At 43.7% G+C, this 235,287-nt stretch overlaps 3 protein-coding genes across 4 annotated transcripts; 1 reads left to right on the plus strand and 2 right to left on the minus strand.

The window, feature by feature from the left end:
* Positions 1 to 35,250: 35,250 nt before the first annotated feature.
* On the plus strand, positions 35,251 to 213,338 carry PEMT (phosphatidylethanolamine N-methyltransferase). Of its 2 annotated transcripts, none has more exons than XM_056534109.1 (7): positions 35,251 to 35,329; positions 89,610 to 89,717; positions 122,369 to 122,484; positions 156,627 to 156,772; positions 191,377 to 191,488; positions 210,144 to 210,218; positions 212,930 to 213,338. In XM_056534109.1, the coding sequence occupies exons 1-7, from the start codon at positions 35,270 to 35,272 to the stop codon at positions 212,982 to 212,984; spliced, it is 672 nt and encodes a 223-aa protein (XP_056390084.1). In that variant the 5' UTR covers positions 35,251 to 35,269; the 3' UTR covers positions 212,985 to 213,338. The 2 variants fall into 2 exon arrangements, with proteins under 2 accessions (XP_056390084.1, XP_056390085.1); XM_056534110.1 differs by lacking the exon at positions 35,251 to 35,329 and adding an exon at positions 88,280 to 88,477.
* On the minus strand, positions 128,770 to 133,506 carry LOC130284101 (uncharacterized). Its single transcript, XM_056534108.1, has 2 exons — positions 132,311 to 133,506; positions 128,770 to 129,167 (listed from the first exon to the last, which is right to left on the minus strand). Exon 1 carries the CDS (start codon positions 133,143 to 133,145, stop codon positions 132,393 to 132,395), a length of 753 nt encoding a protein of 250 aa, XP_056390083.1. The 5' UTR covers positions 133,146 to 133,506; the 3' UTR covers positions 128,770 to 129,167; positions 132,311 to 132,392.
* A 14,254-nt stretch (positions 213,339 to 227,592) lies between the features above and the next one.
* On the minus strand, positions 227,593 to 228,312 carry LOC130285327 (uncharacterized; the record flags this gene model as incomplete). Its single annotated transcript, XM_056536685.1, is given in 1 exon segment — positions 227,593 to 228,312. A coding segment is annotated over 1 exon segment (720 nt), but the record flags the coding sequence as incomplete, so codon positions are not given.
* Between the last annotated feature and the right edge of the window lie 6,975 nt (positions 228,313 to 235,287).

A 235,287-nucleotide genomic window follows, 5' to 3' on the forward strand; every position in this document is an offset into this window, starting at 1 on the left:
TATGAGATAGATAGATATGAGATAGCTAGAGATGAGATAGATATGAGCTAGATAGATATGAGATAGATATGAGATAGATAGATAGATATGAGATAGATAGATAGATAGATAGATAGATAGATAGATATGAGATAGATATGAGATAGATATGAGATAGATAGATACGAGATAGATAGATAGATAGATAGATATGAGATAGATGGATAGATATGAGATAGATAGATATGATATAAATAGATAGATAGATAGATGATAGATAGATAGATAGATACAGTAAATAGATAGATGTAGCCTTATTCAGTGGCCTAATTCGCCTCCACATAAATAACCGTCCTACAATAATTCCATTCTTTCCTCACGTGTATCTTGTATCTGTGTAACAATCGCCTCTTTTCATAACTATACGTCCCGAAAATTACACCAATACAACAAATATCCTCCCGCTTTCAGGAAGCCCCATCAAAGCCGAGACGTTCCTCCTCTACAGGTGACATTACACAATTTCTCGTCTCTGCCAAGTAAAAAATATTTGAAATTTGCCTTTAATTTGGTGAAACAAAGGGTTTTATTGACACGGAGAGTCATGAATTTCCCATCAAGGTGCAGGTGACACCAACAATGGTGAAGAGACGACTGTGACTCTTTAATTCCTGTAATGGTCCTTTACTGAAATGACTACATGAGTGCGTGTGTAGACGATCGCGCCCTCACTTGCAGGGAAGGTCACAGTCATTTTGCTAAATCTTTCCAATTGACCATCTCAGGGTCGTAGCTATAGTTCGTGCAGATTTAGCAATCAGTCCCTGAGGTAGTCCTGTGGACAACACATTTTTAGGGCCACATAATATTTTGGTAATATTATATTGGAAGTTAATAAACAGTTGTGAGGAGGGTGGCCTAGGCCTCCAGAGCCATTGTTTAACTCCACTGTGTTTACCAAGCAGGGTGCTTCCAGCAGCAACAAAACTACAACTCCCAGCATGCCCAGACAGCCAGAGGCTGTGGAGAAACATGGCCTGGTCAGATGGATCCAGATCTCTGGAGAAACATATCCTGGTCAGATGGATACAGATCTCTATAGAGAAACATGGCCTGGTCAGATGGATCTGTTACGCTCTGCGCTCCGGCCGCAAGCACCAGCCGGGAGCGCAGAGTCCCTGCGTCCCCGTCTCCCGGCGGGGCCGGTATTCGCATCGCGGGACGCGCCCGCATGCAAGTCCTGGCCCGTCCATTACCTTGCTCCGCTCCTGCTTCTTCTTCTCAGCCTCGGTGCGCGCGGCCTTATGGCTTTGAGATTTAACCCCTTAAGGACTTGGCCCTTTTTCACCTTAAGGACTCGGCCATTTTTTGAACATCTGACCACTGTCACTTTAAACATTAATAACTCTGGAATGCTTTTAGTTATCATTCTGATTCCGAGATTGTTTTTTCGTGACATATTCTACTTTAACATAGTGGTAAATTTTATGGTAACTTGCATCCTTTCTTGGTGAAAAATCCCCAAATTTTATGAAAAAAAAAAAAAATTTGCATTTTTCTAACTTTGAAGCTCTCTGCTTGTAAGGAAAATGGATATTCAAAATAAAAAATTTTTGGGGATCACATATACAATATGTCTACTTTATGTTTGCATCACAAAAATTTTGAGTTTTTACTTTTGGAAGACACCAGAGGGCTTCAAAGTTCATCAGCAATTTTCCAATTTTTCACAAAATTTTGAAACTCGCTATTTTTCATGGACCAGTTCATGTTTGAAGTGGATTTGAAGGGTCTTCATATTAGAAATACCCCATAAAAGACCCCATTATAAAAACTGCACCCCCCAAAGTATTCAAAATGACATTCAGTCAGCGTTTTAACCCTGTGTTTCACAGGAATAGCAGCAAAGTGAAGGAGAAAATTCACAATCTTCATTTTTTACACTCTCATGTTCTTGTAAACCCAATTTTTGAATTTTTGCAAGGGGTAAAAAGGAGAAAATTTTTACTTGTATTTGAAACCCAATTTCTCTCGAGTAAGGACATACCTCATATGTCTATGTAAATTGTTCGGCGGGCGCAGTAGAGGGCTCAGAAGGGAAGGAGCGACAAATAGTTTTTGGGGGGCATGTCACCTTTAGGAAGCCCCTATGGTGCCAGAACAGCAAAAAAAAAAAAAACAACACATGGCTACCATTTTGGAAACTAGACCCCTCTGGGAACGTAACAAGGGGTAAAGTGAATCTTAATACCCCACAGGTGATTCACGACTTTTGCATATGTAAAAAAAAAAAATTTTTTTTTTTTAAAAGGGTAATAGCAGAAAATACCCCCCCAAATTTGAAGCCCAATTTCTCCCGATTCAGAAAACACCCCATATGGGGGTGAAAAGTGCTCTGCTGGCGCACTACAGGTCTCAGAAGAGAAGGAGTCACATTTGACTTTTTGAAAGTAAATTTTGCTCTGCGGGCATGCCGCATTTAGGAAGCCCCTATGGTGCCTCGACAGCAAAAAAACAAAAACACATGGCATACTATTTTGGAAACTAGACCCCTCGGGGAACGTAACAAGGGGTTAAGTGAACCTTTATACCCCACAGGTGTTTCATGACATTTGCATATGTAAAAAACATTTATTTTTTACCTAAAATGCTTGTTTTCCCAAAAATTTAACATTTTTAAAAAGGGTAAAAGCAGAAAATACCCCCCAAAATTTGTAACACAATACTCCCGAGTACGGCGATACCCCATATGTGGCCCTAAACTGTTGCCCTGAAATACGACAGGGCTCCAAAGTGAGAGCGCCATGCGCATTTGAGGCCTGAATTAGGGATTTGCATAGGGGTGGACATAGGGGAATTCTACGCCAGTGATTCCCAAACAGGGTGCCTCCAGCTGTTGTAAAACTCCCAGCATGCCTGGACAGTCAGTGGCTGTCTGGTTATACTGGGAGTAGTTGTTTTGCAACAGCTGGAGGCTCCGTTTTGGAAACACTGGCGTACCAGACGTTTTTCATTTTTATTGGGGATTGGTCTGCCTCCTGCTGTTGCATAACTACAGCTCCCAGCATGCCCTTTTTGCATGCTGGGAGCTGTTGCTAAGCAACAGCAGGAGGCTGTCACTCATCTCCAACTGCTGCTCCACGCCGCCGCTGCAGGTCAGTCCCTCGCCGCCGCTCCTGGGGCCCCGATCCCAACATTGACGCTGGGGATCGGGGGATCCCAACATTGACGCTGGGGATCGGGGTCCCCAGCTGCCGGTGTCCTCTTCCCGCACCCGATCACGTCCTCCGGAAGAGGGGCGGAGCGGGTTGCGGGAGTGACACCCGCAGCAGGTGCCCTGATTGGTCGGCCGGTAAACCGGCCGACGAATCAGGGCGATCGTGAGGTGGCACCAGTGCCACCTCACCCCTGCTGGCTATGGCTGTTCAGACGGCCCCGAACAGCCTGTAATTCCGGGTCACCGGGTCACTGGAGACCCAATTGACCCGGAATCCGCCGCAGATCGCTGGACTGAATTGTCCAGTGGTCTGTGGCCATCGCCGACATGGGGGGTTATCATGACCCCCCTGGGCAATATGCCGCGATGCCTGCTGATCGATATCAGCAGGCATCGGGCACCGGCTCCCCTCCGGCTAGCGGCGGGGGGGGCGGGATTTGACAGGACGTACTCAAACGTCCTGAGTCCGTAAGGACTCAGAAAAGGGGCCGTTTGAGTACGTCCTGCGTCCTTAAGGGGTTAAAGGGCCAGTGCGCCCATAATTAGTATGCACCTGAACAGCACATTATATATTGTTTGCACCTCCCACACCCCCCTGCTGGATCTTCAGTGCTCATTGCCTAAGAGAAAGCGTTCCCATAGTCTGTTTTTGTCATACCTGTGTTCCAGACCTTTCTGCTACGTTTACTGACTCCGAACCTTTGCCGCCTGCTTTGACCTTCTGCTACGTTGACTACGCCTCTGCCTCATCCTCCTGTACCTCGCCTTGCCCAGTTACCTGTGTGGTCGTGCCGTGTTGGGGGTTGCGACCTGGGTGCCGCCTGCCGCTGCAAATCCATCCTGCTTTGCAGCGGGCTCTGGTGAAGACCAGCGGCACCTTAGACTCCGCTCCCCGATACGGTTCGAGTCATCAGCCACACAGGTGAAGGATCCACATCCAGTTCGTGACAGCCCTGCATACAGGTGCGTAACAGGATCCAGATCTCTGTAGAGAAACATGGCCTGGTCAGATGGATCCAGATCTCTATAGAGAAACATGGCCTGGTCAGATGGATCCAGATCTCTGTGGAGAAACATGTCCTGGTCACATGGATCCAGATCTCTATATAGAAACATGACCTGGTCAGATGGATCCAGATCTCTATAGAGAAACATGGCCTGGTCAGATGGATCCAGATCTCTATGGAGAAACATGACCCGGTCAGATGGATCCAGATCTCTGTGGGGAAACATGGCCTGGTCAGATGGATCCAGATCTCTGTGGAGAAACATGGCCTGGTCAGATGGATCCAGATCTCTGTCGAGAAACATGACCTGGTCAGATGGATCCAGATCTCTATGGAGAAACATGACCCGGTCAGATGGATCCAGATCTCTGTGGGGAAACATGTCCTGGTCAGATGGATCCAGATCTCTATAGAGAAACATGGCCTGGTCAGATGGATCCAGATCTCTGTCGGGAAACATGACCTGGTCAGATGGATCCAGATCTCTAGAGAGAAACATTGCCTGGTCAGATGGATCCAGATCTCTGTAGAGAAACATGGTCTGGTCAGATGGATCCAGATCTCTATATAGAAACATGGCCTGGTCAGATGGATCTAGATCCCTATAGTGAAACATGGCCTGGTCACATGGATCCAGATCTCTATAGAGAAGCATGGCCTGGTCAGATGGATCCAGATCTCCATAGAGAAACATGGCCTGGTCAGATGGATCCAGTTCTCTGTGGGGAAACATGGCTTGGTCAGATGGATCCAGATCTCTGTGGAGAAACATGGCCTGGTCAGATGGATCCAGATCTCTATAGAGAAACATGGCCTGGTCAGATGGATCCAGATCTCTGTCGGGAAACATGACCTGGTCAGATAGATCCAGATCTCTAGAGAGAAACATTGCCTGGTCAGATGGATCCAGATCTCAGTAGAGAAACATGGTCTGGTCAGATGGATCCAGATCTCTATATAGAAACATGGCCTGGTCAGATTGATCTAGATCCCTATAGTGAAACATGGCCTGGTCACATGGATCCAGATCTCTATAGAGAAACATGGCCTGGTCAGATGGATCCAGATCTCCATAAAGTAACAAGGCCTGGTCAGATGGATCCAGATCTCTGTGGAGAAACATGTCCTGGTCAGATGGATCCAGATCTCTGTAGAGAAACATGGCCTGGTCACATGGATCCAGATCCCTATAGAGAAACATGGCCTGGTCTGATGGATCCAGATCTCTATCGAGAAACATGGCCTGGACAGATAGATCCAGATCTCCATAGAGAAACATGGCCTGGTCAGATGGATCCAGATCTCCATAGAGAAACATGGCCTGGTCAGATGGATCCAGATCTCTGTAGAGAAACATGGCCTGGTCACATGGATCCAGATCCCTATAGAGAAACATGGCCTGGTCTGATGGATCCAGATCTCTATCGAGAAACATGGCCTGGACAGATGGATCCAGATCTCCATAGAGAAACATGGCCTGGTCAGATGGATCCAGATCTCCATAGAGAAACATGGCCTGGTCAGATGGATCCAGATCTATGTGAAAAAACATGGCCTGGTCAGATGGATCTAGATGGTTTGGTGATACGAATCCATATATTTGTGGTGGAACATGGCCTGATCAGAGCCCTTCCTGCCAAGTGTGAACAAACCAGGCTGGGGTGATGTCCTTATGGCATGAGGAATGTTTTCTTGGCACATCCTGGCTCCTCTGATACCTGTGGATGGATGTTCTGATAGTAGGGCTTATCTAAGAATTGTTTTCCTTCATGGTGGAAGGAGACAGTCATCAGGACAATGCACCATCCAGAAGGGTCACATAGTCATGGATTTGTCCAGGAACATGACAGTTTTCCTTGCTCTCTCCCGGCCTTCATGTTTCCATGGAGAGAGCTGGTGCTCCAGGCAGGAGATCGCGGTGGTCCCAGTGGTTGGATCCCTGCGATCAGACACTGGAAAGGGAATACGTTTTTACCGGAGTTGTCCTTTAAATCCTATATGTCTAGAATGAGTTCAATTGGGCTTTTCAGAGCATGTCATCATCTAACGTGCAATGAATATAAGAAGTGATCCTGTCCGCATGAACCATCCTATTCCAGCAGAACCATTTCACCCCCTGGTAAAATCTATGCCAGGTGGAATTGCTACAGTTTTAATGGCCAAAGTAGGTCGACCCGATACAAAGGAGGTCCACCCGATACAAAGGAGGTCCACCCGATACAAAGGAGGTCCACCTGATACTAGATTGGGTCTATCATACTGTTACAATTCAGTATAAAAGAAACACCTGAGGTTGAGCACTATTTACAAAAATGTATACACTCCGGGGCTCAAGTAAGATGGGAGAAATTTGAACAGACACTGGTGGCCAGAACTACTCCATAAAGCAATATAACTAATGGCCTAATATAATGGAACTCTTCATCAGAATATGTAATAGCAGCACAGGTAACCTGAGGATACACTAACAAAGCAATGGAGACGATAAGTGATTTGAGTAAAGTTGTCCTTTAAATTTACATGAAGTTTAGGAGGATATCTATACCATAAAATGGAGACTATATTAATGACCTCGGCAGACAGGTTTGTGTAATCTATGGCGATAGAGATCAAGAACTGCGCATGAATCTCATTGGGAATATTGCTCCAGTTCCTGGAAGCCCACCTGCACCATAATCCCCAGATGCATCACATCCATTGTGTTCTGTCCATCAACATTATTGCCATTTGAAAATGTACATTTTTCATCCTCCTGCGATGTAAACAGATCGCTCCACAAAAGATTAGGAGGTTGCTCCGGTTCATTGTGTGCCTGCCCCTAGTACATGAATGTATTAATGGGCATTAATGGAGATTATAGACACCTGAGTCCTGATATCAGCTAAACATGTTCTCCTCAAAGCCATCGGCAACAAGTAAGTTCCATAAAGAGTGATGAAAATGCAGATCAACGATGCCATAAACTTTCTAACATTTTATTTTAAAAAAAAACAGAAGAAAAGTTGCACTATGTCTTTATTATATTCTGAATGCCTCTCATAGGATGGAGAAAATTGGTCTGTTCACTGAGCTGAGCTTCTTATGTGCTCAGAGCTACTATAATACTGCCCTTATGTACAAGACTATAACACTGCCTTTATGTACACGAATATAACTACTATAATACTGCTCCCTATATACAAGAATATAACTACTATAATACTGCTCCTATGTACAAGAATATAACTACTATAATACTGCTCCTATATACAAGAATATAACTACTATAAATACTGCTCCTATATACAAGAATATAACTACTATAATACTGTCTCCTATATACAAGAATATAACTACTATAATACTGCTCCTATATACAAGAATATAACTACTATAATACTGCTCTTATATACAAGAATATAACTACTACAATACTGCCTCCTATACACAAGAATATATCTACTATAATACTGCTCCTATATACAAGAATATAACTACTATAATGCTGCTCCTATATACAAGAATATAACTAATATAATACTGCTCCTATATACAAGAATATAACTACTATAATACTGCCTCCTATGTACAAGAATATAACTACTATAATACTGCACCCTATATACAAGAATATAACTACTATAATACTGCCCTTATGTACAAGACTATAACACTGCCTTTATGTACAAGAATATAACTACCATAATACTGCTCCTATATACAAGAATATAACTACTATAATGCTGCTCCTATATACAAGAATATAACTAATATAATACTGCCTCCTATATACAAGAATATAACTACTATAATACTGCCTCCTATACACAAGAATATAACTACTATAATACTGCCCCTATATACAAGAATATAACTACTATAATACTGCTCCTATATACAACAATAAAACTACTATAATACTACACCCTATATACAAGAATATAACTACTATAATACTGCCCTTATGTACAAGACTATAACACTGCCTTTATGTACAAGAATATAACTACCATAATACTGCTCCCTATATACAATAATAAAACTACTATAATACTGCACCATATATACAAGAATATAACTACTATAATACTGCTCCTATATACAAGAATATAACTACTATAATACTGCTCCTATAAACAAGAATATAACTACTATAATACTCCTATATACAAGAATATAACTACTATAATACTGCTCCTATATACAAGAATATAACTACTATAATACTGCTCCTATGTACAAGAATATAACCACTATAATACTGCTCCTATGTACAAGAATATAACTACTATAATACTGCTACTATATACAAGAATATAACTACTATAATACTGCACCCTATATACAACAATAAAACTACTATAATACTGCCCTTATGTACAAGACTATAACACTGCCTTTATGTACAAGAATATAACTTCTATAATACTGCTCCCTATATACAACAATAAAACTACTGTAATACTGCACCCTATATACAAGAATATAACTACTATAATACTGCTCCTATATACAAGAATATAACTACTATAATACTACTCCTATATACAAGAATATAACTACTATAATACTGCTACTATATACAAGAATATAACTACTATAATACTGCTACTATATACAAGAATATAACTACTATAATACTGCTCCTATATACAAGAATATAACTACTATAATACTGCTCCTATATACAAGAATATAACTACTATAATACTGCCTCCTATGTACAAGAATAATACTACTATAATACTGCTCCTATATACAAGAATATAACTACTATAATACTGCTCCTATATACAAGAATATAACTACTATAATACTGCCCCTATATACAAGAATATAACTACTATAATACTGCTCCTATATACAAGAATATAACTACTATAATACTGCTCCTATATACAAGAATATAACTACTATAATACTGCTCCTATATACAAGAACATAACTACTATAATACTGCCTCCTATGTACAAGAATAATACTACTATAATACTGCTCCTATATACAAGAATATAACTACTATAATACTGCTCCTATATACAAGAATATAACTACTATAATACTGCCCCTATATACAAAAATATAACTACTATAATACTGCTCCTATATACAAGAATATAACTACTATAATAATGCTACTATATACAAGAATATAACTACTATAATACTGCCCTTATATACAAGAATATAACTACTATAATACTGCTCATATATACAAGAATATAATTACTATAATACTGCTCCTATATACAAGAATATAACTACTATAATACTGCTCCTATATACAAGAATATAACTAATATAATACTGCTCCTATATACAAGAATATAACTACTATAATACTGTCTCCTATATACAAGAATATAACTACTATAATACTGCTCCTATATACAAGAATATAACTACTATAATACTGCTCCTATACACAAGAATATAACTACTATAATACTGCTCCTATATACAAGAATATAACTACTATAATACTGTCTCCTATATACAAGAATATAACTACTATAATACTGCTCCTATATACAAGAATATAACTACTATAATACTGCTCCTATATACAAGAATATAACTACTATAATACTGCTCCTATATACAAGAATATAACTCCTATAATACTGCTCCTATATACAAGAATATAACTAATATAATACTGCTCCTATATACAAGAATATAACTACTATAATACTGTCTCCTATATACAAGAATATAACTACTATAATACTGCTCCTATATACAAGAATATAACTACTATAATACTGCTCCTATATACTAGAATACACCAACTATACTACTGCATCCAGAAAATCTAACTTATTCTCACTGTAAGGGTTTCATAGTTGGTTTTAATATCTTCTCTAGTAGTTTAATATAACATTTCTCACATCTATTTTTATCAGTTTCTCTATTATCCTGCAGTTTTACCCCCTCTACCTGCTGTTTATGTAGCGGTGACATCACCAGAGTAGTCATGTATTTGTGTATCTGATGCTGAGGTTCCCCATGATGCTCGCAATGTACTTTGCTATCATTCATTAGATGAGTTGCTCCTTTATATTATCATGAGGAATTGAATTTTAATTATGAACTTTATGATTATCTTATATTGTCTGTTCCCTTATTAGAGTTGTTAGAGTTTTTGTTCACACATGTTGTGATTCATATCTTCATATTATATCATAATCTTGTTCTAATTTATTGTTGACAAATTTGAATTTGAACTTTAAATTGACAGTTATGACTAAGCTATTCAAGTGAAAGAATTGACATGATACTGTCAGCAGAGTCGTCTTCATAATATACCTAACTTAGAATACAGGGTAGTATATTAATGGCACATTGATGGCACAGTACATGAATTCACCACCAGAACCAAGCTCATAAGAAAAACACACAGCACCAGAACCATGTTCAACAAAACTAAGCTCATCGACTAAACACAGAATTAGAGCTAAGCTTATAAAATTTTAAATGGAACCAGTACCAAAATAATCAAGTAAATACAGCACCAGAACCAAGTTCATTACAAAAGTACAGCACCAGAACTCAGCGCAGTATATAAAAACAGCACCGGAAAAAAAAAACTCATAGCATAAGTGCAAGACCAGTACCAAAGTCATAACATAAATAAATCCGGAAAACCAAGCACGGGACATGTAGCAGCAGTGAAACACTTTCATCACATAAATACAGCAACCAAGCTAATCGCATAAATTCATTACATACGTACATCAACAGATACAAACATAGTACATAAATACAATAACAAAGCCAAGCTCATAACATAAATACAGCACCGAAATCAAGCACATGTATACAGCATTGGAAACAAGTTCATAACATAAATAGAGCACCAAATCTAAACTCATCAAATAAAAAGAGCACTGGAACTAAGCTCATCAAATAAATGCAGCACCAGAACTAAGATCATCAAATAAATACAGCACCAATACTAAGCTCATCAATTAAATACAGCAACAGAACTAAGCTTATGAAATAAATATAGCACCGGAACTAAGCTTATGAAATAAATACAGCACCAGAACTAAGCTCATTAAATAAATACAGCACCAGAACTAAGCTCATCAAAGAAATACAGCACCAGAACTAAGCTTATGAAATAAATACAGCACCAGAACTAAGCTCATTAAATAAATACAGCACCAGAACTAAGCTCATCAAATAAATACAGCACAAGATCTAAGCTCATCAAATAAATACAGCACCAGAACTAAGCTAATCAAATAAATACAGCACCAGAACTAAGCTCATTAAATGCAGCACCAGAACTAAGCTCATCAAAGAAATACAGCAGCAGAAATAAGCTCATCAAAGAAATACTGCACCAGAACTAAGATCTTAAAATAAATACAGCTCCAGAACTAAGCCTATCAAATAAATACAGCACCAGAACTAAGCTCATCAAATAAATACAGCACCAGAACTAAGCTAATTAAATACAGCACCAGAACTAAGCTCATCAAATAAATACAGCACCAGAACTAAGATCATCAAATAATTACAGCAGCTGAACTAAGCTCATCAAATAAATACAGCACCAGAACTAAGCCCATCAAATAAATACAGCACCAGAACTAAGCTCATCAAATAAATAGAGCACCAGAACAAAGCTCATTAAATAAATACAGCACCAGAACTAAGCTCATCAAATAAATACAGCACCAGAACTAAGCTCATTAAATACAGAACCAGAAGAAAGCTCATCAAATAAATACAGCACCAAAACTAAGCTTATCAAATAAATACAGCACCAGAGCCAGGCTCATAACATAAAAACAGAACTAGAACCAAGACCATCACATAATTACCACACAAGAATCAGGTTCATTACATAGGAACTAATACAGTCGATAATGAAAGTTCAAAGTAGCACTCAACTTTGATGTTCACCTTTGACATTCTTTTTTAAAGTTCCTTAAAACAAAACAACATGGCAGAGTTGCTGTGGACAGAGACAAAAGACCGGTGAGCAACACACGTTTCATGCCACCAAGCTCATATCATAAATTCTTATCAATAATGGACTCAAGCTCATACCATAAATACTTCACCCGGAGAGGAATCATAACATAGGTATAGCACCAGAACCAATCTTATAACTTAAAGGAGGATTGAAGCCAGACTTTTTATTCTTCTATTGTGACCGAGCTGCAAAAGGCAAAAAAAAACTAACATTAACTCACCTTCCACCGTTCCTCCCCGTAGCGCCACTATCGGTCTCTAGTCCTCTGGTCCCAGCCTCCTTCCTACTTCCGTGTGACCGGATCATCACACTTCGGTCAGTGTATCGCAGGGATGTCCCGCCTCGGATTGTCATAGGCTGAGTGCATTGTTATGTAAGGTACCTGGGCCCGCCTTTCCCTGTGGCCTGGGCTCCTAAATAGAGCACCAGGAAGAGCTCATTGCACAAAATTAGAACCAAAATCAACAACAGTACCTAAAAACTGTAAGACCACTTTGAGACAACCACCCAATATTGTATTAAAACGTGGTATTTTCAATAAAGGAGGTCAGTATGAATAATATATGGTGGAAGAAGAAAAAACTGTCACATTAAATCTGGAGGTGGTCTACTCAAAAAAATTTGTTTTTTTGTAAAGGTTTCATTGTAGATCTCCAGAACCAAGCTCATAACAGAAGTACTGCTTCAAAAACCAAACATAACATGAATACAGTACCAGAACCAAGCCCATAACATAAAGACAGTACCAGAACCAAGCCCATAACATAAAGACAGTACCAGAACCAAGTCCATAACATAAATGCAGAACCAAGTTTAATACAATTATACAGCACCAGAACCAATCTTATAACACATATACAGCAATGGAATCACGCTTATAGCAGGTATACAGCCCCAGAAGCCAGCTCAGTACATATGCTCAGCACCAATATATATATATATATATATACATATATATATATATATATATATACACAGATCAGTATGTATATAAGATTGTGCTGCATAGAAATACTTATAAATGGCCTGGCCTCTTCTAGCTAGGCCTGCCGGTATCACATAACAAAGCACTAAAAAGTGGGGCGGGAAGTGGATAGCTCCATCGCCCTACCAGTAAAGCTGTTCAATCATGCAGAGCCCAGGAATGAGACTTCTGGCTCAACTTGGAGCTGGTCCCTTCTTGCGCTAAAGTGCATGGCCATCGAAGTCAACAAAACAAACAGAACTGTACAAAGTTGAGGAACAAGTCAGGAACACAATGGAAATACAATAGAGGGACATCAACAATACCAAAGCCAAATAGGCTCCCAGCCAGCGTGAACACTCCACAGTGTGGTAATGATACTGGCCTAGGAGGAAACAAAAATCCTAGGAGCAAATCCCCATAGCAAACCTCTCCTGCTCTGGACAGTTCCTGACATGGACAGAGGTGTCAGCAGAGAGCACTGTGGTAAGGCAGAAAGGAACAACTCAACTTTCTCTGAAGCATACAGCAGCTGATAAGTACTGGAAGGATTAAGATTTTTTAATAGAAGTAATTTCCAAATCTGTTTAACTTTCTGGAGCCAGTTGATTTGAAAAAAAAATAATAATAATTTCTACCGGAGTACCCCTTTAAGAGGCACAATTACACCAGGTTGCGGTGCAGAACCTTTGTCCCTACTTGAAGGAGACTTATTCAGCCATAATTACAGAGGACAGGTGGGAGTCAATATACCATGGCAGGGCAGCCATTCCTAGAAGAAGGACTTTCGGGTTACTTTGGAACTCGCCCTTCCGATACCATATTGTGATGGCTCTCTGTATAATCTTATGTCATTATAGAAGTCAAAGTAATTGCATTAATTTAAGTGTAGACATTAATATTAATAGTATTTTGATGGTAATGCTGGAACATGAACCCTCCTAAAATCTTGTTGAAAGGAGATGATGGCGAGTAATTATACAATCTCCTGGACTTCCCATTCACCAGTGTTGCATAATGATTTAGGAGGAGCTGGAAAGTGCACTTACTTCTATTGTATCATCGATGAGTAACTCATCCACTTCACATAAACCTTCATAAATTTGACCTTATTTAATCATTATTGGAAAAGTACTGGCTGTACTCTACCCTACACAACCTAGAAAAGCATTCACCCCACTAAAGTAGTCATTAAAATTGGAAGTGTTTTAACGTTACCAACTTATTCTATCAAATATTGCCAAAATCTAGGGGCCATGCCTTTTATCTTAATTTGAAAAAGGCCTTTAAAGGGGTACTCCGGCGCTTAGACATCTTATCCCCATCCAAAGGATAGGGGATAAGATGCCTGATCGCGGGGGTCCCGGCGCTGGGGACCCCCGTGATCTTGCACGCCGCACCCCGTTAAAATCAGTCCCCGGAGCGTGTTCGCTCCGTGTCTGATTACTGTCGATCACGGGGCCGCAGCGTTGTGACGTCAAGGCTCCGCCCCGTGTGACGTCACGCTCCGCCCCCTCAATGCAAGCCTATGGGAGGGGGCGTGACAGCAGTCACGCCCCATCCCATAGGCTTGCATTGAGGGGGGCGAAGCGTGATGTCACACGGGGGGGCGGAGCGTGAACTCACACGGGGCGGAGCCTTGACGTCACAACGTCAATGCAGGCCTATGGGAGGGGGCGTGACAGCAGTCACGCTCCCTCCCATAGGCTTGCATTGAGAAGGCGGAGAGTGATGTCACACGGGGCGGAGCCTTGACATCACAACGCTCCGGCCCCTCGATCAACAGTAATCAGACCCTGAGTGAACACGCTCCAGGGACTGATTTTAATGGGGGTGCGGCGTGCAAGATCACGGGGGTCCCCAGCGGTACGACCCCCGCGATCAGGCATCTTATCCCCTATTCTTTGTACAGGGGATAAGATGTCTAAGCCCCAGAGTACCCCATTAAGAAGTACATTTTCAGTAAAATAATTAAAGTGGCTTTAACAGGTCCCTATGGGAGTGTAGCATCAAATAGAGGGGAAGGCGCTGAGTTCAGGGATATATCATTTTCTATCATTTGTTTCTAAATTTTTATGGTAAAAGCTATCGTCAAAGCTTGTAGAGAAAGCTTGTGAGTCCTGTTGTCCCCACCCACACACAGTCAATCACTGTATGGGAGGGTGTCTATATCAGAAGGGGGGGGGGGCAGAGCTCCTCATAGGGCACTATTGTTTTTATAAGACCAATTATCGTGCCCGCAGTCTGATCACCTGATCGGGTTGTGTATTAGACACAACCACAATGACAGCATAAATATAGGTGGTGCAGCTCCCGGGATCGGCGATGAGGCAGCTCAGCCAAACAGCATACAGTAAATCCAAAGGAGAGTAGAAAACACTGGATCAATAGCGCAAACCACCAGTCAAGGGCAGGGAAATGGAGTAATCCAAAGCTTTATTTGCCCCACATAACGCATTTCGAGGCGTTAGAGCCTCTTCATCAGATGTACAGGCTTGATGATCATCAAGCCTGTACATCTGATGAAGAGGCTCTAACGCCTGGAAACACGTTTTGTGTGGCAAATAAAGCTTTGTATTACTCCATTTCCCTGCCCTTGACTGGTGGTTTGCGTTGTATAGGAGGGGGCAGCAGGACTCACAGGCTTTCTCCACAAATCCTAGTTAAATGTAAATGATCTGTAATTAAATGATAGAAAACTATATAGCCCCAAGCTCAGCATCTCCCCCTCTATCATATGCAGCTCTTAGTTACAAGACGCGATAGATCAGCATTTGGAACATTCTGTTCCAAACGCTTGGAGCAGGGGGCGGTAGGGGGTCGTGACGTCACGCCCACTCCCCCTTGTGAATCACGCCACACCCCCTCAATGCAAGTCTATGGGAGGGGGCGTGGCAACTGCCACGCCCCCTCCCATAGACTTGCATTGAGGGGGTGTGGCGTGACATCACAAGGGGCGTGATGACACGACTCCCCACCCAGCGTTCTAAACGAATGCCGAGTGCTGCACAAAGATCGCGGGGGTCCCAGCTGCGGGACCCCTGCGATCAGACATCCTATCCCCTATCCTTTGCATAGGGAATAAGATGTCTAGGGGCAGAGTACCCCTTTAAGCCTAAATGGACAAACAACTGGCTCAGGTCCATAGTGACCTATCATCCTCAGATTAGGCCTCGTGGAAGTCATACATGTCTCAATGGGCTGTGAGCTGCGGCCATTATTATCCTCGTTCGCTCATCTCCTTCCTGCATCATTATCCACCGAAGACCGTGAATGGCGCAGACCGAGGACTCAAGTGCAGCTCTACCTACAGTGTAGATGAGGACATGAACTGGTGGTTGGTTGTGGCAAGAGAGCATGGTGCCTGGGGTTTGCCAACTCACTTACCAAGCTGCTGGCAGATACCTGCAAGTAGTGGTGCTGGTGGTGGGGCTCTAAGGGGTATTTTTACGGGACTGTCCCACATAAAATGATTGTGCCGCGTGACTCTGAGAGAGCATAGAAATAAATGTGTAATGTGTGACAATAAAGGAGATCCGGGGCAGAATGGTTGTAAATGATGTCACCATTGCCAAAGGCCGTCTCTGCCAGAGCGTGAAACGGCTGTCTAGATCTTTGCTACTAAAGGCCACAGCTGCGTTGGGTGGAAGTGGTGGTAAATAAATGAAAAGTGCCGTGGGTTAAGAGGTCCCCACATGTGTTTAGGTGGAGAAGAGTTTGCACTAGAGAGATATTTTGTGGACTTCAGAACCAATTCCCAGATTTCCATAGAATTATGGTCCCAACGTACAATGGCCGTCCTGGAATCAATATGGTAACTTGAAGGACCACTGTAATAGTTTTAAACATGAACTCGAAATCCAGATGCCCAATCCATTTAAAGGGTTTCTCCGCTGGAAAACATTTTTTTTGTAACAAATTTGTAAATAACTTCTATACAAAAAAAAAATAAAATCTTAATCCTTCCAGCACTTATCACTTGCTGTATACTACAGAAGAAGTTCTTTTCTTTATAAATTTCTGCTGACACCTTTGTCCATTTTAGGAACTGTCCAGAATAGGAGCAAATCCCCATAGCAAACCTCTCCTGCTCTGGACGGTTCCTAAAATGGACAGAGGTGTCAGCAGAGAGCACTGTGGTAAGAAAGAAAGGAAAAGTACTGGAAGGATTAAGATTTTTTTTATTAGAAGTAATTTACAAATCGGTTTAACTTTCTGGCACCAGTTGATTTAAACAAAAAAGTTTTTCCAGTGGAGTACCCCTTCAGCCTCTTAAGGATGCAGGGCGTACCTGCCCTGCGCCCGGTCCCGGTATTTAAAACGGGGTCACGCTAGGATGCGAGCGGAGGTCCCCTTACCTTGCTTCGTCGTGTCTGATCGGCATTTGATTGCTCCAAGCCTGAGCTACAGGCTTGAGCAATCAACCCCCTATAACGCTGATCCATGCAAAGCTAAGGCTTTGCAGGGATCAGGGTAAAAGATCAGTGTGTGCAGTGTTATAGGTCCCTATGGGATAACAATGATCAGTATAAGAGATCAGTGTGTGCAGTGTTATAGGTCCCTATGGGACCTATAACACTGCAAAAAAAAAAGTGAAAAAAAAAGTTAACAAAGGTCATTCAACCCCTCCCCTAATAAAAGTTTGAATCCCCCCCCCCCCTTTTTCCCATTAAACAAAACTGTGTAAATAAAAATAAACATATGTGGTATCGCCGCGTGTGGAAATGTCCAAACTTTAAAAATATTTAATTAATTAAACCGCACGGTCAATGGCGTACGTGCAAAAAAATTCCAAAGTCCAAAATAGCGTATTTTTGGTCACTTTTTAAATCATGAAAAAATTAATAAAAAGCGATCAAAAAGTCTGATCAATACAAAAATGGTACCGATAAAAACTTCAGAACACAGCGCAAAAAATTAGCCCTTACGCAGAAAAAAAAAAAAAAGCTATAGGGGTCAGAAGAGAATTTTTTACGTATAAATTTTCCTGCATGTAGTTATGATTTTTTTCAGAAGTATGACAATATCCAACCTATATAAGTAGGGGATCATTTTAATCGTATGGACCTACAGAATAATGATAAGGTGTCATTTTTACCGAAATATGCACTGCGTAGAAACGAAAGCCCCCAAAATGACAAAATGACATTTTTCTTCTTCAATTTTTTCTTCACAATGAATTTTTTGAAAAAATGTCTAATGTCACTGCAAAATAGAATTTGTGGCGCAAAAAATAAGCCATAATAGGGAGTTTTATGTGCAAAATTTCAAGCGTTATGATTTTTAGAAGGTGACGAGGAAAAAATGAAAATGCAAAAATGGAATCCTTAAAGGGGTTATCCAGGAAAAAACTTTTTTTTATATATCAACTGGCTCCGGAAAGTTAAACAGATTTGTAAGTTACTTCTATTAAAAAACCTTAATGCTTTCAGTACTTATGAGCTTCTGAAGTTAAGGTTGTTCTTTTCTGTCTAAGTGCTCTCTGATGACACCTGTCTCGGGAAACGCCCAGTTTAGAAGCAAATCCCCATAGCAAACCTCTTCTAAACTGGGCGTTTCCCGAGACAGGTGTCATCAGAGAGCACTTAGACAGAAAAGAACAACCTTAACTTCAGCAGCTCATAAGTACTGAAAGGATTACGATTTTTTAATAGAAGTAATTTACAAATCTGTTTAACTTTCTGGAGCCAGTTGATATATAAAAAAGTTTATTTCCTGGAATACCCCTTTAAGGGGTTTAGGACTTTCCATGGATCTTCTGAGGAAACTGAAGTCCCCCGACGGGCTTCTCCTTTTTCCAGTTAATCCAGACAGCAAGTGAACTCCAGCAAAACCTCTTGCATCAAAAAAAGTGGTCTTCTATGGAGGTTGGTCTTCTCATGATCACCTGAGGCAGGCATTTAAGCTATTGCATCAGTGTCTTGGGTGCCCCTCACATGGCGTCTATACGAGGAGTCACATTAGACTTATGTAACGTACGTACATTCAGCGCTCCCCGTGTGCTCGCTCTATGGAGAGACATCTGCCTAATGCAGCAATCTAAGCCCATTAGAGGCATATAACTTACTTTTCACTCCATTTAGCTGAACTGTACCTATTCCTGTGAGACAACGGAGAGGTGGATGGAACACAACTTGACAAGATTTGAGAAGTTGCTGCTATAGATATGGTGGCTATGAGAGGTCACCGAACGGTTCAACCCCTGTATGCAGTAAGTCAGTGTTTCCCAACCAGGGTGCCTCCAGCTGTTGCAAAACTACAACTTCTAGCATGCCCGGACAGCCGAAGGCTGTCCGGGCATGCTTGAAGTTGTAGTTTTGCAACAGCTGGAGGCACCCTGGTTGAAAAACAATGTAGAAAGCAGTCGGTGCCTTTCCTATTTAGTAGTGATTAGTGATGAGCGGCATAGGCCATATCCGAATTTGGGATATTTCGCAAATATATGGACGAATATTCATCATATATTCGCGAAATTCGCATATTTGTTATATTCTTTTTTTGCACATATGCGGACATATATGCGCATATCGAGCCCTCCCTTCTTTAATGGTATAGAGAACTATGACTAGTGATTTTTGGCCCGTTGAAACCAATAGGCCCATTGTGGTCTATGGGGATCTCACGGCATGTAAAACAGTAAGATAAGCAGGAGTGTCTCGGCAGCACAGTGGATGGGAGACCATGATGGGAGACCACGATGGGTTTGAGTCCTGGGGTGGGACGGAGTGTTACAGTGTTGTGGTTTAACTTTCCTTTCCTGGAAAAGCTGCTGAGTTGCCCATAGCAACCAATCAGATTGCTTCTTTAATTTTTCACAAGGCCTCTGCAAAATGAAGGAAGCGATCTGATTGGTTGCTATGGGCAACTCAGCAACTTTTCCTCTGGACAGGTTTTGATAAATCTCCCTCTATGGGGGGAGATTCATTAAAACCAGTGTAGAGGAAGAGTTATGCAGTTGCCCATAGCAACCAGATCGCTTCTTTCATTTTGCAGAGGCCTTGCGAAAAATGAAAGAAGCAATCTGATTGGTTGCTATGGGCAACTCAGTCGCTTTTCCAGGAAAATAAAGTTAAACCACAACAACACTCTGTCCCACCGCAGGACTCGAACCGAAGGTGGTCTCCCAGTCCACTTTGTTGCCAAGACACTCCTGCTTATCTTACTGTTTTATATGCCGTGAGATCCCCATAGACCACAATGGGCCTATTAGTTTCAAAGGGCCAAAAATCACTAGTCATAGTTCCCCATACCATTAAAGAAGGGAGGGCTCAATATTTGCGAATATGCATATATGCGTATAAATTTTCGCATATGCGAAAAAAAATATTCGGAATTACAAATATATAGTGCTATATTCGCAATATTCGAGAATTCGCGAATATGCGATATTTGCGATTAAAATTCGAATTGCGAATATTTGCTAGCAACACTACTGTTTAGGGAAAGACCATCCCCGCCTGGTGTTCATAAAGTATAGTAGACATATTCCACAATATAAACCATGTAATCCCCAGCACTCACCAGTGTATATTTCTCCCCTTTATTGAAGCTTGACAGAAGGTAACAGCACAGGAGTAGGGCACGACATGTTTCCCTTCATCATGCGCTTTCATCAGGGGCTTGTGGAAAATCTATCCACAAGGTGTGTTATGTATCACCCATAACCATGTCAAGTATAATACAGGATGTAACTTAGGATCATTATAAGATAAGTAATGTAATGTATGTACACAGTGACCCCACCAGCAGAATAGTGAGTACAGCTCTGGGGTATAATACAGGATATAACTCAGGATCAGTACAGGATAAGTAATGTAATGTATGTACACAGTGACCTTACCAGCAGAATAGTGAGTACAGCTCTGGGGTATAATACAGGATATAACTCAGGATCAGTACAGGATAAGTAATGTAATGTATGTACACAGTGACCCCACCAGCAGAATAGTGAGTACAGTTCTAGAGTATAATACAAGATATAACTCAGGATCAGTACAGGATAAGTAATGTAATATATGTACACAGTGACCCCACCAGCAGAATAGTGAGTACAGTTCTAGAGTATAATACAAGATATAACTCGGGATCAGTACAGGATAAGTAATGTAATGTATGTACACGGTGACTCCACCAGCAGAATAGTGAGTACAGCTCTGGAGTATAATACAGGATATAACTCAGGATCAGTACAGGATAAGTAATGTAATGTATGTACACAGTGACTCCACCAGCAGAATAGTGAGTACAGTTCTAGAGTATAATACAAGATATAACTCAGGATCAGTACAGGATAAGTCATGTAATGTATGTACACAGTGACCCCATCAGCAGAATAGTGAGTACAGCTCTGAAGGATGTAAATCAGGATCAGTACAGTATACAGAGGAGGTAATGAATCTAAACCGTGACCTCACTTTTATTATGTAGAATAATTATGTAACCTGCACATTTGTATATGTGGTGGCCCAGTACAGGAGTTGTACCCCTGTACCCTTGCTGCCCTGTCAGGCAAACTTAATTCAGTGACCCCTGGGCCCCCCTGTTGCCCCTGATAATTAATGTAAAGTGTATATAGTGTTATGTAACTTTAACCAAGGATGGTACCAGTGACATGTGACTTACAGGGTGACCTATGGGAGCCCTCCTAAGTCTCCCCCTTATAAACCCTGGGTGGAGCTAGTTCAGTCCTCTTTGAGTCTTTGCTGAGATTCAGTATAGTCAAGTCCGGTGAGAGAGTGTCTGGTGTCCTGAGGAGGCCCAAGGCCGACCACGCAGCAACAAGTCCACTACCCCACAGGTGAACATCAAAACCTGGTAAGCTACAAACGGGGTGAAGTCTGTCATTTCAGTCCCGGTCAAGTCAGTCAAGATTAATCTGTGTCAAGTCAGCGTGGCCCTGCATCAAATTGTCCAAGTCCACTACAAGTCCCAGCGAGCCCTGTGGTCTCTGAAGTCACTGGTCACCTCCGTGGGCCTGGCTAAGCTCTTTAGACTGTTACACCTGTCTAACTCAGTAAAGCTGCCATTGTTCCATAACTTGGCGTCAGAGTCATTATTTGCCCCCCGTGCCTAGCCCAGGATCCAGCGGTGTACCTTCGGGTGGTGTAGAGGTTAAACCACACCCCGGCGTCACGAACACAAGGGGTTAATACCATCTGCCCCTAGGGTAATTCCATCTGCCCTCATCGCACCCTCACCACATATACATACAGTCAGTGTCCGTACGCCATCTTGTTGCCGTTTTTTGCTATGTTCGTAGTTTGATGACACGCATGGGGAATATACAGTGTTCTTTGTTGACTAATAAACATGTTCCCTGCGTGTGGTATTCATGTATACAGCGATGGTTTAGATCAGTTCACACGCCAGCATCGCCCAAATCCTGGCAGTGGAGGCAGCCAGATGATAATCCAGCGAGCGTTGCTGAGAGCCGGCTTGTATCTAGGAGACAGGTATGGGCTTCACGCAGAAGGAACAGAACATCTGACACCTAAATAGTTCTCCCGGCATTTAACATCACTTACACAACACGCCGGAGCGTCTTACATAAAGAAGTCTGCAGAAGGGTTGATGTCACAAACAAGACGTAAAGATTTCCCACATTCCTAATAATTCATGGATTTTTGCCAACATTTATGCGTAACGTTGGATATTATGCGATGTTGTCCTCAAATAAGACAACCCTGATTTCTATGACCTATAAGAACATATGGATGTTACAAAGGAGATCCCCCCCTCCAGGCTCGGACCCCACTCTATAGTATAAGCCATTGTTCCACAACCCCCGCGATCTCCCTGCTGCACCCAGCATTCGTTCAGAGCGTTGGGTGCAGTGCCGGAGGCCATGCGTCCTCAATGCAAGTCTATGAGTGCCCAACCAAATGAAAAAAACGTCATCTATAAAATGTCTGTAATAGGCGATAAGATTACTAAAATCGAGGGACTGTGCAATGTATTGAGACTCGAATCGCCCTGTAAATAAATAAGCATAACTTGGGGCAAAACAAGCCCCCATTTTTTTTCCATAATATACTGGTATTTAAATAAGTTTTTATATGTAACAAATATAAGTTTTCTAGTGAATTATATATATTATTGTGCTTTGAATGTTTGTTATATGTAGGTATATTTGATGTCATACTTTTATGTCATAATTCTATGTATGTATTGTGCTCTCATGTGAAGGGTTACGTTTTATCTCTAATATAAGTGCTACACCTAATTTTACCTGAAGAAGCAGGAGTGGCTTGTGAAACCCATTGCATGCTGGGTATTAAAGGGGTACTCCGCTACTCAGCGTTTACGCTGGAGCCAGTGACGGGAGCTTGTGACGTCATAGCTCCACCCACTCATGACGTCACACCCTGCCCCCTCAATGCAAGTCTATGGGAGGGGGTGTGATGGCTGTGGGCGGTTGAGTGACGGGGGGCGGTGCAGACGGAGGGCGGTGATTGACAACATCCAAAAAATAAAAAAATTGCAGGGGCAGAAGGAGGCAGGGTCTCAAGACCCGTTTGAACCCTATGTGTGCACGTCCCTGCCTGCAGTGTAAAGAAAGGTGAATAAAAAGGGGATGCAGTCTGGCACATTTCAGATGGATGGGATGACCACTGCTATACTTTAAAGGGATTATACAAAACAGAGCTGATTTCTTTATAAAATAGCACCACAGCTATCCTCAGGGTGTGTGTGGTATTGCAGCTCAGTTATAATGAAGTGAATGGACCCAAGATGTAATACCACACACAACCTGAGGACGGGTGTGGTGCTGTTTAGAGCTCACGTACCTGGATTGAGCCAATTCCGCTCAGGGGGGAGGGGGGAGGCAGATTTGAAGGTCACACAGTAAAACTTTCTTCTCACGGAGCATACCGTCTTATATAGGAAGGAATTAAATGTAGTAAGTCACCTTCTGGTAGGTCCCCTTTAATATATGAGCACATTCAGCAGTTACTGAAGCAGAACCTGATCCCAAACCACTTTACGTAGGAGAGTAAATAAAATGACTGAACAGATTGGACCCCATGACACTTATCGATGACACACGACCACATGATGAAAAGTAAAACAAGGATTATGTCATGATGTTTAGCTGATAACGCCAAATAAGCCGGGATTTACAGGGTCCGCACAGGATATTCCAGTCGCTGCTCTAAGTCTGCACCCAACCAGACAGATCCACGGCCCTAGATGGCTGAATCCAAGAACATCTCATTCAGATTTGTTGTGTCCCAGGACAGGATGGTGTGTCCCCATTAAGCTTAAGGACCTTTGGAGGCCCTGTGACGTAAGCAATCCCATTACTCTCTGTAATGGTGAGTGACAGATGTTCGGACCAATCGGATTTGCCACGCCCCCTGTCCATATAAGGGAGTGGCGGCCATCTTCTCTTTCTCTTGCTCCTTTACTCCTGACGTGGAAAGACCTGTACAGCAACTAACGCAGTGAGTTAGGCCCGAGCCTTGCGGCAACGGCTGAGTAATCCAGAATATAGAGTGTATCAATTCCCAGACACTCTGCAGCATCACCGGACCTAATATAACCCCTAAATCCGGACGGATCTGCAAATATCTACCCTAAATTCAGAGACTGTCTAAATAGCTCAAGGTCCGCAACAACTGTCAGTCACTAAGTAATATAAGGACTGTTTGTACGAGACTGTTACTGTGCCTTGGATGTATCGCAAGCACTTAAGTAAAGTTGTTCAAGTTCAATCTCCTTGTGGACCTTCAGTCATTTCATGCACCTATCGTTACTGGGACGGCGATAGGCCGGAGCATTGCCTCAGCATACCAGCCCTCAGCCTGGCATCACGAACTATAGGGTTAACATTAACCCCTCATATACTGATACTATACCACCACTACCATACACCCCCCAAGGGCTACCACACTTGTTACCCAGGAGGCACTAGTGACCAGGTGACCCCCCAAGTGACCTATGGGATCCTTGCTAAGTTCCCCTATAAAACCAGGGGAGGGGCTGCAATCTCTTCCCTGGAGTTCTTAGCTCTTGTTCCTGAGGTCCAGTGCAGTCGTCTCAGTGTGTGTGTCCGGAGCATTGGAGGGCTCAAGCCTAAAGTCTGCAGCCATAAAGTCAGCTCAAGTAAGCTCAAAGTCATCTTCATGCCAATTGTCAAGTCAGTCAAGTCTTCTATATAGTCATCGTGGCCTGCACTAGAGTGTCTCTACATACTTTAAGTCCCAGCAAGCCTGTGAGGTCCCCCTGTGTCACTTGTCACCTCCTTGGGCCCTGGCTGTACTGCATAGACTGTATCATCTGTCTACCCTCAGTAAAGCAACTGTTGTCCTTAACATGACGTGGTGTCTTCATTGCCCCCGTGTCTAGCCCAGGACCAGTGGTATTACCTTTGGATGGTTAAGGCTAAACCACGCCCTGGCGCCACGACAAGAAGGGGTTAATAACATCTGCCCCCAGGGTTACAACATCTGCCCGGCATTGCACCGCCGCTATAACACAGATTTATTAAAGACAAATTATAGAATTGTTTCCTCTGGTAGGCCCAAGGCACTCCAGTCCAACACCGGGCCTGGAGAATACCAGCTTCAATTGAATTGGTGTGTCTGCACCATTGAAAAAGATGCTTGAGCAAAGTGAGTAGTGAGGAAACAATGTGACAACATAGAGATTCAAAGAGACTCACTATAGTAGGACCACAAACGCCTTATGTGATATAAACGTATGTTCTATGTGGTCAATAAATCCCACTGCCATCCAATTTGACTATGATAAGATAGGTAGTCCTCTAGGAAGGGTAAGCACCAGGGGATGTGAGGCCTGAGGTAAATGCCTTTGTCCTTTCAACAAACCATATTTTGACCTCTGAGGATCTTGTGGTGTCACCTATACAAGTAACCAACCCCTAATATCAGTCTTGAAAGGTGTCAGTAATGGGACTCAGTGTGCTGGTCTCCAAAGTTGTGGCCCAAATAACTGGCTTAAAAAGTCATATATGGCATTGGAAAATTGTGCCATATGTTCATTTGGGGTTAATGACCAAGAGGAATAGGAAAAACACATGGCTGCCACATTCATCTTGAAGGTCCATTTGGTCCATTCTGCTCGAACACCCGACCTATTGGAAATGAATGCATATTGGAATGATGTGATACGGCTTATTATGACTGTTTACGGGGTAACATTGAATATAACACCTAAGGTGTGCTTACTGGGTCTTATTGGATGCGATCAGGAACCCTCCATGGGAGAAGTGGGAATTTTACGGGTGTTGTATCAGGCCAGGAAACTTATAGCGCAGTTCTAGATCAGACCGTCTCCTCCGGGGGTAGCTGCAAGGGAGACTAATCATCGGAACGGAAGACTCTTAAACCCTTGGTTTATTACAAGTGTGTTTTGTGCATTAAAGGGGTGGAGATGGAATGTTTCTTTGTGGGGTGGGTGGGCTTATTGTTTGTATGTTGTTTTCAAATGTTTGAAAAACCTTTAATAAAAACTATCTGATTAAAAAAAAAGAAATGGACAGCTTGCCGCTTAACACAGTATCCCCTCCTTTGGTGGACATGTTGTGCTGCAAATGGAGGAACCAAAAAATCCAAATGAGGAACAGGGACATCCCAGGGCCAGGACTAGGTCTACCCTTTTGGCTTGTCTCCAAATTTGTTGGCCCAAATGACTGGCCTGATAAGTTATGTATGGTGGTGAAGATTATGACAACTACATCTCGAAGGTTCATTTAGGGTTCCTTAGCCCAGCTGGTTGGGTGACCTGCTCAAACACTCTACCTAGAAACATGTCTGCTTACTATTTAAGGAATAGCGGACAGTTTACCCCTTAAACCAGTATCCCCCGCCCCCCCAAAGGATAGGGGATAAGATGTCAGATTGCAGGGGGTCCCGCCGCTGGGGACCCCCGGGATCTTGGCTGCAGCACCCACCTTTTGCGGCTTCCGGAAACGCTGGAGGCTTCAGCTCCCGACCACGGTGACGTGAGATCGTGACGTCACGACTCCGCCCCCATGTGACGTCACGCCCCGCCCCTCAATGCAAGTCTATGGGAGGGGACGTCACGCCCCCTCCCATAGACTTGCATTGAGGGGGCGGGGCGTGACGGCACATGGGGGCGGAGCGTGATGGCACACGGGGACGGAGTCGTGACGTCACGATCTCCCGTCACCGTGGTCGTGAGGCGTTAGGTGAGAGCCTCCAGCGCTGCTGGAAGCCGCAACAGGTGGGTCCTGCAGCCGAGATCCCGGGGGTCCCCAGCGGCGGGACCCCCTGCAATCTGACATCTTATCCCCTATCTTTTGGATAGGGGATAAGATGTCTAGGGGCGTAGTACCTCTTTAAGTCAGTATCCCCTTCCCTTGGGGGACATGTTGTGCTACAAATAGAGAAAAAAATCCAAGTGAGGAACAGGGTGCAGAGATCCAGCTAAAGGGAAATCCCAGAGCCCGGACTAGGTGTATCCTTTTCCAACAAAAGAAAATATGATATACCAAAAAAGCGCACACCCACTGTTCAATAAAGAGTATATTTCATTACAATTACAACATAATATTATAGCAGAAACAACTCTTAAAACCATTTAAAAAAGGCCCAAAGGCGGCACACAACAGGGGGAGACCTCTCCCGGTGCACCTGGATAAGAGTATGTATATTGCACTAGTCCCTATAGCCCTAAATAGCCACAAAATTACATAACAGTATAAATAGCAGTACACCACTTGCGGTGAATACGGAAATTTGTTTTATTAAAGCAATTTAAAAATAATGTGACGTTTTGGTCATTTACGACCTTCCTCAGACCGGATTGCTGCGGAGGAATGCGGATCAAGGAGCAGTATCGGTAAAAAAAAATGTGTAGCAGGTAGGTGGTAAGCGACCGCAGTCGCATGTGGCTTAAAGCCACATGCGACTACGGTCGCTTACCACCTACCTGTTACACTTTTTTTTTTTTTTTACCGCTACTGCTCCTTGATTCCGCATTCCTCCGCAGCAATCCGGTCTGAGGAAGGTCGTAAATGACCGAAACGTCACATTATATTTGGATTGCTTTAATAAAACCAATTTCCTTATTCACCGCAAGTGGTGTGCTACGTTATTCTTGCTTAAAATACAAACGGTTTGGGACCCTAACCGTGCACCCGCGCTCTCATAGAGACTGCCGTATTTTCTACAAGTATAAATTGCAGAATAGCAGCTTTCCTCAGATAAGATGTGCAAATAGTCAACCTTTGGCCAATGGATGTAGATACAACCTGTATATAATCACCTTTATGATTGTATACAGGTTGTGTCACCTTTATGATTATATAAAGGTTGTATCTACATCCATTGGCCAAAGGTTGACTATTTGCACATCTTATCTGAGGAAAGCTGCTATTCTGCTATTTATACCGTTATGTAATTTAGTGGCTATTTAGGGCTATAGGCAGGGCTCAAGTCCTGGAGGAACGTGTGGGGACTGAGTTCCTGCACTTTTTCCACAACAGGAACACTGTTCCCATTTGCAGGAGTCCTGCGAGACCAGCCCTTGAGTGGAAATCTTGGGTGAGTTCCTGTACTTTTTTTTTTCCAGGACTTGACTCCTGGCTATAGGGACTAGTGCAATAAACAAACTCTTATCCAGCAGGTACCCTGGGAGAGGTCTCCCCCTCATTTAGGGGGATCCCCCTGTTGTGTGGGGCCTTTGTGCCTTTTTAAATGGTTTCAAGAGAGTTTTTTTCTGCTATAATATTGTGGTATCCCGGTACCGTATTGCATACCGTACCTTGTATGGTGGTCCCCAAAGTCAGAGTTACTATGTTCAGGTAGGGTCCCCCGGGTGGGACAACCCCTAGTCGCCTCCTTCTACTCTAATTCTATAATGTTTATATGTATATATTTAATAATGTATATTTAATATAATGTATAGTGTACTTACCTTGTTAGCGTCGCAGGACCTTCAGTCATGTGACCCTGTCAATTCCTCTATGGTATGTTGGAGGACCTTTGGAGGTCCTTGGGGCACATGTTTACCCATAATTCTATGTAAAGGTGATTTACAGAAGTATTGGACCAATTAGCTCTAGTCCAGCCTCTGCCCATATAAGGGAGCTGTAGCCAATTATCGCTCTCTTGGGTTGCTGCTCTCGTGGATGCCGGACTAGCAGGAAGGATCTGCGCAACTTTCAAAGACACGCTAGGCCAGAAAACCTACCGGCCTCAGCCTAAACTAAACCGTGAGTTCTAAACTAATCCCCGCTAAAGCTAGCGTGACTATTGGACCGCAACTAAAACCACTAAATCCAGTGGAACAGTGCATATCAGTCCACGGACTCTAAATTGCTTAAGGTCCCAACCACTGTCAATCTCTGAGAGACTTTCCGGTTATGAAGCTTGCATAAAGTCTTCAGTAAAAGTTCCGACTGTTTTCAGCAAACTCTCCGGTTGTGGACATTCAATTATTCTATACCTCCCTATCGCTCTTGGGAAGGGTGGCGGTAGGACAAGCATTACTGAGGAGCCCCCACCCTGGCGTCACGAATAGCAAGGGTTAACCAGACACCCTTTAGTAACCGCACAGCTACACTCCCTACACCCAACTCCCCCAGGCTATCACAATATTATGTTGTAATTGTTATAAAATATACTCTTTATTGTAATTGAATAGTGGGTGTGCGCTTTTTTTTTATATATCATCTTTTCTTTTGTTGGATGTAGACGAACAGGAATGTGAAGAACACATGGCCACCAGATACCCAATAATAAAAAGGAGGCCATTGTGTCCAGACTGGTGCCAATAGCAAAGATGGAAACTTTACAAAGAAGAACATGGTTTATAGTGGTGGCGACCATCAGGACAACTACATCTCGTAGGGCCATTTTGGTTTTCTTAGCCCAGTTGGTTGCGTATCCCGTTTAAGTGCTCAACCTATTAGAAACACGTCTACTTAGGACTTTAATGAAAACTTTCAAAAAGTCATAAACTTTAGCAGCAAGCCACTGAATCGTGCGTCAACAAAGTCCCTTTATTTCCCCCCATTATTAATTAGTAAACTTATATTTATTTTCTAATGAGATTTGTTGAAAGTGAAGACGTAGACAGTGCGCTATTCTCGACCCACCAGTCACCCACCCACACGAACACATTTATATAGTGTTTTCCATAGTGACCAGCGACTGTCCACTGACGTCTATGGAGACAGTGGGTTATTAATACCATCTATTACGCCCGTACTGATCGCTGTGTTTACCATACTTCATGTATTTCTGACCGCTACTCACCAATATCTTCTCAGAGGCAGCTAACTGTCCCCAAGTTGTTTCCATGGAAAAAATTATTCTTTTGTAAAAGAGAGAATTTTTTTAGACCATAAGAGCCTGAATGATTCATCTTCTCCTGATCAGTAGAGTTAGCAGTAATTCTGATTATCAAAGAGAATAATGGCCGTCCACTAAATATTATCAAGTTCCCAACACTATTCCAGCACAAATATTCTCCACTATTCCAGCACAAATATTCTCCACTATTCCAGCACAAATATTCTCCACTATTCCAGCACTAATATTCTCCACTATTCCAGCACTAATATTCTCCACTATTCCAGCACAAATATTCTCCACTGTTCCAGCACTTATATTCTCCACTATTCCAGCACTAATATTCTCCACTATTCCAGCACAAATATTCTCCACTATTCCAGCACTAATATTCTCCACTATTCCAGCACAAATATTCCCCACTATTCCAGCACAAATATTCTCCACTATTCCAGCACAAATATTCTCCACTATTCCAGCACTAATATTCTCCACTATTCCAGCACAAATATTCTCCACTATTCCAGCACAAATATTCTCCACTATTCCAGCACAAATATTCTCCACTATTCCAGCACAAATATTCTCCACTATTCCAGCACAAATATTCTCCACTATTCCAGCACAAATATTCTCCACTATTCCAGCACAAATATTCTCCACTATTCCAGCACAAATATTCTCTACTATTCCAGCACAAATATTCTCTACTATTCCAGCACAAATATTCTCCACTATTCCAGCACAAATATTCTCTACTATTCCAGCACAAATATTCTCCACTATTCCAGCACTAATATTCTCCACTATTCCAGCACTAATATTCTCCACTATTCCAGCACAAATATTCTCCACTATTCCAGCACAAATATTCTCCACTATTCCAGCACAAATATTCTCCACTATTCCAGCACAAATATTCTCCACTATTCCAGCACAAATATTCTCTACTATTCCAGCACAAATATTCTCTACTATTCCAGCACAAATATTCTCCACTATTCCAGCACTAATATTCTCCACTATTCCAGCACTAATATTCTCCACTATTCCAGCACAAATATTCTCCACTTTTCCAGCACTTATATTCTCCACTATTCCAGCACTAATATTCTCCACTATTCCAGCACTAATATTCTCCACTATTCCAGCACAAATATTCTCCACTATTCCAGCACAAATATTCTCCACTATTCCACCACTAATATTCTCCACTATTCCAGCACAAATATTCCCCACTATTCCAGCACAAATATTCTCCACTATTCCAGCACTAATATTCTCCACTATTCCAGCACTAATATTCTCCACTATTCCAGCACAAATATTCTCCACTATTCCAGCACAAATATTCTCCACTATTCCAGCACAAATATTCTCCACTATTCCAGCACAAATATTCTCCACTATTCCAGCACAAATATTCTCCACTATTCCAGCACAAATATTCTCCACTATTCCAGCACAAATATTCTCTACTATTCCAGCACAAATATTCTCTACTATTCCAGCACAAATATTCTCCACTATTCCAGCACAAATATTCTCTACTATTCCAGCACAAATATTCTCCACTATTCCAGCACTAATATTCTCCACTATTCCAGCACTAATATTCTCCACTATTCCAGCACAAATATTCTCCACTATTCCAGCACAAATATTCTCCACTATTCCAGCACAAATATTCTCCACTATTCCAGCACAAATATTCTCCACTATTCCAGCACAAATATTCTCTACTATTCCAGCACAAATATTCTCTACTATTCCAGCACAAATATTCTCCACTATTCCAGCACAAATATTCTCTACTATTCCAGCACAAATATTCTCCACTATTCCAGCACTAATATTCTCCACTATTCCAGCACTAATATTCTCCACTATTCCAGCACAAATATTCTCCACTTTTCCAGCACTTATATTCTCCACTATTCCAGCACTAATATTCTCCACTATTCCAGCACTAATATTCTCCACTATTCCAGCACAAATATTCTCCACTATTCCAGCACAAATATTCTCCACTATTCCACCACTAATATTCTCCACTATTCCAGCACAAATATTCTCCACTATTCCAGCACAAATATTCTCCACTATTCCACCACTAATATTCTCCACTATTCCAGCACAAATATTCCCCACTATTCCAGCACAAATATTCTCCACTATTCCAGCACTAATATTCTCCACTATTCCAGCACTAATATTCTCCACTATTCCAGCACTAATATTCTCCACTATTCCAGCACAAATATTCTCCACTATTCCAGCACAAATATTCTCCACTATTCCAGCACAAATATTCTCCACTATTCCAGCACAAATATTCTCCACTATTCCAGCACAAATATTCTCCACTATTCCAGCACAAATATTCTCCACTATTCCAGCACAAATATTCTCCACTATTCCAGCACAAATATTCTCTACTATTCCAGCACAAATATTCTCTACTATTCCAGCACAAATATTCTCCACTATTCCAGCACAAATATTCTCTACTATTCCAGCACAAATATTCTCCACTATTCCAGCACTAATATTCTCCACTATTCCAGCACTAATATTCTCCACTATTCCAGCACAAATATTCTCCACTATTCCAGCACAAATATTCTCCACTATTCCAGCACAAATATTCTCCACTATTCCAGCACAAATATTCTCCACTATTCCAGCACAAATATTCTCCACTATTCCAGCACAAATATTCTCCACTATTCCAGCACTAATATTCTCCACTATTCCAGCACTAATATTCTCCACTATTCCAGCACAAATATTCTCCACTATTCCAGCACTTATATTCTCCACTATTCCAGCACTAATATTCTCCACTATTCCAGCACAAATATTCTCCACTATTCCAGCACTAATATTCTCCACTATTCCAGCACTAATATTCTCCACTATTCCAGCACAAATATTCTCCACTATTCCAGCACAAATATTATCCACTATTCCAGCACTAATATTCTCCACTATTCCAGCACTAATATTCTCCACTATTCCAGCACTAATATTCTCCACTATTCCAGCACTAATATTCTCCACTATTCCAGCACTAATATTCTCCACTATTCCAGCACTAATATTCTCCACTATTCCAGCACTAATATTCTCCACTATTCCAGCACAAATATTCTCCACTATTCCAGCACTAATATTCTCCACTATTCCAGCACTAATATTCTCCACTATTCCAGCACAAATATTCTCCACTATTCCAGCACAAATATTATCCACTATTCCAGCACTAATATTCTCCACTATTCCAGCACTAATATTCTCCACTATTCCAGCACTAATATTCTCCACTATTCCAGCACTAATATTCTCCACTATTCCAGCACTAATATTCTCCACTATTCCAGCACTAATATTCTCCACTATTCCAGCACTAATATTCTCCACTATTCCAGCACAAATATTCTCCACTATTCCAGCACAAATATTCTCCACTATTCCAGCACAAATATTCTCCACTATTCCAGCACAAATATTCTCCACTATTCCAGCACAAATATTCTCCACTATTCCAGCACAAATATTCTCCACTAGTCCAGCACAAATATTCTTTGTACCTGTTTGGGTGGGAAAAGTCACAACTGGCCTCCTGTCTCCCTCACCCTGACTAGGACAAAAGTACAGCGTGTTTAGCCAAAGTACCATGCCCCCTGGACCAAAAGGCCCAGACAACTGCCATGGTATAGCCCACAGGCAACCGCTAAACTATAGGCATAACTACCTGGATAGTGTAAATATAGCAGACCTTGCAGCTCTTTATTATATGAGATATATTCTTGTACATGGGGGCAGTATTATAGTAGTTATATTCTTGTACATAGGGAGCAGTATTATAGTAGTTATATTCTTGTATATAGGAGGCAGTATTATAGTAGTTAAATTCTTGTACATAGGAGCAGTATTATAGTAGTTATATTCTTGTATATAGGAGGCAGTATTATAGTAGTTATATTCTTGTATATAGGATCAGTATAATAGTAGTTATATTCTAGTACATAGGAGGTAGTATTATAGTAGCTATATTCTTGTATATAGGGGCAGTATTATAGTAGTTATAATCTTGTGAAAAGGAGACAGTATTATAGTAGGTATATTCTTGTATATAGGAGGCAGTATTATAGAATTTATATTCTTGTACATAGGAGGCAGTATTACAGTATTTATATTCTTGTATATAGGAGCAGTATTATAGTAGTTATATTCTTGTATATAGGAGGCAGTATTATAGTAGTTATATTCTTGTATATAGGAGGCAGTATTATAGTAGTTATATTCTTGTATATAGGAGCAGTATTATAGTAGTTATATGCTTGTATATAGGAGCAGTATTATAGTAGTTATATTCTTGTACATAGGAGGCAGTATTATAGTAGTTATATTCTTGTACATAGGGGGCAGTATTATATTAGTTATATTCTTGTACATAGGAATCAGTATTATAGTAGTTATATTCTTGTATATAGGAGCGGTATTATAGTAGTTATATTCTAGTACATAGGAGGTAGTATTATATTAGCTATATTCTTGTATATAGGGGGTAGTATTGTAGTAGGTATAATCTTGTGCGAAGGAGACAGTATTATAGTAGGTATAATTTTGTGCATATAAGACAGTATTTTAGTAGTTATGCACGATAAAGAAGTAACAGGGACGTCACTCACCGGGATGCAGTAAAAGCGTTTCTTTTTATTTCAACAGTGCAGACAAACGAGCACGAACATCGGGAGCCACAGCCAAACAGCCGCGAGCCGGGTAACAGCTGTGTCATGTGACACAGCTGTTACCCGGCTCGAGGCTGTTTGGCTGTGGCTCCCGATGTTCATGCTCGTTTGTCTGCACTGTCGAAATAAAAAGAAACGCTTTTACTGCATCCCGGTGAGTGACGTCCCTGTTACTTCTTTATCGTGCATGTTTGAAAAGTTTGCTCCAAGGGACTGGGAACCCAGTGGATCAGCAGTGATTCAGTGTTATGCATAGACTGCCTTGCCAATTAACTCCTTGCTTGCCAGCATTAGGAGTGGTCCGTTCACAGGTGTTTCTGAGGTTGCGGTGCCGACCGTACTGTTTCTTGCAATCATTATTTTAGTAGTTATATTCTTGTATATAGAGGCAGTATTATAGTAGTTATATTCTTGTATATAGGAGCAGTATTATAGTAGTTATATTCTTGTATATAGGAGCAGTATTATAGTAGTTATATTCTTGTATATAGGAGCAGTATTATAGTAGTTATATTCTTGTATATAGGAGCAGTATTATAGTAGTTATATTCTTGTATATAGGAGCAGTATTATAGTAGTTATATTCTTGTATATAGGAGCAGTATTATAGTAGGTATATTCTTGTATATAGGGGCAGTATTATAGTAGTTATATTCTTGTACACAGGAGCAGTATTATAGTAGTTATATTCTTGTACATTGGAGGAGTATTATAGTAGTTATATTCTTGTATATAGGAGGCAGTATTATAGTAGTTATATTCTTGTATATAGGAGCAGTATTATAGTAGTGGTTTTATTCTTGTATATAGGAGCAGTATAATAGTAGTTATATACTTGTATATAGGGGCAGTATTATAGTAGTTATATTCTTGTATATAGGAGCAGTATTATAGTAGTTATATTCTTGTATATAGGAGCAGTATTATAGTAGGTATATTCTTGTATATAGGGGCAGTATTATAGTAGTTATATTCTTGTATATAGGAGCAGTATTATAGTAGTTATATTCTTGTATATAGGAGCAGTATTATATTAGTTATATTCTTATATATAGAAGGCAGTATTATATTAGTTAGTACTAGTATAGCAGCAGTATTATAGTAGTTATATTCTTATATATAGGAGGCAGTATTATATTAGTTAGTACTAGTATAGCACAGATACAGTTTATTTTGTTAGGACATTTGCTCAGTATTCCCACTTTTGTAAGCCGGATACCCGCTGAAAGCTGTTGTCATTTTCCTCGTCCTATTCCTCTTTGCAGGGTGCCAAGACATGACACAGTTCTATTGTATTACCACTTTTGTATCTGAAATTACCCTGTAACGTCTTCTTTGTGGAGTGATATAGGTATTGGCTTCTTTATGACAAGTTAGCGCTGCCCTTTCAGGATGAAAGGCTTATAACAATTTTCTTAGTATCCCATTAGAAATCAGCATTGGGCTCTGAGTCCGATGCACCTCGAGTTACGCCACCACAGTCAATGGAAAATCACTAAGAATCTGTATGAGAGAACAGCAAGAAATAAAAGGGACAAAAAAGCAGGAAATACACACACATATATATATATATATATATATATATATATATATATATATATATCAAAAGACTGAAGTGAATAGAAGGAACACTACATGCAGTTGTCTGCTTCCAGCTCTGTGTATATGGGGGCCTCTGCTATGGCAGACAGCTGATCGATGGGGGTGCTGATAGGACATCAATCAATTTATCCTGGAAAACCCCTTAAAAGAGGACACTTAGGCCGGGTTCACACTGTGGAATCTCCAGCTGGGCAAAATCCAGCTGGAGATTCCAAGTGTGGGCAGCGCCCACCATGGCCGTCCCCATAGATGGCAATGTCTGCTGAGCAGAGATCCGCCAGATCAATTAACTCATTGAATTTTTTAGCGGATTTTCTGGGCAGAATGTCCGCCTCGAAAACTCTGCAGTGTGCATTGTGCAGAGGAATCCCATTGCCAGTGGGACTCTGCTGCACTGCTCTGAAATTCTGTACTGTGAACCCAACCTTATGGGATAATAAAAATATATGCTGTAAAATTCTGATGTGTGCCTGATAAATTTCCAGAACTCCCATTGGTTGGGAGGATTGGAGTCTCTGGAACCCTTTGTGGCACTTCAGAAAAGAGGTAGAGAGATGACCATCTATGGGACTTTCTCTAATACACTGCTCAAAAAAATTAAGGGAACACAAAGATAACACATCCTAGATCTGAATGAACTAATCGTATGAAATACTTTCGTCTTTACATAGTTGAATTCGCTGACAACAAAATCACACAAAAATTATCCATGGAAATCAAATGTATCAACCCATGGAGGTCTGGATATGGAGTCACACTCAAAATCATAGTGGAAAACCCCACTACAGGCTGATCCAACTTTATGTAATGTCCTTAATACAAGTCCCAATGAGGCTCAGTAGTGTGTGTGGCCTCCACGTGCCCGTATGACCTCCCTACAACGCCTGGGCATGATCCTGATGAGGTGGCGGATGGTCTCCTGTGGGATGTCCTCCCAGACCTGGACTAAAGCATCCGCCAACTCCTGGACAGTCTGTGGTGGATGGAGCGAGACGTCCCAGATGTTCTCAATCGGATTCAGGTCTGGGGAACGGGCGGCCAGTCCATAGCATCAATGCCTTCCTCTTGTAGGAACTGCTGACACACTCCAGCCACATGAGGTCTAGCATTGTCTTGTATTAGGAGGAACCCAGGGCCAACCGCACCAGCATATGGTCTCACAAGGGGTCTGAGGATCTCATCTCGGTACATTATGGCAGTCAGGCTACTGTTAGGATCTGTTTCTCCCTGTGATCAGTCAACTCCAGCCGAGTTGATTAGCAGACAGATTTAATGCACATGTATACAGGTGGATGTTCTCTTACATGCAGAGAAACAGCTCCGCAGAAGAAAATCATACCCCAAAATAGATTACAGCCCTTTTATATGGCAACACTCTAAGTGTGAGCTGATTGGCTAAGGAACCCCAGTGGCTCATGGTGTATAACCTTATTACCAATCACAGGGTTCCTTTTACACTTTTTTTTATTATCATAGAAAAAGCTTGTTATCCAACAAAAGCCTCATTATTAACCAAGGTCATTTGGATAGTTTTTGAGCATCACTGGGCACTGGCAAGAACTAAGACAATGGTTAATAGAAACTAGATAAAATCGGCCAACACCATCTAAAGTTAGACTATATATATATATATATATATATATATATATAAATATATATATATACAGAGAACATAGATATCAAAACATAAATTTACCAACACTACCTCTGGCAAGCACATGCCACCCCTCACCATTACTGACCCACCGCCAAACCGGTCATGCTGCAGGATGTTGCAGGCAGCAGAACATTCTCCATGGTGTCTCCAGACTTCAGACTGAAGAGCACAGGGTGCCAGTGGCGAATTTGCCAATGTTGGTGTTCTCTGGCAAATGCCAAACGTCCTGAACGGTGTTGGGCTGTAAGCACAACCCCCACCTGTGGACGTTGGGCCCTCATACCACCCTCATGGAGTCTGTTCCTGACCGTTTGAGTGGACACATGCACATTTGTGATCTGCTGGAGGTCATTTTGCAGGGCTCTGGCAGTGCTCCTCCTGCTCCTCCTTGCACAAAGGCGGAGGTAGCGGTCCTGCTGCTGGGTTGTTGCCCTCCTACGGCCTCCTCCACGTCTCCTGATGTACTGGCCTGTCTCCTGGTAGCGCCTCCATGCTCTGGACCCTACGCTGACAGACAGCAAACCTTCTTGCCACAGCTCACATTGATGTGCCATCCTGGATGAGCTGCACTACCTGAGCCACTTGTGTGGGTTGTAGACTCCGTCTCATGCTACCACTAGAGTGAAAGCACCGCCAGCATTCAAAAGTGACCAAAACATCAGCCAGGAAGCATAGGAACTGAGAAGTGGTCTGTGGTCACCACCTACAGAACCACTCCTTTATTGGGGGTGTCTTGCTAATTGCCTATAATTTCCACCTGTTGTCTGTTCCATGTGAAATTGATTGTCAATCAGTGTTCTTCCTGAGTGGACAGTGGGATCTCACACAAGTGTCAGTGACTTGGAGTTACATTGTGTTGTTTAGGTGTTCCCTTTATTTTGTTGAGCATTGTATGAAGATATTTGCGCTCATACATGGTCAACTATACACTGCATCTAATGCTTTCTGGCTTGCCCCCCATTCTGCTATTATATGGAGGTCCCCATAGAAGGCCACATGGTGCTTAATCTTCTTTACACCATGTAAATATCTCTTTCTTTTGGAAAAGGCGCCATGAGGAATATAGGACCGCCTCTCTCACCTTCCATTTGTGAAGAACTAATGTGGAGGACAAGCAAGGGCATCTATACCATGGAAGAGCCGCCCATGCACTGCGTAGAAGCCATAGGAGAATAGGGCTCAGCCCAGTACCAGACTCAAGACTTACATGCAAGGTGGTGAGGAATCGGCCTAAGGGTCATGAAAAGGGTGTGGAAAGGACGACCATGACACCATAATGAAGGTCCAAAATGTAGGCAATTTCTAGTCACCACCAATATACAAAATTAAACATGGATAAAAAGAAACAGAACACCAACATGTTTCGAACATATTCATTCTTAATCATAATTAAACAGTTCGAAACGCATTGGTGTTTTGTTTCTTTTTATCCATGTAAATTTTTGTAAATTTTTTATGAATCTTTTAAAGCGGTACTCTGCCCCTAGACACCTTATCCCCTATCCAAATGATAGAGGATAAGATGTCTGATCGCGGGGATCCCGCCACTGGGGACCCCTGCGATCTCCCTGCTGCACCCGGCTTTCGTTTAGAGCGTCGGGTGCAGCACCGGAGGCTTGTGACGTCATGGCCACGCCCCCTCAATGCATTTTTTATGGGAGGGGGCGTGACGGCCGTCACGCCCCCTAACATAGACTTGCATTGAGGGGACGTGGCTGTGATGTCAGGAGCGGGGCGCAGCCGTGACATCATGAGCCTCCTCCTTGCATCACCAGTCATCGAGCACGAAGCAAAGTTTGATCCGTGCACCAGATGTCTAGGGTGCCGCAGCCGAAATGCCCGCTGGGGACACCCGCGATCAGACATCTTATCCCCTATCCTTTTGGCGGAGTACCCCTTTGAATAAATTTTTAGCATTTTTTGGGGAAACTGGTGACTAGAACTTGCCGACATTTTTTATGATCCAAGTAGCCCATGCTTCACCTTAAAGGGGTACTCTGGAAAACAATCTTTTTTTAAAATCAACTAGTACCAGAAAGTTAAACAGATTTGTAAATTACTTCTATATAAAAAGCTTAATCCTTCCAGTACTTATCAGCTGCTGTATGCTACAGAGGAAGTTGTGTAGTTCTTTCCAGTCTTTACAGTGCTCTCTGCTGCCACCTCTGACCCTATCAGGAGCTGTCCAAAGCAGGAGAGGGTTGCTATGGGGATTTGCTTGTACTCTGGACAGTTCCTGACACGGACAGAGGTGTCAGCAGAGAGCACTGTGCTCAGACTGGAAAGAACTACACAACTTCCTTCGCAGCATACAGCAGTTGATAAGTACTGGAATGATTGAGATTTTTTATATAGAAGTAATTTACAAATCTGTTTAACTTTCTGGCACCTGTTGATTTAAAAACATTTTTTTCCAACGGAGTACCCCTTTAAGGCAACGCATGTCCTGATTGAATGCGTATTCAGATTTATGGTGGTGAGCTGACGAGTATGTTTTTGTGGTGGCCCAGTACAGGAGTTGCACCCCTGTCAGGCAGACTCTAGTCAGTGACCCCTGGGCCCCTCTTTTGTCTGTATTCCGTAAATAGTTAACTACCACCTGTGTTATCTAATGTAATGTATATAACTTGTCATATACCTTTAAATACTGTTGTCATGTGTTGTAACCAAGGAAGGTACCAGTGACCATGTGATCTATAGAGTGACCTATGGGACCCCTCCAGAGTCTCCCCCATATACTGTAAACCCTGGGTGGAGCTAGTTCAGTCTCTTAGTCTCTTCTCTACTGAGTGCATTAACCCCTTGTATTCGTGACGCCAGGGCATGGTTAACCTCGGCACCACCCGAGGTAAGTCCTGAGGGAGTGTCTGGTGTCCTGAGGAGGCCCAAAGTCTACCACGCAGCCACAAATCCACAAGTCTGCTGCCCCACAGGTGAAAGTCCAAGTCCACTACAAGTTCCAGGGAGCCCTAAATTCTCTGAAGTCACTGGTCACTTCCTTGGGCTTAACTGAGCTGTAAAGACTATTCCATCTGTCTGCCTCAGTAAAGCTGCCGTTGTTCCGTGACTTGGCGTCTGAGTCATTATCTGCCCCATGCCAAGCCCAGGATCCAGCAGCCATACCTCAGGGGGTGCCAAGGTTAACCACGCCCTGGCGTCACGAATACAAGTGGTTAATGCCATCTGCCCCTAGGGTAATAACATCTGCCCTCATCACACCCCCACCACATTTTTTCCCAAAATGTTTGTACCATAATAAAGGCAAAAGAACCTGAAGAAGGTTTTCTGGTCTCCATTGGAGATAAGGTAAAGAAGTAAACTATTTCTCATTGGAGCATCTATAGCAGTGGTCTCCAACCTGTGGACCTACAGATGTTGCAAAACTACAACTCCCAGCATGCCCGGACAGCCAACGGCTGCATTACGTCTCTATGGCCTCACGGGTGATGAATAAGTGTTGTTAGGGTTAGAAACTAGAATAATATAACATTTAGGACAGTATAGTGTCAATTCATGGTCATCGTGACAATCAGACGTTACCGTTCCCGGTTGCAGGTCTCACTTTCCAGCACGGGTTGCGATAGAATGGCTGCTGCAGTAGAAGGTTCCAGTAGAATGCACTTGTTCCCCCCGGCTTATTGTGGGTTGTTCCAGGTGACTCTCTATTAATAGACAGTCTATAACTTTATTCATTTTGTGGCTAATTTATGGACTTAGAGGTTAATCCGGCACAGCTGCAACCGGGCTTAGGATCAGGACACCTGAAACAGACTGCTTTCCATAAACATGGCCAGCGCGGCCTCCGACACATGTCCACAGACATATACCTCCCAGTCATTCACCCCGTCCTGAAAGGACACCAGGGGCCAGATGAATGCGGCATTCTTCCATAGTCAACGTATACGCACGTGGGCTATGAGAGAAGACACGCGGCTGCTAACGGGCTGCACACAGGTTACGGGGCAGGGGGGATGTGATAGCCTGGGGGAGTAGGGTATATGGGGGTGTAGCTGTGCGGTTACTAAGGGTGCTTGCTTAAAGGGGTAGTCCAGTGGTGAAAAACTTATCCCCTATCCTAAGGATAGGGGATAAGTTTGAGATCGCGGGGGGTCCGACCGCTGGGGCCCCCTGCGATCTCTCTGTACGGGGGCCAGGCTCTCCGGCCAAATAGCGGGTGTCGACCTCCGCACGAAGCGGCGGCCGACACGCCCCCTCAATACATCTCTATGGCAGAGCCGGAAATTGCCGAAGGCAGCGCTAGAGTTGTATTGAGGGGGCGTGTCGGCCGCCGCTTCGTGCGGAGGTCGACACGCCCCCTTCCCGCAGGCTGTTGGGGCTCCGTACAGGAGATCGCAGGGGGCCCCAGCGGTCGGACCCCCCGCGATCTCAAACTTATCCCCTATCCTTAGGATAGGGGATAAGTTGTTCACCACTGGACTACTCCTATAACCCTTTCTATTCGTGATGCCAGGGTGAGGGCTATTCTCTGTATGCTTGTCCTACCGCCACCCTTCCCAGAAGCGATAGGGAGATAGGAAATAATTGATTGTCCACAACCAGAGATTTGCAGAAACTTGTCGGAACTTTAACTGAAGATTATAGGCAATAATGAACAAAAACTGTCCATACAACAGAGTCTATTAGAGCTTGACAAGTGGTTGGGACCTCGTGAGTCTATTGAGCTTAGGAAGATAATTGTTGCGCTGATCCACTGGATTTAGGGGTTTAGATTCGGTCCAGTAATCACGCTAGCTTTAGCGGGGACTGATATTATAACTCACGGTTTAGTTTAGGCTGAGGCCGGCAGATTTCTGGCCTAGCTTGTCATTGAAAGTTGTCCTGCTAGTCCGGCATCCACGAGAGCAGCAACCCAAGAGAGCGATCATGGGCAGGGGCCGGACCAAAGCTGACTGGTCCAATACTTCTGTCAATCATCATTACAGAGAGTTATGGGTAAACATGTGACCCAAGGACCTCCAAAGGTCCTCCAACATACCAGAGGAATTAATATGGTCACATGACCGAAGGTCCTGCGACGCTAACAAGGTAAGTATACTATACATTATATTAAATCTATAAATTTAGACATTACAAAAGAGGCGACTAGGGGCTGTCCCACCTGATGGACCCTACCTGAACGTAGTAACTCTGACTTTGGGGACCACCATACAAGGTACGGTATGCAATACGGTACCGGGATACCACAGGGGCATTGACTCCTATGGGAAGAGTGGCACACGTCTGAGGTGAGGAGTAGAAATAATATATCATTTTCGTTTGGTTAGAGCATAAAAAAGGGACATTGGGGGAGATTCATCAAGACCTGGGCTGGGGAAAAGTTGACCAGTTGCCCATAGCAACCAATCATTTATTTTGAAAAGTCCTTTGAAAAATGAAAGAAGCGATCTGATTGGTTGCTATGGGCAACTGGGCAACTTTTCCTCTGCACAGGTTTTGATGAATCTCCCCCATTATCCCATGACGTGTGACATCACTGGAGATTAGGTCAAGGACCTATGTGCCGTACTGGCAGACAATGTGGCTGCTATGGGGCCCTAGAGAGGGGGCCCCGTCCTGGATGGCAAAAAACTGCGCAGAACTCATTGTGAGGGAATTAATGGGGCATAAACACCAGACCCTTCTGGGGCCCCTTTCTTCTATGTACGCTATTGAGATTAGGTATCATAGTTTTTTTGTTCTGGGGCCTGTGAAATCATACTCCATTAAAATAGACTACTTATACGTTTTTTTGTTTTTGTTTTTTTTAAAAGCACTCTAGAGATTCCAATTTTTGCTTATATAGGGCAGCATTTGCTGTTAGAGAATACTGTATACCCTGATCCCATGGAGATAGCAGCAGCAGTATACAGATAGAGCTAGGAGGGGAAATATATAACTATTATATCTCATGAGTGTGGTGTCCCGGGAACCGCATTTCATACGTTGCCTTGTGGTGAGGTCCCCAAAGACAGAGTCCCTAGGAACAGTGGGGGTCCTCTACCTCAGCTAGCCCCTCGTCACCCCTTAGTTAGTTAATATGTATGTAAATAAACATGTAAATATGGCTATCAAAGATTCCTACCTTGTTCGCGTCGCAGGACCTGCGGGTCATGTGACTTCGTTCAGAACTCTATGGTTTGCTGAAGGACCTTTGGTGGTTCTCATGTCACGTGTTCACCCACAATATAATGTAACGGTGAGTGACAGTTGTTATGGACCAATCCAAATCGGCCAGCCCCTGCTCATATAAGGGAGCGGCCGCCATTATTCTCTCTCTTGGGTTGCTGCCTCTGGATGAGGTAGGACCTCCGCAACTTCCAAAGACAAGAACTAGGCCCAAAGCCTTGCGGCCGTGGCCTATGCTAGAGACTATTCGATTTTACAATTCCCCGTTATCTCTGGACCTAAACGCTCCCTAAATCCAGCGGATCTATGCTACAGAATCTATGAGAAGCTACATTAAGCTCATCTGATCCCAACCAACTGTCAATCGCTGCCCAGTTATAAATGGACTCTGTTATCTGGACTGTTATTGATCTTGCCTGCTTCAGAAATTCTTCAGTAAAAGTTCCTGCAAGTTTTAAGTTCAACAGTGGTTGTGGACAATCTAATTATTACGCACACACCTATCGCTTTTGGGAAGGGTGGCGATAGGCCCAGAAACATTACAGAACGTAACCCTCACCCTGGCATCACGAGTGACAAGGGTTAACAGCGCCCTTTCATTATCCAGAACAGCAACACCCCAACTAACCCACACCCCACAAGGCTTTTCCACACAGTTCCTCACCACATGAGCTTAACCCACCCTGGAGGTGACTGGGTAGCAGACTGCAAGTCGGACCTAATGCTGCTGTAATTCAAACTGGTGTTTTTTATCTGGCCAGACAGGTGTTAGGTCCCGCACCACTTGAGAAACCTTGGCGTGGTGTGCGGGCTCAGGTGTGTCCTTCATATAAGGATATACTGGCAAATGTCTCAATTTTACATCAGTTTTGAGGGTTAGCCAATGTCAGTGTTTACATCTACCACAGGAGTGAAACCATATTGTGGTCCACAAGTGCAGGTCCTCCACTCCAACGTAGGTGCACAACTGCACTTGGGGTCAAGCACCTCTTGTGTTTTCCTGATCCCATTGAGAAAACAGTATACAGACAGAGCTGGAGGGGTGGTGTATACCTACTATATATCCTAAACTCATAGAGATAGCAGCAGTATACAGATAGAGCTGGAGGAGAGGTATATAACTACTATATATCTTGATCCCATAGAGAAAGCAGCAGTATACAGATAGAGCTGAGAGGAGGTGTAGAACTACTATATATCCTGATCCCATAGAGATAGCAGCAGTATACAGATAGAGCTGGAGGGGAGGTGTATAACTACTATATATCTTGATCCCATAGAGAAAGCAGCAGTATACAGATAGAGCTGGAGGGGAGGTGTATAACTACTATATATCCTGATCCCATAGACATAGCAGCAGTATACAGATAGAGCTGAGAGAGGAGGTGTAGAACTACTATATATCCTGATCCCATAGAGATAGCAGCAGTATACAGATAGAGCTGGAGGGGAGGTGTATAACTACTATATATCCTGATCTCATAGAGATAGCAGCGGTATGCAGATAGAGCTGGAGGAGAGGTGTATAACTACTATATATCTTGATCCCATAGAGAAAGCAGCAGTATACAGATAGAGCTGGAGGAGAGGTGTATGACTACTATATATCTTGATCCCATAGAGAAAGCAGCAGTATACAGATAGAGCTGGAGGGGAGGTGTATAACTACTATATATCCTGATCCCATAGAGATAGAAGCAGAAGTGTACAGATAGAGCTGGAGGGGAGGTGTATAACTACTATATATTCTGATCCCATAGACATAGCAGCAGTATACAGATAGAGCTGGAGAGGAGGGGCCTGACACTTAGGAGTAAGGCTCTGGTAGGTGATAATGTCATTTTGTAGTTTACAGGAAGTCAGCTGACCCAAGACTTCCTCTTCCTCTGACACTTGAAACAGTGTGATTTTCTGTGGTTCAGACTGGTGATCACATGACCCAGTTACAGTAATAAGCCACATAGATGCACTGGAATAAAACAGATGAAGCTGTAGGACTAGTGATGGCCAGTGTGCATCATATGGACAAAAAAAAACAACAATCCAGAGTGCTTCTTTAATTGCCATGAAGACCTATCCTAATGGAACACTTTACCCATATAATTTGGAGACATGCAAATAGGGTTCCCATAACTCTGTCCATTTGCCTTGGAATATTGATGTGTATCCTGTTCTTTATACCACATAGTGAGGTAGAGAACAGATCTTTGTTGGATCTATTGCCCATCTGTGAACTTTAGAAGGTAAACGGAAGCGATACCTCAGTTGACTTCCATTGAGTCATTTACAGTGATCCCTCAACATACGATGGTAATTCGTTCCAAATGAACCATCGTTACTTGAATCCATCGTACGTTGAGGGATCCGTGCAATAATAATATAGAAAGTTATACTCACGTGTCACCGCCGCTCCGGACCGTCACCGCTGCTCCGGACCGTCACTCCCCATCGGCGTCATCACGTCCCCAGGGTGTCCCAGCCTCTCCGGACCGTCACCACTGCCCTGGATCGTCACTCCCCATCGCCGTCATCACGTCCCCAGGGTGTCCCAGCCTCTCTGGACCGTCACTGCTGCCCCGGACTGTCACTCACCATCGCCGTCATCACGTCCCCAGGGTGTCCCAGCCTCTCCGAACCGTCACCGCTGCCCTGGATCGTCACTCCCCAACGCCATCATCACGTCCCCAGGGTGTCCCAGCCTCTCTGGACCGTCACTGCTGCCCTGGATCGTCACTCCCCATCGCCATCATCACGTCCCCAGGGTGTCCCAGCCTCTCCGGACCGTCACTGCTGCCCTGAATCGTCACTCCCCATCGCCGTCATCACGTCCCCAGGGTGTCCCAGCCTCTCTGGACCGTCACTGCTGCCCTGGATCGTCACTCCCCATCGCCATCATCACGTCCCCAGGGTGTCCCAGCCTCTCCGGACCGTCACTGCTGCCCTGGATCGTCACTCCCCAACGCCGACATCACTTCCCCAGGGTGTCCCAGCCTCTCCGGACCATCACCGCTGCCCTGAATCGTCACACTCCATCACGACGCTGCGCATGCCGCTCCTGTTGCATGACGGGACGGCGTGCGCGGCGATGTGATGATGACGAAGGAGAGCGACGACCATGCAGCGGAGCCCAAAGGGGACAGTCCGTAACGTTTATGCGATGACCCCGACATATAAAAGCATTGTATGTTGATGCTGCCATTGTATGCTGAAATGATCGTATGTCGGGGCCATCGTAGGTCGGGGGGTCACTGTATTTACTGTACTCAGGGGTATTGGGTGTGGAGAATAAATTTATGGCACCAAATCCTATTGGAAATTAAAGGGCTTGAGCTGCAATACCAGCTGCAGCCCAAAGACAAGAGTGGCGCTGTTTCTGGAAAAAAAACAGCCATGACATGAGCAATCAGTCCTCCCTCTTCAGTCAATGTAGGTTCTTATCTAATTTATTACAGTCTTCCTTATTCTCAAAGCCTTAGATATACCTTGACAGAGTATATAATCAATTAAAGGGGTACTCAGGTGGAAAACAAATGTTTTTATATCAACTGGTGCCAGAAAGTTATACAGATTTGTAAATTACTTCTATATAAAAATCTTAATCTTTCCAGTACTTATCAGCTGCTGTATGCTCCAGAGGAAGTTGTACAGTTCTTTCCAGTCTGACCACAGTGCTCTCTGCTGCCCACCTCTGTCCATGTCAGGAACTGTTCAGAGCAGGAGAGGTTTGCTATGGGGATTTGTTCCTGCTCTGGACAGTTCCTAAAATGGACAGAGGTGTCAGCAGAGAGCAACGTGGTCAGACAGAAAAGAACTATACAACTTCCTCTGTAGTATTCAGCAGCTAATAAGTACTGGAAGGGTTAAGATTTTTCTATAGAAGTAATTTACAAATCTGTTTAACTTTCTGCCACCAGTTGATTAGAAATGTTTGTTTCTTCTGCTGGAGCCCCTAAAAACGTTTCTGATTGCAGGAGGTTTGACTGCTGAGGCTACACCCCACCCGCACCCACTGCAATCTCCAGGACGAGGCCCAGTCACCCGTACAAGCAAATCCTTCCAGTACTTATCAACTGCTGTATGCTGCAGCGGAAGTAGTGCAGTTCTTTCCAGTCTGACCACAGTGCTCTCTGCTGACACCTCTGTCCGTGTCAGGAACTATCCAGGGTACAAGCAAATCCCCCATAGCAAACCTATCCTGCTCTGGACAATTCCTGACACGGACAGAGGAGTCAGCAGAGAGCACTGTGGTCAGACTGGAAAGAACTACACAACTTCCTGTGAAGCATACAGCAGCTGATAAGTACTGGAGGACTGTAATCTTTTGACATGTCTGAAGATTTTTTTTTTTTTAACGCTATAAAGGAGCATGGAATGTTCGTCCTCCATTGACATGGGGCTGACGAGACTTTCGGGGGTCCTAGCAGACCGATGCCCTACACACAACCCCTATAAATGCACAGTCGTGACTTCTATATACAGTGATCCCTCAACTTACAATGGCCTCAACATACAATAGTTTCAATATACAATGGTCTTTTCTGGACCATCGTAAGTTGAAACCACACTCAACATACAATATACGGACAGTCCAGATCTGTGAAACTTGTCAATGGCCGGAAGAACCGACCAATCAGAATGGATATTTCACTGGTAAAACCCCTGTATTACTGAAGTGTATGCACTTTCTGATGTCTGGTAGCGCCCCCTACAGTACAGGGAGGTATTACATGTTCTGTACTCTTTATCTGTATTACTGAAGTGCATGCACTGACTGGTGTCTGGTAGTGCCCCCTACAGTACAGGGAGGTATTACATGTTCTGTACTCTTTACCTGTATTACTGAAGTGCATGCACTGACTGGTGTCTGGTAGTGCCCCCTACAGTACAGGGAGGTATTACATGTTCTGTACTCTTTACCTGTATTACTGAAGTGTATGCACTTTCTGATGTCTGGTAGCGCCCCCTACAGTACAGGGAGGTATTACATGTTCTGTACTCTTTACCTGTACCAGGGTTACCTGCTCCTTTGGACACCAGGTGAAAGCGACTCCATTACTTTTTTAGGACACTGTGTACTGTACAGGACCCTGAAGAAGCTCCTGTCCTTAACATAGACCAGTGTTTCCCAAGCAGGGTGCCCCCAGCTGTTGCAAAAATACAACTCCCAGCATGCCCGGACAGCCTTTGGCTGTCCGGGCATGCTGGGAGTTGTAGTTTTGCAACATCTGGAGGCTCCCTGCTTGGGAAACACTGAACTAGACAGTGATTACAGCTCCCAGCAGATCTTTATTACTTTTATATGTACGGATTTGCTTTATCTATATTAGTTATTCACTTATTTTTCTTTAATCCTCACTTTTTCCTATTTTTGGATGACATTTTGGTGCCTTTAGAACCAATTACCAGGTTTCCATAGAGTTCTGGTTTCAACATACAATGGTCCCAACATACAATGGTCGTCCTGGAACCAATTAATATTGTAACCTTGAGGGACCACTGTATACCATATACCAGATGACACTCTCCCCGGTCTGGGTTGTGAGTTCAGCGGATTCATTCATGCCTGGTCAGAGCGCCATTGAAATGGAAGAAAACAAACACAGCTCGGCTACAATTTTCATTTTCCTTCGATTACATGTTCCTTCTATTACTCCCAGATATCACAGCCCGCGTTTCCTCTACATTAACCCCAATCTGTTTTACTATTCACTAATCCAGTGTTTCCTTACCAGGGTGCCACCAGCTGTTGCAAAACTACAACTCCCAGCATGCCCGGACAGCCTTCGGCTGTCCGGGCATGCTGGGAGTTGTAGTTTTGCAACAGCTGGAGGCACCCTGCTTAGGAAACGCTGCCCTAATCAGAGACTATTCGTTAACACAAATAGCTAATCAGCCAATGACATGGCAGTAGCTCTATGCAATTAGGCATGTAGACGTGGTCAAGACAACTTGCTGAAGTTCATACCGGGCATCAGAATGGGGAGGAAAGGGCATTTAAAGGGGTTCTCCACCATAAGGTGATTTTAGCACGTACCGGGCAGACAGTAATGGACATGCTTAGGAAGGATCTGCGCTTGTCTTGTGGCTAAATGGCTATGCCATGAGATTACCATAACACTGTGGATAGATTATTGTGAACTGGTATTTCCTGTTTGACTTTTCTTTTTTTGACTACAAATCCCACAATTCCATTTTCCTCCCTCCCACACATCAGCCACCCCACCCATTGAAACATAAATTAGCTGCATCCATTCAAAGACTGGTGGTTTTCAATCAGGGTGCCTTGCAGATTGATCCCTCCACCCATTGAAGCAGACAGGCTCCCTGTCATCAGCTGACTAGTGATGTCAGGTCTCGGCCGCATTGCAAGCTGGGAAAAAATCAGAGACAACAGTCATTTTGTATGCTGGTAAAAAAAAATAGTGAGGTGAAAATCACAGAAGAATTTGTGAGAAAACCGTCACACACAGGTACAGACACTATATTATGCACTACACTGACTTTACAGCCCCTGTAGCATAGTCAAATAAAAAAAAATCCTGGAATACCCCTTTAAGTGACTTTGAACGTGGCATGGTTCTTGGTCTGAATATTTCACAAACTGCTGATCTACTGGGATTTTCACACACAATCATCTTGGTTTACAGAGAATGGTCCGAAACAGAGAAATTATCCAGAGGCAGTTGTGTGGAGGAAAATGCCTTGTTAGAGGAGAATAGGCAAACTGGTTCGAGATGACAGAAAAGCAACAGCAACTCAAATAACCACTTGTTACAACCAAGGTCTGCAGAATACCATCTCTGACAGCACAACATGTCTAATCTTGAAGCAGATGGGCTACAGCAGCAGAAGACCACACCGGGGGCCACTCCTCTCAGCTAAGAACAGGAAACTGAGGCTACAATTCACACAGGAACCAAAACTGGACAATGGAAGATGGAAGAACGTTGTCTGGTCTGAGGAGTCTCCATTCCAGCGGTGACATCAGATGACGGGGTCAGAATTTGGTGTAAACAACATAAATCATGGATCCCTCCTGCCTTGTATCAGGTTCAGGCTGGTGGGGGTATAATGGTGGGGGGGACATTTTCTGGGCACTTTGGGCCCCTTAGTAACAATTGATCTTGTTATAAACACCACAGCCGACCTGAGTATTGTTACTGACCATGTCCATCCCTTTATGACCACAGTGGACCCATCTTCTGATGATACTTCCAGCAGGATAATACCCCATGTCACATGACATCATCTCATACAGGACAATGAGGTCACATGACATCATCTCATACAGGACAATGAGGTCACATGACATCATCTCATACAGGACAATGAGGTCACATGACATCATCTCATACAGGACAATGAGGTCACATGACATCATCTAATACAGGACAACGAGGTCACATGACATCATCTCATACAGGACAATGAGGTCACATGACATCATCTCATACAGGACAATGAGGTCACATGACATCATCTCATACAGGACAATGAGGTCACATGACTCCAATGGCCTCCACAGTCACCAGATCTCATCCTATAGATCACCGCTGGGATGTGGTGGAACCGGAGATTCTCATCATGGATCCAACAAATCTACAGCAACTGTGTGATGTCATCATGTCCATATGGAGGAACTGTGTGATGTCATCATGTCCATATGGAGGAATTGTGTGATGTCATCATGTCCATATGGAGGAACTGTGTGATGTCATCATGTCCATATGGAGGAACTGTGTGATGTCATCATGTCCATATGGAGGAACTGTGTGATGTCATCATGTCCATATGGAGGAACTGTGTGATGTCATCATGTCCATATGGAGGAACTGTGTGATGTCATCATGTCCATATGGAGGAACTGTGTGATATCATAATGTCTATATGGAGGAACTGTGTGATGTCATCATGTCCATATGGGGGAACTGTGTGATGTCATCATGTCCATATGGATGAACTGTGTAATGTCATCATGTCCATATGGAGGAATTGTGTGATGTCATCATGTCCTTATGGAGGAACTGTGTGATGTCATCATGTCCATATGGAGGAACTGTGTGATGTCATCATGTCCATATGGAGGAACTGTGTGATGTCATCATGTCCATATAGAGGAACTGTGTGATGTCATCATGTCCATATAGATGAACTGTGTGATGTCATCATGTCCATATGAAGGAACTGTGTGATGTCACCATGTCCATATGGAGGAACTGTGTGATGTCATCATGTCCTTATGGAGGAACTGTGTGATGTCATGATGTCCATATGGAGGAACTGTGTGATGTCATCATGTCTATATGGAGGAACTGTGTGATATCATCATGTCCATATGGAGGAACTGTGTGATGTCATCATGTCCATATAGAGGAACTGTGTGATGTCATCATGTCCATATGGAGGAACTGTGTGATGTCATCATGTCCATATGGAGGAACTATGTGATGTCATCATGTCGATATGGAGGAACCGTGTTATGTCATCATGTCTATATGGAGGAACTGTGTGATGTCATCATGTCCATATGGATGTGTGGTGTCCCAGTACCGTATTGCCTACCGTACCTAGTGTGGTGGTCCCCAAAGTCAGAGTAACTACGCTCAGGTAGGATCCCCCAGGTGAGACAGACCCTAGTCGCCTCTTTTTTACTGTAATTCTCTAGTGTTTATGTATGTGTATATTTAATAATGTGTATTTAATATAATGTATAGTGTACTTACCTTGTTAGCGTCGCAGGACCTTCGGTCATGTGACTGTGTTAAATCCTCTATGGTATGTTAGAGGACCTTTGGAGGTCCTTGGGTCACATGTTACCCATAGCCCTTTGTAATGGTGATTGACAGAAGTATTGGACCAATTAGCACTAGTCCAGCCCCTGCCCATATAAGGGAGCTGTAGCCAACCTTCTTGGGTTGCTGCTCTCGTGGATGCCGGACTAGCAGGCCAGAAAACCTGCCGGCCTCAATTGAACTAAACCGTGAGTTCTAAACTAATCCCCGCTAAAGCTAGCGTGACTACTGGACCACAACTAAATCCCCTAAATCCAGTGGAACAGCGCATATCATCCTAAAGACTCTAAACTGCTCACGGTCCCAACCTTTGTCAATCTCCAAAGAAAGCTTGCATGTATAGCAAATGTTCCGGTTATGAAGCTTGCATAAAATCTTCAGTAAAAGTTACAACTGTTTCAGCAAACTCTCCGGTTGTGGACATTCCATTATTCTCTACCTCCCTATCGCTCTTGGGAAGGGTGGCGGTAGGACAAGCATTACTGAGGAGCCCTCACCCTGGCGTCACTAATAGCAAGGGTTAACCAAACACCCTATAGTCACCACACAGCTACACCCCATATACCCTACTCCCCCAGGCTATCAAAGATGAACTGTGTGATGTCATCATGTCCATATGGAGGAACTGTGTGATGTCATCATGTCCATATGGAGGAACTGTGTGATGTCATCATGTCCATATGGAGGAACTGTGTGATGTCATCATGTCCATATGGAGGAACTGTGTGATGTCATCATGTCCATATGAATGAACTGTGTGATGTCATCATGTCCATATAGAGGAACTGTGTGATGTCATCATGTCCATATAGAGGAACTGTGTGATGTCATCATGTCCATATGGATGAACTGTGTGATGTCATCATGTCCATATGGATGAACTGTGTGATGTCATCATGTCCATATGGAGGAACTGTGTGATGTCATCATGTCCATATGAATGAACTGTGTGATGTCATCATGTCCATATAGAGGAACTGTGTGATGTCATCATGTCCATATGGATGAACTGTGTGATGTCATCATGTCCATATGGAGGAACTGTGTGATGTCATCATGTCCATATGGATGAACTGTGTGATGTCATCATGTCCATATGGATGAACTGTGTGATGTCATCATGTCCATATGGAGGGGAATCTCTGAGGAATGTGTCCAGCACCTTGTAGGAAGTATAAAGGGGGTCCGGCCCGGGACAGGTGTACCTAGTAAAGTGACTAGTGAGTGTAGATGTTCAGTACTTTTTATAGCCACATAACTGCAGACACAGCCACAAATCAGATACCGACCACTGTTACAGGAAGTGTTTTTGCGGTAGAAGGATCCCATCCCATACAGACTATGGGAGATTTATCAAAACCCGTGCAAAGGAAAAGTTGCCCAGTTGCCCATAGCAACCAATCAGATCGCTTCTTTCATTTTGCAGAGGCCTTGTTAAAAATGAAAGAAGCGATCTGATTGGTTGCTATGGGCATCTGGGCAACTTTTCGTCTGGACAGGTTGTGATAAATCTCCCCCCATACCATGCATATAACCATGAGATCTGTCTCATCATTGGCAGCGCTACAAATGGGAACTTTAGCAGATAAACTGAAGCGATACCTCAGATGACTTGCATTGAGTCATCCCATTTAGGAAACAAGTGCAGTACATAGGCCCACACTGTTCAGACCAAACCTCCTTTTTAATGAATATATTGGTTGTATTTATAGCTGGGACTGAGCTGCAATACAATCGTATACACAAACATCGGGACCTTAGTGTATAGACCAGTGGTCTCCAAACTGTGGACCTCCAGATGTTGCAAAACCACAACTCCCAGCATGGTCTATACCAGTGGTTCCCAACCTTCTTTGGCACGGGGCACCATTCACAAAATATTTTTTGGCGGGCCACCCCTACCGAATAATATTCAACAAAAAATGGCTAATAAGAAGCAATACACATCACCTATATATATGTTAGCTATGGAGATTACAGTGCTGCTGTGGTGACTGGGGTGTTGCAAGGGTGTAGCAGGGTCTGGTGGTATTAACCCTGTGGGGTAAGGTGTTATTAACCCCTGATTTGTCGTGACGCGTGCAGGATATTTCACAGGCTTGCTGGGACTTGTAGTATTGAGATTTTTGCAGGCCACTGTGCTACTAATTGTATACTTGAGTTGAGTAGTAGTCACTAGAATTGTGGGTAGAGCTTGATAACTCATGTTTTGAAGTGGCTGCAGGTTCCTTAGGCCTAGATGAGATGAATTTAGTATATGCTGAGATTGTGCTTGTTTTAGGTCCAGGAGATAAGAGCGAATTTAGAGACTACAGCCCCTTATATACTAGGGGGTCTGGACTAAAGCCCATTGGTTGCAAAGCCTGTAGGTCCTGTACCCAGGGAACTCTGGGTACATCACATGATGGTAGATCACATGACCCAGGAAGGTCTTATACATTTTATACATTTCTACAAACTTTATACATACTGAACAATATACACAATACATTTACAATGCATTTATACAAAGGTGTAACTAATGAGCAAGGGGGGAACCCCTGCAGGAGAGCCCTATGTACTGCAGGGACTCTTACTCAGGGGACTTAGGAAGGGTACAGGACCATGTCCTTTACCGGGACACCACAAACCCCCTTACTTAAGAAGAGTCCTCCTCAACGTAGGTCCCCTTAGGGAGAGGAATGAAATGGCCAGAGGGCCGGATGTAGTCCTGTAGCATTAATCCAAATGTCCCAGTTCAGGCTGATGATAACAAAAATTATGAGAACAATATAAAGAGTCTCTGTGCATTTAAATACCGTATTTATCGGCGTATAACACGCACTTTTTAGGCTAAAATTTTTAGCCTAAAGTCTGTGTGCGTGTTATACGCCGATACACCCCCAGGAAAGGCAGGGGGAGAGAGGCCGTCGCTGACCGCTTCTCTCCCCCTGCCTTTCCTGTGGTCTAGAGCGCTGCTGTCGGCCCTTTTCACCCCCTGGTTATCGGCGCCGCTGCCCGTTCTGTCCCCCTGACTATGGGTGCCGGCGCCGATAGTCAGGGAGAGAGAAGCGGCGCCGACAGCCAGGGGGAGAGAAGGGGCAGCGGCACCCATTGCCGGCGCCGCTGCCCCGTTGCCTCCCCCCATACCCGGTGGCATAATTACCTGAGTCGGGTCCGCGCTGCTCCAGGCCTCCGTCGTGCGTCCCCGGCGTCGTTGCTATGCGCTGAACGGCGCGGCGCATGACGTCAGAGCGCCGCGCCGTGCATAGCAACGACGCTGGGGACGCACGACGGAGGCCTGGAGCAGCGCGGACCCGACTCAGGTAATTATGCCACCGGGGATGGGGGGAGGCAACGGGGCAGCGGCGCCGGCAATGGGTGCCGCTGCCCCTTCTCTCCCCCTGGCTGTCGGCGCCGCTTCTCTCTCCCTGGCTATCGGCGCCGGCACCGATAGTCAGGGGGACAGAACGGGCAGCGGCGCCGATAACCAGGGGGTGAAAAGGGCCGACAGCAGCGCTCTAGACCCCAGGAAAGGCAGGGGGAGAGAAGCGGGCAGCGACGGCCTCTCTCCCCCTGCCTTTCCTGGGGGTATATCGGGGTATACACGCGCACACACGCACCCTCATTTTACCATGGATATTTGGGTAAAAAACGTTTTTTACCCAAATATCCTTGGTAAAATGAGGGTGCGTGTTATAGGCCGGTGCGTGGTATACCCCGATAAATACGGTAATGTCCATATGTGATGTCCCGGTACAGGACCTGGTCCTGTCCCTTTGTCTAAATTCCCCTCAGCCAGAGACCCTCCATGTCAATAGGGCTCTCCTGTAGGACTAACCCCTAGTCGCCTCATATAAATGGTATTTAATGTATTTATATATATATTTAATATGTCATATAGGAATACCTCTGTATAGGACCTTAGAGGTCACGTGCTTTTAATTAAATTGTACTATGGTTTAAGGACCTTTAGGTCTTGTGATACCCAAAGTTCACTGGGTCAGGATTTACAGGTCTGCTGACCAATGAGCTTTGTCCCACCCCCTTAATATGTAAGGGGCTGCAGCCACTAAATTCTCGCTCTTAGTTCCAGATTATAAAGCCAAGCACATCTCAGCACAAATATCAAATCAAGCTAGGCCTCAAGCCTACAGTCCAGCAACCACAAAACTGTGAGTTACTCCAAGCTCAATCCTACAAATTCTGTGTGACTACTAGAAATTCAAATCTCCTAAAAATAGTAGCACAGTGGCTAGCACCAAAGCTCATTGATCCCAGAGTCCCAGCAAACCTGTGAGGAACCTGTACCGTGGTTCTCTCTTGCAAAGACTGTTATGTTCCATGCCGTTGCATAAAATATGCAGTAAAGTTACTTCAAAATTACTTCATAAAATCTGCTGTGGACATTCCATTATTTCTCCTTGACGTTTGTGGGACGGTTGGCGGTAGGAGTATTACATTGAGGAAACCCCACCCTGGTGTCACGACAATTGAGGGTTAATACCAATATACCCTACACTACCACCGCAACACCCCAGACACCATTACTCTCCCCGGTACCACACATACATGCTCTGGAACTTATTCACGAACAGGATGGGATAAGTAACATTTTTTTCCTTTTTTTTTTTTCTTTTTAGAACTCACCAAATAGTACTAGTAACAGCACCAACAACATGAATAACACGATTGTCATGTTATATTATATTTTCATACCTTTGGTATCTCTACTTTACTTTAGTTTATTAGATTACGCATCTCTAATGATTATGCATGAGATATAATTAGTTAGATCCTAGCTATAACATCCGTCTATAGCTGAAAACTTTATCAACACATGACATTGGATATTTGATTTATGTCTGACATTTGACTGACATGTAGATATTTGACTATGAAATCTCTGACTGACACTTGACATGAAGTATGTATAATGACTGTAATGCTTCTAATACTGAAATTAATCTCACTGTTACCTTTTTATTGACATATATTTTATATAATACCACATATTATTTCCATTAGTTATACACTGGTTGCGGATTGGGTTGCCTGAGGCTTTCTGCCCAATTGTTACGCCGAGCGCTCCGGGTCCCCGCTCCTCCCCGGAGCGCTCGCAACATCCTCGCAACTGCAGCGCCCCGGTCAGATCTGCTGACCGGGTGCGCTGCGATTCCTCTCCCAGCCGGGATGCGATTCGCGATGCGGGTGGCGCCCGCTCGCGATGCGCACCCCGGCTCCCGTACCAGACTCGCTCTCCGTCGGTCCTGTCCCGGCGCGCGCGGCCCCGCTCCCTAGGGCGCGCGCGCGCCGGGTCTCTGCGATTTAAAGGGCCACTGCGCCGCTGATTGGCGCAGTTGGTTCAATTAGTGTGTTCACCTGTGCACTCCCTATTTATACCTCACTTCCCCTGCACTCCCTCGCCGGATCTTGTTGCCATTGTGCCAGTGAAAGCGTTTCCTTGTGTGTTCCTAGCCTGTGTTCCAGACCTTCTGCCGTTGCCCCTGACTACGATCCTTGCTGCCTGCCCTGACCTTCTGCTACGTCCGACCTTGCTCTTGTCTACTCCCTTGTACCGCGCCTATCTTCAGCAGTCAGAGAGGTTGAGCCGTTGCTAGTGGATACGACCTGGTTACTACCGCCGCTGCAAGACCATCCCGCTTTGCGGCGGGCTCTGGTGAATACCAGTAGCAACTTAGAACCGGTCCACCAGCACGGTCCACGCCAATCCCTCTCTGGCACAGAGGATCCACCTCCTGCCAGCCGAATCGTGACAGTAGATCCGGCCATGGATCCCGCTGAAGTTCCACTGCCAGATGTCGCCGACCTCACCACGGTGGTTGCCCAGCAGTCGCAACAGATAGCGCAACAAGGCCACCAGCTGTCTCAACTGACCGTGATGCTACAGCAGCTACTACCACAGCTTCAGCAATCATCTCCTCCGCCAGCTCCTGCACCTCCTCTGCAGCGAGTGGCCGCTTCAGGCCTACGACTATCCTTGCCGGATAAATTTGATGGGGACTCTAAGTTTTGCCGTGGCTTTCTTTCACAATGTTCCCTGCACTTGGAGATGATGTTGGACCAGTTTCCTACTGAAAGGTCTAAGGTGGCTTTCGTAGTCAGCCTTCTGTCTGGGAAAGCTCTGTCATGGGCCACACCGCTCTGGGACCGCAATGACCCAGTCACTGCCTCTGTACACTCCTTCTTCTCGGAAATTCGAAGTGTCTTTGAGGAACCTGCCCGAGCCTCTTCTGCTGAGACTGCCCTGCTGAACCTGGTCCAGGGTAATTCTTCCGTTGGCGAGTACGCCGTACAATTCCGTACTCTTGCTTCCGAATTATCCTGGAATAATGAGGCCCTCTGCACGACCTTTAAAAAAGGCCTATCCAGCAACATTAAAGATGTTCTGGCCGCACGAGAAATTCCTGCTAACCTGCATGAACTCATTCATCTAGCCACTCGCATTGACATGCGTTTTTCCGAAAGGCGTCAGGAGCTCCGCCAGGATATGGACTTTGTTCGCACGAGGCGTTTTTTCTCCCCGGCTCCTCTCTCCTCTGGTCCTCTGCAATCCGTTCCTGTGCCTCCCGCCGTGGAGGCTATGCAAGTTGACCGGTCTCGCTTGACACCTCAAGAGAGGACACGACGCCGCATGGAGAATCTTTGCCTGTACTGTGCCGGTACCGAACACTTCCTGAAGGATTGTCCTATCCGTCCTCCCCGCCTGGAAAGACGTACGCTGACTCCGCACAAAGGTGAGACAGTTCTTGATGTCAACTCTGCTTCTCCACGCCTTACTGTGCCTGTGCGGATATCTGCCTCTACCTTCTCCTTCTCTACTATGGCCTTCTTGGATTCCGGATCTGCAGGAAATTTTATTTTGGCCTCTCTCATCAACAAGTTCAACATCCCGGTGACCAGTCTCGCCAGACCCCTCTACATCAATTGTGTTAACAATGAAAGATTGGACTGTACCGTGCGTTACCGCACGGAGCCCCTCCTAATGTGCATCGGACCTCATCACGAAAAAATTGAGTTTTTGGTCCTCTCCAATTGCACTTCCGAAATTCTCCTTGGACTACCGTGGCTTCAACGCCATTCCCCAACCCTTGATTGGTCCACAGGAGAGATCAAGAGCTGGGGTACTTCTTGTCTCAAGGACTGTCTTAAACCGGTTCCCAGTACTCCCTGCCGTGACCCTGTGGTCCCTCCTGTAACCGGTCTCCCTAAGGCTTATATGGACTATGCTGACGTATTTTGCAAAAAGCAAGCTGAGACTTTACCTCCTCACAGGCCTTATGACTGTCCTATTGACCTCCTCCCGGGCACTACTCCACCCCGGGGCAGAATTTATCCTCTGTCCGCCCCAGAGACTCTTGCTATGTCTGAATACATCCAGGAAAATTTAAAAAAAGGGGTTTATCCGCAAATCCTCCTCTCCTGCCGGAGCTGGATTTTTCTTTGTGTCCAAAAAAGATGGCTCCCTACGTCCTTGCATTGACTACCGCGGACTTAATAAAATCACGGTAAAGAACCGCTACCCCCTACCTCTTATCTCAGAACTCTTTGATCGCCTTCAAGGTGCCCACATCTTTACCAAACTGGACTTAAGAGGTGCTTATAATCTCATCCGCATCAGGGAGGGGGACGAATGGAAAACCGCATTTAACACCAGAGATGGACACTTTGAGTATCTGGTGATGCCCTTTGGCCTGTGCAACGCCCCTGCTGTCTTCCAAGACTTTGTTAATGAAATTTTCCGTGATCTTTTATATTCCTGTGTTGTTGTGTATCTGGACGATATTCTGATTTTTTCTGCCAACTTAGAAGAACACCGCCAGCATGTCCGCATGGTTCTTCAGAGACTTCGAGACAATCAACTTTATGCCAAAATGGAGAAATGTCTGTTTGAATGTCAATCTCTTCCTTTCCTAGGATACTTGGTCTCTGGCCAGGGACTACAAATGGACCCAGATAAACTCTCTGCCGTCTTAGATTGGCCACGCCCCTCCGGACTCCGTGCTATCCAACGTTTTTTGGGGTTCGCCAATTATTACAGACAATTCATTCCACATTTTTCCACTATTGTGGCTCCTATCGTGGCTTTAACCAAGAAGAATGCCAATCCTAAGTCCTGGTCTCCCCAAGCGGAAGACGCATTTAAACGGCTCAAGTCTGCCTTTTCTTCTGCTCCCGTGCTCTCCAGACCTGACCCATCTAAACCCTTCGTATTGGAGGTTGATGCCTCCTCAGTGGGAGCTGGAGCGGTCCTTCTACAAAAAAATTCTTCCGGGCATGCTGTTACTTGTGGTTTTTTTTCTAGGACCTTCTCTCCGGCGGAGAGGAACTACTCCATCGGGGATCGAGAACTACTGGCCATTAAATTGGCACTTGAGGAATGGAGGCATCTTCTGGAGGGATCAAAATTTCCAGTTATCATTTACACCGATCACAAGAATCTCTCCTATCTCCAGTCTGCCCAACGGCTGAATCCTCGCCAGGCCAGGTGGTCGTTGTTCTTTGCCCGTTTTAACTTCGAAATTCATTTTCGCCCTGCCGACAAGAACATTAGGGCCGATGCTCTCTCTCGTTCCTCGGATGCCTCGGAAGTAGAGGTCTCTCCGCAACACATCATTCCTCCTGACTGTCTGATCTCCACTTCTCCAGCCTCCATCAGGCAAACTCCTCCAGGGAAGACCTTCGTTTCTCCACGCCAACGTCTCGGGATTCTCAAATGGGGTCACTCCTCCCACCTCGCAGGCCATGCGGGCATCAAAAAGTCCTTGCAACTCATCTCTCGTTTCTATTGGTGGCCGACTCTGGAGACGGATGTTGTTGATTTTGTGCGGGCCTGTACTGTCTTTGCCCGGGATAAGACTCCTCGCCAGAAGCCTGCTGGTCTCCTTCATCCTCTGCCTGTCCCCGAACAGCCTTGGTCTCTGATTGGTATGGACTTTATTACAGACCTACCCCCATCCCGTGGCAACACTGTTGTTTGGGTGGTCGTTGATCGATTTTCCAAGATGGCACATTTTTCCCTCTTCCTGGTCTTCCTTCAGCGCCTCAGTTGGCAAAACAATTTTTTGTACACATTTTTCGTCTTCACGGTTTGCCCACGCAGATCGTCTCGGATAGAGGCGTCCAATTCGTGTCAAAATTCTGGAGGGCCCTCTGTAAACAACTCAAGATTAAATTAAACTTCTCTTCTGCTTATCATCCTCAATCCAATGGGCAAGTTGAAAGAATTAATCAGGTTCTGGGTGACTATTTACGGCATTTTGTTTCCTCCCGCCAGGATGACTGGGCAGATCTTCTACCATGGGCCGAATTCTCATACAACTTCAGAGTCTCTGAATCTTCTGCTAAATCCCCATTTTTCGTGGTGTACGGCCGTCACCCTCTTCCCCCCCTCCCTACTCCCTTGCCCTCTGGTTTGCCCGCTGTGGATGAAGTGACTCGTGATCTTTCCACCATATGGAAAGAGACCCAAAATTCTCTTCTACAGGCTTCATCTCGCATGAAAAGGTTTGCCGATAAGAAAAGAAGAACTCCCCCCATTTTTGCTCCCGGAGACAAGGTATGGCTCTCCGCTAAATATGTCCGCTTTCGTGTCCCCAGTTACAAACTGGGCCCACGCTATCTTGGTCCTTTCAAAGTCTTGTGCCAGATTAATCCTGTCTCTTACAAACTCCTTCTTCCTCCTTCTCTTCGTATTCCCAATGCCTTCCATGTCTCTCTCCTTAAACCTCTCATCATCAACCGTTTCTCTCCCAAACTTGTTTCTCCCACTCCTGTTTCCGGCTCTTCTGACATCTTCTCCGTGAAGGAGATACTGGCCTCCAAGATGGTCAGAGGGAAAAAAAATTTTGGGGTTGATTGGGAGGGCTGTGGTCCAGAAGAGAGATCCTGGGAACCTGAGGACAACATCCTAGACAAAAGTCTGGTCCTCAGGTTCTCAGGCTCCAAGAAGAGGGGGAGACCCAAAGGGGGGGGGGGGTACTGTTACGCCGAGCGCTCCGGGTCCCCGCTCCTCCCCGGAGCGCTCGCAACATCCTCGCAACTGCAGCGCCCCGGTCAGATCTGCTGACCGGGTGCGCTGCGATTCCTCTCCCAGCCGGGATGCGATTCGCGATGCGGGTGGCGCCCGCTCGCGATGCGCACCCCGGCTCCCGTACCTGACTCGCTCTCCGTCGGTCCTGTCCCGGCGCGCGCGGCCCCGCTCCCTAGGGCGCGCGCGCCGGGTCTCTGCGATTTAAAGGGCCACTGCGCCGCTGATTGGCGCAGTTGGTTCAATTAGTGTGTTCACCTGTGCACTCCCTATTTATACCTCACTTCCCCTGCACTCCCTAGCCGGATCTTGTTGCCATTGTGCCAGTGAAAGCGTTTCCTTGTGTGTTCCTAGCCTGTGTTCCAGACCTCCTGCCGTTGCCCCTGACTACGATCCTTGCTGCCTGCCCCGACCTTCTGCTACGTCCGACCTTGCTCTTGTCTACTCCCTTGTACCGCGCCTATCTTCAGCAGTCAGAGAGGTTGAGCCGTTGCTAGTGGATACGACCTGGTTACTACCGCCGCTGCAAGACCATCCCGCTTTGCGGCGGGCTCTGGTGAATACCAGTAGTAACTTAGAACCGGTCCACTAGCACGGTCCACGCCAATCCCTCTCTGGCACAGAGGATCCACCTCCTGCCAGCCGAATCGTGACACCAATGCCTTAGCTACTAGGGTCTATCGGTACTACACACTTACCCCTAGAACTCTGGATCTAGATAACATATAAACATACTGTTACCTTTTTGTATACGTGTGTTTTTTTTAGTTAGCTACAGGAATACCTTCTGTACACAAAAGCATCCTGAACACGTAAAGACAAAAGAACATATTAGTGCATGACATTTGTGCATAACAGTGGTATGGACTGATAATAAACAGGTTACAGTCCCTAAGACTCATCATTTTTTTTTTTTTTTTTTGTTCTCCGTGAGATACATTCATCCACCTATCTTTTCTTATAAGTATATGTTAGAAGTTATGTGTACTGGACTTGGAATGTACACTACTGAAGTTTATGTACTGAATTATGTGTACACTGAACTTCAGTCTTGGTATCTGAGTCAGTCTTGGTATCTGAGTGATTTTTTGCTTGATAAGGCGCTAGTGAAAGGTGGCGTTTATTGTTACTCCCAGAGGAGCTGGGAGAGCACCTTTAGTAAAACACTATAACACCTATAAGAAATATATATTATTTTTTTTTCTTTACTTCCGTACAGGAATTATGTACTTCTGTACAGGGATTTTGTAGTTGTGTACAGGAATTTTATACGCCTGTACAGTAAAACCATTTACATTTTTTGACATTTTATGTAACCAGACATTTTATTTGCTTGGAATACAAAGGTTGCATGCTAGCAGCACAACACTTGAGATATTCAGGTTACATTTACCTGCTGTTGGAGTGCAAAATGTTATGCACAAAAATATTTTACTATTATAACATTTACATTAACGGTCATGTAAGGCTCTACAGTCCCCCTACACTATGGAGTCCTGAATGAGAACACGGATATGCCAGGCACAAACTTAATAGAATCTCCTCAGGCAAGGAGTCTCTCGGCCAGGGGCCGGGTGCAAACTTATGATCTGTGATGAGGGGACAGTCACACCGGCGATGCAAGGAAGCGGGGACAGGTTTCAGGCCTCCTTGGCCCCATGGGACAACTGCTGCAAGCGGTCAGCAAGTTCTTGGAAAAGTTGCGCTGCTGCCGTGGCAAATTTTCACTGCTCCGGTGCCATCTTGCTGCTCTCCTCACATGTTGCAGTGGGCTCCGCCATCTCCGTACACCCCGCTGCCATCTCTGGACTGAAGAGATCTGACCGTGTGGCTTCTTTTATATGAGGCTTCAAAAAAATAGCCGCCAGCCGGAAGGACGTCATCGTGAAAATGAAGAAAAAGAATTCCAGAGAAGTCAGCAGATCACCGGCTTTCAAAATACATACCGTATATACTCGAGTATAAGCCGACCCGAATATAAGCCGAGGCCCCTAATTACACCCCAAAAACCCAGGAAAAGTTATTGACTCGACTATAAGCCTAGGGTGGGAAATACATCATCCCCCCCTGTCATCATCCCCCCCCCCCCCCTTCATCATTACTGCCTGTCAATCCCTTTCAATGGTCTTCAACCTGCGGACCTCCAGATGTTGCAAAACTACAACTCCCAGCATGCCCGGACAGCCATCGGCTGTCCGGGCATGCTGGGAGTTGTAGTTTTGAAACCTCTTGAGGTCCGCAGGTTGAAGACCACTGCGGCCTTCGTCATCATCCAGACCCCCCCGCTCCGGGCCGACCCCGGACTAGTGACGTTGCCTTGACGATGACGCACAGGGACATTCATGCGCAGGTACGTCTGCGGCGCACAGACGTCCCTGTGCGTCATCGTCAAGGCAACGTCACTAGTCCGGGGCCGGCCAGGAGCGGAGAAGAGGGCCTCCCAGGGAAAATGGACAGCCCGGAACGACTAACCCTCCCCACTGGACGGTCCCTGCAGCATAGATGGCCCGGACCAGCTCACCCTTCCTTCCCACCGAGGGGAGGTGAGTAGAAAACTAAAGGGGGGGGGGGGGGGTCTGAATGATGACAAAGGCCACAGTGGTCTTCAACCTGCGGACCTCCAGATGTTTCAAAACTACAACTCCCAGCATGCATGCTGGGAGTTGTAGTTTTGCAACATCTGGAGGTCCGCAGGTTGAAGACCACTGAGAAGGGATTGACAGGCGGAGAGTTCACTCGAGTATAAGCCGAGGGGGGCGTTTTCAGCACGAAAAATCATGCTGAAAAACTCGGCTTATACTCGAGTATATACGGTAGATTAAAAGTCCAAAAACATTTAAAAAAATGAATAATAAAATAGTGAACTGAAACTCTGACACATTTCAAGCTGTCAACAGCTTCTCAATCGTGCCATGATTAAGAGCTGTCGACAGCGTAAAAACGTGTCGGAGTGTCAGATTTTATTACCATCATTGTTTTCTAGCTGGAAATGTTAAAGAGGACATTTGGCCCCTGAGGATGCCTACAGGTGGCGGCCTCATGGTCATTGCCTTTGAGGTTGCCACCTGTAGGTTGGTGAAACATGTGTGGCACTCTAGCTGGAAATGTTAAAGAGAACATGTGGTTAACCCCCCCCCCCCCCCCCCCAAAAACTCCTATTGCATTATCATTAAATAGCTTAAGGTGCCCTGATCAAACACCTTTTTACAGTTTCTTGAGATACGAGGGTTGTCAATTTTTCTGACAATTTAGGGGATCAGTCAGATGGGCGCGAACTTAATTATAATAATGGGAGTGACTATCAGGTGATGGGCTGGATTATACAGTCAGGGGGTGTGTATTAGGTATAGCCGCCCCTCAACATACAACACAATATAATGCGTTTTGGCATTGTAATTGGGATGGGCATAGATGGCACTGTTAAGAGTCTTCTTGTAGGATTGGTAATTAGTGTTGAGCGGCATAGGCCATATTCGAATTCGCGAATATATGGACGAATATTCGTCATATATTCGCGAATATTCGCATATTCGTTATATTCTCGCTTTATTTTCGCATATGCGAATATTCACGTATGCGAAAATTAGCATATGTGAATATTAGCAAATACAAAATTAGTGCGCGCGAAGATTCGCATATGCGAAAATTAGCATATTCTACTTTTCGCATATGCGAATTTTCGTACGCCAGTCTCACACAGTAGTATTACAGCCTTCTTTACACCACACAAGCTGGAAGCAGAGAGGGGTGATCACTGTGATGTGTACTGTGAAGAAAAAAAAAAAAAACGAATATTCGTAATTACGAATATATAGCGCTATATTCGCGAAATTCGCGAATTCGCGAATATGCGATATTCGCGAATAATATTCGAATTGCGAATATTCGCGAGCAACACTATTGGTAATGGGAAGACATTGTTAGTAAGGAAGCTATAGATGGCAGAATTAATGGTGGCACAGTGGCTGACAGGGTTAATAGAGCTGTTTTTGTTGGTACTGGTAATTCAGATGTCCTGACTGGCACTCTAACTGGCGTGCTGTATTTGGCACTATTACTGGGCCAACTCTTTTGCGCACTGTTCATAGGGTTCATTTGTTGGTGCTTTTAATGTGGGTCCTCTTTTTGGTACTTTAGTTGGGATGACTAAGGATGGGCACAATTAACAGATTGCTCTGACTGGAAGTGTTATTGGAGTGGTTTGATTGGCACTGGTAATAAGAGAGCTCTAGTTGGCATTGTCAGTGGGGGACATGTATGTAGAACAGGTAATAAAGGTGCTTTAGTTGGCACTATTTTTAGGGGTGCTCACATTGACACTGTATTGGGGGATCTCTTTTAAGCTCTCTTGCTGGGCACTATTTATCTGGTAACGCTGCCTAGTGCTGTTAATTGTGGAGCTTTAGCTGGCAATGTTAATGGGGCTACTCTGATTGGCACAGTAATAGAGAGGTCTTTGTTGCCAAAGTAAATGTGCGTGTTCTTTTGCAACTATAATTGGCTTAAGTATAAAGGGCACTGTTAAAGGGGATGCTCTGGCTAGGTATGTTAATGGCTGAGCTCTAGCTGGCACTGTTAAAGTGGGCGTTTATTTGGCCACTGTAATTGGGATGATTATAGTATATATTGGCACTGTTAATAGTGGAGCTCTAGCTGGCATTGTTATTGGGAGCGCCCTTGCTGATGCTGTTAGTGGTATTGGTATTGGGGGAACCCTTTCTGGTGCTGTTGGTAGCATTGTTAATGGGGGCATCCTTGCTCATGCTGTTAGTGGCATTGGTATTGGGGGCACCCTTGCTGGTGCTGTTGGTGGCATTGTTAATGGGGGCATCCTTGCTGGTTCTGTTGGTGGCATTGTTAATGGGGGCACCCTTGCTGATGCTGTTAGTGGCATTGGTATTGGGGGCACCCTTGCTGGTGCTGTTGGTGGCATTGTTAATGGGGGCATCCTTGCTGGTTCTGTTGGTGGCATTGTTAATGGGGGCACCCTTGCTGATGCTGTTAGTGGCATTGGTATTGGGGGCACCCTTGCTGGTTCTGCTGGTGGCATTGTTAATGGTGGCACCCTAGCTGGTGCTGTTGGTGTCATTGGTATTGGGGGCACCCTTTCTGGTGCTGTTGGTAGCATTGTTAATATGGGGGCACCCTTGCTGATACTGTTAGTGGCATTGGTATTGGGGGCTCCCTTGCTGGTGCTGTTGGTGGCATTGTTATTGGGGGCTCCCTTGCTGATGCTGTTAGTGGCATTGGTATTGGGGGCACCCTAGCTGGTGCTGTTGGTGTCATTGTTATTGGGGGCACCCTAGCTGGTGCTGTTGGTGTCATTGTTATTGGGGGCTCCCTTGCTGGTTCTGTTGGTAGCATTGTTAATGGGGGCACCCTTGCGGGTGCTGTTGGTGTCATTGTTATTGGGGGCACCCTAGCTGGTGCTGTTGGTGTCATTGTTATTGGGGGCTCCCTTGCTGGTTCTGTTGGTAGCATTGTTAATGGGGGCACCCTTGCGGGTGCTGTTGGTGTCATTGTTATTGGGGGGCTCCCTTGCTGGTTCTGTTGGTAGCATTGGTAATGGGGACTAGTGATGTCGCAAACATAACATTTTCGGTTCACGAATGGCAAACGCGAACTTCCGCAAATGTTCGCGAACTGGGCGAACCGCCATTGACTTCAATGGGCAGGCAAATTTTAAAACCCACAGGGACTCTTTCTGACCACAATAGTGATTTAAAAGTTGTTTCAATGGGACTAACACCTGGACTGTGGCGTGCTGGAGGGGGATCCATGGCAAAACTCCAATGGAAAATTACATAGTTGATGCAGAGTCTGGTTTTAATCCATAAAGGGCATAAATCACCTATTATTCCTAAATTCTTTGGAATAACGTGCTTTAGCCCCCTTTAGGCAGCACATAGAGCCCCCCTTTAGATATCACATAGTTAGATACCCCCTTTAGGCAGCACACAGATTCCCCCATATTAGGCAGCACATAGTTAGAGCCCCCCTTTAGGCAGCACATAGGTAGAGCCTCCCTTTAGGCAGCACATAGGTAGAGCCTCCCTTTAGGCAGCACATAGAGCCCCCTTTAGGCAGCACATAGTTAGATCCCCCATTTAGGCATCACATAGTTAGATCCCCCTTTAGGCAGCACATAGATTCCCCCATATTAGGCAGCACATAGTTAGAGCCCCCCTTTAGGCAGCACTGGTTTTTGTTTCACAGCCCAAATTTTTTTATTTTTTTTTTATTTGAACAACTGTCACACCAAATGTGATTTGCACTAGTATGACAATGAGCAAAAAAGGTTGCCACCGGAGTTCCCCTTTTAAGCAGAGGTCCCCAACCAGGGTGCCTCCAGCAGTTGCAAGACACACGGACTGAACTTATAGCCCTTTTAATACTGTAGTTAGTTGCTTGAAGGAACTTAAGTTTTACACTGGAGTACGCCTTTTAACCAGCGGTTCCCTCCCAACCAGGGTGCCTCCAGCTGTTGCAAGACACACGGACTGATATTTTAGCCCTAAAAAGGGCTTTTTTGGGTGCTGTCCTTAAAGCAGATGTTAGACTAGTGCTTTAGGAGTAAAGTGGACCCTGAATACACCACCTAGCAGCAACCTAGCTATCGCTTTCCCTATACAGCAGGAGCAGCTTCTCTGTCCCTCCACTTTCTAAGCCTGCAGCATGCCGAATGAGGGTAAAATGGCGTCCGTGCAGGAGGTAGGAGGGTCTGGAAGGGAGGGACTGCTGCTGATTGGCTGTAATGTGTCTGCTGACTCTTACTCACAGGGTCAAAGTTTACCGCAATGTTAAAGTATAGGGGGCGAATCGAACTTCACATATGTTCGCCCGGCGATGCGAACGCGAACATGCTAAGTTCACAGGGAACTGTTCGCCGGCGAACAATTCACGACATCTCTAATGGGGACACACTTGCTGGTTCTGTGGGTAGCATTATTAATGGGGGCACCCTTGCTGGTTCTGTTGGTGGCATTGTTAATGGGGGCACCCTTGCTGGTTCTGTTGGTGGCATTGTTAATGGGGGCACCCTTGCTGGTTCTGTTGGTGGCATTGTTAATGGGGGCACCCTAGCTGGTGCTGTTGGTGTCACTGTTAATGGGGCACCCTTGATGGTTCTGTTGGTGGCATTGATAATGGGGGCACCCTAGCTGGTGCTGTTGGTGTCACTGTTAATGGGGGCACACTTGCTGGTGCTGTTGGTGTCACTGTTAATGGGGGCACACTTGCTGGTGCTGTTGATGTCATTGTTAATGGGGGCACACTGGCTGGTGCTGTTGGTAGCATTGTTAATGGGGGCACACTTGCTGGTGCTGTTGGTGTCATTGTTAATGAGGGCACACTTGCTGGTGCTGTTGGTAGCATTGTTAATGGGGGCACACTGGCTGGTGCTGTTGGTAGCATTGTTAATGGGGGCACACTGGCTGGTGCTGTTGGTAGCATTGTTAATGAGGGCACACTGGCTGGTGCTGTTGGTAACATTGTTAATGGGGGCACACTGGCTGGTGCTGTTGGTAGCATTGTTAATGGGGGCACACTTGCTGGTGCTGTTGGTAGCATTGTTAATGGGGGCACACTGGCTGGTGCTGTTGATGTCATTATTAATGAGGGCACACTGGCTGGTGCTGTTGGTAGCATTGTTAATGAGGGCACACTTGCTGGTGCTGTTGATGTCATTGTTAATGGGGGCACACTTGCTGGTGCTGTTGGTGTCATTGTTAATGGGGGCACACTGGCTGGTGCTGTTGATGTCATTGTTAATGGGGGCACACTTGCTGGTGCTGTTGGTGTCATTGTTAATGAGGGCACACTTGCTGGTGCTGTTGGTGTCATTGCTAATGGGGGCACACTGGCTGGTGCTGTTGGTGTCATTGTTAATGGGGGCACACTGGCTGGTGCTGTTGGTGTCATTGTTAATGAGGGCACCCCTGCTGGTACAGTTAGTAGTAGTGTTCATCTTACATCCCGCATCTTAGAGAGCAATTCCCAGCCACAATGCACAAGGCATCGGTCAGATACGGCAGCTCCTGTGCCAGGTCCCCTCTACAGCCGCACATTGATAAACCTGTGGTGTGTTGTGTTTGGAAAATGAAAGTAATTACGGCCAATGACGCCCATCAGGTTCCCTCCTCTGACATAAGTGATGCCGCTTGTTTATTAGGTAATTACATATTATACAATTTTATTCATTCATGAATTCTTTTATATCTCTGCTCAGAATATCACCCATAAGTCTCCCCTCCCCCACTGTATACGCATGTATTACTCTCTCCACCTAGCGCGGGTAATTGCGGCCATTCTGGACGGTGATTTACACGACTCATTATGGCTTTTATTTCTTTAATTACATGTAGAGATGTGAAAGCCGGAGCGGTCATTACCGCAATATATCAGCAATGGCTTCTTAATCGCTTTCCAAACTGAGCTCCTCATCTACAGTACAGCGCCATCTTATGTAACAGAATACACCAGCCTAAACATGCGCTGTTATGTAACGCCTACAGGCAGCCATGTTTGATAGACCAGCTTTTAGCATATGAGGTCATGTGACTGAGGTTCTGCTGGTGTGAATAAAACTACCGGTAGGTCCTGAAAATCCGGCAGTCATGGGACCGTCTTGGGCTCTGCCTGTGGTGGGTCCATCCAGCCTCTTATATTCCGTACTATATTTTATCATGTTATGTACATGCACACTTAACCAAGGCGAGCATGCATGTATATAGGGAAATCTGGATAAACATGTGGTGCCTGCAGGAAGGATGGGAGTAGTAGTATGGGGCAAGCTTGGAGTAGTAGTATGGGGCCAGCTGGGAGTAGTAGTATGGGGCCAGCTGGGAGTAGTAGTATGGGGCCAGCTGGGAGTAGTAGTATGGGGCCAGCTGGGAGTAGTAGTATGGGGCCAGCTGGGAGTAGTAGTATGGGGCAAGCTTGGAGTAGTAGTATGGGGCCAGCTGGGAGTAGTAGTATGGGGCCAGCTGGGAGTAGTAGTATGGGGCCAGCTGGGAGTAGTAGTATGGGGCCAGCTGGGAGTAGTAGTATGGGGCCAGCTGGGAGTAGTAGTATGGGGCAAGCTTGGAGTAGTAGTATGGGGCCAGCTGGGAGTAGTAGTATGGGGCCAGCTGGGAGTAGTAGTATGGGGCCAGCTGGGAGTAGTAGTATGGGGCCAGCTGGGAGTAGTAGTATGGGGCCAGCTGGGAGTAGTAGTATGGGGCCAGCTGGGAGTAGTAGTATGGGGCCAGCTGGGAGTAGTAGTATGGGGCCAGCTGGGAGTAGTAGTATGGGGCCAGCTGGGAGTAGTAGTAATACAATGCATTCAGAAAGTGAAAGTCTTTAGACCCACAAGGAGAATGTGATACAGAATGTTAGAAATCTTTGTTCATTTATTAAACAGGAATAACTATAATCCTGCAGTGACATAAGTATTCATACCCTTTACTATAACATGTGACATAAGTATTCATACCCTTTACTATAACATGTGACATAACTATTCATACCCTTTACTATAACATGTGACATAAGTATTCATACCCTTTACTATAACATGTGACATAACTATTCATACCCTTTACTATAACATGTGACATAAGTATTCATACCCTTTACTATAACATGTGACATAAGTATTCATACCCTTTACTATAACATGTGATATAAGTATTCATACCTTTTACTATAACATGTGACATAAGTATTCATACCCTTTACTATAACATGTGACATAAGTATTCATACCCCTTACTATAACATGTGACATAAGTATTCATACCCTTTACTATAACATGTGATATAAGTATTCATACCTTTTACTATAACATGTGACATAAGTATTCATACCCTTTACTATAACATGTGACATAAGTATTCATACCCTTTACTATAACATGTGACATAAGTATTCATACCCTTTACAATAACATGTGACATAAGTATTCATACCCTTTACTATAATGTGACATAAGTATTCATACCCTTTACTATAACATGTGACATAAGTATTCATACCCTTTACTATAACATGTGACATAAGTATTCATACCCTTTACTATAACGTGACATAAGTATTCATACCCTTTACTATAACATGTGACATAAGTATTCATACCCTTTACTATAACATGTGACATAAGTATTCATACCCTTTACTATAACATGTGGCATAAGTATTCATACCCTTTACTATAACATGTGACATAAGTATTCATACCCTTTACTATAACATGTGACATAAGTATTCATACCCTTTACTATAGCATGTGACATAAGTATTCATACCCTTTACTATAGCATGTGACATAAGTATTCATACCCTTTACTATAACATGTGACATAAGTATTCATACCCTTTACTATAACATGTGACATAAGTATTCATACCCTTTACTATAACATGTGACATAAGTATTCATACCCTTTACTATAACATGTGACATAAGTATTCATACCCTTTACTATAACATGTGACATAAGTATTCATACCCTTTACTATAACATGTGACATAAGTATTCATACCCTTTACTATAGCATGTGACATAAGTATTCATACCCTTTACTATAACATGTGACATAAGTATTCATACCCTTTACTATAACATGTGACATAAGTATTCATACCCTTTACTATAACATGTGACATAAGTATTCATACCCTTTACTATAACATGTGACAAGTATTCATACCCTTTACTATAACATGTGACATAAGTATTCATACCCTTTACTATAACATGTGACATAAGTATTCATACCCTTTACTCAGGACTTAGGTGAGGCCCCTTTGGCAGTGATTCCGGCCTCCAGTCTTCTTGGGGATGAGGCCACAAGGTTTACACACCTGGATTTGGGGATTTTCTGCCATTCTTCATTGCAGATCATCTCAGCTCTGTCATGTTGGATGGAGACGGACGGTCCTTGAAACCATTTTAAGGTCTCTCCGGAGATGTTCCGTTGGGTTCGGGCTCTGTCTAGGCCACTCAAGAACATTCACAGAGTTGTGTCTAAGCCGCTCCTGTGTTGTCACGGCTGTGTGCTTAGGGGCATTGAGGGAGATTTATCAAGGGATTTAAGCATCTTTTTTGGTTTCAAAAGTCGCACAAAAAAGTTGCATGTGAGACTTTTTGTGCGACTTTTTGCACAGCTCCGTTCCCCGGCACCCACTCACATTTACCACCTGCCTGCAAGGTGTTGGGACTACAATTCCCAGCATGTCCTCACTGTAAGGGCATGCTGGAAGTTGTAGTCCTGCAATAGGTAGCGGGTGGGTGGTAGATGTGGGCGGGTGGGCGGGGAGCGAAGCTGTGCAAAAAGTCGCAGGTGAAACTTTTTGTGCAATTGTTTTTTACTTTCATTTTCACAGGCACGGTGGGATGAGCGGGTAGGAGATGTACAGGAGGGTGACAAGCTGTAGTTGTGCGGCACGGTAGGAGTGTGTTAGATGAGTGGGCGGATGACAAGCTTGTCACCCACCTGTGCAGCATGACTACAACTCCCAGCATGTCCTTACTGTAAGGGCATGCTGGGAGTTGTAGTCATGCAGTGCGGGAAATGTGCGGGTGAGTTACAATAAATGTACCAACCTATTTTCCTTGTTTTTTTTGCCTTTTCATTTCAGATCCGTGTATCCCGTGAACTACGACAACAACCAGTGTTGTTTTTTTTTTCTTGTTTTTTTGTTTGTTTAATGTTAATAAAATGGTTAATGAGGGCTTATGAGGGAGTGTTTTTTTTAAATAAAAGTTCTTTAAACATGTTGTTTTTTTATTTATTTTTTATTTACTTTTCAGTCTTAGTAGTGGAAGCCGTCTTATAGACAGAATTCATTACTAAACCAGGGCTTAGCGTTAGCACCAAAAACAGCTAGCGCTAACACCCGATTATTACCCCGGTACCCACCGCCACAGGGGTGCTTGGAAGAGCCGCTACCAACAGGTCCAGAGCGTCAAATATAGCACTCCTGGGCCTAGGCGGTAACAGGCTGGCATTATTTAGGCTGGGGAGGGCCAGTAACAATGGTCCCCGCCCACCCTGGTAACGTCAGGCTGTTGCTGCTTGGTTGGTATTTGGCTGAGAATAAAAAATATGAGGAACCCTATGCATTTTTTCCCCCATAAATAATTAAATAATAAAAGAAAAACTTTTATTCTCAGCCAGATACCAACCAAACAGCAACAGCCTAATGTTACCAGGGTGGGCGAGGACCATTGTTTCTGGCCCTCCCCAGCCTAAATAATGCCAGCCTGTTACCACCTAGGCCCAGGAGTGGCATATTTGATGCTCTGGGCCTGTTGGTACCTGCTCTTCCTGGCACCCCTGTGGCGGTGGGTATCGGGGTAATAATCGGGGGTTAGTGCTAGCTGTTTTTTGGGCTAACGCTAAGCCTCGGCTTAGTAATGTACTCCATCTATAAGGCAGCTTTCACTACTAAGCCTGTAAAGTAAATAAATAAAATAAAACACATTTAAAAAACTTTTATTTAAAAAAACACTCCCACCAAAGCCCTCGTTAGAAAATGTTGTTAATATTAAACAAAAAAAACGTTGGTCATCATAGTCCACCAAATCTGAAGTAGCCCACAGAATAGACAGATCTGAAATTAACCCCTTAAGGACCAAGGACATACCGGTACTGTGTAACCCCACGTCATATCACGGCGGGCCCGGCGTCATAGTGAAGCCGGGACCCGCCTCTAATAGCGCGCATTGCCGATCGCGGCGCCGCGCGCTATTAACTCTTTAGCCGTGCGCTCAGAGCTGAGCGGCTAAAAGCGAAACCGAAAGTAGCCGGCTAGCTCAGTCGGGCTGTTCGGGATAGCCGCGGCTAATCGCGGCATCCCGAATAGCTGACAGGACAGCGGGAGGGTCCCTACCTGCCTCCTCGTTGTCCGATCGCCGAATGACTGCTCAGTGCCTGAGATCCAGGCATGAGCAGTCATGCGGCAGAATCGTTGATCACTGGTTTCTTATGAGAAACCAGTGATCAGCATAGAAGATCAGTGTGTGCAGTGTTATAGGTCCCTATGGGATAACAATGATCAGTATAAGAGATCAGTGTGTGCAGTGTTATAGGTCCCTATGGGAGCTATAACACTGCAAAAAAAAGTGGAAAAAAAGTGAATAAAGATCATTTAACTCCTCCTCTATTAAAAGTTTGAATCACCCCCCTTTTCCAATAAAAAAAAAACACAGTGTAAATAAAAATAAAAATAAACATATATGGTATCACCGCATGCGGAAATGTCCGAATTATAAAAATATATAATTAATTAAACCGCTCGGTCAATGGCGTGCGCGCAAAAAAATTCCAAAGTCCAAAATAGTGCATTTTTGGTCACTTTTTATATCATTTAAAAATAAATAAAAAGCGATCAATAAGTCCTATCAATGCAAAAATAGTACCATTAAAAACTTCAGATCACGGCGCAAAAAATGAGCCCTCATACCACCCCATACACGGAAAAATAAAAAAGTTATAGGGGTCAGAAGATGACAATTTTAAACGTATTAATTTTCCTGCATGTAGTTATGATTTTTTCCAGAAGTCCGACAAAATCAAACCTATATAAGTAGGGGATCATTTTAATCGTATGGACCTACAGAATAAAGATAAGGTGTCATTTTTACCAAAAAATGTACTACGTAGAAACGGAAGTCCCCAAAATTTACAAAACAGCGTTTTTTTTTCCAATTTTGTCGCACAATGATTTTTGTTTCCGTTTCACCGTAGATTTTTGGGCAAAATGACTGACGTCATTACAAAGTAGAATTGGTGGCGCAAAAAATAACCCATCATATGGATTTTTAGGTGCAAAATTGAAAGAGTTATGATTTTTTAAAGGCAATGAGCAAAAAACAAAAATGCAAAAACGGAAAAAACCCCGGTCCTTAAGGGGTTAAAACAAGAAAAAAAAATGGGTTATTGCATTTAGGGGGAAAAAAAGTGGTAAAAAAATTGAATAAACATACGTAAATTTTTTTTTGCTTATGTGTGCTAAGAAAATGGTATCCCAAAGTAACTTTTGGGGTTTTTGCTTATGTAAGCCAAATTTATCAACCCCCTGTGATAGTATAATAAATATGTCACACATAAGCAAAACCAAAAGCAAGAAAAAAAACTACAGAACTCGCTTACCAAAGAAACAATGATAAATGTCCCCAATTGTCTTGTTGAGAGGCGTAACATGTACCTTCTGGGCCCCAATGCAAAATCTGCAACAGGGCCCCATGTGCCAATTATAATACTGGTCTCTTATGAGGCAGATGTGCTTTGGGGCCCCCTTAGTCCTAGGGCCCCCTGTACGACTTCTACCCTTGCATACGCTTTAGCTGCGCCCCTGTTCACCCCAGTCTGAGGTCCAGAGAGCTCTGGATCAGGTTTTCCTTAGGAATATCTCTTTATCACTTTACTCCATTTAGCTTTCTCTGAACCCACTGAAAAAATAAAAAAAAATACAAAAAACAATCCAGCACTTTGAAGAAAAACGACATGCTTATTTGTGAAAAAAGTCTACAAAAAGATCGACATATTTCTGGCTGCTCTAGCCCTTAGTCTTGATCTCAACCCTGACCCAGTCTCTTTGCCCCCACAGCATGATGCCAGTGCCTGGTCTCCTCCAGACAAGCTTAGATTAAAGGCCAAAAAATTTTCATTTTAGTTTTATTAGACCAAGAAGTCAAATATACCGGTATATATTTTATATTTTATCTTTATTTTTTGCAGACTCCATGGAGACCACTGAGCTCTTGGAAACTTTCAGTGCAGCAAAAATGGCTTTTATCCCCCTTCTCCAGATCTGTGCCTCCACACAATCCTGTCTTTGAGCTGTACAGGCAGTTCTTTCCTTCTCATGGCTTGGATTTTGCTCTGATGTACATTGTCAGCTGTGAGACCTTATTTAGACAGGGCGGGGTCTTCCCAAATCTTGTCCAATAAGATGACTTTACCACAAGGTGGAGAAACATCTCAGAGATGATCAAGAGAAATGGGAGGAGCCAGAGCTAAATGTCACATGTCACAGCAAAGGGTCTGAATACTTATGTCCATACCAAATTATAGTTTTTTTTTTTTACCTTTTTTTAAAATAAATTTGCTAAAATTTTGTTATATTATCACTTTGACATTATTGGGTGACATTATGGGGTATTGGGTGCAGAATGATTGGGGGGGGGGGGTTGCTTGACTTTTTTGTTATTTTAGAAAAACCTAAAGGGATCTGAAGACTTTCCGAATGCATTGCATATGAAATTCCATCCATTTCGGCCGTCTCTGGTAGACTCTGAGAGGATGGCTGCTCTTATTTCACTTAGCATATGGAGAGGTATCTGTGTTATGCTTCTCCGCTCTCCGTGTCCTCGGCGGCTGGCGTCGTCCGCCGCGCTCGGGTAAGAAGAAGAGAATATGCAGGTATCTGAGGTCAGGTGGGTTCACCTGGAGTAACCGGACCCTGTAGATCAGCGCTGAGATCAGCTGTTCATAAACAGTGTGTCCTGCATTTATTATTTATGTGCAGAGCCGTATCAAGGTAATGGCTGGAGCAGCTGCTCTGCGCCGTATGTGAGATTTAAAGGGGTACTCCGGCCTTTATACATTTATTTTATCCCCTATCCAGATGATAGGGGATAAGATGTATGATCGCGGGGGGCCCATCACTGAGGACCCCCGCAATCTCGCATTGCGCACCCACCTTTGTGAGCTCTCCGCAGCGCTGTAGGCTCCGAGTCTGTAGGGTGACGACCACGGGGCCGGAGTATCGTGACGTCACGCCCCGCCCATAGGCTTGCATTGAGGGGGCGGGGCTTGATGTCACATGGGGCGCAGTCATGACGTCACGATACTCCAGCCCTGTGGTCGTCACGCTACGCACTCGGAGCCTCCAGCGCTGCGGAGAGCTCACAAAGGTGGGTGCGCAATGACAGATTGCGGGGGTCCTCAGCAGCAGGACCCCCGCGATCATACATCTTATCCCCTATCCTTTGGCTCGGGGATAAGATGTATTAGGGCCGGAATACCCCTTTTAAAGGGCAACTCCACCTATGTTCAAAAAGAGACAAAAAAGTCGTAATTCGCAATTTGTAACATAACTGAACTGTGGACCTCCAGCTGTCGCAAAATGACATGTTCCTGTGTGAATTGTAGCCTCCGTTTCCCGTTCTTAGCTGACAGGAGGGGCCCCCCAGTGTGGTCTTCTGCTGCTGTAGCCCATCTGCTTCAAGGTCGGATGTATTGTGCAGTCAGAGATGGTATTCTGCAGACCTAAGTTGTAACCAGTGGTTATTTAAGTTACTGTTTCCTTTTTTGTCATCTCAAACCAGTCTGCCCATTCTCCTTTGACATAATTAAGCCATTTACCTCCACACAGTCGCCGCTCACTGGATATTTTCTCTTTTTCGGACCATTCTCTGTAAACCCTAGAGATTGTTGTGTGTGAAAATCCCAGTAGATCAGCAGTTTGTGAAATATTCAGGCCAAGAACCATGCCGTGTTCAAAGTCACTTAAATCCACTTTCTTCCCCATTCTGATGCCCGATTTGAACTTCAGCAAGTTGTCTTGACCACATCTACATGCCTAAATGCATTGAGCTGCTGCCATGTGATTGACTGATGAGCTATTTGTGTGAACAATAGTCTACGATTAGTGCCGTTTTTCCCAAGAAGGGTGCCTCCAGCTGTTGCAAAACTACAACTCCCAGCATGCCCGGACAGCCAACGTCTGGATTTAGGGGATTTAGTTGCGGTCCATTAGTCACGCTAGCATTAGCGGGGATTTAGATTTGAATTCACGGTTTTGGTTCTGCTGAGGCCGTAGGTTTTGAGGCCTAGCGTGTCTTTGAAAGTTGCGCAGCTCCGTCCTGTTAGTCCGGCATCCACGAGAGCAGCAACCCAAGAGAGCGGTAATTGGACGCAGCTGCCTTATATGGGCAGGGGCTGGACTTATGCTAATTGGTCCAAACGGATGTCAATCACCATTACAGAGATTTGTGGGTAACACATGACCCAAGGACCTCCAAAGGTCCTCCAACATACCATAGAGGTTATTAGCATGGTCACATGACCAAAGGTCCTGCGACGCTGAACAAGGTAAGTACTATACATTACTATAAAACATACATAATTATTAAATATACACCGTATTTTTCGCCCTATAGGACGCACCGGCGTATAAGACGCACCCAATTTATAGGTGCAAAATCTATAAAGATTTTGAACCCAATAGTGGTCTTCAACCTGCGAACCTCCAGATGTTGCAAAACTACAACTCCCAGCATGCCCGGACAGCCGACGGCTGTCCGGGCATGCTGGGAGTTGTAGTTTTGCAACATCTGGAGGTCCGCAGATTGAAGACCACTGCATAGGAGGTAATACTCACGTGTCCCCGCCGCTCCGGACCCGTCACCGCTGCCCTGGATGTCGCTCCATCGCTGTCGCCGTGTCCCCGTCGCTGCGGAACGTCTCTGCTGCCGGCCGGGTATCCTCGCTCTCCGTCGCCGTCATCACGTCGTTACGCACGCCGACGCACGTACGCGACGACGTGATGACGAGGAAGGAGAGCGCCGGCCATACAGGGGATCCCTGAACAGAGAAGACACCGAGGAGGCAGGTAAGGTACCTCCCGGTGTCCTGTAAGCACTAACCCGGCTATTCAGTCGGGCTGTTCGGGACCTCCGCGGTGAAATTGCGGTGGTCCCGAACAGCCCGACTGAGCAGCCGGGTTAGTGTCACTTTCCCTTCAGATGCGGCGGTCAGCTTTGATCGCCCCGTCTGAAGGGTTAATACAGGGCATCACCGCGATCGGTGATGTCCTGTATTAGCCGCGGGTCCCGGCTGTTGATGGCCGCAGGGACCGCCGCGATAGGGGTGTATTCGCCGTATAAGACGCACCGACTTTTTCCCCCCAAAGAAAAAGTGCGTCTTATACGGCGAAAAATACGGTACATATATTATTATTAGAGATAGACTTGAGAAGAGGCGACTAGGGGCAGTCCCTGAGGAACCCTACCTGAACGTAGTTACTCTGACTTTGGGGACCTCTACACTAGGTACGGTATGTAATCACACATAAGACACAAGTGCAGGCGGAGGGGGAGGGCAGAGGTCACTGACATGGAGTCTGCTTGACAGGGCAGCAAGGGTACAGGGGTGCAACTCCAGTACTGGGCCACCACATATTTTTCAGCTCCTTTCTAGCAAAGTAAACGAAAGGCCTCAGAGTCTGCGAAATGTGAAAAGTCTGCAAAACATAACCTTGTCCAAACACACGGGAGTGAAACTCATCAAAACAACACGTCAGCAGGAGGTACATGTGGCATCACAGACACTGAGAAAGGGGGCAGCTGGGTAAACATCCATCCTCCGCAACGGGCAGGGACCAACGGGGCCCAACCGAAAAGTCAACGTGACACGAAGGAAAGTGAGAAGAGATGGTGACCCAGAAGACACGTTGGGGTGAATAACAATGGTTACAGGAAATGGAGTGGGCCGAGCTCTGGGTGCAGTCATAACATTCGTACTATTTGTACTATCTCGGGATTCCTATAATGCCTGGTGACCCAGTTAATGGATTACAATGCTAATAAAATATACTGCAGAATGGTCTCCACTTCAAGGGGAGGTCCACCGCTGGGATAGGCCATCAATAGCTGAAATATTTGGCACATATCATCAGTTGGCTTCATATCTCTGTATAGTGGTGGCACCAGGTTATAGGACTTCAATAGGAGCTGAGGCTGCAGTAACCTGACGCCACCACTACACAGAGGAGGGAGCCAACTTTTTCCTGTGAAATGCAGGCAGCAAAGAGCTGGTCAGGGAAGGTGTCGGGCATTGTTACCCTGCCATACTGCAAGCCTTTCCTGCGGTAATAAGTACTATCCATTCTATACCCTTGAGACTATAAGGTCTTGAAAAGCTAGACATAAATAGGGAGCTCATTAATGATAACCCCATCTAAAGTAAACAATAGAAGATCCTATTGAATTCTAGAGAATACTAGAAAGTTAAAGGGGGTACTCCGGCCCCAAGACATCTTATCCCCTATCCAAAGGATAGGGGATAAGATGTCTGATCGCGGGGGTCCAGTTGCTGGGGACCCTCGCAATCTAGCGTGCATCCCCCACCTGTAAGCACTGCTGGAAGCGCTGAACGCTCTCATTGTTATGCCTACCGACCACGGGGATGGAGTATTGTGACATCATGACTCCGCCCCCGTGTGATGTCACGCCCTGCCCCCTCAATGCAAGTCTATAGGAGGAGGCGTGACGAGTGACTGGGCCTCGTCCTGGAGATTGCAGTGGGTGCGGGTGGGGTGTAGCCTCATCAGTCAAATCTCCTGCAATCAGAACCGTTTTTAGGGGCTCCAGCAGAAAAAAATTATAATTCTAATGAACTGGTGGCAGAAAGTTAAACAGATTTGTAAATTACTTCTATATAAAAATCTGAACCCTTCCAGTACTTATCAGCTGGAAGTTGCATAGTTCTTTTCTGTCTGACCACAGTTGCTCTCTGCTGACACCTCTGTCCGTTTCAGGAACTGTCCAGAGTAGGAGCGAATCCCCATAGCAAACCTCTCCTGCTCTGAATAGTTCCTGACACGGACAGAGGTGGCAGCAGAGAGCACTGTGGTCAGACAGAAAAGAACTACACAACTTCCTCTGTATCATACAGCAGCTGATAAGTACTGGAAGGATTAAGATTTTTAAATAGAAGAATACTTTACAAATCTGTTTAACTTTCTGCCACCAGTTCATTAGAAAAAGGATTTGTTTTCTACCCGAGTACCCCTTTAAGTAGTTTAGGACCCTAAGATGTCATTATTTCAGAACACTTAGTTCTGAAATAATAATAGATACCGTCTGAGAAGCCATTTCGTTTGTGGGCCCCCCCCCCCTCCCCCCCCCCCAGTGATAGTCTCTGTTGTTTCATTATTTTGCGAGCGTATAATTTATCATTACTTTCTACCAAACACAGAAATGATATGAAATCTCAGAAGTAGACAGCGAGATGTCTAATCCCATAATGGGTTATTATAAACAAGTGGGCGAGCGGCCCTCTCAGTAATTTCACACAATTATCTGGTTTATTGGATGTTATTGTATTTCCCTACTTCATAGCTGCCATGATGGAAATCTAAAATGATGTTTCCTCACGAGCTCCTTCCCTCATTACTAAATGGATGCTGTTGCCATGGCAACCAAACTAACCCTGGTTATGGCGTGGAAAATAGGAGGCTCCTGGCATTTTTATTTCCTTTTTGAATGTGCGGGGTTCCCCCTTATATTCCATAATCAGTTATGAACAAACCAAACAGCAGCGGCCTAGTAATACCATTTATTTTCGCTCTTCCCAGACTAGTAATATTAGCCTGTTGTCACCCCAGACCTGGAACACTATTTATTATTTTTTAAAGGAGTAGTCCAGTGGTGATTCAGTGGTGAGCAACTTATCCCCTATCCTAAGGATAGGGGATAAGCTGCAGATCGTGGGGGGTCCGACCGCTGGGGCCCCCTGCGATCTCCTGTACGGAGCCCCGACAGCCCGCGGGAAGGGGGCGTGTCGACCTCCGCACGAGGCGGCGTCCGACACGCCCCCTCAATACAACTCTATGGCAGAGCCGAAGCGCTGCCTTCGGCAATCTCCGGCTCTGCCATAGAGATGTATTGAGGGGGCGTGTCGGCCGCCGCCTCGTGCGGGGGTCGACACCCGCTATCTCGGCGGAGAGCCGGGGCCCCGTACAGAGAGATCGCAGGGGGCCCCAGCATCGGACCCCCCGCGATCTCAAACTTATCCCCTATCCTTAGGATAGGGGATAAGTTTTTCACCACTGGACTACCCCTTTAAGCTCTGGGCTTTATGGTACACGGCGTGGGTGGGTGGGTACTGCGGTAATAATTTTTGGCCAAACATTAAGCCCTATCTTAGTATTGGATGCCATCTATCAGACAGCCTGTAACACATTGTGTCTCCAGCTGTTGCAAAACTACAACTCCCAGCATGTCCGGACAGCCGTTGGCTGTCCGGGCATGCTGGGAGTTGTAGTTTTCCAACAGTTTTGGAGACAGCGTTTTGGAAAACACTGCTGTTGAAAAGGATAAGAACCGGACCCGTTATCAGATAAGTATCTGCCCCCTTCCTAATTAGGTATCAGGATCAGTGCATGCACGAGAGGAGAAAATCACTCTGACACAAAGTTCAGCAAATGAAACTTCCTGTATTTAAAACAGTTACAGGGGTTTTTATAGTCTGTAACAATGTGCCGTGTGCAAAGCTATACGTCATGAATAACTGTCCTTGTGATTAGTTTCTTCCATTTGCAGGTGTTCCTCGTCCAGCACGTGGGTCTTATCATCTTGGGTGTAGCTCTCCCTGGAGGCGCCATCTTATACACATTCTTTCAAACACGATGGGAGGGGGAGCAAGCTAGTAAGTGGCCACTTTAGCTAGCATGTTCTAAATAGGCGTTTTAGCATATCCATTACACTGTTGTGGTGAGGGTGTGATGAGGGCAGATGGAATTATCCTAGGGGCAGAGGGCATTAACCCCTTGTATTCGTGACGCCAGGGCATGGTTTAACTGCTTCACCACCCAAAGGTAAGCCGCTGGATCCTGGGCTAGGCACGGGAGCAAATAATGATTCCGATGTCAAGTTACCCAACAATGGCAGCTTTACAGAGTCAGACAGATGTAACAGTCTATACAGCTTGGCTAGGTCCACGAAGGTGACCAGTGACTTCACAGACCACAGGGATTGCTGGGAATTATAGTGGACTAGGACAATTTGGATGCAGGCCACGCTGACTTGGTATAATTGACTTGGACTGACTTGACTATGACTGACTTCACCCCTTTCTGTAGCTTTCCAGGCTTTGACTTGACCTGTGGGTCAATGGACTTGTGGATCCGTGGCTGCGTAGTAGACTTTGGCCTCCTCTGGACCCCAGACACACACCGAGGACTTGACCTCACTGCACTCAGCTTAGCATGAACTAGAGCAGAGCTCCAGGAGGGAACTAGTCCCACCCAGGGCTTATATGAGGGAGACTAGGAGGGGTCCCATAGGTCACCCTGTAGGTCACATGGTCACTGGTACCTTCCCTGGTCACAATCACATGACAACATTACTTAAAGGCATAACACATTTTATGTACAATACACTATATAACAGGCATAGAAGTAAATACACAAGGCACAGGTGCGGGGGGGGGGGGGGGGGGGGCAGGATTCACAGGATGGAGTCTGCCGGACAGGACAGCTAGGGTACAGGGGTGCAACTCCTGTACTGGGCCACCACACTATGACCTGACCAAGAAAAACCAAAACATTAGTAAATTGAAATGGACTCACCCCCACACCCCTCATTGACCATTTTATTGACGTATCCACCAAATAAAGACTAATCCATGCAGTTACATACTGCAGGATGGACCTGGACTTGTCACTGTCTAAATCGGCAAGTCCAGGTCCCTCTTGCAGTTCGCAACGGCGTACACTATCTACAACTGCTGGCGCAGCAGGGAAGAGCACCAAGAAAGTGCTGGAAGGTATCAAAGTCCCCTCTGCTACATGGCGCAGCGTTGACACTGCTATGTGGTGCAGAATCGCTTCTGCTACATGTCGCATAGTCACCTCTGCTACATGGTAGTGGGTTGCGTTTGCTACATAGCGAAGGGTCTACCCTGGGTCATCTTTGTCATGTGGCACAGGGTCGCCTCTGCTTCATGGCACAGGGTCATGTCTTTTACATGTAAAAAGCCCCAGCCCCAGTGTATACAGTTGGGTTCAGTAAACTGCTACATGCATGGTCATCTCTGCTACATAGAGTAGGGTCCCCCCTTCTACATGGCGCAGGGTCGTGTTTGCTATGTGGTGCAGGATCGCTTCTGCTACACGATGCATAATCCACTCTGCTACATGACGCAGGGTTGCCTCTGCTAAGTGTGGTTATCTCTTCTGTGTAGTGCAGGGTCATCTTCACTATGTGGCGCAGGTTCACCTCTACTTCATGGCACTGGTTTGCCCTTGCTATGTGGCGTAGAGTCGTCCCTGCTAAATGGCGCAGGGTCGCCCTTGCTATGTGGCTCGGGATCGCTTCTGATGCAGCTAGGTTCGGCGCACTGTGGCATACACTGCTGTCCCTGCTACATGGAGTAGGGTCACGTCTGCTACACTGGGCAGGGTCATACCTTCTACATGTAAAAAGCCGCAGCCGCAGTGTATGCAGTTGGGATGAGCGCACTGGGGCATACACAATCGTCTCTGCTACATGTAAAAGTCACAGCCCGGTGCATGCAGTCAGGTTCGGCACACTGCAACCTAAACATAGAAACGTAGAATGTGATAAGAACCATTTGGCCCATCTAGTGTGCCCAATAATCTGAATCCTATCAATAGTCCCGGGCCCTATCTTATATGAAGGATAGCCTTATACCTATCTCTATCTTATATGAAGGATAGCCTTATACCTATCTCTATCTTATATGAAGGATAGCCTTATACCTATCTCTATCTTATATGAAGGATAGTCTTATACCTATCCCTATCTTATATGAAGGATAGCCTTATACCTATCCCTATCTTATATGAAGGATAGCCTTATACCTATCTCTATCTTATATGAAGGATAGCCTTATACCTATCTCTATTTTATATGAAGGATAGTCTTATACCTATCCCAATCTTATATGAAGGATAGCCTTATACCTATCTCTATCTTATATGAAGGATAGCCTTATACCTATCTCTATCTTATATGAAGGATAACCTTATACCTATCTCTATCTTATATGAAGGATAGCCTTATACCTATCCCTATCTTATATGAAGGATAGCCTTATACCTATCCCTATCTTATATGAAGGATAGCCTTATACCTATCTCTATCTTATATGAAGGATAGCCTTATACCTATCTCTATCTTATATGAAGGATAGCCTTATACCTATCTCTATCTTATATGAAGGATAGCCTTATACCTATCTCTATCTTATATGAAGGATAGCCTTATACCTATCTCTATCTTATATGAAGGATAGTCTTATACCTATCCCAATCTTATATGAAGGATAGCCTTATACCTATCTCTATCTTATATGAAGGATAGCCTTATACCTATCTCTATCTTATATGAAGGATAACCTTATACCTATCTCTATCTTATATGAAGGATAGCCTTATACCTATCCCTATCTTATATGAAGGATAGCCTTATACCTATCCCTATCTTATATGAAGGATAGCCTTATACCTATCCCTATCTTATATGAAGGATAACCTTATACCTATCTCTATCTTATATGAAGGATAGCCTTATGCTTATCCCATACATGTTTAAACTCCTTCACTGTATTTGCAGCGACCACTTCTGCAGGAAGGCTATTCCCTGCATCCACTACTCTCTCAGTAAAGTAATACTTCCTGATATTACTGCAGAAACCTTTCCCCTCTATATAACACTATGTCCTCTTGTGGTAGTTTTTCTCCTTTTATATCTCCTCTCCTCCTTTACCGTGTTGATTCCCTTTATATATAAAAGTCTCTATCATATCCCCTCTGTCTCCTCTTTCTTCTATACATGTTAAGGTCCTTTAACCTTTCCTGGTAAGTTTTATCCTGCAATCCATGTACTAGTTTAGTATCTTCTCTGAACTCTCTCTAGAGTATGTATACATATATATATATATATATATATATATATATATATATATATATATATATCCTTCTGGAGATACAGTGTGCTCTGCTGTACCAGCGAATATAGCGGAGGCGACAGTGTGCCGGTCGAGGAGATCTGAGAGCAGGGAGAGGACTGAGGCTGCTGCAGTCTGTTATTTTGTCTATCGTTTGGTTGTTACAATAAAGTTGATTTAAAAAAAAATAATAATGTTGAGTGGAGGTCACATGTTTCCTGTCTGGAGTGGAGCTCCACTCTTGTATGTCACCGCAGCACACGTGACTGTTGACAGCACTGCCGCCTCATTATCCTGTCTGTGAGACCTTTAGTTTTTGACCCCATAATGTATTAGTTAGACTGGCTCACGTAGTGACTTCTGGGCACTTGGAGTGTTGTGGAGGGCTCAGTAATTTGGATTATTCTAAGGTAAGTATGGCATGCTTTATGGTGACCATTGTGGTTGTGTTAGGGGGAGACCCTCATACCTGGGGGCACCCCGACTTTACCTTATATACACGTCTCCTGGCTCTGACTAGTGCCGAGACCCCGACCGATCAAAAGTTTTGACCAGTCTGACCCCGACCAATCACGAGAACGAGAAGCGTGCGTGTTTTTTTTTCTTCTCCATGTCATGTGACCTGGATGGACTTATGATATAGGGCCGTCCAGCTTTATGAACATACAGGAGGACAGCATTTTCCAAACAGTGTGTCTCCCGCTGTTGCAAAACTACAACTCCCAGCATGCCCGGACAGCCAACGGCTGTCCGGGCATGCTGGGAGTTGTAGTTTTGCAACAGCGGGAGACACACTGTTTGGAAAACACTGGTATAGAATCAGTATTATAGCATTGAACAGATGGTGGGTGTTATGTATAGATTACACTTTCATACTGACCTCAGTGTTGTACCTCTTTCACTTTAAAAGGGAACTCCGAAAGAAAAAAAATGTCTTCACTGAGATCTTAAGGGGGTAATCCAGTGGAAAACTATTTTATTTAATCAACTGGAGCCGGAAAGTTAAGCAGATTTGTAAATTACTTCTATATAAAAATCTTAATCCTTCCAGTACTTATCTGCTGCTGTATGCTCCAGATGAAGTTGTGTAGTTCTTTTCAGTCTGACCGCAGTGCTCTCAGCTGACACCTCTGTCCGTGTCAGGAACTGTCCAGAGCAGGAGAAAATCCCCATAGAAAGCTTATCTTGCTCCGGACAGTTCCTGACATGGACAGAGGTGTCAGCAGAGAGCACTGTGGTCAGACTGAAAAGAACTACACAACTTCCTCTGTAGTATACAGCAGCTGATACGTGCTGGAAGGATTAAGATTTTTTTAATAGAAGTCATTTACAAATCTGTTTTACTTTCTGGCACCAGTTGATTTAAAATGTATTTCTTTTCTTTTTTTCCAGCGGAGTACCCCTTTAAGATCTTAGTGTTCTTTATTCATAGTTTTCCAACAGCAGCTGGTAGATAAAAGATGTTCCCAAACAGATTTACTGCAAAATGAATATTTCACACCAACACCAGAACTGAAATGATACAACACATGTTCTTTGCAGATTGACCTCTCCGTCATGGCGGACTTGTCGCAATATGTGGACCTGACGGAACTCAACTTCCTGATAGCTGCGGCCTGTATAATATTCAACCCGCTGTTCTGGAATTTGGTGAGTGCTGTGATCTGATTGGTGCCAGGTAAAGGTAAATGGTGTTGAGGGTTATGGAAGGGAAAAGAAAAAAAGCTATACTTACCTTCCCCTGATCCTCCACAGCTCCCGTTCGCCTCCATCCAGTCCCCCGGTCTTCTCTCTTCTTCCTGCTTCCAAGACAAGCACTTGATGCTCCTGCTGCATTGTTGTCTCGTCTCGGCCAATGATTGGCTGAGCTGGCAGGTCCAATTGTCTCGGAAGCAGGAAGAGGACAGAAGACACAACACCCCTAGTGGCGTTGTGTAGTAACAGCAGCAATGCAGGTTTGCTTAGATGCCTACTTGGCCTTCTCTATAGAGATCTATGCGGACATGGTGCATACACTGATCTCTGTGAAGGTGTCTCCCCTACATAGGACGCTGTATGGATTGGTGTCAAGCGGTATAGCAGTGCTCAGTATATTCGTGCCTTTAGTTCTACTTCCAGTTTTCAGTTTCTGTTTTGTGGGAGTTTCCCGCTATCAGGCTGCTTTGAGGTAATCTGCGTCTTTTGGTAAAATCGTCCTTGGGATATGAGAAAACACCATTCCCATCAGCTGCCGCCCTGCACGTAGAAGGGCTGTAGGTACGTGGGCTCCAGATCTACTGTGTAAGGGTCCTGATCCTGTTTACAGCAGAAAACTATTCAACGATATGTGGACCCTCCAAATGTGTAATCACCAGGACATAAAAGTCCTTCAGTTATCCTCTGCTCCTGAATCTGACCCCTGACCAGACTCCTGAATCGGACCCCTGACCAGACTCCTGAATCGGACCCCTGACCAGACTCCGGAATCTGACCCTTGACCAGACTCCTGAATCGGACCCCCGAGCAGACTCCTGAATCAGACCCCCGACCAGACTCCTGAATCGGACCCCCGACCAGACTCCTGAATCGGACCCCCGACCAGACTCCTGAATCGGACCCCCGACCAGACTCCTGAATCGGACCCCCGACCAGACTCCTGAATCGGACCCCCGACCAGACTCCTGAATCGGACCCCCGACCAGACTCCTGAATCGGACCCCCGACCAGACTCCTGAATCGGACCCCCGACCAGACTCCTGAATCGGACCCCCGACCAGACTCCTGAATCGGACCCCCGACAAGACTCCTGAATCTGACCCCCGACCAGACTCCTGAATCTGACCCCCGACCAGACTCCTGAATCTGACCCCCGAGCAGACTCGTGAATCTGACCCCCGAGCAGACTCGTGAATCTGACCCCCGACCAGACTCCTGAATCTGACCCCCGAGCAGACTCCTGAATCTGACCCCCGAGCAGACTCCTGAATCTGACCCCCAACCAGACTCCTGAATCTGACCCCCGAGCAGACTCCTGAATCTGACCCCCGAGCAGACTCCTGAATCTGACCCCCGAGCAGACTCCTGAATCTGACCCCAGACCAGACTCCTGAATGGGACCCCGACCAGACTCCTGAATGGGACCCCCGACCAGACTCCTGAATCGGACCCCCGACCAGACTCCTGAATCGGACCCCCGACCAGACTCCTGAATCGGACCCCCGACCAGACTCTTGAATCGGACCCCCGACCAGACTCCTTAATCGGACCCCCGACCAGACTCCTGAATCGGACCCCCGACCAGACTTCGCAATCGGACCCCCGACCAGACTCCGGAATCAGACCCCCGACCAGACTCCGGAATCAGACCCCCGACCAGACTCCGGAATCAGACCCCCGACCAGACTCCGGAATCGGACCCCCGACCAGACTCCGGAATCGGACCCCCGACCAGACTCCTGAATGAGACCCCTGAGCAGACTCCTGAATCAGACCCCTGACCACCAGACTCCTTAATCAGACCCTTGACCACCAGACTCCTGAATCAGACCCCCGACCAAACTCCTGAATCAGACCCCCGACCAAACTACCGGGGCCCCTTACTTTGTGAGGAGCCCCGGTAGCGGAGCAATGTCTTAGGTGATGGTATAGATTAAGAAGGCAGGTAGGAATCTGGGGCATCCGCTTACCCAGCTTGTTGTTGTTATTTTGGTGTAGATGACATTCATCCTGTAGTTTCCCAGGGCAGGTGCTGGTACAGCGATTACCCGAATCTAGAGGAACTACACTGCTCAAAAAAATAAAGTGAACACTGAGATGATAACATCCTAGATCTGAATGAACTAATCGTATGAAATACTTTAGTCTTTACAAAGTTGAATGCGCTGACAACAAAATCACACAAAAATTATCAATGGAAATCAAATTTATCAACCCATGGAGGTCTGGATATGGAGTCACCCTCAAAATCACAGAGGAAAACCCCACTACAGGCTGATCCAACTTTATGTAATGTCCTTAATACAAGTCACAATGAGGCTCAGTAGTGTGTGTGGCCGTATGACCTCCCTACAACGCCTGGGTATGATCCTGATGAGGTGGAGGATGGTCTCCTGAGGGATGTCCTCCCAGAACTGGACTAAAGCATCCGCCAACTCCTGGACAGTCTGTGGTGGAGGAAGCGAGATGTCCCAGATGTGCTCAATCGGATTCAGGTCTGGGGAACGGGCGGCCAGTCCATAGCATCAATGCCTTCCTCTTGTAGGAACTGCTGACACACTCCAGCCACATGAGGTCTAGCATTGTCTTGTATTAGGAGGAACCCAGGGCCAACCGCACCAGCATATGGTCTCACAAGGGGTCTGAGGATCTCATCTCGGTACCTAATGTCAGGCTACCTCTGGCAAGCACATGGAGGGCTGTGCGGCCCCCCCAAAGAAATGCCACCCCACACCATTACTGACCCACCGCCAAACCGGTCATGCTGGAGGATGTTGCAGGCAGCAGAACGTTCTCCACGGCGTCTCCAGACTCTGTCACGTCTGTCACATGTGCTCAGTGTGAACCTGCTTTCATCTGTGAAGAGCACAGGGCACCAGTGGCGAATTTGCCAATCTTGGTGTTCTCTGGCAAATGCCAAACATCCTGCACGGTGTTGGGCTGTAAGCACAACCCCCACCTGTGGACGTTGGGCCCTCATACCACCCTCATGGAGTCTGTTTCGGACCGTTCGAGTGGACACATGCACATTTGTGGCCTGCTGGAGGTCATTTTGCAGTGCTCCTCCTGCTCCTCCTTGCACAAAGGCAGAGGTAGCGGTCCTGCTGCTGGGTTGTTGGCCTTCTACAGCCTCCTCCATGTCTCCTGATGTACTGACCTGTCTCCTGGTAGCACCTCCATGCTCTGGACCCTACGCTGACAGACAGCAAACCTTCTTGCCACAGCTCACATTGATGTGCCATCCTGGATGAGCTGCACTACCTGAGCCACTTGTGTGGGTTGTAGACTCTGTCTCATGCTACCACTAGAGTGAAAGCACCGCCAGCATTCAAAAGTGACCAAAACATCAGCCAGGAAGCATAGGAACTGAGAAGTGGTCTGTTGTCACTACCTGCAGAACCACTCCTTTATTGAGGGTGTCTTGCTAATTGCCTATAATTTCCACCTGTTGTCTGTTCCATGTGAAATTGATTGTCAATCAGTGTTCTTCCTGAGTGGACAGTGGGATCTCACACAAGTGTCAGTGACTTGGAGTTACATTGTGTTGTTTAAAGGACACTGCAGGAAGGCTGCCTGACAGGGCAGCAAGGGTACGGGGTAACAACTCCCATACTGGGCAACCACACCATCATGTGTGTCAGAAAGTTCTACAGATTTGTAAATTACTTCTATATAAAAATCTTAACCCTTCCAGTACTTATCAGCTGCTGTATGCCCCAGAGGAAGATGTGTGTGTAGTTCTTTCCTGTCTGACCACAGTGCTCTCTGCTGACACCTCTGTCCGTGTCAGGAACTGTCCAGAGCAGGATAGATTTGCTATGGGGATTTTCTCTTGCTCTGGACAGTTCCTGACACGGACAAAGGTGTCAGCAGAGAGCACTGTCTATACTACACAACTTCCTCTGGAGCATACAGCAGCTGATAAGTACTGGAAGAGTTAAGATTTTTATATAGAAGTCATTTACAAATTTCCATAACTTTCTGGCACCAGCGGATTTGAAAACTTTTTTTTTCTTCCCACCGGAGTACCCCTTAAAGTTTATTGCACCTTGCTAGACACTACTGGTGCGTAGTTGTTTTATGGTCTGTAGCGGGATTAGATACTAAGCAGGTATCCCTCCAGGGTCCTTGCACCCGCACCTGATGCAGGTTGTTCAGGGCGTTATCCTTTAATCCCCGAAACGTTCAGCGTGACCTGGAAGCCTGGGCCCGCTGCATTTCATGGTCTGTAGACTCCCTCCGCATACTGTATATGCAGCAGATGTTCCCATGTGATGACCTCCACCCCGGGATATTCCGCTCCGCTCTGTACTCCTCCTATTTACTCCTATTACCGCCAGATGGAAAACTGTGTAGGATCGTATGAAGGAAAGACATAGTGATACAATTTAGGATCTTCTGATATATCAAGTCTCACACTGTGGATTTTCAGCTGTTGCAAAACTACAACTCCTAGCATGCCCGGACAGCCGTTGGCTGTCCGGGCATGCTGGGAGTTGTAGTTTTGCAACAGCTGGAGGCACACTGGTTGGGAAACACTGCCCTATTGTTCAGGGTTGGGAAACACTGGTTGGGAAACACTGCCCTATTGACTTATTTTACTTATGTATTGAGGAATGTTAGCGTAGCATGTGGTGTAATGTGAAGTGTACGAAAACCTGTGCCGTAACTGCTGGAGGTCCACAGTTTGGAGACCACTGGTCTAGTGAATAGCAGGAATCTTTCTACTAAAAAAAAAAAAAATCCCTTGCATTTGTAGTTCTGTGCGGATTATACTGTAACCTGTGCATGTGTTCTTGAATGTTTGTAGTTCTTTGGTTTTTGTTCCGTATGTTTTCATGGCTCTTGTCATCTGTCCTGATATCTGGAGAAACATAGTTTGAGGACACTGTGTGGTGTTATAACTGGGGCCCTCTGATAAGGGTGTATAGGATAAATGGTTTGTGACCCAAACCAAGTCTTTCTGCTATTTTGCCTTCTTCTAGTTGTTTGGGGGCAGTTACTGATCTGTTTCTCTGGATCAGATATCTTGACTGATCCCAGCCCTGGATTGATTAAAGTTCCCATTTTTTAAAGGACATCTGCAGCGTGATTAACACTTATCCCCTATCCACAGGATAGGGGATAAGTGTTTGATCGCGGGGGGTCCGACCGCTGGGACCCCCTGTGATCTCCTGTACGGGGCCACGGCTGTCCCGTGCAGGGGGCATGCCAGCCGCAGCATGACGTTGCAGCCGGCACGCCTCCTCCATACATCTCTCCCCCATATCGTCTCCCCCATAGAACTGTATGGGGACGGGGAGGAGACGGGGCGTCACCGTCGACCTCTAGGTCGACGCTACGTCACCATGAGCGCTAATGGCGGCGCCCCATTAGGGAGATCGAGGGGGGTCCCAGCGGTCAGACCCCCCGCGATCAAACACTTATCCCCTAGCTTGTAGATAGGGGATAAGTGTATATTGCGCTGCAGTTGTCCTTTAACCTTTCTTTAAAGGGGTACTCCCGTGGAATATATATATATATTTAATCAACTGGTGCCAGAAACTTAAACAGATTTGTAAATATATAAACATATAAGACAAGAACCAGAGAACTACAGAGATACAAGAAACACATAGGCAGCATATGTTATAATCCACACAGAACTGCACAAGCCAGGGATTTTAAAGGGGTACTCCCGTGGAATTATTATTATTATTTTTTTTAATCAACTGGTGCCAGAAACGTAAACAGATTTGTAAATTGCTTCTATTAAAAAAATCTTAATCCTTCCAGTACTTTTAAGGGGCTGTATACTACAGAGGAAATGCTTTTCTTTTTGGTTTTCTCTTCTGTTACGACCTCAGTGCTCTCTGCTGACCTCTGCTGTCCATTTTAGGAACTGTCCAGAGCAGCATATGTTTGCTATGGGGATTTTCTCCTTCTCTGGACAGTTCCAGAAGCAGAAGCACTGGGGTTGTGACAGAAGAGAAATCCAAAAAGAAAAGCATTTCCTCTGTAGTATAAAGCCCCTAAAAAGTACTGGAAGGATTAAGATTTTTTTAATAGAAGCAATTTACAAATCTGTTTACGTTTCTGGCACCAGTTGATTAAAAAAAATTATAATAATTCCACGGGAGTACCCATTTAACCCCTGGCTTGTGCAGTTCTGTGTGGATTATAACATATGCTGCCTATGTGTTTCTTGTATCTCTGTAGTTCTCTGTTTTCTTGGTTTTAGTTGTCTGCCCTGATATGTGGAGAGCCATAGTTTGGGGGACGCTGGCTGGTGTGATAACTGGGGCCCCCTGATAAGGATTTTACATTGGGGCCAAGGAGCAGTATGTTATGGTACGGGATCTAAAGCAAGTCTATGTATGTCTAATGAATAACAGGAGTCTTCCTGCTATTTTGTCTTCTCCTGTGTTACTGATCTGTTTGCCCTGGATCAGCTATCTTGAATAATTCCAGCTATATATGATTGGCGTTTCAATTAATTTGCCTTTCTCAAAAATATCCCTGTCTTGTGCAGTTCTGTGTGGATTATAGCATATGCTGTATGATTCTGCCCACATGTTTCTTGTATCTCTTTAGTTCTTCGGTTCCTGTCCCCGTTCCATACGGGTCTTGTTGTTTGTCCTGATAACTTTCAGTTCAGTGTTTTAGATTTTATCCAGCATTATTTCACTGGGTCCTAGTGTCTTCATGTTGTTTCTGTTAGGGAGAGCTAGCTCGGGTTATCCATAGGGACATTGCAGGGACAGTGAGGCTTAGTGGTGTATCGTTCCTCCCAACTTTTGCTGAGAATAAAGAGGGACATATAGGTAAAATGTAAAAATTCTGTTTTCACGTTTGCATTATATGGTGGCAAAGGGGTATTCCAGGATCTATTTTTATTTGACTATGCTACAACAGGGGCTGTAAAGTTAGTGTAGTTTATCATATAGTGTCTGTACCTGTGTTTAATGGTGGTCTCTCAATTCTTATGTGATCTTTGCCCCAATGTTAATTTTAAGCAGCATACAAAATGAGTGTTGTCTTAGCCTTTCCCAGATTTCAGTGCGGCCCAAGACATTAAAGGGTACCTTTCATCAAAAAATCTTTTGATATATTATAGATTAATGTATGCAGAATAACTTTCCAATAGCATGTTATTAAAAAATATCCTTCTTTCTATTTAATTTTCCAATTTGAAAAAATGACCACTAGGGGTCTCCCTACCAGTCCTTTTTTTTTTTTATAGATTTCAGACTCATGTACGAGTCCTAAATCTCAGACTGCAGCCGGGACAGAGACAAACTCCCTGGCAGGGAGCAGTACTGAGTTTGTCTTTGTCCCGGCTGCAGTCTGAGATTTAGGACTCCTGCATGAGTCTGAAATCTATAAAAAAAGGACTGGAGACCCCTAGTGGTCATTTTTTCAAAGTGGAAAATTAAATAGAAAGAAGGATATTTTTTAATAACATGCTATTGGAAAGTTATTCTGCATACATTAATCTATAATATATAAAAAGATTTTTTTTGATGAAAGGTACCCTTTAAATCACTAGTCAGGTGTTGAAAGGGAGCGTGTCTGTGCTTTAATAGGTGGAGCAACCGCTGGGTGGGTGGGAGATCATTCTTAGTGTCGGTCGTGAATATTTGCATTTCAAATTTTTATTGCGAATATTGCAAATTCGCTATATATTCGAAATTACGAATATTCACTTTTTTCTGCATATCCACATGTGCGCATATTCGCATATGCCCACCCCTCACTGTTTTCTTCCTCGAATATGCGAATATTCGCATATGCAAATATAACGGATACGCAAAATTTGCAACTATAAGACGAATATTTGTCTATATATTAGCGAAATATCGCGAATTCGAATAGGGGCATTGCCGCTCATCACTAATCATTCTCCACAGGGCTGCAGGGAATTGTAGTTTAAAGCACAGCACGCATGGAAGGGAGCTTAGCTGTGCTGCAATGGGTGGGGATGTGTGGGAGGGAGAAAAGTGACATCACATTTGCAAAAAAAAAAGGGGATCCTGGGACTTTATGGGGGACTTACCACACAGCCATTCATCCTAAACATGTCCTGTCTGGCAGGTAAGTACAAAAGTCACCTTATGATCGATAACCTTTTTAAGTGCCGCATGATGGGGGGAAACTTTTTGTTGTTGTTTTTTTTTTTTCCCCTCAACAACATAACAAAATAAAATAAAAATGTGAAACGGTCTCAAGACTTTCCAAATGCATTGTAGGTGAACGTGCTCTTGGGAGAATTTGCATAGATAGTTGAGGCAGTACCACTCCCCCATCCCATGCACGTCCTGTATTTCTGCAGGTTGGCTGTACACATTATGAGTTTCCCCAGGATTTGGCACGTCTTGTCTACGCTCCGCAGCTCGTGCCTTTGTTCTCCGTCTGGGTCTCTGAAACAAGCTGGTTACGTGTTCTGGTCGTGTTGTAGTTACTGCATATTTGGCAGCAGAAGGCAGGATATGTGACTGTCGGAGCCAGGTTACGGAACTGTACGGGATTAAGAAGCCCTGCATGGCTGGGTTCCTCACGATACCTGAGCGTAACCCGGTTCACTTGGCTGGACTCAGAATTAGGTCCTATTTATGTAAGGAAATCCTACTAACCCAATATGGGGACAGCCCGAGGGTACAGCCCCTCCCAGATCACAGGTATCCAAGTGTGAAGCAATAAACACTAGCAGGGATGGCCAATACCATTGAACGTGTAGGGTCACACTTATGGTCAGCGGTTCTGCTGTGCTGATATCAAAAACTGCAAATCCCTATTCCATTTTTCGAAGTCGCTCCCTTTGCAAACCAGAATGGTGGAATTCAGTCCCTGTACAGCCATATCGGTGGCTCTTTATTTTTGCTTTTGCAGTCTATTTGCAGAACTTATAGGAAACGACTTTCCTTGTTTTGACTTCCCACTGAGCTTGTGCTGCAGTGTAAAGAATGGCACAGTGACAGGGCAGCAATATGAGGCTCTGATGAGACAAAAGGTATGTTTGGTGTCCCGGAGCGGGGTCACCTTTTTTTTTTTTTACTCTGAACACTGTTCGGGGAGCTGTTGCCTTAAAGGCCCCCAGCTCAGTCTCAGGTCTATTTCTGTAAAAATATTGCTATGCAAGTATATTTTTCCATATATGTCTTCTGCACGCACTGAGCCAATACAAGTGCAAGGAGCTTACTGCCTGTACCCACAATCCTTAGCTTCACTATGTAAAGCTTCAGCCAATTAAAGGCTAAGGGCTCTTCTCTCTACACCCCAGTCCCCAAGGATAGGGATATGGTTGGACTTCCACATATCCAGCAGGAATCCCCATTCCTATGGATGGCTGATAGCTTGTTACTCCTGGAATACCCCTTTAACCCATGCAAAATAATTGCAATGGTAATGAACATTATACATTCATCTTGCATTATCGGGACACATCAAAGCTGGATCTCTGATACATACACATTTATATAAAGTATACACGCAAATTGTTGATAGGGTCATGCTCCCAGCAGAGCTGCCGTAGAGACATCACCAACAAGCCAAGTGACTATACCCTTCAGCTAAACCAGATTATAGCCGAGTGTTTCCCGACCAGCATAACTCCATGCGTTGCAAAACTACAATTTCCAGCATGCCCGGACAGCCTTTGCCACAGTTGCAACAGCTATAGCCTTATGCCAGAATTCCTCAACCATCAGGCTCTGTGTTATTTTCCACAGTTGCAACAGCTATAGCCTTATGGCGGAATTTGCCGACCATTAGGCTCTATGTTAACTGCCACAGTTGCAACAGCTATAGCCTCATGTCAGAATTCCCCAGCAATCAGACTCTGCAGTAATTGTCACAGTTGCAACAGCTATAGCCTTATGCCGGAATTCCCAGACTATCAGGTTCTGGGTTAATGGATGTTTCTCTGTAGGTACAATTTTGGTTGGTCACCACCTTGAGGGAAGACCATGGAGAAATTCATGTGGAGATGCAATTTCTAAACATCTGAGAAGCGATGAAATATCACCCATCATTGTCCCTCCTAACAGAACGTTCTTTGGAAGCATCTTTGGTGGAGAGGAACAGTCAATATTTCTGAGAACACGTTGCTCGCTGCTTGATCAGTGTCTGCACGCTGTCTACTGTACTACGCCAGGTGTTATCAATACAGGACACTTTGCCATAGGACTTCTGTTCTCTTCGCCTCTACCTTGACGTTTCTGCTTGTTTTACGTTCCTCCTCCACCCTTTAACCCCCCCATACATTCAGATCACGGCGCTCTTCTCCATTACCGGACTGTTCACCTGATAGCTCCAGGCTGCCTCTTTTTATTCCTGGGAAATGTTCCAGAGTGTGCGTTCACCCAAGAATAGGGAACTCTATCCCAATGTTGCGGTCGGGCGCCCAAGAGCCGCTGCTCGATTGCAATTAGGAGGATGCGTACATCCAGTGATTGCGGATTTGTTGTGTGTACTGCCGGGGGGGATTGGGTTTCGGCTTGTGTTTGTATTCTGTCATTAGCTCCCGACTCCGGCAGCTTGTGCAGGTACAGGCTGTGCTTCCCCACTGTAACATTGAACCGCTGGACGTGAAATTAAAAAGTAAGTTAACCCTTTTTAGCAGCAAAAGTCAGACCAATGTGGGTGCCGGCGTTCACTTTGTACCCAGTGCACAGGACGTGCCCTTCTAGATGAGGGCTCATCTCTGTGGGTGCTTAGGCCATCACATCTGGTTTCATGGAAGGATTTCTTCACCTGAGTGTTTCAAGGACATAGTGTGATTCAGAAATTTTTGGTCTTCAAAAAAAAAAGGTCTGGATGGTTAAAAAAATATGCTTCTTATGGACCTTTGTGGTACCACGGGTGGTGTAGGCAAATACTTTATCACTTCGTGACGCCAGGGCAGCGTTATCCTATACACGGTCCGAGGTTGAAGACAGCTTCTCCTGGACCAGACATGGAGAGTAAAGGAACACACCAGTGGTCAGGTTACAGATAACTGTCTTTATTGAGCAGAGGGCAGATGGTAATACACAGACAGTTTGGTGCTGGGTGAGAGGATGCAGGGTAACCCCTTGGGAACCCCGTTGCCTTGCTGGGACTTGTGGTGCTTTCACCAAATGAATTGATACTGACTTGAAATACGGGTAGATTGATCCTAATAGCTAGGGTTCTGTCAAGGTCTAGTAGCCTCCTCTGCCAGGGCATGAACTTCCACCGTGCGGGTTATCCTTGCAGAATGACCAGATAACGTAGATTTGATCAGGGCTTTCCCTTCAGGCTTCTACACACAACACACCTTAACCACACTGGTGCTCAGACTAAACACAACTGTGAACTCGGGCAACTCCTTCCCCCACTACACTATATGGGGAAGAATTTAGGGGTTCCCAGGGCAGGCAGAGTCACATGGGGTTTACTCAGCTCCTCTCTTAAGGGTACAGTAACACATAAATAACATATATCAGAATAACAACAATAAGATAATTGTGGTGGCGGTGTGTGTGGTGCAGGGCAGATGTTCTTACCCGAGGGGCAGATGGCATTAACCCCTTGTATTCGTGATGCCAGGGCATGGATTAGCATAGAACCACCCGAAGGTATAGGAGAGAGAGAAGCTCCACCCAGGGCTTATATGGGGAGACTAGCAGGGAGCCCATAGGTCACTCTTGGGATCACCTGGTCCCTGGTACCTTCTGGGTAACAATCACATGACATATCACATGGTATAACTCTTAAAGCAACATTACATTTTATAACACTTTACATGGTAAAACCTATTTACAATGGGGGAAACAAGTGCAGGGGGCCCGGGGGACACTGAAGGAGGCCGCCTGACAGGACAGCAGGAGCACGGGGTAACACCTCCCGTACTGGGCTACCACATAATTATAAAAATATATTAATTTCTTAATAAAGAGCAAAACATAATTAATGCAACGATCAATCTTTTAGAGGGCCCAACAGTTATGCTGCAAGGCTGCCCAAAGCAGTCAGAAGCCACAGGACAGCCATTGATGCAGGGACACCACGTTTTAATACCAACCCATTACACCCTATAGTCCTCTCAATACCTACCCACTACACCTGGTAGTTCACTCAGTAGCCATGGTCTACACCTCAGTTCTCTCAATACTGACCCACTACACCTCATAGTCCTCTCAATATCTACCCACTACACCTCAGTTCTCCCAATGTCCAACCACTACACCTCATAGTCCTCTCACTGCTAACCCACTACACCTCATGGTCCTCTCTATACTACCCCACCACGCCTCATAGTCGTCTCATTGCCCCTGTCTATACTGTATAGTCCTCTCAATACTCACCCACTACCCCTCATAGTCCTCTCTATACTACCCCACCACGCCTCATAGTCGTCTCATTGCCCCTGTCTATACTGTATAGTCCTCTCAATACTCACCCACTACCCCTCATAGTCCTCTCTATACTACCCCACCACGCCTCATAGTCGTCTCATTGCCCCTGTCTATACTGTATAGTCCTCTCAATACTCACCCACTACCCCTCATAGTCCTCTCTATACTACCCCACCACGCCTCATAGTCGTCTCATTGCTGCTGTCTATACCGTATAGTCCTCTCAATACTCACCCACTACACCTCATAGTCCTCTCACTGCTAACCCACTACACCTCATGGTCCTCTCAATACCTGCACAGTGCCAGTACAGCCCTGCTGTCATTTCCCCCATCCCCCCCATGGTTGCTCCTTTAAAGTGCATTACTCCATTAGGGGGCGACCATGAGCTCCTGCCAGGATGAAGAGAACACACAACTTGTGCTATGTCTTGAGGCATAATGAGAGTGACTTTAAAAAAAAATTGTTACAAAATCTTAACCTTATTCCCTATATCAATGTAAGGCCCATAATTGGCCTTTAATTATAATTTTTTATGCCTTGTATTAGAAGGAAAAACAAATTTCCCTTTAAGAAAGTGTTGATGTTATGGTCTCCAGGAACCTGCGGCTGCAGGAATCCTCGTACGTGATGTATGGCAGCAGAGAGCACGACTAAGTTCTGCATGTTCCCTTCACACTCCTATAGAAAGCTGACGCCGTATTGTTCCCTTTGAGTTTCTTGTGGTGGGGGCATTAGCAGCGCCTTCCTGCAGCCTTGAGAAATAGCAACTTGTTCTTCTGTTTTTTTTCCTGTCTGTATTGTGTTTTATGAGTCTGTTCTGTACAAGGCGATTGTACGTCTTCACCTGAGCCCCTGATCACTGGAGGCTGTATCCCTCTGCCATCTTTTCATTACTGTCTGCTTAATGGGAGTAATAGATAAGTTACCTATGGTCCAAGTAACCTAAATGCATTCACTTTAAATGTTCGATATACACTTGTATATAAATAAAGAAAAACTCTGACACTATTACTGGTCATCTGGTTTCTGCCGTATATGGGGAGCATGAAAGAATTGCCCCAGACTTAAGGGTATTTGTAGACAAAAATGCAAAGTGACTTTAAGCTCCAATGGATAAAACTCAGTTTTTTATTGTTTTTTCATCAAAGGTTCATCACAGAGCCGATGTGTTTTGGACTAATAGTCCTTAATCATGGCTGCAGCGCAACAATGGCATAAACATATTGTAGATATACAAAGACATATGGAGAAACATATCCACTTGCATTGAAAAGCTGTCCTCCCACGTGTGCTTAGAGAGGATCAAAGGGACTTGGCGCAAGATATGGTCATCCGGGCTAGACTAGCCGGGGCCTTGATCTTACTGCCAACCTTGTGGGGTTTTCTCCTGAAGTGTTGTTAAGGGTGTACAATGAATGGTGCAATCGAGGTAAAACATCCACGAAAGAGGATGATTCAGTGGACAGAAAAACCTTGACACCTAAACATCAGGTATTCAGATTTATCCAGATCTCTGTGGAGGAACATGGCCTGGTCAGATGGATCCAGATCTCTATAGAGAAACATGGTCTGGTCAGATGGATCCAGATCTCTATAGAGAAACATGGCCTGGTCAGATGGATCCAGATCTCTATAGAGAAACATGGCCTGGTCAGATGGATCCAGATCTCTATAGAGAAACATGGCCTTGTCAGATAGATCCAGATCTCTATAGAGAAACATGGCCGGGTCAGATTGATCCAGATCTCTATAGAGAAACATGGCCTGGTCAGATGGATCCAGATCTCTATAGAGAAACATGGCCTGGTCAGATGGATCCAGATCTCTATAGAGAAACATGACCTGGTCAGATGGATCCAGATCTCTATAGAGAAACATGTCCTGGTCAGATGGATCCAGATCTCTATAGAGAAACATGGCCTGGTCAGATGGATCCAGATCTCTATAGAGAAACATGGCCTGGTCAGATGGATCCAGATCTCTATAGAGAAACATGGCCTGGTCAGATGGATCCAGATCTCTATAGAGAAACATGACCTGGTCAGATGGATCCAGATCTCTATAGAGAAACATGTCCTGGTCAGATGGATCCAGATCTCTATAGAGAAACATGGCCTGGTCAGATGGATCCAGATCTCTATAGAGAAACATGGTCTGGTCAGATGGATCCAAATCTCTGTAGGGAAACATGGCCTGGTCAGATGGATCCAGATCTCTGTGGAGAAACATGGCCTGGTCAGATGGATCCAGATCTCTATAGAGAAACATGTCCTGGTCAGATGGATCCAGATCTCTATAGAGAAACATGTCCTGGTCAGATGGATCCAGATCTCTGTGGAGAAACATGGCATAGTCAGATGGATCCAGATCTCTATAGAGAAACGTGACCTGGTCAGATGGAGCCAGATCTCTGTAGAGAAAAATGGCCTGGTCAGATGGATCCAGATCTCTATAGAGAAACATGGCCTGGTCAGATGGATGAAGATCTCTGTGGAGAAACATGGCCTGGTCAGATGGATCCAGATCTTTGTAGAGAAACATGACCTGGTCAGATGGATGCAGATCTCTATAGAAAAACAAGACCGGGTCAGATAGATGCAGATCTCTATAGAGAAACATGGCCTGGTCAGATGGATCCAGATCTCTATAGAGAAACATGGCCTGGTCAGATGGATCCAGATGTCTGTAGAGAAACATGGCCTGGTCAGATGGATACAGATCTCTGTAGAGAAACATGGCCTGGTCAGATGGATCCAGATCTCTATAGAGAAACATGGCCTGGTCAGATGGATCCAGATCTCTATAGAGAAACATGGCCTGGTCAGATGGATCCAGATCTCTATAGAGAAACATGGCCTGGTCAGATGGATCCAGATCTCTATAGAGAAACATGGCCTGGTCAGATGGATCCAGATGTCTGTAGAGAAACATGGCCTGGTCAGATGGATACAGATCTCTGTAGAGAAACATGGCCTGGTCAGATGGATGCAGATCTCTATAGAGAAATATGGCCTGGTCAGATGGATCCAGATCTCTGTAGATAAACATGGCTTGGTCAGATGGATACAGATCTCTGTAGAGAAACATGGCTTGGTCAGATGGATACAGATCTCTGTAGAGAAATATGGCCTGGTCAGATGGATCCAAATCTCTGTAAAAGAAATCAGGTGTTCAGATGCATCCAGATTTCTGTCGGTTAAATGGATCTAGATCTATGTGCAAATCTGGATCAGTTTGGTCAGGCTATATTTCTTTACAGAGCTTAGGTTCCATCTGACCGGGCCATGTTTTTCCAGAGATCTGGATCCAAAATGACCTGGTCAAATCTCTGGGAAGAAATATGACCTGGACAGATTGCTCTAACTCTTAGTCGAAAAACATGGTCTAGATGGATGGATCCAGCTCTCTGCGAATTCATCTATGACCCCTTTCTGTCAGGTGTGAACAGTTCAGGTGGTGGAGGAGGTGTAATGCTAAGGGGAATGATCTGGCTCCTCTGATACCTGTGGATGGACGTTTGGACAGAAGGGCTTATCTTTGGGTTGTGGCAGACCAAGTTCATCCCTTCATGGTAGCTGTTTATCATGGCTGAAGGAGACTTTTAACAGGACAATTCTGCATCTACAATGGTCATATAGTAATTGTTTGGTCCCAGGAACATGACAGGGAGTTTTCCTTGCTTCCTTGGCTTTCACAGTCCCCGAATCTAAATCCTATAGAGATCTCTGGGATGAGGTAGATGGGGCTGTTCAGGGCATACAGTATAAGGACTTCAATCTAATGGGTAAGAAGCAATCTTGTCTACATGAACCAATATTCCTGCATTTCCTCACCTAGTAGAATCTAGGCCAGGAGGAATTGCTGAGGTCCTGAAGGCCAAAAGAGGTCAACCCACTACTAGATATGGGATTTAATAAGGAACTCGTTAGTGTAACATGGTACATATGCAAATGATTCCTGACATTATGCAATATTTGGGTTATTGTAATTCCTTACATCAGTCTTCCTCTCATCTAGTTATGACATTTATTTAAAATTTCCAGCAAAATTTCCTAAATTGAATTTACTGAAATGTGATTTTGTGATGAATGACGGCAGTGATGTGGCTAGCGTTTATGGACTGTCCTAGCTCACATTAAGAGCCTTAGATCTGCTCCACTATGACGGGGATATGATTTGTTGCGGTTTGGCGGTCCTAGCGTTTCTGTAGTGCTGCACCTGCTGCAATATCATAATCCGTCAATAAACATGAGATCTTCTGGATGATCAGATCAACTTGGGAAAGTACATGAAACACGTATAGTGAAGAGAAGAGACGTCTCAGGGCAAAAGTCTGAAATAATAAATCTCAAAACAGAGACATTTTCAATTTGGTCAGCAAATCCAAATTACACCTAATTCCAAAATATAGTGTAGTCATATCTACAGTACATGTCTGTATATCTATCTCTTCTTTTTTTCTTCTCATTATGTCTCTCATAGTTAAGGTTATAACCTATAATGAAAATTACAGCCTCTCATCTTTTTAAGTGGGAAAACTTGCACAATTGGTGGCTGACTAAACACTTTTTGCCCCACTGTATCTATCTATCTATCTATCTATCTCATATCTATCAATCTATCTCATATCTATCTATCTATCTCATATCTATCTATCTATCTATCGATTAAAAGTTAACTGGCCAATCTGTGGGGATCTGATTACTAGGACCCCTACTGATCACTAGATCGGAGGTCAAATGTCCCTGAGTAAATGAACAGGTAGTGAACATGCTTGACCACCACTCCATATACTCTCTACAGGACTTTTTCAGTGTTTGGAAGTCCCATATAAATTGAATAGAGCTGTGGCATAGTATATGCGCTGCTGCTCCATTCTCGTATGTTCAAAGGACAGTTGACCTCATGATTGGTGGTGGTCCCATTGGACGTACCCCTACAGATCGGTTAGTCAGAACCTATCCTGTGTATAGGAGATACGTTTTTAAATCTGGGAATAACCCCTTTATAGGAAGCCATCAAAACTACTGACAACCCTCTACAGTGGAAAGGAGTGTAATACTTTCCATTTTGTTCTTGCAACTTGCATGATTAAGAAAAACGTTGTTTCATGTCCTGGCCACCACTACGGCTAGTGTTGAGTAAACGCATTACGCATTAGCTGCCCAGAGTTCTGTGTATTTAGAACTTCTCAAGTCCCTCCTATCAGCTACTATTGACAGCTATATTGGTCTTCTGATTGGACACTAGAGCTGTCACTCAGAGCTGAGAGGTGCGGTTTGGAAAGAGTCTTGGGCACCTAACTTCTAAAGCCATGTACTGGACACTCTACAGAAGGGGAACACCCTAGGGCAACCCCAAACAGAATGTAGGAAGGTTCCAGCATTAGAGTAGCAACGGAAATGCAAGTCAGATGATAACACTCCTATCCTTTTAAGTCTCTCAGGGGTATAGTATAGGCGGAGGAGATCCCATAGAGATCCCTAACACTGACCTTGATGGAATAATAAGATTTTCCAACCTTCTTTTAACTACCAGGGGCAGGAGTAGTTACGTTGGCTGCCCACTTGGTATGAGCAACAGCAAACAGACCCGGTCCAGCCAACTGATGGAGGGGGTAAGTGGCTTGGAAAGGTCCATCGTGCCCAACAGCTGCTCCACCCTGGAGAACCCCATATCCACTGTAAAAGCACCAAATTATGACAATGTAATGTCCCAGTACAGGACATGGTCCTGCACTACACTTAGGCCCTGTCTGGTTGTGTCCCTCAGTGACCCTGGGGGCTCTCCTGCAGTGTCTCCCCTGCTGTTACTATACTGTAATTTATTATAATGGGATTGTAGTCCAAGTCCTAATGTATAGTCAGTATAAAGTTATGTACTTTAAAGCTATGTGTATGAGGTGTTAAGGACCTGTGGAATGTCACATGTTATGTTGTCACATGATGTTACCCAGAGAGCACCAGCTTAACCTATGACCCGCAGCTTGACCAATGGGCTTTAGTCCAGCCCCCCACTATATAAAGGGGCGGCCATTGCAATTCTCTCTCTTCTCTTACCACCTGCTACTGAGCACAGCAACCACCAGAGATCTCATTGCTAGTGACCTGCATCTGGAAGGCCACAAAGCTACAGTCATTCCAGTAAATCAAAAGTCTATGTCTGCTGTCACTACAAATAGTCAAGTGCAGCCTCTAATCAAGCCTAATGTCAAATCTCTAAAGTCTATTACAAGTCTAATCGGTCCTAGCAAGCTGCAAGGTCCTTCTGGGTTCCTGGCCACTTCTCTGGGAATCTGGCCTAGCTGTGAAGATCATTCCATCTGTCTTAACTCAGTAAAGCCTCCGTTAAACCATAACTGGTTGTGGACTCTCCTTTCACTAACTAGCCATTGGAATAGCGGAGATACCGTTCGTGTGGTTCCGGTACTCAAAAACCACACTGGCGTCACGAACACTAGAGGTTAACAACATCTTGCATCAGGGGTTAATACCATCTGGCCCCACCACCTACACCGCTACACCCTGTGGTTCCGCCATACACCGTGGGTCACCACAACAACGCAACATAGATGAAGATACATAGAAACGCAGTGGAAGCGGAGGCATAGCTTGTAGCTTCTGGGTCCAGATACAAAATCTGCAACCGCGCCCCTCATGCCAATTAAAATACTGGTCTCTTATGGGGCAGATGTGTTTTGGGGCCCCCTTAGGCCCCGGTGCGACTTCTACCTCTATAGCTACGCCCCTGAGTGGAAGGGATGCCAAAGGGGACTCTTGGGATTTAAACTTTGTCACATCCGATGCCGAACAATCGCACTTGGATAAAACAGTCTTCTTCAGCAATTCCAAGGAAATATGATGGATGTGCAGATTTTCTTTTTTTATGTTTTCTTTTTAAGAAGTCACTGACGGACATGTCCCCCGGGATCGTCTTAGAGCTCGACAAGGTTTCACTTCCCGCCGAGCACGTGCGTCCAGGGAGACACGGGACACACAAGTCCAATCTATATTTCTGGGGAAAGTGTGGGCAGGCGCGATTCTATGGAAGCGGAAACGTCCTCCGGCATGAAATGCGTTACTTAGCTCTGAGGCCAAGCGCTGCTCAAATGGCAAACCTGAGGTATATATAATATATGTAATGCAAAGCGCCCAGAGATCGGGGAGGATGATCTGAGGTAAATCATCATCTTCACTGCCAATGTGGAGCTGGTTTGTTAAGACACTTACTCTCCCATCTGCTGCCGTTCCCATCGCAGGTCTCTTTATACCCGACTCACCTCGGTTTTCCATGTTCTCCGTGGACCGAGTTACGCGTTACACGTGAACCGTTGTTATAAGTCGTGGGTAATGGTGGCTGCGTGTGTAAGTCACAGTATAACAGAAAGTTCGGCAACTTCCTAAGAGACTTTTTCAAGACCTCTGCTTGCTGTAAGTCAAGGGGAACATTATCATTAACAGTGGTCTCCAAACTGTGGCCCTCCAGCTGTTGCAAAACTACAACTCCCAGCATGCCCGGACAGCCAACGGCTGTCCGGGCATGCTGGGAGTTGTAGTTTTGCAACAACTGGAGGTTCACAGTTTTGGAGACCACTGACCTTATAGCGATTGAATCAAGGGCACGTCACATGGGGGGAGATTTATCAAAACCTGTGCAGAGGAAAAGTTGACCAGTTGCCCGTAGCAACCAATCAGATCTCTTCTTTCATTTTTGAATAGGCCTCTGAAAAATGAAAGTAGCGATCTGATTGGTTGCTATGGGCACCTCGGCAACCTCTGGACAGGTTTTGATAAATCTCCCCCCATGGAGTCTATGTGGCTCTGTGCTATGGAGTAATAGGGGGAGATTTATCAAAACCTGTGTAGAGGAAAAGTTGCCCAGTTGCCCATAGCAACCAATCAGAGGACTGCTTTAATTTTTCAGAGACCTTTTAAAAAAATTTAAGAAGGAATCTGATTGGTTGCTATGGGCAACTAGTCAGGTTTTCCTCTGCACAAGTTAGGATAAACCTCCCCCCCCCCCAATAGTCTCTTCTCTTTTAACCCCTTAAAGGGGTACTCATTTTGTTCCGAACGCTTGGAGCGAGCGGCGTGGGTCGTGATGTCACAGCCCCCCCCTCGTAACGTCACACCACACCACCTCAATGTAAGTCTATTCCACGCCCCCTCCCATAGACTTGCATTGAGGGGGCGAGGGGTGACGTCACGAGGAGCGTGTCCATGACATCACGACCCCTGCTGCCCGCAACCAGCTTTCTAAACGAACGTCAGGTGCTGCACAGAGATCGCAGGGGTCCCAATTTTTTGCATTTTTTTTCCTCCTGATCTTTTAAAGAGACATAGGGGGAGATTTATCAAAACCTGTGTAGAGGAAGAGTCGTGCAGTTGCCCATAGCAACCAGTCAAATTGATTTTTTTCCGGACATGCTGGGAGTTGTAGTTTTGCAACGTCTGGAGGGCCTCAATTTGGAGACCACTGGTATAGAAGGCAGAGACTGTCACTCTAAGGCTCCCTTCACACTATGAAAAGGACCCGTTATATAACACCCGTTATAAAATCGCGGGCGATCGCGGGGTAAAATGGCCATTAGAAAAGCCCTAACTTACATTAGTAAATCCCATTATAGTCTATGGGATTGTTCTAATACACGTTTTAACCCGTTCTCGCCCGTCATTCATAACGCAGGTTATTTTGTGACGGGAGATAGTAGCGGGAGAAATAGTCCATGCACTATTTCTCCCGCTATCTCCCGTCCCAGAATAATGTGTGTTATGAATGACGGGCGAGAACGTGTTATTAGAACAATCCCATAGACTATAATGGGATTTACTAATGTAAGTTAGGGCTTTTCTAATGGCCATTTTACCCTGCGATCGCCCGCGATCTTATAACGGGTCCTTTTCATAGTGTGAAAGGAGCCTTAGAGGAACAGGTTCTTTTAAGAAGCACTGAGATATTAAAGGAGAACTCCAGCCAAAACTAACTTATCCCCTTAGGATAAGGGATAAGTAGCTAACTTATCCCCTTAGCTGGTCTCTGGAACAAGACCCTGGCTCTCAGTGAGGGATTATTAATTTCTATGGGAGCACCGGAGATGCCCAAGTGCTGTACTCCGGTCTCTTCGGCGCCCCCATACAATTGAATGGAGCATGTGCGGCTCCTCACCGAGAGCCGGGATCCCATTCCAGAGATCGCACTGGGGTCCCAGTTCTCATTTAACTTCTATTTTGCCCGTGGTATTTTACATTTCCTGCTCATGTCAAGGCGGGTGACAAAGCGGAGGTGTTGCTATGTGATTTATGATGTGACAAACCACGTACGCTCATCCCTGCACATACACAGGGAAGAACTTGGCAAGTTAGCAAGAGTTTCCTGAGTTTTGCCAATCCCTTAGGACCATGTATCTGCAGAAGACAAATAAGAATCCTTTTACTGCTTCCAATTCAGAACAGGAAGACTGAATTGTGTCAAGGATCATAACGTATAAATGTGGTGTCCCGTGACCGGATTGCATCCGTTACCTTGTGCTGAGGTCCCCAAAGTCAGAGTCCCTAGGTACTGGTGGGGTCCTCATCAATAGTTGGCCCCTTGTCACCCCTGTAGTAGTTAAAATTATTCAGATTTAATATGTAAATAAAGTGTACTTACCTAGTTGTAGTGTCGTAGGACCTGCGGGTCACGTGATGCGTTCCAAAACTCTATGGTTTTATGGTTCAAGGACCTTTGGAGGAAGTCAGGTGATCGCCCACCATGCATTGTAACGGTGAGTGACAGCTGACATGGACCAATCCAAAACGGCCCTGCCCCTGCCCATATAAGGGAGCGGTGGCCATTAATCTTTTTCTTTCCTCGTGGGCTGCTGATAGAGGAGGATCTGCGCAACTGTCGTCAGCAGTGACTAGGCCTAAGCCTTGCGGCAACGGCCATCTTACAAAACTGTGAGTTATCTCAATCCCTGTTAAGTCTGCAAGATCACCGGACCTAAACAGACCCCTAAATCCGGACAGATCTCTGCATCAATCCTAATTCTGCTAGCCATTGGATAAGCTAATGGTCCGTGGCATCTGTCAATCACTGCCGTACTACATAGAGACTGTATTACTAAGACTGTTACTGTTAATTGGATGTACTGCAAGTACCTCAGTAAAGTTTATACAAGTTCAAGTTCATCCCTATTTGGACCTTCATTCATTTAAGCACGCACCTATCTTTCTGGGAAGGGTGGGGATAGGCCGAAGATTCACCTCAGCGTATTAACCCTCACCCTGGCGTCACGAGTGACAAGGGTTAAGTTAACCCCTCATATACCGAAGCAACACCCCAACTACACTACACCCCCCAAGGCCCTACCACATAAAGATAAAAATAATTCACAGTCTACATATATGGCAACCATTGGCAGGCCTGCATTTCCCTGCCAAATCTAGAAATGTTCGCATTTTTCTATTTAATGTGTGGTTTCCCTTAAAAAATTGTAGTCAGGACCGCCCCTTATCTGTCCTCTATAAAGTGCGAGGGTAGGTGTATAACTACTATACAACCTGATCTCATAGAGATAGCAGCAGTATACAGATAGAACTGGATGATGGAGTGTATAACTACTATATATCCTGATCCCATAGAGATAGCAGTAGTATACAGATAGGGAGTGGGGGAGGTGTATAACTACTATATATCCTGAGCACATAGAGATAGCAGCAGCATACAAATAGAGCTAGAGGGGAGGTGTATAACTACTTTATATCCTGGAACCATAGAGATGGTAGAAGCAGTATACAGCTAGAGCTGGAAGGAGAGGTGTATAACTACTATCTATCCTGACCCCATATGTGAACTCATCCTACAGCCACACATCACAATCACAGTTATGGCTTTGTTAGTTTCTGCCCAATTTTCCCAGAAACTGATATAAAAGTATTTTTTCCCCTGCAGGGTGAGACGCTCTGCAGGGATTGGACACACGTATAACACTGGTTGGTTTATGTTGTGATCTCGTGTCTTGGTGATAGGAGCAGATTATACGGTGAGAACGCGGCATGTTTGTAACGCTCACTTAGTAGAGTACTCGTCCCCGCTCAATTACCAGCGAGCGACAGGAGGTCAAGCGCTGCCTGAACGACCAATTATCGGGCTGCGGACAGCGCATGCCATTATCTCATCAGCCCCGGCCCGTCATCCCCATCACAAGCCGGCCGGAGGAACAGATGGAAATAAACTCATGATGGATTCTTCCTCACATACAGATCCATAATTACCTCCGACAAATTAATTTACGACTTAGTTCTGTTCGTCAGATCGACCGTCATGTGACCCCCCCCTCCCCTCATGCGCCAAAAATAATACCAAATAATTGAAAATATCTGCACATCAGTTCCTGGAACTAGTCTTTTATAACACAGTGAACTTGCGCCGCAGCCTGCCGGTCACACCATCATACGGCCTTCATACTAATGGGACGCCGCAATTTTACCAATGTTCACGGAAAAGTCATTAAGTCGGAACGGCTTCTGTCATCTCTATACATGCAAGAATGGCGATTCCGCAATTATGTTGCGATGTGGCGATTCCAGAACATGGTGGAGGGGGTTGGGGGGGGGGGGGGGGGTGCTTTGTGGGAGAAGGGTGGTGTGATGGCCGATAATAAAACTAGGATATATAATTCAGGTGGCGAAATTGAAAACTTGGTGGCCACACGTGCGCGTCCTCGTATAACAGCCACTCGTGTTATTATAATGCAAAACTGTAACTCTCATCATGCCATGGACCATCTAGATCTGACTACACCAGTGGTCTCCAAACTATGGACCTCAAGCTGTTGCAAAACTACAACTCCCATTATTCCCTGGACCTGTCTCTGACTACACCAGTGGTCTCTAAACGGTAGGCCTCAAGCGGTCGCAAAACTACAACTCTCAGCATGCTCGGGCAGCCTCTGGCTGTCTGGGCATGCTGGGAGTTGTAGTTTTGCAACATCAGAAGGGGTCACAGTTCAGCAGCAGGGAGTCTCCAGCTGCGGTTAGACTACAACCCCCATCATTCCCAGACACCCCAAAGCTGTCGAGAATGATGGGGGTTGTAGTTTAGCAACAGCAAGCCTCTAAATAAACTACAACTTGCTGGAGGCTCACTGTTGCTAAACTACAACTCCCACCATTCTCAGACAGCCAAAGGCTATGGGAATGATGGGGGTTGTAGTTTAGCAACAGCTAGAGGCTCGTTGAGCTCGGCAAGCCAAACTTTCAGAAAGCTCACTTATCTCTAAATACAAAGGCTGTCCTGGCATGCTGGGAGTTGTAGTTTTGCAACATCTGGAGGGCCATAGTTTAGCAGCAGGGAGCCTAAAGCTGTTGCTACACTACAACCCCCCATCATTCCCAACAGCGAGACTCCAGCTGTTGCTAAACTACAACCCTCATCATTCCCAACAGCGAGACTTCAGCTGTTGCTAAACTACAAGCCCCATCATTCCCAACAGCGAGACTCCAGCTGTTGCTAAACTACAACCCCCATCATTCCCAACAGCGAGCCTCCAGTTGTTGCTAAACCTCAACCCCCATTATTCCCGACAGGGTGCCTTCAGCTAAACTACTAGTTGCTAGAAGCTCGTTGTTTCTAAACTACAACTCTCTATGTGGTAAGCTTGTGGGGTGTAGGGTATATGGGGTGTAGCTGGTGCAGTGATGAAAGGGTGCTGGTTTAACCCTTAACTGTCGTGACGCCAGGGTGAGGGCTCCTCTGTATATGCTTGTCCTATCGCCACCCGTCCCAAGAGCAATAGGGAGGAATAATAAATGATTGTCCACAACCGGAGGTTTCAGAACACTGTCGGAACGTTTACTGCAGGTTTCAAGCTCAGGATATTTATATGCGCTGTTCCCCTGGATTTAGGGGATTGAGTTTAGGTCCAGCAGTCAGCAGACTTTAGCAGGGAGTTGTATTATAACTCACGGTTTGGTAAGTTGCGGTATTATCAGGCTTCGGCCTGGTCTTGTCTGTGAAAGTTGCGCGGATCTCTTCTCTCTGCTAGTCCGGAACCCAAGAGAGCGAGGATTGGCTGGCAGCTCCCTTATATGGGCAGGGGCTGGCCTTCAGCTCATTGGTCCATACCATCTGTCATTCACTTTACACTAGGAATTATGGTCTAAACATGTGACCACCCATGTGACCTAGGAAGGTCCTTTAACTTACCCTAAGATAATTAACATTAGTCATGTGACCTAAGGTCCTGCGACACTTTATTCACAATTAAACATACACACATAAACATCACAAAATTAAAGAAGGAAAAGGTGACTTGGGGCTATCCCACCAAGAGGATGCTACTGGGAAGAAGTAACTCTGACTTTGGGGACCACCACACAAGGTACGGTATACCATACGGTACCGGGACACCACGCCATTATTCCCAGAAAGCCAAAGACTATGTCTGGTAATGATGTGAGTTGTAGTTTAGCAACAAGATGGAGGCTCCTTTTTGCTAACCTAGAATTCCCATCATTCACAGATAAAGGCTGCCTGTGAATGATGGGGGTTGTAGTTTAACAACAGCTGAAGACTCGTCGAGCTTGACAAGCCGAACCTTTTGGAAAGCACGCTCATCTCTTAAATATAAAGGCTCTGTGGGCATGCTGGGAGTTGTGGTTTGACAAAATATCTGGAGGGCCACAGTTTAGCAGCAGGGAGTCTCCAACTATTGCGAAACTACAACCCCTGTCATTCCCATACAGACCAAAGCTGTCAGGAATGATAGGGGTTGTAATTTAGCGACAGGGAGCCATTAGCTATACTACAATTCCCTGTTGCTAACCTAGAACTCCCATAATTCCCTCCAGAGTCCCCCTTTAAAAGCGATCAGACTGGTAAAGATCTAGTCATGCAGAGGTCTATGTGGGTGAAGGGATGGCCCAAAACCCTTTGCTGACCCATCACCTGATCAGTAGTAGGATCTGTATGCATCACCCTAACCTCAGCTCCGACTCCATCGCCATCAGGCCTCGGCCACCCAGCCCTGGATGTGACTCAGACACAAGACCAATGTACTGTCCCGGACAGAGGCGCGTGTCCTCCAGGATTAGAACCCTAATGGGCAATTACTTTAATTAAGGTCATTTATTATGCCGATATTTATAGAACTCCTCGGATTGTGCAGGGAACGTCCAGATGCTGAGATGGCAGCCGTGCCCTGGAGAAAGTGATGGAAGGGGGGGGGGGTGTCAGCCGTCCGATTAGTCACTAGAAACTTCTATGAGGTCCCTATAGGTTATAGGGTTAGGCAATAAGATGATCAGTCCATACATTACGCATTACATAGAGTGCACTACGGCACGTGAGAGAGGCCGCATACCTGACCTTGGCCACTCTGGGACAGAAATGACGTATGTTGAAACCTGGTACACCTGGTGTTTCCTCCCAGACTCAGGGACACCGTACAGGACGGACAGCTGGCAGTCACCATTGGGTAATACCCATAGTACATGACGCGGCAGGCAGCTCATATCTCGGCAACATTAACTCCTGTAGCACCTGGTGTTCCCCATCTGATGGGTATGCATACTTATTGATCCATTTCTTCTGCAATAAAAAAAAAAAAATGTAAAAAATCAACAACGTTAAAAAAAAGTTTAAATCTGTTACCGTTTTGTGAATACAACCCCTATTCAGGCCTATGAGTCTCCATGGTTACAGACTACACACAGTTCCTGAGGAGTCGGATGCTGCAGTCCTGTCAGAGGGGACAGATCGAAGGGATTAATACACGACTGCAGGATCTGACTACACACGGATTGGTTGTAGTCTGTAACCGTGGAGACATATAGGCCTGCATAGGAGCTGTACGCAGAAATACATTACCGTATATACTCGAGTATAAGCCGACCCGAATATAAGCCGAGGCCCCTAATTTCACCCCCAAAACCCAGGAAAAGTTATTGACTCGACTATAAGCCTAGGGTGGGAAATACATCATCCCCCCCTGTCATCATCCAGACCCCCGTCATTAACACCCTCATCATCATCACCCTGTCATCATCCCCCCTTCATCATCATCATCCCCCCCTTCATCATCACCCTGTCATTCCCCTCCTTCATCATCACCGCCTGTCATCATCCCCCTGTCGTCATCATCCCACACCCCCCTCCTTCATCATCACCGCCTGTCAATATCTGAACAGTGGTCTTCAACCTGCGGACCTTCAGATGTTTCAAAACTACAACTCCCAGCATGCCCGGACAGCCGTTGGCTGTCCGGGCATGCTGGGAGTTGTAGTTTTGCAACATCTGGAGGTCCGCAGATTGGAGACCACTGCTTTAGTGCTTACCTTTCCTGAACCTGTGCGGCCATGTCCAGCGCTGGCTCAACGGAGGGTGAAGGTCCCACAGAGACAACTATGTCGCAGGATAGTATTGCGCAGCCACAGAGGCGTCGCTGCTTTCACAAAAAAAAAAAGTTTTTATGTATTTTGACACCTTTACATTTTCTGACATTGCTAAGTGTGTTTTCCATGTGCAAAATTTCTTGGTGGGGATTTGCGCCCCCCAAAAAATGGGGTTTGCGCCAAAATTGCGCCAAAGATCGATTGGCGCAAATGATGAATTACTGACTAAAGTTAAAATCGCACACAGGACTGTGTGATTTTGAGAAAGTTGTAAAAAAGGCTTTTTTTTTTTTGGTGAAATGTAAAATATATTTAAAATTAATATGGACATTTCTGCCATCTACTACCCCGATACGCATTTCACAATCAGTTTTCTTCTTCAGGGGGACTGTCTTATAATATTACTTATTTACAGCTGCTTTCTCTGTGGGATCAGACTATATAGTAGTTATACACCTCCCCTCCAGCTCTATCTGTATACTGCTGCTTTCTCTATAGGATCAGACTATATAGTAGTTATACACCTCCCCTCCAGCTCTATCTGTATACTGCTGCTACTATCTCTATGGGATCAGGATTAGAGATGAGCGAACTTACAGTAAATTCGATTCTTCACAAACTTCTCGGCTCGGCAGTTGATGACTTTTCCTGCATAAATTAGTTCAGCTTTCAGGTGCTCCGGTGGGCTGGAAAAGGTGGATACAGTCCTAGGAGACTCTTTCCTAGGAATGTATCCAACTTTTCCAGCCCACCGGAGCACCTGAAGGCTGAACTAATTTATGCAGGAAAAGTCATCAACTGCCGAGCCGAGAAGTTCGTGACGAATCGAATTTACTGTAAGTTCGCTCATCTCTAATCAGGATAAAGAGTAGTTATACACCTCCCCTTCCAGCTCTATCTGTATACTGCTGGTATCTCTATAGGATTAGGATATATAGTAGTTATGCATTCACAATGTGAACAGCCTCCAGACACCTTTAAAGGGGTATTCCAGGCCAAAACTTTTTTGATATATATATCAACTGGCTCCGGAAAGTTAAACAGATTTGTAAATTACTTTGATTAAAAAATCTTAATCCTTGCAATAGTTATTAGCTTCTGAAGTTGAGTTGTTTTTTTCTGTCTAACTGCTTTCTGATGATTCATGTCCCGGGAGCTGTGCAGTTCCTATGGGGATATTCTCCCATCATGCACAGCTCCCGGGACGTGACATCATCATTGAGCAGTTAGACAGAAAACTTCAGAAGCCAATAACTATTGGAAGGATTAAGATTTTTTAATAGAAGTAATTTACAAATCTGTTTAACTTTCCGAAGCCAGTTGATATATAAAAAGTTTTTGCCTGGAATACCCCTTTAAATCTCAGCAGTTTAGGCTTCTGTATGCTGGAGTCTAGCCAGATGATGATATGCAGTGATGACACTCCACACCCTCTCTCTACAAAGCCAGAGGAATCATGGGAAATGTAGGCAGCATGAGAAAATTATATTTCTGTTCAAAATTTCATACTCTCATGCCTGCCACTTCAACTAAAACACGTAAGCACAAGACATGCACAAGAACCTCAACATTATTCTCTAATAATAGTCTAAGCTGCACTATATAAGCATAGACAAAGCAAAATTCCCAGAGTTCTTCTTTAAAGGGGTTATCCAGGAAAAAACTTTTTTTTATATATCAACTGGCTCCAGAAAGTTAAACAGATTTTTAAATGACTTCTATTAATAAATCTTAATCCTTCCAATAATTATCAGCTGCGGAAGTTGAGTTGCTCTTTTCTGTCAGGCAACAGTGCTCTCTGCTGACATCTCTGTCTGTCTCGGGAACCGCACAGAGTAGAAGAGGTTTTCTATGGGGATTTGCTTCTACTCTGGACAGCTCCCGAGACAGGTGTCATCAGAGAGCACTTAGACAGAAAAGAACAACTCAACTTCAGCAGATCATAAGTACTGAAAGGAGCCAGTTTATATATATATATCTATAAAAGTTTTTTCCTGGATAACCCCTTTGAAAGGATACTCGACCCCTATACATCTTTATATGGGATAAGATGTCAGATCACCACGGTCCCGCTGCTGAGGACCCCCGGGATTGCCGTTGCGGCACCCAGCTGTCATTACTGCACAGAGCGAGTTTGCTCTGCACGTAATGACGGGCGATACAGGGGACGGAGCATCGTTACGTCACGGCTCCGTCCCTCGTGACGTCACGGCCCGCCCCCCTCAATACGAGTCTATGGGAGGGGGCGTGGCGGTCGTCACGCCCCCTGCCATAGACTTGCATTAAGGGTGCGGGCCGTAATGTCACGGGGGGCGGAGCCATGACGTCACGCTGCTCCGTCCCCTGTATCGCCCGTCATTACGTGCAGAGCAAACTCGCTCTGTGCAGTAATGACAGCGTGGTGCCGCAGCAGCGATCCTGGGGGTCCTCAGCAGCGGGACCCCGGCGATCTGACATCTTATCCCCTTTCCTTTGGATAGGGGATAAGATGCCAGGGGTGGAGTACCCCTTTAAGTCTGGAGACTATAGAGCAGTGGTCTCCAACCTGCTGACCTCCAGATGTTGCAAAACTACAACTCCCAGCGTGCCCGGACAGCCGTTGGCTGTCCGGGCATGCTGGGAGTTGTGGTTTTGCAACATCTGGATAGAGTGTCTCTATTCAGGGAGCGATGTGCCCTAACGTCACTGCCAACCGGCCCCCATGCCCCGTTTTATTTGATCTCGGTTACAGGGTTGGTATGTTTATATATTTTTTTACAGTAAATGATCATCGTCCTGATTCAGGTGAATGAGCAGATTAGCCGCATTGTGTTCTATTATATGGGACGGTGCAGAGGAACTCGGGAGTGACGCACCCGCTGCCCGGCCTCCACCAAGCTCTCTGGGGCATCTGCTTGGATACTCGAAGTTTAGCTAATAAACAAAAGCAGCTTGTAGCTAAGGAAATGCTTTGATACAGTTGGATACATTGAAACGGGCGCAATCTCCAAACTGTGTACACAAGACAGCAGAGATACGGCAGCATAATAGACTTTACTGTGCCATAATAATACTAGGCGGCTGCTATGGGCGATGCCCAGCTGCGGGAAGTCACATGATGCCAGTGGTGCCAATCTAGCAATGGTGTTCATTATGTATGGGTGGCTTAAAGGGGTACTCCGCCCCTAGACATCTTATCTCCTATCCGGGTGTTTGGGGGGGCCACAGCCGAGATCACGGGGGTCCCCAGCGGCGGGACCCCCCGCGATCTCGGCTGTGGCACCCCAGACATCCGGTGCACTGAGCGAACTTCGCTCCATGCCGGATGACTGGCGATGCAGAGCGGAGGCTTGAGATGTCATGGCCGCGCCCCTCAATGCAAGTCTATGGGAGGGGGCGTGACGGCCGTGATGTCATGAGCCTCCGGCGCTGCATTAAGGTGGGGCGTGGCCGTGATGTCATGAGCCTCCGGCGCTACACCCTACCCTCTAAACAAACCCTGGGTGCAGCAGGGAGATCCCGGGAGTCCCCAGTGGTGGGACCTAGAGATGAGCGAACTTACAGTAAATTCGATTCGTCAAGAACTTCTCGGCTCGGCAGTTGATGACTTAACCTGCATAAATTAGTTCAGCTTTCCGGTGCTCCGGTGGGCTGGAAAAGGTGGATACAGTCCTAGGAGACTCTTTCCTAGGAATGTATCCACCTTTTCCAGCCCACCAGAGCACCTGAAAACTGAACTCATTATGCAGGATAAGTCATCAACTGCCGAGCCGAGAAGTTCGTGACGAATCGAATTTACTGTAAGTGCGCTCATCTCTAGCGGGACCCTTTGGATAGGGGATAAGATGTCTAGGTGCAGAGTACCCCTTTAAAGGAGCACAACATCTCTCCATATATCCGTATAAGGATTTTCAGTGCCTTACATAAGTATTCACCCCCCCCCCCCTTCTTGGACTGTTTGCCCATTTGTCTACTCTTACAAACTGGAATTCAAATTGATTTACCAGACCAAAATTGTTAACATTAGTTTGGGTGGCATTTTCTTGGTACGTTTGCAGTTCTGCCATATTCTTTTCATTTTCTTAAGATGGATTGTATGGTGCTCTGTGAGTCTTTCATAGCTTGGGATATATTTTTTACTTTGTACTTCTCATCCTGTTTGGTGAGCTCCTTGGTCTTCATGCTGCTGTTTATTCAGTAATGCTCTCTAACAAACTCTGAGGCCTTCAAGGACCAGGTGTATTTGTATTGAGATTAATGGAGATGTCCGGCGCAGACTTTTTCTATTCCGGGCTGCAAAAAAAGACAAAACAAACTTTCACTTACCTCCATATGTTCTCCCGGAGCTCCTTAACAGCTGATCGGTCGGCCGGTCTGCTTCCTACTTCCTTTAGCCCGGGACGTCACACGATGTCCCGCGTCATGTGACGTACCGGGCTAAAGGAAGTAGGAAGCAGACCGGCCGACCGATCAGCTGTTGCGGAGCTCCGGGGGAACATATGGAGGTAAGTGAAAGTTTGTTTTGTCTTATTTTGCAGCCCGGGCAGGACAGAATAGAAAAAGTCTGTGCTGGACGTCTCCTTTAAATTGCAGAGAGATGGACCCTAATTACTAATCATGTGACTTGTGAAGGCAATTGATCAAAACATCTTTCTAACAGGTTTCACAGTAAAGGGGATAAATACATAGGCACTCAACACTTTTCAGGTTTTTATTTGTAAAAAGTATTTCTGAAATTCATGTAATATTTCTACCCCCCCCCTTCCAATTTATGAAGTCCAAGAGAAATGAATACTTATGTAAGGCATAGTATATTTACACCTCCCCACTTGGTGTTGCGACCAGTGTATGTAGCCCGTTCTTTCCCCGCTAACATCGTTTTTTGTCTATACAGGTTGCACGATGGGAGTACCACACGCGAGCGCTCTCCAGGGTTTTTGGATCCCCGTACACTGCATGCTACATCTTGGGGGCAGTACTTATACTTCTTGCCATCTTCAGAAGCCACTGGTAGGTCATGACATCCTTACATTTAGGCCAGGATAACTGGCATGGCGCTAAGTGGGTAATAGACCTAATGGAAAAGTGAAAGTGAAAGTCAGCATGAGTCGTACATCTCTAAACAGTAGCAAACTCATGTGGGCTGCGCAAAAATTTAGCTAATTTTAAAGCCAAATACACAGCCTATATCAAAGATGAGTTCCCCTCCATTCATGACTGTTTCTAAAGAAGAAAGCTAGAAAACGGCACAAATTTTAGCGCAAAACTACACCTGCCCACAGCAGGTTTGGTTTCTATCTTACACGGTCAGTGTAATGAAGAAAACTTTGTCCCTGTTGGGAAATGTGTGATGTCCCAGTATGGGATATAGTCCCGTACACTACTTAGGCCCTGTCAGGTTGAGTCCCCCTGTGTCCTTGGGGCCCTCCTGCAGTGTCTCCTCCATAGTAATATATTTTATGTATAGTGTTATGTGTGTTATGTATAAAGGACCTTTAAGGACCTTTGAGTTGGTCACATGATAGTGTGTTCACATGATGTGTTTGTTACCCAGAGAGCTCCAACTAACCAGGTGACCTGCAGCTTAACCTATGGGCTTCTGGCTCAGCCCCCCTTTATAAGAGGGGCAGCCATTACAATCTCTCTCTTAGATCCTCAGGCACAGTAAAGACCAAACATCTCAGAGCCAGTGTCCAGCACATCTGGAGGCCTCAAGCCACCTACAGCCACATGCCAGTAAGTCAAGTCATCTCTGTCTGCTGTCACTACCTACAGTCAAGTCTATTATAGTCATCGTGGCTGTCCTAAAGTCTGTCAAAGTCACTACAAGTCCCAGCAAGCTGCGAGGTCCTTCTGTGTTACTGGCCACCTCTCTGGGATCCTGGCCGAGTTGTAAAGACTATTGGCATCTGTCTACCACAGCTACTGTTAACCCTAACCTGGTCTTGGACTATTATTATCCTGCCTAACCAAGGTTAGCTACCGTTTGGGTGGTTGCCGGGGAAAACCACGCCCTGGCGTCACGAACATTTAGAGGTTGATAACACCTGCCCCATACACCTCACCTTCACACCCCGTGTCTCACCACAATTGTGACCCTCCGTACATGGACACAGTTTTCTGCTTTACGGCCCGCTCCATCCCCACTACCCTCTCTCAGGGGGGGGGGCAAAGTTTCTCCGCACATCTCCCAGCCCGCGCTGCACACATCCACTGTTCATCCGCTAGCTGTTCCAGGACTACAACCCTCAGCATGTCCTCACTGTAAGGGCAAGCTGTGGGAGTTGTGGTCTTGCACCAGGTGGCTGGCGATGGTAAATATGCGCCACAGGCGGGGTGGGAGAAAAGCTGTGGAGCGCTCCTCTGGCTGCGCTCCACAGTCTGTCTAAGCGGCTGTCTAATACTGTGTCTCGTCCCCCTGAGAGAGGGTAGCGTGGATGGAGGGAGAGGGAGACGGCTGTAAGGCAGAAAACGGAGTCCCAGGGAGGGCCATTGGCCACACATCCCCTATCACACATGACGGGTCAAAACAATCTGAACCGCCCACGAACAAGCACAACCGGATCATCTCCTCTGCTTGTTATCAAATATCCAGACGTCTGAGATTGGAATTGTTTTCGCCGTACAGTTCTTATCTGTACTCAGGAGGTGGCGGCGTGAAATCCACTAAACATCACAAGTCTTCACAAGTCAAAAAAAAAACAACAAAAAAGAAACCAACGTCATGTTCTTCCATCCAGATTGCAATCCCTGAAGCTTTATTTGGGTCTACATGCATATTATGGGGCGTGACGGCTTCCCCTTCATATCTGAAAATCAATGTGGAATGAGTGGACCGATAGAGAGGTATTTCCCATGATTAAGGCGTGAAAGCACCAGAAACCCGTCAGTGTTTCTCTCAGCTATATATGCTTTTTTTTATATGTGTATATATATATATATATATATATATATATATATATATATATATATATATATTTTTTTTTTTTTATCAAGCTGTAAAATAATATACAGTGACAGTTTTTACTAAATGATCAGGATCTACTCGTTCTTCTAAAGATAATTTTATTTCATCACGGTTCTGTGTCGGATAAACACGTTTCCCAGATTTTTGTATCGTGGAGCAGTCACCATGTCTGCAATTCCTGAATAGGACGTATAGTAGTGCATCTCCTATATTAATGTTTCCTAACAAGGGTGCCTCCAGCTGTTGCAAAACTACAACTCCCAGCATGCCCGGACAGCCTTCGGCTGTCCGGGCATGCTGGGAGTTGTAGTTTTGCAATAACTGGAGGCACCCTGGTTGGGGAAATACTGGCTTATACATAGTGCCGTAGTACCAAGGTAACAGGCTATAATACTATATAAAAATACCACTATTACTATACCACAGGCTCATAACCTCCATTTCGATCCTAACATTTGCAGCCTGCGGTTACTACTGCACATTTCGTTGTCGTCTCCTTTGCCGGTCGCTGACCTTGTTACCGGAGTTCGGCCTTATCGTCCATTGTTGATTTTGGTATCTTGCACTTGTTCTATCGTGTGTGTCAGTCTTGGTATTTGCTTAGTGAGAACACAACCCAGGAGCAAGTGTAAGGGAACAAGACACCTAGATAACCAGTCAGAAGGCCAGATAAGTTACAGACGAGCAAATAGTTATATGTACATAGGGGGCAGTATTATAGTAGTTATATTCTTGTATATAGGAGCAGTATTATAGTAGTTATATTCTTGTATATAAGTGCAGTATTATAGTAGTTATATTCTTGTATATAGGAGGCAGTATTATAGTAGTTATATTCTTGTATATAGGAGGCAGTATTATAGTAGTTATATTCTTGTATATAGGAGCAGTATTATAGTAGCTATATTCTTGTATATAGGAGCAGTATTATAGTAGTTATATTCTTGTATATAGGAGCAGTATTATAGTAGTTATATTGTTGTATATAGGAGCAGTATTATAGTAGTGATATTCTTGTATATAGGAGTAGTATTATAGTAGTGATATTCTTGTATATAGGAGCAGTATTATAGTAGTTATATTCTTGTATATAGGAGCAGTATTATAGTAGTTATATTCTTGTACATAGGAGGCAGCATTATAGTAGTTTATATAGGAGCAGTATTATAGTAGTGATATTCTTGTATATAGGAGCAGTATTATAGTAGTTATATTCTTGTATACAGGAGCAGTATTATAGTAGTTATATTCTTGTATATAGGAGCAGTATTATAGTAGTTATATTCTTGTATATAGGAGCAGTATTATAGTTGTTATATTCTTGTATATAGGAGCAGTATTATAGTAGTTATATTCTTGTATATAGGAGCAGTATTATAGTAGTTATATTCTTGTATATAGGAGCAGTATTATAGTAGTTATATTCTTGTATATAGGAGGCAGTATTATAGTAGTTATATTCTTGTATATAGGAGCAGTATTATAGCAGTTATATTCTTGTATTTAGGAGGAGTATTATAGTAGTTATATTCTTGTATATAGGAGGCAGTATTATAGTAGTTATATTCTTGTATATAGGAGGCAGTATTATAGTAGTTATAGTCTTGTATATAGGAGGCAATATTATAGTAGTTATATTCTTGTATATAGGAGCAGTATTATAGTAGTTATATTCTTGTATATAGGAGCAGTATTATAGTAGTTATATTCTTGTATATAGGAGCAGTATTATAGTAGTTATATTCTCGTATATAGGAGAAGTACAGTATTATAGTAGTTATATTCTTGTATATAGGGGCAGTATTATAGTAGTTACATTCTTGTATATAGGAGGCAGTATTATAGTAGTTACATTCTTGTATATAGGAGGCAGTATTATAGTAGTTATATTCTTGTATATAGGGGCAGTATTATAGTAGTTATATTCTTGTATATAGGGGGCAGTATTATAGTAGTTATATTCTTGTATATAGGAGCAGTATTATAGTAGTTATATTCTTGTATATAGGAGCAGTATTATAGTAGTTATATTCTTGTATATAGGAGCAGTATTATAGTAGTTATATTCTTGTATATAGGAGCAGTATTATAGTAGTTATATTCTTGTATATAGGAGGCAGTATTATAGTAGTTATATTCTTGTATATAGGAGCAGTATTATAGTAGTTATATTCTTGTACATAAGAGCAGTATTATAGTAGTTATATTCTTGTATATAGGAGCAGTATTATAGTAGTTATATTCTTGTATATAGGAGGCAGTATTATAGCAGTTATATTCTTGTATATAGGGGGCAGTATTATAGTAGTTATATTCTTGTATATAGGAGCAGTATTATAGTAGTTATATTCTTGTATATAGGGGACAGTATTATAGTAGTTATATTCTTGTATATAGGAGCAGTATTATAGTAGTTATATTCTTGTATATAGGAGGCAGTATTATAGTAGTTATATTCTTGTATATAGGAGGCAATTTTTATTGTGCAAACAAACAAAATTACAATTAACATAATTTCTTACAATGCAAAACAAAAAATAACAAGCATTGTACACACAATGACTACTCAACTAGAGTATGTACAGAGTAATATTAAACTTAGAAAGTCCACATTTGCTGGAAAAGGAAAAACACAAAAAATTTAATAAAATAACATGACATCATCTGTGTTAAACCAAAGAGACATTCCTCCATAATTTCCCATTATTTTGGTTCCTCCGTATCTCTAATGACTTTACCCACTGGAGCTCGGACATGATCTGTCTTACTGCTGTGTTGTGATGGAATGGCTCATTGTGTATGGACACTCTAGTTCTCATGTGCCAATGGTAATATTTAATGATTGTTATAATTATGTACATTGTCTCTCTGTCTACAGTCCTGTTACTGGATGGTACAGCATATATGATGTCAGGATACGTCAGGTTCTGCAGTAATGGGATGTTCAGCTTACTGGACACTTCTTCCCATATCCTCCTCCCGGCCCTGCAGTCAGATATGAAATGCTCCATGGTCTCCTCCTGCTGACAACCCAGAGGACAGTTCCTATCTGAGACACTTAGATATTTCAGGTTACCCCTGACAAAGAGCCTCCCATGGAGCGACAGCCAAGCTATGTCAAAGAATTTTGCGGGGAGTCGTTTCCCATTGAGGAACTTAAGACTTTCCTGTAAAGTGCTGGTCACACAGTCCCTCAAGGCAAGTGGAGAGCAGAAGAAAGCCCTACAAACCCTTACGTATAGATCCTTCCTTGGCTTACTCTCTATATAGGACTTCTCAATGCGCCATCTCTTCAGACATCTGAGCCCGTATTCCAGGTACGGGGGGAGGTAGTCACGCGTCCATCTCCCCCTCTTGAGACTGCCGCCTCGCACCCAAGACTCTGCAAAAGGCAATATCCAGTCCCTGATACTATTCGCCCACAGAGAGCTGTTTGAGTCCATGCAACCAAAATTAACTTTTAGAAACATGGAGTCAAAGAACACCCTTGGATTCAGCATATCCAACCCACCCTCTCTCCTCTGTAGGTAGGTGACCCCTCTTTTTATCAGGTTCAACCTGTTCCCCCAGAACATTTGGAAGAACAGGCTAAAGAGCCGAGCAGAGAAAGATTCTGGCAAAGGAAAAACAACAGAGACATACAAAAAGACAGGGACCAGGTAAGTCTTCAACATTTTAACCCTTTCTCTATAGGTCAGCCTCCAGTTCTTCCATCGCTGAACCTTTGCATTTCCGGCTTCCAACTTCTCTTCCCAATTTAATTTGGCGTTATCGCCCCTCCCGAATTTGACCCCTAGGATTTTAATATAGGAGGAGGCTCTCACAAATTGGAGCAGATCAAAGTCTGGATCAGAATCAGATATCCAGAGAGCTTGACTCTTCTCAAGGTTGACCAGAGACCCTGAGGCCTCCGAGTAACTTCTGATGGCCATAGACAACATCTCCACCTCACGAGGCTCAGATATCACTACAGTCACATCATCCGCGTAGGCAACAACACTCAGGGGTAGGCAGTGGGGGACTGGCACCCCCTGAAAACCACACTCCTGCAGTGACCTCAGAAACGGGTCTAAGGCAAACACATACAGCAGCGGACTCAGTGGGCAACCTTGTCTCACCCCCGCCTCAACCCTGAAGGTGTCACCTTGCCAACCATTGATCAGAGGAAAGCTCTCGGCCTCACAATACAAAGTCTTCAGCCAATCGATGAATTGTCCCGGAATACCGTACTTTGACAAAGTGGCCCATAGATACTCGTGATCTACTCTGTCAAAGGCTTTAGCCTGGTCAAGACTCACAACATATCTCCCACACCTCAGGGCTTTACATCTCTTAAACATCTCCCTTATGGAGATCACTGCCCCAGAGATGTTCCGCCCTTTTACTGTGCCATACTGACAGCCTGCCAACAGTGCCGGGGACAGACAAACTAACCTAGAAAACAGGATTTTTGCCAGAATCTTCCTGTCGACATTCAAGAGGGCAATTGGCCTCCAGTTCTTGATGTCACTCGGCTCTTTACCTTTAGACAGCAGAATCAGCGAGGACACTCTCATGGATGGAGGCATCAGGTGACTTTCTAGACAATTTGTGTAAACATCCACGAGGATTGGGGCCAAGAGGTCTCTGAATGTCTTATAGAATTCTGCTGTTATCCCATCTGGACCTGGTGCCTTCTTCAGATGTAACTTATCAATGGCCTCTTTGACCTCTGCCACCGTCAATTCTGCTGTCAAAGGAGAAAAGTCCAAATCATTAGTATCAGGGAGCGGAGTTGTCTCCAAGAATTGGGTCATCTTGTCTCTATCCAAAACCTTCCTCTGAAACAAGTCAGCATAGTACGATCTCACCACCCCCAGGATACCCTCCCGAGATGCCTGCAAAACACCCTGGGAGTCAGTGAGACCGGTGACAGATTTATTTGCCACCCGCTCCCGGCAATTCTCAAAGGGATCAGGAGACCCTAAGGACCCATAATCCCGTTCAAGAACCAGGGAGGTATACCTGCTGTACTGATACTGCCTTATCTCAGATTTCAGCCGGTCTATCCTTTGTTGGTCCCCACCCGCCGAATACAGTGACTCCAATTCTTTGCGCAGCTTGAGATACTGGCCATACTTACTCTTCCCCTTTATAACTGACAGTCTCTTTAAGAGGGTTCTGATCTCATCCTTGACATCCTCCCACCAGGCGGCCATATCATCATAGAAGTCCACCCTCTCTAGTTGACCCTGTATAAGAGAGTGAACCTGCCTCTGCACAGAAGGATCCTCTAATAGGCTGGAATTCAGTCTCCACAACCCTCTACCTGTCTCAGGGCACCGTTTGACACCCAAACAGAAATATAAGGCCAGATGGTCAGAATAAGGGACGATCTTCTCATCTTTCTCACCAATCGTCTCTGTAGGACTAACCAGAGCCAAATCTATCCTACTGCTTCTTCCACCACAAAAATAGGTATACTTTGCCTTCCGACCACCCTGCACAAACACATCTGACAACCCGGCCTGTAGAATGATTTGGTTTAAGACCTTGGAGTCTCGTGTTAGAGGTCTATTAGAGGATCTGTCACTAGTTGTTCTGGAGGCATTAAAATCTCCAGCCAAGATGACGGGGACAGACGTGAAGAGATATGGCTTCACTTCATTATAAAGGTTAACCCTTTCAGTCACTGTCTGTGAACCATAGATATTAATGAGTCGGAGCCTTCTACCCCGAATAGTAACTTCTAGCATTAGGCACCTTCCCATCAATACCTCTGTCAGCCTATGTACAGTTACATCATTGGTGGTAAACAGAATAGAGACCCCGGCACTTGGTTCCACAGCCAGTGACCAAAAGGATGGACCAGACCGCCATTCACGCTCTGCTTCACGTAACAGTCCTTGAGTATTTAAACGTGTCTCCTGTAAGAAGATGATGTCAGCATCAATAGACTTTAGATGGTCATATACGACGTGTCTGGTCCTCCTCACTCTGACACTGTTCACATTACTGGAGAACACTTTAAGGGTAAAGTCGGCCATCATAACAAAGGAAAGCAGAAGAAGCAGAGATGTCACCCCCATCATCACAGATCTGAGTCCGAGCCCTCCTGCTGACCACCTGTTTCCATGTCCGATTCGGACAGACGTTTATCCCGCGGGGGTCTCCTTTTTGTGGGGGGATCACCCTCTTGGTCCTCATTAAATTCATCTACCACTCGCTTCAACTCCCTCTCCATCTCTTCCTCAGCGTCTGACTCTGACAACACACTGTACCTATTTGTGATGGTCATTACACCTGACCCGGGGTCTACTTTCTTTTTGGAGGGCTTTTGGACAGTGGTCCATCCCTCCTCAGGCTTACGGCTGGTTTTGTCTTTTTTCCGTCTCTTCTGCGGATTTATTGATGCTGGGGCGGAAGAAGACATGGCCACAACCTGCTCAGTGACCTCCCTGTTCCCCTCAGTGGCTCCTGGCTGGGACTGGTCGGGCACTGTGTCACCAATATTGTCACCCATATTGTCACCCCTAGTGTCACCTACAGTGTCACCCATATTGTCACCCCTAGTGTTATGCTGAGGCTCGGGCTGTGTCACTGCTGACCCTGACACCAACGTCTCCTGATCCAGGTCCTCTGCCCCCTCCAGCAGGTCCTCATCAGGGAAGTCCTTACAGATGTTATGCCAGGCGTCAGGACAGTCCCTGTGGGAGTGACCGGTCTTACCACAGAGGTTGCAGCGGATGTTCTGGCAGGTGGCGCTGACATGGCCGATCTCCCCACATAAATTACACTTCACCAGGGTGCAGACACTCGCGATATGACCGGTCTTCCCACACTTGAAGCATTTTCTGGGCTGACCTGCATAGAAGCAAACCCCTTTCTCCCGACCAATGAAAAATGAATTGGGCAGATGTTGGGTAATGTTATTAATCTGCCGTAACTTCACCAGGACCTTCCACCCTCCCGTCCATATGCCGTCCTCATCCCTGGTCTTAGTCAGGTCTGACATTAGGTCACAGTGTCTCTTTAACCACACAACAATATCCTGTGGGGGGACAGACTCGTTCCAGAATATAATGGTGACATTCGCTGTGTCCGGTCTGGAGATGGGGACAAAGCTGAACTTATTCCAGCCATCAGCATCTCTCACCCGGGTGACATGGGCCCAGAAGCGGTCCAGGTCAGACATGAGTTTGAAGCTGACGTCATAGCCCTGCCTGTCAGGAAGGTTTATCACTGCCAGGATGTTAGATGGCAGGAAGCCCATTTGGTGGCACAGAAGTTCACGGACCACAAACCTCCTGTCAGGCAGCTCCTCCTTGGCCCCTCTATGTCTGAACCTGACCACGTTCCTCCTCTTGAAAGCCTGACCCGTGTAGTTTACATTAGACATGAATGGTGACCCACGACTCCAGGCATTACCAGAGGAGGCGCCACTACTTCTACCCTCCTGCTGTACTTGGGGGCGCTGTGGTGGCTGCTGACCAGCCGTACTAGGGGGGTCTGACACTTGTGTGACTAAAGGGGGGAAGTGTTGTGCATCAGACTGTACAGCCCCCTCCCCACCATCAACCTCTATACTCTGGGGGTCACAAGCCTCTGAAGGCTGAACTAATGGTGGACCTGACCCCAGAGATGACCCCAGATCCCACACAGACTGTGAAGCGCCCCCCTCTGCAGACACATTATCAGTAATATCACTTACAGTCATATCAGTGCAGTCACTGGCAGTATGATCCTGCACTACAGAGCCCAGCAAGCCCTGCAGAGCCATGTCCTGTGAACTCTCTGCTGCACTGCTGCCTTCAGGTAAGAGTCCACAGTCCTGCTGCTCTCTACTGCCCCCAGGGGCTTGTGGTGACTGCACTACTGTTACAGAGTTACCTTCAGGTATGTGTCCATAGTCTTGCTTCACCGTGCTGACTGCTGGGACTTGTGGTACCTCTGGAGGAGTCTCTGCAGGTCTCTAATGTTGCTGGACGCTTGCTTCTGCTTGTCTGTACAAATCCCCTTTTTCAAAAGGGAAGCTGGCTGGTCTGAGGAGTGGTCTTGCACAGGACTGCTGGATGTCCTCTTGTCTTGTACAGGACTGCTGGGTGTCCCCTGGTGAGGCTGAAGACTTGGGTGCAGCAGTAGATGGAGATGACTTTGTTGCTGGTCTTTCCTTATATCCCTCAAATCGCTGCTGGTTTCTGAAGGTCTCAGCGACTGGTCCCATCTGGTCCAATACGTCCTCCATGTCCTGCACAGTGTCAGCGAGCTGCACAGCGAGGGAGCTCAGCTTCTTGTCATGTACAGCCTGGTTATTGGGGTTTGCTGCCTTTAGCTTGTATATACATTCAATTTGTTTCTGCAGCTGTAACTTTGTCTTTTTTAAAGTCTCAAGTCTCTTTACCAGAGCTGGGATCTGCTCGGCCAGACATAGTTCAGGCGCCCGCTGAGTATTGGGGGGCCGCGCTGGTGGGGTACTCACAGGACTCTGCTTCTGAGGTGGGATCTGTCTCGGTGCGGCTGTGGTCACTGCTGCAGGGTCACAATCTCCAGACTGGGGACTGGGCCCCTGGTTCTTTCCAGTGACCGCACTTGTGGCCCCCTGAAGCCTTCCTGGTGTACTCCCTCTGGTCCCCTCTGGCGTGCTTGTAACTTTTGCGCTGCTCTCGCTCCCGTATCGTGTGCGGTCAGAACGTATCAGGACAGGCTGCTGCAGATTCTCCTGCATGGTCTGCTTCTCCAGGGATGTTCTCCTCTGTCTGACTGCAGGAGGGGTGGATTGTACCTGCAGCCATTACCTTACTTGATGAAGTTTCTTTCCTCACTTCCACAGCTTTCTTCTCATCTGTGCTTCTTACTGCACCAGAACTGACAACATTCTGAACATTTCTCACATCCATAGAAACTTTAGGATTTTCATCCATGGTTTGTGGTGTCTGGGGATTAATTCCCAGAATAGGCCGAGAAGCCTGGGCCTTGCTTGGGGAGCTTCCCCACCCAGGGTGGCCCCTCCCTGGGCTTTCTCCAGACATCAGGAGAGCTACACAGACACAACCTCTCAGCTAGGAGGCAGTATTATAGTAGTTATATTCTTGTATATAGGAGGCAGTATTATAGTAGTTATATTCTTGTATATAGGAGCAGTATTATAGTAGCTATATTCTTGTATATAGGAGCAGTATTATAGTAGTTATATTCTTGTATATAGGAGCAGTATTATAGTAGTTATATTCTTGTATATAGGGGACAGTATTATAGTAGTTATATTCTTGTATATAGGAGCAGTATTATAGTAGTTATATTCTTGTATATAGGAGGCAGTATTATAGTAGTTATATTCTTGTATATAGGAGGCAGTATTATAGTAGTTATATTCTTGTATATAGGAGCAGTATTATAGTAGCTATATTCTTGTATATAGGGGCAGTATTATAGTAGTTATATTCTTGTATATAGGAGGCAGTATTATAGTAGTTATATTCTTGTATATAGGAGCAGTATTATAGTAGTTATATTCTTGTATATAGGAACAGTATTATAGTAGTTATATTCTTGTATATAGGAGCAGTATTATAGTAGTTATATTCTTGTATATAGGAGAAGTATTATAGTAGTTATATTCTTGTATATAGGAGAAGTATTATAGTAGTTATATTCTTGTATATAGCAGCAGTATTATAGTAGTTATATTCTTGTATATAGGAGCAGTATTATAGTAGTTATATTCTTGTATATATGAGCAGTATTATAGTAGTTATATTCTTGTATATAGAAGCAGTATTATAGTAGATATATTCCTGTACATAGGAGCAGTATTATAGTAGTTATATTCTTCTATATAGGAGGCAGTATTATAGTAGTTATATTCTTGTATATAGGAGCAGTATTATAGTAGTTATATTCTTGTATATAGGAGGCAGTATTATAGTAGTCATATTCTTGTATATAGGAGCAGTATTATAGTAGTTATATTCTTGTATATAGGAGCAGTATTATAGTAGTTATATTCTTGTGTATAGGAGCAGTATTATGGTAGTTATATTCTTGTATATAGGAGCAGTATTATGGTAGTTATATTCTTTTATATAGGAGCAGTATTATAGTAGTTATATTCTTGTATATAGGAGCAGTATTATAGTAGTTATTTTCTTGTATATAGGAGCAGTATTATAGTAGTTATTTTCTTGTATATAGGAGCAGTATTATAGTAGTTACATTCTTGTATATAGGAGGCAGTATTATAGTAGTTATATTCTTGTATATAGGAACAGTATTATAGTAGTTATATTCTTGTATATAGGAGCAGTATTATAGTAGTTATATTCTTGTATATAGGAGAAGTATTATAGTAGTTATATTCTTGTATATAGGAGAAGTATTATAGTAGTTATATTCTTGTATATAGCAGCAGTATTATAGTAGTTATATTCTTGTATATAGGAGCAGTATTATAGTAGTTATATTCTTGTATATATGAGCAGTATTATAGTAGTTATATTCTTGTATATAGAAGCAGTATTATAGTAGATATATTCCTGTACATAGGAGCAGTATTATAGTAGTTATATTCTTGTATATAGGAGGCAGTATTATAGTAGTTATATTCTTGTATATAGGAGCAGTATTATAGTAGTTATATTCTTGTATATAGGAGGCAGTATTATAGTAGTCATATTCTTGTATATGGGAGCAGTATTATAGTAGTTATATTCTTGTATATAGGAGCAGTATTATAGTAGTTATATTCTTGTGTATAGGAGCAGTATTATGATAGTTATATTCTTGTATATAGGAGCAGTATTATGGTAGTTATATTCTTGTATATAGGAGCAGTATTATAGTAGTTATATTCTTGTATATAGGAGCAGTATTATAGTAGTTATTTTCTTGTGTATAGGAGCAGTATTATAGTAGTTATTTTCTTGTATATAGGAGCAGTATTATAGTAGTTACATTCTTGTATATAGGAGGCAGTATTATAGTAGTTATATTCTTGTATATAGGGGCAGTATTATAGTAGTTATATTCTTGTATATAGGAGCAGTATTATAGTAGTTATATTCTTGTATATAGGAGGCAGTATTATAGTAGTTATATTCTTGTATATAGGAGCAGTATTATAGTAGTTATATTCTTGTACATAAGAGCAGTATTATAGTAGTTATATTCTTGTACATAAGAGCAGTATTATAGTAGTTATATTCTTGTATATAGGAGCAGTATTATAGTAGTTATATTCTTGTATATAGGAGGCAGTATTATAGCAGTTATATTCTTGTATATAGGGGGCAGTATTATAGTAGTTATATTCTTGTATATAGGAGCAGTATTATAGTAGTTTTATTCTTGTATATAGGAGCAGTATTATAGTAGTTATATTCTTGTATATAGGGGACAGTATTATAGTAGTTATATTCTTGTATATAGGAGCAGTATTATAGTAGTTATATTCTTGTATATAGGAGGCAGTATTATAGTAGTTATATTCTTGTATATAGGAGGCAGTATTATAGTAGTTATATTCTTGTATATAGGAGCAGTATTATAGTAGCTATATTCTTGTATATAGGAGCAGTATTATAGTAGTTATATTCTTGTATATAGGAGCAGTATTATAGTAGTTATATTCTTGTATATAGAGGACAGTATTATAGTAGTTATATTCTTGTATATAGGAGCAGTATTATAGTAGTTATATTCTTGTATATAGGAGGCAGTATTATAGTAGTTATATTCTTGTATATAGGAGGCAGTATTATAGTAGTTATATTCTTGTATATAGGAGCAGTATTATAGTAGCTATATTCTTGTATATAGGGGCAGTATTATAGTAGTTATATTCTTGTATATAGGAGGCAGTATTATAGTAGTTATATTCTTGTATATAGGAGCAGTATTATAGTAGTTATATTCTTGTATATAGGAACAGTATTATAGTAGTTATATTCTTGTATATAGGAGCAGTATTATAGTAGTTATATTCTTGTATATAGGAGAAGTATTATAGTAGTTATATTCTTGTATATAGGAGAAGTATTATAGAAGTTATATTCTTGTATATAGCAGCAGTATTATAGTAGTTATATTCTTGTATATAGGAGCAGTATTATAGTAGTTATATTCTTGTATATATGAGCAGTATTATAGTAGTTATATTCTTGTATATAGAAGTAGTATTATAGTAGATATATTCCTGTACATAGGAGCAGTATTATAGTAGTTATATTCTTGTATATAGGAGGCAGTATTATAGTAGTTATATTCTTGTATATAGGAGCAGTATTATAGTAGTTATATTCTTGTATATAGGAGGCAGTATTATAGTAGTCATATTCTTGTATATAGGAGCAGTATTATAGTAGTTATATTCTTGTATATAGGAGCAGTATTATAGTAGTTATATTCTTGTGTATAGGAGCAGTATTATGGTAGTTATATTCTTGTATATAGGAACAATATTATGGTAGTTATATTCTTGTATATAGGAGCAGTATTATAGTAGTTATATTCTTGTATATAGGAGCAGTATTATAGTAGTTATTTTCTTGTATATAGGAGCAGTATTATAGTAGTTATTTTCTTGTATATAGGAGCAGTATTATAGTAGTTACATTCTTGTATATAGGAGGCAGTATTATAGTAGTTATATTCTTGTATATAGGGGCAGTATTATAGTAGTTATATTCTTGTATATAGGAGCAGTATTATAGTAGTTATATTCTTGTATATAGGTGCAGTATTATAGTAGTTATATTCTTGTATATAGGAGCAGTATTATAGTAGTTATATTCTTGTATATAGGAGCAGTATTATAGTAGTTAAATTCTTGTATATAGGAGCAGTATTATAGTAGTTATATTCTTATATATAGGAGGCAGTATTATAGTAGTTATATTCTTGTATATAGGGGGCAGTATTATAGTAGTTATATTCTTGTATATAGGAGCAGTATTATAGTAGTTGTATTCTTGTATATAGGAGCAGTATTATAGTAGTTATATTCTTGTATAAAGAAGGCAGTATTATAGTAGTTATATTCTTGTATATAAAGACACTGGTTGCCACTGGACCCAATATATATTGTCCTGGTGTAATGTGTTCAGGACGTCTCTCATATTTGCTTTAAATTGATAAGAATAACATCATTTTTGCGCCGCCATAAACAAGATTCTATTGCCGGTTATATAACACGAGTGGTGTCCTGAGCTTTTGTTTACTAGTGTTTCTGCCTCCAGTCATGGGAAATACGTCTTTGATGCTGTCATGTCTGCTATCCAGTGTGCTCCAAATCAGATATCGGTAAATTGGATAATTCCTTGGCATGGATAGAGCTTTTGTTTTTTATTCCGAAGCATCACAAAAAATTAAGCAACTTCTGAAATAATCCTTATAAAATGGCCTTAATGTGTTGTGTATACAGCCTTGACGTGTACAGAACAATCTTTGTGTAATCTGCTCCGGCACTCACACTGCCTTCCATCTATCTCCTACTATTTGCCAACCTGCTGGATGTATAGTAGTAATAATAAGGCAACTGAAGCATCAGACTACACAGAGTTAATGTGCGGTCTGTTACTATGGAAACATATCGAACTGAATAATAGCTGTAGACTGAAAACTATGGGAAATGTGTTCGGGATGCAGGGCATAGATTGAACTCTTTTGATCTGGTGATCAAAGACTATTGCGAGATCTGAAATCTGTAAAATACTGGTACCGGTCCTTAAGGGGGGGGGGCTAATCAGGACCAGTGGGTTCCTGGGGTCCCAATCAGTTGACATGATGGCCAGAGGTCCCTTATCCGCCTCCATGCTGTCCCTATGGTGCTCTTCTCCTCTTCGGGCCGAGCACCGATAACATTGATCAATGCTGGGCTATAGCACAGCGTTGTTCAGTGTATGCAATATAAGGATTACATGTAATAGTCCCATATGCGGTTAGAAAATAGCAAAAAAAATAATAATAAATTGAATAAGCCCTTCCCCTAATAAAAACTTAAATCATTTCCCTTTTCCTATTTTTCAAATTAAATAAACATATTTGGTATCGGAAATGTCCGAACTATTAAAATATAACATTAAAGGAGTAGTGCAGTGAAACATACCGTAACTTATCCCCCTATCCAAAGGAAAGGGGATAAGTTATAGATCACAAGTGGGGGTCCGACCGCTGGGTTCCTCCCATAGACTTACATTGAGGGGGCGTGGCCGTGACGTCTCGAGTCTCCGGCGCTGCACCCGACGCTTTAAACAAACGCCGGGTGCAGCAGGGAGATCACAGGGGTCCCCAGCGGTAGGACCCCAGCGATCAGACCTCTTAATAAGATGCCTAGGGGCATGTTCACAGAACCAAGGTTCAATACTCTTGTTACTCTAGCTCTCATGATACGCTGTTACGCATTGATCTTGCGCTGGGCAGCGAGTTGGTCTTTCCCCTGGTTACATCTGTGGGGTATCTCCCCCGTAGTCTCTCTGATCACTCCCCTATTTTTTTTTTGCATCTCACCATGAATTCTCATCCTAGGTTGCGGGGTTCTTTGTGGTCACTGAGACCCTTTTGGCTTCAGGTCCCCTCAGTTGGCCTTACGCACAAGACTGATATAGAAGCCTTTCTCGAGATCAATGCGGGTACTGCCTCGGTGGGCACAGTGTGGGATTCATGGAAGACGTATGTGAGGGGTATTTTTTTTCGGAGATGTTACGACCTGTAAATCTAAGAATAGAGCGATCCAGGCCTCACTACAGCAGCAAGTGCTCCTAGCGGAACAAAGGTTTTTGTGTGACCCTTCTGACCTCGCTAGAGATAATTGGCCGTCCATACAAGCCCCATTAGACTCCCATTTATTACAGATGGCAGACAACAAGCGCTTCTTTCAACAGCAGCGCTGCTTTGAGATTGGTAAGAGCACGGGTCGCCTGCTGGCTCCTACTATTAGGGCCCAGCAGGGATTCGCCTCTATTTCTTGTCTCTGTGATGGTGCCGGGAATTTTGTTAAAGGGGTACTCCGGTGGAAAACTTTTTTTTATTTATTTTTATTTTTTTAATCAACTGGTGCCAGAAAGTTAAACAGATTTGTAAATAACTTCTATTAAAAAAAATCTTAATCCTCCCAGTACTTATCAGCTGCTGAATGCAACAGAGGAAAATTATTTTCCTTTTGGAACACAGAGCTCTCTGCTGACATCGTGACCACAGTGCTCTCTGCTGACATATCTCTGCCCTTTTTAAGAACTGTCCAGAGTAGGAGAAGATCCCCATAGAAAACAGATGCTGCTCTGGACAGTTCCTAAAATGGACAGAGAGGTCAGCAGAGAGCACTGTGCTCGTGATGTCAGCAGAGAGCTCTGTGTTCCAAAAAGAAAAGAATTTCCTCTGTAGTATTCAGCAGCTACTGGAAGTAGTACTGGAAGGATTAAGATTTTTTTTAATAGAAGCGATTTACAAATCTGTTTAACTTTCTGGCACTAGTTGATTTAAAAAAAAAAAAAAAAAAAAGTTTTCCACCGGAGTACCCCTTTAATACGTACGGCTGGTGCTCCATTTTTTTTAAATGTGTGTAGTTGTAGTTTTGCAACAGCTGGAGGCACTCTGGTTGGGAAACACTAATATAGGCCATGCACTACTAAACTACTATATTGCCCAGGAGTTTTAAACATCCAGCCACAGGACCAATAATGGATCATGGTAAAGTATGATTTAACTGTCCGGATGTCACTGTATTACTCTCGGGCTGCGGAGATTGTAGGTATCAGGACATCCCCCCATGGGACTTCCGGTATATCTCCTGATTGTGTTACTCTTAAACTGCGTAGATTGCACAGGAGTTTTAAACATCCTTTCGCTGTACTAACCTCATGGTAAAGTAAGATTTAAAGGGGTACTCCGGTGAAAACCTTTTTTCTTTTGAATCAACTGGTGGCAGAAAGTTTAACATATTTGTAAATGACTTCTATTAAAAAATCCTAATCCTTCCTGTACTTATTAGCTGCTGAATACTACAGAGGAAATTCTTTTCTTTTTGGAATGCTCTCTGATGACATCACAAGCACAGTTCTCTCTGCTGACGTTAGAATAATAATAATAACAACGCTTTATTTATTGTTGTCCTTAGTGGGATTTGAACCCAAGTCCCCAGCACTGCAAGGCAGCAGTGCTAACCACTGAGCCACCATGCTGCCCTTAGCATACATCTGCTATGCACGGTTACTAAAATGGACAGAGATGTCAGCAGAGAGCACTGTGCTCGTGATGTCATCAGTGTTCCAAAAAGAAAGGAATTTCCTCTGTAGCATTCAGCAGCTAATAAGTACTGGAAGGATTAAGATTTTTTAATAGAAGTAATTTACAAATCTGTTTAACTTTCTGGCACCAGTTGATTTAAAAGAAAAAAGGTTTTCACCGGAGTACCCCTTTAACTGTCCGGCAGGCAGGTGCAGAGAAATATTCAGGTTTAGTGGGAGTTGTAGTCTTATTGATATCCTCTGCTTTGGAGAACATGATGGGAATCGGAGTAAATCTCTTTTTGAGAGATCTCCAGGTTTTCCAGCATAGTGGAATCTGGTGTCTTCAGGGAGACCCCCAGGTTTGTAACCTGATGGGAGTTGAACTACTCCCAAGGTTTGCTCTACTATGGAAGGTGTACTCTTCAGAGATGTCCAGATTTAGTTGTACCGATCAGAAGGACCTCCCTGCTTTGGACCATGATAGGAGTTGTACTCTTCAGAGATGTCCAGGTTTAGTTCTACTCATCAGAGAGACCTCCCTGCTTTGGACCATGATAGGAGTTGTCCTATTCAGAGATGTCCAGGTTTAGTTGTACTCTTCAGAGAGACCTCCCTGCTTTGGCCCATGATAGGAGTTGTACTCTTCAGAGATGTCCAGGTTTAGATCTACTCATCAGAGAGACCTCCCTGCTTTGGACCATGATAGGAGTTGTACTCTTCAGAGATGTCCAGGTTTAGTTGTACCCATCAGAGAGACCTCCCTGCTTTGGACCATGATAGGAGTTGTACTCTTCAGAGATGTCCAGGTTTGTTGTACTCTTCAGAGAGACCTCCCTGCTTTGGCCCATGATAGGAGTTGTACTCTTCAGAAAGACCTCCATGCTTTGGCCCATGATAGGAGTTGTACTCTTCAGAAAGACCTCCATGCTTTGGCCCATGATAGGAGTTGTACTCTTCAGAAAGACCTCCATGCTTTGGCCCATGATAGGAGTTGTACTCTTCAGAGAGGTCTCCCTGCTTTGGCCCATGATAGGAGTTGTACTCTTCAGAAAGACCTCCATGCTTTGGCCCATGATAGGAGTTGTACTCTTCAGAAAGACCTCCATGCTTTGGCCCATGATAGGAGTTGTATTCTTCAGAGAGATCTCCCTGCTTTGGCCCATGATAGGAGTTGTACTCTGCAGAGATGTCCAGGTTTAGTTCTACTCATCAGAGAGGTCTCCCTGCTTTGGCCCATGATAGGAGTTGTACTCTTCAGAGAGCTCTCCCTGCTTTGGACCATGATAGTTGTACTCTTCAGAAAGACCTCCATGCTTTGGCCCATGATAGGAGTTGTATTCTTCAGAAAGACCTCCATGCTTTGGCCCATGATAGGAGTTGTATTCTTCAGAGAGATCTCCAGTGTCTGATGCAGATTCCCACAGACCGTGAACACTGAGGCTCTTGAGACGTCAGCTGGATGTTACTTTCCGCTCCTGGCAAATTAAGATTTGTTTTGCGGTTTTATACAGAAAAAAACAACAAAGTCCCGAACAGTAAGGTCCATTGTGAAGAAGCGACTGGAGACGACATCATCCAGCCCTGTTATATAATATTAATACCCCACGGGGGCAACACAAGACCCAACATCAAAGAGCCCAGATCCTTGTTGGTGGGGTCACCAAATGGCTCATACACAAATCCCCTCTTATATAACTATGCTCCGAACCTTCAGAAGAGCAACACCTCAGAAAACTGCGGAGCGTGAAACATGTAGACGAAGTGATGAATTGTGTTATGTACCTGCAGGTTATGTGGAGGTTCCCATATCTACGTGATCCCATGAATGACAAATCATCAAAATCTTACATTATATTTGTAAAAAAATGTTTTAAATGTATAAAGATGGCGGCACTTGTTTATACACGACGCAATTCACGGCCATCGTGACGCCAGTCTGTAAGAAACTTTTTATGCATTATGACGCTCTACTGTAGTTTCTTTGACCAGTTTTTTCCAAACAGTGTGTCTCCAGCTGTTGCATGGCCTATATTAGTGTTTCCCAACCAGAGTGCCTCCAGCGGTTGCAAAACCACAACTTCCAGCATGCCCGGACAGCCTTCGGCTGTCCGGGCATGCTGGGAGTTGTGGTTGTGCAACAGCTGGAGGCACACCGTTTAGAAAGCACTAAAGTAGACTGTCAAAAATGTGGCAAATCTTTCATTTCACTTCTGGAGCATATTTGAGGATGTAACTTCTCCGAGTAGCGAGCAGAATTCAGAATGCAGCTCTGAAGTTGCAGAAATCACTACTGACCCTCTCTTAAGGGTGATGTGCCTTTAAAGGGGTACTCCGCCCCTAGACATCTTATCACCTTTCCAAAGGATAGGGGATAAGATGTCAGATCGCCGGGGTCCCGCTGCTGGGGACCCCGGGGATCGCCGCTGCAGCACCCCGCTATCATTACTGCGCAGAGCGAGTTCGCTCTGCACGTAATGACGGGCGATACAGGGCCGGAGCATCGTTATGTCACGGCTCCACCCCTCGTGACATCACGGCCCGCCCCCGTCAATACAAGTCTATGGGAGGGGGCGTGGCGGTCGTCACGCCCCCTGCCATAGACTTGCATTAAGGGAACGGGCCGTGATGTCACGAGGGGCGGAGAAATGACGTAACGATGCTCCGGCCCCTGTATCGCCCGTCATTACGCACAGAGCGAACTCGCTCTGTGCAGTAATGATGGCCGGGTGCTGCAGCGGCGATCCCCGGGGTCCCCAGCAGCGGGACCCCGGCGATCTGACATCTTATCCCCTATCCTTTGGAAAGGTGATAAGATGTCTAGGGGCGGAGTACCCCTTTAAATAAATGTTCATGTGCATTTGCACCCAGTTTAATATTTATAGCTCCTCCTAGACTATCATTTGTTCCTTTAATCCCCCCCCCCTTCCTTCTTCCACCGTGAGCAGAATTCAGAATGCAGCTCTGAAGTTGTAAAAATCACTACTGACCCCTCTGCACATGCTGTGCCTTTAAATGGATGTTTATGTCCAGCATGATATTTTTACAGACCCAGCACCCTCAAAGAGGTCAGTAGTTCTTTTTTCAACTTTGGAGCTATTCTGAATTCTGCTCATGGAGTAGGGAGAACACATAATAGCCAAGAAATGGTCTATAAATACTATGCTATCATGTTTTCTTCCTACTCTATGAGCAGAATTCAGAATGCAGCTCTAAAGTTGCAAAAATCACTACTGACCCCTATGCGCATGTACTTTGCCTTTAAGCCGTTAAGGGCACAGGGTGTACCGGTGCGCCCTGATGCCCTGGTGATTAAGGACACAGGGCGTACCTGTACCTGTAAATCATTCAGCAAGCACCCCGTGCAAACCCCTGGGGGGTTCCTGAGACAGCCCCCCATGTCGGCAATCGCCGCAAATCACCGATCAATTCAGATCGGCGATTTGCTGTGATTCTGGATCAATCGGGTCCCTGGTGACCCAGAAAAAAAGGGTGATAGGTGCCGTCCGACACAACACCCCTCACCCTTTAACAGCAGAAGATCGTCCTGATTTGCCGGCCGGTAACGGGGAAGTCTGCTGTGGGGGTGTCCCTAACATCACCTTCTCCGCCCCTATTCCGGATCGCAAGAACGGGTGTTGGGAGTGCTGATGCCGGGGCCCCTGATCCCCCGGCATTGGCAGCGGGATCAGGGCCTTGGGAGCGGAGACAGCAGCGTCAGGCAGGATCCGGCGTGTGCAGCAGCAGGAGATAAGGCCGTGCCTCCTGCTGTTGCTTAACAACAATTCCCAGCCTGCACAAAAGGTAGTTTGTGCATGCTGGGGGTTGTAGTTAGGCAACAGCTGGAGGCACATTTTTTTCTATGAGAAAGTGTGCCTCCAGCAATTGCATAACTACAACCCCCAGCATGCACAAACTACCAAAGGGCATGCTGGGAGTTGCAGTAGTGTGCCGCCAGCTGTCGCATAACTACAAGTCCCAGCATTCCCTTTGGCTATAAGTGCATGCTGAGAGTTGTAGTTTTTCAACAGCTGAAGGCACACTGGTTGCGAAACACAGAGTTTGTTACCTAACTCAGTGTTTTGCAACAAGTGTGCCTCCAGCTGTTACATAACTACAACCCCAGCATGCATGGGCAGCCAAAGGGCATGCTGGGATTGTTAGTAGTATGCCTCTAGCTGTTGCATAACTACAAGTCCCAGCATGCCCTTCAACTGTCCGTGCATGCTGGGAGTGGTAGCTATGCAACAGCTGGAGGCACACTGGTTGCGAAACACTGAGTTAAGTAACAAACTCTCAGTGTTCTGTAATCAATGTGCCTCCAGCTGTGCCACCCCCTATGTGAAGGTTCAGGCTGCACTCACACGGGTGGGGGTTTACAGTGAGTTTATCACCGCAAGTTTAAGATGCAGCAAATTTTCCACTGCAGCTCAAACTCTCAGCGGGAGACTCACTGTAAACCTCCGCCAGTGTGAATGTACCCTAAAAACACTACACTATACAACACCTACACAAAATAAAAGGTAAAACACTACAGATACCCCTGCACAGCTACCCTACCCCCCCCCCCCCCCCCCCCCCCAATAAAAAAGGAAAACGTCTGGTAGAGCACTGTTTCCAAGACGGAGCCTCCAGCTGTTGCAAAACAACAACTCCCAGAATTGCCGGACAGCCATTGACTGTCCAGGCATACTGGGAGTTTTGCAACAGCTGGAGACACCCTGTTTGGGAAACACTGCCGTAGGGTAATTTTGGTATCGGAGGCTAGTCTAATTCTAGCATCTGGGTCCGTCCCAATGCAAATCCCTAATTTAGGCCTCAAATGCGCATGGCGCTCTTTCACTTTGGAGCCCTGTCGTATTTCAAGAAAACAGTTTAGGGCCACATATGGGGTATTTCCGTACTCGGGAGAAATTGCGTTACAAATTTTGGGGGGCTCTTTCTCCTTTCACCCCTTATGAAAAGGTAAAGTTGGGGTCTACACTAATATGTTATTGTAAAAAAAATTACATTTTTTACACTAACATGCTGGTGTTGCCCCATACTTTTCATTTTCACAAGAGGTAAAAGAAAAAAAAGACCCCCAAAATTTGTAACGCAATTTCTCCTGAGTACGGAAATACCCCATATGTGGACATAAAATGCTCTGCGGGCGCACAACAAAGCTCAGGAGTGAGAGTGCCATGTACATTTGAGGTGATTTGCACAGGGGTGGCCGATCGTTACAGCGGTTCTGACATAAACGGAAAAAAAAAAAAAATTATATATATAGTGAGCCTTAACACCCCACAGGTGTTTGAAGAATTTTTGGTAAAGTTGGACGTGAAAATGAAATTATTTTTTTTTTTTACTAAAATGCTGGTGTTATCCCAATTTTTTTATTTTCACAAGGGGTAATAGGAAAAAAGCCCCCCAAAATTTGTAACCCCCTCTCTTCTGAGTATATTAATACCCCATATGTGGAGGCAAAGTGCTCTGCGGCACACTACAATGCTCAGAAGAGAAGGAGCGCCATTGGGCTTTTGGAGAGAGAATGTGTCTGGAATTGAAGACCATTACAAAGCCCCCATGGTGCCAGAACAGTGGACCCCCCCCCCCCCACACACATGTGACCCCATTTTGGAAACTACACACCTCCCAAAATTTAATAAGGGGTTCAGTGAGCATTTACACCCCACAGGTGTCTGACAGATTTTTTGAACAGTTGTCCATAAAAATTTAAAATTTAATTTTTCATTTGCACAACCCACTGTTCCAAAGATCTTTCAAGCGCCAGTGGGGTGTAAATGCTCACTGAACCCCTTATTCAATTTTGTGAGGGGTGTAGTTTCCAAAATGGGGTCACATGTGGGGGGGGGTCCACTGTTCTGGCACCGCGGGGGCTTTGTAAACGCACATGGCCCCCGACTTCTATTCCAACCAAATTCTCTCACCAAAAGCTCAATGGCGCTCCTCCTCTTCTGAGCATTGTAGTTCACCTGCAAAGCACTTTACATCCACATATGGGGTATTTCCATTTTAAAAAGAAATGGTTAAAATTTTTGGGTGTTTAGGCTCACTGTACCCCTTGTTGCGTTCCTTGAGGGGTGTAGTTTCCAAAATAGTAGGCCGTGTGTTTTTTTTTTTTTTTTTTGCTGTTCTGGCACCATGGGGGCTTCCTAAATGTGACATGCCCCCCAAAAACCATTTCAGAAAAACTCACTCTCCAAAATCCCATGTTCGCTCCTTCCCTTCTCAGCCATGTAGTGCACACGCAAAGCACTTGACATCCTTACTCGAGAGAAATTGGGTTACACACTTTAGGAAGATTTCTCTCCTTTTACCCCTTGTAAAAATTCAAAAACTGGGTTTACAAGAATATGCGAGTGTAAAAAAACAAGATTTAGAATTCTCCCCGTCACTTTGCTGCTATTCCTGTGAAACACCTAAAGGGTTAACACACTTACTGAATGCAATTTTGAATACTTTGAGGGGTGCAGTTTTTATTATGGGGTCATTTATGGGGTATTTCTAAGATGAAGACCCTTCAAATCCAGTTCAAAACTGAACTGGTCCCTGAAAAATTAAGATTTTGAAAATTTTGTGAAAAATTGGAAAATTGCTGCTGAACTTTGAAGCCCTCTGATGTCTTCCAAAAGTAAAAACTCATCAATTTTATGATGCAAACATAAAGTAGACATATTGTATATGTGAATCAATCTATAATTTATTTGGGATGTATATTTTCCTTATAAGCCGAGAGTTTCAAAGTTAAAAAAATGCAAAATTTTACAAATTTTTCTTCAAATTTTGGAATTTTTCACCAAGAAATGATGCAAGTTTCAACAAAAATTTTACCACTGACATAAAGTAGAATATGTCATGAAAAAACAATCTCGGAATCAGAGTAAAAAGGAAAAGCATCCCAGGGTTATTAATGCTTAAAGTGACAGTGGTCAGATGTGCAAAAAAACGCTCTGGTCCTTATGGTGAAAATGGGTGGTGTCCTTAAGAGGTTAAAGGGGTACTCCGATGGAAAACATTTTTATTTTTTTGTAAATCAACTGGTGCCAGAAAGTTAAACAGATTTGTAAATTACTTCTATTAAAAAAATCTTAACCCTTCCCGTACTTATCAGCTGCTGTATGCTCCACAGGAAGTTCTTTTCTTTTTGAATTTCCTTTCTGTCTGACCACAGTGCTCTCTGCTGACACCTCTGTTTTTTTTTTTTCAGGAACTGTCCAGAGCAGCATAGGTTTGCTATGGGGAGTTGGACAGTTCCTGACATGGACAGAGGCGTCAGCAGAGAGCACTGTGGTCAGACAGAAAGGCAATTCAAAAAGAAAAGAACTTCCTGTGTGGAATACAGCAGCTGATAAGTACTGGAAGGATTAAGATTTTTTTTTAATAGAAGTAATTTACAAATCTGTTTAACTTTCTGGCACCAGTTGATTAAAAATAATAATAATAATAATGTTCCCCTTTAAATTGATGTTCATGTGTAAATAAACCCAGCATAATATTGATAGCCCCCCTCATTGTTGATCATGTGACTTTGTGATCCCCCCCACCCCCATGCCATGCAGCAGATGGCATCTCTTGGTTGATCCAGAAGCAGCACCATCCCTCTCTGTAAGTGAAGTTCCTTCAAGCAGAAAACAAACAGCGCCGGTAATGACAAAGTGTCGCATTATGTCAGATAAGAGACCTGCAGGATGTGTTGTGTCTGCAGAGCTGAAAGCGCCTCGCTCCAGTAACCCCTTCAGTCCTGTAGGTCAGGCGATTGGCCAATAGTCCCCCTCCGAGCCTTCAGAAGAGCAACACCTGGGAAAACGGCGGAGCGTGAAACATGTGGGCGACGTGGCGGGTTATGTAACGTACCTGCAGGTGGAGGTTCACATCGTGATCCGTTAAATTACAAATCATCAAAATCTTACATAATATTTGGGAAATTTAAAAAAAACTAAAATTTAGAAAGATGGCGGCACTAATTTATACACGGCGCAATTCACGGCCATCGTGACGCCCGTCTGTAAGAAACTTTTTATGCATTACGAAGCTCGACTGCCATTTCTTTGACAAGTTTTTTTTTTCAAACAGTGTGTCTCCAGCTGTTAAAAAACTACAACTCCCAGCATGTCCGGACAGCCTTCGGCTGTCCGGGCATGCTGGGAGTTGTAGTTTTACAACAGCAAGTGACCCTCCTCCCCCAGCTCTAAAGTTGCAGAACTCACTTCTGACTCCTACGCATGTGCTGTGTCTTTAAATGGATGTTTATGTACAATTTAGGAATGTTAAAGGGGTACTCCGCTGGGAATTAATTAATTTATTTATTTTTTTTAAATATCAACTGGCTCCAGAAAGTTAAACAGATTTGTAAATTATTTCTATTAAAAAATCTTAATCCTTCCAGTACTTATCAGCTGCTGTATGCTCCACAGGAAGTTCTTTTCTTTTTTAAATTCCTTTCTGTCTGACCACAGTGCTCTCTGCCGACACCTCTGTCCGTGTCAGGAACTGTCCAGAGCAGGAGAGGTTTGCCATAGGGCTTTGCTCCTGCTCTGGACAGCTCCAAAAATGGACAGAGGTGTCAGCAGAGAGCACTGTGGTAAGACAGAAAAGAAATAAAAAAAAAAAGAACTTCCTGTGGAGCATACAGCAGCTGATAAGTACTGGAAGGATTAAGATTTTTTTTATAGTAAGTAATTTACAAATCTGTTTAACTTTCTGGCACCAGTTGATTTAAAAGAAAAAAAATGTTTTCCAGCGGAGTACCCCTTTAACAATGCAGGACGTACATTAACGTTATGCGCCGGCTCCCGCGATATATCGTGGGAGCCGGCGCATATCGGGTGGGTCTCGCGGCTAATACCGGACATCACCGATCGCGGTGATGCCCGGTATTAACCCTTCAGACGTGGCAATCAAAGCATAAAAAAAAAAGCATTCCCGGCAGTTCAGTCGAGCTGAATCTGCGGTACGGACACGAGGAGGATCCCTACCTGCCTCCTCATTGTCTGATCGCCCAATGACTGCTCCGTGCCTGAGATCCAGACAGGAGCAGTTGAGCACCAAAAACACTGATCAATGCTATGCTATGGCAATGCATTGATCAGTGCTGGCAATCAGTGTAATGCATGTTACAGTCCTCTATGGGAACTTTAAAGGGGTTATCCAGGAAAAAAAACTTTTTTATATATATATCAACTGGCTCCAGAAAGTTAAACAGATTTGTAAATTACTTCTATTAAAAAATCTTAATCCTTTCAGTACTTAGGAGCTTCTGAAGTTAAGGTTGTTCTTTTCTGTCTAAGTAATCTCTGATGACACCTTTCTCGGGAACCACCCAGTTTAGTAGCAAATCCCCATAGCAAACCTCTTCTAAACTGGGCGTTTCCCGAGACATGTGTCATCAGAGAGGACTTAGACAGAAAAGAACAACCTTAACTTCAGAAGCTCATAAGTACTGAAAGGATTAAGATTTTTTAATAGAAGTAATTTACAAATCTGTTTAACTTTCTGGAGCCAGTTGATATATATATATATATATATATATATATGTATATAAAATTTCCTGGATAACCCCTTTAACATTGCAAAAAAAAAAAAAGTGAAATAAAAAAGTTAATAAAGATTAAAAAAAAAAAAAACCCTGCTGAGTGTTTGTATGTCCATACCCCCCCCCCCCCCCCTCGCTCCAGGTCACATGAGGCTGAATGTTTTGTTTGCAGTGTAGACAACCATTATGTGTGATTGGAAACACCGAGCTCCTCATGTGTGAATGGAGGAGTCATCAGTCCGGGCTCCAGAGCTGTCATTCTTTTCTTCTAGGGGTCATGGTTTATATGGGGTCAAATATGGCATCAATTTCAGGAGGAACGCCGGAAACCTCTGTGGTCAGCTCAAGCAGTGATTTCCAACTTGTAGCCCCCAGCTGCTGCAGAGTTACAACTTGGGCATGCTGGGAGTTGTAGTTTTCCAACAGCTGGAGGGCCATAGGTTGGAGGTACTTTTGGTGCCCCGAGCCCTTTCCTTTTGACTTTGTGATACATGGTTCTGTCCAGGCCTGGTGCAAGGATTTTTGCCACCCCCTGACTCGGCCTATTGGCTCCTCCCGGTGTATGGAGGCACGCATGATGTCAGGAGGTTGGGTCGACCTGACCCTGTCTACCTCGGAGGTGGCGCTGCGCTCCCCCAATAGGCTGAAAAATGCTGATTATTATAATACGGGTGGGGGTTTTGCTTGATGAGCAGGTGCTTCGGATGGGTGGGTGCTTCAGATGGGCGGGTGCTTCAGATGGGCGGGTGCTTCGGATGAGCGGGTGCTTCGGATGGGCGGGTGCTTCGGATGGGCGGGTGCTTCGGATGGGCGGGTGCTTCGGATGGGCGGGTGCTTCGGATGGGCGGGTGCTTCGGATGGGCGGGTGCTTCAGATGCCGGCTAACTTTTTATTGCAGCTGGCAGAGCAGCGCCCCCCCATCTATTTTGCCTATAGGCAGAGCCGGCCCTGGTTCTGTCCCCAGTATAAAAAAAAAAGAAAAAATATTAGAAGTAACTTATCTGCCACCACATAAAACCATTTCCTATATTAACGACTTTATTAATCAGATTTAAAAATAAAGAAAGAAAGAAATACAGTGACCCCCCCCCCCCCCCCCCCGACCTACGATGGCCCCGACATACGATCATTTCAACATACAATCACTCTCAGAGGCAGCATCAACATACGATGCTTTTGTATGTCGGGGCCATCGCATAAACGGCTATCCGGCAGCGCAGACTGCTTCAGCTGCCCCCGGATAGCCGTTTACGGTGCCCCGTGTGGTCCGCTGACGATCACTTACCTGTTCTCGGGGCTCCGGCGCGTCCTCTTCAGGATCCCCTGCATCGTCGGCGCTCTCCATCGTAGTCATCACGTCGCTGCGCATGCCGTCCCGTCATCCAATAGGAGGGGCGTGCGTAATGACGTGATGACGGCGACAGAGAGCGAGGATGCCGGGGAAGAAGACGCCTTACCGGAGCGGCGGGGACACCCCGGGGACGCGGCGACAGCGATGGACGGCAACATCCAGGGCAGCGGTGACGGTCCGGAGCGGCGGGGACAGGTGAGTGTAACCTCCAATACCAGTGGTCTTCAACCTGCGGACCTCCAGATGTTGCAAAACTACAACTCCCAGCATGCCCGGACAGCCATTGGTGGGGGGGGACAGAACAGCGCTGTCGGGTCACATGTTTTGGGGGGGGGGGGGGTGAAAATTTCATGATACACCTATTTTGGTCATACCGCCCAGCCCTATCATCACGTCGCTGCACACGCCGTCCCGTCATCCAATAGTAGCGGCGTGCGTAACGACATGATGGCGGCGACGGAGAGCGAGGACGCCGGGGAAGCAGAGGCCTTGCCGGAGCGGCGGGGACACCCCGGGGACGCGGCGACAGCGATGCAGGGCGACATCCAGGGCAGCTGTGACGAGCGGTGACGGTCCGGAGCGGCGGGAACAGGTGAGTACAACTTCCTCTAACCGTGGTCTACAACCTGCAGACCTCCAGATGTTGCAAAACTACAACTCCCAGCATGCCCAGACAGCCAACGGCTGTCCGGGCATGCTGGGTGTTGTAGTTTTGCAACATCTGGAGGTCTGCAGGTTGTAGACCACTGTCCTATACTTTACATTGCACGGATCCCTCAACATACGATGGTTTCAACAAACAATGGTCCATTTGGAACGGATTGCCATCGTATGTTGAGGGACCGCTGTACTTAAAAAAAATAAAAATAAAATAAAGATACTCAATAAAGCCTTGCATTTAAAAAAAGTTGTGGTCGGGGCTCCGGCGCGTTTCAATCAGTTAACTGATCTTTATCATGATCAGGATGGGTTGGCTGATTGAGGCGCTTGGGAGTTTTGTTTGCGTTTTATCGGCACCTTTTTTTTTGTTTGTATGTTTGTTTATTTTTGCTTTTCAAGTTTTTAATGGAATTTTGAATAAATCATACAAGATTTTATCGGGGGAAAAAAACGAAAGAAAGAAATATATGTAGGTTATGGTCATCGAGAATATGGATTGTTTAAGAATATTAAAACGTTTCATCCTTTACATGGCTGTATCTACGTACAATCCATTACAATCTTCGGCATGAAGGAAAAGCATTTCCATACAGCAATCCTTCCCTACCAGAGTGCCTCAGCTGCAAAACTACAACTCCCAGCATGCCCGAACAGCCGTCGGCTTTCACATACCGTAACACCTTTATACAGAATTCAGGTGAAGATTTGGATATGATCAGATGTGAGATTTATGGGAAAAAGCACCTGACTGTAAACACTACATGGACTGTATGGTGGGAGATCCAGAACCCGGGATTGTCCCAACAATTACAGATTATTTCCGTCATGGTAAAAGTATAAAAGGAAACACAAAATACCTGTATGTGACTGTAAAGAGCTCCACCCCAGCCAGAAATTATCTACCTATGGAAACTCTTGTTAGATAGATATGAGATAGATAGATAGATAGATAGATAGATAGATAGATATGAGATAGATAGATATGAGATAGATATGAGATAGATAGATAGATGAGATAGATAGATATGAGATAGATAGATATGAGATAGATAGATAGATGAGATAGATAGATGAGATAGATAGATAGATAGATATATGAGATAGATAGATAGATATATGAGATAGATAGATATGAGATAGATAGATAGATAGATAGATATGAGATAGATAGATATGAGATAGATAGATAGATAGATAGATAGATAGATATGAGATAGATAGATAGATAGATATGAGATAGATATGAGATAGATAGATAGATATGAGATAGATAGATAGATATGAGATAGATAGATATGAGAGATAGATAGATAGATAGATATGAGATAGATATGAGATACATAGATAGATATGCGATAGATAGATATGAGATATATACTGTAGATAGATATAGATTAGATAAATAGATATGAGATAGATAGATAGATAGATAGATAGATAGATACAGTGGGGATCAAAAGTTTGGGCACCCCAGGTAAAAATTTGTATTAATGTGCATAAAGAAGCCAAGGAAAGATGGGAAAAATCTACAAAAGGCATCAAATTACAGATTAGACATTCTTATAATATGTCACCAAGAGTTACATTTTATTTCCATCATTTACACTTTCAAAATAACAGAAAACAAAAAAATGGCGTCTGCAAAAGTTTGGGCACCTGCAGAGTTAATATCTTGTACTGCCCCCTTTGGTAAGTATCACAGCTTGTAAATGCTTTTTGTAGCCAGCCGAGAGTCTTTCAATTCTTGTTTGAGGTATCTTAGCCCATTCTTCCTTACAAAAGTCTTCCAGTTCTTTGAGATTTCTGGGCTGTCTGTCACGCACTGCTCTTTTAAGGTCTAGCCATAGATTTTCAATTATGTTGAGGTCGGGAGATTGTGAAGGCCATGGCAAAACCTTCTGTTTACGCCTCTTGATGTAATCCCCCGTAGATTTCGAGGTGTTTTTAGGATCATTATCCATTTGTAGAAGCCATCCTCTCTTAAACTTCAGCTTTTTCACAGATGGCATCAAGTTAGCATCCAAAATTTGCAGAAATTTTATTGAATCAATTTTCCTTCTACTCGTGAGATGTTCCCTGTGCCACTGGCTGCAATACAACCCCAACGCATGATTGATCCACCCCCATGCTTAACAGTTGGACAGAGGTTTTTTTCTTTAAATTCTGTTCCCCTTCTTCTCCAAACATATCTTTGCTCATTCCGGCCAAAAAGATAAATTTTAACCTCATCAGTCCACAGAACTTGTTTCCAAAATGCATCAGGCTTGTCTATATGTTCATTTGCAAAGTTCAGATGCTGATTTTTGTGGTGAGGATGTAGAAGAGGTTTTCTTCTGATGACTCTTCCATGAAGACCGTATTTGTACAAGTATCTCTTTATAGTGGAATAGTGTACCACAACTCCAGTGTCTGCCAGATCTTTCTGGAGGGATTGTGCAGTCAAATGTGGGTTTTGAATAGTTTTTCTCACAATCCTGTGAGCTGTTCTGTCTGATATTTTTCTTGGTCTTCCAGATCTTGCTTTAACTTTCACTGTTCCTGATAACTGCCATTTCTTAATTACATTCCGAACAGAGGATATTGACATCTGAAAACGTTTTGCTATCGTCTTATAGCCTTCTCCAGCTTTGTGAGCGTCAACTATTTTCAGTTTCAGATTTCTAGACAACTGCTTAGAAGAACCCATGGTGCTGATTGTTGGGGCAAGGTCAGATGAGTCTGGGCATTTAAAACCTTTGAGATTGACATCACGTGGTCTTCCCAGATGATGATTGAGAACAATCCATGACACTGGCAGGTCTCAGCTTTGCAAAGGGGGCAGTGCATGCTATAAATTCTGCAGGTGCCCAAACTTTTGCAGACGCCATTTTTCTGTTTTCTGTTATTTTGAAAATGTAAATGATGGAAATAAAATCTAACTTTTGTTGACATATTATAAGAATGTCTAATCTGTAATTTGATGCCTTTTGGAGATTTTTCCATCTTTCCTTGGCTTCTTTATGCACATTAATACAAATTTTTACCTGGGGTGCCCAAACTTTTGATCCCCACTGTCGATAGATATGAGATAGATAGATAGATAGATAGATAGATATGAGAGAGATAGATAAAATAGATAGATAATAGATAGATATGAGATAGATAGATATGAGAGAGATAGATATGAGAGAGATAGATAGATATGAGATAGATATGAGATAGATAGATAGATAGATATGAGATAGATAGATATGAGAGAGATAGATAGATATGAGATAGATATGAGATAGATAGATAGATAGATATGAGATAGATAGATAGATATGAGATAGATAGATGGATATGAGATAGATAGATGGATATGAGATAGATATGAGATAGATATGAGATAGATATGAGATAGATATGAGATAGATAGATAGATAGATAGATATGAGATAGATATGAGATAGATAGATATGAGATAGATAGATGGATATGAGATAGATATGAGATAGATAGATAGATAGATATGAGATAGATAGATATGAGATAGATATGAGATAGATATGCGATAGATAGATATGAGATAGATATGAGATAGATAGATATGAGATAGATATGAGATAGATAGATATGAGATAGATATGAGATAGATATGCGATAGATAGATATGAGATAGATATGAGATAGATAGATATGAGATAGATATGCGATAGATAGATATGAGATAGATATGAGATAGATAGATATGAGATAGATATGAGATAGATAGATATGAGATAGATATGAGATAGATATGAGATAGATAGATATGAGATAGATATGAGATAGATAGATAAATAGATAGATAGATAATAGATAGATATGAGATAGATAGATAGATAATAGATAGGGTCCTTTTTCATGGACTAGTTATATGTAAAGGTTCTTCACAGAAGCCTCTGATAGATCAGTCCTCATCTACAGGCACAAATCTGCCTGTGTAAAGGGCCTGTAGGTAGATATGAGATGGATAAATACACAGATATGTTTATGAGTTAGATGTGAGGATAGATTATATAGGATAGATATGAGTAACATTAATAGATGGATATACAGATACAGACGTTCATATCTGATACATATGAGTTAATGACGATAGATAATGAGATAAACAGACCTATGCAAAATAGATAGATAAAAGGATAGCTAGACTGATATCTGAAAAAGTTAGAACTTGCTGGAAGGCCATAGTCACATAGAAATATGTTTGTTTGTGGGAGGGCATGGGCGGGGCATTGACTATTCAGGGGCGGGGCTTATCTTTATCCCCAGTCAGCAGGAAATGAATAAAACCCCACGTATGTTCTTACACCGTCTCCTTATTTTTGTCTCCAGCACGTGGCAACAATCCGTGTTGGGGGTTAGAAGGGTCACGTCATGTTCTATTTATCGCCTTTTTCTGACGCCTTTCTGACAAGTGTTTATTACTCTTTGCAGCTTCACAGAAGCGATCTCCAGCCAGCCCCACTCGTGGTTCCTGAAGAGGCCAGAATTCTATTATGTTGGAGTGGCGCTGGTGGCGTCTGGCGGCATCCTTGTTATCTCCAGCTTCCTGGCGCTGGGGTTTGTTGGAACCTATCTCGGTAATTTCTTTATTACGAAAATCAGATCTTGTTTATTTCAGTAGATTTATAAATTGTTTTGATGGCAGCTCAGCAGGGGGAACCCCATGTGGTGTCTGTGTCTGACTATATATATATATATATATATATATATATATATATATATAATGGGGGAGATTTATCAAAACCTGTGCAGAGGAAGAGTGGTCCAGTTGCCCATAGCAACCAATCAGATTGCTTCTTTCATTTTCCACAGGCCTCTTTAGAGGCCTGTGGAAAATGAAAGAAGCAATCTGATTGGTTGCTATGGGCAACTGCACCACTCTTCCTCTGCACAGGCTTTGATAAATCTCCCCCAATGTGTGTAAAATGTTATTTATTTACTTTTTTATTTTAATGTTTCAGACATCACATGTTGTTAAAGGGGGTTCTCCGCCCCTAGACATCTTATCCCCTATCCAAAGGACTTCGTCGCCACGCCCCCTCCCATAGACTTGCATTGAGGGGGTGTGGCCATGACGTCACGAGCCTCCAGCGCCGTACCCAACGCTCTAAGTGAACCCCAGGTGCAGCTGGGAGATTACAGGGGTCCCCTTTGGATAGGGGGATAAGATATCTAGGGCCGGAGTACCCTTTTAAGATATTCTTTAAAATCTGGATATTTTAAGAATCCTGCATCCTGGTAACAAAACATATAAAAAAAAGCAGCAAATGTATTAAGTTAAGATCTTTTTTTTAGTGGGTATTTTTTGAGGTGTCACTAGCGGTAGGATTTCAATGCTGGACTGGACATAAACATCTGCAAACACAATAACTACGGCTATCAAAACAAATAATTTGGCCTAAATGTCTCCTGGAGTTTATAAGAACCTCATGGGCCGTCCTGAACCTCATGGGCCTAGACTAGAGTCCCTTAAACACAAACCCTATAGACCAGTGTTTCCCAACCAGTGTGCCTCCAACTGTTGCAAAACTACAACTCCCAGCATGCCCAGATAGTAGTTAGTAGACAGATCAATAGTACAAGTGAATATAAGTGAAATACAAGAAGAAACTCTGTAATATATCTTATTAGACAAAAATCTTCCCCCCCCCCCTTCTTGCTGCCTCAAATCTTCATCTCTAAAATGAGCTCAGCTTTGTGTCTTCAATACAAGTCTATGGAGATTGGAGAGAAGGGAGCTCCACCCACCAGCTCTGGGAGAACTGCAAATTAGAGATGAAGCCTGCAGAGCAGAAATCTGCTGACAAATACCATATACAAGTTATTTAATGACCAGAAATAGTACTGCTCCTCATGTACACACACAGGGCAGCTTACCAGCCATGTTTTTTTTGTTTTTTTTCGCCTCTTTCCCCTTTGGGGGCTCAAATGGTCTCATTTCGGCCCTTCATACCTACCTCATCCTGGACAGACTTTAGGTTACTGCCCTACCGGTCATTTCCAGATGGGACTGAAGACTAATGGCTGGTCTGATAACTTATCCTCCCACACTTCAGTGAATAGTAGAAACTTTGTAATATATCTTATTAGACAAAAATACTTTTTTGTCTTGACCCCCCCCCCCCCCATTCTTGCTGCTTAAATCTTCATCTCTGAAAATGAGCTCAGATTTGTGTCTTCAATACAAGTCTATGGAGATGGGAGGGAAGGGAGCTCCGCCCACCAGCTCTGGGAGTACTGCAAATTAGAGATGAAGCCTGCAGAGCAGAAATCTGCTGACAAATACCATATACAAGTTATTTAGTGACCAGAAATAGTGCTGCTCCTCATGTACACACACAGGGCAGCTTACCAGCCATGTTTTTTTTTTTCACTTTCCCCTTTGGAGTGTTTAGCTCTCAGGAGCCCAAAGGGTCTCATTTCGGCCCTTCATCCCTGACAGACTTTATGGGACTTCCCTATCGGTCATGTCTAGATGGGACGGAAGACTGAGGACTGCTCTGATATCTTATCCTCCCACCCTTCAGTGTCTCCAGCTATCAATACCAAGTTTATGGAATTATTTAGGATCCATCGGGGCTTCCTCGCTCTGGTGGGTCTGCACAAAGTAGGTGCCCCACCACTAAATGTCACCGGTGTTAGGCTCGGATAGCTGGCATATGATACGGTGCTGTTCTTATATTTCTTCCTACTGGGAAGTGGTGTATCCTGTGCTGTCTGAGGCCCTTGGTGTCCCTGTCCCTCTGGATCCTGAACTATGTCTATTTGGTCTTCTGGATAAGGAGGCTCAGACCCATCACTAGCGCGTTTTTCTTAGGGGACCCATCTTACTCACCCGAAAAAGCAACATGGCTCAGACAGATCCAAGGCCTTCCACAGTGGGTATATGGAAATCCCTGTTCAGTTCTATCCTGCCATTTGACTATACAGTGGTCCCTCAACATACGATGGTAATCCGTTCCAAATGGACCATCGTTTGTTGAAACCATCGTATGTTGAGGGATCCGTGCAATGTAAAGTATAGGACAGTGGTCTACAACCTGCGGACCTCCAGATGTTGCAAAACTACAACACCCAGCATGCCCGGACAGCCAACGGCTGTCCGGGCATGCTGGGAGTTGTAGTTTTGCAACATCTGGAGGTCCGCAGGTTGTAGACCACTGTTTGAGGATGTTGTACTCACCTGTCCCCGCCGCTCCGGACCGTCACCGCTGCCCTGGATGTCGCCCTCCATCGCTGTTGCCACGTCCCCGGGGTGTCCCCGACGCTCCGGCAAGGCCTCTGCTTCCCCGGCATCTTCGCTCTCCGTCGCCGCCATCACGTCGTTACGCACGCCGCTCCTATTGGATGACGGGACGGCATGCGCAGCGACGTGATGACGACGATGGAGAGCGCCAACGATGCAGGGGATCCCGAAGAGGATCCAGCCCTTGGCTGTCCGGGCATGCTGGGAGTTGTAGTTTTGCAACATCTGGAGGTCCGCAGGTTGTAGACCACTGTTAGAGGAAGTTGTACTCACCTGTCCCCGCCGCTCCGGACCTTCACCGCTCGTCACCGCTGCCCTGGATGTCGCCTTCCAAAGCTGTCGCCGCGTCCCCGAGGCGTCCCCGAGGCTCCGGCAAGGCCTCTGCTTCCCCAGCATCCTCGCTCTCCATCGCCTCCATCACGTCACTACACACGCCGCTCCTATTGGATGACGGGACGGCGTGCGCAGCGACGTGATGACGACGATGGAGAGCGCCGACGATGCAGGCGATCCTGAAGAGGACGCGCCGGAGCCCCGAGGACAGGTAAGTGATCGTCAGCGGACCACACGGGGCACCGTAAACGGCTATCCGGTGGCAGCTGAAGCAGTCTGCGCTGCCGGATAGCCGTTTATGCGATGGCCCCGACATACAAAAGCATCGTATGTTGATGCTGCCTTCAACATGCGATGGCCTCTGAGAGTGATCGTATGCTGAAATGATTGTATGTCGGGGCCATCGTAGGTCGAGGGGGGTCACTGTATAGTACTGCCAGGGGTGGCCATACTTGCTCAACAAAAGAGCCACCTCCCATAGACTTCAGATGTTTGAGAGCCACAAGACATGAATACACATAAAAATGTAGAAATCCATTTAGGGATTATAGTATTCAACTACATCATAATAAATTATATGAATGTTATTCTTAAAGGGGTACTCCAATGGAAATAAAAAAATTTACTGGTTCCAGAAATTTACACAGATTTGTAAATGACTTCTATTTAAAAATCTTAATCCTTCCAGTACTTATCAGCTGCTGTATACTACAGAGGAAGTTCTTTTCTGTTTGAATTTCTTTTCTGTCCTACCACAGTGCTCTTACTTATATTTAAAAATCTTATTCCTTCCAGTACTTATCAGCTACTGTATGCTCCACAGAAAGTTCTTTTCTGTTTGAATTTCCTTACTGTCTGACCACAATGCTCTCTGCTGACACCTCAGGAACTGTCCAGGGCAGGAACAAATCTCCCATAGCAAACCACTCCTGCTCTGGACAGTTCCTGACATGGACCAAGGTGTCAGCAGAGAGCATTGTGGTCAGACAGAAAGGAAATTCAAACAGAAAAGAACTTCCTGTGGAGCATACGGCAGCTGATAAGTACTGGAAGGATAAATATTTTTAAATAAGTAATTTACTACAAATCTGTTTAACTTTCTGACACCAGTTGATTTAGAAGAATTTTTTTTTTCCCACTGGAGTACCCCTTTAATAACCATAAAGTAAAAATAACACATGCCAGCTATTTACGGGCACCAGGGGTCTTGTGAATTTCCATCTTGGTTGGGGTTGGTTGTTACGTTGTCAAAGCTGAATGAATTGGAGCCGTCAGGTGTGTGTTTTCGTGTGTTTTTAAGAGTTGCATAATGCTCTATTACAGAGTACAGTGACAACATGTTGTGACAAAAATTGCATGTTGTTTTTTTTTTTCCAATTGCCCCCCCACCCCCATATAGCCTAAGAATCGCTTATTACAGTTGACCCTTATACTGCAGTAGACTCCAATACTGCCCCATATAACAGTTATAATTCTCCTATTTAATACAGCACCATATAGCATTAGGCTCCACCCCATACAGCTCCCATGTAACAGGAGGCCCCCACCCCGAAACAGCCTTATATAGCAGTAGACTACACTCCCATATTGCAATAGTCCCCCACCCCTATACAGCCCTATATAGCAGTAGCCTCACCCCCATACAGTCACATATAGCAGTAGTCCCCTCTCCTATATAGCAGTAGACCTCCACCCCTAAACAGCCCCATATAGCAGTAGCCTCACCCCCATACAGTCACATATAGCAGTAGTCCCCTCTCCTATATAGCAGTAGACCTCCACCCCCATACAGCCCCATATAGCAGTAGACCCCACCCTCATCTAGCAGTGGGCCCACCCCCCCATACAGCTCTATATAGCAGTAGACCCCACTCCTATATAGCAGTGGGCCCCCACCCTCATACAGCCCTATATAGCAGTAGACCCCACTCCTATATAGCAGTAGACCTCCACCCCCATACAGCCCTATATAGCAGTAGACCCCACTCCTATATAGCAGTAGACCTCCACCCCCATACAGCCCCATATAGCAGTAGGCCCCACCCTCATCTAGCAGTGGGCCCCCACCCCCATACAGCCCTATATAGCATTAGACCCCACTCCTATATAGCCGTAGACCTCCACCCCCATACAGCCCCATATAGCAGTAGACCCCACCCTCATCTAGCAGTAGGCCCCCACCCCCATACAGCCCTATATAGCAGTAGACCCCACTCCTATATAGCAGTAGCCTCACCCCCATACAGCCCTGTATAGCCGTAGTCCCCTCTCCTATATAGCAGTAGACCTCCACCCCCATACAGCCCTATATAGCAGTACACCCCACTTCTATATAGCAGTAGACCTCCACCCCCATACAGCCCCATATAGCAGTGGGCCCCACCCTCATCTAGCAGTGGGCCCCCACCCTCATACAGCCCTATATAGCAGTAGTCCCCTCTCCTATATAGCAGTAGACCTCCACCCCCATACAGCCCCATATAGCAGTAGACCCCACCCTCATCTAGCAGCAGGCCCCCACTCCCATTCAGCCCCATATAGCAGTAGACCCCTCTCCCATATAGCAATAGGCCCTCACCCCTATACAGCCCTATATAGCAGTAGACCCCACTCCTATATAGCAGTAGACCTCCACCCCCATACAGCCCCATATAGCAGTAGGCCCCACCCTCATCTAGCAGTGGGCCCCCACCCCCATACAGCCCTATATAGCATTAGACCCCACTCCTATATAGCCGTAGACCTCCACCCCCATACAGCCCCATATAGCAGTAGACCCCACCCTCATCTAGCAGTAGGCCCCCACCCCCATACAGCCCTATATAGCAGTAGACCCCACTCCTATATAGCAGTAGCCTCACCCCCATACAGCCCTGTATAGCCGTAGTCCCCTCTCCTATATAGCAGTAGACCTCCACCCCCATACAGCCCTATATAGCAGTACACCCCACTTCTATATAGCAGTAGACCTCCACCCCCATACAGCCCCATATAGCAGTGGGCCCCACCCTCATCTAGCAGTGGGCCCCCACCCTCATACAGCCCTATATAGCAGTAGTCCCCTCTCCTATATAGCAGTAGACCTCCACCCCCATACAGCCCCATATAGCAGTAGACCCCACCCTCATCTAGCAGCAGGCCCCCACTCCCATTCAGCCCCATATAGCAGTAGACCCCTCTCCCATATAGCAATAGGCCCTCACCCCTATACAGCCCTATATAGCAGTAGGCCCCCACCAAAGTTATTTAGTTACAAGCACCAGTCCCAACTCCGCAGCCTAGCACGTTCTTCTCCTCTACTGCTCTGCTCCTCTTTGGTGGGCAGGACGAGGGAGAGGTATCTAGAGCCGCATGCAGCAGTTAGGCCACCCCTGGTCTATAACCTCATACATTTAAGAAGGTGTGGGCAAGGGGGAGGGTGTGTGTCACTGACCACTAACTACACTCTTTGTAGATATCTTCACCTTCGAGATGCCCAACTGCCTGACTCCTTGGAATGGTCTCCTGCCTGTGACATTGTAGATTCCTTTTGTATGTCATCTTTCCTTCTCTCATATCATTTTCTTATATTTGACCAGCTGGCCGCCTACTAGTTAACCGTAAATTGTCATCTCCCGTTTCTGCACATTATCACTGTATGAAGTTGTGTTGAGGGCAGATGTTATTTCCCTAGGGGCAGATGGCATTAACCCCTTGTATTCGTGACGCTAGGGCATGGTTAACCTCTGCACCACCTGAGGTATGGCCGTTGAATCGCGGGCTAGGCGGGGGGCAAATAATGACTCTGATGCCAAGTTACGGAACAATGGCAGCTTTACTGAGGCAGACAGATGGAATAGTCTTTACAGCTTAGTTAGGCCCAAGGAGATGACCAGTGACTTAGGAGACTTGCAGTCCCGCTGGGACTTTTAATCGACGTGGCTGAATTATGCAAACCCACGCTGAATTTAGACAGATTTGACTGACTTGAAAAGGACTGACTAGACTTCACCCCTTATGTAGCTTACCAGGCTTTGACGTTCACCTGTGGGGCACTTGGTTGGTTGGTGGAAGCGTGGCTGCGTGACTAGGCCTTGGGTCTCTTCAGGACACCGGACACTCTCAGGTCTTTACTGTTCTGTACTTAGCAAATAATGGAACTCAATAGTCAATTAGCTCCTCCCTTAGTTTATATAGGAGGCCTTGTGGGGAGTCCTATAGGTCACTCACAAGTCACCTGATCACTGACACCTTCCCTGGTTACATGACTTGGTAACAACATTTAAAGGCATATAAACATTATAAAGACATTCTCATACAGAACATAAGGCACTTATTAACCATTTGAGACATATACAATAAGGATGGACTCGGGGGACACTGAGATAAAGTCCACCACACTGGACAGAAAGGTACAGGAACGCAAGTCCTGCACTGGGCCACCACACTGTATGTGCTGTTGGGAACTTTTGCTCTTGTTTACGCTCATGGTTAGTAAAAATGAGTAAAAAACATATACCGTATTTTTCGCCGTATAAGACGCACTTTTTCTTCCCCAAAACTGGGGGGGAAAAAGTAGGTGCGTCTATTCGGCGAATACTCACACCTATCGCGGCGGTCCCTGCGGCCATCAACGGCCGGGACCCGCGGCTAATACAGGACATCACCGATCGCGGTAATGCCCTGTATTAACCCTTCAGACGCGGCGATCAAAGCTGAAAGTGACACTAACCCGGCTGCTCAGTCGGGCTGTTCGGGACCGCCGCGGTGAAATCACGGCGTCCCGAACCGCTTACAGGACACCGGGAGGGACCTTACCCGCCTCCTCGGTGTCTGCTCCGTGCCGGGATCCCCTGCATGGCCGGCGCTCTCCTTCGACGTCATCACGCTGTTGCGCACGCCGTCCAGTCATCCAATAGGAGCGGAGTGCGTAGCGACGTGATGACGGCGACGGAGAGCGTGGATCCCGGGGAAGAAGACGTCCGGAGCGTCGGGGACACCACGGGGACGCAGCGACAGAGCGACATCCAGGGCAGCGGTGACGGGTCTGGAGCGGCGGAGACACGTGAGTATTACCTCCTATCCAGTGGTCTTCAATCTGCGGACCTCCAGATGTTGCAAAACTACAACTCCCAGCATGCCCGGACAGCCAACGGCTGTCCGGGCATGCTGGGAGTTGTAGTTTTGCAACATCTGGTGGTCTGCAGGTTGAAGATCACTGTTGGGTTCAGAATCTTTTTTTTCTAGATTTTGCACCTTTAAAGGGGTATTCCATGAAAAAACTTTTTTTTTTATATATCAACTGGCTCCAGAAAGTTAAACAGATTTGTAAATTCCTTCTATTCAAAAAAAACGTAATCCTTTCAATGATTATCAACTGCTGAAGTTGAGTTGTTGTTTTCTGTCTGGCAACAGTGTGCAGTTCCCGAGACAAGCAGAGATGTCAGCAGAGAGCAGAGTAGAAGAGGTTTGCTATGGGGATTTGCTTCTAAACTGGGCGGTTCCCGAGACAGGTGTCATCAGAGAGCACTTAGACAGAAAAGAACAGCTCAACTTCAGCAGGTCATAAGTACTGAAAGGATTAAGATTTTTTAATAGAAGTAATTTACAAATCTGTTTAACTTTCTGGAGCCAGTTGATATATACATATAAAAAAAGTTTTTTCCTGGATAACCCCTTTAAAATTGGGTGCGTCTTATATGCCGGTGAGTCCTATAGGGTGAAAAATACGGTAAATAAATACATACATTTTTGGTGTTTTTCATACACAACCAGCGAGAGGTTAAAAAGGGGATAGGGATTTCCCTTGGGTACAAATTTTTCGAATACCTCGCCATGGGATCAGCCCAATAGTATTTACACAAAATATCGAAAAAAAATAAGAAGAACCTGGCGGTCCGGTTGTTTTTCCCTCACAGCAGCTTGTTTGTGTTACTCAATTCCAATTATAAGCCAGCACATTACACAGTCACCACGATGTGTCCCGTGTATTACCCCCGGATGAGCGGCCTCGGCATCCTGCAGAATAGCTGCACCCGCTGACAGCTCCATCTACATAGAGGCGGCTATGTATACAATGTATGGCTCTTCTCATCTGCATACCTGCGTCATCAGCCAGGCGCAGGCTGCACATCGCACAATGACCTCTCACAACCAGACCAATATTTCTCTTCTCACCGCAAGCGTCTCCGATGTTTAAATAAGAGAATAAAAAAAGGGAATTTTTAAAAATGTTGCGTTAATACGAAATTATTCTCTCGCTTACGTAGTTCCGGAATTTACGTCACAGCCCGACGAATATTAAAGGGGTATTATAGGAAAAAACTTTTTATATATATATATATATATATATATATATATATATATATAAATATATATATATATATATATATCTCAACTGGCTCCAGAAAGTTAAACAGATTTGTAAATTACTTCTATTAAAAAATCTTAATCCTTTCTGTACTTATGAGCTTCTGAAGTTAAGGTTGTTCTTTTCTGTCTAAGTGCTCTCTGATGACACTTGTCTCGGGAACCGCCCAGTTTAGAAGAGGTTTGCTATGGGGATTTGCTTCTAAACTGGGCGGTTCCCGAGACACGTGTCATCAGAGAGCACTTAGACAGAAAAGAAAAACCTTAACTTCAGAAGCTCATAAGTACTGAAAGGATTAAGATTTTTTTTAATAGAAGTAATTTAGAAATCTGTTTAACTTTCTGGAGCCAGTTGATATATATAAAAAAGTTTTTCCCTGGAATAACCCTTTAAGTTTTGCGGGGGGAGATCGGTGTATTAAATATGTTATTAGTGGTGCTAATAAAACAATAAAAATCAGGATGCCGGTGGGATGACAGGGGAACTAAGAGTAGTTTTCATCCTGATCTTCCAGGTTCATAAATGTCTTATGCCAGGTTCCCACGGTCTGTTTTCACTACACATTATGTGCCAAAATATGTGCCGCAATGCTCTTGCTCATTGCCAGTAAATTCCTACAATTACAATACATTGCATGACAGTACAACATATAGAACAGGTGTCCCTGCACCAGGGCCGACCCTAGGATAAGTCCCACTGGGTCCATTGGACCCAGGCGGCACCTTCGCAATTTGCCGCCCAAGAAGATTTTTGACCCCCTCAAGTCCATCATGGTGCCACTCAGGGTATATGGCGCGGGCTACTGACTCGAGCCTGATCCCTACCTGTGACCCCCCCCCCCAGCTATTTTCAGTAGCTTGGGGCCATCGCTAATAGCTGTCACGCAGCGACCGCCGGAGTCGGCTATTAACCCTTTAGATCGCCGCTGTCAAGGCTGACAGCGGCGTCTAAAGGGAGCTTTAAACCATCCCTGGTGGTCTAGTGGGCTGGATCCCCCAGATTAAAAGCTCAAATCACCCCCCCCCCTTTTCCCATTTTCCATATAAAAACATGTAAACATAATAAAAATAAACATTAGGTATCAGCGCGTGCGTAATTGTCCAAACTATTAAATTGTAACATTATTAATCTTGTATAGTAAATGGTGTAAAAGTAAAATAATTTTTACTGGACCTGGACCCTGGCAGCACAATGTCTTGGGCCGGCCCTGCCCTACACTATACATCATACCACACGCTAAAATAACATTCCTGCACACATTATATACATGACAGCACATAATACAGCACAGGTGTCCCTACACTATACATCATACCTCATGCTACGCTAACATTCCTGCACACATTATAGACATAACAGTACAACATACAGCACAGGTGTCCCTACACTATACATCATACCACACGCTAAAATAACATTCCTGCACACATTATATACATAACAGCACATAATACAGCACAGGTGTCCCTACACTATACATCATACCACATGCTACACTGACATTCATGCACACATTATAGACATGATAGTATAACATACAGCACAGGTGTCCCTACACTATACATCATACCTTGTGCTACGCTAACATTCCTGCACACATTATAGACAAGATAGTATAACATACAGCACAGGTGTCCCTACACTATACATCATACCTCATGCTACTCTAACATTCCTGCACACATTATAGACATGATAGTAGAACATACAGCACAGGTGTCCCTACACTATACATCATGCTACGCTAACATTCCTGCACACATTATAGACATGATAGTATAACATACAGCACAGGTGTCCCTACACTATACATCATACCACATGCTACACTGACATTCTTGCACACATTATGAAACAAAATCAAAGAATAATGCATTACACACAGTGATAGGGTATGGGGGTTGGGAAAGAAGGGGGTAGGAAGAAGAGATCACTGGGAACTGGGGGAGTGTATTTTTTTAAAGTACGTTTCAGATACTCCAGAATAAGTGACATGTTGCTAATTCTGAGCATGGGGGTAATGTTTTCACTCGAGGAGAGCGTCATAAAGACATGTGGTGACTTATAGGCCATTAATGCTCCACTGGGAATTATGGGAACAAAATACATGAAAAGCAGCTCTCGCAACATTTTTTCCAGGTAGCTTTCCCTTAAAGTCAAGGAGTCTTAGAACATCACGAAGAATATATGCCAAGTCCAAGATCTCTCCAGAAGGAAAAAATACCCATCTGTAGACAACTTTTTTGGGGTGATTGTCCATCATCAGTACAGAGCAGGGTGCTGGCTAGCTGTTGAGAGGCCGATTGTAGTGGGACCAAAAGGGCAATATTTCCCCTCAAAGAGAGCATCATAAAGACATGTGGATATCTACAGGTCATTCATGTTCCATTGGGAATTCTGGGAAGAAATTATATGCAAAGCAGCTCTTTCACACCTTTTCCAGCTTGCTCTAAAAGTTAGCGTTTTATTTTAACTAGGAGTCTTAGAACATGACTAGGAATGTATGCCAAGCCAAAGGGGTAATGTTTCTCCTTGAGAGCATTCTAAAATGTGTGGAGGCCATTCATGCTCCACTGGCAATTCTGGGAAGAAAGGATATCCAAACCAGTGTTTCACTCCAACCAGAAGTCTCAGAACATGACTGGGAATGTATGCCAATCTATAAACCTCTCCAGAAGGAAAAAAGTATGCAACAGAAGTATGTTTCAGAAATCCAAAGTATTTTGCTGCCTAATTTTTCCTCTCAGAGAACATGCGCCCTGTGAGCATATCCTTACTGACAGAGTAGTAAAAGAGGGGGGATGGTGACAATTTAGATCTGTGTGGTAGTGAGAGTCTATGGGCAGATAAGGTCTGATAACTATGTAAATACCAAAAATTGTAAAAATGGATGATGACCAGCCATTGCTTTTATTTTTTAAAGTGGGACTGCACTTCATCGACCCTTAGGATTGGTGGGCATATAGTAGGATGAGCAGGGGTGTTGCCCATATCCAGCACACAGGCTTCTGAGGAATAAGAGCTGGAATCTGATTGGATACAATAGGCCACACCCCTGCTTATCTCTCACATTGGTTTTGAGGCTCTCCTGTCCTATTTTTATGTCTCTATGTTTTTTTGTTTTTTTTCTCACCTTTATTTGGCTTTAATATAATATAATACTATGTAATGGGGATTTAGCTGTGTACTTTACTTTTTCAATTAAAATTCCTCAGTCAATGATGTAAGACTGCGGAGATGTTGACAGACTGTAGACAGAAGGAGTATGAGCAGAACCTCTAAGAAATAGGAAGTCATAGTCTGCAAAAACATAGCTTACCTTTCCCCCATGTCTAAGCCTATGGCGGTCCACCCAGGCCCCGGTAATCTGGGCAATGCCTGAATTTCATAGACTGAAAAGTCAACAAAAATAAATGAATTCAGTTCATCTGAATCTCGGGGGGAAGTTCTTCAATGACAAGGAGTGAAACCAGACCATCCCAGCTCCTGCATGAAGCCTATATGTGAATATTAGTCATATAGGAAATACAGGCGGTGAGCAGGAACGGTGAGTGCGGACACGGTCGGGTCAGGGACTGCTCTTTTACGTCATTCTTAAATGACCTGTCTAATGTGAAATGTGAAAAATGATACACAGTGCAACAAAAAAGTATTCATTGGCATCGCGACCTGTATTGCATTTTACTGGAACGCCACAAAGAGAATGCTAGAGAATGTTCTGTGAACTGCATCTAAGGATAACCGTAGGTGTATGTTCACACAGATGTGTTTTTTGTTTTTTTTTTCATCGTTTTCAAGCGGGACAGTTCTGACATGGATTTGAAAAATGTGAGTTAAGGAAAAACAGAAAGAAGTGACAAAAGTCCAATGTTTTGCTTTTGGCCATTCTTGGGTGTTTTTAGCTGTATGTTTGGGCCACTATCCTGTTGGAGGACCCATGACCTGTAACTAAGACCAAGCTTCCAGGCACTGGGTAGCACATTTCTCACCAGAACGCCTTGATAGTCTTGAGATTTCGTTGTACCCTGTAATGGCATGAGATCCATTATACTCTTACACCATTCACTTCTTCTACGCAGGATGAACATCTAAATGACAAACTTCAGACGGGCCTGTTCATGAGTATTCTTGAGCAGAGGGACCTTGCAGGATTTCAGTCCCTCATGGTGTAGTTTGTGTTACCAATTGTTTCCTTGGTGATTATGTCCCAGCTGCCTTGAGATCATTGACAAGATCGTCCGGTGTACTTTCGGGCTCATTCCTCACCGTTCTCATGATCAATGAAAGTCTATGAGGTGAGAACTTACATGACCGAGGGAGATTGGTAGTTATTCTGTGTTTCCTCCATTTGCCAATAATGGCACCAAGTGTTCTAAACTTCTCCCCAGGCTGCTTGGCGTGCGTCTTGTAGCCCATTCCAGCCTAGTGTAGGTCTACAATCTTGTCCCGGACATCCTTGGACAGCTCTTTGGTCTTGGCCGTCGTGGAGTTTGTAATCTGATTGATTGCTTCTGTGGAGCTGAGATTAGGAGTGTTCCCTTTAAGAGAGTGCTCCTAATCTCAGCTTGGTATAAAAGACCCCTGGGAGACAGACATCTTACTGATTGATAGGGTATTAAATACTTATTTCACTGAATACAAATCAGTTAATAACTTAAAAGATATGGTCACATGTAGCGCATCCGCAATGTATTTGAAGCTGCAGATGCGCTACTGACTGTCCCTAAAGTGTGCCTCCTGCTGAGCTTGTGTGTCCTGCTTTGACTGCTCTTAGCAGCAATCCACCACTACGAGCAGACGCACAGTGATCTGCCGCACGCATGCGCAGTGTACTCCCACACATCACGGTGGCTCTCGGCCTAGCTCGTGTCTGTTAAGTACGCTGTGCATGCGCGCCGCAACTCCCAGATCCCTGTGTGCCTGTTCGTAGTGGCAGATTGCTGCTAAGAGAAGACAATGCAGGACACACAGGCACAGCAGGAGGCTCACTCTAGGGACAGTCATCAGCGCATCCACAATGTCAAATACGCTGAGGATGCGCCAGGTGCAGCCCGACCCAAAATGTGTTGTCCTGGATTTTGTTATTATTCTGTCTCTCATTGTTTAAAGGGGTACTCCGCCCCTAGACATCTTATCCCCTATCGAAAGGATATGGGATAAGATGTCAGATCACGGGGGTCACGGGGCTGGGGACCCCCGGGATCTCGGCTGCAGCACCCACCTGTTGTGGCTTCCGGCAGTGCTGGAGGCTCTCATCCTAACGTCTCACGACCGCGGTGACGGGAGATCGTGACGCCATGACTCCGCCCCCATGTGATGTCACGCCCCGCCCCCTCAATGTAAGTCTATGGGAGGGGGCGTGACGCCTGTCACGCCCCCTCTCATAGACTTGGATTGAGGGGCGGGGCGTGACGTCACACTGAGGCGGAGTCGTGACGTCACAATCTCATGTCACCGTGGTCGGGAGCCGCAACAGATGGATGCTGCAGCCTATATCCCGGGGGTCCCCAGCGGCGGGACCCCCTGCGATCTGACATCTTATCCCCTATCCTTTGGATAGGGGATAAGATGTCTAGGGGCAGAGTACCCCTTTAAATAAAGCGACCATTATTATTACAGACCGATCGTTTCTTTGTCAGAGGGCAAATGAACAAAATCAGCAGGGGGTCAAATACTTTTTCCCTTCACTGTAGTTGCAGACATGGAGGGACAGTGCTATGTAGCTGACCTCCTCTGTTGCTGCTCATAAAGGGAGATATTCCAAAAGTTGAAATGGATTAGAGAAATGCCGTATCAGCTAGATACGTAGATATAGGTTTGCTCTTCTCGGTGCCCTTGTCATTCCTGGACAGCCTGAGAGTCGGTTTATTCTGGCGTGAAGTAATAGCCGTGTGAGTCCTGTACACACCAGACCAGTCCGGCTCTGTAATAGCCGCCGCTCCTTGTAATGTTGGATGTAATTACCTTATTTTTCTCGTTCTAATCACAGTACAATGTCCTCGTGTAGCTTCGGGCAGCACGTGAGACTACGAGTATATCTAATATATACAAAACAGCGTAAATATAGGGTTCGGCGGGCAAATGTTTTTTTTTTTGGACAATATTTTATTGTTAACAAAGCCCTCTGTAAGAAGGTGATGACAGAGAATCCCAGAGCTCGGATGTCATCTATAGCAGAAACAAGTGTTCAGTTTCTCTGCAGCGCCACCACAGGAGAAATGAGAAATAACACAGTTTTTTGTGGAAATTAATAGGATGTTTGTGTATTCTGTGGACAAACTCGGGTCCTCCAAAGCAAGTGATTCCCAGCGATCAGAAGTGATCTACAGCAGAAACCTAGCTACAAGTGTTCAGTTTCTCTGCAGTGCCACCAGAGGAGAAATGAGGAATTACACCATTCTTGTTAAAATGTACTCTTTGGGGGAAATTTGGAGAAATATATCAATACCTGTCCAGAGGAAAAGTTACTGAGTTGCCCATAGTAACCAATCAGATCGCTTCTTTCATTTTCCACAGGCCTTTTCAAAAATGAAAGCAGCGATCTGATTGGTTGCTATGGGCAACTCAGTAACTTTTCCTCTGGACGGGTTTTGATAAATCTCCCCCAATATGTATTCTGTGGACATACTCGGGTCCTCCAAAGCAGGCAACTGCTCTATGGTCACTGAACAGGCGGACCCCTCTTTGTTGACTCAGAATTGGGTATTTGGAAATGGGTTAGGCCTTTTTATAGGGTATAATTAGTACAGCTGAGACTGCAACTTAAAGGGGTACTCCGCCCCTAGACATATTATTCCCTATTCAAAGGATAGGGGGATAAGATATCTGATCGCAAGATTGCTGTGATATCCGGCCCAGCACCACAGTAATCTGAATGCACGGAGTGAACTTCTCTCCATGCCGGGTCAAGAGCGACCACAGTCGTCATGCTCCCTCCATATATCTACCATAGACATTAAAGGAGTACTCCTCTGTAAACATCTTATCCCCTATCCAAAGGATAGGGATAAGATGTTAGATCGAGGAGGTCTATGCTGCGGCACTCTAGTCAATTGGTGCACGGATCGAACTCGGTGCGAGGAGATAAGATGTTTCTCCTGCCCTGGACAGTTCCTGATATGGGCATCAGGTGTCAGCAGAGAGCACTGTGGACAAGACAAAAAAGAAATTCAAAAAGAAAAGAATTTCCTCTGTAGCATACAGCTGCTAAAAAGTACTGGAAGGGTAAAGGTTTTTTTTTAATAGAAGTAATTTACATATCTGTTTAACTTTCTGGCAACAGTTGTGTGGTGTCCCGGTACCGTATTGCATAACGTACCTTGGTTAGGGGTCCCCAAAGTCAGATTTCCTAGTAACTGTGGGGTTCCGCTTCTTTAGTCACCCCTAGTCACCCCTCATATAGTTAATATATTGCTAAAATAAATGTAAATACTGTATAGAAGGTGTATACTTACCTTGCACAGCGTCGCAGGGCCTGCGGGTCATGTGACTGTAGTTTAGTTTCTATGGTAGGTAAAAGGACCTTTGGAGGTTCTGGGTGATGTAATACCCACAATGCCTTGTAAAGCTGATTGACAGATGGTGGCGACCAATCCTAAAACGGCCAGCCCCTGCCCATATAAGAGAGCTGCAGCCAATAGACGCTCTCTTGTTCCTGAGCTGCAGAGTAAGCAGCATCTCTTCTCCTGTTCCTGCGCTGCCAAGCAAGCAGCATCATCTCTCTTGGGTTCCGGATCGTTGGAGAGTCAAGATCTGCGCAACTTACAACGACAAATACTAGGCCTCGGCCTGAAGCTAAACAGTGAGTTCTTACAACTTCCCCGCTAATGCTATCAAAGACCCTGGACCTAAACATAACCCTAAATCCTACTAATCTAAAGAACTTACAAAACTCCCAACCATACGTCAATCTCAGCTGAGCTGTATATAGACTCTGTTATAAAGACTGTTCCAGTATTCGCATGTTCCAGAAAATCTTCAGTAAAGTTTTCAGCAAAGCTCTGGTTGTGGACAATACTTTATTCTGCATCTACCTATGGCTCTTGGGAAGGGTGGCGATAGGCCAAGCTATACAGCATTTAACCCCTCACCCTGGCGTCACGACTGACAAGAGTTAATTATAACCGTGATATACCTCACAGCAACACCCCAACTGCCATACACCCCCACAAGGCACCACAGTTGATTAAAAAAAAAATAATGTTTTCCACCGGAGTACCCCTTTAAGATGTCTATGGGCTGAGTACCCCTTTAACTACACTACTGAGTGGCCATAGCTATGTACAACAAGCATGTCCATGTACGATGGAGGTTTTTTTTTTGTACTAGATGTCCTGGTTTCTAGGAAATCTCCGTCACAAAGCGATAAGGTCTCTTGGCGGCTCCTTAGCTATAGGGGACCACCTCCCCCAGTATGTCGGTCAGTGGGACACCATATGGCGAAAGAGGCATCAGCGTTCCCCCTCCCAGTCTCACCTGCCGGCGGACAGACGCTGCTTCACCAGGTAAACAATGCAGCCCCGGATAGTGAGTCACCGGCTCGGATTGAGGTTTCTGTGTCATGATGACTAACACATCGACTACTGTGCGAGAATCAAAGGCGGCCATTGTTGGCCTGACTGCGTATAGCTCCATTGTGTCCACCTGTATAGGTCACCTCGGGAATTATCGGACCCCCCCAGGGGAAGAAGTGCATCTATTTCCTTATTATCCTGCTACTATGTAGACCCTATGGGGGGGGGAGATTTATCAAAACCTGTGCAAAGGAAAAGTTGCCGAGTTGCCCATAGCAACCAATCAGATCGCTGCTTTCATTTTTTTACAGTCCTTTTCAAAAATGAAAGAAGCGATCTGATTGGTTGCTATGGGCAACTCAGCAACTCTTACTGTGGACAGGTCTCGATGAATCTCCCCCTATATTTCCATATAGGTGGTCTCTGATGGGGGTTTATTGATCTCTGATCAGCATATGCAATGTTGAGTATTATCAGACATCTATTTCTCCCATCATTACCATACTCATCACGCTCAATTTGACAGAGCGTGCATATGTTCCCCATTGGGGACAAGATCGTAGACCGCTGTCAGACTCCTCTTATCATGTGTGAAATAGGTGTTAGACGGAGCCAACATTTTCGGTGGGATCAGCCGACCATATGCTGTACATAGTGGCCTCCCAATTCTGCCCTGATGACAAATTTGGGATTTTTTTTCCCCTATTGAAAACGCATGCTCACTCCTTTAAGCTGAGAATGCCATATGAGTGTGTATGTATATAACCAGATTAACATACAACCAACTAACCTGCGACTCTACATCTGTTGCAAAACTACAACTCCCAGCATGCCCGGACAGCCTTCGGCTGTCCGGACATGCTGGGAGTTGTAGTTTTGCAGCAAATGGAGAGTAGCAGGTTGCAGATCACTGCTATAAAGACTGAATCAAAACCCCTGTAAGATTGCTGAAATAGTAATTACACAACTTTCCCTGAATCCTGAACAGCAAATGTGACTAGTATAGACAGATCCATCCCATAAGCCATTATATACAACGGTGCCTGGTTTTCCCCAGACATGATGCTGCCCCCACCATGATCACTGTAAGGATGGTATTGGGCAGGTGATGGGCAGTGCCTTGTTTCCTCCAGACATGATGCTGCCCCCACCATGATCACTGTAGGGATGGTATTGGGCAGGTGATGGGCAGTGCCTGGTTTCCCCCAGACATGATGCTGCCCCCACCATGATCACTGTAGGGATGGTATTGGGCAGGTGATGGGCAGTACCTGGTTTCCTCCAGACATGATGCTGCCCCCACCATGATCACTGTAGGGATGGTATTGGGCAGGTGATGGGCAGTGCCTGGTTTCCCCCAGACATGATGCTGCCCCCACCATGATCACTGTAGGGATGGTATTGGGCAGGTGATGGGCAGTACCTAGTTTCCTCCAGACATGATGCTGCCCCCACCATGATCACTGTAGGGATGGTGATGGGCAGTACCTGGTTTCCCCCAGACATGATGCTGCCCCCACCATGATCACTGTAGGGATGGTATTGGGCAGGTGATGGGCAGTACCTGGTTTCCCCCAGACATGATGCTGCCCCCACCATGATCACTGTAGGGATGGTATTGGACAGGTGATGGGCAGTACCTGGTTTCCTCCAGACATGATGCTGCCCCCACCATGATCACTGTAGGGATGGTATTGGGCAGTACCTGGTTTCCTCCAGACATGATGCTGCCCCCACCATTATCACTGTAGTGATGGTATTGGGCAGGTGATGGGCAGTGCCTGGTTTCCCCCAGACATGATGCTGCCCCCACCATGATCACTGTAGGGATGGTATTGGGCAGGTGATGGGCAGTGCCTGGTTTCCTGCAGACATGATGCTGCCCCCACCATGATCACTGTAGGGATGTTATTGGGCAGGTGATGGGCAGTGCCTGGTTTCCCCCAGACATGATGCTGCCCCCACCATGATCACTGTAGGGATGGTATTGGGCAGGTGATGGGCAGTACCTGGTTTCCTCCAGACATGATGCTGCCCCCACCATGATCACTGTAGAGATGGTATTGGGCAGGTGATGGGCAGTGCCTGGTTTCCTCCAGACATGATGCTGCCCCCACCATGATCACTGTAGGGATGGTATTGGGCAGGTGATGAGCATGTGGTTTCCTCCAGACATGATTCTGCCCCCACCATGATCACTGTAGGGATGGTATTGGGCAGGTGATGGGCAGTGCCTGGTTTCCCCCAGACATGATGCTTAGAGTTGAGACCAAAAAGTTCAATCTTGGCTTCATCTGATCCTTTAGATTCTTTTCTGTAAACTTTCAAGTGTCTATTATTGGGTTGAGGTTTCTTTCTGGCATAAAGCCCAGATTGTGGAGGCTGCAATGATGGTTTTGGACCTTCTGGAACATTCTCCCATCTGCACACAGGATCTTTGGATCTCCCCAGAGGGGCCATTGGGTTCTTCATTTCTCCTACCAAAGCCCTTCAGTACAGCAGAAATATTTTTCTCCCCTTCCACAAATGTGTTTTTCCTTTTTGATATATTTTCTCGTTGTCCTCATGCGGCATTAAGTGCAGAATGTTGGGTGAAGAATGTAAATTTAATTTTCGCCCAACAAAGCTACCTAACAAAATGGAAGAATGTAAAAGGTCTGAAGACTTTCTGAAAACTCCGTACAAGGCCAGCTCAGAACGGCACTTCTCTTTATATAAGCTTTTAGTATTGTGCATCCTTAAATAAAGACGATGAATAGCTCATTTCTGCTCCAAAGACTTTTTAAAAAGTGTCGGAAAACGTCTCGAAAATACTCGAAGTCTACAATGTAGGTTACCTTGGCTTGATGCGTTGGGAATAAGGTTACCGTGCCACTCAGTGCCATTCTGTTACCTCCTGTATCCTGCTCATTGTCGGGCAGCATCTTTTGTTATGCGCTCTGCATTCTCTTAAAAACAATAAGTCATCTCTGGCGGCCCGGCCACCTGCGCGCTGCACCATGGTGCTCCCCTTGCGCTTATCTTCATCACCGTCAGACCTGGCCCTCCAAGCGGCCTACACATTTTTTAGAATTCATTGTTCCTCTCTGCTTGCCCTACTTTCTGACGTGGGGAGACTGCCAAATGCGTACACAACAGACCTCCCCTGTGCCCTACCCAATACAGCAGAGCGGCCATCCAAAAACAATGGCTGTCACTCAGCAGAACTCAGGATGCATCATTTATCTGCTTACAACTGTGTTATATAAGTATATTATTGTATTATAGTAATCTATTATTTATAAGTATAATACAGGATATAACTCAGGATCAGTACAGGATAAGTAATGTAATGTATGTACACAGTGACCTCACCAGCAGAATAGTGAGTACAGCTCGGGGGTATAATACAGGATATAACTCAGGATCAGTACAGGATAAGTAATGTAATGTATGTACACAGTGACCTCACCAGCAGAATAGTGAGTACAGCTCTGGAGTATAATACAGGATATAACTCAGGATCAGTACAGGATAAGTAATGTAATGTATGTACACAGTGACCCCACCAGCAGAATAGTGAGTACAGCTCTGGAGTATAATACAGGATATAACTCAGGATCTGTACAGGATAAGTAATGTAATGTATGTACACAGTGACCTCACCAGCAGAATAGTGAGTACAGCTCTGGAGTATAATACAGGATATAACTCAGGATCAGTACAGGATAAGTAATGTAATGTATGTAACAATTGTATCTATATTTCCCAAAAAAATTTGATATCTGGGGGGTCCCAGGACGTTCTGTGATCACATTATTATCGGGGACCTGCCATGCCACTTTTGTTATAGTCAAATGCAGCTGACTGATGATCGCTTTACCGGTCTTCCTACCTACATAGTATGCGTGCCACACAGCTTTCCCAGTCTTCTGAAGCCACAGCAGTGATAGCCTTCTCGTCTTCCATGCACTCCTCACCCTGCAGTGATACCATGCCCTTTCCCTGCCCACACACTGGTATCTTCTCTCCCCTCTCACTCTTTTTGCAACCCCCAACAAATCTACCCTGTCTGCCCCCTTTCCTCTCTCTGCCCTCACACTGATATCTTTTTCCTCCCCCTCACTCTTTTCCCACCCACAAGAAATCTTCTCTACCTCACACCCACCCTGTACTATCTTCCTGCCCCTTCTTTAACTATTCTCAGCACCTGCCTGCTGTACAGTTAAATCATACTTTACCATGGTTTACCAGGATGTTCAAAACTTCCAAGCAATATCTGCAGCCTGAGAGCAATGTGATCCTTTAGACTTGCATGGGACTTCCGGTACATCTGCTTATCATGTTACTGTCAGGCTGTGGAGATTGCCCGGGAGTTTTAGTTATCCTACCTACGGACCAACATCATGGTAAAGTAGGAATTAACTGTCCAGGCTCTGCTGTTTTACTCTTAGGTGTGCAGATTGTTAGTATCGGGACATTCCAAAACTGTAGTATATTTTTATTTGACAAGTAATACGTGCACCAAAGTAGCTGTTTGAAGTTATGCTGGAACATACATACACACTCACATACCTTGAGATATATATATACACGTTAAATTACCATTTACATTCACTATAGTGCAACATTACGGTATTAGGGTTGGACCAACATTTATGCTGTTCATCCTGATCCTCCTAGATCCCTGGCTTGTGCAGTTCTGTGCAGATGATAGTATATGCTCTGTAACTTTGTACATAGTATTGTTTGTTTTGTTCTAGTTATTTGGTTTTAGACCAGTGATTCTTCACCAGTGTGCCTCCGACTGTTGCAAACTACAACTAGCGGGGTACCTATTGGATAGTGTCTCTTTTAAGAATCCCGGGCATGTGCTGTCCTGTGTGGATTATAGTGAATGCTCTGTGAATTTGTACATAGTATTGCCTTTATTGTTCTAGTCATTTGGTTCTTGAACAGTGTTTCCCAACCAGTGGGCCCCAGCTGTTGCAAAACTACAACTAGTGGAGTTCCTATTGGTTAGTGTCTCTTGGAAGATCTCTGGCTTGGGCAGTTCTGTGCGGATTGTAGCGTATGCTTTGTGAATTTGTACATAGTATTGCTTGTACCTTTTAAAATTGTTTGGTTCTAGGGCACTGCTTCCCAACATGTGCACCTCTAGCTGTTGCAAAACATCAACTACAACTAGTGGAGTTCCTGTTAGTTAATGTCTCTTTAAAGATCCCTGGCTTGTGCCGTTCTGTGTGGATTATAGTGTAAGCTCTGTGAATTTATACATAGTAATTCTGTATTTTTCTAGTTATTTGGTTCTAGAACAGGGTTTCCCTACCAGTATGCCTCCAGCTGTTGCAAAACTACAACTAGTTGAGTTCCTATTGGTTAGTGTCTCTTTTAAAGATGCCTGGCTTGTGCAGTTCTGTGCAGATGATAGTGTAACTTTGTACATGGTATTGCTTGTATCGTTCTAGTTATTTGGTTCTAGACCAGTGATTCTTCACCAGTGTGCTTCCAGCTGTTGCAAAACTACAACTTGTTAGGTTCCTGTTGGTTAGTGTCTCTTTAAAGATCCCTGGCATCTGCAGTTCTGTGTGGATTATAGTGTATGTTCTATGAGTTTGTACATAGTATTGCTTGTATCATTCTAGTTATTTGGCTCTAGACCAGTGTTTTCCAACCAGTGTGCGTCCAGCTATTGCAAAACTACAACTAGTGGCGTTGCTGTTGGTAAGGGTGCGTCCCATCTGTCCTCGTTTCCCCCCCCCCCCAATTTAGGTTCCGTTGTTGCAGCTTGTAAGCGGATTACAAACAGTTGTAAAACAATCCCATTCATGTCAATGGGATTTTTTTTTATAACCCTTTCACATCCATTTGCACCCGTCTGCGTTCATTCCCGTTTTTATTTTTTTTACGGTGCATGGAGTATTTTTTCTTCCGTCACAAAAACGGAAGAAAAAACGGATACAATAAATTTTACGTTAAGGTTTATGGGAAACGGATGAGCCTTTAAAGGGGTACTCGCCTGGAAAACATTTTATTTTTTAAATCAACTGGTGCCAGAAAGTTAAATAGATTTGTAAATGACTTCTATTAAAAAAATCTTAATCCTTCCAGTACTTATCAGCTTCTGTATGTTCCAGAGGAATTTCTTTTCTTTTTGAATTTCCTTTCTGTCTGACCACAGTGCTCTCTGCTGACACCTCTGTCCATTTTAGGAACTGTCCAGAGCAGGAGCAAATCCCCATAGCAAACCTACCCTGCTCTGGACAGTTCCTAAAATGGACAGAGGTGTCAGCAGAGAGCACTGTGGTCAGACAGAAAGGAAATTCAAAAAGAAAAGAACTTCCTCTGGAACATACAGCAGCTGATAAGTATTGGAAGGATGAAGATTTTTGAAGTCATTTACAAAACTGTTTAACTTTCTGGCACCAGGGGATTTATAAAAAAATAAAATTTTCCAGGGGAGTAACCCTTTAATGTCATCCGTTTGCATCCTCTTTTTTCAATCCATTTTTTTAAATCCGTTTTTACTTCTGAGCATGCTCAGAACAAAATTTTTGGGTTTATTAACTGAACAATAACTGATCCAAATGGATAACATCCATTTGCATCCGTTATTGTCAGTTTTTTTTTTTTAAAGATAGTTTTTATTTTTGATGGGAGAAGAACGGGACGGATCTAGACGGCCGTATCTATTTGAAGATCCTTGGCTTGTGCAGTTCTGTCCGGATTATAGTGTATGCTCTGTGAATTTGTATATAGTAGGGATCGACCGATTATCGGTTTGGCCAATATTATCTGCCGATATTCACGATTTTGGACGTTATTGGTATCGGCAATTACCTTGGGTATAATCCGATAATGCCCCGCCCCCTGCACCGCCTCCACTGCCTCCACCGCACCGTGCCAGACCCCCCCCCCGGCCACAGATCACCGCCTCCGCTGCCCCATTGCCTCCCCCATTCCTGGTTTTATAATTACGGGGTTCCTGGCTCCTGCAGCGTCTTGTGTTACGCGGTGCTCTGTGCTGCGCAATGACGAGTGACATCCTCAACGCAACATCACCGTCAGTGCGCACAGTGACAGCTCAGGAGGACCCCGCCAGAGCCAGAAGTAGCGCGGAACCCGGGAACAGTTAATTATAAAACCGGGAATGGGGGAGGCAATGGGGCAGCGACGGCGGCGATCTCTGCCCAGGGCGGTGCGGTGGGGGGTTGCGACTCTTCGCAATGGTGGTGATAGGACTCAGGAGGACCCCAGGACAGGCAGGGGGAGAAAAGCAGGTGACGGTCTCTGGCACCGCAAAAGCCACTGCAGTTCATTGATTCAAAGCGCCCGCTTTAAATCAATTATTCCCGAGCTGTGGCGCCGGGGGGGAGGTTAGATAGATAGCCGATAACTTATACCGGAATATCGGTATAAGTTATCGGCTATCGGCCCCAACCTCCACAGATTATCGGTATCGTCCCTAAAAAAATCGATATCGGTCAATCCCTAGTATATAGTATCGCTTGTACCTTTCTAGTTATACAGCCGTTGGCTGTCCGGGCATGCTGGGAGTTGTAGTTTTGCAACATGTCAAAGCATTCTGGTTGGGAAACACTGGGATTTAGCATAGTAGTAGACGTTTTAGGGAATATATATATATATATATATATATATATATATATATATGGTCTATCTATCTATGAATACTCGGCTTGCATCACCACCACTGTTGTTTTTCGGCCCTGTCTTCCTCTTTCTCAAGGGCCACTTTACATGCATTACGCTATGAAGCATCTGTGCGCCAGCCTCTTGTGTTGTTTGTGACGGGAGCGCTGAATACAATCTTCCTTGATAGCAGCGGTAATCGCATCGGATAAGAAGCCTCCTCTACAGTAATAACTGTCGCTGTCGTCGCGCTCTGCATAAGCAATGCGCTGTACGTTATATAAATCATGGCGCACACCCCCCCTCCCCTTCTCTACGATCCCCTGTAAAAAAAAGTAATTGGCCAAGATTTACTAAGATTGTCAGATTTCCCAACCAGGGTGCCTCCAGCTGTTGCAAACCTAAAACTCCCAGCATGCCCAGACAGGCAAAAGGTAAAACTACAATTCCCGGGCACCTCTATGGGCATCTTACCTGTCCACAGCCTTCTATGGGGGCAGAGTTACACTATAGCTGTGGTCTCCAAATTGTGAACCTCCAGATGTTGCAAAACTACAATTCCCCCAAAGCCTGGGCACCTCTATGGGCATCTTACATTTCCACAAAATGGTCTTTAAACTGTAGAACTACAACTCCCAGCATAACTGGTGTGAGAAGATGCTATATACAACATCAATGCCTCCCATAAAAAGAGTGGAGGCAGAGAGTGCCCCATTAAAGGGATACTCCGGTGGAAAACTTTTTTTTTTTGGTGCCAGAAAGTTAAACAGATTTGTAAATTACTTCTATTAAAAATTCTTAATCCTTCCAGTACTTATTAGCTGCTGAATACTACAGAGGAAATTATTTTCTTTTTGGAACACAGAGCAACAAAAGGTTGCAAAACTACAACTCCCAGCATGCTCGGACAGTCCTTGGCTGTCCGGGCATGCTGGGAGTTGTAGTTATGCAACAGCTGGAGGCTCACTGGTGACTGTGGACATGTAAGATACCCATAGAGGTGCCCAGGCTTTGTGGGAGCCACTTCCATCCTGTGATTTAAAGGGGTTATCCAGGAAAGGGGTTATCCAGGGCTCCAGAAAGTTAAACAGATTTGCAAATTACTTCTATTAAAAAATCTTAATCCTTTCAGTACTTATGAGCTTCTGAAGTTAAGGTTGTTCTTTTCTGTCTAAGTGCTCTCTGATGACGTGTCTCGGGAACCGCCCAGTTTAGAAGAGGTTTGCTATGGGGATTTGCTTCTAAACTGGGCGGTTCCCGAGACACGTGTCATCAGAGAGGACTTAGACAGAAAAGAAAAAGTCAACTTCAGAAGCTCATAAGTACTGAAAGGATTAAGATTTTTTTAATAGAAGTAATTTACAAATCTGTTTAACTTTCTGGAGCCAGTTGATATTTAAAAAAATTTGGAGACCAAAAGGTGCCCAGGCTTTGGGGGAGTTTTAGTTTTGCAAGATCTGAAGGTCCTACAGTTTTTGAATTTCTGTTTTGTCTTGTCCACAGTGCTCTCTGCTGACACCTCTGTCCATTTTAGGTACTGACAAAAGCAGGAGAAAATCCCCATTTAAATCAAAGAATGGAAGTGGCTCCCCCTAAAGGCTGGGCACCTCTATGGGCATCTTACATGTTCACAGCCTTCTATGGGGGCAGAGTTACACTATAGCAGTGTTCTCCAATGTGTGAACCTACAACTCCCAGTATCACTGGAGCTAAAAGATGCTATGTACAATGTCAATGCCTCCCATAAAAGAGTGGGGGCAGAGAGCGCCCCCTTAAATTAGAGGATGGAAGTGGCTCGCACAAAGCCTTCTATGGGGGGCAGAGTTGCACTATAGTAGCGGTTTACAAACTGTAGACCTTCAGATCTTGCTACGTTACAACTTCCAGCATGCCCGGACAGCCAATGGCAAAACTACAACTCCTAGCATGCCTTGATGAAAAGGTGTCAAAGCGGGATAGTCCAGATGGTGGATAAGCAGCCCCAAACAAGTTCCAAAACTACCAAGACAGCCAATGGCAAAACTACAACTCCTAGCATGCCTTGATGAAAAGGTGTCAATGCGGGATAGTCCAGATGGTGGATAAACAGCTCCAAACAAGTTCCAAAACTACCCGGACAGCCAATGGCAAAACTACAACTCCTAGCATGCCTTGATGAGAAGGTGTCAATGCGGGATGGTCCAGATGGTGGATAAGCAGCCCCAAACAAGTTCCAAAACTACAACTCCCCCAAAGCCTGGGCACCTTTATGGGCATCTTACATGTCCACAACACTCTATGGTAGCAGTCACACTGTAGCAGTGGTCTCCAAATTGTGGAACTACAACTCCCAGTATCACTGGAGCTAGAAGATGTTATATACATTGTCACTGTCTCCTATAACAACAGTGGGGGGCTGAGAGTGCCCCCTTTAATCACAGGATGGAAGTGGCTCCCGCAAAGCCTGGGCACCTCTATGGGTATCTTACATGTCTACAGTCACCAGGGTGCCTCCGGCTGTTGCATAACTACAACCCCCAGCATGGCCGGACAGCCAACGGCTGTCCGGGCATGCTGGGAGTTGTAGTTTAGCAACCTTTTGATCTTTGGATAACTCCCTACAAGGACCCCAAGATTCCTAAAAATTTAGCAAGAACGTCTTCCCAAGTAGAACCGCCCATAACCCAGCTTTGCCTGTGGCACCGGCAGCAGCGTAACCAACGCCTCTTGCCACATACCAACAGCCGGTGATAACCATGACTCGCACACATGTCCTCCGCTCCTCCCTATACATTATCATATAGATTACTTCCCCGCTTCACCAGCCATTAGAGGACACAATTTTCGGTGCAGCAATTCGGTAATTCTCAGGATTGTTGTGAATAAAAGAATAAACTCGGAAACTAGCGCAACAACTGATCGTTCTGGGAAAAACGGCTGATCGTGGCCCCAGAATAACTCGCTGCTGGTGCCCTCTGTTAGAGCCCCCCCTGTTCTGCCGTCACCATGGAGAACGCATTCCACGGGGGGACGAGAAAATTCGCACCTAGGAAGCAAATACTGATCACAGAGCAGTGTGACAGCTCCGCACCGACGTAACGTTCATCTGCCTGACATGAAAGGAAAGCGGTGTAAGGGTAATGGGGAAGCGGTTATGTGGTGACGTCGCCCGTCTTCTGAGAATTCACAATCACCCGCAAAAAAAAGACTCTTCTAAAGAGGATGAGAAGAATGGAAGATGAGCGCAGGGAAGGGACCTAGATTTGGGGTCCCAATATTATATTCTGTACAGGTGTCCTTTACCCCCAAGTGTCATCATCGTGTACCCCAAGTGTTATTATCCTGTACCCCAAGTGTTATTATCCTGTACCCCAAGTGTTATTATCCTGTACCCCAAGCGTTATCATCCTGTACCCCAAGTGTTATCATCCTGTACCCCAAGTGTTATTATCCTGTACCCCAAGTGTTATCATCCTGTACCCCAAGTGTTATTATCCTGTACCCCAAGTGTTATTATCCTGTACCCCAAGTGTCATCATCCTGTACCCCAAGTGTTATCATCCTGTACCCCAAGTGTTATCATCCTGTACCCCAAGTGTTATCATCCTGTACCCCAAGTGTTATCATCCTGTACCCCAAGTGTTATTATCCTGTACCCCAAGTGTTATCATCCTGTACCCCAAGTGTTATCATCCTGTACCCCAAGTGTTATCATCCTGTACCCCAAGTGTTATCATCCTGTACCCCAAGTGTTATCATCCTGTACCCCAAGTGTTATCATCCTGTACCCCAAGTGTTATCATCCTGTACCCCAAGTGTTATCATCCTGTACCACAAGCGTTATCATCCTGTACCCCAAGCGTTATCATCCTGTACCCCAAGTGTTATCCTGTATCCCAAGTGTTATCATCCTGTACCCCAAGTGTTATCATCCTGTACCCCAAGTGTTATCATCCTGTACCCCAAGTGTTATCATCCTGTACCCCAAGTGTTATCATCCTGTACCCCAAGCGTTATCATCCTGTACCCCAAGTGTTATCATCCTGTACCCCAAGTGTTATTATCCTGTACCCCAAGTGTTATCATTCTGTACCCCAAGTGTCATCATCCTGTACCCCAATTGTTATCCTGTACCCCAAGTGTTATTATCCTGTACCCTAAGTGTTATCCTCCTGTACCCCAAGTGTTATCATCCTGTACCCCAAGTGTTATCATCCTGTACCCCAAGTGTTATCATCCTGTACCCCAAGTGTTATCATCCTGTACCCCAAGTGTTATCATCCTGTACCACAAGCATTATCATCCTGTACCCCAAGTGTTATCATCCTGTACCCCAAGTGTTATCATCCTGTACCCCAAGTGTCATTATCTTGTACCCCAAGTGTTATCATCCTGTACCCCAAGTGTCATCATTCTGTACCCCAAGTGTCATCATCCTGTACCCCAAGTGTTATCATCCTGTACCCCAAGTGTTATCATCCTGTACCCCAAGTGTTATCATCCTGTACCCCAAGTGTTATCATCCTGTACCCCAAGTGTCATCATCCTGTACCCCAAGTGTCATCATTCTGTACCCCAAGTGTCATCATCCTGTACCCCGTGTCATCATCCTGTACCCCAAGTGTCATCATCCTGTACCCCAAGTATTATTAACCTGTACCCCAAGTGTTATCATCCTGTACCCCAAGTGTCATTATCCTGTACCCTAAGTGTTATCATCCAGTACCCCAAGTGTTATTATCCTGTACCCCAAGTGTTATCATCCTGTACCCCAAGTGTTATTATCCTGTACCCCAAGTGTTATTGTGTCCATCCTGTACCCCAGTTGTCAGGATACCAATGTTTATACTGAGCCATCAGTGTAGGGATCAGGGGCCATACATTGTAAGTGCCCCTGTATATGACCATTGTTCCTGCCCCATAGTGTTGCGCCATAGTACGGGGACTGTCTGTGTCTGTCCCTCTATATGGTTTCTGCTGTCTGTACTTGTTGTCCCTCTGATCCTTAGTCACAGGAGGCCTGTAATGATCTATATGAGGCGCTGATGGATTTCGTTCTTCTCTGGGTTAATTGCGTCTGTGAGAATCGATGGAGTTTATTTCTGTAGGTTGTTGGCTTTGCTTGTTTTTCTGTCTCCTGGCCTGCTGTGCCCCACTTTACCGGGGGGATATTTGTGGAACTGGGGCAAGAAGGCGTGTGGTGCTCAATGGCTGAGTGTGGGGACACAAATGACAATTATGTGACTGAGCGGTAGGTTGTGAGACCTCGTACATAACACCCAAAGCTTTGTAGGAAAATATCCGAATGCAGAGGGTCTGGTAGGAATTCTCTGTCTTTGACATCAGTAGGGCATGATAAGTGGCATTAGTCAGCGACCGTTCTAAGGAAGGAAGCAATCACTATGACTGAACCATTGTTATATAAGCAAAACCCTGTTCTTCTTTCTGCCCTACTTACCTTTCTTCTCTTTTGTTTCTTTCCTTTCTTCTTCTCTTCCCTCTTCTTTCCTTCCTACTCCCCCCCCTTCTTGCTTTCTGACCTTTATTCTTGTTGTTTTTCCTTTTTTTTTTCCTCTATTCTGTCTTCCCTTTCCCACCTTTCTTTCTTCTTTTTAACTTCCTTCTACTTCCTCCCTTCTTTCCTTCTATTTTTCTTTTCATTTATATTAACTTTTACCTTCCATTCTTTTTACCTTTCTTCCTTCTGTTCTTCTTCCTCCCTCCCTTCATTCTTCTCTCTTCCTCTCCATCACATTATTATTTCCTCCCTCCCTTCCTTCCTTTACTTTTTTCTTCTCCTCTATTATTCCTTCTCTCTTCCTCACTTCATTCTTTTCTACCTTCCTTTCCCAATTTCTTTCCTTTATTTCTATCTTCCTTTTTTACTTTCCTTCTGTTTATTTCCTTCCATCTTTTTCATTCCTTCTTTTTGTATTTCCTCTTTACCATCATTCATTCTTTTTTTCTTTGAACCCCTTTTCAATGTATTTCCCTTCTTCTCTCTCCCTCATATCATTCTTTTCCCCCCTTTCTTTCTTCCTGCTATTTTTTAAGTTCTTCATTTCTACCTTCCTTTTTATCATACCCACCATCTTTCTTTCCTTCCCTCTTTTTAAACTTCCCTTTTACTGTCCTTCTTTCTCTTTTTTCCTCTTCTCTTTCATTCTCCCTCTTCTCTCTCTCTCCCTCACTTATTTCATTTCTACCTTCTTTCCTTTTCCTTTCTTCCTTCCTACCATTTCTACCTCCCTTCATTCTTCCTTTCTTTCTTTCTTTCCTTTCTTTTTTTATCTTCATTCCTCCTTTTTTTTCTTCCTCCCCTTTTTTTCTTTTTTTCTTCCTCCCTTCCTTTATTTTCTCTCCTTTCTTTCCTTTTCTTCCTTCATTCTCTCACTTTTTTTCTCCTTCCTATAATTTCCTTTCTTTCCACTCTTTTTTTTTAGCCTCCTCCATCTTTGTTTCCTTTATTTCATTCTTTCTCCCTTTTCGTCTTTCTTCCTTCCTTTCCAGTCTCTTCCATTCTCTTCTTCCATCCTTCCTCTTTCTCTCCATTACTTTATGAAGACCATGTGACAGATCTGAGGTTGTGCACAGACATCCTACCCGGAGCTCAGATAGAGAACCACATCGCCTTCGTGTTTTCCTCTTTCAGAGTTGTCATGTTCTCTTGTTTTGCTCCCCAGATTATTCGTCTTTACTTTTCTCTGTTTTAAGTTCAATTACAAAGCGGTGTAACCCATCAGAACCTCACAGGGGACCCAGAACACCATGGTAGTGACTGCAGCACCTGGGGTTCTTCTGGTGTTTTTGGACCATCTTAAGCACCTGGGCCAGGGTAACCTCTACATCCCTGAACTGTCTAGACAGCAGATAGGAGCTCCTCAGCTTTTATACCACAAGCACCAAAACTCTAGGAAAGCCGTATGATACCCCATATGGGACATGTTTCCCGCCTTCTCAGATATTATCAAGATACAGTTTTAGGGATTTTTCTTTTCGGAGTTAAATGGGGGGTGAGATATGACAAAGTATCATGGACACGACTGACTTTTGCTGTGTTAGTAGCCCAGTTCCCCTGATCAATCTCCCCTGTTAGCGCAGTGTAAGGTGTCAGTACATCACATTGATATCTCTAGTATATAAATATCTGCGCCTCCCAGGGAGAGTGTTCCATCTATCTGATTACTAACACGTATGTCACTGCGGGGCAGGCGGTTCATCAGTAATGAGTAATCTTATTACATCACCATAATACATGTATGTAGTGACCTCTGACCTCATTACATCCCTACACCATCATACATGTACAGTGGGGCAAAAAAAGTATTTAGTCAGCTACCAATTGTGTAAGTTCTCCCAAAAGATGAGAGGCTGTAATTTTCATCATAGGTTATAACCTCAACTATGAGAGACAGAATGAGAAAAAAATCCATAAAATCACAGTCACATCTGATTTCCACATCAGATTTTTAAAGAATCATTTTTTTATTTGCAAATTATGGTGGAAAATAAGTGTTTGGTCAATAACAAAAGTTCATCTCAATACTTATATGTTATATTCCCTTTGTTGGCAGTGACAGAGGTCAAACGTTTTCTGTAAGTCTTCACAAGGTTTTCACACACTGTTGCTGGTATTTTGGCCCATTCCTCCATGCAGATCTCCTCTAGAGCAGTGATGTTTTGGGGCTGTCGCTGGGCAACAGGGACTTTCAACTCCCTCCAAAGGTTTTCTATGGAGTTGAGATCTGGAGACTGGCTAAGCCACTCCAGGACCTTTAAATGCAAAGCCACTCCTTCATTGCCCCAGCAGTGTGTTTGGGATCATTGTCATGCTGAAAGGCCCAGCCATGTTTCATCTTCAATGTCCTTGCTGATGGAAGGAGGTTTTCACTCAAAATCTCACGATACATGGCCCCATTCATTCTTTCCTTTACATGGATCAGTCGTCCTGATCCCTTAGCAGAAAAACAGCCCCAAAGCATGATTTTTCCACCCCCATGCTTCACAGTAGGTATGATGTTCTTTGGATGCAACTCAGCATTCTTTCTCCTCCAAACACGACGAGTTGAGTTTTTACTAAAAAGTTCTACTTTGGTTTCATCTGACCATATGACATTCTCCCAATACTCTTCTTGATCATCCAAATGCTCTCTAGCAAACTTCAGACGGGCCCAGACATGTACTGGCTTAAGCAGGTGGACACATCTGGCACTGCTTGATTTGAGTCCCTGGCGGCGTAGTATGTTACTGATGGTAGCCTTTGTTACTTTGGTCCCAGCTCTCTGCAGGTCATTCACTAGGTCCCCCCGTTTGGTTCTGGAATTTTTTCTCACCGTTCTTGTGATCATTTTGACACCACGGGGTGAGATCTTGCGTGGAGCCCCAGATCGAGGGAGATTATCAGTGGTCTTGTATGTCTTCCATTTTCTAATAATTGCTCCCACAGTTGATTTCTTCACACCAAGCTGCTTGCCTATTGCAGATTCAGTCTTCCCAGCCTGCTGCAGGTCTACAATTTTGTTTCTGGTGTCCTTTGACAGCGCTCTGGTCTTGTCCATAGCAGAGTTTGGAGTGTGACTGTTTGAGGTTGTGGACAGGTATCTTTTATACTGATAACAAGTTCAAACAGGAGCCATTAATACAGGTAACAAGTGGAGGACAGAGGAGAATCTTACAGACGAAGTTACAGGTCTGTGAGGGCCAGAAATCTTTCTTGTTTGTTGGTGACCAAATACTTACTTCCCACCATAATTTGCAAATAAATTCTTTAAAAATCAGACAATGTGATTTTATGGATTTTTTTTTCTCATTCTGTCTGTCATAGTTGAGGTATACCTATGATGAAGATGAAGTGGGAGAACTTGCGAAATTGGTGGCTGACTAAATACTTTTTTGCCCCACTGTATGTACTGACCATTGACCTCATTACATCCCTGCACCATTATACATGTATGTACTGACCTCATCACAGAGGATTTAGGTAAGCATCAATGTAAATGTCTCCTATGTCAGACATTACACATACATAACAGGACTCCCTTTATTATTTATTATAACCTATGATATATAATACGATTATTGCTTATAGTAGTATTAAGTTCTTGTTTTCTTTGTCTTCTTCTCTTCTTCCAGGTGATTACTTTGGAATATTAATGGATAAGAAGGTGACCGGATTCCCATTCAATATAATTGAGAATCCAATGTACTGGGGCAGCACCGCCAACTACCTAGGCATGGCCTTCCTGTAAGTAATCTAGACCGCTTGATGGGACATGGACCTGCAACAATGTCCGCACATCCTTGCTGGGTTTAGAGTCTATAACAGGTCCCCAATATGCTCTGAATTGTAGTGTCATTTAGCTTCCCGTCTCCATAATTAAACACTGGCAGTGGAAAGGGTTGTACTGAACAGCACAGTCATTGTTAGCCTGATACAAATTATATCCTGGAGATGATCCCAAATAAAGACAACATAGATGTGGGGTCGTATAGACCCATAGCTTTATTGAATACTGATGTTAAGATCATAGCAAAAACACTGGCCAATAGGCTAAAAGGGGTGATTGAGGGACTTATTGGAGAAGATCAATGTGGGTTTATCCCGGGGAGGATGGCTAAGCATAATATTCCAATATCCAATTGGGTAGTGTGAAGGAAGGGGGCTCCCACTCCATCCTGCCTCTAGACGCGGTTAAGGCGTTTGACAGGGTGGAGTGGGAATTCCTATGGGGGTAATGCGTAAATTTGAGTTGGGGGATAAATTTATAGATATGGTTAAATTACTCTATAATAATCCAGTGGCAAAAATCTCTGTAAATGGGGGGGCTGTCCAGAACCTTTTTACTCACTAGGGGCACCAGACAGGGTTGTCCTCTTTCCCCCCCTGCTCTTTGCCATGATAATGGAGCCATTGTCAACAATGATTAGGAGGGAGGTGAGAATAAGTGGCTTTGGAGCGAGGGGGAGAAAGGACGAACTGTCATTATATGTGAACGATATACTATACCCTATAATGTCACTCCCAAGATTAAAGGGAACCAATCATCAGATTTTACCTGGTGAAGATATGAAGTTATAAACTAGTCACCGCCGCCGCCGTAAGTAGTCACCTGGGCGGGGAGCTCTTCTCACCTACTCCCATTCTTCGGCCGGGAGCGACGCCCCCTCCGATTGATTGTTGGGCCACGTCATCGCTCTGCTTCGTCTGTTCAGTGAGCGGAACGATGACGCGGCCCGTCAATCAAGCGGAGGGGGCGTCGCTCCCAGCCGAAGAACGGGAGTTGGTGAGAAGAGCTCCCCGCCCAGGTGACTACTTACGGCGGCGGCGGCGACTAGTTTATAACTTCATATCTTCCCCATCCCTGGGGGCAGGAGCGTCCCCTGGGGATGGTGAAAATAAAGATTCTACCCTATATAACGCTTTGCCAAGTGTTATATAGGGTAAAATCTGATGATTGGTTCCCTTTAATGGAACTTATTGAAGAATATGGAGGATACTCCGGACTAGGGATAAATTGGGAGAAGTCTAATTTGTTGCCTTTAGGAACAGAGGCAGTAATCCCAGATTTAGGGATCAGAGTATTAGGGAAAAATGAACAGTAAAAGGGGTACTCCCGTGGGAAACTTTGGCGTGGCGTGATGTCACGTCCCCAGTCCCGGAGGTTTCCAAAACTAGGGACTAGAATGCGGGTGCTGAAGGGAGATCGCGGGGGGGGGGGGGGGGGTTCCCAGCAGCACGCCCCCCACGATCAGACATCTCCTTTGGATAGGGGATAAAATGTTTTTTTCCCGGAATACCCCTTTAATGCACCGGGGAAAAATTTGAAACACTGTAGTACACGTGCATGGTGTGAGGATCTGGGAGTAATAGAGGATAAGCAATGGGAGGGTATATATATATAGAAAGATTAACCGGATTCCGCGGAATAATAATAATCATAAAATAGTCCAATTCAATATAGTGTATAGATTATATTATACCCCAAATTTTCTGTGTAAAATAGGAAAGAGACCGGATACTAAATGTTTAAAATGTGGTAGAGATGGAGCGGGATTTCTGCACATGCTATGGATATGTGATAAAATTCTGGAGTTTTGGATGGAGGTACACGAGGAAATAAGGGAACAACTGGGGATTGCACCTGACCCCTCTCCAATAGTGGGTATATTAGGAGATGAGACTGGTTTGGAATTAAGTAAAAAAAAAATAAAAAAATAAAAAAAAGCAGCAATTACATAAAATGTTATTCTGTGCCAGATTTATGATTGTAAAATAATGGATTGATCAGCACCCACCTAGTAAAAGGGAATGGGCAGAAATGATAAGGAGAGATTACAAAACTAACTGTTAAGGCAGTGGTCCCCAAACTGTGGCCCTCCAGATGTTGCAAAACTACAACTCCCAGCATGCCTGGACAGCCAACGGCTGTCCAGGCATGCTGGGAATTGTAGTTTTGCAACATCTGGAGCGCTACAGTTTGGGGACCACTGTGTTAAGGTATTAAAGTGGAGAAAGGTTATTTATATATATATATATATTTTTTTTTTTTTTTTGGGGGGGGGGGGGTAAAATTATTCTCATGTGTACTGTATAGCATTTATACGTACAAGGTCTAAGCTTTGTATAACTGTTTAATTGATTGATATAAATAAAATAAAAATGTAAAAAAATGTAAAAATCACAATCACATCAGACAATGTGATTTTATGGATTTTTTTTTCTCATTCTGTCTCTCATAGTTGAGGTTATAACCTATGATGAAAATTACAGCCTCTCATCTTTATAAGTGGGAGAACTTGCGAAATTGGTGGCGGACTCCATAATTAAACACTGGCCGTGGAAAGGGTTGTACTAAATAGCACAGTCGTTGTTAGCCTGATACCAATTGTTTCATTGAGATGATCCCAGCAGGAGATCGGTTATGAAGTAGGTGGGGGATAGGACTCTCTATAACCAATTATATCCTGGAGATGATACCAGCAGGAGATCGGTTATGAAGTAGGTGGGGATAGGACTCTCTATAACCAATTATATCCTGGAGATGATACCAGCAGGAGATCGGTTATAAAGTAGGTGGGGATAGGACTCTCTCTAACCAATTATATCCTGGAGATGATACAAGCAGGAGATCGGTTATGAAGTAGGTGGGGGATAGGACTTTCTATAACCAATTATATCCTGGAGATGATCCCAGCAGGAGATCGGTTATGAAGTAGGTGGGGGATAGGACTCTCTATAACCAATTATATCATGGAGATGATACCAGCAGGAGATCGGTTATGAAGTAGGTGGGGATAGGACTCTCTATAACCAATTATATCATGGAGATGATACCAGCAGGAGATCGGTTATGAAGTAGGTGGGGATAGGACTCTCTATAACCAATTATATCCTGGAGATGATACCAGCAGGAGATCGGTTATGAAGTAGGTGGAGATAGGACTCTCTATAACCAATTATATCCTGAAGATGATCCCAGCAGGAGATCTGTTATGAAGTAGGTGGGGATAGGACTCTCTATAACCAATTATATCCTGGAGATGATACCAGCAGGAGATTGGTTATAAAGTATGTGGGGATAGGACTCTCTATAACCAAATTTAGCCTGGAGATGATCCCAGCAGGATATCAGTCATGATGTAGGTGGGGATAGGACTCTCTATAACCAAATATATTCTGGAGATGATCCCAGCAGGAGATTGGTCATGAAGTAAGTGGGGATAGGACTCTCTATAACCAATTATATCCTGGAGATGATCTCAGCAGGAGGTCGGTTATGAAGTAGGTGTATATAAACTATTCTGTAACCAATTAAATTATATCATTGGTCATGGCAGATCAGATGTGAAGCTGGCTGGGCATACTGACAGCTACTAACCAACTAGTTAGACTTATGACCAATGTACCCATCAGAAGGATAAGAATAGGGAAGTTGCATACAAGTTCTATGTAATTTGTTCTAGAAATAGTGCAGATCAGTCCCTACCTGAAAGTTCTAGGACCTTGTGTATATCCATGGGGGCCCTGGATGGACTGTTAATAGTCTTGTTCCCCGGTTGCGGCACAGCTTGCGTGTAAGGATCACTAATTGCAGAAAGTACATTAGTCTGATTATTGTTCTCATTATCCGATTATGAACTGATTTAATGTATATCACCACTGGTTACAGTACTGCGGCCCCTGTAACATAGGGGAAAAGGCGCGGGGCTCGCCGATAGGCTGTTGTGTAATGAATTAATGTCTTCTAACCACCGGGGGACCGAGCACAGTTAGTCAATTAGAGCAGCCATGTAAATTTGTTCTTGTTTGCATAAAATAAATGAAGGACCTGATAGGAGATGTATTAGCAAAATCAAAGCCTTGGCTGACAGCTGCCGCAGGAAAAAGTGGCCTAGAATAAGAGCCGGAGCATCGCCAAGCTGTAATAACACCATAAAGATCTGTTCTGTCCACCTGTTCCCCAGAAATATTACTTCATGAAAGTGTAACAAATGTATCTCGAGGGTATGGAGGAGTATGGTGGTGACGTGCTGCCATGAGCCGATTGGCGTTTTGGTTGGATGTGGACAGAAGAATTTAAAAAACAAAAACCGTTGCGTATATCCATATCCCATATGGACCTGTGGTAGCGGGGTGTGATGAGGACAGGTGGTATTACCCTAGGGGCAGATGGCATTAACCTCTTGTATTTGTGACGCCAGGGCGTGGTTTAGCCTATAACCACCCGAAGGTATATCGCTGGATCCTGGGCTAGGCACGGGGGGCAATAAAGATTCCGACGCCAAGTTACGGACGACGGTAGCTTTACTGAGGGTAGAAAGTTGGTAAAGTCTATACAGTTCATCCAGGGCTCAAGGAGGTCACCAGTGATGCAGAGACCTTAAAGGGGTACTCCGCCCCTAGACATCTTATCCCCTATCCAAAGGATAGGGGATAAGATGTCAGATCGCCGCGGTCCCGCTGCTGCGGCACCGCGCTATCATTACTGCACAGAGCAAGTTCACTCTGTGCGTAATGACGGGCGATACAGTGGACGGAGCAGCATGACGTCATGGCTCCGCCCCTCGTGAGACTAGCAGGGAGAGAGCGAAGCTCCACCCAGTGCTTATATGGGGGAGACTAGCAGGGAGCCCATAGGTCACTCTTGGGATCACCTGGTCACTGATACCTCCTGGGTAACAATCACATGACATAACTCTTAAAGATACAACACATTTTATAATACAATACACTGCAGAACATATGTATAGGGGGGAAACAGGTGCAAGGGGCCCCGGGGACACTGAAGGAGGCTAGGTCAGCAAGGGTATGAGGTAACATCTCCCGTATTGGGCCACCACAGACCCATCAGCTGGCACTCCATTAATTAGATGGACTACACCAATGGTGAAGCAGCAGTTGGCATCATTGCCTTACAGGCCTTGGGGTCAGTTCACACCAGGTTATATCTGCTATAGAATGTTCCACCATCTTTGGTGAGTATGTATGTTCTTACCATGCTTGAGTTTCATCCACACTTGAGACTTATTTAGGTTTTCTATGGAATTGACTCTACAGCCTAGATGTCCAACCTGTGGTTCTGTTCACACCATCTTACCATCTGCTACGTGGTATGTTCTCACCTTCTTTGATGAGTATGTGCGTTCTCCCCATCTTTGCTTGACTTTCCTCCATACTCCAAAGACTTACCTCCTTTTATCTTTTCCTCAGAGTTGCCTCTAGAGCGTAGGTTTTTAACCTGCTGCCCTGTAGATCAGTGGTCCCCAACCTAGTCTTACGGCCCACCAACATTCCATCTTTTTTTCTAGTTACTCCATTGAAATGGATCAAGGAAACATTGAAATCCTGGCCTGTTGGTGGCCTGGGGGACTGGGTAGGGGCCCTCTGCTGTAGATAACTTATAGCTCTACCCTATATGCCTCGCTTATCTGCTGATAATGCTCCTTATAATATCTCAATCCTGATGACCTGATTAATCCATAGTGGTTGCTATTATTGCCTAACAACCTCCTTGAGAAGACTGTTTCCATGGTATTATAATCCTACAAAATGATTTGTCACATGACTGAAATGTTCTTTTCAAGAATCAGTTGTCTTTGTGTTAACAGATAGAAAGGAGATAGAATGCTTCAGATCAGTCTATCTTATTAAAGAAGCACTCTGGGAATAGAGGTAGCAGCAACAGTATACAGATAGAGCTGGTGGGGAGGTTATCACTATTATATGTCCTGATCCCAAAGAAATAGCAGCAGTATATAGATGAATGTGTAGGGTAGCTGTATAACTACTATATATCCTGATCTCTTAGAGATAACAGCAGTATATTTATTGATAGAGCCGTATTGGAAGTGTATAACTACTTTATATCTTAAACCCCTAGAAATAGAAGCAGCAGTATACGGATAGAGCTGGTAGAGTAGGTGTATAACTACTAAATATCCTCATCCCATGGAGATAGTAGCAGTATACAGATAGAGCTAAAGGGGGGGGGGTATATAACTACCATATATCCTGATTACATAGATATAGCAGCAGTATACAGATAGAGCTGGAGGGGAGTTGTATAACCACTATATATCCTAATCCTATAGAGTTAGGAGCAGTATACGGATAGAGCTGGGAGGGGGGGCTTATAACTACTATATATCCTGATCCCGCAGAGATGGCAACAGCAGTATACAGATAGAGCCGGAGGGGAGGTTTATAACTACTATATATCCTGATCCTATAGAGATAGAGCTGGAGGGGAGGTGTATAACTATTATATATCCTGATCCCATAGAGATAGCAGCAGCAGTATACAGATAGAGCTGGAGGGGAGGTGTATAACTACTATATATCCTGATACCCTAGAGATAACAGCAGTATACAGATAGAACTATAGGGGAGGTATATAACTACTATATATCCTGATCTCATAGAGATAGCAGTAGTATACAGATAGAGCTAGAAGGGAGATGTATAACTAAAACCTAACCATGGAAACATTACACGTGAGTTCTTATCAGGTCGTTGGCTGTAAATACATTAGACCGGTTGATTGTTTAGTCCGTTGACCTCACACGATCTCAGTTGCCATTGTTAGACCCCATTCATCCCATTTTGCTACCCAAATTGTAGGTCCAACCGAGTTGTCTGTTGTAAACATAACATCAGAGCTTGTAATTATTTGTTTTCTTCATTGGCCTTCACATCATCCCGGTCACTATGATTGGACTGTGAGGGACTGATCCGGTAAACAAGAACTAGACCTTACAAGATAACTATTGGCCCTACCATTACCCCAAGTGGAGCAGGCCAGGACACGGATGTCGTGTACATGAGGTTTTTGAAGAGCTCTTCATCCAGCTGCACCTGCAAAGGACTGGCAGACATATTAAGAGTTTACGGCATTCTTGTGCTATAGAGGGTCATTGAGCTTGGTGAAGATGTTCTTACTCATTAGTCTTCATATGAAGACTTTTCTTTATTTCTCAAGTGGATTAGCAAATGGAAGAAGAAAGCTTACCCTAATGGTCACCCTACTACGGTGCAGAACATAAACTTTCCCCAGAGCAGTATTAACCATACAACCTGTACAGTAACCAATGGGACGCTGGGAGAAAGAGGCCAAGGACAGCAGATGGCGAGTATGGATCCAGGCAGGTGCCCTCCAAGCCCTTGGTTCAATGCCATAAGTTCTCTATGGTGGCCATGATAGTCCTTGTCCAGCATTTCAAGAGGGCACCTAAAGAAGTGGGTAAAAGAAGACCCCATTCAATTCGTGTCTATTGACGTCTCCTGAGGACCCTGTTCCAGCGACGGGGCACCTCACATATAGCCAACCCCATAGCTTTTTTTTTTTTTTTCCATGTACAACTTTCCCAGAAACAGATATGCAGTAACTAAGATTTGACCAAAGAGGACGACTCAAGGACTGATGATTGTTTTTTGTAACTTTTCTCTTGTTTTGGGGGTTAGTTGAACCCCTTCACCTTGGTCAGTCACGCTCACCGCTCTCTGATAAGGATTATTGTATGAGACACTGAGGTTAATAGCAGGTAGTGAGTCTGAATCCTGTAATTTCTGAGGAGGAATGTGACCCCTGAATCAGATCACACCCTGTGCGGAACCAATGTGTCCTCATCATTTATACAGGAAACAATGTCCCGGATCAGGGAGGATTTTACCTGCCTCATTCTTATCACTTAAATCGCTGTCCTATAAGAACTTCATGACCCGTGAATAGTGGAGTCACAATACAGTGGTCCCTCAAGTTACAATATTAATTGGTTCCAGGACGACCATTGTATGTTGAATCCATTGTATGTTGAGACCATAATTCTATGGAAACCTGGTAATTGGTTCTGAAGCCACCAAAATGTCATCCAAAAATAGGAAAAAGTGAGAATTAAAGAAAAATAAGTAGATAACTAATATAGATAAAGCAAATCCTTATATATAAAAGTAATAAAGATCTGCTGGGAGCTGCAATCACTGTCTATGTCAGTGTTTACCAACCAGGGTGCCTCCAGCTATTGCAAAACTACAACTCCCAGCATGCCCGGACAGCCGTTGGCTGTCCGGGCATGCTGGGAGTTGTAGTTTTGCAACAGCTGGAGACACCCTGGTTGGGAAACAATGGTTTATGTAGAGGACAGGAGCTTCTTCAGGGTCCTATACAGTACACAGTGTCTCAAATGGAGCCGCCCTTACTTGGTGTCCAAAAGGAGCAGCTAACCCTGGCACAGGGAAGGAGTAGTACAGAACTTGTAGTTTCTCCCTGTACTGTAGGGGGCGCTACCAGACAGCCAGTCAGTGCATACACTTCAGTAATATGGGTGATTTACCAGTAAAATGCCCATTCTGATTGGTCAGTTCCTCCAGTCGTGACACGTTTCACAGATCTGGACTGTCTGTAGCATTGTATGTTGAGTCTGGTTTCAAGTTACAATGGTCAAGAAAAGACCATTGTATGTTGAAACTATTGTATGTTGAGACCATTGTAAGTTGAGGGATCACTGTATTGTAAAACCAATAACATAAAATTGTTAAAAAATAAAAATAAAAAACAACAACCACCGTAAAATGGTATTCTAATAGTATAAAAAATAAGATTCTGTTGCTTGGTCCTGTGCAGATCCAGCTCTGGCACCTTCCAACCCCCCCCACTGCCCATCTCGTCTCTGTGCCAACAGGACCTGCAAACACTGGCTGAGACAGGACTCCTCTGTGACCAGTGATTGGCTGAGCGGGAAGGTCCTGCTCAAACATCCTATTGTGGTGGCCCAGTACAGGAGTTGTTACCCCGTACCCTTGCTGCCCTGTCAGGCAGCATCCCGGCAGTGTCCCCTGCCAGTCCCCCCCGCATCTGTTCTACTGTAATTGTATATTATCCCCTATGGTATGTATAGAAGAATGTTGTATCTTTAAGACAGGTGAACATGTGATCACCAGTTGTCATGTGAGTTGTCATGTGATTGCCAGTTGACTTAAAGGGGCACTCCGGTGAAAACCTTTTTTCTTTTAAATCAACTGGCTCCGGAAAGTTACACAGATTTGTAAATTACTTCTATTAAAAAATCTTAATCCTTCCTGTACTTATTAGCTGCTGAATACTACAGAGGAAATTATTTTCTTTTTGGAACACAGAGCTCTCTGCTGGCATCACGAGCACAGTGCTCTTTGCTGACGTTATTATAATAATAATAATAAGTCTTTATTTATTGTTGTCCTTAGTGGGATTTGAACCCAAGGCCCCAGCACTGCAAGGCAGCAGTGCTAACCACTGAGCCACCATGCTGCCCTTAGCATACTTCTGCTATGCACGGTTGCTAAAATGGACAGAGATGTCAGCAGAGAGCACTGTGCTCGTGATGTCATCAGTGTTCCAAAAAAGAAAGGAATTTCCTCTGTAGTATTCAGCAGCTAATAAGTACTGGAAGGATTAAGATTTTTCAATAGAAGTAATTTACAAATATGTTTAACTTTCTGGCACCAATTGATTTAAAGGAAAAAATGTTTTCACCGGAGTACCCCTTTAAGGGTGACCAATGGGACCCCACCAAAGTCTCCCCCATAAAAGCCCTGGGAGGAGTCTCTTCTCTCTCTTAGTTCCTGAGTCCTTGCTGAGGTGCAGTTGAGTCTAGGAGTCTGGAGTCATAGGAGCCTCAAGTCCAGTCTGCAGCCACAAGCTACAAGTCTACAAGTAAGATAAAGTCACAGCTTAGTCTGTCTCCAGTCAAGTCAAGTCAGAGTGGCCTGCACTAAATTGTCCAAAACCACTGCAAGTCCCAGCAAGCCCTTAAAGGGGTTATTCAGGAAAAAACTTTTTTTTCTATATCAACTGGCTCCAGAAAGTTAAACAGATTTGTAAATTACTTCTATTAAAAAATCTTCATTCTTTCAGTACTTATGAGCTTCTGAAGTGTAGGTTGTTCTTTTCTGTCTAAGTAATCTCTGATGACACGTGTCTCGGGATCCACCCAGTTTAGAAGAGGTTTGCTATGGGAATTTGCTTCTAAACTGGGCGGTTCCCGAGACACATCTCATCAGAGATTACTTAGACAGAAAAGAACAACCTTAACTTCAGAAGCTCATAAGTACTGAAAGGATTAAGATTTTTTTTAATAGAAGTAATTCACAAATCTGTTTAACTTTCTGGAGCCAGTTGATATATATAAAAAAGTTTTTTCCTGGATAACCCCTTTAAGGTCTCGGCGTCACTGGTCACCTCCGTGGGCCTGGCTACACTGTATTGACTTTACCATCTGTCACTCAGTAAAGCTACCGTTGTCCACAACTTTGCATCAGAGTCATTATTGCCCCCGTGCCTAGCCCACGATCCAGCGATATACCTTCGGGTGGTATTGAGGATAAACCACGCCCTGGCGTCATGGATACAAGGGGTTAATGCCATCTGCCCCTAGGTTAACTCCATCTGCCCACATCACACACCACACTATCTTGCAGACAGTGAGTAGCAGGGGATCGGAAGGAGCTGAGAAAAACTGAGGTAGGTAAGTATGGCTCCAACAACTGGAATACCCCTGTCAATAGGCACTGTCATTACAACAACTTTGCCTAGATCAATAGTACAAGTGAATTTAAGAAACTTTCTCCTGTTATCAGGACATTTGTAACAAGCTGCTTTCCACTCAGCGGGGCCCCTTAAAGGAGTATTCCAGAATTATTATTTTTTTATATATCAACTGGCTCCAGAAAGTTAAACAGATTTGTAAATTACTTCTATTAAAAAATCTTAATCCTTTCAATAATTATCAGCTGCTGAAGTTGAGTTGTTGATTTCTGTCTGGCAACAGTGCTCTCTGCTGACACCTCAGTCTGTCTTGGGAACTGCACAGAGTAGAAGAGGTTTGCTATGGGGATTTGCTTCTAAACTGGGCGGTTCCCGAGACAGGTGTCATCAAAGAGCACTTAGACAGAAAAGAACCACTCAACTTCATCAGCTCATAAGTACTGAAAGGATTAAGATTTTTTAATAGAAGTAATTTACAAATCTGTTTAACTTTCTGGAGCCAGTTGATTCCCTTAGGGTTCCCTAATCTCACCCAGCTGCATGGCCGCGGTAAGAAAGATTGAACTCTGTTCATGGTGGGAAAACCCCTTTTAGGGTACGTTCACATGAGTATTTTACACTGCGGATCCACTGCTGAAGGACCGCTGTATGGTGCCTTTACATGTGCCAGCTCGAAGCAGCAAAACGCAGCTATGAGCAGACACACTGAAGCAATGTGCGAGTCGCCGCGCATGCGCGCGGCGACTGGTACATCGCTTCAGTGTGTCTTCTCGTAGCAGACACACTGGGGCCCCGCTGAGTGGAAAGCACATGAATGTTTCATCTGATCTCGTTTCGTCTGACTCACACATCGCTTTAGTGTGTCTGCTCGTAGCAGACACACTGGGGCCCCGCTGAGTGGAAAGCACATGAATGTTTAGTCTGACTCGCACATCGCTTCAGTGTGGCTGCTCATAGCTGCGTATTGCTGCTCCAAGAAGGCACATGTAAAGGCACCATACAGCAGTCCTTCAGCAGCGGATACGCATCGTAAAATACGCTGTGGATCTACCCGTGTGAACGTACCCTTAAAGGGAATCTGTCACATGAATGTTTCATCTTATCTGTGAACACCATGTTATAGAGCAGAAGGAGCTGAACAAATGTTATATAGTTGTGTGGGGAAACATTCAGTATAACTTGTATAAGTTAACAATCAGTTATTGATAGGACCGCCCACTGGACTCCCAACCATAGACGGGGATTAAATAAAAAAAAAAAAAAAAAATTTAAGTTCTGCTGAATCTTTCCACACAAAACTATATAACAATTGTCTAAACTCCTCCTACTCTATGACATTGTGCCCACAGATGAAACAGCATGCTCTGTGTGACAGGTTCCCCTTTAAGGAGATTTAAAGGGGTACTTGCGTGGAAAACTTTTTTATTTTATTTATTTTTTTAAATCAACTGGTGCCAGAACATTAAACAGATTTGTAAATTACTTCTATTAAAAAATCTTAATCCTTGCAGTACATTTTAGGGGCTGTATACTACAGAGGAAATGCTTTACTTTTTAGATTTCTCTGATGTCATGACCACAGTGCTCTCTGCTGTCCATTTTAGGAACTGTCCAGAACAAGAGAAAATCCCCATAGCAAACATATGCTGCTCTGGACAGTTCCTAAAATGGACAGCAGAGGTCAGCAGAGAGCACTGTGGTCATGACATCAGCGAAATCTAAAAAGTAAAGTGTTTCCTCTGTAGTATACAGCCCCTAAAAAGTACTGAAAGGATTAAGATTTTTTAATATAAGTAATTTACAAATCTGTTTAACTTTCTGACATCAGTTGATTAAAAAAAAACGTTTTCCACGGGAGTACCCCTTTAAGTCTGTTAAATTTCACAACACATAATCCAAAAATGTGATACCTTAACCCTTAGATGACACAGAGAATACATGTTTGCCCTAATCGCGATGTATGAAGCGTGCTCACAAACTGAGCGTGCCTTATACCCGGTAAGTCCTTTTGGGACATAAACCAATGCTGGGGCTGATGTCTGGCATTAACCCTTTAGATGCAGCAATCAAGGGCGTAAACGTAATAAAATACTAAATTCCATCATTTCTGATGTTTTGGTCACTTCATATACCAGAAAAGAATAAAGTGAAAAAAAAATCCCATCCAAAGACAAGTTGTACACGTAAAAATAACAGATTACGGCCTAAAAAAATGAGTCCCCATCCATCTCTGTATACGGAAAACTAAAAAGCGTTATAGGGGTCAGAAGAGGACAGTTTTATGCATACTCCTTTACTATTGTAAACCCAACATGTTTTGTCAGGTTGTACACCAGAAAAGGGGGCATGGTCACCAAAAGGGGGCGTGGTCACCAAAAGGGGGCGTGTTCCCAACATTTTAACCAAAAATATACATATTTACTAATCATAGATCAGAACAGGTGTAAAAAAAACAAAACAAAAAAAAAGAAAGAAAAATTAGGGAAAAGTGCAAAATGTTGGGAAAGCTTAGTAAAAAATTGAAGGGAATTAAAACCCACAAAGAAAACTACACAACACTCTTAGTAAATCAGGGCCAGTGTCTTACAAATAGTTAAAAAAAAAATAATCTATAGAAATCGGGCATCGTTGTAATTGCATCTAATCCCTTTAACCGTAAACCACACTGTGTGGAATTGTAAACCCCAAAAAGTTGCAAAATAAAAAAAATTTTTTTTTTTGCACCACAAAAAAAATTTTTTTTTTTGATTTAGTGGTAAAACGAGTGATGCCATTACAAAGTACAATTGGTTCTGTGTTAAACCGGCCTTGTACGGGTCTGTAGGTGAAGCATTGAAAGACGTATGGCTATTAAAAAGCGAGGAGAAAAATAAAAGCAAAAAAAATTCAAAAAATGAAATAACAAATTGCGGTGTCCCCTAAGGGATAAAAATACCAAAAATATAATGTGTTATTCTGTGAAGCTAAAAGTACATGGAAAAACCTCCAGTCTGATGAATCCTTTGAATTCCGGGACGCGATAGGAGGAGGTCATCCGGGTGACGGAGAATTGTTCTCCTTGTTAGGGAGAATACAATACCGGGATCACCGGCAGCTACGCAACGGACATCAAAGTCTTCATCGCTGTATTGGGGCCAATCAGAGAAAAGGGTTAAACCTCTGGATCCCTTTGAATTCGGCGGCCATTTTTTTTTTCCTGTTCAGCTTTGGGTCACGGATGAAAGTTTTTTTTTTTTTTTTTGGTTCTTTTAAACTCCTCCGGAGGAAAAAAGTGAGTAATGCCCAATATGGATGGTTCCCGGAAAAGATGATCTCCCTCCTGGGTGCGGGGAAGGAGCAAACTTTTTTTCATTTGATTCATAACCTCATTACCTTTTTTGAGGGAATGTTATTTGTTCTTCTCGGCAGGCGGGGAGGCTTCATCTTTCCGAGGCCTCTAAAAATACTCGAAACGCCAGACGTTCGGTGCGCGGCAATTCTTCACCTCGCAGAATGAGAATGTAAGGGGGGGAAGCAGCTTAGTCATTGCGTAATGCAGTATTTCCCATCCGGAGTACCTCCAGCTGTTGCAAAACTACAACTCCTAGCATGCCCGGACAGCCTTCACCCTTGGGGGGAATTGTAGTTTTGCAACATCTGGAGGTTTGCAGTGTGGAGACCACTGCTATAGTTGGAACACATTGAGCAATAGGGTCTCTTTCCCATACATATTAAAGGACAAGGGAGGAGGGTGTTGGGTATTTTTTGGGTGTATATTGGGTATGTTTCCCAACCAGTGTGCATCCAGCTGTTGCAAAACTACAACTCCCAGCATGCCCGGACAGCCTTTGGCTGTCCGGGCATGCTGGGAGTTGTAGTTTTGCAACAGCTGGAGGCACCCTGGTTGCGAAACACAACATTAAAGGGGTTATCCAGGAAAAAAAACTTTTTTATATATATCAACTGGCTCCAGAAAGCTAAACAGATTGGTAAATTACTTCTATAAAAAAAAAAAATATATATTAATCCTTTCAGAACTTATGAGCTGCTGAAGTTGAGTTGTTCTTTTATGTCTAAGTGCTCTCTGATGACACCTGTCTCAGAAACTGTCCAGAGTAGAAGCAAAATCCCCATAGTAAACCTCTTCTACTCTGTGCAGTTCCCGAGACAGGCAGAGATGTCAGCAGAGAGCACTGTTGCCAGACAGAAAAGAACTCAACTTCAGCAGCTGATAATTATTAGAAAGATTAAGATTTTTTTTAATAGAAGTAATTTACAAATCTGTTTAACTTTCTGGAGCCAGTTGAGATATATATATATATATATATATATATATATATATATATAAAATGTTTTCCTGGAATACCCCTTTAAGTAGTCGTCAGGTGAGCGTCCATGTATATCCACCACAATAGTGGGAATCACTTTCCTCATAGACAATCACCCCCATCATTGTAGAGATCAGTCCCTCGTATTGGGGACAGCTTGCGCCAGTTCTACACCACTTTATTGCGTGCAGACATTTTTTATTTATTGATATATTTTTTTTATAAAGGTTAAATAAGGAAAGTGTTGTGTATGATGTGATTACCAGTCGTGTTGAGTACCAGTTGTAATCGCACGGTGACTGGTTTCTTATGTCACGGCGGGTCCGGTGTATCACCTCTGGTATTTTGCGCTCTGTCTGATGCTTGTAGGGAGTCGTGACACGTAGTACACAGACTTCCCTCTAGCTGTGTAGCGGCGGGGAATAAAAATAGTGCTCAGCGCTCATGTACTGTGATGAATGTTTCTCATAGCTTTATATCAGGGGCTCCTACTCACTAGAACACAACAGCGCAGATATTAATATCATTACTCTCCCTGAGGCTACAAAGTGAGTGATATATCTGTACTGTGCACATTTACTGTGAGAAATCACACTGCACGGTCTCTTGTTTTCTAAGCAGTGTATAATACTGCCCCCTGTATGCAAGAATATATCTACTATAATACTTCCCCCTGTATACAAGAATATATCTACTATAATACTGCTCCTATATACAAGAATATAACTACTATAATACTGCTCCTATATACAAGAATATAACTACTATAATACTGCCTCCTGTATACAAGAATATAACTACTATAATACTGCTCCTATATACAAGAATATAACTACTATAATACTGCTCCTATATACAAGAATATAACTACTATAATACTGCTCCTATATACAAGAATATAACTACTATAATACTGCTCCTATATACAAGAATATAACTACTATAATACTGCCTCCTGTATACAAGAATATAACTACTATAATACTGCTCCTATATACAAGAATATAACTACTACAATACTGCCTCCTATATACAAGAATATAACTACTATAATACTGCTCCTATATACAAGAATATACCTACTATAATACTGCTCCTATATACAAGAATATACCTACTATAATACTGCTTCTATATATAAGAATATAACTACTATAATACTGCCTCTTATATACAAGAATATAACTACTATAATACTGCCTCCTATATACAAGAATATAACTACTATAATACTTCCTCCTATATACAAGAATATAACTACTATAATACTGCCTCCTATATACAAGAATATAACTACTATAACACTGCCCCTATATACAAGAATACAACTACTATAACACTGCCCCTATATACAAGAATATAACTACTATAATACTGCTCCTATATACAAGAATATAACTACTATAATTCTGCTCCTATATACATGAATATAACTACTATAATACTGCTCCTATATACAAGAATATAACTACTATAATACTGCCTCCTATATACAAGAATATAACTACTATAATACTGTTCCTATATACAAGAATATAACTACTATAATACTGCTCCTATATACAAGAATATAACTACTATAATACTGCTCCTATATACAAGAACATAACTACTATAATACTGCTCCTATATACAAGAATATAACTACTATAATACTCCCTCCTATATACAAGAATATAACTACTATAATACTGCTCCTATATACAATAATATAAGTACTATAATACTGCCCCCTATATACAAGAATATAACTACTATAATACTGCTCCTATATACAAGAATATAACTACTATAATACTGCTCCTATATACAAGAATATAACTACTATAATACTGCTCCTATATACAAGAATATAACTACTATAATACTGCTCCTATATACAAGAATATAACTACTATAATACTGCTCCTATATACAAGAATATAACTACTATAATTCTGCTCCTATATACAAGAATATAACTACTATAATACTGCTCCTATATACAAGAATATAACTACTATAATACTGCTCCTATATACAAGAATATAACTACTATAATACTGCTCTTATATACAAGAATATAACTACTATAATACTGCCCCCTATATACAAGAATATAACTACTATAATAGTGCTCCTATATACAAGAATATAACTACTATAATACTGCTCCTATATACAAGAATATAACTACTATAATACTGCTCCTATATACAAGAATATAACTACTATAATACTGCTCCTATATACAAGAATATAACTACTATAATACTGCTCTTATATACAAGAATATAACTACTATAATACTGCCCCCTATATACAAGAATATAACTACTATAATACTGCTCCTATATACAAGAATATAACTACTATAATACTGCTCCTATATACAAGAATATAACTACTATAATACTGCTCCTATATACAAGAATATAACTACTATAATACTGCTCCTATATACAAGAATATAACTACTATAATACTGCTCTTATATACAAGAATATAACTACTATAATACTGCCTCCTATTTACAGGAATATAACTACTATAATACTGCTCCTATATACAAGAATATAACTACTATAATACTGCTCCTGTATATAAGAATATAACTACTATAATACTGCTCCTATGTACAAGAATATAACTACTATAATACTGCTTCTATATACAAGAATATAACTACTATAATACTGCTCCTATATACAAGAATATATCTACTATAATACTGCTCCTATATACAAGAATATAACTACTATAATACTGCTCCTATATACAAGAATATAACTACTATAATACTGCCTCTTATATACAAGACTATAACTACTATAATGCTGTTCCTATATACAGTAACCCCCCGACCTGCGATGGCCTCGATATATGATAAAATCGACATACGATGCTTTTATATGTCGGGGCCATCGCATTAACTGCTATCCGACAGCGCAAAATGCTTAAGCTGCTGTCGGATAGCAGTGTAATGTGCCCCAGCAGGTTCACTTACCTATTCCCGCTGCTCCGGGTCCACTTCGCGATCCTCCGGTGTCTTGCGCATCTTCTCCAGGGTCCGGGCCTCGCTTTCCGGCATCGTTATTACGTCGCTCCGCACGCCGTGCCGGCGCAGCAGCGTAATAACGTCACCAGAAAGCGAGGCCCGGACCCTGCAGAAGATGCGCAAGACACCGGAGGATCGCGAAGCAGACACCGGAGCAGCGGGACAGCATCGGGAGCCCCTGGAGCAGCAGCGGGAGCGGTGAGGACGCGGTCCGGAGCGGCGGGGACAGGTGAGTACAGCTTCCTATACTTTACATTGCACGGATCCCTCAACATACGATGGATTCGACAAACGATGGGTCGTTTGGAACGAATTACCATCGTATGTTGAGGGACCACTAGTACAAGAATATAATTGTGTCCATCATTGTATGTGTGTTGTCAGTAGATACATTACTTGTAGATTACAGCTCCAGTGAGGTGTGAAGAGGTGTCAGCGCCGGTGTTGATGTTGCTATGTGCCCCTTATCTCGGAATGTTTGATAATGGCCGCTCCACTCCGCGCTCTCACTTTATGTTCTTTCTGTTTCTACCTCAGGAACTCCAGCCCGGCCGGTCTCCTCCTCTCGGCTCTGGTCGCCCTGTGCTACAAAGTCGCCATCTTGTTTGAAGGGTAGGTGTTTCTTTCTATGCCTGCAGCATTACCCAACCAGAGTGCCTCCAGCTGTTACAAAACTACAGCTCCCAGCATGCCCGGACAGCCAAAAACAAAACTACAATTCCCCCAAAGCTGGGCCCCTCTATGGGCATCCTACATGTCCACAGCCTTCTATGGGGGCAGAGTTACACTATAGCAGTGGTCTCCAAACTGCGAACCTCCAGATGTTGCAAAACTACAATTCCCCCAAAGCCTGGGGGTTGTAGTTTTGCAACAGCTGTAGGCACGAATGCAACTCCAGCACTACAGTTAAAGGGGTTATCCAGGAAAAAACTTTTTTATATATATCAACTGGTTCCAGAAAGTTAAACAGATCTGTAAATTACTTCTATTAAAAAATCTTAATCCTTTCAGTACTTATGAGCTTCTGAAGTTAAGGTTGTTCTTTTCTGTCTAAGTGCTCTCTGATGACACGTGTCTCGGGAAACGCCCAGTTTAGAAGCAAATACCCATAGCAAACCTCTTTTTAACTGGGCGGTTCCCGAGACATGTCTCATCAGAGATCACTTAGACAGAAAAGAACAACCTTAACTTCAGAAGCTCATAAGTATTGAAAGGATTACGATTTTTTAATAGAAGTAATTTACAAATTTGCTTAACTTTCTGGAGCCAGTTGATATATAAATAAAAGTTTTTTTCCTGGAATACCCCTTTAAGACTGACACATACATAGGCAAAGCAACAGGAATGAATACGGAATACAAGTTTGGCGTACATTGTAATGACTGTCATAAATATGGATTTTTAAGAGGCAATTTAGATTTCTCACGCAATTTTTCCTCTATCGCTATTAAGTCCTCATCTGACCACCAAGACGTGGCGCGGCGGAGGAAATAATGGATTTCTTCTTTTAGGCTGCGATTATATTATTTTAGAAATAATGGGCGACACGTGAAATCTCAGGTCTGACCCAGCCGAGGAAGAGGATATATATATATACGCTGGCACACGTGAGTCTCGCCACCGACGTCTCCGCAGCTGATAATGCAGGAAGCGGCCGCAGAACATTACCGGCGAAAAAAAAACACATAAAAATTGAGCCAGCGATTGTCACTGAGGCGTAATAAGTGTCCAGCGTCCGCAGCGCTGCGCACACACAGACCTGGCACTGCTACATGGAAGTCGGCTCCATCAGGTCACAGCTAATGAGGAATAATGAAGCCTCCACCTGGGACACACAGGGGCCCGGACCTGTCCTCACCAGTCCTCTCTGTGCCAATGACGTTCCGCACCACCGCATCCTGGCCAGCTGTTTATAAACACAGAGCAGCGTGTTAGCAGCAGCGCAAATTATACGCCCCTTCACAGAGGTCGTGCTGGATAAGTCTTCTACCCAGGACATGATATGTACTAGAATCATTTATATGTTGATTCTGGTGACAACTGATGTCTACGTAGGTCATACATGTCATATAGGGGTTAAATGTGTATGGAATTAGCAGAGTACCCAACAATGCCCGGTCTTCCTACTGTAACCTTTTGGGTGAGGAAAAGCAACAATGACTCTCTTGTCCTCAAATCTTGTCCTTATATCTCATCCTCATATCTTGTCCTCCTATCCCGTCCTCATATCTTGTCCTCATATCTTGTCCTCATATCCAGACCTCATATCTCGTCCTCATATCTCGTCCTCATATTTCGTCCTCCTATCCCGTCCTCATATCCTGTCCTCATATCCTGTCCTTATATCTCATCCTCATATCCAGACCTCATATCTCGTCCTAATATCCCGTCCTCATATCCTGTCCTTATATCTCATCCTCATATCCCGTCCTCATATCCTGTCCTCATATCTTGTCCTCATATCTTATCCTTATATCTCATACTCATATCTCGTCCTAATATCTCGTCCTCATATTTCGTCCTCCTATCCTGTCCTCATATCCTGTCCTCATATCCTGTCCTCATATCTTGTCCTCATATCCTATCCTTATATCTCATCCTCATATCCAGTCCTCATATCTCGTCCTCATCTCTCATTCTCATATTTCGTCCTCATATTTCGTCCTCATATCCCGTCCTCCTATCCTGTCCTAATATCCCATGCTTATATCCTGTCCTCATATCTCGCCCTCATATCTTGTCCTTATATCTCATCCTCACATCCCGACCACATATCTCATCCTCATATCCTGTCCTCATATCCTGCCTTTATATCTGTCTCCGTATCCTGTTCTTATATCCTAACCTCATAACTCATCCTCATATCCCGCCCTTATATTTGTCTTCATATCCTGTCCGCATTGTGTATATACAGCAGTAGGAACACAAGTCCCTTGTATGTATACAGTGCTGCCTCCTGAATGTCCCCCCCCCTTTCCCCTCCATAAGCTTGTCATCAGCAGCAGCATTTCAATGCTTAGTATAACCTCTTCATTGCTGTGCAGCTGCTGTTTCTTTCCTAGCTGCCAAGAACTTTTTTGGTGGTTGGAGCTGAGAGGGAAGCCTTGATTTACCTTATAGGCACAGCATAAAACTTCTGGAGGAGGTACACAGGCTCACTGATTGCTGGTACAGAGTCCTGTCTCTCTCCTGCACATTACACAAAGTCTAACCCTATGTCCTTTGTTCTGTCTTGGTGTCTCTGAGGGGGTGCCCTTTATGGCTATCACTGTGTGTTGTCAATATAGTAAATATCATCAATGTATTTTCTTCTTCTCTTACAGGACGTTTACTGAGAAGATTTACAGAAACAAAGCGAAAGCCAAGAAGAGTCGCTAGTCACCTCCATATCTCAGCATACGAGCGGTGATGGGGGGGGGGGGAAGGGTTATTGGTTTATTTATCAGACGGTTCAGTATCCTCAGGCACAGACGCCGCTTATGGGCTTCATCCAGTATTACAAGGCTCAGTGAGGCCCCTCCTACCTCAGTGAGGCCCCTCCTACCTCAGTGAGGCCCCTCCTACCTCAGTGATGCCCCTCCTACCTCACACCTCAGCACTGCATTCTCATACAACGTGCCCGCAGTTTACATCACATTCTACTTAGACCTCTTCAGGGACCATTGACAGGATGTTGTGTCTTATTTTATGTGTTTTACAGAATTTTAAGTCACAGAAATAAAGGTTTCAAAATAAAAATGATCTTTGTTGCTGTCATTGAGGAGCGAGGCGGAGGGGGAGGGGCGGTGTCCCGAGGCTGATTGTTTGATTCACATGGAGACCTTCCTGCTGATTAGAGTAATGTTCCCCGCGAGCACATTGTGTCAGCGATTATACCGCCACGCTCTTTATAGACTGAATGAAATAATACAGCCTCTAATTGTCCTGTGTAATTGAAGGCCCAGCGAGTGGCTTGGCACAATGCCCACTTACCTCAGGCATCCATGCCATCCACTGCCACTTTATATAGTGGATGATAGATAGATAGATATGAGATAGATAGATAGATATGAGATAGATATGAGATAGATAGATAGATACAGTGGGGCAAAAAAGTATTTAGTCAGCCACCAATTGTTACAAGTTCTCCCATATAAAAAGATGAGAGGCTGTAATTATCATCATAGGTTATAACCTCAACTATGAGAGACAGAATGAGAAAAAAATCCATAAAATAACATTGTCTGATTTTTAAAGAATTTATTTGCAAATTATAGTGGAAAATAATTGTTTGGTCAATAAGAAAAGTTTATCTCAATACTTTGTTATATACCCTTTGTTGGCAATGACAGAGGTCAAACGTTTTCTGTCTTCACAAGGTTTTCACACACTGTTGCTGGTATTATGGGCCATTCCTCCATGCAGATCTCCTCTAGAGCAGTGATGTTTTGGGGCTGTCGCTGGGCAACACCGACTTTCAACTCCCTCCAAAGGTTTTCTATGGGGTTGAGATCTGGAGACTGGCTAGACCACTCCAGGACCTTGAAATGCTTCTTATGAAACCACTCCTTCGTTGCCCGGGCAGTGTGTTTGGGATCATTGTCATGCTGAAAGACCCAGCTACGTTTCATCTTCAATGCCCGTGCTGATGGAAGGAGGTTTTCACTCAAAATCTCACGATACATGGCCCCATTCATTCTTTCCTTTACACGGATCAGTTGTCCTGGTCCCATTGCAGAAAAACAGCCCCAAAGAATGATGTTTCCACCCCCATGCTTCACAGTAGGTATGGTGTTCTTTGGATGACACTCAGCATTCTTTCTCCTCCGAGTTGAGTTTTTACCAAAAAGTTCTACTTTGGTTTCATCTGACCATATGACATTCTCCCAATACTCTTCTGGATCATTCAAATGCTCTATAGCAAACTTCAGACGGGCCCGGACATGTACTGGCATAAGCAGGGGGACACGTCTGGCACTGCATGATTTGAGTCCCTGGCAGCATAGTGTGTTACTGATGGTAGCCTTTGTTACTTTGGTCCCAACTCTCTGCAGGTCATTCACTAGGTCCCTCGTGTGGTTATGGGATTTTTGCTCACCGTTCTTGTGATAATTTTGACACCACAGGATGAGATCTTGCGTGGAGACCCAGATCGAGGGAGATTATCAGTGGTCTTGTATGTCTTCCGTTTTCTAATAATTGCTCCCACAGTTGATTTCTTCACACCAAGCTGCTTGTCTATTGCAGATTCAGTCTTCCCAGCCTGGTGCAGGTCTACAATTTTGTTTCTGGTGTCCTTCGACAGCTCTTTGGTCTTGGCCATAGTGGAGTTTGGAGTGTGACTGTTTGAGGTTGTGGACAGGTGTCTTTTATACTGATAACAAGTTCAAACAGGAGCCATTAATACAGGTAACGAGTGGAGGACAGAGGAGACTCTTGAAGAAGTTACAGGTCTGTGAGAGCCAGAAATCTTGCTTGTTTGTAGGTGACCAAATAATTATTTTCCACCATAATTTGCAAATAAATTCTTTAAAAATCAGACAATGGGATTTTATGGATTTTTTCTCTCATTCTGTCTCTCATAGTTGAAGTTATAACCTATGATGAAAATTACAGCCTCTCTCATCTTTTTAAGTGGGAGAACTTGTAACAATTGGTGGCTGAATAAATACTTTTTTGCCCCACTGTAGATAGATAGATAATAGATAGAAAGATAAATATGAAATAGATAGATATGAGATAGATAGAAATGAGATAAATAAATATGAAATAGATAGATATGAGATAGATAGATATGAGATAGATAGATATGAGATAGATAGATAGATAGATAGATATGAGATAGATAGATATGAGATAGATAGATAGATATGAGATAGATAGATAGATAGATAGATAGATATGTGGTGACCTGAGGTGGTGAAATGGTGTAGCAGGGTCTGGTGGTATTAACCCTGTGGGGCAAGGTGTTATTAACCCCCGATTAGTCGTGATGCCAGGATGTGGTTGTTTTCTGTTTAGGGCCCTGCCGACAACCATCCCAGAAACGGCAGGCAATAAAGGAATGTCCACAGCAGGAATTGTGCAAATAACTGGAACTTTTACTTAAATTCTTATGGAACAGTCTTTACAATTATGCAGTTGCTTTAGAGGCCACCGGGATGCAGGATACCTCACAGACTTGCTGGGACTTGCAGTATTGAGATTTATGCAGGCCACTGTGCTACTAATTGTATACTTGAAAACCTATAAATACACCACTACAGCGTATAGGGTAAACCCACCAAGAATAAAAATTTATATAATAAAATAAATAAAAAATATATTAATCTGATAAATCAATAACCATCAAGTTAATAAATATAGTTTTATTTTACAAAAAATACATATATCATACACAAGCAAAAAAGATTGATAAGAATATATAGCTATATAACATACATAAAAATAATTGTCATTAGCGCAATTTGATAATGTGTATAATTATATAATACATTTTTATTTATATATATATATATATATATGTAAATAAATGAACTTAAAAAATGCAAAAGATGGCAGGGACGGGAAAAGGATGTAAAAAAGAAAGGAGTAATTGTGGGGGACAATTGATCACCAATGGATCATAGAAACACCTGTTGCTATAAAATACGTGCAATGTGACACTCTGTTTAAAGCATAAAAAGTGTATTTAACCTTAGAAATATAAATATGCATAAAGTGCAATGTGCAACACAAAAATATGTGTATACAATAAATGTAAAAAAGCAGTGCAAGAAAACAAAACAAAATAAGGTGCTAAAAGTGAAGGTGTCAGAATGTAAATACTTGACCCCACATGTAAAAAGAAGGTAGGTTCCACGTCCCTGCAATCACTTGAGTTGAGTAGTAGTCACTAGAATTGTAGGTAGAGCTTGATAACTCATGGTTTAGTGGCTGCAGGTTCCTTAGGCTTTGGCCTAGATAAGATGAATTTAGTATATGCTGAGATTGTGCTTGCTTTAGATCCAGGAGATAAGAGAGTGAATTTAGAGAGTAAAGCCCCTTATATACTAGGGGGCTGGACTAAAGCCCATTGGTTGCAAAGCCTGGAAGTCCTGTACCCAGGGAACTCTGGGTACATCACATGACAGTAGATCACATGACCCAGGAAGGTCCTATACATTTTATACATTTGTACAAACTTTATACATACTGAACAATATGTAATGTACAATACACTTACAATGAATTTATATGGAGCAAGATCTGATGAGTAAGGGGGGGGGAGAGTCCTATGGACTGCAGGGACTCTTCCTGAGGGGACTTAGGAAGGACACAGGACCAGGTCCTGGACCGGGACACCACAAACCCCCCTTACTTAAAAAGAGTCATCCTCGACGTACGTCCCCTTAGGGAGAGGAACGGAGTGGCCATAGGGCCAGATGCAGTCCTGAAGCATTAATACAAATGTCCAAGTTCAGGCTGATGATAACAAAAATGATGAAAGAAATATATAGAATCTCTGTGCATTTAATTAATGTCCACACATGCTCTGGAACTTATTCACGAACAGGATGGCTAGAACTTATTCACGAACAGGATGGCTAGAACTTATTCACGACCTGGATGAACAGGATGGGATAAGTAATTTTTTTTTCATTTTAGAACTTACTAAAGTATATTAGCAATAACACCAATACCATGACAATAGTGTTATATTACATTTTAATATCTTTGGTATCTTTATTTTACCTTGGTTTATTAGATTATGCATCTCTAATAACTATGCATGAGATATAATTAGTTATATCCTAGCTATAACATCCATCAATAGCTGAAAACTTTATCAACACATGATATTTGATTTATGTCTGATGCTTGACATTTGACTGACATGTAGACATTCGACCATGAAATCTCTGACTGATATTTGACATAAAGTATGTATAATGACTGCAATGCTTCTACATACCGAAATTAATCTCACTGTTACCTTTTTATTGACATATATTTGATATAATAGCACATGTTATTTCCATTAGTTATACACTTGTTGTGGATTGGGTTGCCTGAGGCTTTCTGCCCAATGCCTTAGCTACTAGGGTCTATTGGTACTACACAATTACCCCTAGAACTCTGGATCTAGATTACAATTTAACTTACTGTTACCTTTTTGTATACATGTATTTTTTTTTAGTTAGCTACAGGAATACCTTCTGGCCAGTAAGAGCATCCTGAACACGTAAAGACAAAAGAACATATAAGTACATGACATTTTGTGCATAACAGTGGTATGGACTGATATAGAACATGTTACAGTCCCTAAGACTCATTTTCTTGTTTGACTGTGAGATATTTTCATATACCTATCTTTTTCTTATGAGTATGTGTTATTAGTTATGTGTACTGGACTTTGAATATACACTACTGAAGTTTATGTACTGAATTATGTGTACACAGGATTTTATGAATGTGAAGTCAGTCTTGGTATCTGATGGGTATTTGTCTGATTAGGCGCTAGTGAAGGGTGGCGTTTATTGTTACTCCCAGAGGAGCTGGGAGATCACCTTTAGTAAAACACTAGAACACCTATAAGAAATATATATTATTTTTTTCCCCTTTACTTTCGCACAGGAATTATGTACATCTGTACAGTAAACCATTTACATTATGGACATGTGATGTAACCAGACATTTTATTTGCTTGAAATACAAAGATTACATGCTAGCAGCACAAACCTTGAGATATTCAGGTTACATTTACTTGCTGTTGTAAATATAGTATTGAGATTTATGCAGGCCACTGTGCTACTAATTGTATACATGAGTTGAGTAGTAGTCACTAGAATTGTAGGTAGAGCTTGATAACTCACGTTTTGAAGTGGCTGCAGGTTCCGTAGGCTTTGGCCTAGATGAGATGAATTTAGTATATGCTGAGATTGTGCTTGCTTTGTGTCCAGCAGGAAGAGAGTGAATTTAGAGACTAAAGCCCCTTATAAATACTAGGGGGCTGGACGAAAGCCCATTGGTTGCAAAGCCTGGAGGTCCTGTACCCAGGGAACTCTGGGTACATCACATGCCAGTAGATCACATGACCCAGGAAGGTCCTATACATTTTATACATTTGTACAACCTTTATACATACTGAACAATATGTACAATACACTAACAAGGAATTTATACGGAGCAAGAACTGATGAGTAAGGGGGGGGGGGGAAGCCCTGCAGGAGAGCCCTATGGACTGAAGGGACTCTTCCTGAGGGGACTTAGGAAGGACACAGGACTATGCCCTGTACCGGGACACCACAGATATATATGAGATAGATAGATATGAGATAGATAGATAGATAGATGATAGATATGAGATAGATAGATAGATGATAGAAGGATAGATAGATAGATGAGCACTGACTCACGAGAGAAGAAATGAAGGTGACAATAAACATAAGAGGAGTATATCAGTGAATGGAGGAAAGAAGAGAGAACATCCCATAACTGAGTGTACAGGACCTGCAGAGACCACAGAGGCCCCATATCTGGAGAACTGAGACTGTGCAGACTGGGAGGATGTGGAGGACACTCACCTCAGAACACTCTGATCTCCTTCCGGGATTCAGCTTCATGTAGGAGGAATAGAAACTGCCCATCCAGCTAGGGGAGGAAAAGAACACAGATGGCATCACAATGTGAGTGCCTGATGTAGACTGAGACAGGCATAATATGTCATGGACCTCTATACTCCGGCCCCCTGTGTCACCTCATCCTTCCTCCCTTTATAATATGTCTTCAACTTCTATACCCCGACCCCCCCCCCCCCCAGTGTGTCTCCATCCCTTCTCCCCTTATGATAGCTCATATACCCCCCATGTGTCCCCATCTCTCCTCCCCTTATGATAGCTCATATACTCCCCCGATGTGTCACCATCTCTCCTCCCTTTATGATAGCTCATATAACCCCCCCCCCGATGTGTCCCCATCTCTCCTCTCCTTATGATAGCTCATATACCCTCCAATGTGTCCCCATCTCTCCTCCCTTTATGATTGATCATATATCCCCGATGTCCTTATGATAGCTCATATACTCCCCCCGATGTGCCCCCATCTCTCCTCCCCTTATGATCGATCATATACCCCCCTGATGTCCTTATGATAGCTCATATACCCCCGATGTGTCCCCATCTCTCCTCCCCTTATGATCGATCATGTACCCCCCCTGATGCCCTTATGATGGCTCATATACCCCCCCATGTGTCCCCATCTCTCCTCCCCTTCTGATAGCTCATATACCCCCCCATGTGTCCCCATCTCTCCTCCCCTTATGATAGCTCATATACCCCCCGATGTGTTCCTATCTCTCCTCCCCTTATGATAGATCATATACCCCCCAATGTGTCCCCATCTCTCCTCCCCTTATGATAGCTCATATACCCCCCCCCGATTTGTCCTCGTCTCTACTCCCCTTATGATAGCTCATATACCCCCCCCCCGATGTGTCCTCATCTCTCCTCCCCTTATTATAGATCATATACCCCCCCCCGATGTCCTTATGATAGCTCATATACCCCCCCCCCCCGATGTGTCCCCATCTCTCCTCCCCTTATGATAGCTCATATACCCCCCCCCCCTATTTGTCCCCATCTCTCCTCCCCTTATGATAGCTCATATACCCCCCCCCTATTTGTCCCCATCTCTCCTCCCCTTATGATAGCTCATATACCCCCCGATGTGTCTCCATGTCTCCTCCCCTTTTGATAGCTCATATACCCCCCCGATGTGTCTCCATCTCTCCTCCCCTTATGATAGCTCATATACCCCCCCCCCCGATGTGTCCCCTTCTCTCCACCCCTTATGATAGCTCATATACCCCCCCCCCCCCTCCGATGTGTTCCCATCTCTTCTCCCCTTACTTTGTGGACACTAATGTGTAAATATTCATGCCAAGAAAGATATTCTTTGTATTTGAAGTGAGATGAATTGTAGATGGTGCTGAATATTTTCTGTCATATAAATGTTTATACTGTTATCAATATTCTGCAACCTGCAGGACGGATCCGGATAATATTATTAAATCACGTTCTGAGAGTCACATTGTAGTCAGTCACTGCAGGAATATGTTTGGGGTAAACAGTGAGCGAACAGGTAAATACTGAGTCCAGAAAATACAATTCATCATTTCTCCTTAGGGGGCAGTATTATAGTAGTTATGTGGATTCAAGTAGAGAAAGACATGGCCATACATTTTGTATAATGATCTGATTGCTTCTCAGCATAAATTCAAAAACTAACAGGTTGTTAGTATACATTTTGATCAAAAAGTACAAGCCCACTCGCCATGTCAAAGCCACCTATTAAGAGTGGGTCCCTAACATCCCTAGCATAAAATGGCGCAGCACTGGGCGGCGACCATCACCGCTGCAACACCAGTGCCCACAGGGGAACGACCCACTGGCAGAGCGGCCCAATGCCACTCAAACCAGCCTCTGGCCCGCGCTCCCCACAGACAAGGCGCCACGGCAGCAATGGACGCCGCACAGCACCACACCAGTGTGAACAGGGTGTAATAGCTCACTTACCATGCTCTTCCAGTCAGACTGGGAGACTGCTAGAAAAGAAAAGGCCCTTGTGTAGCTACCTGCTACCTAATATAGGGTTAGGCTGAGGGGGTGGGGCATTGCTGACCAATAAAATAAAAGAAGGGATAGAAAACACAATGTGAATTCAAGTAGAGAAAGACATGGTCGCACATCCACAATACGTATTTTGATCTAATTGCTTCTCAGCATAAATACAAAAACTAACCATTTGAGATTTATGGAGTATATGGTGAAATTCTAGTCCCAGCTTTGGTGAGAATCATTAACAGTTCTCTATTAAATGACAACCTGCCAAGCCTGATGAAGGAAGCTAAAATAATACTAATATTCAAACCAGAGAAAGATAAATTAGAATTAGAATCATACAGGCCTATATCACTATTAACAACTGACATAAAAATAATAGCTAAGATTTTAGCTAACAGGCTAAAAAACATGATATCTGAAATTATACATCTAGATCATTGTGGGTTTATCCCTGATAGATCTACTAGACAAGACATACGTAGAGTCATGTCTAATATTCAGACGATCGAGGAGAGGGGGTCCCACTCCATCCTGTCTTTAGACGCTGTTAAGGCGTTTGACAGGGTGGAGTGGGAATACCTCTGGGAGGTCTTAAAAAAATTGGAGTGGGGGGGACGGACATGATAAAACTGATTAAGTTAATGTATTTAGATGCCACGGCAAAAGTTAGTATAGATGGCTGCAGCTCGGGCAGCTTTCACCTCTCAAGAGGTACAAGACAAGGTTGTCCCCTCTCCCCCCCTGCTATTCGCATTGGCAATAGAGCCACTAGCCATGCGTATAAGAAATGATGATGCCATTGCGGGATTTGGTGTGGGGGGGGGGGGACAAAATCACATTATATGCGGACGACATGTTGTTGTTCTTAGAGGACCCCTCGAACTCCCTTCCCATTATAATGGATATAATGGAAGAAAATGGTAAATTCTCGGGTCTGAAAGAAATCCGTGCTCATGCCTTTAGGCACGGAAATAATAGAATCATCATACGGTCTAAGGATAATTAAACAAGAAGAGGGCTTTAAAGGGTAGCTCCCACCATTCTATTTTTTTTTTTTGCTAGCTAGAGAAGTAGGGGCCCCAATTGAATTTACATCTAGGGTAGCTATATTGGGGGCCCTCACGGGAATATATGGGGAGAAAAAGAAAATATGTATGAGAATGTTGGTTTACGCCAAATTAATGATTGTAAGGAATTGGAAATCACCAAAAGCTCCTAGTAGTGTAGAGTGGTACAGGAACATGTGTACATTTGAGTCATATATCAGGAGAGAGGCAAATTAGGAATTATTAGGGAGAGTGATGAGAAAATTCGGGGGGAGGTGGGAGAGGAAGAGGAGATACCTTTTTTTATTTTTTTTTATTAACATATTGTAATAGGCTTTTGGAAACTGGGGGAAGGGCCACTTTAAATTTTAGGTGGGGTTTGGGACTGCCCGTAGCGTGTGCCGCCTTTGCGGCTCGTGTAGAGAGCGGAGGGGTTACACCATTTTGTATATATTGTTAGAGGATGGAGAGGAATTGTGGTTAGATACCCCCGCTTCCCATTGCCTAAAGGAAAAGGCTTGTGATGCCTGTGGAGGAATTGGGTGGGAGGGATGGGGAATTTATATGGGAACTTGTTATGTATCTATTTTTGTACAATTATATTTATTAAATAATAAAAAAAAAAAACTAACATATTGTTAGTATACATTTTGATCAAAAAGAACTCTGACAAGGTGGCCTTGATGTGGTGAGGGGGCTTGTACTTTTTGATCTAAATGTATAACAACAACCTGTTAGTTTTTGAAATTATGCTGAGAAGCAAAAAGATCAGAATACAAATGGTGGATGTGCGGCCATGTTTCTCTTTGTGTTTTACAATTATAGTAGTTATATTCCTGTATATAGGAGCAGTATAGTAATAGTTATATTCTTGTATATAGGAGCAGTATTATAGTAGTTATATTCTTGTATATAGGGGGCAGTATTATAGTAGTTATATTCTTGTATATAGGAGGCAGTATTATAGTAGTTATATTCTTGTATATAGGAGCAGTATTATAGTAGTTATATTCCTGTATATAGGAGCAGTATTATAGTAGTTATATTCTTGTATATAGGAGCAGTATTATAGTAGTTATATTCTTGTATATAGGAGCAGTATTATAGTAGTTATATTCTTGATTATATTAGCAGTATTATAGTAGTTATATTCTTGTATATAGGAGCAGTATTATAGTAGTTATATTCTTGTATATAGGAGCAGTATTATAGTAGTTATATTCTTGTATATAGGAGACAGTATTATAGTAGTTATATTCCTGTATATAGGAGCAGTATTATAGTAGTTATATTCTTGAATATAGGAGCAGTATTATAGTAGTTATATTCTTGTATATAGGAGCAGTATTATAGTAGTTATATTCTTGTATATAGGAGACAGTATTATAGTAGTTATATTCCTGTATATAGGAGCAGTATTATAGTAGTTATATTCTTGAATATAGGAGCAGTATTATAGTAGTTATATTCTTGTACATAGGGGGCAGTATTATAGTAGTTATATTCTTGTATATAGGAGCAGTATTATAGTAGTTATATTCTTGTATATAGGAGACAGTATTATAGTAGTTATATTCTTGTATATAGCAGTAGTATTATAGTAGTTATAGTCTTGTATATAGGAGCAGTATTGTAGTAATTATATTCCTGTATATAGGAGCAGTATTATAATAGTTATATTCTTGTATATAGGAGCAGTATTATAGTAGTTATATTCTTGTATATAGGAGCAGTATTATAGTAGTTATATTCATGTATATAGGAGCAGTATTATAGTAGTTATATGCTTGTATATAGGAGGCAGTATTATAGTAGTTATATTCTTGTATATAGGAGCGGTATTGTAGTAGTTATATTCTTGTATATAGGAGCAGTATTATAGTAGTTATATTCTTGTATATAGGAGCAGTATTATAGTAGTTATGTTCTTGTATATAGGAGCAGTATTATAGTAGTTATATTCTTGTATATAGGAGCAGTATTATAGTAGTTATATTCTTGTATATAGGAGCAGTATTATAGTAGTTATATTCTTGTATATAGGGGGCAGTATTATAGTAGTTATATTCTTGTATATAGGAGGTATTATAGTAGTTATATTCTTGTATATAGGAGCAGTATTATAGCAGTTATATTTTTGTACATAGGAGCAGTATTATAGTAGATATATTCTTGTATATAGGAGCAGTATTATAGTAGTTATATTCTTGTATATAGGAGCAGTATTATAGTAGTTATATTCTTGTATATAGGAGGCAGTATTATAGTAGTTATATTCTTGTATATAGGAGCAGTATTATAGTAGTTATATTCTTGCATATAGGAGGCAGTATTATAGTAGTTATATTCTTGTATATAGGAGCAGTATTATAGTAGGTATATTCTTTTATATGGGAGGCAGTATTATAGTAGTTATATTCCTGTATATAGGGGCAGTATTATAGTAGTTATATTCTTGTATATAGGGGACAGTATTATAGTAGTTATATTCTTGTATATAGGAGCAGTATTATAGTAGTTATATTCTTGTATATAGGAGGCAGTATTATAGTAGGTATATTCTTTTACATGGGAGGCAGTATTATAGTAGTTATATTCTTGTATATAGGAGGCAGTGTTATAGTAGTTATATTCTTTTACATGGGAGGCAGTATTATAGTAGTTATATTCTTGTATATAGGAGGCAGTATTATAGTAGTTATATTCTTTTACATGGGAGGCAGTATTATATTAGTCATATTCTTTGTTGTTCTTAGTTGTTGATCCAGCCGGGTCTCACTGCTAATACCCACTACGATTGTGACCCAAGAAGCTGGTGGCGTTGCACTTCACTCCCCAGCCAGCCATGAGATCCATACATTTCTCTGCATAGACTTCTATGATTATTTTGTGGTTGGTTTCTCATGGTGACTTACTGGATCTTCCTGTATTCTGTATAAACATTTCACTTTCCTTCACATTTACCTTCCAGCTTATGTGACAAATCCTGATTCTGTATCATCTACAGTCACCATGTGGGTGAAGGACTCCTGGCACAGATTTCTCGGCTTCTTGCTATGTGATTTATTTTTCATTCCTGGCAGAAGAATAATATTTGTTTATCCATAAAGTATGAAACAGTGTTCTGAGAAATCGGAGGTAAAGGAGTCACGTGCAAGTCTGCTCTACATATGGGTAAATGTGTCCTGACTGACTAAGAATATTTTATGACATGTTTTATAGATAATATTTTTCTTGTGTGTCATGACCCATTTCCTTAGGGTCAGATGGCGGATGCTCAAGAATCTTCATTTGGTTTAGAGCCAACCAATCAGATTTCATCTTCACAGAAGAAAAGATGGTGGACACTGGTTGTCTTCATTGTTGTACAGAATTCTATTGTTATGATACCAAAAATCGTAGATATTCAAGACTCCAGTTATTGTATATAGGGGGCAGTATTATAGTAGTTATATTCCTGTATATAGGAGCAGTATTATAGTAGTTATATTCTTGTATATAGGGGCAGTATTATAGTAGTTATATTCTTGTATATAGGAGCAGTATTATAGTAGTTATATTCTTGTATATAGGAGCAGTATTATTGTAGTTATATTCTTGTATATAGGGGGCAGTATTATAGTAGTTATATTCTTGTATATAGGAGCAGTATTATAGTAGATATATTCTTGTATATAGGAGCAGTATTATAGTAGTTATATTCTTGTATATAGGAGGCAGTATTATAGTAGTTATATTCTTGTATATAGGGGCAGTATTATAGTAGTTATATTCTTGTATATAGGAGCAGTATTATAGTAGTTATATTCTTGTATATAGGAGCAGTATTATAGTAGTTATATTCTTGTATATAGGAGCAGTATTATAGTAGTTATATTCTTGTATATAGGAGCAGTATTATAGTAGTTATATTCTTGTATATAGGGGCAGTATTATAGTAGTTATATTCTTGTATATAGGAGCAGTATTATAAGAACATGTTCATGTTATTACTGCTGTTGAGGTAGTGAATGAATTCACTGAAAAGTGACTCTTCTCCTTCCCAGGCGATGAAAATATCGTCGACAAATCTGGTATACATCTTGATGTATTTGGTAAATGGATTCTGGGGGTTGTAGATGCATTTTTTCTCCAGGGCTGCAAGAAAAAAATTAGCGAATGTGCACGCCACGGGTGTCCCCATCGCCGTGCCAGACCTCTGTGTATACCAGTCGGTATCGAAGAGGAAACAATTATTCTTGAGGATAAGCTCCAGACCTTCTTTGACGAAGTCCACGTATTCATCCGCGGATTTGAGATGTTCTCCTATCACCTGGATCCCTAGGTCTTGTGGGATCCTGGTGTATAGGCTTTCCACATCTATGGTGGCTAAATTAAAGGACTCGTACCATTGAAAGTTATCCAGCATTTGAAGGAAGCTGTCAGTGTCCTTTAAGTGTGATGGCACGTTGTCCAGGAGTGGTCTCAGAAGCCAATCAAGGTATTTAGACAGGTGTTCCAGTGGTGCCCCTATGCCTGCAACAATAGGTCTCCCGGGTGGGGTATCCAAACTTTTGTGGACCTTAGGAAGGAAGTACCATTGAGGTTTATTCACCTGGTCAGGAATGAGCTTCTCTGCCCTTTTTTTTTTATCAAGGAGTCCTTTTTCAACACTCTTGTGTAAAAAGGTCCTGAGTTTGGAGATAATTTTATTGGTAGGGTCGCTGGCAAGTGGGGAGTACACTTCTGGATTTTTAAGTTGTCTATGGGCTTCAAGTATATAGTACTCTCTGGACATCACCACCACACTGCCACCTTTGTCTGCTTTCTTGATAATCAAATCATTGCGTTCACGTAGCCATTTAAGGGCTCTTTGTTCTTTTATAGACAAATTACTGGTGGCTGAGGGGTACACTAATGCTTTGACATCTTTCGTCACTTGTGCTGTGAAAATATCCAGGCTGCTGCCTGGTTGGATTTGAGGTGTGAACGTTGATGGTACCCCGCCATGAAAAATTTCTCTGGTGGTATCCACTGTGTCAGCTCGGGATGGGGTTTCATTGGTATCCAAATTAATGAGATCAAGAATGCATCTACGGTCTTGTGTGGAAAATATATCAGGGGCGAAGAACCCTAAGGGTCCGATAGTGGCTCGTTGCTCTCCTTCTTTAATATTGGATTCTCCAGTTTTCTTTTTATTAGTAGAGGTTTCGAAGAATTTGTAGAGATTCATTCTTCGGATACCTTTAAAAAGGTCAATTTCGAATGCCACCGGGTCGAACTGTGTGGGGATGCAGAAATTGAGACCTTTAGACAGAAGTTCGGTGCAATCTTTATCTAGTGGGATGCTAGATAGATTGATAACTGTGCAGGGATTCTTTACTTCTTCATCCATGTCACTTGTCTTTTTGGTCTTTTTTGCTTTGCTGTTTCTGTCCCGCCTGATGCGTCTTCTGGCGGGGCTTTCGCGTTTTTTGGATTTTCCTTTTGAGTAGATGTGTTATCTTCTTCTTTGTTTGTTTGTTCATCGTTGGAGCCAGTATCCGACGTCCAATAATCTCTATTTCTGGGTTTACTCTTCTGTGGTTTTCTGGGTGCCCGTCTTTTTGTTTCTTTCACTTGTTGCCAGTTGAAAATCCGATCATTGTCATAATCCATCTTGTCTCTCAGAAATTTGTCTTTTTTTCTTTCTTTAATTTCTGCCTGTATAGGAATTAGTTTCTTATCCAGTTTTTGTAGAAATTGTTGGGACTGGCCTTCTGTAAGTCGTTTACTTAGTTCTGTTTTACATTTAGATAATTCTGTTGTGACATCACTGTATTCCTTTTCATTACGTTTGAGTATGAGGCGCATCATTTTTGTGGCGCTGTCGAGTTGGATATTCAGCCACTCAGCTTGGAATTCGGGATCTGAGTGGAACTGAGATGCTTCTTTAAATTGTCTCAAACCTCTCGGGACTCGATTGCTGCTGTCGTATGATTTGAGTGAGTTCACTGTCCAGAATAGTCTCACTTCTTTTTCTGCAAGGTTGCTTATCCGATATTCCAGGTTCCTGGTACTGATCATTTGAATGTCGTCCTTTATGTTGCATTCCTCAAAGAATCCTTCCACATTCTCCCTCCCCGCACTGAGGGCTTCAGCGTGTTGGCCCGTACTTGAATCACCTTCCTCATTTGTATCCATTAGTGACATTATACCAGCTATGCTGTATGCGTAGGATTATGTAGCAGTGATATAAAAAGTGTGCAAGGTCTCAGCAAGAAAACAGTACATGTAGTATTCGTGGTAGAGAAGAGGATGAGACCGCACCACTATATCACGGCAATCCTGCAGCGCAGTCACTGGAAGGACAGGTGATATCCACAGTACAAGGATAAATAGGGGTGCACAAAATGAAGCAGAAAATGTACAATATCCAGGAATGTAGGTCAGTAGAAATAACGCTTCAGCACTCACCTATATTGCAAATCCTTTATTTGGGCATCAAATCCAGAGATAACCGCTGGCCAGGGGGGGGGAGGGAGCAAGGATGCCACTGCGGGAGCAGCGGAGAAGGAGGCGACTAGTTTCGCGGGTTAAACCGCTTCGTCTGGCCTTACCTCGTGTCTCCCCAGACGCACCTATACCTGGGCACTGGGGTGACGTCACCCGAAAGGGGAGGGGTGAAAAGAACCCGGTCGGGTAAGTGGAATAGTAGTTATATTCTTGTATATAGGAGCAGTATTAAAGTAGTTATACTCTTGTATATAGGGGGCAGTATTATAGTAGTTATATTCTTGTATATAGGAGCAGTATTATAGTAGTTATATTCTTGTATATAGGAGCAGTATTATAGAAGTTATATTCTTGTATATAGGGAGCAGTATTATAGTAGTTATATTCTTGTACATAGGAGCAGTATTATAGTAGCTATATTCTTGTATATAGGGGCAGTATTATAGTAGATATATTCTTGTATATAGGAGCAGTATTATAGTAGTTATATTCTTGTATATAGGAGCAGTATTATAGTAGTTATATTCTTGTATATAGGAGCAGTATTATAGTAGTTATATTCTTGTATATGGGAATAGTATTATAGTAGTTATATTCTTGTATATAGGAGGCAGTATTATAGTAGTTATATTCTTGTACATAGGAGCAGTATTATAGTAGTTATATTCTTGTATATAGGAGCAGTATTATAGTAGTTATATTGTTGTATATAGGAGCAGTATTATAGTAGTTATATTCTTGTACATAGGAGCAGTATTATAGTAGTTATATTCTTGTATATAGGAGCAGTATTATAGTAGTTATATTCTTGTATATAGGAGTATTATAGTAGTTATATTCTTGTATATAGGAGGCAGTATTATAGTAGTTATATTCTTGTATATATGGGGCAGTATTATAGTAGTTATATTCTTGTATATAGGGGCAGTATTATAGTAGTTATATTCTTGTATATAGGGGCAGTATTATAGTAGTTATATTCTTGTATATAGGGGCAGTATTATAGTAGTTATATTCTTGTATATAGGGGCAGTATTATAGTAGTTATATTCTTGTATATAGGAGGCAGTATTATAGTAGTTATATTCTTGTATATAGGAGGCAGTATTATAGTAGTTATATTCTTGTATATAGGGGCAGTATTATAGTAGTTATATTCTTGTATATAGGAGGCAGTATTATAGTAGTTATATTCTTGTACATAGGAGCAGTATTATAGTAGTTATATTCTTGTATATAGGAGCAGTATTATAGTAGTTATATTGTTGTATATAGGAGCAGTATTATAGTAGTTATATTCTTGTACATAGGAGCAGTATTATAGTAGTTATATTCTTGTATATAGGAGCAGTATTATAGTAGTTATATTCTTGTATATAGGAGTATTATAGTAGTTATATTCTTGTATATAGGAGGCAGTATTATAGTAGTTATATTCTTGTATATATGGGGCAGTATTATAGTAGTTATATTCTTGTATATAGGGGCAGTATTATAGTAGTTATATTCTTGTATATAGGGGCAGTATTATAGTAGTTATATTCTTGTATATAGGGGCAGTATTATAGTAGTTATATTCTTGTATATAGGGGCAGTATTATAGTAGTTATATTCTTGTATATAGGAGGCAGTATTATAGTAGTTATATTCTTGTATATAGGGGCAGTATTATAGTAGTTATATTCTTGTATATAGGGGCAGTATTATAGTAGTTATATTCTTGTACATAGGAGGCAGTATTATAGTAGTTATATTCTTGTATATAGTAGCAGTATTATAGTAGTTATATTCTTGTACATAGGAGGCAGTATTATAGTAGTTATATTCTTGTATATAGGAGCAGTATTATAGTAGTTATATTCTTGTATATAGGAGACAGTATTATAGTAGTTATATTCTTGTATATAGGGGCAGTATTATAGTAGTTATATTCTTGTATATAGGGGCAGTATTATAGTAGTTATATTCTTGTACATAGGAGGCAGTATTATAGTAGTTATATTCTTGTATATAGTAGCAGTATTATAGTAGTTATATTCTTGTACATAGGAGGCAGTATTATAGTAGTTATATTCTTGTATATAGGAGGCAGTATTATAATAGTTATATTCTTGTATATAGTAGCAGTATTATAGTAGTTATATTCTTGTACATAGGAGGCAGTATTATAGTAGTTATATTCTTGCACATAGTAGACAGTATTTTGTACATTATTGTACTTTGTTCTCTGCAGCTCAGCACACCAGTGCTATACCTATTAACCACTACTAGGTCAAGGGGGTTCACAAAGTTTTGCAACATGGAGGGACCATGCGGACAACCCCACCATGTGACCTTAGGCTCACGTTCATGGCAATGTTTACTCACGACGTCTTGTGGATGGCTTCAAAGCAGAAACCAAAGGATCCCATCAAGGTGGAATGTGCCGAGTCCTTACGAACTGTGCGGCCATTTCTTTACAACGTCACAAGGGGTTGAGAACCAACGTGCAGGAGAGTTTTCACCACTAATCGACTGCTCCACACGTGACTATTGGGGGGGGGGGGGGGGGTTCTGTTTATGTTTAGGAGTCGGCCCTGCTTTTTACAAACCACAACTATGTTGTCTGTTTAAATAATTTATTGAGAATTATTCACTGGACTTTCGAGGGAAAAAAACGTTCAGAGAAAATTCTACTGTCCATGAATATCGTAAATTATTCTGGGAAATTATGTTACGTCAGGATCCTCTTAGGGAAGTGTTTCAAAGCTGGTGTGCCTCCAACTATTGCAAAACTACAACTCCCAGCATGCCCGGACAGCCAACGGCTGTCCAGGTATGCTGGGAGTTGTAGTTTTGCAACAGCTGGAGACACTGTGGTTGGGAAACACTGGAGTATTTGCAACTAGAATCACATTTCTTGATATATCTGGGCTAGAGATGAGCGAACTTACAGTAAATTCGATTCGTCATGAACTTCTCAGCTCGGCAGTTGATGACTTATCCTGCGTAAATTAGTTCAGCCTTCAGGTGCTCCTGTGGGCTGGAAAAGGTGGATACATTCCTAGGAAAGAGTCTCCTAGGAATGTATCCACCTTTTCCAGCCCATCGGAGCACCTGAAAGCTGAACTAATTTATGCAGGAAAAGCCATCAACTGCCGAGCCGAGAAGTTCGTGACGAATCAAATTTACTGTAAGTTCGCTCATCTCTAATCTGGACCGGTCTACAGCTTCTCTAATAAAGTAAATAGAGGGGGGGGGGGGTGTCCCTGATGTCCGGACATACTGGGTGTTGTAGTTTTGCAACAGCTGGAGACACCCTGGTTGAGAAACACTAAAGTATTTGCAACTGGAATGATATTTCTTGATACAGCTGGACCTGTCTATTGCTTTTCTAATAAAGTAAACAGAGTAGAGGGGGTCCCTAAAGGCTGGACATGCTGGGAATTGTAATTTTGCAACAGCTGGAGGCGCCCTGATTAGGAAACACTGGGGTATTTGCAACTATAATCATATATCTTGATATAGGTGGACCTGTCTATAGCTTTCCTAATAAAGTAAGTAGAGGGGGGGGGGGGGGTCCTGATTAACATCTCTTTATGAGAGAACTGTCCTGTACTGCAATACAGTGACCACCAGGGGCGATCGCGGTCACAGTGGGAGGGGAACCCACCGGGGGATCTGGGGATAAAGCTTGAATCCCTCTAAGCAGCTCTCAACTGCATGTGCGTCTTGCAAGTGGTACTGCAGCTCATCCCCATTCACTTCTGTGATAGCCTGGGGGGTGTAGGGTATATGGGGGTGTAGCTGTGCGGTAGTTAAAGGATGCTTGTTAACCCTTGCTATTCGTGACGCCAGGGTGAGGGCTCCTCAGTAATGCTTGTCCTACCGCCACCCTTCCCAAGAGCAATAGGGAAGTAGATAATAATAGAATGTCCACAACCGGAGAGTTTTCTGAAACAGGTGTAACTTTTACTGAAGATTTTCTGCAAGCTTCAATGTTCAGCTGGCAATGTTCAGAAGCCTCATAGAGACTGAATGGAGTGGAGGCTGAGCATGCTCGCTGTTGTTGCTGACTTCCGTTTTCGTTATAGTGGGGGGGACAGAGCTATTTTTTTCCAAAAACAGCACCACCCCTGTTCTCAGGTTGTGTGCGGTATTGCAACTGGGCTCCATTCACTATAATTGAACTGAGCTGCAATACCATGCACAACCTGAGGACAGGGCTGGTACTGTTTTTTTTTTTTTTTTTTATCCTGAAAAACTTCTTCCAAGTCAGCACCACCCATGTCCTCAGGTCGTGTGCAGCATTACAATTTGGCTTCATTCACTGGAATGGAGCTGAGCTGCAATACCACACGCAACCTGAGGACAGTGGTGGCGCTATTTGTCTTATCCTGGATAAATCCTTTAAAACGAAACTCAGCTGGCCCAGTTGTTTTGCACGTAGTCATCGCTTCAGGCGTCAGCTATAGGATTTCTTGCAACCTCATTTTACATTTTGCTCTTTATTTATCTTGAAACCTGTTTCTCCGGCTGTGTATGTGGAGCACATAAAAAAAGGGGTTATCCAGGAAAAAACTTTTTTTTATATATCAACTGGCTCCAGAAACTTAAACAGATTTTGTAAATTACTTCTATTAAAAAATCTTAATCCTTTCAGTACTTATGAGCTTCAGAAGTTAAGGTTGTTCTTTTCTGTCTAAGTGCTCTCTGATGACACCTGTCTCGGGAACCGCCCAGTTTAGAAGCAAATCCCCATAGCAAACCTCTTCTAAACTGGGCGGTTCCCGAGACACGTGTCATCAGAGAGCACTTAGACAGAAAAGAACGACTCAACTTCAGAAGCTCATAAGTACTGAAAGGATTAAGATTTTTTAACAGAAGTAATTTACAAATCTGTTTAACTTTCTGGAGCCAGTTGATATATATAAAATATATTTTTTCCTGGATAACCCCTTTCAGTTTGTGTACAAAAAGTTATGATTTTTTTTTTAAGTAGTAAAATCAAACAAAACCTATATAAATTGGGTATCGTCGTAATCGTGTGGACCATCGGAATAAAGCTAATGCGTCATTTGTACCAAAAAGAGCACTGTGCAGAAACTAAAGCCCCCGAAATGTTGCAAAATGGCGTTTTTTGTTGTGTTTTTTTTTAAATTGTGTGACGGTTTTCTCACAATTCTTCTGTGATTTTCATTCCAATATTTATATCAGCATACAAAATGACTGTTGTCTCAGAATTTTCCCAGGTTGCAATGCAGCCGAGACCTGACATCACTGGTCAGCTGATGACGGGGAGCCTGTCTGCTTCAATGGGTGGAGGGATCAATCTGCAACTAATGCAACAGCTGTAGGCACCCTGATTGAAAACCACAGGTCTTTTGAATGGATGCAGCTCATTTATGTTTCAATGGGTGGGGTGGCTGATGTGTTTTGACGGAGGAAAATGGAATTATGGGATTTGTAGGCAAAAGTCAAACAGGAAATTCCAGTTCACAAAAAGCTAGCCACAGTGTTATGGTAATCTCATGACATAGCTATTTAGCCCCAAGACAAGCGCAGATCCTTCCTAAGCATGTCCATTACTGCCTGCCAGGTAACTACTAAAATCACCTTATGGTGGAGAACCCCTTTAAGGGGTTACATTTATAACTGCACACAAATTTCCCAACATGGCAAAATGACACCCAGGTCCTCATTGCTGGGAATTTGTTTTATGCTTTCATTACCATTTTTGGGCGATTCGGAGCAGAATGTGCATATTGAAATGCCCCAAAATATGGAGCGCCTGTGTCCTTACTGTACAAAAAGAAAATTAACCCAAGGTTAGTAAGGGGCCAAAACCACTTTAAATCCAAACCCCAGGGCCGAAGCCCGGGGTAAAAAACCCTATATGCACAACCCTAAAATGTAACTTTTAATAGTGTCGCTTTAAATATCCCCAAAGTGAAGGTTAAAACTGGCGCATGACAGGGAAATATCGTGTAACTGTAAATTCAGAGAACACCTCTCTCGATGCTAATAATTTGCTGCGCTGCAGTCTACCGCAACTAACACCTGTCTATGTGTCTTTAAAATTGCACAACATGCCAACCTCTACGTGTTTCACCGTTACAATGGCGTTCCCAAGGGGTATATTGTGGCAAGGTCAGACCTATAACTCGAGAACGCTGTTGTATTGGATTAATGTGTCCTTACTGGAAGCGAGATGTGAACTCTACGACCCGGGCGGCTGAAACTGAAACCTCCAGTATGTGCCCATCCCAGTAGACGGAGCGAGCACGCTCTGCGGGGATGACAGGAGGGTGAGCTGTCTATTCACTTAATGGAGGTTAAACATTATAGCCGGCACTAATGCAAATATTTGCGAGGATGTCTATAGTAGCCGGGAGAGTTCAGTAGGTTTCTATGGAATATACCCTATGTAGAAATGTGCTGTATATATATCGGCATTATATATATGTGGAGCTTTGGAGTATTTCAGAGTTTCCCAACCAAGGTGACTCCAGCTGTTGCAAAACTGCAACTCCCAGCATGCTCGGACAGCCGAAGGCTTCTCGCACCAGTGATGCTGAAAGTTGTAGTTCCACAGTGTGA

Source organism: Hyla sarda, chromosome 8, assembly GCF_029499605.1.
Source record: "Hyla sarda isolate aHylSar1 chromosome 8, aHylSar1.hap1, whole genome shotgun sequence".
NCBI lineage: Eukaryota > Metazoa > Chordata > Amphibia > Anura > Hylidae > Hyla > Hyla sarda.

What these genes read in the sequence shown, in the direction of transcription:
- PEMT (XM_056534109.1), top strand. Translation starts at nt 35,270, where the DNA reads ATGTTCATGCTCGTTTGTCTGCACTGTCGAAATAAAAAGAAACGCTTT. An exon ending in GCCATCTTCAGAAGCCACTG is followed by an intron (nt 122,485 to 156,626) that starts GTAGGTCATGAC and finishes TACTCTTTGCAG; the next exon opens with CTTCACAGAAGCGATCTCCA. An exon ending in GTCGCCATCTTGTTTGAAGG is followed by an intron (nt 210,219 to 212,929) that starts GTAGGTGTTTCT and finishes CTTCTCTTACAG; the next exon opens with GACGTTTACTGAGAAGATTT.
- LOC130284101 (XM_056534108.1), bottom strand. Translation starts at nt 133,145, where the DNA reads ATGCAGGAGAATCTGCAGCAGCCTGTCCTGATACGTTCTGACCGCACA.